At 46.7% G+C, this 235,860-nt stretch overlaps 9 protein-coding genes across 14 annotated transcripts in view; 5 read left to right on the plus strand and 4 right to left on the minus strand.

Moving 5' to 3' along the window:
• The window catches only part of Kcnj10 (potassium inwardly rectifying channel subfamily J member 10), a 1,140-nt gene extending 579 nt beyond the window's left edge, over positions 1-561 (minus strand). Inside the window, exon 1 of the mRNA XM_035444862.1 lies at positions 1-561. This exon is cut by the window's left edge and continues 579 nt beyond it. Coding sequence (XP_035300753.1) covers positions 1-561 — 561 coding nt within the window.
• A 42,799-nt stretch (positions 562-43,360) lies between these two features.
• On the plus strand, positions 43,361-47,160 carry Kcnj9 (potassium inwardly rectifying channel subfamily J member 9). Its single transcript, XM_035445620.1, has 2 exons — positions 43,361-44,210; positions 46,750-47,160. The coding sequence occupies exons 1-2, from the start codon at positions 43,361-43,363 to the stop codon at positions 47,079-47,081; spliced, it is 1,182 nt and encodes a 393-aa protein (XP_035301511.1). The 3' UTR covers positions 47,082-47,160.
• Positions 47,161-50,101: 2,941 nt separating this feature from the next.
• Igsf8 (immunoglobulin superfamily member 8) lies at positions 50,102-57,429 on the minus strand. 2 transcript variants are annotated; one of them, XM_027418949.2, is made up of 7 exons: positions 57,209-57,429; positions 53,405-53,782; positions 52,141-52,602; positions 51,430-51,837; positions 50,919-51,332; positions 50,531-50,661; positions 50,102-50,373 (listed from the first exon to the last, which is right to left on the minus strand). In XM_027418949.2, exons 1-6 carry the CDS (start codon positions 57,270-57,272, stop codon positions 50,546-50,548), a joined length of 1,842 nt encoding a protein of 613 aa, XP_027274750.1. In that variant the 5' UTR covers positions 57,273-57,429; the 3' UTR covers positions 50,102-50,373; positions 50,531-50,545. The 2 variants fall into 2 exon arrangements, with proteins under 2 accessions (XP_027274750.1, XP_027274749.1); XM_027418948.2 differs by having other exon boundaries at positions 50,102-50,661.
• A 15,407-nt stretch (positions 57,430-72,836) lies between these two features.
• Atp1a2 (ATPase Na+/K+ transporting subunit alpha 2) lies at positions 72,837-97,883 on the plus strand. The gene is made up of 23 exons (XM_027418951.2): positions 72,837-72,848; positions 78,338-78,442; positions 78,663-78,722; positions 80,620-80,823; positions 81,301-81,414; positions 81,659-81,793; positions 82,631-82,748; positions 84,937-85,205; positions 86,042-86,240; positions 86,367-86,476; positions 86,673-86,807; positions 87,740-87,929; positions 88,065-88,240; positions 92,206-92,342; positions 92,817-92,967; positions 93,063-93,231; positions 93,436-93,590; positions 93,950-94,073; positions 94,265-94,410; positions 94,586-94,716; positions 96,229-96,330; positions 96,483-96,574; positions 97,624-97,883. Exons 1-23 carry the CDS (start codon positions 72,837-72,839, stop codon positions 97,650-97,652), a joined length of 3,063 nt encoding a protein of 1,020 aa, XP_027274752.1. The 3' UTR covers positions 97,653-97,883.
• A 13,826-nt stretch (positions 97,884-111,709) lies between these two features.
• On the plus strand, positions 111,710-146,714 carry Atp1a4 (ATPase Na+/K+ transporting subunit alpha 4). Its single transcript, XM_027418952.2, has 22 exons — positions 111,710-111,859; positions 112,032-112,091; positions 114,771-114,974; positions 115,520-115,633; positions 118,056-118,190; positions 118,443-118,560; positions 123,762-124,030; positions 125,222-125,423; positions 125,705-125,814; positions 126,002-126,136; positions 129,319-129,508; positions 129,632-129,804; positions 133,282-133,418; positions 133,822-133,972; positions 134,530-134,698; positions 136,788-136,942; positions 137,068-137,191; positions 138,576-138,721; positions 142,406-142,536; positions 142,819-142,920; positions 146,339-146,430; positions 146,686-146,714. The coding sequence occupies exons 1-22, from the start codon at positions 111,710-111,712 to the stop codon at positions 146,712-146,714; spliced, it is 3,096 nt and encodes a 1,031-aa protein (XP_027274753.1).
• Positions 146,715-150,658: 3,944 nt separating this feature from the next.
• On the plus strand, positions 150,659-160,615 carry Casq1 (calsequestrin 1). The gene is made up of 11 exons (XM_027418953.2): positions 150,659-150,937; positions 152,677-152,761; positions 153,772-153,872; positions 154,521-154,632; positions 154,946-155,019; positions 155,367-155,497; positions 156,661-156,706; positions 157,086-157,140; positions 157,351-157,451; positions 158,409-158,483; positions 159,991-160,615. The coding sequence occupies exons 1-11, from the start codon at positions 150,659-150,661 to the stop codon at positions 160,144-160,146; spliced, it is 1,215 nt and encodes a 404-aa protein (XP_027274754.1). The 3' UTR covers positions 160,147-160,615.
• A 2,250-nt stretch (positions 160,616-162,865) lies between these two features.
• On the plus strand, positions 162,866-172,016 carry Pea15 (proliferation and apoptosis adaptor protein 15). Its single transcript, NM_001244851.1, is given in 4 exon segments — positions 162,866-162,969; positions 169,057-169,230; positions 170,490-170,645; positions 170,808-172,016. Coding segments are annotated over 3 exon segments (393 nt in total). The 5' UTR covers positions 162,866-162,969; positions 169,057-169,058; the 3' UTR covers positions 170,873-172,016.
• A 1,017-nt stretch (positions 172,017-173,033) lies between these two features.
• Positions 173,034-214,054, minus strand: Dcaf8 (DDB1 and CUL4 associated factor 8). 5 transcript variants are annotated; one of them, XM_027418956.1, is made up of 15 exons: positions 213,841-214,004; positions 212,855-212,927; positions 200,684-200,745; positions 198,293-198,369; positions 193,720-194,372; positions 192,834-192,974; positions 191,511-191,605; positions 187,472-187,582; positions 182,209-182,281; positions 181,688-181,745; positions 181,076-181,183; positions 179,727-179,857; positions 176,194-176,313; positions 175,563-175,679; positions 173,034-174,913 (listed from the first exon to the last, which is right to left on the minus strand). In XM_027418956.1, exons 4-15 carry the CDS (start codon positions 198,339-198,341, stop codon positions 174,797-174,799), a joined length of 1,773 nt encoding a protein of 590 aa, XP_027274757.1. In that variant the 5' UTR covers positions 198,342-198,369; positions 200,684-200,745; positions 212,855-212,927; positions 213,841-214,004; the 3' UTR covers positions 173,034-174,796. The 5 variants fall into 5 exon arrangements, with proteins under 5 accessions (XP_027274757.1, XP_027274756.1, XP_027274755.1 ...); XM_027418955.2 differs by lacking the exons at positions 200,684-200,745; positions 213,841-214,004 and adding an exon at positions 214,011-214,054; XM_027418954.1 differs by lacking the exon at positions 200,684-200,745.
• Positions 214,055-225,357: 11,303 nt separating this feature from the next.
• Pex19 (peroxisomal biogenesis factor 19) lies at positions 225,358-231,844 on the minus strand. Its single transcript, NM_001246736.1, is given in 8 exon segments — positions 225,358-226,453; positions 226,616-226,660; positions 226,887-227,063; positions 228,339-228,500; positions 228,701-228,786; positions 229,557-229,722; positions 230,146-230,255; positions 231,770-231,844. Coding segments are annotated over 8 exon segments (900 nt in total). The 5' UTR covers positions 231,840-231,844; the 3' UTR covers positions 225,358-226,369.
• Positions 231,845-235,860: the final 4,016 nt, after the last annotated feature.

The raw sequence follows: 235,860 nt of genomic DNA on the forward strand, positions 1-235,860 counted from the left end.
TACAACAGCATGCTGGCTGAAACGGATAGTCTCAGCCCTCTTCTTGGGCCGGGCAATCTTTGCCAGGAAGGTACCTGTAATGAAGATCTCGAGGATGGTGGTGAGCACCAGCTGCGCAATAAGGAGCACGATGGCCAGGGGGCACTCCTCACTGATGTAACGGAAGCCATAGCCAATGGTGGTCTGGGATTCCAGGGAGAAGAGGAAGGCTCCAGTGAGTGTGTGCACCTGCACGACACAAGGGGTGTGGTTGGCAGGGGGCCCCAGCTCCAGCAGGTCCCCATGGGCCACAGCTACCAGGTACCACACCACACCAAAGAGGAACCAGGTGCCTGCAAAGGTTGCCGAAAAGAGCAGAAGCTTGTAGCGCCATTGCATGTCAATGAAGGTCGTCCATAGGTCCTTGAGGTAGAGGAAACGCTTGTCAGCAATGTGCTCCATTCGCACGTTGCTGCGACCATCTTTCGTGAGGACCCTCCTCCGGCGGATTCCTGGGGCCACCAGGGGCCGGCTTTCTGTCTGAGTCGTCTGACTGTAGTAGACCTTAGCAACTGAAGTCATCTACAGGGAGCAAAACAGCATAAAGGAGGTTACTGTCCAAATCCAGCCAACTCCTAGCACCACCCAATGGGAAGACACACTAAGATTTCCTTTTAAAATCTCTTATATTTATTTATGGCATGTGTATGTGTGTGTATGGGGGGGTGCTTAAGTGTCACTGCCCAAGGACAATTTTCAGGATTTTGTTTTCTCTCACCATGTGGGCCCTGGTCAAGCTTGGTGGCAAATGCCTTTACCTGCTGAGTCAGAGTCATCTTGTCAGCCCCTAACCTTCATTTTGATGCCATTTATCCTAGCAAATATTTGTAGAGCCCTTGTTAAATGTTAGCCACAGCCTGAGGTGCTGGTAGGTCAAAGATGAAAGTGGCATCATTCTTGCTAAGAAGTCACAGTTTAGTGAGGACATGAACTAAATGCATAATTGCAATACAGTGTAATAATGTTTTGATTTGGGGAAGAGGTGAGACACAGAAGGATGAGTAGGACTTGCACAGGTCCCTGAAAGTAGGAATGAGAGCTCTCCTGATCTCCATTGAACACACATACATGCGTGCACACACACACACACACACACACACACACACACACACACACACGTGCTTGACAGAGCCACTCCTGTGGAGTTACCTAGTTTAAAGTAAAACCCCTCCTCTCTGATGAATATCAAGGCAAAAAAACTATTCCACTGAAGTCCTTTTAGGACAGTCCTGCTTAAGATGTATCTATACCTTTAATTTCTCTATTCTCTCCCTTAGCCCCGAGTTAAAGCCCACTGGTGAGAAAATAGCAGAAGGTGCCCATCCTTCTACCAGTCAAGCATCCAGTCTCCTTCATTGGCCGCCATTTTCATCATCATTTGTTTGCACTACCTGGGAGAAGTTAAGTCTGGGTCAGGGTCTAGACTGGCGTGAGGAAGAGCAGAGACAAGATCTGAGCAAGAGCAAGAGCAATAAGCAGCAAGGAAGCAACAGGCTGACGCTTCCTGCCAGCACGGAGCCATCTCCCCACGGGTTGGCAGCGATGCCAGGTTGTAGGCAGCAAAACTGTCTTGACTGAGTGAAGTGAGGGTGGACGCCACGTCTGCACGAGCTCAAACTCAAGGTTGCTATTCGTCCTGACAGTAGAAACTGGGACAAGGCATTGAAATAGGAGACAATTCACCTAATACAAGGCGCCTGGCATCTCCTCCCAAAAAGTAACTTGGTACTTTTCCAGTAGAGAAGATTTGAATCACTGAGACTCTGAGTCTGATGCCTGAACTCCTGAGAAGGATGAAGATGATTTCTGGGATTTGGGGCTCTTTGGAGATCAGAGCCACCATTGCGTTCCCTACCCCGTATGTCTGAGTCATTGCATTTCATCATTGTTATTTATCAAGCTCCCTCATTTTCCCCATTGCTTTGCCTCTGGAAGAGTCGAAGTTATACGATCCTGTCCATGTACTCCCATCCACTGATCCTGGAGATCACCAATGGATGAGGGTCCTGAGAACATTCAGAAGCAGCAGCCTGCCCATTTTACCAGCCTGGAGACCGTTTGAAACTCTCATCCACAGGAGACTGCTACTCAGCCAGACCCAGTACTCTTCACCGCCCTATGGCCTTGATTCCCTTGAAGCTAAAAGGAAGCACTATAGCTCTGAATAATTCCTATTTAGAACTTAAATAAAGCCCTGCTCAATACTCAGAAATGCTAATAACAATAACCACCTACCACAATCCATATATATACATATACAACCCATATATACACATATATATATATACATATATATATATATATACATATATATATATATATATATCACACCAGCACTGTAGAGACTACACATAAAAATGAATGCTCAAACCCTCTTTTTTTTTTCTTGGTTTTTTGAGACAGGGATTCTCTGTGTAACGGTCCTGGCTGTCCTGCCTGGCTGTCCTGGAACTCACTCTATAGACCAGGCTGGCCTTGAACTCTCAGAGATCCACCTGCCTCTACCTCCCAAGTACTGGGATTAAAGATGTGCACCACCACTGCCTGGATGTGAAGCCTATACTGAGATTTTGAGGACTGTTGGAGGAACAAAGGGATTGCACAGTTAGGTATGAGAGAAAATAACTTTAATTTTCAAAAAGAAAAATGAAATCTATTTCATAAGCTATAGACAAATGGGTGATACTGATCCTAGGAAAGATTCTTCAATAAAATACAAGGATTGTAAATAGACAGAACAAGAGAGCAGGAAGTTGTCAGCAAGACTCACTGTGCATTTACTGAGAACAAGTCACATCAAAATAACTTAATTTCCTTCTACGATGAGGCTACTAAATTGTCAAGTCAACAAAATACAGATAATGTATAACTAAAGCTTCAGGGAGTTTTTTGACAAAATCTATCATATCTTTGGGAATAAGATAGACAAAAATGACTAGAAGAGCCATGTAATTAGGTGGCTTTAAAAATTCAGTAGTATGCATGATTAGAGCCCAGTAGCCTAGAATTCATTTCCAATTGATGTAGCGGAGAGATTTATCCTTGATCTTGCCCTAGTCAGTGCTCTTAACACTAATTTCATTCAAAACTAGAGAACATTGTGGCCATCAGTTGTGTGGTTGACACAAACCTGCAATGCTTTACAAGGACTGGGCAGAAATGGGATCTAAAAAGAACCAGATGAGTGAGCCAAATCTAACAAAAAGGATAAACATTATACACTGGGGCCTAAAAATTATCTGGGAAAATTAAAGATTATGAGGATGTAATTTAGTCGCATTACCTTGGGGGGGGAGAGATTTAAACATTTTAGCAAAAAAAAAAAATCCAGCATGAGTTGTTCATGCCAAAAAGTAATACAATCTTAAGCTAGTTTGGTTGAATGGAGTCTCTAGAACAAGGAGGTAATTGATTCCACTCTGCTTGGTTCATTCCACATCTTCAGTATTCCATCTCAAGCAGCAATCAAGAGATGAAAAAATTCGGGGCCAGATCACATGAGAAGCGATTAGAGGAAACAGACTAATTTGTCAAGAGAAGAGATGGTCTGAAAGAAAGAACAGATATGTATGAGATGCTTGGCTTGAGGGACTATCACATGAACCAAGGTTCAGATTAGTTTTTCAAGCTCCAAGAACAAAAAAGATCGGTGAGTTCAAACTATAGAGAGGAAGACTCCAGCTTTATTGACATAACAAAACACTATAAACAGGATTGTCCAGATGTGAAGAGTCCCTAGGAAGGTACAGAACATGCTGTCCCTGGATGTCCAAGGATGAGTTATACAGAGTTTTCAGAGACCCTACAGAGGAGATGAAAGCTCTGGCGAGATGTCTATTTGAGCTTCCGGCCACACCTATGGGAGCATCAAGAATGCCCCCTCCATCGCCTCACCACTCTTTTCCTGAACTTTCTGTGGTGCCAATCAGGGATCATTCATCTTAGCCTTCCCTTTGTGTTACAAGGAGGTGCCATGTATCCGGAAGGATAGAGACTCTCAAAAACATGACTTATCATTCTCCAAACAATAACCTATGTTACTTGTTATTTTATAAAATACATAATTTGATCCCCACACTATGAGGTAGGTAGGAAAGACATCATTAGAAACTAAGGATCAGAGAAAACCACTTCGAACAAATTAGTGGTAAAATGGGAAGCCAAACCCTGGTCCCTGGTTCCTGGTCCAAAACACCTGGTACCCTCTACTGAGGAGTTTTGCGAACACAGAGAAGACAGAGCCTGGAGCTTTGAAATCCGGGTTTTAAGGCTGTAGATTCATGAGTCCTAGAGATTTTAGCTACCCACTAGCTTTTTTTGTTGCCTCTGGCTGTTGTGTTTGCCGCCTCCAACTGTTGTGTCTGTGGTCCCAGCCTTTGTAACTGCCACCTCCAGCTTCTATCTGAAGTTCCCAGCTGTTATGCCACCTCCTACAGCCAAGCCACTTTGTTCTCAGGGGTGGCCAGACAGATAAACAATCAGCACACTCCACCCCCAAGCTGGCCAGGCCTCTGGGGGAAGAAAGCCAGCCAAGGTTCTGGAAGTGGTTTGTTGCTTGCTATCTTACCAAAAAACGTACACCCTGTTTCCTCTAGAGGGTGCAGTTTCTCCAAAACAGTCCCAACCACGCCCTGGGATTGGCATTCTAAAGAGCAGCCTGAATCGAGAGACAGAACCTGGCTATCTACCACCTTTCTTCTCTGAGAAGTGAGCTGATTCTTTCCCTAAAGCAAAGGTCAGCCCTAAGGACGGTGATGCTCATTCCTCCAGCAAATACCATGCCTATCTTTGGTTTCACGCTCTCAGCTCCCCTAGAGCTAGATTTCCTAACCTACAAGCACTTTTATTTTATGCCAGCCACTCATGCTTCAGAATGAATGGATTTATCAACACCTTTCTCAGGTACTTGATTGCTCACAAGACAAGACATAGCTCTTGTGGCTAAAACTGGCAAAGGTCCCCCATTGTTTTTAGGATAAACTGCAAGCCTCTGGTATGGCATTCAAGGTCCTCCACGAATTAGCTTCTGCTTACTTCTTTCTCTTTTTTCTTTTTTCTTTTTTGTTGTTTGTTTGTTTGTTTCAAGACATGGGTTCTCTGGAACTCTCTCTGTAGCCCAGGCTGGCCTTGAAGAGATCTGCCTGCCTCTGCCTCCCCGGTGCTGGGACTAAAGACCTGGCTTCTGCTTACTTCTTGGCCTTACCCTGACAGTCTTCCCACATCCTTAGACTTCAGCTGTGCAGGAAGCCCCACTGTCTGATTGATTCTTTCTACCTTTGGATCTGCCTTTGTACTGCTCAACTTCCTGGCTGTCGGATGACTTCCTGCCTACCTCCAAAGCTTGGACCAAGTGTTAATGATGCCTTTGGAAGCCTTCCTCAACCTCAGAGGAATAGATTTTTTTTTTTTAATCCCTACCCCATCTCACTCTGACATGAGTTTTCTAAGCACACTCTTGCCTGAATCCGGCTTCATAACACCAGAGTGCTTTGAAATGTTTATTTGCCTTTGTTTGCCATCTGTGAACTCTTAATTGAAGGCCATGGACTATGCCGGCATCTGTTCCACCAGAAACAGGGCGTTTTTAAGCCTGAGGAAGAGACTACTGAAGGCACTGTGTGGAGAGGTCTGAGTGAGGCTGCCGCCTTGATGCACCTCACAGGGGATGACCTCCTGAAGACCTTCAGGAGGAGATGTGGCAGGGAAGAGGAGATCCAAGTTCATTCAGGCATGACTAATGCTACAGATCTTTGTTTGCAGATCTTTCCAGAAGGGGACGGAAAGACTGCTCAGAGACTTCAATGCCAACCCTTCTGTGGGTCAGCTGATTTTTTTTAAAGTATGAGCTTGGTAAAAGAGTGGGCTTTAAAAATTGCTGGAGGTGGAGTATGGGAAGGAAGTTAAGTTAGTCGAGGGCTTGCATAGCATGCCCTGGGTTTGATCCCCAATAGCGCATAAAGCAGTAATGATGGCACAGCTGTAATGCAATGCTCAGGAGGTCAAGAGGTTCAAGGTTATCCTTGGCTGTATAGCAAGTCTAAGGCCAGTCTGGGCTACATAAAACTCTATCTCAAAAATTAATTAAGTTGATTGTCACTGAAGTTTATTATGCTATATTGGGTGGTGAGAAAGGGTGCTTCAACTCCACACCAGGGACAGCAGGTGGAAGAGCAGAGGGTAAACTGTACCATTTCCTGAGACCTATCATGTGGGGTGGGGGGAGCAGTCCTTTCAACCCCAAAGAAAGAGCTTCTCTGTAGTGAAAGCTACTCAGCTGGAAGGGGCTTTGGGATGTGAATACTGAACTCATTCATTTCCAAATGTAGACAATTTCTCATTTTTCTCCAACCTGTCCCTCTCTTCCGGTCCCTAAATCACTAAAGGTGCCATCATTCTCCAGCTACTCACATTCAAAATCCTGGAACCACTTTCAACTTCCCTTCCCCCTCATTCACCCCGCAATGCTCCATGTTGTGGGTATATCCCTTTCCTCGTGCTGCTTCCCTCGTTTCACTATCAGCCTTCAGGGACTCAGCGAGTCACTGCGCCATCTACTCTTCATCTCATGCCTCCGTTTTTCTGTAACCAAACTCATCCAACACTGCTGCCGGGTTACTCTTAGTTACATGAGTCAATGAACACTGATCTGGTATTTTCCAAAGCGCACGCAGATTTCAGGTAAAGAACGTGGCATTCCTGGTAAAGACCAGAGTCCTGCGGGTGAGGATACATACATACATACATACATACATACATACATACATACATACATACCATAGCTAAGAGATAAAGTGCTTGTCTGGCATACCCAAAGCTCTGGATTTGACTCCCAAAACTGACAAAAAAAATCCTAGTCCTTATTTTGTAGCAATTAAGGCTCAGCAAGATGGTGTGACTCCCTAAATCATAGAACTGGACTCATGATCAAGTCCTCTGGCTCCAAACCCACCCGCTTTTCATCACACTGTATCTGCCCAGCTCCTTCCCCAGCTCAAAGGAGACCAGAGAGAGACCAGATTGAGTCCAGCACCCGAAGAATTTTGTGACCTGTGTCTAGCCCACCTTCCCTGCCTTATTTCCTACTGCTCCTCTCCTGTGGCACATTCAAACGAACACATGCCTTGCTGTTGAAGCCTGTTGTGCTCATACAGACTTTCTTACCTTTGCCTATTCTTCTGTTTTCCAGACTACAGAGCCTGGTTCAGATGGTCCCTGTTCCATAAAGCCTTCCCTGAAAACCACAGCCTATTCCTGAGTTTCCATGTATATGTATCTATTGAGTTAAAAACGAGCTTATTGAAGGGAAACACCTAGCTCTACTATTTCTTGATGAATTGAGTCTTATGGTTTAGTTACCAAATATTCTCCCAGGAAAACTCATGTACTGAAGGCCTTGGTCCCCACTACGCAGCAGTGTTCAGAGGTAGAGACCTGAAATATGAGTGATCAGTCATGAGCGTTCTAACTCATCATGGATTAACTGGAAGTTAGGAGGAGGGACCTAGTTAGAAATAGCTCACTGGGCATGACCTGAAGGGATATATCTTACCCCCTCCCTAACCTTCCTCTGTACGTCCTTGTTTTCCTGAAGTGAGTTTTCCTCTTCCATACCCTGCTACCATGATGTTTCTGTTATGCCTCTGGCCTAAGAGCAATAGAGGTTACCACACAGACCAAAATATCTCAAAGTACAACTCAAATTTTCCTCCTTTAAATCTTGGGTATCTTGTCACAGCAACACAAAGCTGACTGGCATATCTAACAGTTATGTGATGCATAGTGAGTGCTCAGGAAGTATTTTGTGAGTAAATTAATGAATAGAAGATAGTGGTTGAATCCTTTCTGGCTATCGAGGGCAATCTAAGACAGTGGTTCTCAACCTGTGGGTGGCATATCAGATATCCTGAATATCAGGTATTTACACTACGATTCTTATCAGTAGCAAAATCACAGTTATGAAGTAGCAACAAAATAATTTTATGGTTGGAGATCAGTACAACATAAAGAACTGTGTTAAAGGGTCTCCGCATTAGGAAGGTTGAGAACCACTGCTCTAAGGGTAAGAGAAGATGCTGCCATCACTGTAGGGCTGAGGAGATTCGGAACCTCTTGTTCTATGACGAACAAGTGGAACTCTACTCTGCCCTAGGGCTTTGGGACGTTTTCCTCTTCCTGTCTTGTTTGTATGGTCTCTTGATTTTTCTTATGATTCCCCCACCCTTATACACATGGAAACCCCAGATAACTAATTAGTATCGCTAACAAATAAAAGAAAAAAACCAAAGTGTTTCCATCTGCAGTGCGTTGCTCACCACACGCAGTGTGACTTTTGTTTTCATGCACTTGCATAATAAATTTCTTTTTAGTATCTCCTGGGTACCAGATTCTAAACAAGACCCTGGAATTAAAGAGATGCAGCAGGTATAAATTAATTTCCTTGACAACCTTAGAGCCTAATAAGGGAATCAACCATAAAAGAGGCAGGGACCAGTGATGCAGGGATCAGTTTGCATGAAGGGAAAGGTGACATCTAGCTCAGTGGATGAGGGGTGGGAGGTAACTAATACTGACCATCTATCGTGTGGTAGGTATGGGACTGAGCAGCCTATTTTTAATCGCTGGTTAATATGATTTCCAAGTCACCATAGAAAACTGTCATTATTGCTATTTGGGCCAGGAAATGTAGACAGTAACCAGGAGTTGAACTTTTCCTGCTGTACCCAAGTGTCTCTTTTTTGGAGAGGATCCAAAGAGAAAGGTGACTGGGTTTAAACAGTGGGCAAAATGGGATTGGGGTTCTGTAGGAAGAACCCAAAGAAGTGCATGCAGTCAGAGGAGCACACAGTCAGGGGCAGGTGTATAACAGCACTGGGGTCATCAGAGATGGAATAGCAACCACTGCTTTTTTAAGCTTTGGGAGCACAGGAAAGAGAGAGGTGAATAGGGCTACTCCGCTGGCTTTCCGTTTCCTAACTGTGAATGCAGTGTGGCCTCATGCTCTGGGCACCATGCCTTCCTCCGGTGACGGGCTGAATTCCCTCTTAAACAAGAGCCACAACAAACCTCTCTCCCCCTAAGTTGTCCCTTGTCAGCTATTCAGTCACAGCAACAAGGTACGAAACTAATACAAGCCGGCCGACAGAATCTGTGGGCAGGTCGCCTTCAGATAAGATGCCCCTTCAATACATGACCTAGACATGTGTTCGTACATCACATGCTGGAGATAGAGTGACACGGTTGGACACAAGGATGAGGAAGGTCCAGCCTGGGAACAGAGTACAGTTCTGCCTACTGGGAAGTGCACTGGACTGGGAAGCAGGCAACTGTCACTCTCAACTCTGCCATAGACTCTCTGTTACCCTGAATAAGCTCTTAACCCTCTAGGCCTCCAGATCTTCCATTGTGGAAGAAGAAGGCTGTGTCAACGCCTTGCTGCCCCAACTCTAGCACACACCTGGCTGCACCCAGAGACACCGACAGCCACGGGATTCACCTCAGCATATGCTCTGTGGATATTGATTATAAAGGTTTTAGGAAAATAATATTTTAATGTTATATAAGCAAAGTACGGTGGAATAAAAATGAAACATTTACATTACTTAAAACCAAAACAGCTTTCTAAGATGCCCAGTGCATGGGAGCTGCAGCTCATCTGTGGACACGTTCCTGTCCTCTGTCGTTCAGAACACACTGCTAGGTCAGTTTGGAGGTTCGGTGCTAGAAGGGAGAGGCCCCTTTCTGCTTTAAAACTCCCCGTCTGGTGGGATGGTGGCACATGTCTATAATCCTAGCATTCCAGAGACGGGGGCAGGAGGAGGATGAATTTGAGGTCAGCCTGGGCCATACAGAAGGAACCTATCTCGAAAACAAGTAAAACCATCTAACCTGGTCCGGTGCCATTCCTCCCATTGGAGAAAGGGAACAGCTCCTCGGCCGCCTCTCACAGCCATATCATCTCCCTTTTGAATGCCAAATCCCACTTAAATAATGGTCTTGGAGGCCTCCTGGAGGAGAGTGGCTGGGCCTGAAAAGAAGCATTTCTGGGCTTCCGAGTGTTCTTCGTGAAAGAGAGGAAGAGAAGAGAAAAGAGAGGGGAAGAAGAGGAAGGGCAATGACAAAAAGCTCTGAGGGTTATGTAAGGCCTGGAGGTTAGAAGAATGGACTTGGATGGGAGTCTTTTTAAAGCTAATGTCATTATTCATCAATCTCTCTCCTGTTCTTTCCCCCAGTGAAAACAAACAAATGGAAATGGAGCCAGACGCACACAAATCTCGAGGTGAGGAAAGGGGGCCGTGTGTGTCCAGGAGCCTCCCGTCCCAGCTGAGCTGCTTCCCCCGGGCCCTCCCATCCTCTAGCCCCAGCCTGACACCAAGGCCCTGGGCCAGGGAAGAATAGGCTTTTCTTCCCTGTGTCAACGTTTGGAAAGTTCTCAGAGTTTGATCAGAAGGAAGGATAAAAGCCTTCAAAGCATTTCCTGGGAGTCCGTGACCTCCCCCTGGCCCTTCTGACCCCCCTCTGTGTTTTCCAGTCAAGAGTGGGAGGGACAAAGAGATGGGACCATGTCAGACGTTCTCCTGTGTTTAGACACCACCACTGCCTGTCAGTGTGGGCTGAGCAGGACCGCTGGCCCTTCCTTCCTCCAGCTTGTTCCCCAGACATGCCTTCTGACCCCCTTCAGGAAGGGGACAGCATTCCTGCAGAGAGCTCCAGAGGGTGGCATCTCAGGGAACCCATCGTCCCTGGCTGGAGTGGGAAGATGACTCCAGGGCACATTGCTTCCTCGTGTACCTGCCTTCCCAGACTCCCACACCACCTCCAGCACACTTCCTCCCTGAGCTGTGGTCCAGCCACAGTATCTGCTCTTAGCTGTTGTCTGGAACTACAGAACTGCACATCCTGAGCTCTTCGGTCAACTGGTCCTTTGTGAGGACTTGGCACTATGTAGAGTTCAATTGAGGACAGAGCTGTACCACTGTCTCCTCATGAGCTTCGGTGCCAATGGTCCGGAGAGCCTCCAAACCTGGCCGCATGTGAGCCTTCACCTCAGAACATTTGCTTAGAGATGTTAACTCATCCTCTTTCACTTTGACGGAAGAACCAGAAAATTCAAGTAATAGTATGATTTAACAGAAAACAATGAGTAGGAAAAACCCCATTCCCGCCACCATACCCCTGCAGAGACAGGAACTTATATAGTCCAAGCTATCCTTGAACTCATAATGCAGGGAAAGATGACTCTTGCCTCTATCTCCCAAATGCCAGGGTTACAGTTGTGCAGCATCACACAGTCCATGCAGTGTTTGGGGGCTGAAGCCAGGCTTCATGCATGGTAGGCAAGCACTATGCCAACTAAACTACTGCCCCAGCCTGCATTTTCTTCCAGTAAGACAGGAGACGCTGAAACAGTTCCCAAGGACACGGGGCGGGGCGGGGGGGGGGGACCTGAAAGCTAGGTTGAGTTGGGAAGAAACTGGATAATAAACAACATATCTGTTTGGGATCTCTCCTTTGCAGGCCACCTCTGCCCTAGATCTCAAATCAGTCACAGCCTAATCTTAGACACTGTAAAGGGATTCTAATCCAACTTCTGCCTAATGCTATTGATTGAAATAATCAAACTCGTTTAGATAGCAGGCAAACCCCATTTCAGGAAAATCACCTCCACCCATCTTTGCTGAGCGGGGCCGTCTGGCATGCCTACAGAGAGTACAGAGTACAGAGAAAGAGAGAACTACAAAACCACAAACTTCAAGCTTCGAGGTGACCTGCTGTTCTCCTGTGCTGCAGATTTAAGTCCTAGCCACCAGGGGGCAGGGCCCTCTAGTCTGGCAGGCTGCCCGCATAGACTCTCCCAACCTCTACCAATGCACCAATCCCACTCCTTTTACTATTAGTCTGGACTACTTGTAATCACAAATTAAAAATAAACAGATAACACATCGCCAATACCAAGTGGTTCAATAATACTAGCAATTCAAGTAGCAATAGCAACCATCTCTAGAGAGCAGAAGTTGGCCTTCGAGGAAGCACCTATACGAATTTAGAACCATCCGGTTTGATGCCCCATTGGGCAGCGGCTGAGGCAACTGGGAATTCTCTCCAAGGTCAGAACTGACATTCCACTTGTTAAATCCGAGGGTGTTTTCTCAGTTCTTGACCCCAGCAGACTCTCATTTACACTAACATTGGTCCATTCCTGGCATGCTCTTTGTGTTTTGTTTGTGTGATGAAGACTCGTGATTTTGTAGAGCTTCTTCTAGGCTTTAGGATTCTGGGCAACTCACTTGAGGTTCTGGGCTTCGATGTCTTTTATCTGTAAAGAGGGCCTAATGACATGGAGGTGATGGGAGAGTGATATAAGATCATGTGTGTACGAACTCTTCACGTGGAGTGCTAAGGATGCAGTGGTTTCTCTCTGACATCACATTCCTAGGCTCTCTCGACCTCTGTTTCTAAAGGCTTGTTACATTTATGTATATGGGTGCTATAGCACACATGTAAGGATCAGAGGGCAACTTGTAAGCATCAGTTCTCTCTTTCCACCGTGTAGGTTCCCAGGTATCAAACTCAGGTCACCAGGCTTGGCAACACGCCCCTACACCCACTGAGCCAGCTCACCTGTCCTCTGTTTACTTTTGATCCGTCTCTTCAGTGAGGTCAGCATTTCCCATGCACACACACACACTCAGTGAGGTCAGTATTTCCCATGCACACACACACACTCAGTGAGGTCGGCATTTCCCATGCACACACACACACACTCAGTGAGGTCAGTATTTCCCATGCACACACACACACTCAGTGAGGTCAGCATTTCCCATGCACACACACACACTCAGTGAGGTCAGTATTTCCCATGCACACACACACACTCAGTGAGGTCAGCATTTCCCATGCACACACACACACTCAGTGAGGTCAGCATTTCCCATGCACACACACACACTCAGTGAGGTCAGTATTTCCCATGCACACACACACACTCAGTGAGGTCGGCATTTCCCATGCACACACACACACACTCAGTGAGGTCAGTATTTCCCATGCACACACACACACTCAGTGAGGTCAGCATTTCCCATGCACACACACACACTCAGTGAGGTCAGTATTTCCCATGCACACACACACACTCAGTGAGGTCGGCATTTCCCATGCACGCACGCACACACACACACACACACACACACACACACACACTCAGTGAGGTCAGTATTTCCCATGCACACACTCCCATGCACACACACACACACACACACACACACACACACACACACACTCAGTGAGGTCGGTATTTCCCATGCACACACACACACACACACTCAGTGAGGTCGGTATTTCCCATGCACACACACACACTCAGTGAGGTTGGCATTTCCCATGCACACACACACACTCAGTGAGGTCAGTATTTCCCATGCACACACACACACTCAGTGAGGTCAGTATTTCCCATGCACACACACACACTCAGTGAGGTCAGTATTTCCCATGCACTCACACACACACACACACACACACACACACACACTCAGTGAGGTCGGCATTTCCCATGCACACACACACACACACACACACACACAGTGAGGTCGGCATTTCCCATGCACACACACACACTCAGTGAGGTCAGTATTTCCCATGCACACACACACACACACACACACACACACACACACACTCAGTGAGGTCAGTATTTCCCATGCACACACACACACACACACACACACACACACACACACGCACACACACTCAGTGAGGTCAGTATTTCCCATGCACACACACACACTCAGTGAGGTCAGTATTTCCCATGCACACACACACACACACACACACACACACACACACACTCAGTGAGGTAGGCATTTCCCATGCACACACACACACACACACACACACAGTGAGGTCGGCATTTCCCATGCACACACACACACACACACACACACACACACACACTCAGTGAGGTCGGCATTTCCCATGCACACACACACACACAGTGAGGTCGGCATTTCCATGCACACACACACACACACACACACACTCAGTGAGGTCGGCATTTTCCATGCACACACACACACTCAGTGAGGCCGGCATTTCCCATGCACACACACACACTCAGTGAGGTCAGCATTTCCCATGCACACACACACACACACACACACACACACACACACACACACCCCTGACTATCATTCCTAACAACTCGACCCTCCCTGTCTCCACTGTTTCAGCCCTTGCTATGCATCCCACCTGGCCTCTGCTTTGTACGCCCAAGAACTTACAGGTTCACTCTCCTCTGGAATTTCAAATGTACAGACCCGTGTCCTCGCCTCGAGAATCTCTTGTGTGGTTTCTCTTGTTCAGAGAGAATTATCATCCATTCAGTACCCAAACTGGATATCTGGCCTCTCTCTTGCCCCTCAGCCCATTGGTCACCGGGTCTTATCCATCCTGCCTTTTCCCGAGTCTGCCCACATTCTCTGAGGCTTCCATCATGCAGTCTCTTTCACCTGAAAGGATGCAATGACTTCCGGGTCCCTCTACCCCCGCTTCACATCCTCACTCCCATCCTTCAGCTGCCACAGAGCCCTGCAGCCCAGTCAGACCCATCGCTCAGCTCAGGCTTGAGCTTTCATGGCAAAACCACTTGACATGGCACTAAGAATCCTTCACCACCATCACTCTGGAAGCTGCTTCTTGGCCTCCTCCCCACCCTGCACACCGCCCCCACCTTTGCTTCTGCAGCTCTCTCCATGGAGTGTCTCCTCTACTCCCAACTCCTTCCACACCCCTCTTCCCTCTAAAATCTTTTCATCCCTTGAGACCCCCTCCAATCCCAGTGTTCTCTCTGCCATCGAGGCTGCTCCAGGCTCCCAGGTAGGAATATGTAGACTCCCTCTGTGCTCCTGGGACATTTTGCCATAGCTTTTTGAGATCAGAGACTTTTATCTCAAGCATATTTTTAAACTAGTATTGTCAAAATTCACCTAATTGCTCAGCGTATAAGGACTTAAATTTGCCATCTCAGGATGGATTCTGGGCTACAGATGTCAACTATACGGCCTGTATGAGCCATCTTCACACACACACACACACACACACACACACACACACACACACACACCTGATATCACTGGTTCATAAAAGTTCATTTTCTGTTTTCTGACTGAGCCTCAGAATCTTCTTACCATAGTCTACAGAGAACCATTTGAAGTGGCACTAGCCTAACAAACGAAACCTAATTTTTTATCTCAGTGCCTCCATGTTACAGTTCACTTCTCTTTCTGTTCTCATTGCTACTGTTTGCCATTCTGGTCTTTGACAGTTACTGGTTATGGGAACCTCAGTCAATCTTTTAATCCCTGTGGGCTCAGTTTCCTCATCTAAGGAGGCAATAAACTTTGATTATGTGCTCAGGATTATAAGAGACAAAGAAAGTTCGTGAGATCTTCAAGGCCCTTATGCAAATAAAGATATCATTATTATTGCACTTTGCAGATGAAGGAAAAATTCCCCTGAATTAAAGAAACTAAGACTTGCAAAGGTGAGGTGACTGTTGACATTTACTTAATAGCAAGCCAGAAGTCTCTCCAAGTCTCACAGGATTTTTATTCATATTGCTTCTCTGTACCCCAGAGGGCTTGATGCTGCTCAAGCTGAGCCAAGCTTATTACTGCTTTCCCTAGGGCAACTGCGATTGGTGCGGTAGGATTTACTATAGCCTCAGAATTTGAGGGGCTTCCAATTCACTGCCCTATCCCAACCTCCCTTATTCCTGTTGAAGCTTCCTGCAAACAATGCTGAACAGAGCTGAGTCCTCCATGGCTGCTCTCTGACCCCTCCTCTACATGCAACCTCAGGGGCTCCAGGAAGCTAGCAGGCCTAGACATCCGGCCCTCAGAAGACTATATTCTGGCCCCTGATCTGTCACCAGCATCTAGAACAGTAGAGAGGCTCTGAGTTGACAGGACTTCTCCTTGGGAGTTCTGGGATCCCACTCACACAGGATCCCCGCTTTAGAAAAGAGAAAGAGCCACGCCTTCAATCCTAGCACTCCAGAGGCAGAGGCAGATGGATCTCTGTGGGTTTGAGGCCAGCTTGGTCTACACAGTGAGTACCAGGACAGCCAGAGGTACATAGCAAGACCCTGCCTCAAAAAGAGAGCAGTAAGAAAGAGAACAAGACCCCTGTTGAAGGTGCCTTCTCTGCATTTGCTAATCTGTCATCTTGAAGTTATATTGTCTGGTGATTGGTGAGGGCTTGACCTGGTTGATGGAGGGCCCAAGAAGCAAAAGGAGAGACAGAAGAGCCACTCTCTGGTGTGGAGGCACCTAGGACAGCTCCCCAAGGGATTGTTTTATTGTGCCCCCTCCTTGCACTAAGAGACACCCCCATCTTCCCCAAAACCAGAAGCTCTTCTGAACTGATTTTTAAATGTAATGTTTAGTTTTAGTATATATATTTTTGCCTGCACATACCTGTGTACATCGGAGACCCTGGAACTGGAATTAGAGACAATTGTGATTTGCCATGTAGAGATGCTGGAAATTGAACCCTGGTCCTCGGGAAGAACAGACAGTGTTCTTAACTGCTGAGTCATTTCTCCGGCCCCGAATTGACTCTTAATCTATATTTTTGGTTCATTTTTGCTTCTTCCTCGGTGCCTGGTATTTATACTTAAAGGAGTCCATAAGGGGGCAATGAGATGGCTCAGTAGGTGGAGGTGCTATGCCTTTGGCCTCTGGGACCTGCGTGATGGAAGGAGAGAGCCAACTCCCACGGGTCATCATCTGTCCTCCATGTATGTATGTCCACACATCCATGCACACGTGGTTAGTATCCCAAATATTACTATTCCCTCCCTTGCAGTGTGTATCATGCTCTATCCCAGCACGCCCTCCCCCTTAGATTCCTATAGAATCTCTGGGTGCTTGGGGGACACGGACTCAGTCCCCCTCTCCTCCCCCCAGCCTTTACTCTGGACTGAAAAGCTGGCCTCTATCTAGTGTCCTGGCCCTGGCTGCAGGTCCTCCTTAGCCTCACCTCCCCAGAATTACCCCTGCCCTCAGCCTGAGAGTGGGCATATGGAGAAGTCGCGCCTGCATGCAGTCACTACTCTGCTCATCAGGGATGCCTTAATGCCAGTTTTCCAGAGGAAGTAGATCATTCTTTCCTGGTTAGGAGACAATGGCAAGCCCTGACCTAAAACTGCTGATGCTTCATCCGAGATCCACCAAGGGGTCCTCCAGGCAGGACAGTGCCCCCAGGACAGTGTGACCAAGGCAAGAAGACAGTGTCTTGAGAGAAAGGGAGCGAGGCAAGGAAGGAAAGGGCTGAGGAGAAGCTGAGGGACTTGTCTCTAAAGCTCCCAGAAGGTCATCCCCTACAGTCTGACCTTTGCTAACCCCATATCTCCATCCATTAGCCATACCAAACATCTTTTCCTTCTGGAACCTTTCTTTGCAAAAGAGGGCCACTTCCAATCCCACTTTGCTGTCTCATTTCTTCTCTCCCATCAGGATTCAGCTTGGATGTATGTCACTTTCTCTAGAAAACCTTTCAGAAGGCCTCCAGACCCTGTGTGGGTTGCACCCTCATCTGTGTTCCTGCAGCATTACCAACGGGCCCGTCCCAACCCTTCCCACATGCTAGTATTTTGCAGATTGCTCCATGTGCTGTGATGTGTGGACCGATTCTCCCCAGGAGGCTGGTGATAGCACTGCCTTCGTGTTAATGGCATGGAAACAGAGTTAGCTGGTTGGCTCATGCTCAAGGAAGCTGCTAAGAGGGCTGGCACTGCAAGCAAAACCCAGCCTGTGCTTGTCATCTTGTCCTGGGTCACAGGATGTTGGTGCTGGGAGGTCTCCACACATATCCCGCTCAGTCCCCTCAATGTATTGAAAAAAGAAGACACCGCTTAGAAAAGATGAACAACGTCCCCAAGATCACACAGCATCAGAGAGTAGCCCTGGCCTTCATCCCACCTCCTTTCTTCCTGTAAGATCTGACCCTGAGGTCCTGAAGTCACAGTTGGTTTACACTTGAAATAGTATCCATGGAGCTTGTTCCCTGTGCTCACCCAGCCTGGGATGTGTTTTGTTTGACTCTGTCCATCAGGGCTTAGGGCCCTCACCTCCTGCAGCAGCCAACCCTGCTGTAAGAAGTGAAACAGAAATTAGTGCCATCCCTAAAGAGAATAGGGGACACATTTGATGATGCTTTCTCTGCAGACTGTAAAAATGGAAAGAGAGTTCTCCTGAGACATTTAGAAATCCCACTACCCACAGGGGTTCTGAAAGTCATTTGAACTATTGCTTAAGCCATCCAGCCTTTGTTTTGTAGGTGACTACATGGACATCTTCTTACCAGAGACAAAGACTTTCTCCCTTTTCTTCCTCCTTCTGTTCCTAGTAACACCTAACACCCAGGAAATTCTTTGTTTAAGACAAATGTTACCTGCTGTTCTTAAATGATTTTTATTTATTTATCGATTTTTATTTATTTGTTGTTTGTTTATTGAGACGTGGTTTCTCTGCATAGTCCTGGCTGTCCTAGAACTTGTTCTAGACCAGGGTGGCCTCAAACTCACAGAAATTCACCTGCCTCCACCCCCTGAGTGCGGGGACTAAAACGCCTCCTTCACCACTACCTGGCAAGCAATTTATCCTTATTCACATCCTTGATGGCATTGGAGGCCCCTAGGACTCTACCTATGACTCATACTCGGGGAATTGAGCCACCTCCTGGACAGGTCCTCCCAGCACCATCAGCTTCTCAAGGCTACCATTCTGTTTCCTGTAGCCCCTGACTCTCAGAGAAGTCCCAGGAGGTCAACCTTCACCGTGGAGGCAGTCTCTCTACTTCTTCCTAACTCTCCCCCAATTTCTTTAATCTTCATTCCACTTGAGAAGGAGGGGGTTGGGGTGAGGGTGGCATGCAGACTCCAAATAGATACAGAGCTGAATTTGGAGGACGGGGTCTCATTGTGTCACAACCCCCACCCCAAATGCTCCAGTACATCAGGAGGGCTTGTGGGCAGGTTTCTTTTACCAAAAAGAGACATTTAGAGACAGAAGAACACAACTAGAAGGGATGGATGAGGTATAGAGACCGGTGAGTAAGGTGGTTTAGGCTGAATCCAGTGGCCAGGGAGAAGCATCTAGATAAGGAATAGAAGGAGGGGAGGGATAGAAGGATCCTGCAGTTCCTTTGGGCAGATCTTACGTAAGGGAGGCATCGTGGGGATCAGTGTTCAGTAACCACTTGCAGCTTGCTCTCTGCTAGAGCTACTGCAGCTGGGACCTCCTCCACCCTCCCAGGACCCAGAGCACCTCTGAAGTCAGCTCAACCCTGAAGTCCCTGGAGTGGCAGAGGGCCTTTTTTTCTTCCCCCTTTACAGCATCTACTCCAAGCTACTGGAGAGACGCCCAAGATCAGAATGCTAGCTGAGGCACAGCCAGTCAGCACAGTTAAAGATAGAGACATATGAGTGGGGAAAGACAGGGCTGGGTACCCACAAAGACTTGTAGCCAACAGCGGTCTGCAGTGCTAAACACAGCTGTGAAGCGGGGGTGGGGGAGTGGGGGGTGGGGGGAGGCTTACTCTCTCCAGCTCTCCAGAGGCAGTAGCCGGAGTAGGGCTGGTGGGGGAAGTGAAACGGTAGGTTTCACCCTGCAGAGTGACCTTCTGAAACCCTTTCTATACTCAGAAGCCCAGTGAAGGTCCCTCCACCTGCTGTTTCTCTGTTCCCAACTGTTACCATGCCCACAGCTTCTTTCTGAGAAAGGTGAGTAAAGACAACTATGGTAAAATTCCATAGGAGCAGGGGACCATCTGAGTAGAGCCAGAAGTAGCCAGTACCAAAACTAAACACAACAAACAAACAAACAAACAAACAAAAAACTAGAAGCAAGGGGCCACCTCCACCCCACCCCCACCCTGCCCTTCAACCCAGTCTTGTCGTCAGCTACCTGGGCACCTCATCTCGCCATCTCAGTCTTACTGGGAAAAGGATAATTGTCCTGTCTACCTCTCAGGGCCTCGAGGGCTTGGGATGTGGGGAGAATTATGGGTAAATGCAAAGGAGAGTCCACCAGGGCCTGCAGCAGGTCAGGATATGTTAACCATCCACATGCATACATATAGACTGAATGCTTGACTCAGGGCCAGGGTGGGGGTCCTGGTCCACCGACCTCACTCCACGGCTGGAGTAGAGGTAAGAAAGTTGTACTCAAAGTCTGGCAGAGGCTGTGTCCATGGTTAACGTATAAGCAGGTAAAGTCTGGGGCAGCAGGACGTTCCCCGCCCCAGGGCCACATTCTTGAGGTCACAACAAGTGCAAACTTGTTAAAACTTGTGTCAGAGCAGCAGAGGGCAGCGAGGGGCGGGGAGGGGGTGGTACTGAGGTGCCAGTAGCTGCTGGAGGAGGGAGGGTGGGAGGGGAAGGAGTGGAACGAGGAGGTGTGCACGTGCCTATGCTGACCGAAGGTGGTGTGGGCATGTGGTCTGTGAGCACAGCTCTGCATGTTGTATCGGGCACATCTGCTTGGGTGTGGGGTGGGAGCGGGTGTGGGGCCGCATAGATGAGCGTGTGCCTGTGTGTCTCCGCATATATGAGCCGTGTGTCCATGCGCTGGGAGAAGGAAGGGCTGGGCAGTCACTCGTCCAGGCTGGGCACATAGGAGGCATGAACAAGCTGTGTGTGCCCCTGTCCTGTCCTGGGCCTCACAGACCCGCATTCCAACTCCCTCCACAGACCACCCCCACCCCTGCGGTCCAGGCTTTGCCCTCCACAGTCAGTCCTGTCAAATGTCCATCTCCCCAGACTACCCAAAGGGGGGATGTCATACTGCCCACATACTTTCCCTCCTCACCCTGGGTCCACTCCCCCATGCTCTCTGGACACTGGGGCGGGTGAGGGGTGGTGGGGGAGGCTCTGAAAGCAGGTGACTGTTTGGGGGAACTTGGGGACAGAGCCCCCATTGTGCCCGCCCTAGAGCCGCCTCAATGGAGCTCTCTGACACAAAGGGGCTTTGACAATGGGACGGACATTAGTATGCAGAGCCAGCCCCCTGGCCCTCTCACTGTCCCACAGCCCAGGGGCGGGAGCTGGGGAGCTGCTGGCAGTGGGAGACAGGGTGGGGCACGGCTAAGACTGAGGAGATTTTAGCCCTAGCAGCTCCCCTGAGGTCACTGACCAAGAGCCGGGGCAAGGAGATTCAACTAGGGCCTCCAAACCTGCCACTGACCAAAGAGGACAGTCTAAACAGGGAAGGCCTTGGGGACAGGAGCTAGGAGAGGGGCTGTGGGTGGTCAGTCTGAGTCCTCCCACCTCTTACCTCCATTTTGCTGGGGAGGTAAGGGAATTTGCTGTGTAGTCAAGAGAATTTTGTGGGTAGGACTCTGTGAACACCATCGTGAGAGAGTAAGGTCCCAAGCCGAAGCTCAGAGCCACAGCTGGTGGTGGCCCTGTGCCAGAATGGCAGGCTTCAGGAACAGAGGGGCCTGGACCTCTGAAATTCAGGATGCTCAGATTTGGGGGGGGGGTCTCTGGTCTTCTTCTTCCTTAACTGTTGCCCTCTTATTCTGTGTGGATGGGTAGGTGGCTGGGTGTTGGAGGCCAGAGGTTGATGTCATATGTCTTCTGCTATAGCTTTAGTTTTTGAGACAAGGTCTCTCACTGAACCTGGAGCTTGCTATCTCAAATAGGCTGGCTGTCCAGCAAATGTCAGGGAGCTACTGTCTCCACCAATGCACGCAACACCCAGATTTTACCTGGGTGATGGAGATCTCCCCAGTCCAGTGCTGCCCTCTCATAAGACCTCTGTTGGGGCGGCTGTGATGACAGAGAAGGTGACCAAGAACAAGGGTCACTGCCCTTTGGGCTCTTCCAGGGAGGTTGGTTTGAACCCACAAAGTAATATCAACTGCCAGCTAAAGGGAATTATCCACATGACCAGAAAGCCAGGTGACTCTTCCCAAGGCTGTGTACCTGTTCCCAATTCAAGCCCACCCCCAACACACATCAGCAGTTTCCCAAAGTGACAGTTCTCAAGGGCTATCTTAGGGGCCCACAGGGGTTCCTGAGGCGCTTTTAGAAGCTTACTGAGGTCAAAATCTATCCTTGTCATAGTGCTAATATTGCATTATTTATTCTTCCACTTTCATTATTTCAAGGGTGATCAGTGGAGTTTCCCAAGGGTACATGGTGTGTGATATTGCAACATATTAAATGCAGAAGCAAATAGAAGGAACCAACTAATTTTTCCTGAGCTAGACATTAAAAAGATTTGTGTTAATAAAAGGCAGTGTCACTCATACTAAACCTTTGTTTTATAAACACAGCTATTTTCATTTATAACCTCACATCAACAGGCAATAGGGTTATCATAATTTTTAAATTAATTATGGATAGTCTTACATCTCCTCAGCATTCATTTATAACACGCTGCATATCAAGAACTATAACCCATGAAAATAATGCTCTTTGGAGCCCTCAGAAAAATGTAAATGTAAAGGGATGCTGAGATTTAAAACCAAATTCCCTAAACAGCCTCAGACACTCACCTTCGCCTTGTATAAGCTTCCCATGTTTCTTTTTAAATAAAGGATCAGCCAGGGTTTAGGCATGGGGTGAGGTGTGCCCGTGGGTCTCGGGGTTAGGACTGGGAAGAGGAGAGAGCTCAGGGGTTTCCTCTAGGGAGAATGTGACACACACCCCCTTGAGTGGCATCCCCACATTTCTCGAATTGCACACCCCTGCTCAGAAAGGACTCAAGACCACAAGACTGTCCCAGACTGGACCCTGACGTCTAGCTCTGTTTCTATCCCAGACACTAGCTGATGAGCCCAGCTTGAGGCTGGAGTCAGACTTCCCTCCAAGGGTCCGTCAGTGTTTAGGGAACAGGAAACTGGAGTCCAAGAACTTTCCCCACCAGATGAAATGGCTGGTTGAGCTTGAAGCTCCCTAGACAGTTGGGTAATGGGGTCTCATACACATGGTGCTGGAGAATACCCACTTAGGTCTCTAAAATCGGGGTACTCCTCCCAAATGAGCAAACAGAGTCCTGCCTAAATTCAAGGTAGGCAGAGCCTTTTTGCATCCTTGGGACCAAAGGAGGGAAGTCTTTGCGTTAGGAGGCCCTTAATATGACAGGGACATATGATAGGGACTTGTCCTAGAGAAATTCATTAGCAAGTAAGACAAATATCCCCTCTAACATTTGCCATGTATGAGGCATCCAGGGAAAAGTCAGATGAAAAGATAAAATGAGATGGATGAACAGAAAGAGAAAAAAAAAAGAGTATGGTAATTTTCAGGCAAGGTGGACCTTGGAATGACTTGTGATGTCCAAGAGTAGGTGGAAGAGTGTACTCGGGACTAAATGTCCTTGCATGTGTCCCTCGGGATCAGACCCTGGAAAACACAGTCTCAAAGAGATGGGGTTCATGGGGGAGGTGACTGAAAATGTCCACCTAGTGCTAACAGGAATGCCTGGGCATGGAAGAGGCAAAACCACTGCTCAGTAATGATAATGGCAAACTTGGAGCAGCAAAGGAAGGGATGGAGGCGTGGGGCCAGAGTCAGGAAAGTCGTGATGGAGGCTGTCTTTAGTAACTAAGCTGACGTGAATACAGGCTGATCAGGGGACAGATATAGACAAGGACACCTGAACCAGCTGAGAAGGAAGAGACGCCAGATGAAGAGACTAAGAGACAGGCAGGCAGGCTAGGGAATGCAGCTCAGTTGGTAGATTGCTCACCTAGCGTGTACAAAGCACAGGGTTCCACCCTCAGCACTACATTAAACCAGGCCTGGGGGGAGGTGTGATGACACAGACTATACTCTCAGCACTGGAGAGATAGAGATGGGAGGTTCACAAGTTCAAGGTCGTCCCTTGAATACCCAGCAAGCTTCATAAGACACCCTCCCCTCAACACACAGGCACAAAGTTCTGAGGAAATGGTTCGTTAAATAAAGGGCTTGCTACACAAGCGTTAATGCCTGAGTTCGGATACCCAGCACTCACAAAAAGGCAGGCACAGGGAGCCTACCATCCTAGGACTAGGGAGAAGAGAAAGACCCTTGGGGCTTGCTGGCCAGACAGTCTGGCCAACTGGTGAACTCCAGCTTCCATGAGAGATCCTGTCTTAAAATACAAGATAGACAAAGATTAAGGAAGATCCTCAACAGCAACCTCCGCCCTCTACACTAATGCAAATAAATATACATGCATCCACACCCACACATGAACACACATATGTACCATACAGAAGAGAGGGACACAGAGCCATGCCGTGGCGGGAGGGGGGATACATGAAGATAGATAGAGATACCCCAGATGTAGGGGTACAAACTTGTATCTTTTGTTAAAAAGCAGAGGTTACTAGGGATGAGAGATTATCTGGGGAAGGCAGCGGCACTTGACAGATTGCAGTTGTTGAGTCTGAATTGAAGACAGGACATCTGTTTGGCACAGATTCCATGGGAAGCACGGGCTGCGGTATGAAGGCCCCGCTTCTGGTAACAGCCAGTCTGTTGGTATGAAACAGGAACCCCATGTTTAACTTCTCAATAATTCTTCTACCTTCCCAGATCTAGGATGGGGGCTAAGAAAACCACTATGGAGGGATGAGACCAGTCCCAGGAGCCAGTAAAGACAGCAGAGTAGAAAGAGTTAGTGAGCCCAGAGAAAGCTAATAGCCACCACACCTTTTACAGGCTGCCCACCTTCTAAATCCTTTACAAATATTGACTCTTATAATTCTCACAACTATTATTAGCCCCAGTGGAAGCACGAGGAAAGCTGTGTGGTTACTAACTGGTAAAACCAGGACTTAAACCAAGAAAGGAGGACTCCAAGGCTATGCTCCAAACCACCGTGTATGTAGTCTCTCAGTGAAGAGGTGGCGAGTTAGGGTCATGCCACCACTATGAGAAGTCTCTTGACGGTTATTATATCACCACTATATCTCAGAACTTCACAGCTCTTTCAGAACTCTGAATGATGGGCTTTTTTGTTTGGGCTGCATTGGTAACTCGATGTCATGTGTACACCTGAGTGCATGCAACCCATGTGTACGGGTGGCCAGAAGAGGGTGTCAGATCCCCTGGAATTGAAGCTACAGATGTCTTTGAGCTGCCATGTGGGTGCTGGGACTGAACCCAGGTCCTCTGCAAGAGCAGCAAGTGCTCTTAACCACTGAGCCATCTCTCCAGCCTCTCCAACAATGTGTCTCCTTTTTCTTCCTAGCCATCATTTCAAATGTCTTCGGTTTTACAGGCCATCTTTTCTACTGGCGCCTAATCTCTCCCCGGGTTTTCTGCCACTGGAAGAACAGCAGAAGTGCCATGTATTAACCCACTTGTCTGGAGCCCCCACTTCTTCAAGCTTCTGCAGACCACACAACTTAGCTCTGACTTCTCTCCCACATTCCAAAGACAGCCCCTCCCTTCCCCACCACCTCAAATCCAGGCTCCAGACTGGCAGACACCCACAGGAGGGTTGCACCCACAATCCTTTTCTCTTTGCCCTTTCAAGGTTCTGATGGGGGGAAGGGTGGAGAGGGGCCACCCAGGACGTACTCTCTCTATGAAGAATGGTGACAACATGGACACTAGTCTCTGATGAGGGTTAAATAAAAGCCCTTGGCCTCAGACCGAGGTGATGAGGTGAATGCAAAATTTCCCCATTCTCAGGAGTGGCCTGAGACAACTGCCCTTCATTCTGTGCTAAGCCATTTGGAGTCCAAAACTCCTCTTTCTGGCCAGTCTTCTTGCAGTTTAATCTCAACAGGGTGCCTCATGTTATCCCTTCTCTCTGCCCTTTCCAGGGCCTCACTACTGTCCTGGACAACTTGGCCTCAGTGTGGGCAGTAGCACTGACCAGCCAGGCAAGAGAAGAATCTAGGCCGGAGAAGGGAGGGAGAGTGGAGCTGCTTTTTTCTTCTTCTTTCATCCTAAATAACTTTTTGCAGGAAAATTTAAGGGACTCGAGCATCTTTCCCTCATCACCTCGAGTCTCTTTCCCTCCTCACCAGTGCTTCGTGCCTCAACCACCTGTCTTTGCATCTCATGTTCAGAAACCCAGCCTAGGAGACCCAGAAATCTCCTTTATGGAAATGGGCCTTGCTACACAACTCACCCACCAGTCGCAGCACAAAGGTAAAGAGCTGCATATGAGCCCACCCAGACCTGAACATCCCAGCCTCCCTGGTCCCTAGGGGAAAGACAGAGAGGAAGGTCCCTGGGTCTTCTGCCAGCCACTTCTTTTCTAGACCAAGCCAACAAAGCTGAGTGTAAATGAGCCCATGCAGAGTGCAGGTGGGAGCCATAGAGAGAACTTGGGAAATTCCAGTTTATCCCCCACATAAACAGTGACCCCCAAAGATGTACGGGTACGCGTTGGAGAGATGTTATCCTCCCCACCCCAGGGTAAGGGAAAGCAGTAGGATTCTGTATTCAAGCTACACAAGAAATGGGACCATACCCCCCATTACCCCCCAGCTGGTGGAATCATTGCCATTTGATATCCACTGAGACAACTTGGCTGCTCTGGGCTCTGGATGGGGGGGTGGGGGATGGCTCGGAAAACAGCAGTTCCTTTCAGGACCCAGGTTGGCAAGGGCTTTGGGAGGCTGGACTGGCCCAGATCACCCCCTAACTCCCCCTCCTTCCCTCCCTCCCTCCCTTGCCACCACCACCAAAGGCTGGGCGGGTAGGTGGAGAGATTGGCACTGCCTGGGTCAAGCCTACCACCTCTTCGGTCTAACCCTGGACCCTCCCCCTGGCATGAAGCCATCTCTCTCCCTCTTCCCCGTTTCCTCTTCCTGAAGAACCAGCCAGGACACCTGGTTCCTTCTAGACTTGGTCCCCATACCCAGTCGGCACCCTGGGGAACTGACAAGTCCTACCCTTTGGCAGAGGACGGAATTGCCATCATTCCAGGAACATATTCAAAACTCCTTGGAGATGAGGGAAAAGTGGCCACGATGAAACTCAGTTGAGGTCATGGTAACTGCGGGCTCATGGCGCTAGTCTCGCAATGCCTTCCCACCTAATCCCAAACAGGAGGCTCTCAAATCTTCCTTCACCATCTCCTGCCCTCTCAGACTACATAAAGCAGTCTGTCCCATAGGGAGAAAAAAAAATGTAAACACCACAGCAAGGGCAGTCTGAATTTGTATTGATAAGCAACCTAGTCGGGTTTTAGGCGTGCCTTCCCTTTGGATCCAACTCTGTCGTTGCTTTCTTTATACCCTCACTTCTTGGGCATCATCAGCCTCCCCAGGGCACTTCAGTTACTGGAATGAAATCCCAAGATACCAGAAGTCCTACCCCCACTACTTTTTTTTTTCTTCTATTTTGACCTTCTAACCATCCTGGGCCTCAGCTCTCCCTAAAATCAGTTCTTTCCTGTTAGTCCCTGTTGGAGGAGGAGACAGAATAGGAGAGGGAAATCTCTGGAGGGCGAATTCATAGGCCCTAATCTACCCTCTGACTCCAGAAGAAACAGCCTGCCCCTTCTGAACTTCCCCTTGTGAAGCAATTGGAGGGTTGTCGGTAGGGAGGGGTGTCTTGATGTGGGATCCAGGTTGGGATGGAAGGGAGAGAAAAGGGAAGGAGAAGAGAGGAGGGTCCCCAAAGCACCAGGCTGAGTGTGTCTTCTAATGTAATGCTTGTTTTTCTCCCCATGTGTAAACGGGTGATCAGATCCTCGTCAATGAGTGTCACTGCGTGGGTGTCACTGGAAGGGGGAGGGCTGGGAGCAGGAGTAACCTGTCGCTACTGGAAGCAGGAGCAATGTCTGTATGCCTGTATGGTGGGTGCAGGCTTACGTGTGTAGCAGTCGTTGTAGTAACTGGACGAGCCTCATGCCACTGCAGGTATGCCAAGTGAGGCGGGGACATCACGGAAACCCCTTTCTTAGATGGAAGGCCTGAGGTGACTAGCCTACGTAAGGTACCCTTGATGAGGAGCCCTTCCCAGGAAAGTCCACTTGGGACTGAAGGAGGGAGACCCGGATTGTACTGCTGAGGCCAACCAACCTTAGTGTGTCTAAGGGAACCAAAGGGTTGGGGGGCCCTATGTCTCTAAGTGGACAGGACCCCGGCCAGGGCGGCAGCACTCCTTCCTGGGGCTAGAGTCTTACCTTGGCTCGCAGGTGCAGTGGTTGCACCGATGGACCGCCCGGCAGCGGGACAGATGAACAGACGGGGCGGGCAGGAGTGACGAGCGGAGCTGTGCGACGGGCAGGGCCAAGACTCTTAAACCCCGAGCTGGGATCAGATAAGAGCTTGTCCGGGGGCCGGGGCCGGGGTCGGGCCGGCCGGGGGCAGAGTTGGGCCGGGCCGGGCCGCCCCCTCCCTCCGCAGCGCTGGAGCCAAACTTTGAGTGAATGGAGGGGCCCGGAGGGGGCCGGGACGACGGGGGCGGGGGAGCTCGGGGCCGGCCAATGGCAGAGCGGAGCGCCAGGACCGAGCCTGACGATTGGACATACTTGGGCAAGGGGCGGGGCTTAGAGGGCTAGGAAGCGCAAACCCAAGCTGACTGGGGCGCAGAAACACCCAAAGACAGAGACCCAGACAGAGTCCCGGAGAAAGAGAGATGAAGAGACGATACGAGGAGCGATAGAAGCCGAGCTGGCAAGATGACAGGGGGAGAGAGAAAGAAGAAAAGCCAGGCGGCCGTGTCAGAATGGAGGAACCAGGGCGAGGGCCGCGGGGGCGGGACTGGGTCCCAGTTAATGAGGTGGAAATGAATTCAGGACGGGCTGCGACTGGGACGAGACTGGCAGACTTGGCCTGGGCTCCTGGGGCTACGGGGCTCTGGCATCCCCAACAGTTTCCAGGTTATTCGCTGTTCCCTGTTTAGAGAGTGCGGTGCTGGGTGCAAAGGGCCACCTAAAACCATCGCCACCTGCAACAACTTCATCTGGGAGCAAAAATAAGCTGCCCTCTGGTGCAAAGTGTGGGAGACGCCCAAAGCTGCGGAAGAAGAGCGAAAGGTCACTCTATTTAGGGGTTCCCCACAAATGTTTGAGGAAAGAGATGACATTTACTTAAGTCCTGGGAGACCCAGGGAGCCATGTCCTAGGAGATGGCAGGAAGGACACTTTCGGCAGAGGAACGGCCTAAGTGAAGCCCTGAGGGGACACAGATGTACATAAGGGCTAAGAAAATAGCATCAAACTATTCCTACACACTAGAGTACTCTCAGCAAGGACTGCTCTTTTACCTGCACCCGTTTTGAGTGGTTTGTATCCACTGTCTACCGTATAGCATGTATTAAAGAAGGAAATAATGACTTCCCATTTTTATTCATAGTAGACACTGAACTACTTACTGATCAATAGCCATTATTACTTACTTACCATGTTAATATAAATTCGGGGTTAAAAGCAGAATATTTTAGTTTAGCTTGAATCTCTGAAATTCCTAAGATGAATAAATGTGCCTTTTGAAAAGCCCTCTTTGAGGCTGAGGGTGTGGCTGAGTGGTAGAGTGATTACACAGCCCTGGGTTCCATCCATTACCAACACAGAAAGAAAGATGGGAGGGAGGGAGGGAAGGAGGGAGGGAGGGAGGGAGGGAGGGATTGCTGAGAAGCAGGCGAGGAAGCCTTCCTTAGCCGAGGACAGGGTTAGCTAAAGTTTAGTTCTTAGAAGTGGAACTTGTTCTAGAAGTATGGGAAGACCCAGGGTAAATATATGGTTGTTATACAATCGGCCCAGAGTTTCTACAGACAAGGGAAAGCAACTGAGAGTTCTCAAGCAAAGTAGATAAGCACATGCAGAAGCTGGGAAGAGTAATCTTGAAGTACACAAGCTGGTTTGAATCTGAGGAGAAACAGAAAGCAATTGGATTAGACAGGGAGTAATCACAATTGTGTGGGCACAAAGAAAGCCTGGCTCTGTATGGTTTCAGCAGAAAGTGAAATAGAAAATAGAATGGGTTAACAATAAAAAAAAAAAACTCCAAAGGACAAATTTGGCATGTGAGCAAAGAGAAAGGCTTCAGGGATCACACTGGTTCTGAACTCTACAAACCAGGAGAAGTATGAGATCATTGAATTCCAGGGAGCAGCCAACCTGCTGAAGAAACAGGTAACTGAGGCAGAGACGGTAAGTTAGGAGCTGGGAGGGGTGGGTGGAGGTCAGAGGAAAGAAGAAACAGTTGACAGTTGCTGCCAAAGCAACACAGAAGCCATGACAGCAAGACTGGTCTCAACTAGGACTGTGCTTGGTGGAAAGATAGACCGATGAAAAGGGAGGAATACTTACACTTGAAGGATCAGAAGGAGAAGACCTCCAAAAAGTCACAGTTGACTGGCAAAGAATGGATTAAGAGAGCTGGGTGTCAAACAGCCAAGGAAGGAAGGACAAAGAGAGGAACTTAGGACAGTGTCTGTCAATGCAGAAAGAGAAGTGTTGGGTGTGACAATGAGAAGTCATTAGTGACATATGAGAGCAGTTTTTTTTTCTTTTCCTTTTCTTTTTCTTTTTTTTCATCTTTCTTTTTTGGTTTGGTTTTGATTTTTCAAGACAGGGTTTCTCTGTGCAGCCCTGGCTGTCCCTGAGCTCACTCTGTAGACCAGGCTGTCCTCAAACTCAGAGATCCAACTGCTTCTGCCTCCCGAGTGCTGGGACTAAAGGTGTGCACTGCCACGGCCCAGTCAGAGCAATTTCAGAAGAGTGATCCAAAGGGGAACCAGATTACAAGGTGCTACACTAGAAAGTGAGACAATGTTAACATTTACCCTTGTAAGGATTTTGCTTAAAGAGGGGAAAAATACAATCAGAGCCAAAGCAATGAACCAGGAACTATCCTCCTGCTTGATTTTTGTTTTTTGTTTTTCAAATTTCTGATACCTTCTGCTCCTACGCAAATAGAGATGAGTGGCTAAAGTAAGATGATCTGAAAGCCTGGTGGGTAGGCCTGCAATCCCAGCAGCTTGGGAAGCTAAAGCAGAAGGGTTGCAAGCTCAAATCCATCCTGAGCTACAGAGTGAGCTCAATGCCAGCTTGAAACAACTGAGCAGGGCCCGCAGTCTTGACATTCAGAGAAGGGAGGATTTGGAGGCTGAGCTCAGACTACAATATAAAATGGAGAACAAATGCAGAGAAGAGAAGCCAAAGAACTGTCATGGTTTATGAAATCATTCCGAGACATTTATCATGAATTTATTATTTTTTCAAAAAAAAATGTTACCCAAGCATTTGGCATCAATTGCCACCATGTGTGCATGACTCTAACCCACCTGGGTATATATTTCAAATATATACCCAGTACTTAGTACAACATAGACAGAATCATCTTGCTCGCAGGCGTGCTCCCCTTTATTCCGAGCCACAGTGAATATGTCACCACCATCCAGCTGGGAACACAGCAGCCATCCCAGACTCTAATCCTCCTTATGCCACTCCATTGTCTAACCAAGGCATCTTCACTCTAAGGCCCTGAATACCGCCCCCAAGCCTTGGCCATTGCTGTAGTCCAGAGCAGATGCACCTCTCAGCAGGGCTACTGCAGCAGCCATCTAACTGGTTCATTCCCTCCAGCCCTTCTACATTCTAACAACAATCCTTCAGCTCATGAGTCCCTTTATGTAAAAGCAATTAAGGCCAGCAAGATGGCTCAGAGGGTAAAGGTTCTTGATGCCAAACCTGATGACCTGAGCAATCTCCAGTACTCACATGGTAGGTGAGAAGCAACTACCAAAAGTTGTCCTCTGACCTCCAGGTGTGTGTTGTGGAACAGCCATAAACACACACACACACACACACACACACACACACACACACACACACACACATACACACGCACACACACACACACACACACACACACACACACACACGGGGTGGGGGGAGAAATGTAACTTTTAAAAAAGAATGAAACATCAATAATGCATTTCTCTCCAAAACTCAAATCTGACTCGACACTTTCCACTTCAAAAACCTTCAATAACTGCAATTGTACATAAATAAAAGCCACATTCTTTAGCATAGACAGAAGGTTCATTATAACCTGGCCTGACACTATTCTACTCTTGTCTTCCTCTGACACTTCACATCCAAATCTACAGCCAGGTCCTCCTTTAATACCCATGGTTGGGTCTTGTGTTCTTTCTGTATCTTGTTCCTTGCCCCTTGGTCACACATCCTGACTATGTACAAATCTCGAGTTTCCCCGGTATTCTTACTGGAGCTCTACTTCCATTCCAGTACCTACAAGGGATTTCCACCCTCACTTGACAAGCCCAACTGAACCCATACTTTTCCCCTCAACCCTCCCCACCACCGATGTTGGGAATACTCAGTTTCCTTATTTTTGTGTAACTCCTGTCAAGCAGACTGAAAAACTGACAATAAGTAGGGTCTCCATGTTTGCCCTACTATGTCCTATTCTGTGGCATGCCAATTCAGCCACCAAGTTTTGTTAAGTCTCCCTTAGTTATCTCTCTCTAGGATGCAAATTGTCATTTCCACCACCAGAATTAGCCCAGGATCTGACCCATCCTTCACCCTTTTCTCCAGTCTCAAAGGGAAACATACAGTTTCCATTAAAGAAGTCATATATAAAACCTAGAACCTTGAACAAAGTGGGATGTGGTGGTATACACCTCTAATCTCAGCACTCAGGAGACTCTCTGGGAGCTCAAGCCTGGTTTACATAACTGGTTTCAAGCCTGCCATAGCCAAGGCTACATACCAAGACCCTGTCTCTCTCTCTCTCTCTCTCTCTCTCTCTCTCTCTCTCTCTCTCTCTCTCTCTCTCTCTCTCTCACACACACACACACACACCAGTAAAAGATCCCCTCTTACTAGTCCAGTCTCCTTTGCTAACCCTTTGAAGCTATGGTGGAAACAGGACAGAAAATCAACACCCTAAAGAAGAAAAACTGGCTGGATAAGATCCTTCCAAATAGAGAAAGAAGAGCAGCTATTTGCCAAAGCTCAGAGAGAGGGTGAGGTGGTGTGGGATGGAATTGGCCAGTTGGAAAGAGTTAGATATTCTAGAACCACGGGGCTTCAGGGCTGTGAGAAAAGCAGTTTCAGTGGCACTGTCATGTCTCATTTTAAGAGTGACTTAAATCAGGTTTCCATTCTTAAGTAATCATGCTTTATTACCAACTATATTCTCTGTATAGATCAGATCAGTTTTTAAAATTTAACCTTCTGCCAAAGAGAAGTCCTGGAACACACCACAACCACAATAGCACCATTGGTGATGGGTGCTTAGCAAATTAATGTTTCTGAGTGTTTACTTACTATGTGTGATAAATTTGATTTTGCTCTTTTTGTTTCCATTTGTTCTGTTTGAAAAAGGGTCTTACTATATAGCCCAGGCTGACCTGGAACTTGACATTCTCCCGACTCAGCTTCCTAAATGTTGGGATTACAGCTTTGTACCACCACTCCTAACTGTGTATGATAGACCATGAGATGGAGAAAGCCCAGAGTCAAAAGACATTAGGTAGCTGGCCTATATACAGTAATATGCCCAGCAAGTGTTAAATCTGGTATTTAAACCCAAAGTTTGTCAGTGGGTAACAGTAGAGAGCCCTTTAGTGATTTAAACATAATCTCATTTTCCCAAGCAGAGGTTATGGCTCTTGGCAAAATGTCAGTATAAAAAAAAATCTTCTCAGCATTGGCCATGCAAGAGGACAGAGGAACCCTTTTCCTGAGGACCTCCTTTTCTCTCGTGTAGTAACTGTGTCTTCCTTGTTTTGAATCATTGCAACATTCAGAGTTAATCCTCTCACCACTGGTCTCTGTTCTTCTATTGCCTCATTCAAAATTAGGCCAATTCCCCTCAGCACAAAAGAGGAACATGGCATGAAGACCCTTTGCAGAAGGAGAATCCATGAGTGGGCATGGGACAAGGGACTTTTTGCTGGGAAGAGCAAGTGAGGATGCAGGGAAGCAAGGAAGTTTGCACGGAGAGGCGAGGCCGATCCTCAGAACAAGCAGCACTTGACTCATCATCAGAGCTGGCTAGACTCAACAAGACGTGAACTCGAGTCCTGGGGACTCCCAGGAACGTGTTTGTGCGTAGGTCCCACAGTATTAACAAGTTCCACTAAAAGTAGGGCAACTCATGGCAGGATGACAGGCCACAGAGGAGAGCATGTTTAGGTAAGTTGCTACCTTTAAGTACATATAATATATACAAGCCCATGTTTATAAGACTTAAGAGGTGTTGGTGGCGCATGCCTTTAGTCCCAGCACTTGGGAGGTAGAGGCAGGTAGATCTCTGTGAGTTCGAGGCCAGCCTGGTGTCCAAAGCTACACAGAGAAACCCTGTCTCTAAAAACCAAAAAAAAAAAAAAAAAAAAAAAAAAAAAAAAAAACCTTTAGTTATGAATGACTAATTACTTTACAGAAGGACTATGGAAGGCAGAGAGGGAGGGAGGGAGAAAGGGGGGAGTAGGGAGGGAGGGGAGGAGGGAAGAATACGTTCTTTATAAGGCTTATCTAGTACCTCTGTAACTGGGTCCATTGATGGAAATTCTGTTAACATCCAAATACACTGTGGAGAGGTAAGGAACGGGAAATCGGGAACCCTGGAAGTGGGAAAGCTGGGTCTTAGCCCCGCTTCTTCTCTTGAGACCCTCTTTTCATCTGCACAGTGAGAGCTGCTCCTGGACCACCTCTAAATGCTGGTGTGTAAGTTTTACTCTAGCTCTAGCCAGCCCAGTAGACTGGCAGACAAAATAGACTGATTCTTCTAGGGCCAAATCCACCTTTACTTATTTATGTAGAGATGTGGCCTCACAATGTCCCTCTGGCTGAACTAGAACTCACTGTACAGACCAGGGTGGCCTCAGACTCACAGGAATCCACCTGCCAATGTTTCTTACATGCTGGGGTTAAAAGCGTGCACCACACACACACACACACACACACACACACACACAGAGAGAGAGAGAGAGAGAGAGAGAGAGAGAGAGAGAGAGAGAGAGAGAGACCCCTTGAATTTATAGCAATTGCTATTTGGACTGACTTGACCTTCCTGTTCCACTAAACTCACATCCTCAACCATCTCCTGCCTTCCCTCTCACACTCCCTCCCCCATCTCCACGCTTTTTCCCAAGAAGTCTCATGATCTTGTTCAAGGAAGCCTTCCCAGGCTGGCTGACCCCACAGCTGGCGATGAAGGCAACTACAGCTGGGTGTGCGTGAGGGGAAGGCTGCCCTGCACTCGTCTTGCACACAAACTCAGAGCTGTTGGGGAAAGGAAGGGAATGTCCCTACCCTCACTTCAAAGCAGCAGCAGCGAAACCCAAACCCTACCTCTTCTTTAAGCTCCCCGCAAAACTGAGATATCTGGAGAGAGCTGTTGTTCTATTTTACGCATATTGTGTGCGTGCGTGCTTGCAAGTGTGCATGTGTGTGTATATGTGTTAGCCCTCACCATACAGACATACATAGAGATTAGAGGCTGATACCTGGCTTATACATATACACTGTCATGCCCAGCTTCTCTGTGGGTGCTGTGGATCCAAACCCAGGTCCTCACGCTTGCTCTGAAAATACTTTGTCCGCTAAGCTATCTCCCCAGCTCTACACCACGGTTCTTTGTAGACCATCAGTGTGGCTCCAGAGTTGGCCTTCCTGTCCCCAGTGTCTTCAATCTTCCAATCTACATTTATTACAATTTCACTGACATATCGGGATTGATCACTTGCAGAACTGCTTTTGTTCTCTTGGTACAGAAAAATCTAGGATCTTACCTATTTTTCTGTACACTGGTGGCTTGTGTAATTTTCTTTTCTCATGCCTCAGTTCAAGCTAGATAAACAAGGAATTAAAGTTAAATTTAACAAGTTAAGCCCAGACCTGGAGGATCTGGCCACCATGTGAAAGAGTGTTGTTGCCTGTCAGCTAGGTTAAGCTCAGGGCAGCTAGGATGGAGTCAGAGGGCTGGTTGACAACACCTGGAGGGCACTGTCACCTCTGTGACTGTCCCTGCAGAAAAAGGGGCCAGCTCTTCGCAAACATGTTCTTGCCCGGGAGTTTGGTTTCTTCTCTCTGAGTGCCTGGCACAGTGAAACCAACGTGAGCAGCCACTTGGCAGGGTAGAGAAGAGCAAGCTAGCAGTCCCCAGGCTCAGGTGACAGAGCCAGGCCCAGGAGACAGGGATATTGACTGGGACTTTAACAGCACTGTTGATGCCAATCTCGGGCAAAAACCTGATATTTCCACTTGGAACAATAAGAAACAGCCAACAGGATGAGAGACAGGTCAGTGAACAGGGAGAGCCCCCTGCAGGTCTCACTGGGTGATGCCAGAACAGAAGCCGGCAGGCCCTGCTGGACAGGGATCTCAGGAGTCCCCGGAGATGATGAGAATGAGGGTGATGAGGGCAATGATGATGATGACGGTGACAGCGGTTGCAAGGAAAAGCAAGAGGAAGAAAGAGGAAAACATAAGATGTTGGATTTTATGTAAGCAATCCTCAAGAAGTAGATACTATTTATTGTGGTTTCCATATGAAATGCCCCTCCCTAAAGCCCCAGGTATTGGAGGCTGAGAGCCCCAGCTTGTGGTGCTATTGAGAGGATATTAGGTTGTAAATAAGGAGCTGACTTCATTGATGAATTAATCCATTGATTGAATAACCCTGAATGAACTATAAGTAGACTACATGGAGGAAGAAGGCCACCCGTGGCGTGCTCTAGAACAGTCGTTCTCAACCTTTCTAATCCTTCAACCCAGTTCCTCATGTTGTGGTGACCCCCAACCATAACATTACATCATTGTTAATTCATAACCCTAATTTGTCTACTTTCGTGAATTGTAATGTAAATATCTGATATGTGACCAGCAAGGGGTCACGAACCACAGGTTGAGACCCTCTGCTCTAAAAGAGCAGTTCTTCCTCTCCCCCCTTCTCTCCTCATCTTTTCCTTTGCCTTTGCTCTCCCCTTCTTCTCTTCTCTCTCCCCACCCCCACCTCTCCAGTCTCCATGAGTTCTGTTTTTCCCTGCTGCCGACCACAACGCTCTGTCTCATATGACCCAAGAAAAATGGAGCCAAACAACCCTGGACTGATACTTCTGAAACTGGAAACCAATATTAACTTTTCATCTTTCAAATTGATTCAGTTATTCTGTCATAGCAACAAAAGGTGACTAATACAACATGGCTGTTCTCATTTCTTAGACTTAAAAAACTAACATTTGGGCTGGAGAGATGGCTCAGAGGTTAAGAGCACTGCCTGCTCTTCCAGAGGTCCTGAGTTCAATTCCCAGCAATCACATAGTGACTCACAACCATCCGTTATGAGATCTGGTGCCCTCTTCTAGTGTGCAGATATACATGGAAGCAGAATACTGTATGCATAATAAATAAATAAATAAATAAATAAAATCTTTAAAAAAAACTAACATTTTTCAAACACAGTGGCTCATGTCTGTACTTCCAGAACTAAAGAGACAGAAGCAGGAGGAGCTACACGTTCAAGTCTGGCCTGGACTATATATATAATGAGTTCCAGACCAATCAGGGATTCATAATGAGACTTTGTCAAAAGAAAGAAGAGTGCAAAAGGAAGGAGGGAGGAGGAGGAGGAGGAGAAAACAAAAAACAAAGAGAAAAGGAATGGAGTGGGATTTGAACTCAAATCATTGCCTCTGAAATTTATATTGCTCCATACACCAATCATATTCTTAAGTGAATTCCAGAAACTTTGCCTTCTAATGTGCAGTCCTATTCCTATTCTTCTAGTTATGTGTCCTTGCCACATTAAGGCTCAGGAGAGCACATAGAAAAAGCATCTTGCACATAACAATATTGGTGAGAGTAATAGTAACAGCTTGAATTTATACACCACTCTTTGCTTTTACTCATTTCCCTGGGGCTGGTGACTGATGGATGGGGATGTACTTCTCTGGCACATTCCTTGCCTACCGTGCACAAGGCCCTGGGTTCTACCCACAGCAGTGCAAATAAATAAGTAAAATGAATAAATAAATCCTCGGGTGAAATTAACATTGAAATATTTTTATTTCTCCAAAACATTTCCTAATTTTTAATCAGTCATTTTGCAGTTGTTTTCATATAACCATAATCAGCTTGTATGGATATTTTATGTCTTGGTTTCCTTTTCTTTCCCCTTCTTTCTTTCTTTCCTTCCTTTTTTTTCTTTCTTTTTTTTTCTTTTTCTTTTTTTTTTTTTTTTTTTTGGTTTTTTGGGACAGGGTTTCTCTGTGACTTTGGAGGCTGTCCTGGAACTAGCTCTTGTAGACCAGGCTGGTCTCGAGCTCACAGAGATCCACCTGCCTCTGCTTCCGAGTGCTGGGATTAAAAGGGTGTGCCACCACCGCCCGGCCCCTTCCTTTCCTTTTTAAAGACAAGTTTTTATGTAACTGAGGCTGGCTTTGAACACGACGTGTAGCCCAGGTTGGTCTTGAACTCTTCACCTTGAACTCCAGCCTATGCTCTACTTTTTTTACGTAGCAGCCCTATCTGCATGCACATTCGCATACATAAACATATCAACTACCATGACTTTCTGCAGTAACCTATTATACTGAACGCTACAGTTATCACATTCCTGTGGTGATGTCAGCTCATGGAGCTGACAGTACCAAATGCTGGCAAGGACATAGAGCAACAGGAACAGGAAAGTGCTGCTAGTGAGACTGTCAAATGGTACCGTCACTTTGGAAGACGATTTGGCAGTCACCTGCAAAACTAAACATATTCTTCCCATATGATATGGCAACTGCACTCCTTGGTATTTACCTCCCCAAAAGCTGAAAACTTCTCCAAATAAAAATCCTGCACACAGATGTTTATAGCAACTTTATTTGTAATTGACAAAAACTGAAAGCAAAACGTCTTTCAGTGGGTGAATGGGCAAATGAACCGTGGCACACCCTGGCAATGGACTGTTACTCAGTATCAAAAAAGAAATGAGTTATGGAGCTATAAAAAGACATGCAACAACCTTAAATGTAAAAAGGAGCTAATCTGAGGGGCTACATATTGTATCATTCCAACTCCATGACATTCTGGAAAAGGCAGAACTATGGAAACGGTTAAAAAAGAGAGAGAGAGATTGCCGAAGGCTAATGGGAGAATGGGATGACTAAGCAAAGAGCAGAGAAAAGCACTCCACACTGTAATAGTGGATACATGCCATGATACACTGTTCTGGACTTACGGCAAGAGAAAGCACACCAAAAGAAAGCTCTAATGAGAGCTAGAGACTGGCGATCATGCTGTGCCAACTAAGGTTTGTTGATTGTAACCAAGCTGCTATTCTCATTGGGGATGTTGATGGGGTGGGAAGGGGCTGTGTATATGCCAGGCAGAAGACAAAAGGGAACTCTTTGTGCCTTTCTCTCAATTTATGTGTATGCCTATACATCTGTATGTGTGCACGTACTCGTGTGTGCACGCAGGGGCCAGAAATCGATGTCTTCCTACGTCACTCTCCATCATTAAACCTGGAACTCACCAGTTCAGCGATGCTAACTGGTCAGTGGGCACCCTCCTGTCTCTACCTTCCCAGTGCTAGGATTACAGGTGCTTGCCGCCAGGTCCTGCTTTTTACATAGGTGCTGAGGACCCAAACTCGGGTCCTCATATGCAGGGCAAGCACTTTACTGACTGAGCTATCTCCCCCAGATTCCTCTCTTGATCTTTTTTTTTTTTTTTTGCTGTAAAATTAAAACTACCCTTTGAAAGAAGTCTTTGTATGCATGTCTATAATCCCAATACGGAGGAAGCCAACCTGGGCTAGACAGTAAGACCTGGGGAGGGGGGCGTTGCCTACCAAACAAAAATATCACAAGTCTTTTTTTATGATAAGCTTGAGGGCAGTGACAAGATGTGCGGCTCTTATCTCTCTCCAACTCCGGAATTTAATAAGCTACTTTTTCTTCATCCATAAGTAGAAAAAATAAGTGTCTCATAGACATCAAATGAGCTGATGCTTGGTGGAATAGCAACAGTAGCGTGCAGCAGTAGTCCTACTCTGCGTCTTTCCTTCCCATGGCACCATAATCTGCTTCTGGGTAGAGACCTCTTCAAAGTTTCATGAACACCTACCTCTACCTGGCACCGTGTGTAGCATTTGGGCCCCTTAAGTCTGTTGATGGTGAGCACTAGCCTAAACTTTTCTCTCCATTGGACATTTGAGGGTTTTCTCGACTTTTTGCTATTAGAAAAATACATCTCAAAACGCTTCTACTTACATTGCCTAATTTGGCCTGCATCCCGTGTGAACCAGGCGGAAGAGGGCTGTTTGCCCATGCCCACACTCTGAGATAGAACAGCTATGGCTCAGCGAAGTGAAGGGACTTCTGTCGCATCATGTATCGGTGACGACAGAATGGCTGGCCCTGCCTCTAGCTCCTACCTCCACAGACCTCTTTTCCTTCTAGCTGTTGCTCGCTTCATCCGAGGTCTTTTCAAAACTGGAGCCTGCCGTGGTGAGCCTGGTCTGAGAGCAGCACCTTTACCCAGTGGTCCCTGCGGGGGATCATGAGCTGTGAGCTCCCAGATGACCCCCTGAAATCAGACATTTTATTCCCAAAACATCCAGGCCTCTATTTTCCCAGAATGAGGAGCTAGAAAAGGGCCAGCATGCCAAGCCCCCAGCCCACCATCCTCCTCACGTATGCTCCCCCCCAACCCTCATAAAGGGGTGAGGAGACGGCTGTCAGTGTCCAGGAGGAGGGACTTGGGCTAAAAATAGCTATGGCGTGTGGATCAACCAGAGTGGTACCCAGGACTGGGAAAGGGAGGGCGACGCTGTGGAGCTGTAGCCAGACTGGTTGCCATGGAAACGAAAGAGGAGCAGGGGAACCTGGGAAGTGGGGATGACACAGATACCAAGTCCTAGTCTGAGCTGCCGCTACATTTAGGAGAAACAGCAGTGTCTGCGGCTCCCACTCTCAAAGGGGACCCATGGTAGGGGGGAGATGGTGTCAGGGACCTGGGCACCAACCCCCCAGGGTTTCTGCAGCCGGCTCCTCTCCTCTCCAGGCTCTGTGAGTTGAGTTGTGGGACTTGGGGTTTGGGCCCCAATTTCTAAGGCAAGTGGGGTTTGGGTGGAGCTGGTTCCTGAGGGAGTTTCCACCAGATAGACCTCCTATAAAAGATACCCCCCCCGTACTAGCCAGCACTCTCTTGGGGGAGGAAAAGAGTACCAAGAAAATGTGGTGCTGGGATCTCACTGAAAGCGTCCCAGCATGCCCAAGAACTGTGGTGGGAAGAGCTGGAGTTATTTGGAGGGAAGAGGCAGAAATAAAGACCTTGCTCTTTAGTTAGTGGACAGTGCACACCTTTCCTGTCCTGTGAAGAAGAGGACCCTTCCTCGGGATGACAACAGCTAGGATGCAGTCAAAAGGCTCCCTGGGCAATCAGCCTTTTGGGGTTGATCAGACATTAGGGTCCCTTCCCCATTCCTGGCCATAGATGGAGGTCAGATTACCTAAGACCCTAAGGAGAATGTCTGGAACCCACCTGACGCTACTGCTAGGAAGAAAGAGACCTAGGGTCTTGGGGCACTGAGTACTTACAGATCACTTCCAGAGGACACCCTGAGCTGCAGAGAGGGAAGAGCAAGCCTGCTGTTGGGGGAGGGGAAGATCTAATCTGCCATTGCCAAGGTGTTCGCATCTCCTGACCCCCATGGAAAATAAGGGTGGGGGTCCTTAGGATACAAACCATCTCTTTGTGGTTTCTCCTTCTGCCTTTTATCTAACATACACACACCCTCCAAAGGTCTGGCTGCAGAACACTTCGCTCCAAAATTTTAAAACTGGAATGCCGGGCTTGTAGTTACATATCCATGCAGTTTCTCCCTAGGACCTGGTCATCGAAGCCATCTGTGAGCCTTATGTCACATTCTTGTGTTCCCTTGCCCTCCCAACCCTCTTGCCTCTCCTCCCCCTCCCACCCCAGGTTTCCTTGGAATGGGAAATCACAAATCCCAAAAAAGAGACAGGAAGGTTGCTGAATCCTAAATCCTTGGTTCATATGGTCCATATCTCTTAGGGGACCCTAAGCGCCTAGGGAAGGACTCTGGACATCTATCTCTCAGGGAAGACTGCAACTCAGAGTGCATCTCAGGGGCAAGAATTTGAAACAAAACCAGGTGGGTTTTGCTTGGAATCTGGGCTTTGCTTGGAATGTGGGCTTTGGGACATATGGCTGGTGTGGGTGGGCTTGCTGCTAGGGTAGTAAATGCAAAGCAGAAAACTGGGAGGGGGATTGATGTGGGCGCTTGGTGTTTCACTTGGTCTGATTTCTTATCTCTTAGAAAGAATCGAGTTGGAAGATACTAGACTAGAGTAACCCTGGATGGCCTGGAGCTTCCTTTATTCTTGCTGTGGGCAGTTGATCTCACATGGCCTCCAGCCTCCTATTGCTAAGCCTGTTCAGCATGTCTGCTCTGGGAAAGAGCCCAGGAGATGGGCTGATATCAAAGCATCAGTGACCATGATTAAGCAATCAGAATTGCCAGTGGGAATTTCCTAACGTTGGGAACATTGAACCTTTGCATATTGGACAGGTTCTTTTGTGCACAGCTTACTTTTTTTTTCTCTCTCTCTCCTTGGTAAGTCTGGGGTGGAGAAACAATGTAGGAAGAGGTGGAAAGAGTGAGATTCAGGAACAGAAGAGAAGGAATAGCCTTGGCATGAACTTCAAAACAGCCTTTAGGTGGGTCTTCCTATAGGATGATGAAGAGTCCTTGGGGAGAGGATAATAGCTGGGGAACGAGCGTTGGAAGTCCTCATCCCTGCCAAGGAACCCACGTCTTAGGGTTTTAGAATCCCAGGTGTCTGGTAGGGCTTGCCTGTGAGGTGCTACACACTCCGGCTTGAGGTAGTGACACCGAGATCTGTGTCACGGAGATCTCTAACACTTCCTTCCCATGGAACGTACACTGTGCTGCCCGGTCCATGTTCATTACCCTGTGTGATCCCTACTTTTTCTTAACCTTCATTTTTATTTTATGCGTGTGGGTGTTTTGCCTTCATGTATGCTGCGCATCACCCTCGGAGGCCAGAAGAGGGCAAGAGACTGGAGTGGCCACCGGCTGTGAGCCCACATACTTGTGGGTGCTGGCAGTCAAACGTTTCCAGATCCCCTGGAAGAGCAAGCAACCAGTGAGCCATTTGAGCCAGCCCTCCAGCCCTCCCGACCCCCCAACTTTCTGAGTCCGTGGGCGGTTAGGGTTGTAGTTCCCATTCCAGCAAGTGGGGGAAATCGAGGCTAAGAGACCCCGAGTTCGGGGTGGATCCATCAACTCCGGCACGCCTCTATTAAGTCCCCGCAGGGGTCCGGCTGCGGCCGCCATGGCGCAGGACAATGCCGCTTTCTCCCCGGTGTCGGAGGAGCCGCCCCGGCGCCGCGGCCGCCAGCGCTACGTGGAGAAGGACGGGCGCTGCAACGTGCAGCAGGGCAACGTGCGCGAGACCTACCGCTACCTGACCGACCTGTTCACCACGCTGGTGGACCTGCAGTGGCGCCTCAGCCTGCTCTTCTTCGTGCTCGCCTACGCGCTCACTTGGCTCTTCTTCGGCGCCATCTGGTGGCTCATCGCCTACGGCCGCGGCGACCTGGAGCACCTGGAGGACACGGCGTGGACCCCGTGCGTCAACAACCTCAACGGCTTCGTGGCCGCCTTCCTCTTCTCCATCGAGACCGAGACCACCATCGGCTACGGGCACCGCGTCATTACTGACCAGTGCCCCGAGGGCATCGTGCTGCTGCTGCTGCAGGCCATCCTGGGCTCCATGGTGAACGCCTTCATGGTGGGTTGCATGTTCGTCAAGATCTCGCAGCCCAACAAGCGGGCCGCCACGCTGGTCTTCTCGTCGCACGCCGTGGTGTCGCTGCGCGACGGGCGCCTCTGCCTCATGTTCCGCGTGGGCGACCTGCGGTCCTCGCACATCGTCGAGGCCTCCATCCGCGCCAAGCTCATCCGCTCGCGCCAGACGCTCGAGGGCGAGTTCATCCCCTTGCACCAGACTGACCTCAGCGTGGGCTTCGACACGGGGGACGACCGCCTCTTCCTCGTCTCGCCTCTTGTCATCAGCCACGAGATCGATGCCGCCAGCCCCTTCTGGGAGGCGTCTCGCCGCGCCCTCGAGAGGGACGACTTCGAGATCGTAGTCATTCTAGAGGGCATGGTGGAGGCCACGGGTGCGGGCAGGCTGGAGGATGGGAGCGGTGATGCAGGGCTATAGCGAGAATAGCATGGGGCGCGCGGGGGGGGGTGCAGAAAGATGGACAGGGAGTGGAGTCCAGGGTGACAGGTGGAGGAGGAGGGTGTGCTGGGCCAGGGCTGAAAATGAAAGGGATGGACAGGAGGGTGACTTTGCAGAGTCGAGAAAAAAGCTTGGAGGAGTTCTATGAAATGACGCTAGTTTGAGGCCCTGACCTGACATGTATGTCACTTTGAATAGCGCTTTACATCTCTGAATTCATTTAATCCTAGCAAGGTTCCCCTGGAGGTTACATATTATTACTGTGGCCACTTTTCAGAGAATAAGTAGCCCCAAAGAAAGGTCCCATAAATAGCCCGCTGTCACAAGCAGATAAATAGCGTAGCCTGGATTGAACACAGGAAGTCTATCTTCAGTGTTTCCCAGTGCGGTGTTGGGATGAAGGTTAAGTGCAGAGTTCTTGATGCCCAGAAGTCCAGAGCCCTGGAATTAGACTGTTTTGAGCTATTTCCCAAGGAGGCAAACATAGGCGTGGGGAGGTGAGAACTGGTCTCACTTCTGCCTCAGTTACCCCATCTGTTACTCTTAATATTCCCTGATGTTGCAATTTCTAGCACCTTTCCAGAAGGAAGTGTGACATCAATGCCTTCACTCAGGCCTACACTGTCAAGAGCTTGGGACCAGCATAGGAGCAAAAGCAGGTCCCTTAAGAGGCCCTAGCCACCAAAGACGATAGGGAAAACGCAGGTAGAGAACCAAAGGACCACCAGGGGGAGCAACAGCGCTGCTACTGACAGTCTTGCTCCCTGCTGCTAGTCTTCTGCTCCTGGTCCTAGGCAGACGCATCCTCTGCTTCCTCACCATCTCAGTTCTATCCACCCCCCATTCCTCCTCCACTCCAACTAGGCTGGTCCTAACCCTCCCCCTCCCCCTCCCTTACAACCCCCCCTCCCGTCTCTCCAGCTATCCCTCCTTGTTGACACTATCTTGGGCAGTTTTGCTACAAGAACTTTTTTTAATTGTCTTCTTTTCCCTTTTTCTTCCACCTCCCACCCACCCTTACACCCCACAGCCCCATCTCTGCTTCTCAGGTCTTCTCTCTGAAGAAGCCCTGGGGACCTCTCCCTCCCCACCTTCACTGGATACATCTGATTCCAGCTTTGCCATAGGATACCAATGTCCCCAAGATGTCACAGGGCCAGACTTTCAATGTCAGCCGGTCTCTGGCTGGTGAATGTTTACACCTCTATTTCTGAGATGGTATTAGTTTGGGGGAGACTCTGAAGTAGGACCAAAAAGATCTGCCCTGAGGGGAGGGTGCAAAATCCCAGCAGGGAAGGCAGGACACAGCCCCAGGGCAAGGACTGGGAAGGGCAGGGTAAAAGGACATGGGGGTGGGAGCATGTTTGATTTTTCTAGAGATAAAGCTGGGAAGGATGGTAGTATTTTGGGATCCAAAGTGCTTTTGAAAAGCAAGAATAATGAGCCAAAAAACCCAACTCGATGACATTTAAAGGGAATAAATATAAAATTCTACATTTAGGCTTAAAAAAATCACTTATGTAAGCACAGCATGGAGAGGCTCTGGTGGAGAAAGACTGGGGGTTTTAGTTGGCCACAGGCTTTGCTGTAGCAACGTGATGCAGCTTCCAAAGACATTTATGTAATGTAATCACAGGCCACTTCGCTACAGCATCCTGGCCAGAAGCAAGAGGTGGTGGAGAGCCTTCTTTTATGCATAGAAGAGGCCACAATTGGAAAAGCCATCACACTTCATGCGGACTCCTACCTGGTGGTCCTCGGTGACCATTCTCATTTGCAGTGAAGATAGTAAACTTTTCCAAAGCCAGATCAAGTGAGAAATGCTCCTGAGTGTCCAATCTGAGGAAGAGATCTAAGGGAACCTGGCTCTATATTTACAGCCGCTAAAGGAGCGTCAGGTGGGAAGGGAATGAGCTTCTAGGGGACAGATTCCAGTTTGCATAAGAGACAACACAGAGCCAGATGGCTCAGCAAGCTTAGGTGCTTGCCACCAGGCCCGAGGACCTGAGTTAGATCCCCAGCTCTCATACTGTGGAGAGAACAGACTCCCACAAGTTGTCCTCTGACTGCCACATACATCCTGTGGTATATATGCTAGGGCGCACGCACACACACACACACACACACACACACATCAATGCAATACACAAAGGACTGGCCTTCTAACGAGGTGGTGAGCTTTCAACCCTGGGAGGTAATCAATTCAGCTAGCTGCCCATTACTTGGGAATGCTTAGGAGTTGGACAAGGAGACGATGAGAAGTGGGCAGCTGGACCAGATGATCCCTAGGATTGGTTTTAAGGTTAAGATTCTCAAAGGAGAGCAAGGGAAATAGAGGCTGGCAAACGGAGACGAGAGCTGACCAGAGAGAGGGGGACTCTTGGGGGAAAGAAGAGGGCTGTGGGGTAAGAGGCAGGAGAGGGAAGCTCGAGCTGCAGTCTCTTTGACTGACGATGCCTCTCCCCTCCCCACAGGAATGACATGCCAAGCTCGCAGCTCCTACCTGGTAGATGAAGTGCTGTGGGGCCACCGGTTCACATCTGTGCTCACCCTGGAGGACGGCTTCTATGAGGTGGACTATGCCAGCTTCCACGAGACCTTTGAGGTGCCCACACCCTCGTGCAGTGCCCGGGAGTTGGCGGAAGCTGCCGCCCGCCTCGATGCCCATCTCTACTGGTCCATCCCTAGCAGGCTGGATGAGAAGGTGGAGGAAGAGGGGGCTGGGGAGGGAGCAGGTGGGGGAGATGGAGCTGACAAGGAGCAGAATGGCTGCCTGCCACCCCCAGAGAGTGAGTCCAAGGTGTGACTGGTTTTCTCCAAACCCCTGTGGCAGACCAGGGGGCTAGACGCAGGTACGAGGAAGCTGCAGGATGGGGATGGAAGAAGAGGAGGCAGGCAATGTCCCAAGGCATGGCTAAAGTTGGGAGAGGCCCACTGAGTCCAGGATCCAGTAGGGAAGGAAGAAGTCCTGGTTTGAAGAGAAGAGAGGATGGGAATGAAAGAACCCATCAGTCTGTCTGTGTTTTGACCTTCACATCTGTTTGTGGGTGGATGGATGGACAGAAGGATGGGTTTACAGGGTTGAATGGGAAGGTGGAGCAGACAGAGACAGCCAAAGGACAGCTTGGGTGGCAAATGGATCAAGAGCTGGTGAAGCCAGTACTGCCTTAACCCCCCAGCACACCTTTGTGCGAAACCTACCAGTACCCTGTTCTTCCAGACAGAGGCGGCCTCAAACCAGGGGACACGGCTAAACCAGAGGGCCTGTCAGATGGACTGCTGCCCCTGCTCGTCTCCTCAGCTGGTCTCCCTATGTGTGACACACCTGTCTAGACAAAGTGGCCACTGTTGAGTCAGAGAAGAGAAAACTGGGTAGATGAGGGTATAGATAAGACCCTATCCAGCTTCACTACCCCACTATGACAGGGTCGGAAAAGTGTCCACAGCCTTAGCCCTCGGGGTATAGGGAAACAAGCCAAGGGGGTAGATGCTGAGCAGGAGCCCTGGAGCAGGACCAGGAGAGACCCAAGGACAACTATTTTTGTGGCAGTGGAGTGAAACCTTAAAGCAGAAGAAAGGTCATGGGAGGCTTAATAAGAGGTTTTATGAGGGAAGCCTGATCCTGGGGAAAGTAGCTTATCCTTGGGGCACAATGACAAGGGCCCATTCAAAATAGTGATTGGATATCCATCAGGTGTGGTATTCAAAGACCTGGTCATAACACCGGGGCACAGCACAGGTGGAGGTCAGAAACACCCACAGCAACTGAAGGAAGTGTGGCTCACACTAGGAGCCCACAGGAAGCTCTTAGGACAAGAAGAGGGTGTTAGCAACCAGGAAGCTAAGGCTTGAGTGAGGCAGGGGAAATGAGCTTTGTGTCACTCACCTGGAGGGCTTGTTAAAACAGATTGCTGGGTCCCACTCCCAACATTCTGACTCAGTAGGTCCGGGATGGAAACCAAAAATCTGCATGTCTAACTAGTTCCCGGATCTAACAGGTTCCCAGATCGAGCTGACACTGCTAGTCTGGGGACTACACTGGGCTGAGGCGTCTAAGCGGAGGAGAAGCTGCAGGCGCTAAAAAGAAGCCAGGGACCATTAAGAACAGAGAAATGAGAAGGGAAATGTCAGGGAAAGGGAGCCAGGTCCAGGCTGAAGAGCTTAACTTTGGGTCCCAGAACTGAAACGTCAGTGGTAATTGGCCAGTGACAGCGAGGTGGCATCTGGGAAGATGAGAGGACAACAGAAGCAGGTGGAAACAGTAAGAAGGCCTTTGGGGAACTCCTGAGGAGGCAGTGGGCAGCTGAGCTTCAATGGGCTTCAACATAAAAGACGATTAGCTAGCAGGACTGACAAGGCAAAACTGACTAGGGGAGAAAATGGAGCTTATACTTCCGGCTATCTGCTGCCTGCCCTCTTCCTGTCAGGACAGGGGACCCTGGAGATACATACTCCCATCCCATCCCCACTGCATCCTGGACTTGTCCCCAGTCGTCTCGGGATGGTGAGGGGAGAGCAATGGTGAGTTGAGGAGCAGAAGATCGGTCAAGGGACTTGAAGCTGGCCCCCTGGAGCTGAGTGTAGCCAGGGTGAACAGATCCTCTGACGGGGTTAGTTCAAACCTTGGCCCTGGCTATGCCCGCTCCTGTCCTTGAATAAAGGTCTGCTGCTCTACTCCAGGCTAAGAAGCCAGCATCCCATGGGGCACTATGACTCTCTCCCCAGTGCCCAGCTCAGCTTGGGTTCACTCAGGGGACGCAAGCTGTCACCTCTCCCCTTCAGTCTAACACTGGACTCAGGTTTCAGGACCACCTGGGTCACCCTCAAAAATGAGGTCCGTGGACATGTACGGGCTAGAGTCCCACATACACGTATTGACCTAGAACACAGGGAGCGTCCGGGGTTTGAATTCTGGGGAAAAGGTGGAGTCCGAGTAAGAGGGGGTGGGGTGCTTGGCATCCGCATACAGGGCATTAGACTGGAGACACTGAAGCTGCTCCTGGAAGTCACTGAGACGCCACCATTCAGGCACCACTGTCCAGGGCAGTCAGGAGACCTGTGTTCTACTGCCAGTGCTGACTGTCCCTAGTTACCCCTATGGCTCTCAGCAAGACACATTACTTCTCTGGGCCTCAGTTTCCTTATCTGTACAAAAAGAAAATGATACTTGGCAAACTCATAGTGCTCAATAAATGTTAAATTACTAAATGAAAAGGGAAGACTGGATGCCGCCTGAAGCACAGAACAGCCGAGACTCTCCGGACCCGAGAACCCTCAGGCAGGGAGATGCAGCGGCTCTGTGTACACAGAGGACACAGGACCTCCCGACTGCTGTTGTCCCTAAGTAGGCAGCTGTGTTCCGAGGCTCCCATTCTGCTGTAGTCAGAGAATAATTAAGGTCAGGATGACAAAGACTGAGGCCCCAGGGCCTGGTGGGAGGAGTCTGGCCCGAGACTAGCCCAACCAGGAGAATGAGACTGAGGAGGGTGTGCCCCAGTCTGGGGAGCCTAGAAAGACTCTCTGGATGCTGTGAAAAGGGCCAAGCTCAGCTGGAACTCACCCTCTCTTCCTATGTGGAAGCCCCATTAGGAGTTGGCTCCTCACTGACATTTTAGGCAACAGATGGGACCCAGGCATCCCCTCCTGCAGTGGGTGGGTAGCAAGGCCCACCAAGGACAGATGGTGTTTATGGTGGGAAAAGAGGCCTGGGTTGTCCAGAATAGGTTGTCAAGCCCCAACAATCTCCCTACTAACAACCACCCCCTCCCCACGCACCCCCGCTGCTGCCTTTTATAGCTTCGTGGCAAGGGAAAACACAACCAGGCCTGGATTTTATAAAACCAGTTTATTCACATTTTAAAAAAACAAAACAAAACAAAAACTAGTTTGAGGACAGGAACTGGCCTTCCTACAGCATGAGTGTGAGACCAAGGACAGAGAACCCGAGGAAAGGTGTGAGGAACTGGGGAGCCGCAGCTTCCACTCTAGGCAGGGACAGGACAAATAAATTAAAGGAGGGCTGGGCGGAGGAGGGGAGGGTATCTAGGCAACCGGAGGAGGAGCGGCGCTGGCTGGAAGACAGTTGACACCTGCAGAAACTAGAGAGAGTATGTGGAGAAGGCTGAGGACCAGGCTCCCTTTGGCCCTCACCCTGCTACATGACCCTGCAGGACTGACTGAGCTGGCAGCTTCTTGTCCAGATGGAGCACACAGGAAGCCCGAGGAAGATGGGACTTGGGGTACCCTTTCCCTCACCTGGGGTGCTACAGATCACCGCTTCCGCAGCCTCTTCATAAAGCAGCAGGTGATCGTAGCAAGGACGCTGGCGCCAGTGACTAGAGCAACTCCTGTACCCACCAACAGGGGCACGAATAGGGTATCCAGGGCTGGAAGAAAGATGGCTCTGCTCAGAGAGTGCCATGGTCCTCCACCGGCTGTCGTACAGTTCTCTGGCACTCTCCCCAGCAGGTTTTCCTGACTCAGTGGGCCATCCTTGCCCACCTACAACCGCACCAATCAGCACGGAGGTCAGTTTGGGGCTCTTCATGCAAAGGGATACAGGAAAAGGATAGCAGGGAAGACAGGAAAGCAGAAGGGGGCAAACACGGTTGGAGCAGATGAGTGGAGGGTAGTTTCCACTCACCATGTGTGTAAGGGTAGACTGTGACAGGTCCGGAGCGCGCACTGCCCGCCTGGTACCAGCTATAGTCCGCATGCTGCACCCAGGCGCTTGGGGCGCAGTGGTATATGCCTTCATCCTCAGGCCCCAAACTGTGTAGTCTTAGACGATGGCTCTTGGGTCCCACCAGCTCCACACTGACAGGACCCCCTCCAGGCCGGACTCCCAGCTCTGCCACACCATCCTGACCCACTCCACCCACAAGCTGAGCAGGGCCAGAACTTAACTCGCCCTCCTCTGGTCTCTCCACCCACCAGCTGGCGGCTAGTCGAAGCCCCGGGGGACCACCACGCACAGAGATGTTGCATAGCAGGGAGGCAGTCTCTCCCCGGTACACAGTACCCCCTGCGAGCCATGCCACGGCCTCCAGCACCACACCTGCAGAGCAAGGGACATGGGGGTTACAGGGTGAAGGCTCAGGGGCTAGGAAATAAATTCTGTAACCTCTGAACCCTGCCAAGGGTTCAGCTCTCACCTTCTTCCCTCACATGCACAGGGAGGGGCCGGGAACGAGCGCTGGCAGCTTCACGAAGCCGGGTCCCAGACCCTCGAACATAGGCTTTGGCGAGGCAGCGATAGGTGCCTGCATCACCAGGCCTGGCAGCCTCCAATCGTAGCCGGTAGGTTCTGGATGCCACTTTCTCCATGGCAATGTGGCGGCCCTCGTAGCCAGGGCCCAGGCTGCCTACACCTTCTGTGTCCAGCTGGGCCACCAGGCGGCCAGGCCCAGGAGCCCCTGCAGGAGCCATCTCCCAGCCCACCGAGTACGCAGCATGCCGGCCTGCTGGGGGCAGTGCCCCTGACACATTGCATAGCAGTTCCAAGGGTTCCCCTGGGCCAATCCGATGCTCACCAGGTCCCACTGTCACTGCTAGCTGGCTGGCTGAAACACAGCAGGGGAAGGAAGGAGTCACAGAGATGCCTGGGGCCCGTCCTCAATACCTCTTTGCAAAAAAACGTAGAGGCCTGTTATCTGTCCCTCACCCCAGGACCTGAATTTCACCCTTCCACCATAGCCCTTGTATCTCCACATTCAATATCTGAGCAGAGAAACCATGGATAGAGAGTGAGTAATGCCTGGACGGCTGGCTCACTCCAGGGAAGATGATGTAGCAGGATGATGGTCATGTAGCACCACCCCTGATGCCCACTGAGATACCCCCTCAGGGGGACATGTGACACTCACACAATGTCTGCACATCCACATGGGCCAGGACTGCCCTCTTCTCTGCGATCTGGACCCAGGAACCGTCAGGATCCTGAATCCATTCAGCAGCAGTGCAGTGGTAGGTGCCCGAGTCTGCAGCCTGGGCACCCCCAACCACCATGCGGTACCGGTCAGTCCCTTCCTTGCTCAGCCGCAGCTCCCCCGCGGCCAGCCTCTCAGCGTAGGGAGCTCCAGCCTCCACGGCCATGTCTGAGCGCAGTCCCACGACTTCCTGTAGAGTGGCCCGCCCCACTGGCGCCTCAGGAATGGCTCTCCCAAAGGATACGGACAGGTGTGTGTGTTTCTGTGTTTTGGTCTGAGCCAGGCAGCCCAGCGCCAGCTCCTGGCCCTCGTGCACTGTCAGGCGTGAGGGGGAGGTTGCAGCCTGACGGCCTCGGGGCCCTGGAGGGGCAGCAGATACCTGCAGCTCATCTGGAAGAACTGGAGAGAAAGGCGTCAGTGAGAAAGGGTTGGGAGCTGGCAGCCCGCATGTACCTTACTTCACTACCTACTCTGTGGGCTCCTGGATGGCAAGGACTCCTAAAACTCAGTGGTGCCAAGCCCAGTCTGGGCATACCAAGGTGCTCAATAAATACTTGCTGAATTTCACAGAACAAGCCTGTTGACACCCACTCTGGTGTCTGAGATTGACTTGTTTTAAATACACAAAAAAGTAATTCTGTCTTCCTTCTCTAAAGAAGCTACACCTCATGGTGCAGGCCTATAATCGCAGCTCCCCAGGAGGCTAAGGCACAAGAACCAAGTTCAAGGCCCACTGGGGCTACAGAACAAATTCAGATGCCAGTCCGGGCAACTTGGAAAGTCTCTGCATCTGGTCCCCAGGAAAGAAACGAACGTGCTAGAAAGGCAGGCTTGATGGCAGTGGCGCCTGACACCGGAAGACGGCTGAGAGTTTTTTAAAGTAACCTGGGGCTACACAGCAAATTATGGAAGAATTGCCATTAATTTCAGGCCAGCCTAGGCTAGTGAGCTGTAGGCCAGCCTGGGCTACAGGATGAGACCCAGTCTCAAGAAGCAACACAGGGGAATATAGCTTAGGAGGTTCCTTCCTTGGTGTGCTCAACACTGTAGATTCAATCTCCAGGGCCGTGAAGGGTGTGGGGGGTGAGGGGGGTGGAGTGGAAAGAGGAAGAAGAGGAGAAGGAAGAGGAAGTGAGAGGAGGAGGAGGAAGAAAAACTAAATCTGGAAGGCTCTCTCACCACCCAGCTCAGAGCCCAGTACCTCTCAGCTCCACTTTGGCACTGTAGTTGCCCAGATACTGAGTATCTGTGGAGGGGGTGTAGCATTCATAAAAGCCAGAGTCCTGGGCTTGAAGGCGAGCAATCTTGAGCAACACGGAGTCTCCCCTCAGGCGCTGCACCTGCAGGTCACCAGAAGCCACACGAGGCCCAAACACAGCATAGGTGAACTGGCTATCCTTGGTGCTGATGATGCCCAGTGAAGTAGCTGGGGCCTCTGGTCTGTACATGAACCACTCAAAGTCTTGCTGGGAAGGGCCCTCATAGGCACTCACGTTGCAAGAGATAGAGACAGCAGTGCCGGCCACACGGTAAAGAGGCCCCTTGGGGACATGCACCTGCCGGGCATAGCACCTGATGCCTGTGGGGAAAGGCAGAAAGAATTGGAATTTTTTTTTTTTTAGAAAGATTGGGTCTTTATTTGATGCCCAGTACCATCAGCACCATTCTTGAAAGCTGCCTGGGAGCAAAGGGAAACCTAGGGAAGGTTAGAACACAGCTGGGCCATAAAACACAGATGAGACCAGGGAAGAGATGCTGGGCCATTAGACAACAGCCTCTCATCACATCAACATGAGCCAGATCCACCTCAGAACAGAGGAAGTCTCCATTTCTAGCTAACCAGAGGTAGAGCACCTACGTGAACAAAAGAGTGCATCTGGAGGCCAGGGAGGCATCCCAATAAGGAAAATGATTTCTGAGTTCAAGTCCCTGCAACCACACAAAAAGCCTGGCATGGTGGCCAGTGAGGTGGTTCAGTGGGTAAAAGCAGTTGTCACAGAGGCCTGACAACCTGAGTTTGATCCCCAGAATATACTGCGGGAAGAAAGAACCAAGTCCTGAAAGTTGTCCTCTGACCTAAACACACACACACACATACAACTCTCTCTCTCTCTAATAATAATAATAATAATAATAATAATAATAATAATAAAACAGAAGGTTTTATAGCACCTGAGGTTGATCTAGGGCCTTTACACAGACTCTCACACAGGTGCACTTGCACGCATGCACACACGTGCACCCCCATAGACCACAAATACACACAATTTAAAATGAGAAATAAATAAAGACAACGTCTGGCTCCTGACTCCCCCGTTCTTGGCTGGGTCTTTTTCTCTAACCCCCCATTCATGTGTGGGGGTGTGCTCAGGTGGAGCCTCTAGCTAAGAGATTTTGAGACCTTTGCTGGAAGGGACCTGACAAAATCTTACAGAAAGGCTGCTTGGCTTAGCTCTGTCACCTGGGCTAGACAATGGAGCCAGTGGCCCAGGCTGGATGGGGTACTGTCCTGGACGGGGCACCATGCTGAACAGGGCACGGGCCTAGTCAGTTCTCACCACACAATACCCTCTCCACTACAGCTGTGCCATGAGCTCACTGCTTCTCCCAGCCCACAAGGCTACACAGGCAGCTGTGGCTTCTGGGGCAAGAATCAGGCTCTGCCCTGGCCTGGGGCAGAAGATCCCTTCCCCCCAGAGTCTGCCAACCTTCTGGCTAGCCCAGATGATGTACCATGCACACACACACACCCGCACCCGCCCCATCAAAAGTGGTCATTTGCATATGATTTGCATGTGTTGTGCATCATTTACATAGCCCCCTTTCTATAAGGAGACCCTAAGCTCCTGCTGTCTCTTTCTTTCTCTCCCTGTTCTCTCTCTCCATCTATTTTACCCCCACCCCTGTATCGACAGACAAACCTTGGAGTGTTCAGTTGCTTTCTTCTCTCACCATTCCATAGCTACTTCTAGAAAAGACCACAGAATCCCAGAACGCAAGGAGGGTGGGCAATCATTTCACAGGTGAGGGAAATTACGGAACTCCCAGAAAGAGCACATCTAGGGAATGCTGGAGCGAGGATCTGAACCCAGATCTGAGTCCAAAGCTTTGTAATTACAGAAGAGAAGGCCTGGCTGGGAAGAGAACCACCTCTCTTCTAGATAGAAAAGTAAGACAGTGTGTGATGTGGTCTAGATCCTGCCATTTCTGGAGGGTCTCTACACACTCCGAAGAGGGACAAAACCAAGAAGATGAGACACTTCCTTCCAAGGGGAGGCCTGATGTACCAAACTGTGTAATTTCTAGGATTCCCAGGGGGAAGTCCACAGCTTTGCTGCTGGCACTGGAGGAAAACACCCAGAAGCCTGAGAGCCAGCCCTCCCGTTCCTAGCGTTCTTCTTCTGGCTACGTCACTCAACACATGATCATCACTTGAAGCTGAGGCTAGAGTCAGGAGGCCAACACAGGACCAATTCTCTCCTCTCCCGGGTCTCAGTCCCTATCTTTAAGAACTCAGAGCTTCTAGTTCTGACGCTGAACCAGTGAAATGAGTGACTCAGGCACACACTGCTCCAGGCATATTTCATAATCAGGGTGATGTTAAAGACAGCCAGGCTGACACCTTCCCAGCTGCCCATGGGCAGGCTGCTCAGAAGGCCCCCTCCCACCTTCCTGGCTCCACAAGTGCTGATGCTTGGAGATCCCCATGGGAAAGTTGTCCCCACAACCTCAGGAAATAGGCTGCTACAAGGTTCTCTCTCGCCAGGCCACCTCCTCTCTAACAGCCAAAGGCCTGATTTGGGAGTCAGATCGAGTTCAAATCCCAGCCCCAACCCTCATTGGATATGCTCTCTGGAACAAGATATTCCATTTTCCTTGTCTGGGAAGTGAACCTCAGTGCTGAATGGGGTGGGCTCAGATGCCAGAAGGCTCTTCTCTCTCTCTGCAACATTCACTCCTCCCGACCTCCCCTGGGCTCATCCCTGCCCCATAAAGCCCACTAGGGAAAAGAGGCAATCACTAGGCAACCAAGCCCCACAGCTCCTTCGTTTCCCTCATTCTGCCTCCTGCTTTGTTCCCCAAGGAGAGTTTTCATCCTGGCCCCAGAAGCCCAAGACCTGCAGCAGGTAACAGCTCCGGCACCATGCAGTTCTGGTCTAAGCCAGAGAAGACAGTTGGGGTGCCATAGACTTCTGACTTGACTACAACACCCCAGAATCCTCTACACACCTTCCCTATATCCCCAACACACACACACACACACACACACACACACACACACACACACACACACCAGCCATACAAGGTTGACCCAGAACACACCATCATAAACACCCACCAGACACTGGGCACTTGGAGATCCCAGGTTCAGTTTCCATGGAGCCTGGTTTCTCCTGAGACAATGATGTTGGGACCAAATGATTGTGACAAATGTCTCAGGGAGTGGAAGAAGGGCAAAGAGGAACTGGCCCAGGGTGGCGACAGAGGTGAGGGAGGGATGGTAAAATGTGTGTGTTGGGGGGGGGGGACTAGGGGAGACTTTCTTTAAAGACTGTGGGCAGAATCAGCCCCTGGGCCTCCAGCCAACTCTGGGGCAATTATGAAGACCGCCAGGCACTGCCCACGCAAAGCACGCACCCAAGGCTAGGCCTGGAGCCTAGAGTGGGGCAGAAGATTGTCACAGTATTTGGGCACAACCACCCCAGGGCCTGGGTGTAAAAGCTGAGAAGTGGCGCCTCCCTCCGGGGGTCCACTGGTGTCTCAGGAGATGGCCAATATGCCCAGCTCGGGGCCTAAAGCTAGGGCGCCACCACCCTCCCCATAACTGACTAGGCAGGCGGCCGCAAAACGAAGCCAGGCGCCGAGCCCAGAGAGACTGGAGACTCGCCTGATGAAGAAGCCGGGATGCAAACAACTCGGAAATGCTAGGAAGGTGAGCTGACTCGGATGTGCAGTGTCAGCACCTACCCGGCCGGGACAGGGACGCGGCGACCACCAGGCTTACCAAGCATTAGCAGCAGCGGCAGCAGCAGCAGTGAACTCAACGGCGTGGGGCTGGGGGCGCCCATTCTGCGTAGGCGGCTCTGGGGAGGCTCCGGGGGTCGGAGTGGGCTCTGGAGGGCCAGAGCCGCGGGGGGCACATGCCCGGGTGGGGGGGCAGAAAGCGGAGCAGTGAAGCGTGGGTGCGCAGAGCCCAGCTAAGCGGGAGCCGCCAACTCCCCGCCCTCCTCTCCTCTTCCCCTCCTCCCGTCGCTCTTCCCGCCCTCCGCAGCTCCGAGACCATTCCCGCCGCGCCCTGCTGCCAGGCCCCGCCCCCACTCCCGCCCCGCCCCCGCCTCGCCCCGCCCCGCCCGCCGCCCCTGGCCGACGCCTCGGCCAGACTTCGACCCTAACCGTAGCTCCGCCTTTGGCCTCCGGCTGGGCCAACTGGCGGCACCTGGACTCTTGTACCCCCACCCACCCTGGCTCAGAGCGCACCCCGCCCTGCACCTGCCAGCCTTTCCGGGAGAATGGGTGCTTGCAGAGCCTCTGGGGATAATGGGGTGACTGTGGTTACGCACTCAGAATCCAGTTGGGTGATACGGGCTGCTGAATCCTGGCAGCAAACCCTGCTGACTTACGTGGGCACGGCGTGACCCAGGACTTTCTGGACGTGAAACGGTTGGACTCAAGGGGCTTTAGAACCCTAGAAGATCACTGAAATCTGTTCTAATACCGGGTCAGAAAGCAAAGCGAAGAGAAAGTGGGTTAGCCGTCCAGACTTCCTAGCTGGTGATCATTGTTCAGCCCAATCCCTTCAACCTGAGTTTTCCCCTCCACATACAGAAGAGAGATTGTAAACACTCAGTTATGCTGATAATTAACTGAGATCACGCACAAACGTTTGTTGCACACGGTAACTATGGGGGAGGGGAGTTTTGTTTTTGCCTTAAACTGCTTTCTACCAATTGGAGCCTCCAATGAGAAGATATGGACACACCTCTCTGCTGGGAAGGGTGGAGCTAGCCTGGAGGTAGGAGAAAGGAAGGAGTCTCTTCCACCGTCTCCACTGAGAAAAACGACGGAGAGTAGGAAGGGTGGAGCCAGAATAAGGAGAAGGTACAGGCCAACCGCAAAGCCAAGGCTGTGGAAGCAGCCATTAGTGGAAACCGGCCTAGAACACATCTAGGTCCTGCCCCTCCACACTCTACTTGCTCCCTTTATCCCTGCTTCCTCTGTTTACTGCACCCTATTAAGGAAAGTGAGGCACACAGAGCAAAAGTGGTCCAGCCCAGAGCTGACTTCCTACTCTCAGGCAAAGTATTCATGGCATTAACTCATGCCAGTTAAAGAAAGCCATATTCAACAACCACAGAGAAACACAGACAGGGTTTGGGAACCCATGGAGAAGCCAGAAGTCCAACCCTGGTCTCTCAAGACTGCCCAGCAACAGCATAAGAGACTGTGGCTTTCCACCTGGACATATCCCGGCCTGGTTTCCTCACACTACTTCTCTAGAAGCCATGTTGAGCTGTGTGAAAACCGCAGGTTATGAGGAGACTTTGGGAGAAAAAGGACTCTCCCTTTAGTTGGAGTTGATTGGATCGAAAGCCTTCCTGGTACTTAAGGTTTAGAAGAATCAACATCATAATGGCAGCCATTTATGGGATCATCACACCTTAACACCACTTGTGGATGTCCTTTCCAGACTTGACAGTTTATTTTACAAGACAATGTCATTAACACAAGGGAATTCTGAACTTCAAAACAGTTAAGTATCTTGCCCAAGGCCACACATTTTAAGTTAACTGTGACTTTAAAGCTCAGGCCTGGTGTGCACACCTTTAACCCTAATGCTCAGGAGGCAGAGGCAGGCAGATCTTGAGTTCCAGGCCTGCCAATGCGACACAGTGAGACCCAGTCTCAAAGCAAACAAACAAAAACAAAACATAAAAGATCCACAAAATCTCAGCCCTGGCTGTCTCCAAATCCTCTTGTACTCCACTGTTCACTCCATTTAAGGTGAAAAATCATTCATGGAGCAGATAACTGATTTGATTAGGCCAGGCCTTGTGCTGAATTTTGGTAATGCTAGTAAGTAATGCTATCATGGTCTTCTACACTCAAGGATGCCATTCTTTTTCGGGGGAGGAGGTAGGGACAGGGCTTCTCTGTAGCTTTGGAGCTTGTCCTGGCCTTTAACTCACAGAGATAGCTTGCCTCTGCCTCCTGAGTGCTGGGAATAACACTGTCTGGCAGGTATGCCATTCTTGTTAGTGCAATATCAGGTAAAGAGGTAGCTGTCATTATGGGATGGATGGGGGAAGAGCACTCACTGTTCAAGGATCTTACTCTTGGCTTGGGACAAAGGGACTCCCATACCGGTAAGTAGGGCTTAGGGGCTGGGCTAGTATCTCCAGAGGAGTTGGGACCTAAGGAGACCCGATACACCCCTCCGAAAACTGTGAGGTCCATCAGTGGCCAGCAGAGGGAGCCCAAAGTCCAGGACCGACTCACTCGTAAGATGCTTATGTAACTGGGAAAAGTTGGGGGAGGAGAGCAAATGCCAGGCACGAGGCACATCACACACAGGCACATGTCCCCACTGAAATCAAGGGGCTTCATGCAGAAAGGCGTTGCACACACACCCAGCAGGGCGATGCTCAAACACACGCGCATGCTGCAAAGGAGAGCCAGATCAATGCCAAAGACTGGAGGGCACCCGTGCTCTCATGCATCACTCCCGCAAGAAAACAGGCTTATGCGGTATCTTGACTGGTGTCCTGGGGTGGTATGAGCAGAGAAGGAAGGGACTGTAGAGACAAGGACACTGTAGTGACCCCTAGGACTCCAGCACCATAGTGTGTAGCTGAGTTGTATTGTCACCATCGTCCCCAGCTTCCCACCTACATTTCCATGTACTACCGCGTGTGGGCAGACTCCAGTCACTAGTCTTGCTTCATATGCTTATTTAACTCATTTTGCCTCCAGATGGCATATGCATGAGACATCTAGGTGACAGTTGGTATCATTAAAAGTCATTAAGACCCAAGGTCTGCCCTAAAAGGGTTATAATCTGGTTGAATTGTCATATGCTATAGTCACAGCCAAGGGGACCATGCCCCTCATATTCAAAGACAAGACTGTTGAGGTGAAGTGTTCTGTCCTGGACTGTCTATGTAACCCAATCTTATTCAGTCCTCAGCCCTTATCTCCATAGAAAACTGAGCCATGGACAGACTAGGTAGGATTAGACTTGTCCAGTGTTTGATTCCTTGTAGTCCAAATTCATATTTGAATCTAGGATCCTCTAGCCTGCTACACTGTAAAAGTAAATGTCACATTAAAAAAAAAAGAAAGGAAGAAACATAGCCCAAGCACAGATATACATATATAGAGCTATAGACACAGGTATTGCTGAGACAAACTGACAAGCACACCAGCCACTACACTAATACAAAAATGACACAAACACACAACATGCCATTCTCTCTCTCTCTCTCTCTCTCTCTCTCTCTCTCTCTCTCTCTCTCTCATATATGTACAAACTCCAGCTTGCAGCAGAACTAAGGATCACATACAAGTACCTCCTGTGTTTATGTTTACAAAGCCTTGACCCGGACTACACTAATGAACTATAGTTTCCCACCCTCCCCAGAGGGAAAGTTCTCCCTGCTGAGAGGTTACAGAAGGGGTCAGAGTCAAAGGAAGAGCAAAACCCTACCCCTCACCTGGACAATAAATTCATTCAGAGAGTGAAACATGTGCATAAGCAAATAAAAGCATGCAATCATCATACACACCCAAACACATCCCCAGACCCACAAACATGTCTCCCTGGCACATTCTACTCCTCCTTCCCCCTCTGAGCCAGGCATATGCACCCTTTTGGTGTGTTCTGTCTCTGTCTCTGTCTCCGTCTCCATCTCCGTCTCTGTCTCTGTCTCTCTCTCTCTCTCTCTCTCTCTCTCTCTCTCTCTCTCTCTCTCTCTGTGTGTGTGTGTGTGTGTGTGTGTGTGTGTGTGTGTGTGTTCTGGTCCCTCCTCTTGCCCTGACTGAGTTCACACTCCTAGTTCTCAAGCCCCGTGCCAAAGTGGGCAGCACCATTGGTTCAAGAATAGAGGAGCTACTATGCTACTTGGGCCTTGCCATGATCTGATCCTGACCCACTGAGTGGGCCCAGCCATTTCTGCACCCAGGATGAGTGCCAGCTCCTTCCCACTTTGGAATGCCAACATGGATCCCTCTGAGCTGCAATCCCCTCAGCCTTCTCCCCTGCCAAGTCCTGTGTTCCCTACTCCTGTAGTATAGGTGTCTGGGCTCCACCCCCAAGGTTCCCCATTCTTCTACTCTGTTCCCAGTCAGCCGAGTAGGAACAGCTGGTCCAGACTTCCATCTGGAGGGATCAAAGAGCTGAGACCACCCTCACTCTCGATATATGAGATCCCTAGTGGCGTGGATGGATATAGCTGTGAAGGCTGGAGATAGCTGCAGTTTCAGTAGACAGATGTCTGTAGACTGAGTGCAGATGAGCCTAGGGGGCCAGAGGTGGTTAGCACCAGGTGACTGCCTCTGAGTCACCGGGTTGAGCAAGAGGCAAATTTGAAGAACAGGTCATTTATGGGTTTGACTCCCTCCAGCTGAGTGAGGTGAGGAGAAACAATGGCTAATGCTTACTGAAAGGCTGCTTTGTGCTGGGCACTGTGTACACACTACACACTCTGCTCATTCAGTCCTCACCACAGCCCTGGAAGCAAAGAACTGTGCATACCTCTGTGTTAAGACCAGGAAATAGGCATTGAGACCTTGTGTAATTTACCCAAGTTTAAATAGCAAGCAAACTAGTACTCACAGGCAAATCAAACTAACTTCTGAGCTTACATCTTCGGAACATATTTCTCCCTCCTATATTGTAACCTGGACACATTGTGTGTGTGTGTGTGTGTGTGTGTGTGTGTGTGTGTGTGTGTGTGTGTGTAGCACAGAGTGGATGCTCTGTAAATATTTATTGAGTGAATGAATGCAGTGGGGAAGAGGAAGCAATGAGAGTTGTGTGCTGTGACTTTGAGGGAAAGAACAAGAGTGAATTCCATGCACACATACCGAAGACTGGCTTCTGACTCTGGGGTCTCAGCCCCTCACAATCTCCTAGGTGAGGGAAGAGCTCTAAAGAAGAACAAGAGTGAATTCCGTGCACATATACCGAAGACTGGCTTCTGACTCTGGGGTCTCAGCCCCTCACAATCTCCTAGGTGAGGGATGAGCTCTAAAGCACTCTGGGGTGGAAAGGCTTCTCTCTCTTTTCCCCTCCAACCAGAACAGAAGGCAGGGAGGTGTGAGGGGAGGTGTGAGAGGGGGTGCATAGCCAACCCATCCAGCTTAACCAGGCTGGGATCCTCCTGCGCTCTCACCACCCTCTGCCTCAGTCCAGGGTCTTCCTCAGCCTCTTTCCTGCCAGGCCCTGCCTGTTCTACTTGTCCACCTGGACTCCATAGGAGGCCGGTACCCCTTGGCTATTCTGGCTAAAGAGTGGACAATTCCCTTTTTGCTTGATCCAACTGAAACAAGGGTGGAATTTTTCCAAAGGCTCTCTATTAGGAAAGTAAAGGAAAAACAAAGCCAGAAATAAAAACTGCAAAAACAAAGAAACAGATGGAACAGTGGGGGTGAATGAGCTGGCCATGGGAGTGAGTGTGAGTTGGGCCCCAATGCTTAGACAACCCCCCAGTATGTGTGTGCGTGCTCTCTCTGTCTCTGTCTCTCTCTCTGTCTCTCTCTCTGTCTCTCTGTCTCTCTCTCTGTCTCTCTCTCTCTCTCTCTCTCTCTCTCTCTCTCTCTCTCTCACACACACACACACACACACACACACACACACACACACACAGCACCTGTCCTTTGCCCTTGGATGGCATTTTCCACATGGAACTGTATATACAGAGCTTGTTTCAATCTGTCTCCCTGTCCTGAATGAGCTGCTCAGGGTCACTGTCAATTCTTGCTCTGCCTGGCAAGGCCTAGAAGTTCAGCAGACATTTACAGAGTGACTGAGCTAGTGAGTGAGCAGTGAGGGGTGACCGTAAGAAGTCGGTCTTTTCTCTCTGGTTAACCCATGGCCTCCACAGTGGACGCTTCTGTTTTCCCCGATTCTATCTCACCCTGACCACTTCCACCCACAAATGAAAGTTTCTCCTTCTATTTCAGAACTCAAACTTCTGTCTTTCAGAAATCAAGTCACGCAGCTCCCTGGACAACCTACTTAGGGCAAGCTCTGTGCTCCAAAGAGGGAACGGGCTAGACTCACGTCCAGCTGAAAAAGAAATAGCAGTCTAAAAGTCAGCACCTTGGAAATCAAGGCTAGAAAATAATAGCTATGTTCATTGTCTTCCATGCTGAGTTAGTGACTGTGTAACAGGTTCAGAAAACATTGTCCAAATTGTGGTCAGTCTAAGATTTATTTTCTGAGCATTTTGACTCCATTTGTGGACAAGAAGCTGGTGTCTGGCATGATGTGGGTATGGAGGTCTGACTAGCTGCCAGCCATGGTGACAGGGAGTCCCAGTAAGCAGGCACTGAGCATCAGCACAGCGGATCCCATCGCTTGATGTTCTTGGGGAAAAGAGAGCAGACAAAACAAACCTAAAATGTAAGGTCTGATAGGTGGGGCAAGGATGTCAGGGCTAGCTAGTAATGCTTTGGGCTGATGTGGCTCTCAGCCAGTGGCCTTCATCCTGTCACTGACTGTCCCTAACTTCAGTTTCGTTATCTTGAAAGTGGGAATCACTACAGCATACAGTATTGACCTCATTGTTTCCTAGCGATTGTCAGGAAGAGAAATTATGATAAGCGCTGGGGCACATTAGCAGAAGGGTGGGCCCAGCAGATAGGAGAAGAGAGCCCTCTATGTGACGGTCCTAGTCCCCTAACACCCACGCTATCTCCTCCCTCAGTTACCCACTGTCTTCTTTCTTTGTCTTCCTGGAACAGTCATCTTGGAAGAGGGTGGCCTGCTTTGTCCCCAACTTCCTCACTGCATAAGCCTCCTCAGTGTGGGATGAGGGGTGCTGTTCCCAGGCTTGACCTGCTATTAGGATGATAAAGGTCACACCAGTTACCTCTGAGGTGAAAAAAAAATTTAACCAGACTTCATTTCCTTTGGCCATTTGAAACTTAGGTTTTAGAGTCCTTTGTTTTATTTCTGGCAAGGGTTTTGTTTTCAGCTATAGGTCCTTCGGCTTGGTCTGGCTCTCTCTCCAGTCTTTGTGGCTTCTCTCCTCCAGCATCTTCTAGACCAATGGTTCTCAACCTTCCTAATGCTGCAGCCCTTTTATACAGTTCCTCATGTTGTGACAACCCCCAATCGTAAAATCATTTCATTGCTACTTTGTAAATGTAATTTTGTTACCATTAGGAATTGTAATGTAAATATCTGCTATGCAGGATCTCTGTCTGATATGGGACCTTTCTGAAAGGGTCACTGACACCCCCCCCACCTTCCCCACCCCCCACCTCCCCCCATCCCTCACCTCCCTCCACCCCCGCAAAGGGGTCTCAACCCAGAGATTGAGAACCACCGTTCTAGACCCTTCTTTGACCTAGCTATTGAACAAAGCTCTGCCTAAGACTCTTGGCCAATTGTCTTCCAGACACCCCACCTTGGTGGTCTCTGCCTCAGCAGTCATCTCCATGCAAACGATTTCCGTAGCCCATGCTCAGTGCCATTCTCCAGTCCTGTCTCAATCACTCAAGGGGCTCCTCCTGCAGCCCTGTCACCTTACCACCTCAACCTTACCACCCACACAGTGAAGTTATGTTTCCTTTCCCAAACAATTTTCTTCCTTCCCTGGCTTATTTTAATAATGTGCCCCAACCCTCAAGTCCTTCCTCCCTTGCCCTGGCAAACAAGCAGCTACCAAATCCTAAATGTTCCTCCTCATCCATCCCTACCTCCTCACCCATCGCCCGGTCACCCACAGAGCTGCTACCTATCTTTTCCTTCCAGCCATACACCTCACACCCATGCGCGCACACACACACACACACACACACACACACACACACACACACACACCTTTCAATCAAATGAGTCTACCCAGGGCACACTTTGAATGAGAGTATTTCTCTCCTCAAAAACTTTAAATGTCTCCATATTGTTTATAGCAATATTTTTCAAACTTTCTTGGTGGTAAAAATACAGACTCCCACTTCCCGCCCCCGCCCTCATGAATCAGAGTCTCTAAGAGCTGTGCCCGCTGTTCTGTGGTTTTAACAAGCATCCAGGTGACTCTTATCATCACAGGTTTTTATTTTTCATTTTTTTAATGGAACACTGGCATTTAGGATAACACTTAATCTGGCACTCAAGGCTGTCTGTACCCGCTTCCAGGATCGGCTTCACAGTCTCCTCTGTGTTCTGGATGCTGCTGCAGCCCCTGTGCCTGAGCTCACAGGGGTTCCTCTGTCTGGACTCTCCTATCTATCAAGACCTAGCTAGAATGCCACCTCCTCCATGAAGATCTCCCTGATTCTTCCAACTGAGGATCATCTCCCTCTCCTTGGAGCTAACCTCACCCTCTGGCCTGAGTGCAACTGTGTGCCCTCAGCAGCCATGGCAGCCCGGCTCACAGAAGCATGCTATTGGCACTTCCCTCCCCTTTATACTCTGTGCTTTCTTGTCGCCAGGAACCTTGGACCCAGGGATGACCCTTTTCCATAGCAAGGATGTTAAATGCTTAGCTACTAGAACCAAAGAGACTAGGTCTGAACCCCAGGTCCCCTACTTGACTTAGCTATTTAGGAGCTGTGTGCCTCAGTTTCCCTATCTGTAAAACAGAGTTGGTATGCGGACTAAATAACATGCATTGTCTTTGGTTTTGGAGCCTGGGAAATCCAATTTCAAGGCACTGACAGTTGCCACATCTAGTGAGAACCTATTCCTGATTTTCGCATAGCTATGGGGATACTGTACCTCTCCACATGGCAACAAGCGAAGGGAGAGGACACAGGTTATACATATCTGTCCTCATAAGAGCACTAACCTGCATCTGGATGACACATGCTTATAATCCTAGTACTCTGGCAGTCAAGGCAATATAGCACTGCAAGCTGAAACCTACATAGGGAGACGCATCAAGGAGCACCCCCGTTGTGTAAGAGCCTCCCAGAGGCCCTGTCTCCTAATACTCTCACTCTGGATGATGGCATTTTAGCCTGTGACATAGTGGGGCTCAGTGTATTGATTGCTTTTCCTGTTGCTGTGGCAGAATGCCTGGTAGAAGCAACTTAAAGAAGAAAGAGTTTATTTTGGCTCATTGTTTGGAGGTGCAGTCTGTCAAGCTGGGGAAAGTACAGCAGGTGTGAGAGACAGCTATGTCACACTGTGTGCACAGTCAGGGAGCAGAGAGGGGTGGACGCCAGTGCTCAGCTCCCTTTCTTCTTTCCATTCAGTCCTAGAGCTCCCCCCACCACACTCATGCAGTTGTACCACCCACTTTTGCTGTGGATCTTCCTGCCTCAATCAACCTAACCTAGAAACTCTCAGAGACATGCCCAGAATCACCAAGTCTCCTGGGTGACTCTAGAGCCTGCCAAACTGACATTCAAGGTTAGTCATCACACCCAGCATACAGGGAATGCTAGAGCTCACTCACCATCAGCTTTGACACACAAAACATCTCGGGGACAGTCTGACTCGGTAACTCTCAACTCTGCCTACCCACTGGGGAGCTTTGGGGACTCTAGAGGCCTGGGCCTGACCTCAAACCAATGATCCTTGAGGTCAGGACCAGGTCTGGGATATGAACACAAAGCTACGGTGAGAGTTCTTCATTTTACCCATAGGTGGTGGAAGACTTATTCAAGTGTTCTTGGTTCAGTACAGTGAATTCTGGATTGAAACCCTTCCTTCCCTCATAGCCAGTCCAGCACAACTTTTAACACAAAGGCCCAGTCTTTGCTCCTGTACTGGTGGGATGGGAGCATCTCCCAAGAGGACCCCTGTGGAGGGCAGTAGGATTGGAGAAGTCGGAAGAAGATTAAAGAAACGGAGAGGAGAGATCTCAAAGGCTCAGCACCCACTCTGGGACCATAGAGTCAAAGGCTGGGATGGGGCTGGGGTGGAGACTAAATGGCCTGGGATTCGAAGCAAAAGGGCTCCAAGAGTGGGAAACTTGACTCTCTGGGTTGTGATGGTCTTTCCAGTGCTGGCCCAGAATGGGGCATGCAGAAAGAGTTCAACAAGTGCTAACTGAATGCCTCGATGACTCAGTAGCATCAGAGGCATGCACACTGTTGCTCATGCCACATTTCTATAGGGAAAAGACCCTGGGAAGAGAAATTGAGACACAGAGGAGGCCAAGCTCCCTGGAAGTCTGCAAGTCCATCATAGGAGAGAGGCCATGGCTCTGGGTGCCAGACATTTAGGGGCATCCTGTCCTAGTTTGGCATACAGAATGCCAAAGAAGACAAGCAGACAAATGGAACTGTATGCTGGGTGAAGAGGAGGGGGCATGGGAAGGAAAGAAGGCGGCAGGCAGGAAGGAGGAGGCCAGGGGCCAGGCCAGGCTGCCTCTTGATAGGGACAGCAGGGAGGTGGAGAGCTCTGGGCCAGTGGCTGGGTCAGATCCTCAGCCAAAACAAACCTACCTCAGGGGGCTGGGGGGCCATTCCTTCCCCACACAGATGGAATCAAAGGCAAACAGGAACCCTGCAGGGCCCAGCTGTGACCCCTGCCCCCAAACTCAGCAAGACCCATTAACCCCTCCTCCCATCTCTCCCGATGTACTCTCATCGCCCAAAGAATCCCCCAAACAGCTTCACCTGGTATTTGCTGCCTGAATCCCAGCCAGGAGACGCCAGATTCCCCAGCCAAAAGGATACCCAGGCCCTGCCCACCTCCACAGTGGCTCTGCATAAAATATCAAGGTCATTTTCCCTTAAAAAACAAAAACAAAACAAAAAACAACAACAAAATATAGGAGGCTTTTCTTCATTTCTATGCCCAGAGTTAAAGGGTCCAGACTCATTTCCTAGAATCACAGTAATCAAAGTAGACATAGCTGTTCCCTACTAACAGACCAGGCAGAAGCAATTGCTCCCTCATCTCCTCCCAGGCCAGAGTAACTGCAGGCTCCTTCTACTGCTCCCCTGAGGAGGAAGTAGCCCAGAATTCAGGGAGCATTAGAAGTGAAAGGGACCTCCAAGGCTTTCTGGTACGCCTCAGGTGGAAACGTCAAGGCTAGCACAGAGCCTGTCCAAGATCATACAAGTGGCTGGTGAAGCCAGTGGGGCCTGGCTTTCAGGCAAGTTCTCACTGCACCAGACCATGACCCAGACCCCAGACAGGGCAGATGAGAAACAGGCCCAGAATACTGTGGACCGCCGTGCCCGAGAGAACCAACATACAAATGTTTTCTTTAATCTCTTCAACACCCCTACCTGTGTGTCCCAACAGGACCCCAATGTGGACCTTTCTGGAGTCAGAGAAGCAAAGAAAGCATGGGTCAGAGGCAGAGGGACCAATGGGGACTGCTTTCCAGAGTCTTTCCCTCATCTTTCCTTAATTCTATACAGCATGATTTGAGTCATCTGAACAGGACAATAAAAACCATCTGGGGGAAAGATTAAAGATGGCAGGCGCAGGAAATTCCGAGGAAGAGAAGTACTGAGTACACAGAAAAGAGAGACCGGGAAGAAAACAGAGGAATCGATATCAAGGAAGAGATGAGAAGAAAAGCCACACAGTCCCTGTGGTCCAGTGGGGGAAACTCAGGTAGCAGCGGGCCTAGGGCAGCTATATTCCCACTGGCAAGGCCACTGCAATCTGAGGGAATGGGAGCAGAGGACTCAGGAGAATGGGGGAATGAGAGAATGACTTTTGGGGCACTAATTAAGGCCACCCCAGGCCTTCTAGACCCCCAAATAATTTTTCACCCCAAGATGGTCTTTCTTTGAAAGCAGAACAGTTCTCACTTGCACCCTCAGAAGGCTCCAGAAACCTGGCAGCAGGGACAACCAGTTAAAAGGGAAGAAGAAAGATGCAGGGAATAGGAGAGACAAGGACAGTCCAGGGGGCTGGCAGCAGGAGAGGCAGGCAAGAGGGACTGGGGCAGAGGAGTGGGGTGAGGGGGCGGGAGAAGGGACGTGGGCGGGAATGATGGAGCCTCTCCCAGCTCTTCCTTCCCTGCCTCTGTCCCTCCCACTCCCTCTTTCACGATCTTGAAACAACCTTCAAGTCTGGGCTGGAGGCCCCAGGAGGCCAGTCACTTAGGAAACAAAACTGTTTCCTTTACAAGTCCATCTGCAGCTGAGCGCCCACCCTCCCCCTTGCGCACTCTCCCAGGGACTCTCACGTACACCCACAGAACTGCACAACCTTCACTGTAGCACACGTTCACGCCTGCACACAGACATGTGCCCGTCACACACTGCTGTGCAGATGACTAATTTGTAATAGGTGGACCACGCATCCAAGCGAGCACTGCCCTTTCACCATCAACTCCTTAAAAAAAAAAAAAAAAGAATAGTCTCTCTCATATAATCTGAGTTGGCTTCTCAACCTTGCTTTGTAGTTTAGGATGACCTTGAACTTCTGACCCTCCTGCCTCTACCTCCCAAGTATTGTGATTGGAGGCATGTTCTACAAGCCTTGGTTTAGGGGAATATTAGGGCTAGATTCCAGGGTTCCATGCCTGCTAGGAAAGCACTCTACCAACTGAGCCACATGCCCAGAGTGAAACTCCTTTGGAATTAGCACTTGGTACATTCGAACCTACATAATCCCACACACGAATGTCCCCTTTGGTGGTAAGTAGCACCCCACCTCTAAGCTAGTACTTGTTCCTGTTTCTTTCTGTTCCCTACCCCTGCATACACACACTTACTTTCCCAGATCTCTGCCAACCAAACATGGTTCAGACCATCTCCATCTTACCCCCGGGACCTTTCTATTCTGTGTTTTCTCTCAAGACCATGCCTGCCTTCCTACCTCCTGCTTTCCCGTCTTTCTGTCTTCCTCCTTTGTTCCCTTCTTGACTCAAATGAGTCCCCATGTCTGGGTCCACCGATAGCCAACCCAGGCACAACAGATCAAAGGACCAGGTGTCTATTCCCACTGTGTTCCGGAGTCTGAGACTCCCAATTCCTCCACAGAGGGAGTGGCCATGGAGGTATGGGTGAACAGCAGGCAGTGGGTGCCCTGCCTACCTTCACTTGCTGCAGTCCAAGTATGGGAGCAGCAGTGTCCTTGGGACTGTAGTCACCCCAATGCAGGGCATGGCAGGGAGCCCTAAGAGTCTGTGTGAGCAGAGGAAGGGTACAGCCCTTTCCGTTATTGAGCCTGACTGGAGACAGCAGAGCCAGGGCGTGGGAAGGACTGGGCAACACTGGAAAGTGCCAGCAGGGGTGGGAGGAGGGGGAATGAACGCAGGGGCTCAGAGCCTTGTGCTTCTCTTCTGTCTCACCTTGTATCTTGAAGAAGCTAGGGAGATTACGCAGGAACTCTAGTCCAGGAGTATAGATGCCCCTTGACCCCAAGGGATCATCTATTCACCCCTAAATGCCACCAGCCTCTGGATAAATTTTCTACGCTTTACGTCTTCAGCTGCTCTCTATGTCCTTGACATGCAGGGACTGTGTCCACTTCCTGTCACAGTTTCCCAGTCTCATCTATTCCAGAACTAAGCCCAAGGCCTGGAAGGGACCACAGACCATGAGAAAATCCATGCGTGCTTATCCTGCCCCATCCTTCCTGCCTAGGCCCAGGAGGAAGCAGTAGGGGCAGGTAGGATCTGCCCTCGGATGACTGTAATGGAAAAATCTCAGCTGCAGACCCGGAGGGGGCCAGTTATTTAGGGAATTCAGATGTGAGCCCTGTGCCCTGAGAGTAGATTTCCTGGACAAGAGGTCTATAATCCCTCTACAGGGAGCTCCCTCCAGGCCTGGAGGGGATGCAACCCAGTCAGCCAAGCCAGCGGGTGCCTTAGGCCTCCCGCCAAAGCCCCATCCCCTCTCTCCTTCTTTCCCAGTCAGGGTTCTCAGACATGCCCCTGCTCAGCAGGGGTGCACTCACTCCATCTCTGGGCCTAGAGAAATGGGGACACTGCCGGGGAATCCTGTCCTCTGACTGCTCCCGGTAGGTGGGGGCAGGAATTTTACTTCTCTGTCCCCCACCCTTTTCTTTGGCTCTTCATCAAATGAACTACCTCATCACCCCCAGAGCAGCCGCCCCTGTTTCTATTGAGTATAATGCTGAAGACACCTGCCCTGCTGGAGGTGATGCCCCGCCCACTTCTCCCCAGGCCCAACTTCCGGGATCCCCCATGCCTCCTTATACAAGTCACTCTCAGTGGAGATGCCTAGGTCTTCCTCCCAGAAGGAGCTCAAGGAAGTCATTGTTCTTCCTAGTGCCTGGACTTGGTATTTGAGGTGATAATGACTTCCATGCTCTCCTCAGAAATGCCACACCTTCCGGATTTGACTTCCTCCCATGCCATTCACCAACCTCAGACTCAGCAAAGGAGGAGAGGCTCTTCCACTCCACACACAGAATGGCAGAGATGCTACCAAAGGCCTGCTGAGCCTGGCTTAGGGCTGCCTTCTAGTCTTCTGTCCTTCACCTTCCCACCAGCCTCTAGGTGCCGAGAGTCTTGATTGTCCTGAATGCTGGATGCCGGTCTGGCCAACTTTTAAATGTTGTGACACAAAGTTGTCATCTACAACATTCACATCATCTAGGAGAACTATGCAATGATGTTATCAAAAACAAATGACCACTATAAAGTACCTCATAATGTCTGAAGTGAACTCAGGATGTTGTGTTGGGCCAAATCCATAGCTATCTTGGGGTGTATTCAGACCAAGGACAGCAAGTCAGACATGTCTGGCTCAGAGGCTACATTTGGGAGGCCTTAGGAGGACCCTCTCTCCATCTCCAGACGTCGGGCCCTGGTAAGGGCTCCTGGTAAGGAGCACAAGTCATCTTGTGCTCTGCTTCCAACTCTCTTTGTCACAGTGTCCCTGCAGCTTCCACAGCAGGGGGACCAGGCTGTTGCTTTTTCTGGGAAATTGGATGTGGACTCGGGAGATTGTTTCTGCCTTATCTACTCAGATTGCCAAATTCTTATCGCCTCAGCTTCCTCACCTGGAAATATAGGCCGTTAGTCCGTAAGACCTCGGGCATCCTATCACCTGAGCTGATGCCTCCCTAGGGGCCACATCTCTGCATCTCTTCCTCCTGCAACCCCCTCCTCTTTCCCTCTCTCCTCCCTCGCTCTCTCTCTCTCTCTCTCTCTCTCTCTCTCTCTCTCTCTCTCTCTCTCTCCTCTCTCTCTCTGTTGTAGCTGCCACTATGGGATAGGGAAGTGCTGAGGGGAGCTGAGGGGGGGACACAGGACAAAACAGGACCATCAGCCAGGGCCAGTAGCTAAAGGGGGCGGGAGGGGAGGAGTCCTCAGGGATCCAGTTTCAACAAACGTTTCTTTCCCCGAGAAGGGGAAGGCGGGGGTGAGGGGGAGAGGGACCTATTTAAAGCTACCCTGTTGCTCAGGCTGTCTCTGTCTGTCTGCCAGGGTCTCCAGCTGCCCCAGACAGGCGGTGTGGTCTTGGGATCCTCCTGGTGACCTTTTCAGCCTAGGTCCCCTCAGCCACTCTACCCCAAGATGGGTCGTGGGGTGAGTATCCCCAAAGATCTGGGGCCGCTCTCTGGAGGGTGAGGAAGACAATGGAGAAAGGGTTGGGGTGGGAATGGGATGTGGAGGGAGAGTGAGAGACGCTGACTGAGTGGGATGGTTTGAACTTGGAACTAGTCTCCCAACTGCACGAGCGTGTGGATTCCAAAGTGCTAGCCCAAGTACTGTCCTCTCCTGCAGCCACCCTGGCCTCCTCCTCTCCCACAACTAGCCCAGAATCCACCCAAGTGCCCTTCTAGATCTCCCTGCACTCGGTCTCCTCATCTCTTCTCCCCAAATCCCTCCTCTCTCACCACAGTTCTTGGCTTCTCAGCTGAAGGGACGTTTGGCATGGTCAGTTCTCTCCCGCCCTCATTACCCACTGAAAGTATCTACTCCTCTGAGGTCCTAGCCAGAGAGGACAGGGGCCAGCCTAGGATTGCAAAGCAGCTGTGGAACACCCCACTCCCAGAGCCACCAAGCAGTTTGCTACACTAACTCCAAGAGCCCTCCCTACATGCCAGTGTCAACTGAGAGGGAGAGCAGGCATCTATCCCCAACCCTCACCCCAGCAACCCTCCGGATGTCCCCAGAAACACTGTCCTCGGCTCCTGGCCATAGGCTTTGGGGTCCTTTCCAAAAGCTGGTGAAAACTGCCCGTGCCCATGGCATCCTGAAGCAATGGATTTGCCAACAAAAAGATTAATATCCATGTCTGTGCGAGCAAGGACAAAGTTTCCAATTCTTGGAAATGAAATTCCTATATGAAGAAAAGTGACCCAATCCCTTTACATACCATGCTCGGCCGCTTTCCTTTTGTGGAATGCTGGCAAAAGAGGGCACGGAGGGAAAAGGTTTGACAAGGCATTGCAAAATGTGAGGGAGACAGTGCCACGGGGTGCTGTGAGCCAATTTCTGGGCCCAAGGAGAAGTCAGGCAAGGACATGTTATTGCTCTCCGCTCAACAGCTGGAAAAGCTCTGAGCCTGGCCACCAGGTTTCCAGAGTTAGGGTGGGAACTGGAAATAAAAGAGCTGTGCTTGCATACATGCATGTGTGTGTGTGTGTGTGTGTGTGAGAGAGAGAGAGAGATAGATAGAGAGAGAGAGAGAGAGAGAGAGAGAGAGAGAGAGAGCATGTGTATATGTGTCCACAATCTCGAACCCCTGTGCTCCCAGAAAGCTGGGAGTACTGCAGGCATTCATGAGTGAATTCACACTATGTTTCAGCAGGTGAATTTTCAAATGAACAGCCTTTGGGCATTCAGAGGTATAGATGGAGTAGGGGTGAGGACTGTGAGCCCACCCTTAGGAGCTGTCTATGGAAGGAAGTGGTCATAGTCACAGGAAGGCATAATATCCTGGGACCTTCAGCAATATCTCCTTTGGTATCTCCTGCTCCCCATAGAAAGGGAAAGAAGGTCCAGCTAAGGTGCAGAACCTCTGAGATGTCAGGGCCAAGCAGGTCAGGCAAGCCCCACCTCCATCTGAGAGAAAAGAGAGAGAGGATACACCCACCCCCCACTCTACCTTACAGCAAGGTGGACCTAGCTCACAGTGTTCTTTCTACTTGAAAAGCAATTTGAGTGGGGCAGTGGTGGCCCATGTCTTTAATCTCAGCACTCAGGAGGCAGATATAGGTGGATCTCTGCTAGTTCGATGCCAGCTTGGTCTACAGAGCGAGTTTCAGGACAGACTCCAAAACTACAGAGAAACCCTGTCTCAAAAAAAAAAAGAAAGAAAGAAAGAAAGAAAAAAGAAAAGAAAAGCACTTGGACCTTGAATTCCCCATTCTCAACTTCCCCCCAGCACCCTTGCTGGGTCGATAACATGTGGCTGTGAGCAATGCTGCTGCTAATCTGGTCTCTTTGGTTTAGAAAGCCAGGTTAAGTTTGGGATCTTAGGTTGGGAGCTCAGAGTCCTGCCTACCAGGGAAGCCAGCCCTGCGGAACACAAGCTCCCATTCTCCACACTCCACTCTGGGGTCTGCTTCACCTCCACCCCAGCCCATCACTGTGTGGCTGTGAAAGGCAGCGTGGGAGTTGAGGGAAGAAATCACACTGGTGGGAGGGAGCCAGAGGCTGAGGTGGGGGGGTGGGGGGAGCGTTGGCTGATTTCCAGCTACCCCCACTCTGTCCCAGACTCTGGCTTTCTCAAAAAGAACTCTCTGTTCTCCTTTAGCATTCAAGACCCAAAGAGAGAGACTTGTGCTAATGGAGGGAGAGAAGAGAAGGGGAGAGGGGGGTCCCCGCTTCCTCTTTCTTTCTTCCCTGGACAGCCACTGGCCCCAAATCTCGGCAGGCTCCTGGCTGTGGAGCCTGAGATCCTTGCCAGGGCAGGAGGAGGGGGAAGGGCAGAGTGCCCCAAGCTTTGCACTTAAGGGACAACAGGGCTGGGGGTGGGGGCAGGGGCACCACATGGAGCTGTTTAGCTCAGCCACAATTCAACATGCCAACATGCAAGAGCCAGTGCACTTTTCCCCAGAGACATGCATTTGTTTATTTGTTTGAGATGGGAATCTCACTATGTAGCCCAGGCTGGATTTCCAGTCCTCCTGCCCTCCACCTCCTGAATCCACTCCCAGCTCCAGAAGAGGGCATTTGATCCTCATTTTCACGTATTTGATTTTACACCAAATGTGCAGAGATTTCTCTGGGCTCTGCTCGTTGGCCCCCAGCACATGCCTTTCCTGGAGGAAGGCTCCCATCCCTGAAGCCCCCAAAGATCACACTGCTTGTCCAGATTGCTTTCTTGCATTTTCGGTCCTTTTGTGGTTTCCCATCCTTTTACTCAGCCCTGCCTCACCAAAGAGACCAAAGCCTTTCAATCCACCCAATAAATGAAGCCTCTTACAGCCCCTGGGAAAGGGAGGGGTAGAATACGTCTGAGTACTTCTCTACCCTGCCAATGGCCACTTCAGTCTCCCCAGGATCAAGACAGGACTGGATTCACAGGTGTTTGAGATAGAGGAGAGAGCATGATATATTGGTCACCTTTTCTAAAGAGAGCATGTCTGAGCAACACAGCCACCAAGGGCACACCTCCTTCCATCTAGGTCCTTGAATCCTGGATCAAGTGCCCATCATCTTGTGTTGTATCTTCCATCCCCTTCCTTGCTCTTGATTTCACTGGGCAGAATTCTGTAATTCATGGTACCAAGTTTATGGTTTCTTATGATCACGACAGCTGTCATGTTCCCCAGGATGGCTCTAACTCTGATAGGTGAAAATACATTATCCCAGAGCCCTTAGGACTTGGAGTAGCACAGTCACATGAAAAGGGAGGTCCACAGTGATAAACACCTGCCTAAATCCGCAGAAGGAACACTGACAGCTTGTCAGCCATGGCCAGTGAGGAAACAATGTAACACTCCAACAATGCAGAGACGGAGACTGTCGGTGCCTAGGCGTCGGGAGCACATCCTCTACTTGCCACTACCTTCTCAGTCAGCTAAAAAGCTGCTTTTAAAAAGAACTACTAAATGGGTTTCAGTGAGGAAACCTCGGAAATCTACAGGACCTCCTGTAGTTCAGTACTTATCCCTAGCATAGGTGTGGACTTTGGGAGCCCATTCCACATAGAGGAATACTCCCTGAGCCAAGACACACAGGGGTGGGCCTAGGCTCTATCCCAAAAGATATGATAGACTCTGATGATACCCTATGGAAGGCCTCACCATCCAGGGGGAGCAGAAAGAATATATAATAGATAGGGTTTTAGTTGGGGGGGGTGGTAGGGGAGGACGGGAGGGACAAGGGAACTAGGATTGTCATGTAAAACAATCTTGTTTCTAATTCAAATAAAAAATGTTATAAAAAACAAAACAAAAGATAAATAAATAAATAAAAAGAACTCCTAAAAATGAACCCCACCCCCCAATGCATAATCTTGAAAAACAAAACAAACAAAAAGCACACAGGCTAATATTTCTACCAGATACCTATTCTTTATGGAAAGCACCAGTCATAACCATGGCATAGAAAAACCCCCTTCTTAAAGCTCAGGGTAGCCTTCAGGGTCCATAGAAAAGCCAGAAACTTAGCAGGAGCTGCAGAGCCATGGAGGGAGATGACAGAATTTTTCACACTATCCATACATAACCCCCTGGCCTTTCCTAGCCCTCCATTCCTCCAAGACTGCCTCCATCTAAATGAAGACTCCACACCATCTCCTTCAAGAAGCTCCTATGAGACCCCCAAAGCCTGCAGTAGCCCTGAAGAGAAGGGCAAATGGGACCTCAAAGATCACTATTAAAAACACCCAGCTAGGCCGGGCGTTGGTGGCACATGCCTTTAATTCCAGCACTTGGGAGGCAGAGGCAGGCGGATCTCTGTGAGTTCAAGACCAGCCTGGTCTACAAAGAGAGTTTCAGGACAGCCAGGGCTGTTACAAGGAGAAACCTGTCTTGAAATAAATAAATAAATAGAACAAAACACAAACCTGGACAGAAGCCCAAGACTGGCCCGGACTTTGACATGACTTCAGTTCTCTGTCTCCTCTCATATACCATCTCTTTTTCTTTCTCTTGTTTTTGTATCGTTTCAAGGGTTTCTCTGTGTAGCTTTGGAGCCTGTCCTAGAACTCACTCTGTAGACCAGGCTGGCCTCAAACTCACAGAGATCTGCCTGCCTCTGCCTCCCGAGTGCTGGGATTAAAGGCATATGCCACCACCACCCTGCTACATTTATTTTTTAATGATTTATTTCTTTTTATTTTGTATGCATTGTTTTGTCTGCATGTATGTCTGTGTGAGGGGGGCATGCCTTGGAACTGGGGTTACAGACAATTGTAAGCTGTTATGTGGATGCTGGGAATTGAACCCAGGTCTTCTACCCTTCTAGAAGAGTAGCCAGTGCTCTTAACTGCTAAGGCATCTCTCCAGCCTCCCCCTACACACACACACACACACACACACACACACACACACACACACACACACATTTCTTGACAAAGAGAACTCAGCTATGCTTTGGGGTTTCAAGTTCTGTGAGTTGCCTTTGTCCAGTCCCGGGTAAGCCTGCCCAGCAGGCTGGTGAGGGCTCCCAGAATACCCTGAGCTCCCATTTTATAGACATACTTGAACCTTGTCACCATTAGCTTCTCCCAGTCCATCATCCCTACCCATTCCATTGCCACCACCAAGCCAGCTTCTCTTAGCTTCCCGGGACTCCTCTCTAAAGTAGGCAAAGACATTCCTACAGGATACCCTACCCATCAACACAATCCCTGGCCAATCCCAGGATTCTCTCAAATAACATAGGATTGTGATTTTCAAAATGTGTGTTTTCTTTATTGTCTGGCAGAATCCTATATCACATAGTAAACAGATAATAAGTTCAAATGTGGGGGTCCTCACGGCTCTGCCTGGGCTCTTTCACTTCCTGCTCCCATTCTCCCCCACCACCCTGCTTCCCATGCTGGGACATCCTCAATGGCTGTGGGAACAGGCTCCAGCTAGTCCCCCGATCATCTGTGCCCTCCCTTCCTGTTGCAGGCAGGGCGTGAGTACTCGCCTGCTGCCACCACTTCGGAGAATGGGGGTGGCAAGAAGAAACAGAAAGAGAAGGAGCTCGATGAGCTGAAGAAGGAAGTTGCCATGGTAAGGACCACAGTGCTTTCAGCAGGGCCATGGAAGAACAGCTCTGCTTTGACAGTCACACACCAGCAGCCATGGGCATGTAAAGAAGCTTTGTACACAGGCCTATGCTCCTCACTTCCCCAGTGTGTGCCCAGCCCCCCCCCCTTCCCAAAAGTGTCTCCATCCAGTGTGTGTGTGCTCAGCCTTCTTTGCCAAAGGGACTCCTTTTCCCCTTCCCCAGGATGACCACAAGCTGTCCTTGGATGAGCTGGGCCGAAAATACCAAGTGGACCTGTCCAAGGTGAGTGGAGCCACGAGGTGAGAGAAGCAGACAGATTTAGGTGGGAGAGCCTCAACACTAGACCACAATGCTCTTTGCAGGTGAGGGAAGCAGCCCAGAGATGAGAGACTTACCCAAGGTCATGGGATTAGTTGGTGGCACCGTCAGAAATAGATTTTGGACCCCCTGCTTTCTCCTCTTTCCCTGTGTATCGGGAAGCTAGGATTCCTTCGAACCCAGGGCTCAGATCCCGGCAAGGATCTGTGCCCTGCCTGGAGCCATTGCTCGAGATGACTCACCCCTGTTACCATAGTGCTTGCCTACTCTCCCGCTGCACCATGGCTCTGTAATCAGATGCAGTGTGGCCATTTCTTTAATCCTCACCCTAGCTCTGTCAGGCATGGTCAGCCTGTTTATTAAAGCAAGGAGAGTCAGCAAGGGAAATTTACTTGCTGAATTTGTAACCAGGCTGACACTCCTCACTTAATCCTGTGCCCCAAAGTGTGCTCAGCCTCCTTCCTTTCCCTCTTCTCCAGGATGAACGCCTCCTGTCCTTGGATGAGCTAGGTTATATAAATAAACACAGGCCATAGTCAGATTGCCAAATGCATCATTTAAAAATATTTTAAATTGTTCCTCAAAGCTAGGTGCACTGGCACATACCTGTAACCCCAGCTACTCAGGAAGCTGAGGCGGGAAAATTACAAGTTCAAGGCAAGAGTGGACAACTTAGAGTCCCTGTCACAAAATTAAATCAAAGAGGTCTTCTGCACGTAGTTCAATGACAGAGTGCCATGTGGCTTGTGTAATGCCCTATCAATCCTTAGTTTAAAAAAAAAATCTTCCAAGTGCTATGGTGGTCAACTGTAGCCCTAGGTACTTAGCAGAAAGAACACTTGGGCCCAACAATTAAGGACAAAACATTGAAATCCTGGCTCCAACAAAGGAAAACACTGTAAAGCCAGCCACAATTTCAAGTTCAAGGCTAGCTTGGGCTATAAAGTCACTTCCAAGGTAGAACAGTACCTTGTCTTAAAAAACAAACAAACAACCAAAACAAAAAAACTACCGTGCTACACTCCTTTCTGTCTCTCTTCCTAAACTGTTACGCTGCTGGGATTAGAGGCATATGTCATCACCACCCGGCTATGCTCTCAATCTTTAACGCTACTTTATTTTCTATGCAGGTTTCCTCTTTAGATTGTGGGTAAGGCTTTGTTGATCGTGCCTGTCTCTAAATCCTTCCCAGTGCAGGGCATGTAGTCGGAGCTCAATGTTCATGTATTAAGTAGGTCAGAATGACACGGAGGTCATTTGAGGAGTGGATCCTCCTCAAAGTCAGTAACAAAAAAGTTTTTAAAAAAACCACACAAACAGAATTCCAGTGCTATCTAGTAAGTACCACTCTAGAATCAAACAAACATGGGGCCACCTGGATCCTGAAAGAGGCCTTTGGTCTGGCCTGGCGCATAAAGAACAGTGAGCTTGGCTAGGCTTTCTTTGGAAAGTGATAGGTGGTTGCCAAAGTCAAATGACACTAAGGGTCAAGGGGGGGGGGAGGTGATGGACGACCTTCCCTAGAGCCCTGGTGAAGGGAAGGATGTGCAGGAAGAGACGAGGGTGGTCTGACAAGGAATGTTTCTTTCCGGTGTGTTTATGCTTGCTGTCCCAACAAAAACATGTTTCAACCCAAGAATAACCGAAGGTGGAGCCACAGCGAGAGTCCTTTCTAGCCTCAAGGCCCAAGTCCCATTTCTAGACACCAGCTCCTCTGTGTGGTCCCTACAGATGTTCCCACCCCTTCCGACCACAGATAATTCCCCCGCCAGCTGGATGTTACTCTCCAAGATGCTGAGAGATGCGGTGAGGTTCAGGTTTGTTCCGTGTACCCACTCCTACGCCTTCTCTCACTCCATAGGGCCTCACTAACCAGCGAGCTCAGGACATTCTGGCTCGGGATGGACCCAATGCCCTCACGCCACCCCCCACAACTCCTGAGTGGGTCAAGTTCTGTCGTCAACTTTTTGGGGGTTTCTCTATTCTTCTGTGGATCGGGGCCCTCCTCTGCTTCCTAGCCTATGGCATCCTGGCCGCCATGGAGGACGAACCATCCAATGATAATGTGAGCCACGCACGCAACCCCTGGACCAGTCAGCCCATGGCTCTGCCCTCCAATTCTCAACCCCAAATAAGGTGAAGGGGGGGTGCTCAGGGGACAAGATCACAGTCCCAGTGTCTCAGGATGAAGAGAGCTGAGGCTTCTGTACGTACCTGTGGAGCACCCTCCAACACATGCAGTCAGTGATGCAGATAGTTCATCCATACTTATTCCACTAAAAGGGGCTGGTCTGTATGCCTGGACCTTCACTCCTAGAAAAGCCTCAGGCATGGGAACTCGCTTCTTTGCTTCTTCCATGCTAGGAGAGTGAGTTAGAAGACTGGGGGTGCTGGAGAGAAAGATGCACTGTCATTCTCATGCCTGGGCTCAGATGAAGGCTGGGGAATCCCACATAGGATGACTCTTGAGTGCTCATCTCAAGTGACAGCCACCCCTTGAGGTGAGAAATGGCAGGTCCTTCAAACTCTTTCTCCTTACCAGTTATACCTAGGTATCGTGCTAGCAGCTGTAGTCATCGTCACTGGCTGCTTCTCCTACTACCAGGAAGCCAAGAGCTCCAAGATCATGGACTCCTTCAAGAACATGGTGCCTCAGGTAGACGCCAGGGACTGGCTCCATCCAGCTTGGGGCGTAAGGGTTCTAGGATGGCTCACCTCTTACTGTCTTGAGGTAGAAGAGAGATGGGCAGACAACAGCCTTTTCAGCTCTCCACACCAGAACCAAGCTTTATTGCTGAAGCTATGGGGGTTTCACTTCTCCCCCTTTTGAGGGGGAGCAACAGAGTGGAGAGCAAAGGTGGAAACAAACATTTCCTGAGGTGCTCCTGGCCTCTCCACAGCAAGCTCTGGTCATCCGAGAGGGAGAGAAGATGCAGATCAATGCGGAGGAGGTGGTGGTAGGAGACCTGGTAGAAGTGAAGGGCGGAGACCGTGTGCCTGCTGACCTCCGGATCATCTCTTCCCACGGCTGCAAGGTGAGGAGGTTGCCAAGAGCAACTGGTTGCATCTGTACAGAGTCAAGAGAGGCCTCTTGAAAGCTTAAAAGAAGCCCAATTGCAAACATCAGGGTCTCCCCAACTCAACCTCCTTCCAGGATACACGTTACCTCTGTGTATCTGTGTTAGGGATGCTCTATACCCTGGGATTTCTTTCATATAGCCACTTCATAGCCATTGTATATGGAATAACATTTGTGTAACAGAAGCCTTGCATATTCCATCCAATTTCACTCTGAAAGATTCCAGACCAGCCTGGGCTACAGAGAGCCCCAGATATCACATAAATAAAATTTTAAGGAAATAAAGATGAAGGATCTGGGTCTTCACACCTGTTATCTTAGCACTTTGCACGTAGAGCGTGGAGACAGGAGAATGGAAAGTTCAAAGTCAGCCCAGCCTGGCTACACAGAGAGGTGTCTGGAAAACGATGATGTAATTATGAAAGCTGCGGTATGTTGCAGCCTGATCAACCCCAGGAGGCAGCATTTTCATAGACTGCCTTGTTGGTGGTGCTTCTGGAGTTGTGCAATGCAATGATCTTGTTTACATTCCCCACTTTACAGGTGAACAAGTGAAGGCCTTGTGGGTTAAGTAAATAACCCAAAGACACATTAAAGTCAGGAACAGTCAGTCATCCACACCAAAGAAGGAGCAATAGCTGAGTAATGCCATAAATATGTGATGAGGGCAAATGTAATTTTGTCCCTCTTTGTCATGAAGATTGAGGGTGGCTGGATCTGGCTCAGGAGACAGCTGTGTGCTCACAGTGCTGCTGCTGCTGCCAGTCTGATGACTACACCCCTTCCTCCTCAGGTGGATAACTCATCCCTAACAGGGGAGTCAGAGCCCCAGACCCGTTCCCCTGAGTTCACCCATGAGAACCCACTGGAGACCCGAAATATCTGTTTCTTCTCTACCAACTGCGTGGAAGGTGAGAAGCTAACCTCCCAAGAACGCCCCTCATCCCAGCACAGTGCGGGGAAAGGTCTGACTCCCGAAGCTGTACTTATTTGGCAAAATAAGCTCTGTATATAAAGGACATTGAGGGAACAGGACGCTGAGCATGGCAGAAATAGTCTGGAGAGCAGGGCATTGGCCAAGGGCAGACAGACTCTATTAGAAGTCACCTCTCCCCAAGAAGCTCTCTGTTCTGTCCATCCCCAGACTGAAAGCCTTCCACAAAACTTTCAGATGGTGGGTCAAGATGTGTCCCCCACACAGCCTTGACTCCTTGAATGTGGGGAGTCACATAATGCCTTCTAGGTCTGTGGTTCTAGACCAGCTTCTTCCTTCCTCAGCTGGTGATCAGAAACCTGAGGCTTAATCTGGGTCAGGAAAACTTTGTGGTGAAAATCAGGTCCTCCTTCAGGCTGCATCATCCACCTAGGCCATGATGAGAAGAAAATTCTCATAATGTGCTGTCTGCCCTGGCTGTTCCATCTCAGTTCTGGGTTCTAGTGATGAGCACTGGTGGCGAATGAGAGCTCTGGGATCTGTTATCACACAAGAATAGGAGCCTAAGCACAACTACAGCCCATACTCCATGGTCCAGCCAGGGAGCTCAGGCAGGGCTGGCTCTGGGAAAGAGTCTGTGGAAGGAGATGGTAGGAGAGAGGTTTCCTAGACCACGGCCCTCTCACACAGTGACAAAGAATGGCTTCTTGCATCCCAACTCCATACTTTCCTTTCCCTGAGACTTTCTCTCCTCCATATATTGGTTCTCTGGGCTTGGTTTGCTCGTTCAGAGAATTGGAATTACAATAAAAAATCACTACACATTAAATTTCCTAAATTTTTAATGTACTGAGATTCTGATTTATCATACATTTCCCATAACTGAATGTATTTGAAAGGTCAGATAAGGTGTTCATATTGCTTATTCAGCAGCTAGCTCCAAAGAGAGGAGAGGAATGAACGGAAGTCACATTTGTTGCCTGCCTGCTATGAGACAGACACTGGTCAAAGTGCTTCCACAGTTATCCTATTTGACTACTGACTCCTAGGTAGGAGTTCAAACAGGCATCAAACCCAGATTTGGCTGACTTAAACATGCGTGCTGTTCCCACGGCACCACACTTCCTTTCCTTAAGACCCCTGTAATGTCACACATGGCGAATGATTGATTACCTTACTTCCTTAATAGAGTTTCATACCTAACATTGGGATTTTTTAAACAATTTACTTTATTTTATGTACATTGGTATGATGGTGTCAGATCCCCTGGAACTAGAGTTACAGGCAGTTACAAGCTGCCATGAGGGTGCTGGGAATTGAACTCAGGACCTCTGGAAGAGCAGCTAGTGCTCTTAACTGCTGAGTCATCTCTCCAGCCCCCACATTGGGATTTTTTTAATTAAAAACTTTCATAATTATTAGTGTGTGTGTGTGTGTGTGAGTGTGTGTGTGTGAGAGAGAGAGTGTGAGTGTGTGTGTGAGTGTGTGTGTGTGAGAGAGAGTCTGTGTGTGTGTGTGTGAGAGAGTGTCTGTGTGTGTGAGTGTGTGTGTTGTGTGTGTGTGTGTGTATGTGTGTGTATGAGAGTGACTGTGTGTGTGTGAGAGAGAGAGTCTGTGTGAGTGTGTGTTTGTGTGTGTGTGAGCACACTCATGCCACAGTGCACATGTGAAAGACTTGCAGGACCTGGTTCTTTTCTTCTACCATGTGAGTTCCAGAGACTGAACTCGGGTCGTTGGGAATAGCAGGTGGTGCCCTTACACACTGAACTGTCTTGCTGGCCCAAGAAAAGCTCCCCCCAAAATCAATAAGTACTTTCCTTCTGTTTATAACATGCTCTTGAAAAATGTCTAGTGTAAGATTGATTGCTGAAATATTGCAGGCAATTTTTATTTCATTTATTGAATCTCTTCAATTGAAGCTTTAGTATTACTTGCAAGATGTCTTCTCAGGCTCAAATAGAAAAGAGAATAATTTGCGACTGTATTTAATCTGAGATTGGTGATCTATGAAGGGAGGACAAGCCTGGTTTCCTAAAAGTAGCCTTCAGGGATAGAGTCTTTGGCTTATTTACTCTGTGATGGTTTTATTTCCTTAGCAAATATGATGAGATTTCAGTCATCGGCAAGCCCAGGGCACTTATTCTCTGTCCTTTCCTCTATTTCAGGCACTGCCAGGGGCATTGTGATTGCCACAGGTGACCGGACGGTGATGGGCCGCATAGCCACCCTCGCCTCTGGCCTCGAGGTGGGGCAGACACCCATAGCCATGGAAATCGAGCACTTCATCCAGCTGATCACAGGAGTGGCAGTGTTCCTGGGGGTTTCTTTCTTCGTGCTGTCCCTCATCCTGGGCTACAGCTGGCTGGAGGCCGTCATCTTCCTCATCGGCATCATCGTAGCCAACGTGCCTGAAGGGCTTTTGGCCACTGTGACTGTGAGTGGATCAGGCTGAAGTGCCACCGGCGCCACTGTCCTTGTCCTTCTCCCCATTTGACACGAACGAAGTCACTCATTGCTTTTCAGCAATGTTCTTGCCTTCAAGTCCCTGCAGTCATACAGCAGACGCTGTACACAGAAATGGTTTAATGCGTGCCTTGGAGTTCTAAGTTGAAAAGTTGGGGGTTGAGCTGTATCTGAGCATTGTTTCCCTTTGGAGGCTTGTTATGGTCATGGTTCTCACCATCTGTGTGCTTGTCTCCTGATGCAGTCTGGGGTTCATCCTGTCTCACTGGCTATAAAGATGCTTTCAAAGGTCACCAGTGACTAACTAGCAAAAAAAAAAAAAAAGAGTGACATTTCTCAGCTCCCATCCTTAACCCTGCTGCTGAAATGGATACGTCTGTCCACCCCCTTGCACTCTGTCCTTCACCAGCTACTGTGATGTGTCACCATCCTGGTTCTCCTGTCCTGTGTCCTCACAGAAACTCAATGGCTGTCAAGCCCCAGACCCTCGCTCTTTTCCTCTTTGTTGCCCACAAAGGAATCCATTTTTCTCCACAGCTTCTGTTGTCCCTTCTGTGTAGGTGACTCTCACGTCTTTGTGTCTGATATGGACTCATGTGTTCAACTCTCTGCTGGGCATTTACTACAAATGCACCTGGGAGCCAGTTCAACATGCCCAGTGTTGAACTGGCACTATTTACTGCTAGGTCCCACCCAATCTTATTTGTAGGATAAAGGAAAAAGGAATTAGGGCTTCAGGAAAGGAAATGGCCGTGGACACCCGTCACTCTAGACTTGGACCTTTTTGTTCTCCTCTCTGTGCACCAGGTGTGCCTGACGCTGACAGCCAAGCGCATGGCTCGGAAGAACTGCCTGGTGAAGAACCTGGAGGCGGTGGAGACACTGGGCTCCACATCCACCATCTGCTCGGACAAGACGGGCACCCTCACCCAGAACCGCATGACGGTGGCCCACATGTGGTTCGACAACCAGATCCACGAGGCCGACACCACCGAGGATCAGTCCGGTGATTGGGTGCTCTAGAAAGGGTGTAGGGAAGTGGCTAGTGCTGAGCTTCCTGGCAGAAGAGAGAGAGACTAGGGTGTGAAAACACTCGAACAGGGAGCCAAGCCTCTCCCTTGTTTCTTCCCAGGGGCCACTTTTGACAAGCGGTCCCCGACGTGGACAGCCCTGTCTCGGATTGCTGGTCTCTGCAATCGTGCTGTCTTCAAGGCTGGGCAGGAGAACATCTCTGTGTCTAAGGTAAGGGGTCAATCAGTGAGTGCAGACACATATGTGTTGGGGGGGGGGTGTCTCCAAAGTCCCCTTGCTGACGCCCAGCTTTCCCTCTCACACCCTGTAGCTGCCTTTGGTGACCTCAACTGATGCCCTGTCTCTCCCATCCTGCACTCCCTCCCCTCCAGCCACTGTGACATTGAATTCTATTTTCTTCTGGCAGCGGGACACAGCTGGTGATGCCTCTGAGTCAGCGCTACTCAAATGCATTGAGTTGTCCTGTGGCTCAGTGCGGAAGATGAGGGACAGGAACCCGAAGGTGGCAGAAATTCCCTTCAACTCTACTAACAAATATCAGGTCTGGCTGAGCTGCTGGGACACAGAAAGAAAGAGGGGCAAAAATGGGTAGAGAGAGAGAACGGAGACTCAATAAGAGAAAGTGAGCCAACAGAGACTCAACAGGAAGAAGGGATGAGAATATCTGAGGACTGTGTGCTCTCGCTCCTGCCTCACTCCCAGGACAAATGGCCTGGCTGCAGGTGTGCTTGCCATCATCCTCTGACTGGCAAACCTTACCACCTGTGGCCTGTCACCATCTCGCTCCTCTTCTGGTAGCCCTCATCTCCATTCACTGGCGATGACGCTACAATACTGCCATCCATATAACTAAAGCACACGTCCATAATTCTCTTACTGCGTCCCTCAGTATTTAGGTGCCTGTTAGTACCAATAGTCTCAGCTCTCCTCTGCTTGCACTGTGGAGGTAAAGTCCCTGGGTCACTGGGGAATAGGGGGTGCTAATAAGAGCCATCCAACCAACCCCTAGCACAATGCCTGTCCTCAGTGATCCTAATAATTATTTGTCAAATGAATCACTGTTCTATGGAAGTGACTCTCAGATTTTAAGGCTTGGGACTATAAGCAAACACCTTCCACACATAGTTTCTCCTTTGTTGACACTCTTTGATGGGTTAGAGTTATGTTTTTTTTGTTTAGATTTTATTTATTATGTATACAACATTCCATGTATATCTGCACACCAGAAGAGGGCACCAGATCTCATAATGGATGGTTGTGAGCCACCATGTGGTTGCTGGGAATTGAACTCAGGACCTCTGGAAGAACAGCTGGTGTTCTTAACCTCCGAGCCATCTCTCCAGCCCCCTAGAGTTATGTTATTAAGGAACATAAGAGTTATGTTACTCCTTCTCAGAAGCTGCTTCTTATCAGACCCTATGCTAAGCCACCAGGATAGTATGTCTCTCCTGTGACTGCCTTTCTCCTCTCCAGCTGTCCATCCATGAGAGAGAAGACAGCCCCCAGAGCCATGTGCTGGTGATGAAAGGAGCCCCAGAGCGTATCCTGGACCGATGCTCTACCATCCTGGTACAGGGCAAGGAGATCCCTCTGGACAAGGAGATGCAAGATGCCTTTCAAAACGCCTACATGGAGCTGGGAGGACTCGGGGAGCGTGTGCTAGGTGAGCGGGCAGAAGCCAGAGCAGGGCTGAGAAGGGTGGGTCCTGAGTCTTGGTAGTGTCTCTAGCATAAGGGCCCCTGGAGGTGACCAGGAAGCCACTCTGCTGCTCTCATTCCTCCTTCCTGCTCCTCCTCAGGCTTCTGTCAGCTGAACCTGCCTTCTGGAAAGTTTCCTCGGGGCTTCAAATTTGACACAGATGAGCTGAACTTTCCCACAGAGAAGCTCTGTTTTGTGGGGCTCATGTCTATGATTGACCCACCCAGGGCAGCTGTGCCAGATGCTGTGGGCAAGTGCCGAAGTGCGGGCATCAAGGTACCGGCCTCCTTCCCATCCTCCTCCTCTGTCCTTGTATGCCTGACCACCTGCCAGAGGTCAAGGGACCGCAACAGCTGTGTCCTGAGGAGACCTGGGCTCCTGGTGGCCTCCTTCCCAGTGACACAGAGAAACTGTCCTGCAGGGAAAGGTCCTAGTGAGAGCTCTTGCTTCTTCCTTTTGCCTGCTGCGCCTGTCACCTACCCCAGCTCACCACCCCGCCTGCATGTGCACCCTTCCTTTCTCACTCTAAGCATCAGCTGGCACTCCCATTATGGCTACTTGGTTGTCTGACTGCCCAGCTGCTCAGTCTACCCATTGGCATAGGGACTAGTAAACTCCTGTCTGTCCCAACAAGCTTTCCTTGTCACTCCTTACTCTCCCCACTCACCCACGACTTCCCACTGAGTTCCTGTCCAACCACAACCACTTCTCACTGAATACTCTATCTTATTTGTTTGGCTTGTTCTTCATCCAGCAAATATTTAATTGCTTACCAACTGTGCATCGGGCACCATGCAAAGTGCCAAGTTTATTAAATAACAAACCAACCATCCAGGAACTCAGTTCCCTATTTCCAAGACGGGTCCCTGACATCCTCTTGTTCTGCTCACCAATTCTGGTGCCATGTGTTGCTCTTCCTTTTTTTGAACAATGAAACTCAACCTGCTCCCTGAGAGTTGAGTCTTTGTAGCCCTCTGTGCCTGGCCAGTTGAGTCTTTGTAGCCCTCTGTGCCTGGCCAGTTAAGTCTTTGTAGCCCTCTGTGCCTGGCCAGTTAAGTCTTTGTAGCCCTCTGTGCCTGGCCTCCACATCTCAAGATCTCTCGTGGGGGTAGATGCTTCTAAACACATCAAAAACAGTCTTAAGAGTTGAGGTCGATGGGCAGTGGTGGTGCACACTTTTAATCCCAGCACTCGGGAGGCAGAGGCAGGCAGATCTCTGTGAGTTCCAGGCCAGCCTGGTCTGCAAAGCTACCTAGAGAGACCCTGTCTCAAAAAAACAAAACAAAAGAGTTGAGGTCATTGAGTATCTATTGCCCCAATGATACATTATTTTAATTTTTTGTATGCATCAGACACTGCTCTAAACGCTAAGCATGGCAGCCTTCTGGGTAAGCCCAAGTATCTTCCCTGCTACAGAGAGAGAAATTGAGGCACAAAACAGCAAGCCGAAGACCACATAGACAGTAAGTTGTAAAGTCAGAATTTGAAACAAGGCAGTCTGTCTCTTAACCACCACACCAGAAGACTTGATGCCATGTACGTGTGTCAGTTTTGACTATAATAACCACTCAGAATGGAAAACAGGCATTATTACCTCCCACTGCAATACACAAACACAAAGAAACTCAGAGTAGGTAAATAGTTTCCCCAAAATAGAACTGTTGGTAAGAGGTGAACTGGGAATACGAGGCACAGTTGGCTTGTCTGGAAGCCACACTCCTTCTTTCTGCCCAGTCAGGTGCCTCTCAGCATGACGAGAAATAGCAGAGGCTGGGCAAGGACTCTATGGAAAACTCACCCGAGAGCTGTTAATTCTGCCTCTGAGAACTAGACAGGGTTTAATAGAAGAGATGATATTTGACCTGGGCCCTGAAGGCTGAAGAGGATTCAGCAGGCTATAAAGGAAGGGGAGGCATGGCAAGATCAGGGAACAGCTAGTACCCGGACATGCCCACACTATCAGGAGGTGGGGGTGTACAGGTCAATGGGGAGAGATGACGACAGAACACTGGGAATTGGGACTCAAACATTGGGTCAAGGCCAGTTGGAAGGATTTTCTTTAAGTGCCAGACTCGAGCCTTATCCTGTGTGCCACAGATGGCCACAACTGTCACAGATATAGCTGTAAGGCTACCTAGTGGAGGAGGGACTAGATTTGAGGAAAAGCTGAGGTCTGGAACAGGGAGACAGATTAGAAGGTACACAATCGTCCAAGCAAGGGATGAGGATCTGAACACAGAGACAAAGGCAGCAAAGACACATAGTTACATTCGAGGGTGGGAAGATAGAGGAGAGAACAGGACGGAGTGAATAGAGCAGATGGTATCTAAGATGAGAGGAGCTGGAGGGGGGTGCAGGGAGAACAGACAGGAGTGCAGCATGGACCTTAAGTTTAAAGCATCTGCAAGAAACACACACACACACACACACACAGAGAGAGAGAGAGAGAGAGAGAGAGAGAGGCTATTGAGGGACAGTAGTAATGTAGAAAGCGGGTCAGGACTGGAGATTTAAATCTCATTAGCACATGAGTACAAACTGAAGGCTTATCAGGATAGTTTATTATATTGTTCAGGAAGCAAACAAGAGTCAAGGAAAGGGTGAAGAATGAAACCCTGGATTCACCGACATTTCTGGGGACAGGGAGAAAGAGGAGCCAGTGGGGGTGGGTAGGACACAGCCACCATTTATTGAGTGTCTACAGAATGCCAGCCTGGGATGGTGTGGATCATTCCCTCCATTGTGCTGAAATAGAAAATTTGTCTTGTCTAAGGTCCAACAGTTGGTGAAGGTCAGTGTTCACACTTAGGTTCCTGTCCAAAGCCAGCAATTACTCCACTCTGTGAGGCTCCATTCTGCCACCCCGAGGAGGCTTGAAAGAATGTGCAGCAGGGTAGGGGTACAACTGGAGCAGAAATAAAGGAGGTGCAGAAACCAAGGGAGTGAAGGGCTTCAATGCCTGAGAGAGTCGAGGCCGGCGAGGTGTGCCGAGACACTTGTTTTTCAATGGAAGGCACTTTGAGGGTGGTTTCAGGTTATAATGAGGGTGGGAGAGAAGGCAGCCAGTGGGCCTGAAGAGGTGTCTGGTCTCAGATCTGTAGGACTTCTTCCACAAGCCCACATATGGAAATCTGTCCTCAACCAGCTTTGATCACTTTCTGCTGATAACAGCCTCTTTCCAGGCCTACTCGCTTCCCATGACACTCCATCTATGCTGCAATAGTAATGAACATTAATTATCACGGCTTAGGCAAGAAGTGCCTTCTCCCCGTACCAGGCAGGGCTGTTGGAAGCTGATGAGCATGGCAGCAGCTGGACACTGTCTTCATCTTAGCACCACTCTATCCAACCAAAATGCTACATTGATCACATGAGACACTGGGAAAATCAAACCTTTGTTTAGGGTCCCTGTGACCTTGAAGAAATCACGAGTGCTCACAAAATTGATCTCCTTTACTATATTCAGAGGGGGCAGTTAAAGGTTGGAGAGTTAGTCCAGCAGTTAAGAGCACTCTCGGGCTGCTCTTTCAGAAGACTCACTCGGCAACTCACACCGTTCACGGTATTAAATGCCCTCTTCTGGTCTCCAAGGGTGCCAGGCACATATGTGGTACACAGACACACAGACAGACAAAACACCCATACACATAAAGTAATAAAAGGAGGAGGGGGGAGGAGCTGTAAGGGATAATCCATCCAGCTTTGACTGCCTCATTTCCCACATAGCCAAACTCCTCAAGAAATTTCCCAGACAACCCGGGCATAGTAACATATGCTTATAATCCCAGCACTTGACAGGCACGGACAAGAGGATCCTGCAAGTTTGAGGCCAGCTTGGGCTACATGCCTCAAGATCTTGTCCCAGAGAGAGTAGAGGAGACAGACAGAGAGAGAGACACACACAGAGAGAGACAGAGAGACAGAGAAAAAAGGACAAAGAGAGACAAGGAGACAGGGTTAGGGAGAACACACAGACTCTCCTCTGCCAAGGGACCCTCACTAACCCATCAATCTGCTGTGGATGTTTCTGGCCCTTTAAATAGGCTCTCTCATCCTCTGAACTCTGAAACAAACACAGTTTGTCAATGTCTCTTGTCCTTACCACCAAACCTTCACACACACACACACACACACACACACACACACACACACACACACACACACACACCTACCTCCATTTGGGAAAAGGAATGAGAGGGGGAACTCAACGCTGCTTTCTTTTTGTGTCTTCTTCCTATCAGGTGATCATGGTGACTGGGGACCACCCTATCACAGCCAAGGCCATTGCCAAAGGTGTGGGCATTATATCAGAGGGTAACGAGACTGTGGAGGACATTGCAGCCCGGCTCAACATTCCTGTGAGTCAAGTCAATCCCAGGTAAGGCCTTTACAAAGACCCTCACAGAGGCCCTCAGGGTCCCTTGGGGATATCTGGACAGCATCTCTGGAACCCTCAGACTAAAATCTTTCCTTTGCCAGCCCAATGGCCATTTCCCCAGACAAGTTTGTGTCCAGCCTGTACCACTGACGAGCTGTGTAACCTTGGAAACGTCTTTGCAGTCCTGAACTTCCATTTTCTCAGTTATGAAATTAAGATGCTGTCCACATGGCAGGGTTGCTATAGGGATGAGCTATGCCTAGCAAGCAGCACTTAGACTTGTGTGGTATTGCGTGGGGAGGATGTAGTATTGCCTTCTCTCAGAGAAGTAGTGGAACTCAGTGTCACAGAAGAGGGCACAAAAGCAATGGCAGAGTCCCACCTCACAGAGGAACTAAGGCACACGGGTGTGGGGGGGAGCAGCAGGATTGGCATGAGCATGGATGGTCAGCTGTCTCTGCCTCTACCCTCCAGAGAAGCCAAAGCATGTGTAGTGCATGGGTCGGACCTGAAGGACATGACGTCAGAGCAGCTGGATGAGATCCTCAGGGACCACACGGAGATTGTGTTTGCCCGGACATCCCCTCAGCAGAAGCTCATTATTGTGGAGGGGTGTCAGAGGCAGGTGAGCAAGACGGCGAGGCGAGCAGCGAGCGACAAAGTCAGGGGCCACACAGGCAAGCACTTTGTCCTCAAGCACCTTTGGCGTCTTCCCCTCAGGGAGCCATTGTAGCAGTGACTGGGGACGGGGTGAACGACTCCCCCGCGCTGAAGAAGGCTGACATCGGCATTGCCATGGGCATCTCTGGCTCCGATGTCTCTAAGCAGGCCGCTGACATGATCCTTCTCGACGACAACTTCGCCTCCATCGTGACAGGCGTCGAGGAGGGTGAGGAAGCTGTGTGGGCTGTGTGACATCCAGGATGTCTGAAGCCAGACCTTTGGCTTCCTCTGATCCTCACACTAAGATTCCATGCTGCTGCTTCAGCTTTAAACCTTCCTCTTTGAAAAATGAGCAGCCACACACATCTCAGGGCCTGGGGCGGGGGAGAGTTCCTCTAACCTCTCTGATGCCCTCAGAACCTCTCCACAGGTCGTCTGATCTTTGACAACTTGAAGAAGTCCATCGCGTACACCCTGACCAGCAACATCCCTGAGATCACCCCCTTTCTGCTGTTCATCATTGCCAACATCCCGCTGCCCCTGGGCACTGTGACCATCCTCTGCATTGACCTGGGCACAGATATGGTGAGGCCAGAGGGTAGAGTACAGTCAGACCAGGCACTCACTCAGAACAGGGGTAGGGTGAGCAGCAGACAAAGGATCTGCGCCCGGGGCATCTGACCAGACCCCAACCAATAGACAGCAGATAAGCCCAGGCCTGGAGGAAAACAGGAAGTTTCTCCTTACCACCCTGTAGTATCGGGGATCGAACCCAGGATGCACTCATGCTAAGCAAGTGCTCCACCCCTAAGCTATACCCCTAGTGATAATAGGATCTTAAATACCGGTGTATTGCATTCTGTTGACTCTTCACTGAGCAGCTGTTGCTCTTGTTTCCCAGATCTCTTCAGTCACCTTCTCCTCCCCATGTCCTCTGTACACAGGTTCCCGCGATCTCATTAGCATACGAGGCGGCTGAGAGCGACATCATGAAGCGGCAGCCTAGAAACTCCCAGACAGACAAGCTGGTGAACGAGAGGCTTATCAGCATGGCTTATGGACAGATTGGTGCGCCCAGCCAGGGGCTCGGGAGGGTGCCCCCAAAAGCTTCTTCTAATGCCTGAGAGAGATGAGAGAAATTTCGGGAAAGGGTCCAGCTCCCTGAGAGCCAGCGACTTCCATCTCTGTTCCCGAGAGGTGGCCCCTTTCCTGCCTCTTTCCCTACTCAGGTCCCTCCTTCTGTTTACAACCATCTCCAGGCATGATCCAGGCTCTGGGCGGCTTCTTCACCTACTTTGTGATACTGGCAGAGAACGGGTTTCTGCCATCACGGCTGCTGGGAATCCGTCTTGACTGGGATGATCGGACGACCAATGACCTGGAGGACAGCTATGGGCAAGAGTGGGTGAGTGCCGCTGTGTAAACGTGATGCAGGCTGAGGGCAGGAATTGGCCAGGATCGAGCTAGGGGCAGAAGGTGGATTAAGTGCCAAGTTTAACGACTGCCTAAAGTGTGCTGTCTGCTGGTACTGCCTATCCCTTCCCTCACTCTTTCCCTCTCTCGGCGTGCCTCCTGCCCAGACCTACGAGCAGCGGAAGGTGGTAGAGTTCACATGCCACACGGCCTTCTTTGCCAGCATCGTGGTTGTGCAGTGGGCTGACCTCATCATCTGCAAGACTCGTCGCAACTCAGTCTTCCAGCAGGGCATGAAGTGAGTGCCTACCGCTACCACTACCGCTACCACTACCACTACCGCTACCGCTACCACTACCACTACCAGTATCTGGTTGTAATAACCTAGCGACTTATCCACAGCCAGGTTTGAAACACACACACACAGAGAGAGAATGGCAAGAGCCTTTCTACTGAATTCTAACATTGCTTCTAAAGTAACCTGCCATGGCTCCCTACCTGCATATTCACCCCCTTATTTTCTCTCACCCTCTTCCTCTTCCGTTCCCTATCTGAGCGGCACCTAGGATTATCCTTTGCCCAGTTCTAAACCCAGGGCCAGGTCTCCTGTACTCCACACAAACACTTGGCACTTGACCTACCGTTCTTCATCTGCCCAGGGGGCATATTCAGGCCTTCCTATGGTGTGGTACCATGTGCCAGGCAGTGAATTAAGTGCCTCCCTCTAATCCCACAACAGCTCTTCCAAGGTGGGTTTGACTGTACCCTGCGTGGGCAAGAAACCCCCAAGGTTAGCTGATAAGGGCCTTCAGCTGCCCAGGGCCTTCCAGGTCCATCTCCACCCCACACCGTAGTAGCTCATTTGTTATACATCTGGAATCTCATTCACTGGTGATTTTAACACAGATGGAGACTGCATACTGAAGGGGCCAGGCTGGTTTCTTGTTTGTATTTATTTTTCTCACCAGAAACAAAGGCCACTGTTCCCCAAATGAAATTTGTCCCAGAGCATCTAAGAAATTAGGCACAGTCCTGTGCCAGATACTTACAGGGCAGCATATGGGTGACACGAGAAAGTGGAGATGAAACCAAACTGATTAACTCAGCCCACCCAAGAGGCAAATAAAGAATCAACGTGACTGTGGCTAAGTACAGGGAAGAAGTATTGATACCCACAAGCCACCTGGCCAGAGGCAGCCTTAGTGTGCCTGGGTCTCACCTTCTGTCCTTGGGCAGTTGAAAGCCCTCAGAGATACCTCTCAGCAGTATTTCAAAAAGCCACATGAACAAAGCACTTACTCATAAGAAACTGCCAGGTTTTCTAGTAGGTCATCCTTGGGCAAACCCCAAAAAGACAGCGATGGCATGTTAACCCAGTTCCGCTGGGACTCCATGAATATTCATAATAAACTTTAATGTATTCATCACTTACTACCAAGTGTAACCCGAGAGACAAAAATCATTTAAAATGTGGGCTGTGTGGTAGAAAAGCAATGAGATATCCCTACGTCCTCTTCAGACATGGTCCGATGCTTTATGTGACCAAAGAGAGCTTGTCTTTTTATGTTTATTGTATGGCGAGAAGAAGCATGAGGCTCGAAGAAATTAAGCACGCTTTAAACCCCCTCCCAAAGTCAGGAAGTGGCTAAGCTAGCCATAGACTTGACAGGTCTGATTCCAGAAACCCATCCCCCACCTTTCACTCCTCTCCTTCCCTTCTGCTCCAGGAGCGCCCCTGGAGCTCTCTCTCTAGACGCCCCCCCGGCCCCGCCCCCACATACTAACTGCCTTCTTTGCTTTGCTTTTCTAGGAACAAGATCCTGATTTTTGGGCTCCTAGAAGAGACAGCCTTGGCTGCCTTTCTGTCTTACTGTCCGGGCATGGGGGTGGCCCTCCGAATGTACCCACTCAAGTGAGTGTCTCTTCAGGTGGCTAAGGGAGTGGTAGGAACAGAGAAATCTCCGGCCCTTTTTAGGATCAAGGCTGTCTAATTCACTTTGATTCTACTTTTGTGACATGGTGCCAGCCTCTGAGGCCCCTGATGTTTCCCTCCATTGTTTTCAGGGTCACTTGGTGGTTCTGTGCCTTTCCCTACAGTCTCCTCATCTTCATCTATGATGAAGTCCGAAAGCTCATCCTAAGGCGGTACCCTGGGGGTAAGCACTTCCTCTTTGCAGACAGTTCTGACCCTAAGGTCCCAAAAGCCCTGAGCAGGCCCAACCCTCCCTTCCTGTCAGATCCTAAATCCCACCTAGATTAACGTGGTTCTTCAGGGCCTCCACCTTCCTCCAGAACAGTGGTTCTCAACTTTCCTAATGCTGGACCCTTCAATATAGTTCCTCCTGGTGTAGGGACCCCCTCAACCATAAAATTTTTTTCATTACTACTTCACAACTGTAACTTTGTTACTGTTATGAATCACAATGTAAATTTGTGACATGCAAGATACCTGATATGTGACCCCTGAAAAAATGTTTGTTCAACCCGCCAAAGGGGTCCTGACCCATAGGCTGAGAACCACTGCTCTGAGATCACAGACCATAAAATTAGAAGGGCCTTTCCAGGTCATCTAATCACCTACACATTTTGCTGATAAGAAGATGCTCGGAGGTGATTTATTCGTTTAGGATCGTAAGGCAAGGAATAGCAACTGGCACCAGGGCACAGGGCTCCTGATTCTCAGGCATCAACCAAGGGTTTGTTTATTTTCCCTGGAAACATTTTTGATCAATTGCTGGTTTGAAATGGATGACCTACAGGCCACACATGGTCCATGAACAGTGTTTGGGTTGAGTGGCCCAATATTTTAGATGTGTGGTTTTCTAATGGACCCAGCATCTAAAACTTCGGTGCTTTCACATAAACTCTGAAATCTGGTTCCTAAAACAAATGTAAAGAGCTGTCAGTCCTCAACTGCACTTCTTCCTAGCGCCAGTGGGACAGCTGTTTCCTTAGACACTTGCTACCTGGGGAGCCCAGGAGACATTTTCAGCATCTAATGAATGAAACACAAGTCTCCCCTGTAGACAGGCTTGTCCCCTCCCTCCCTCCCCTTTAAAACCCACAAGGTGAGGGCTTGTCCCTTCTCTCTGCCCTCTTCCCTAGGCGTCTCCTTCCCTCTGACCTCAGCTATTGAAGCCCTTGGGGTTGGTCTTTTGCTTCCTTTTATGCTCCTGCTGCAACCTTTATCCTGTCTCTCTAACAGGCTGGGTGGAGAAGGAGACATACTACTGAGCTCACCAGAAAAAGGAAGAATGGGAGAAATTGGGGTGCTCTGAGGTGTTGCTGGGGTGGTGGAGAGAAGGGCTGGAGAAAAACTGGGGTGGTACTTCGGGGGAAGATTTGAGGGAGACAGAATGAGGCAACCGAGTGAACTAAGTTGGCAGGCTTGAGTAAATAAACTTGAGGTGACTGTTCCATAGGTCCAACTGTGAACCCTCAGTCTATGTCACAGTCCCCTCCTCAGATCCCTCTCATCCCACTCTACCATGTTCTCCCGAAGAGCTGAGGGTTACCCCAGCCCACCCTATACCCCAGCCCACCCTATACCCAGTCCTTTACTCTCACCTGCATTCTTCAAACAGATAATGCCCAAAGGTTAATTCTGTCTAATCCAGAAGGAAATTCTCCCAAACGGCCAGCCAGGTGCTCACATCTCTGGCTTCATTCCTCTTCCCATTCTTGCCTTCTTTAGCTTCCTACCTGAGTCTTCCCCTTTTCCTCCCCCTCAGACCTTGAAAACACAAAATTCTCCTTTTGTGAGTCCAAGAGCCTGGGGCCAGAAAGGGAAGCTGGTTGGGGAGGTTAGGAGTGTCTCCCAGCCAAGGCCAGTCAGGAACCTAGAGAGGAGAGCTGGGCTACCAAGGAGAGATTGGGACTTGCTGGCTGAAGAACACAAACAAAGAAAAGGAAGGCAAGTTTGTCCCCTTGAGTCTCCAGGTAGGTGGGATGGGCTCTGGCTCTGTGTCCTGCCTTTATAGGCTAACACTTGAGCAGATCAAATTCCCATCTTGTCAGACTAGCAGCAGGGGCAAGACCAGGAGGCAGTGTGCCACCAGGTGCCTGACTGACCCTTGGGTGGTGGTCCTCTTTGTCCACAAGGCTCAGGTGTCATGGAAGGTCCAGCTATCTCAACCACATGCTCTTGGAAACACCCCTCTCTTTAGAACAATTTCTTAAGCTCATCATGCTGTTCTGATTCCCTAATTAGCTCTCCCCCTCAATCCCCTTCATGCCTGTCCTGCTGAACCCATGTCATTTCCAGTATGGCTTAGCTGATCCTGGAAAAGGATGTCAGAAACTTTAGACACAGAGAAAATCTGAAGAGAATCTGCCTTTGACCTCTCAGATGCCAGGGCCACCACTCCCAGGCAAGTGCCCACTTTCCTTGAGACAGGAAGCTGGCTTCAGGTTCCTATGGAATAGAGCTTGTCTTATGTTTTCCCTTCTCACCTAACATTTTTGCTCTGTGGACAGCTGCCCGTTCTCTCAACCTGCCCTAAAAAGCATTGGATAGCTGGACCTAGATGAGTGAACCAAGCAAGTGATAGAGACAGCAAGAAAACTGGAAGGCCTAGGGTGGAACCATGAAGGACAAGACAAGAATTAGGCCAGACCCAAAGTGCCCCCCCCCCCTGCAAGGGCTTACTGTCTCATTGCAGTGAACTTTTGCTTTATCATAAGTCATGGCCTTGGCCTGGAAGTCTAAATAGGACACCATATTTATTTGGGCCTGATTAATTTGAGATCATTGACTTTGAACAAAAGTTTACCTTTGCACAATCAATAAAGAAGTCATTTGGTCAGTAAATTAAGAGCATAAACAGTATTGCTGGGAGTGGCATATTTAGTCTGTCTCCAAGTTTGCTTTTCAGGCACTTTAGAAGTCTCCCTTTAGAATCAGCAAGTGCATAGGCTAATTATCATCAGTCCTCATATATTTGATAAAGGAACATCTACAAGATCCTTACTGGTGACCCTCTGTAAGACTTTAGCTTGAAGTACTACATATGTACTTGAAAATAATAAAGTTGCATTTCTTTATGAAACAAAAGAGAAATGACTCCATGGTTGATTTCTTCATACTTGCCTCCCTCTCAATAGCGGTATTAGATGTGTGCTGTGTAAGGACTTGGCTTGCAAAGTGAACCCGAAGAAAGGGCAAATGTCTGGAATAGTAGGGAAATAATCTGGCCACAGACATGGGTGGGGGCGGGGGGAGCTGTGAGGAAAGCTGAAAGGGAAGAAGTTAGGTGCAAAATAATCTAGAAGAAAATGTAGCTGGGTGTTGGTGGCACACGCCTTTAACCCCAGCACTCGGGAGGCAGAGGCAGGCGGATCTCTGTGAGTTCGAGGCCAGCCTGGTCTCCAGAGCGAGTGCCAGGATAGGCTCCAAAGCTACACAGAGAAACCCTGTCTCGAAAAACCAAAAAAAAAAAAAAGAAAAAAAAAAAAAGAAAATGTAGTCAGAGCCCTCTTCCTCATGGGCAGTCCCACCAGGAAGCCACCAGAGTTTATCCAGGAGAGGACACAAAGCCTGTGGGTCTCTGACGGTCTATGAGATGCACAGCCATTTCTGTTTCAGACCAAAATCAGCCCACCCCCAATCTTAGAGGCATGGAGTGGAGGTGTTCAGTCCACCCCCAATCTTAGAGGCATGGAGTGGAGGTGTTACTCGGGGCCTCTGCGGCCAAGTCTGCACTGATTAGCAGTCTATATTGTACTCAAAGCCATCTTTAGGGGATGAAGCAAAGCACATACAGCCTGGAAATCTACCTGAGTAGATTTTGGCATCTTCTTGCACAGCATGTGTGTGATGGGCAGTACGGAGGGGCCCTCTGCACCGAAATGGGAAACACCTGTATGATGCACATTCCTGTAGGAATCAATGGGGATGGGAGATGGGGAGACACTGGCTCTTACAACCTACACCAGAATATCAAAATAACCATGAGAAGTCAGCTGCAGCCCAAGCTATGTACTGCCCCCTTTGTTACAACCCCTCGCTGTGGTGGTGATGGTAGGTACTTGTCATCCTAGCAGCTGTCGAAGTGACTGCAGCTCATTCTGTGCCTTTAAAGTACCAGTTTTCACCAGGCAGTGGTGGCACACGCCTTTAATCCTAGCACTCAGGAGGCAGAGGCAGGTGGATCTCTGTGAGTTTGAGGCCAGCCTGGTCTACAGAGTAAGTTTCAGGACAGCCAAGCTACACAGAGAAATCCAGTCTCAAAATAAATAAATAAATAAAATAACAGTTTTTGCTTTAAAAGTTAAGAATAAAACCAGATTAAAGCTTACTTTGATCTCCCCTTGATGGACCCTCTCCCAAGAACACTTTTCTTTCTCGTGCCTAGCTTTCCAGCCTTCATTCAGACATTAACTTAGATACCACCTCTCCTGGGAAGCGCCTTCATACCTGCCTCGGGCAGCTAGCATTCCTGGCATTTCTTTTCTATTGTTTGTTTTTACTCATAAATGCTAACTCAAATTTAAGTATGAAATGGATGCTAGATGGCTAGATAAATATATATTATAGTATATGCACATAACAGAGGCTAGAGAGAGGACTCACTGGTTAAGAGCGCTGAACACTCTTTCAGAGGGGACCAGGGTTCAATTCCTGGCACCTACATGGTGGCTCACAGCTTTCTGTTACTGTAACTCCAGTCCCAGATGGCTCAACAACACCCCCCTTTTCGGCCTCTATGGGTGCTGCATTCATGTGGTGCACAGACACCACATGAATGGGTGCTTGCAGGCAAAGCACCCATTGTCTTAGTCACTGTTCTATGGCTGTGAAGAGACACCACGCCCAAGGCAACTCTTACAAAAAGAAGCATTTAACTGGGAGATGACTTACAGTTTCAAAAGGGCAGTCCATTTTCATCACGGCAGGGGCATGGCAGCTTGTAACAGGCATGGAGAAGTAGCTGAGAGCTGCATCAGGCCTACCCCCACCCACTCCCCACCCACCCATCCCCATCCCCCTCACCCCCCACACCCCACCCTGTGATACACCTACTTCAACAAGGTCGCACCTCTTAATCCTTCACAATAGTCCACCAGCTGAGAACCAAGCATGCAAATATGCCAACCTGTGGGGACTAATCTCATGGAAATTACCACACCATACACACAGAATGCATAAATAAATAAATAAATAAATTAATTAATTAATTAAATAAATAAAATAAATAGAGACCCAACTACCTTCTAGAGGATCTAGAAGTCCAGAAAACTAATGACAGCAGCTATACCTTTGAAACCCTGAGAAAGAAATTAGCGCTTAAAAAATGCAAGCAGGTCTTTCACTTTTTGGTTATCGTTAGCCCAAGGTATTTTATGTTGTTTGTGACAATTGTAAAGGGTGATGTTTCTCTGATTTCTTTCTCCACCAATGTGTCATCGGAATATAGCAGGGCTACTGATTTTTTTGAGTTAATCTTGTATCCTGCCACTTTGCTGAAGGTGTTTATCAGTTGTAGGCGTTCCCTGGTAGAATTTTTTGGGTCACTTATGTAAACTATCATATCATCTGCAAATATTGAAAGTTTGTCTTCTTCCTTTCTAATTTGTATCCCCTTGATCTCTTTTTGCTGTCTTATTACTCTAGCCAGAACTTCAAGCACATTGTTGAAGAAATATGGAGAGAGTGGACAGCCTTGTCTTGTTCCTGATTTTAGAGGAATTGTGTTGAGTTTCTCTCCATTTGGTATATATTACTTTTATTATGTTTAGGTATGTTCCTGTCATCCCTGATCTCTCCAAGACCTTTATCATGAAGGGATGTTGGATTTGTCAAAGAACTCAAGAAGCTAGTCACCAAAACACCAAATAATCCAATTAAAAAGTAGAGTATAGAACTAAATAGAGAATTCTCAATAGAGGAATCTAAAATGGCTGAAAGACACTTAAGAAAGTGCTTAACATCCTTAGTCATCAGGGAAATGCAAATCAAAACAACTCTGAGATACCATCTCACTCCTGTCAGAATGGCTAAAACCAAAAACACCAATGACAGTTTATGCTGGAGAGGATGTGGAGAAAGAAGAATACCCCTCCACTCCTGGTGGGAGTGCAAACTCATACTGCCACTTTGGAAATCAGTATGGTGGTTCCTCAGGAAAATGGGAATCAGTCTACCACAAGATCCAGCAATTGCACTCTTAGGCATATACTCAAAAGAAATACATTCATGCAACAAGGGCATCTGTTCAACGATGTTCATAGCAGCATTATTTGTAATAGCCAGAACTTGGAAGCAACCTAGATGCCCCTCAACTGTAGAATGGATAAAGAAAATGTGGTACATTTACACAATGGAGTACTACTCAGTGGGAAAAAAACAGTGGAATCTTGAAATTCACAGGCAAATGGATGGAACTAGAAGAAACTATCCTGAGTGAGGTAACCCAGTCACAAAAAGACAAACATGGTATGTACTCGATCATATATGGATATAAGATATAAAGCAAAGGATTACCAGCCTACAATCCACACAGCAAGAGAAACTAGGAAACAAGGAGGACCCTAAGAGAGACATCCATGGTCCCCCCAGAGAAGGGGAAAGGAACAAGATCTCCTGAGCTAATTAGGAGCATGGGGGGAGGGGGAGTTAGAAAGAGAAGGGGAGAAGAGGAGGGGAGAGGAGGACATGAGGGAGCAGAAAGATTGAGTCAGGGGAAGAATAGAGGAGAGCAAAAAAAAAAAGAGATAACATAATAGAGGGAGCCATTATAGGTTTAAAGAGAATTCTGACACTAGGGAAATGTCCAGAGATCTACAAGGTTGACCCCAACTAACAATCTAAACAATAGTTGGGGGGCTACCTTAAATGACCTTCTCTGATAATGAGATTGATGACTACCTTATATGCCATCCTAGAGCCTTCATCCAGTAGCTGATGGAAGCAGACACAGACACCCACAGCTAAACACTGAGCGGAACTCCTAGAATCCAGTTGCAGAGAGGGAGGAATGATGAGCAAAGGGGTCAAGACCAGGCTGGAGAAACCCACAAAAACAGCTGACCTGAACAAGGGGGATCTCATGGACCCCAGACTGATAGCTGGGAAACCAGCATAGGACTGATCCAGACCCCCTGAAAGTGGGTGTCAGTTAGGAGGCCTGGGCAATCTATGGGGTCTCTGGATCAGTATTTGTTCCTAGTATACGAAAGGACTTTGGGATCCCATTCCACATAGAGGGATACTCTCTCAGCCTAGACACACGGGGAAGGGTCTAGGCCCTGCTCCAAATGATATGACAGACTTTTAGGATCCCCCATGGACTGCCTCACTCTCCCTAGGGAGCAGAAAGGGCATGGGGATAGGGTTTGTGGAGGACAGGGGAGGGAGGGGGAACTGGGATTGACATGTAAAACAAGCTTGTTTTTAATTTAAATTTAAAAAATGAACTGAAAAAATGCAAACAGGAGCTGGGGAGGTAGCTATCAATTGGCAAAGTGCTCCACACATAAGCATAAAGATCCTGAGTTCAGATCCCCCACTAAGCACACATATAAAAAGCCAGGTATGATTGCATGTGGCTGTGATCCTAATGCCAGGAGGTGCAGACAGGAAGATCCTGTTGCTTACTGGCCAGCTAGTCTGGCTGAATCAGGAAATTGTATGTTCAGTGAGAGGTTTTTCCCCAAAAAGTCAGGTGAGGAGTGACCGAGAGGACAAGCACATCCAGCATGCACATGCACCCTTGAATCTACACATTCATGAGCATTTACACACACACACACACACACACACACACAAAATCTACACACTCGTGAGCATTTACACACACACACACACAAAATCTACACACTCATGAACATTTACACACACACACAAAATCTACACACTCATGAGCATTTATACACACACACAAAATCTACACACTCATGAGCATTTACACACACACACAAAATCTACACACTCATGAACATTTACATACACAAACAAAATCAACACACTCGTGAACATTTACACACACACAAACAAAAAAATCTACACACGTGAACATGTACGCACACACAAACAAAAAAATCTACACACTCATGAACATTTACAAACACAGAAACAAAAAGCTTTATTAGCTAGGAGTAGTAGCTCACATCTGTAAATCCCAGCATTTGGGACATTGAAGCAGAAGAGCCACACATGTGAGGCCTGCCTAGGCTACATAGTGAAACTGTCTAAAAAACAACAACAAAAAAGAGCCAAACTATAACAAGGGAAAAAAAAAAACATTGTTTTTTGAAAGAGCACAAGGTGTATAACACCAACAAAGACTGTGGTGATTTGGATGAGACTAGTCCCCATAGACTCACATTTTTGCATGCTTGATCCCTAGTTGGTAGAACTGTTTGGGAAGGATTAGATGGTGCGGTCTTGTTGGCAGAGGTGTGTCACTGAGAGCCTTGAGGTTTCAAAAGTCCATGCCAGTTCCAGTTAGCTCTCCCTCTTTCTCTGCCTTGTGGTTGTTGCTTCAACAGGTGGGCTCTCGCTACTGTTCCAGGGTCAGACCCGCCTGCTGCCATTGCCCCCCCCCCCCGTGATGATCGTGGACTCTAACCCTCTGACTGTGAGCCCCAACAAACCTTTGCTTTATAAGTTGACATGGTCATGGTGTCTCTTCACAGCATCGTGAAAGTAACTGAGACACACAAAGGAACAGCAGCAACAACAAAAAAGCCATGGAAGCTGGAAGCGCAAAGTTACAGGATACAAAACTCAGTCAAATGCACCTTGAAATACTAGAAATGGAAAACAGAAAACAAAGGACTTGTTTTCACAACAGAATCAAAACAAATCGTGCTCGAGTCTTAATGTGTACAGCCTATTGTGTTAAAGAAAATTTAAAATCAGGATGACAAAAATAAAAATGTGAATACATGGGGGACTAATCCTGGCAGCTATTCAGGAAGACTGAAGGTGTAAAAGATAAGTTACTCTAGAAGAGTCAACCCAATATCAGCCCAAGGCTTCACTGTATTTTCATAAAACGTAACTCTCTGTTTGTGAAATTCAGCCGTAATGGTAACCAGGCAAGATTCTGAGTTCTTAAAGGGTAAATTAACAGGTAAGTCTGCTTAGCCTATTTAACCAAACAGGTTTTAAACACTTCAGGCCTCAGTTGACTTCATTATCAAAATCTTATAAAGATGGAATCTGAAACTCAGCCTTCATTTGATTTCGTTTCGGGAACCATTTGTGGACTGGCTACTCTGTGCCAGGCACTGCTCCAGAGACTGGATGTCCAGCCAGCGAAGGTTGTGGGGAATGGGCAATTAGCAAGTCAAGAGATAATGGGCAGGACAATCTCTGAGGGTCAAAGTGCTGTGAAGTGATGGATAGGGCTGGCCAGAGGCACTACTTTGTACTGAGCCATCAGAGGTTTCTCTGGAAAGGTAAGCTTTGGGGCCTAAGATCTGTGGATCATGATGAGCTTTCCAAAAACAACTGAATGAATTATGTCCCCTCAGCCTGCCTCTGGGAATCTCCCAAGGTTCACATCTAAGTGCTTCACAGGGATGCTGCATAAAAAGAAACTTTGTGATTTCAACTTCAGTTCCAACCTTGTACTTATTTGTTTATGTTTAAATATGTGTATAAGTGTTTGCCTGCGGTGTGAATGTGCACTACTTGCATACCTGGTGCCAATGGAGGCCAGAAGAGAGCACTGGATCTCCTGGAGCCGCAATTAGAGATGGCTCTGAGCTGTCACACGGGTGAGCGCTGGGAACTGGCTGGGTCCTCTGGAAGATCAGCCAGCGCTATTACCTGCTGAGAAGTCTCCCACCACCTCTAACCTTAAGACTTTTATGATTGGCATTAAAGACAAGATCTCATTAGGAAAGGAAATAGAATAGACATTTGTGGATGGATGGAAGGCGGCTGGAATGGGAGAATCAAGTGATGGGGGAGAGAGAGAGAGAGTTGTGGGAGGCAATATGGGAAGAGACAGCTAAAATTGAGGGGCATTTGAGAGGTAGTATGGAAACCTAATACAGAAGAAACTTTCTAAAATGCATGCATACATCAAGGTGATATAAATGAAATTGCCAAATTACGGAAGAGACAGAGTCCCAAGTGACCATCTCTTGTCATCAAATGAAGCTTTCAGTACCAGGAGTGGGTTACATCTAATTGAGTTTTTGGCCAAAGTGGACCCATGGGAACCCCCAGAAGCCCAGGCTGTTACCAAGACTATAGGTTGTTCCCCATAAACTGACAGCAAAGCCCTATTGCTGAAGATAACCTGTATAACTCATAGAACGTGAAGAAGTCTAGCTGATGCCTACACAGAGCCTTCACCTCTATGTTCCAGGGTCTTTGGTTCAGGAAGGTACTCCGCAGGTTATCAAAAGAGAAATGTAAACACCAAGCCAGCCTCAAACCCTTTGTCTACAGTGTACTCGCTGCACCATACATTAGGGCAATGGTGGCACAAAGCTTGTAGGAGTAACCAACCAATAACTGATCTGATTTAAGACCTAGTCCACAAGATAGAACCCAGAGCCAACACTACTTGGTAACCAAAAACCTGAGACAGCCCAGGGACCTAGGGTAAAACCAAATAAGACTGGTCTAAAAAAAGAAAAATAAATATGATGATAAAATCATTCCTAATGCCGTTCTGTTACACTCATAGTTAAGTACTTTGTTCAGACATCATCAGAGAAGCTTCCTCCTGCAGCAGATGGGAACAGATATACAAACCCACAGTCAGATGTTACGTAGAGAAGCGGAGACCCTGGAATACTCAGTCCTAAATGAGATGTCTCCATCAGGTTCTTCCCCTCAGAGCTCAGGAAACCTCGTGGAAGAGGAGGCAGTTAGAGGCAGAGAGCATGCGGGACACCAAAAATACAAATCCCTCTGAGTCAACATGAGCAAAGCTCATATGAACTCAGACTGAAGCAGCATGCACGGGGCCTGCACGGGTCTGCACCAGGTCCTCTATGCTCATATTATGGCCTTCGGCTTAGTGTTTTCACTCCTGAGTGTGTGAATGAGTGGGTCTCTGATTCTTCTGCCTTCTCTTGGGCTCCTTTCCCTTTGTTGGTTTTGTTATGGTGGAGGTTCCACCCAAGGCCCCTCCCTCCCCCATCTCCCTCCAAACCCTGCTGCATCTCAGAAAGCCTGCCAAATGATGGCCCCTCCCCCAGAGATGCTCAAGACCATTCCCACAGGGTATTTAAACTCCCCCCACCCCCACCCCCAGAGAATAGACAAGTGGCTTTTCCGGTCTCCCTTTCCCATCTCCTCTCTAGAGGGTTGGAAAGCCATCCGGGAGTGCTGTATCCATTAAACGTGGGCTTTTCTAATTTGGTTTGACTTGGTCTGATTTGGAGTGCTGCATCTGCAGAGAGACTTACAGGGGTATAGAGACTTTTCAGGTTTGTCTTGTCCAACTTTCATCTGATAGTTTTTATTTTATCATTTATATTTTATTTTGTTATTTTTTTAAATAAATGAATAAATGAGTGAAAACCTAGCCACTAGGGTAAAGGTTAACAACTAAACTGCCATTTACACCTGCTGGGAGAGGAAAAATTAGTTATTTTCCAGGGACTGACACTGAATCTATCAACCACTCCAGGGGCAGGCTCATGTTCAGGAGCAACTGACCAACAAATAATGGACTCCACTGTATTCTTGTGTGCTTTTATCTGGTTATGGTTTGGTTTTTGTTTCTTGTTTGTTTGCTTTTTCTTTTTGAATATTGATGTATTTTGTGTTCTAGGTTTTGAGGGTTTTATTTTTATAATTTTTTTCCCCTGAGAAAAAACTTAAAGTTGGGTAGGAAGGGAGGCCAGAAGGATCTGGAAGGCATTCGGGGAGGGGAAGAATATGATCAAAATGTACTTAAATTTCAAAATTGTTTATATAATAAAAATGTAAAAAAAAAGGCTGAGAAAACATTTGCGGTGTTAATGGCAAGAGAGTCCAACAGCTCAATTAAAAAAAAAAGAAAACAATGTAAAATTGAACAAATGATAGTATAATTCACAAAAAGGAAAATGCAATCCAGAAAACCCACCAACATATTGGAAAATACTTACACAGACAATCATTTTAAAAAAATGAAAACTCTGAGACATCAAGGTCACCCTGTGTGGAGGGTGGACTTTGTTCCCTCTTACTGCTAAGCTCCAGAGCAGTGCCCTTTTAATAGCAGTTGGCAAAATATTTTAAGATTTTAAATGAGCTTACCATATGATTCAGCAATGGAAATCGATTCTACAGAAATAGAGGCTAAAGCTACCTCTAACCAGTTTGCCACCGTGGCAATGTTTTCCATGGTTAAGAAAACAAACGGAAAATAGCCTATCAACATCTCAGCCGGGGGAGTTACTGGGCAAGCCATGGCCAATACAGACTATGGAAAGCCTGCAGGAGCTGAAAGACAAGCTTCATGCACCTGACAAGCTGATAAATGGAAGGATAATTGAATGGTGGTGTAGAGGATAAAAATGCATCTCCTCTTGGGTCTCTATTGGAATAAACATAAGAAAAACTGGAAAGACGGGCAACGTGTTACTACTGTCAGTTGTTCCCACCTTGGAACATTTGTGGGAAAGGAACAGGGGATTTCTGGGTTTTATTTTATACTCTGTTTTGTCTTGGTTTTTGTTTTTTGTTTGTTTGTTTTTTTTGTTTTTGTTTTTGTTTTTTTTTTTGAGACAGGGTTTCTCTGTGTAGTCGTGGCTGTCCTGGAACTCACTCTGGTAGACCAGGCTAGCCTTGAACTCAGAGATGCACCTGCCCCTGCCTCCTAGGATTAAAGGTATTTGTTGCCACCACCCAGCCTATACCTTTTTTAAATACAAGATCTCACTATGCAGCCCAAGCTGGTCTCAAACTCAAGGCTCTCTTGGTTCATGAGTGTTGAGATTATTTTATTTCATATATAGCAGAGGAGATGTGTGTGTGTTAGTGTGTGCATGCGTGTGTGGAGGTCAGAGGCTGATACAGGGAGTCTCCTATTGCCCTCTACCTCAACCCTTGAGACAAGGTCTCAGTGACCCAGGAGCTCACTGATTTAGCAACAGTAGCAGGCCAGCCATCCCCAGGGATCCTCTTGTCTCCATCTCCCTAGCTCCTGTGAACACAGACATATATCTATCACCACACCTGGCTTTTCATGTGGGTGCTAAGAATTGAGATCCCTGGGCCTGCATGGCAAGCTCTTCACAGACTGAGCTATGTCCATAACCCCATTTGTTTTCTTCTTTTTACTAAGAAGGAAGACAATCTCTGAAGGAAAGAGACTCATCTCTGTTCTGGCCGGGAAGGCGAACAAGTGTGAAGGACCCCATTGGTATGATAGATGCTTTTGGTTCCATCATAGCCAAAACCACAAGCAACCAAAACACAGTTAAAGAAATATCTAATGCTAGGCATTGGTGGCGCACGTGTTTAATCTCAGCACTCGGGAGGCAGAGGCAAGTGGATCTCAGTGAGTTCTGAGGCCAGCCTGGTCTACAAAGTGAGTTCTAGGACAGCCAGGGTTACACAGAGAAACCCTGTCTCAAAAAACAAACAAGAAACAAACAAAAAAGAAATATCAAATAACAGAAATGTATGTGATCTCATAACTAAAAAAAATAATAAAAATGAGCTGCTTCAGATCTTTTTGAATAAGATGTTAAAAATAATTAGCACAATGCACTAACAATAAAAAAAGGTCATGAAGAAGAGTGAGAGGGGCATATGCGATGGTTTGAAGGGAGGAAAGGAAAGAGAGAAATGTTGTAATTATATTATCATCTAAAACATTAAAAAAAGATTAAGGCATAATTAGTACATAAATGTCAAGGCGCTTAGTGAGATATTAGAGAAGGTAAACAGAAGAGATAAACACATAATTTAATTTTATACATTTATTTTGTGTGTGTAGGTGCATGACATAAATGTGTAGGTCAGAAGACGACTTGTGGAAGTTGGTTCTCTCCTTCTACCATGTGGGTCCATGGGGATCCAACTTGGGTCATCAAGTTTGACAAATGCCTTTACCTACTGAGTCATCTTGCTAGCCAACACATTTTAAAGTAAGGGAATACTGCATATCATGTGGGACAGTTGGTTTTCACTGGGAAGAGCTGCACATTTAGCTGTGTGTAAAACCATTAATAGTGAATCCAAAATATCCACTGACCATACACCACAAACTGACAGGTTATTCTCTGTGTGGAGTAAAGGAGGCTTCTTCAAATGTTCCACTTGCGACCCTTCTTTTCCTGAAAACTCGTTACACAAATTGCATACTAATGACATGGATGTGCTTCTTTATCTTTACATAAAGAATTAAATATTGGCTGAATATTTGTTATTGCCCAACCTTACTTTTCAGAGTTGATCAATATTTTCATTTTATAATCAATCGCCAGTGCTGAGAACACTACTTCTCATAAATACATAGAACAAAACACGAGGGAAGTATATCTCAGAAATTGTTTTCTGTCGTGTTTCTGTAAGAACAGAAAAAAATTGTATGTACAGGAAAAACATTGAGGGTGGAAGTGATGGCTCAGTGGTAAAGAAACTTGCTACCCACATCTGAGGGCTTGAGCTCCAGCCCTAGGACCCAAGTTGTCTTCTGATCTCCACACATGCACTATTATATGCATGCATGCAACACACACACTCTCTCTTCTCTCTCTCTCTCTCTCTCTCTCTCTCTCTCTCTCTCTCTCTCTCTCTCATCTCTCTCTCTCTCCTGTCTTTAGTTTTTGAGCCACCTAACTGGAGTATCCCTAGCTTCAGAAGTCACAAGACCAGACAAAGGCTTTGTTTTAGTTTTTCTGTCTGATCTAAATTCTTTCTGTGGCAGAATCTGCTCCAGTCATCCTCACCCAAAGACAGAGGTTTGTGTGTTCTTGATTAGATCTTTCCTGAGCCCATTATGATGTCAGGCCTAGGCTGTTGTCATGGCACCCACAGGACCTAGGGCTGGGGGCACCTGGCCTGCCCAGAAGCTCACTCTCACCTGGGCTCCCACCGCACTTGCCACCTGCTGGGCCCCCTTGTCTTCATCATTTAGGTACCCAGGTACCCTCCATGCCATCTCCCTCTTTGCCTCCACCCTCTCTTTCAGAGTCAGCCTGGCGATTCCTTCTCTACCCTTGCCACTCATGCCTGCCCCCTCACTGACCTTCCCTTTCCCACGCTGCTCAGGGACCCCTCACCTCCAACTCCTTAACCCTTCCTTCCACTTGCTCCCACACCCTTGTGCTCTTGGCTTTCCTCCCACTAGATGAGCCGGGCCAGCTATACCTAGGTCAGTCACATCATGGAGCCTGAAAGGGAACAAAGTATAGCGATCCCTCAGAGGAATGAGAGTCCAAGACCTAGCTTGAAGCCTGTAACACTGAATAAAAATCTGCATAAAAGGAGAAAAAAGAAGAAAGATTTAGAAGAGCTGAAGGAAGAAGTGGCTATGGTGAGGAAACCCAAAGCAAATTGCCTTTGGAACACCCCAGCCTTCTTTCTGCCTGATTGCCTTCACTTCCCACCTACAGGACAAAGCACGCTCTCCCTTCCCACTTCCTGCTTCCTCCCTGCACCTGATCTGAGATCACCATCTCACCTTGATGACTCTTCTGTCCCCTCAGGATGATCACAAGCTAACCTTGGATGAGTTGAGTGCCAAGTACTCAGTGGACTTGACCATGGTGAGTAAGAACTGTCTGAAGGAGGCAGAGGTCCTCACTGACTTGAGGCCACAAACCCAAATTTGTACCTCTTTTACCCTCAGCCCTGCGAAGTTCCGCAAAACTCTTCTTGGAAAAGATGACCACAATAACTACCCCAGAGAGAAGCTACGGGTAGATAGGATGGTTAGGGTATGCTTTTGTTTATCCTCTGGGCCTGTTTATATCCTTAGGATTTATCAAGGTCTCCAAAGAGCTTTGCTCAGGTAGAAATAACATCAGTATTTGCCATGGTAAAATTAAAACAGGCAAATTTTAGAAGTATTTCCCAGTTCATTTACAAGTAGGATAGTTGCTGGGAATGTAGCTCAGTGGGAGAGCCCTGAGTGGGACGCGGGGTTCAACCTCTAGAATTTCAAAAGAAAGAGAAGGAAAAATAAGGGTTTATTATAGGCTGGTAGCAATAATATTTTTGACCAATAACTTTGTTTTTCAAAAAATTAGTCATCTTATATTTTATAAACATCTTTAATATCTAGCTTTCTAATAGAAAAATCTGAATTCTCCTATCTTTTGGTATGAAATCTATTGGGATATATCATGAAGTCTCTGGAAAACTTGAAATGTCAGCATTCTGTCAGGGTGACAGAATACCTCAATCTGTGGTGATTTGAATGAGAAGGGCCCCAAGGCTCATATGTTTGAATGCTTTGTCCCCAGTTGGTAGAACACTTGGGAAAGACTAGAATATGTGGCCTTATTGGAGGAAATGTGTCAGAGGCTTTGAGGTCTCAAAAGTCCAGCCACTCCCAGTTAGCGATCTCTCTCTCTCTCTCTCTCTCTCTCTCTCTCTCTCTCTCTCTCTGTCTCTCTCTCTCTCTGTCTCTCTCTCTCTCCCTCTCTCCTCTTCTCTCTCTCTTTTCTTCTCTTCTTTCTCTCCTCTCTCTCTCTCCTCTGCCTTATGCCTGTGAATCAGGACACAAGCTCTCGGCTACTGCCTGCCAGCTGCCATGTTCCCCATTGTGATAGCAATGGACTCTAACCCTCTGGAACTGAGAGCCCCAATAAACTCTTTCTTGTATAACTTGAATTGGTAACGGTGTCTCTTAACAGATGTAGAACAATAACTTAAGACAAACAATGTAAAGAAGGAGAGATTCATTCTGACTCATAGCTCTGAGGGTTCAGATCATGGTCTCTTGGTGCCACTTTCTTTACCTTTTGGGGAGGGAGGTGAGCCCTAACTGTGTAGCCCTAACTGTCCTGGAACTTGTTTTATAGACGAGGCTGGCCTCAAGCTTACAGAGATCCACCTGCCTCTGCCTCCTGAGTGCTGGGATTAAAGGTGTGTGCCACCACCGCCCAGCAGCACCACTATTTCTGAGGTGTGGGGAGGAAGGAAGCTTGTGATGGAACAAAGCTGCTTACCTCAGGGCAGATAGAAAGGTGAAGGAAGAATCCCAACACACCTTTCAAGGGTACCTTTCCATGGCCTCCTTCCTCCACCTAAATTGTCTCCTAATATTCCTGCCATCACTTGGGAACCAGGTCATTTGAAGAACATTTTAAGAGTCAAACCCTAACATCTATCATACAAAATTTTTTTTTTTTTTGGAGACAGGGAATCACTGTGTAGATGAGGCTGTCCTGGAACTTGCTGATCAACCATCCATTCTCAAGAACAAGTCAAGAAGACAATAATTTAGTATTGCTATTAAAAGCTTTGGGCCAGCCAGGCGGTAGTGGCACATGCCTTTAGTCCCAGCACTCAGGAGGCAGAGGCAGGTAGATCTCTGAGTTTGAGGCCAGCCTGGTCTACAAGAGCTAGTTCCACAACAGCCTCTAAAGCCACAGAGAAACCCTGTCAAAAAAAAAAAAAGTTTTGGGCCTTGAGAGAGTATTGGTGGCCCCTTGTGTCTTTTTGAGGAGAGGCTAAGGGAATGGCTAGTAAGTTTCAGTAGATTCTATTGTCTCATAATATAAAGGAGAAAGCACGGAAGTATGTGCATAAGACTAGGATGAAAATTATGTGTTTATGTCTTTAGTTTGATTTTCCCTTGTTTCCACATTGGACAGCCAAAGTGTAAATGCCAGTATGTCACCAGCATCATGGATCATAGCCCCAGTTAGGCTGGTCCACCATAATCATTTCTGTATGTTTGTTTTCTGACTGGAGCTCCCCAAGAGTATTCTTTAATTTCATTTATTAATCGATTGATTGTACCTATGTTTGTGTGGGGGTGTAAATATGCCACAGCATGCACACAGAGGTCAGAGGACAACTTGTGGGAATCAGTTCTCTGCACCCTATGAGTCCAAGAGTTGGACTTAGGTTGTCAGGCCTTGCTGCATCCACCCTTACCTACCCATTAAGCCATCTCACCAGATGGAGCATTCATGATGGTATTCTCCGTGCTTATCAACCTACCAAGCCCCAAGATAAAGAACTCAAGTTCAAATGTTTGTAAACCAATTCATAAACAAATGAACAAACCAAAAAATCTCTCTATAGGAATGCTAAATGATACCCCTTTTATACAATACAAATTCTAAAATTCTACCTTCTGGAGGAAGAAGCCTTGGAAGCACATTCAGAGGCCTGCCTTGGGGGAGGGGCAGGCTTATACTGAGACTCTAACCAGTATATCCTCCTTTATTGTAACTTTGCTTACTTTCCATCCCTATTTATTCTCCACACAGGGTCATAGCCTCAAAGACGCCCAGAAAATTCTGGTTTTAACTGGACCAAATTCACTAACCCCTATCCCTACTATTCCAAATTGGATCAAATTCTGTAAACAGCTATTTGGTGGCTTCTCCCTTCTGCTATGGACTGGTTCCTTTCTCTGCTTCCTGGCCTACGGCATAAATCTACACTACAACGAAAAAAACGAAAAAGATAATGTGAGTTTGCTCATCTTGTTCTATCCAGTGTAGTCTGCGCTAAGCCCCAGAAACTCTTGTGTTCAGCAGCCTGGAATTCCCGAAGTCTTTTGGTCCAAATCCCCAATAGTTCAGAACTTTCTAGGGAGGTTCCTGATCCATTTTGACCCCCTACAACCTCTCATCTAGAAAGCTTCTTCTGGTCCTTGGCTCCCTAAGAGGCATTATTCCATCCGTTTTCCCACCCAGCCATCACCTCAGCACTTTGCAGCCCTTTTTTCTTACTCAGACCATCAACTTCATCTCTCACTTTCCCTGGTTCATTATCTACCTCCCACTAACACACTGTCTGGCTGGGATTTTTCTGACCACTCATCACAATAGCTCAAGTTTCCATTACTAGGAAGCTGTGTGTGCCAGCACTGTCCCTGATTCTTCCCAGCCCCTCTGTCCTGCAACTCAGTCCTATGATTTCCTCCATCCAGAGGAACTTGTTGCCTTAGCAATCCCTGAGGATGAAGAGAGAGAAAAGGATGTGTTAATGACACTTTCTTCCCTGTCTCCAGCTGTACGTGGGTGTTGTACTAGCTGTTGTGGTCCTCGTTACTGGCTGCTTCTCATATTACCAGGAGTCCAAGAGCTCCAAGATCATGGAATCTTTTAAGAACATGGTGCCTCAGGTAGGTAGGACTTGTGAGGGAGGATCTACTGAGAGGAAATGCAGATTGTGACCAATTATATAATCACTCAGTCCTCTGGAGACCGTAACCCACTGTGGGTGCCCTGAGTGAGGCTGGTGATGAGGGAGCCTGGAAATTACCAGGAGAAAATGTAAAACTCAGGTGATATCACCAAAGAATTGTCTAGTCTGAAAGTGATAAATGAAGAAAGGCCCTCCCCAACTCAAATAACATTCTACTAAAAACAAAAGGGAGACGCTGGTGGGTAGGTGACATTAAAATCAGTGAACTTAGCCGGGCGTTGGTAGCACACGCCTTTAATCCCAGCACTCGGGAGGCAGAAGCAGGTAGATCTCTGTGAGTTCGAGACCAGCCTGGTCTACAAGAGCTAGTTCCAGGACAGCCTCCAAAGCCATAGAGAAACCCTGTCTCGAAAAACAAAAACAAACAAACAAACAAACAAAAAATCAGTGAACTTGCAAAATGTTCTAGCTTAATAGAAGCTAAAAAAGACATGGGGGTATGAATATCCTGGTAAAGATACACGTCCTAGGCCTGATGTTGTGCTGTCAGACAATGCCTCAAAAGACATTTTGGGTCAGGTGAAGATAGCTGGAATGTAGAGAATAGATCTGAGTATTGAATCAGTGTGAAACCTGCTGAAACTAAGCACTGTATTGTATAAGAGAATAGTATAGGGGCCAAGACGCAGCTCAGCAGTTAACAGCACTTGTTGCTTGCATTGGCTCATTTTATGTAAACCTGACACACAAGCTAGAGTCTTTTGGAAAGAGGGAACTCAGTTGAGAAAATGTCCCCACCAGATTGGCCTGTGAGCAAGCCTGTGGTACATTTCCTTGACTGTTTGAGGTGGGAGGACCCAGCTCACTGTGGATAGTGCCATCCCTGGGCTGGCGGTCCTGGGTTCTATAAGAAAGCAGGCTAAGCAAGTCATGGGAAGCAAGCCAGTAAACAGCACCCCTCTATGGGCTGTGCATCAGTTCCTGCCTCTGGAATCTTGCCTTGAGTTCCTGAGTTCCTTGGATAAATGAACTGTGATGTGGGAAGTGTAAGTGACATAAATCCTTTCCTCCCAACATTGCTTTTGATAGTGGTGTTTATCACAACAATAGAAACCTAAGACTTTGCTCTTGAAGAGGACCTGGGTTCAGGTCCCATACCCTAATGGTGGCTTACATTTGAACTCCGGTTTCAAAGGATTTTCACCTTCCTCTTCTTCTGGCCTCACAGGCACCAGGCATGAACACAGTGCATATACATATATGCACATAAAATAAAATAAATCTTTTTAAGAGAGAGAAGATAACATAATTCTTAGAAAATAAACACGAAGTGTTTAGAATAAATTGTCAAGATGCATGTAACTTAGAGATAGAAAAGGACAAAACAAATGAGATTAAAAGCTAGTAGATGGAGATAGGTAAAAGTTTTATAGGTGTGCTTGTCATTATTTTCTTTACTAAAACTTTTCAGGAATTTAAAAATTATTTTCAAGTTAAATTTTTGTAAAGGTTTCTGGAAATAGTTCTACAGCAGATTGGAGTCTCCAAATGCTTAGAGGTTTAGATGCTTAGAAAATCTCCAAAATCATGCAACAGTATTACCATGTTCTAGCCTTGGAGCCTAAGGTTTTCTTCTCCCTTTAATGTCAACATAATTTAAACTTTTCCTCCAATAAGAGTTTTGACTGGGAACTTGGAGATTATCAGGTAGCACTGGTTGCCTAATTTGCCACGCCAAACATGGCTTTTGTCTCAGTTCTCTGTTTGGGCTACTGCTCTGGACTGAGCTGACTTTAGCTTGTGCTAGGTAGAAATATAAGGATAACCTTATTCACTTCTCGGGAACCTCAGTTGAAATGATTAGGTTGTTTGGGGCTCTGGCTTGTTCATGGGAGCAGAGGTGTGCCCAGGAACAGCAGGGCAAACCTTAACATGAAAGCTTTGTTTGTTTGTTTGCTTATTTTTGGTTTTTCGGGACAGGGTTTCTCTGTAGCTTGGAACCAGTAAACCAAGGCTGGTTTCAAACTCACAGAGATCCACCTGCCTCAGCCTCCTGAGTGCTGGGATTAAAGGTGTGTGCCACCAACACCCTGCTCATGAAAGAATTTTTTTAAGCCTTTCTTTGTACCACATTTGCTAATATATTATGTCGGGGGCAGGAGATTTACATGACCAAGTCTACATTTAGGAACAAAGAGGTAGATCCCACCTCTTAATGGAAAGGCCACCAAAGTCACATTGCAAAGGTTCTACAGACAGCAATGGTAGCAATATGCAATCTGCCAAGCTCCTTTCAAATACGGTGGATTAGAAAGGAGACAGAAATGGAAACTTTTAGGTTTGGAGCAGGATAAGCAAGGCAGGAAGCTCCATAAAAATCCTACATTATCTTCCTACAGCAAGCTCTAGTAATTCGAGACGGAGAAAGGATGCAAATCAATGTAAAAGATGTGGTTTTGGGAGACCTAGTAGAAGTGAAGGGTGGAGACCAAATCCCCGCTGATGTCAGGCTTATCTCTGCACAAGGATGTAAGGTGAGGAGATACAGAGAGCTGTAGGAGGTAGCCTAAGGCAATGTGTGGTTCTAAGGTATGAAAGTATGATCTTGTTATTCAGAACCTTGAGATGGTGATGAGAATGGTTTAGAAGTGAGACAATAAGGTATGGGGGGGCATTTGCATTTCTCTGTATGTTAATGATATGACTGTTGTAATAGGTGAGGTGGTGTCCTCAGAAATGAATCTCTCCTCTGCTTGCCTTTTAACCTATCCTCCTTCCCACCCCAGGTGGATAATTCCTGCTTGACTGGGGAGTCAGAACCCCAGGCTCGCTGCCCTGATTGCACCCATGAGAACCCTTTGGAGACCAAGAACATCATCTTCTTCTCCACCAACTGTGTAGAAGGTGAATAGTGTACCATACACAGCACAGACCCAAAAGCAGAGGTAGAAACAAATGGCGTTTTAAAACCTTCTGTTTCTAAAGATTTTGTAGTAGGAAGACAGTTACCAAGTTGGCTTCTCCTTCACTCTGGAGCTTGATGGCCTTTGGCCAAAAGTCAACACCACCATTTCCAAATTTGCCTACTGATATTACTAAAAATTGTTACCCAGGGATTGCTTATGGACTACATGACATAAAATACAAAATACTTAGTATAAGGTCTAATACACTGTCCGTGCTCTATAGCTGTTGACAATTGTTTTAGCTGATGGAGAGATGGATTTATGTGTTGAAAATTGCACAATATGGAGGAAAGTTATCCATCCTGCTAGATCATTCTCCTAACTTCTTTTTACCTTCCAGAAGTTTGAGTTACTAGAGGTGTCCCTCCAGCTTTACCATTCAAACATGGGCTTTGTCCCTAGAATGACAGTAAGGCATCCCCAAACCAGAAGTTGATTCTGACCAAAATAATAACAAAGGACTTGACATCATTATGTCACTTTCTCCATCACCCTTTTCCCTTAAAGAAACCTAAATATACCCTGGAATCCACTTGCAAACCATTATTAATGCGTAAGAATAAATGTTTTGTTGTCTAGAAACAGCTGCTTTTGGCTGAATGCATAAATGCATATAGCTACAGTGTCAACTATTATAAACATCTTTTCCGATTCTCACAATATCACACACAAAAGTCTAAAGTTCAAAGAAATTACATGCTCACCATATTTGAGAGCATGGCTCAACAGAAAAGAGGAAGATTAGTGATTCTAATGCAAGTCTGTCTCCAAAAGGCCATGTTCTCTCTCCCACTTGTCCACTCTGCTCAGCACTGAGGTTGCTAATAACCTCTCCTCATCAATTCATTTAACTTGAAAATACCGTAGTAATAACCATGACATTCGTGGACATTAACGAAGAATCCAACCAGAAAAAATTGTATTTCATGGTTTGTACACAATATATAAAATATATAATTAGTTGAATGGACAGAAAATGTAAACTAACAAGATTTCTCTAAAAATACTGAATTTCTGCTGTTACAGAAATTTTTGTATTTTTTGCTGAGATTTATCTTTCTGCAGTGGGTATTTTTCATCAGCTACGTACATGCTGTAGACAAGAGGGCCAGGGAAGAGTGGGTGACAACACTGTTTCAGTTGAGAAACAGGGGTCTATCTGAGCGAAAGCAGATTTAATAGGCAAACAGTACCCAAATGGAGCTAGGGTAGAAATAGCTACATTAAGCTAAATAATTTTGCTTTTTGAAACATGTCAAGCCTCACTATGTAGCTCTGCCTGTCCTAGAACTCGCTCAGTACTCCAGGCTGGCCTCGAACTCACAGAGATCCTCATGCCTCAGCCTCCTGAGTGCCAACGTTAAAGAAGTGTGCTCCCATGTCTGCCTCTTTTTTTTTTTGCAACTTTTTTATGCATTTTTATGCAACTTGCTCAGTCATTTTCTTTCCTTAGACCAGTTTCCACTTTAACCTTTGCCCTAGACCAATTTAAAAATTAGTTACATAAATACAACTTTAGCCTTGTCTCCCAGCTGTCATTGCTGTAGACCTTGATGGGCAATGGCACAAATGCATCTCTGTGTTCCCATGCTTCTGGGGAGCCTGAGCTCTTTCTCTGATGATGCATGGAAGGTATATGAGGGAACAGTCTAGCCTAGGATGCGGTATACCTGCACTTACCAGTCTTCTAGTTTGATGCTAACCTACCCCACCTCTAGACATATATGGACCATTTACTGTCTTTCATCTTTTCAAGCTAAAGCATCCCATAAAATAGATTTAGATGACATTATAGCCACCCACATGCACACTATCAACAATATGAAATTTGTTCAGTGTCTTTTAGGTCATTTTAGTATTTTCATGAGGGTTCGAGGTACTCTGTCAACCAGTTCAAATCTTATCTTTAGGGTGCTTTAGAGTGTGACCTTTTCCAGGGTCTCCTTCCCCACAATACTAGCCTGATCCAGCTGAGAACTCTACTCCTAGACTCCTTTTTAACATATTTTTAAAATTTTTATGTATGAATTGTGTGCCTGAGTGTGTACGAGTCCCAGTGTATTCAGGAGTCCAAGGAGGTCAGAGAAAGTGATCCCCTCGAACTGCAGTTATAGATGGTTGTGAGCCATCGTGTAGGTCTGGGTACCAAGTCTAAGTTGTCTGCAAGAGCAGTAAATCCTCTTAACTGGTGAGTCATGTCTCCAGCCCCATGATCCTGGACTGTTGCTGAAGGTGATTCTAGAACTGGAGGCCCCCAACTACTCCCTGCCCCCGTGTGGGGGAGCTGCTCCTCCTGGACCACACTTACAATTTTATACTAGATTCAGGAAATCTTTTAGTCACCTGAATGTAAGAATAAAGTTGAGTGCCTAGCCTACCACATACCCAACTTTGTTCTAGGCTCTTTTGAACATATTTAATTTCATAGCTTTGTAGGTAAATTATTTCTTCTTCTTCTTCTTCTTCTTCTTCTTCTTCTTCTTCTTCTTCTTCTTCTTCTTCCTCCTCCTCCTCCTCCTCCTCCTCCTCCTCTTCCTCCTCCTCCTCTTGCTTCTTTAGACAAAGTCTGACACCATGCCCACACTGTCCTTGAAATCAAGGCAATCCTCTAGCCTCAGCCTTTCAAATGCTGGATTTCTAGTGTAACCCACAACATCTGGGATGTGCTTCATCCCAATTTAAGTATGAGGAAACTCGAGTTTCTCAGGGAACAGAGCTAGTTATTTAGAATGTTGGCCTTTCTGCTTTTTCTATGGGTTTCTTTCCTTGGTAATTCTGATTTGAATGGTGGGAGTGGCAGGCACAAATGTAAAGCAAGAAGTATGGTTTTCGACAATCTTGTCTCAAGATTGTCAGTGAATGTCCTGTACCACTTGTGGGTAAAGTCAACCTTCTAGGTAGAGAGCAGAGCTGGAAAAGCCCAGGGCACGGCTGTTATGGCCTGAGCTACCCAGCAGAGGTCAGACTAGCTCTAGCCAGAAAAGCAGGGAGGGGGCCCCTCAGGCAGAATTTCTCAACTTCTAACCCTGAGGACTGGAGGGAGAGCTCTTAGTTGTGAGCAGAGAAGGGCTGAACCATGCACTGTAGGATGTTTAGCAGGCTTTGGCTTCCACCCTATCTTTTTCTGTCTGCACAGAATTCGGTGTCCTACTGTAGGGATTCCCTATCAGCTCTCCAAAACTCGGTCCAATTTTGACACTATCTGCCTCAAAATAGCATCAGATGAGGGCCTAATCCCATGGGACTCTTTCTACTTTAGATTCTAATCCAAGTAATAGGTTGTCATCCATACTTGTGACAGATTGACTGTCAACTTGGATTCCTGTGACTTCTTCCTTGAGGCTCTCAGAACTCAGGGATGCACTTGGCCTACATTTCCCATCTATTACAGTTGATAGGCTACAAGTGAACACCCAGATGGGAGACATGCATAGGGAATGGTATGTGGGCTCTGTCTCTTCTCTGGATGGAGCTTTTGCATCCTCTCTGGGGGTGCTATCCTCCAGACAACTCCATGTGTTTCCAGTCTGGAAGCTCTCCAAATCTAGGTGTCCTGGCTCCCCCCCACCCCCCGCCCACCCCAAAGCAGGGTTTTCTTTCTCTGTAGCTTTAGAGCATGTCCTGGAACTCGCTCTGTAGATTAGGCTTGTTACGAAAAATCTTTCCGCCAAAAGCCTCTGAGCCCCACTGCCACATGTGCGCTTTATGCCAGCTGCCTGCCCGAGTTAGGCCCAAATGAATACACAGAAACTTGTATTAGGTACAAAGCTAATTGGCCAATGACTAGGACTTCTCATCTGTTAGCTCAATCTTAATTATCATACATCTATATATTTTATAAGACTTATCTTATCGGACGCCTTATTGGCGTCCCTCCTTGCTGGTGGATCACATCGTGCCGCTGGAGCAGGAGCGGAGGGGAAAAGAGGGAACTTCCCGTTTCTCCTTACTCAAATATGAGTCTCCTTGCTATGTCACTTCCTGCCTGGACCACCACTTCTCTACTACTTCTCCCAGAATCCTCTTTGACTCCTAGTCCTGTCTAACTTCCTGTCTCATTGGCCAAACAGTATTTTATTTAACAATCAATAAGATAAACATACACAGTACATTCCCCATCATCTCCTCTTTTCTGTCTAAATAAAAAGAAAGATAACTTATCTAATAACTGAAGAAAACTATAATCAACTCTATCTTCAACTCTATCAAAGACCACAGAAGGATAATATATAAACTCTAGAACTGACAGAGACATCTGGCTACCTGGGCAGTCACCCAAATTTCCTCTGTAACGTTGGGCATCCATCTTTAGCCCATAGGCCACAGTGTCCCACTTCTGACACCATTCTGTTACGATAAATCTTTCTGCCAAATGCCGCCGGAGCCCCACCACCACCACGTGTGAGCTTTACGCCAGCCGCCTGCCCGAGTTAGACCCAAATGAATACACAGAAACTTGTATTAGGTTTAAAGCTGCTTGGCCAATGACTAGGACTTCTCATCTGCTAACTCAGTCTTAACTAGCATAAAATATATTTAGAAGACTTATCTTATTGGACACCTTATTGGCGTCCCTCCTTGTTGGGATCACATCTTGCCGCTGGAGCATAGGCTGGCCTCAAACTCACAGAAATTCACTTGTCTCTGCCTCCTGAGTTCTGGGGTTAAATGTGTGCACCGCCATTGCCTGGCCTTGTCTTGACTTTTTGATGGATGCTTTAATACACAGACATGACTGATTATATCATTTGCCATTGGTAATCAACTCAGCCTTCAGCCTCACTCGTCTCAGAAGTTGAGCTGAAGTTGTGAAAGTCCACCATGTAACCACTTAGTTGGTTCCCCTGGCAACTCCCTCTTCTTGTGGCTAGCCAAGAACCCACCAAGAGTGGCCCCATTAAAACAAAAGGTTCTCTTATCACCTAGGGAATTCCATGGCATTTAGACACTCTGTGCCATCTATTCCTGTCACCCCAGAAATTATGAAGTGTTGGGAACCAACTATGACAACAAGAGATTCTCCTAGCAACCCAGTCTAAGGATTTTATTTCTATGTTAATGGCTGGAGGGAAGTTATGGAGACAGGCATTTCTTACTTTACCATGGGTATGGTATCACAGCTTTTTCCTTTATTCACAGGCACAGCCCGGGGTGTTGTGATTGCTACAGGAGACAACACAGTAATGGGCCGAATTGCTTCACTGACATCTGGCTTGACAATGGGCCAGACCCCCATTGCTGTTGAGATTGAACACTTCATTCATCTGATCACAGCTGTCGCTGTCTTCCTTGGTGTCAGTTTTTTTTCACTCTCACTTATCTTGGGCTATGGCTGGCTGGATGCTGTCATTTTCCTTATTGGCATCATTGTGGCCAATGTGCCTGAAGGGCTGCTGGCCACTGTCACTGTGAGTAAACAAGGTGGGGGGTAGCCTCTGGGCAGACAAATAACCCCAGGAGAATCAAATCATGAGTATGGATTTTGTTGTTGTTAAACATCTTAAGTGTAAGCCATTACATTCCCATACCTCCTCCTCTTCAGTGAAAGGGGAAGCAAGATGCAACAGAGAAAAAGTGCACTCTGTCTCAGGTGAATTGGCTGTTAAACTTGGTCTCAAGTATTCATTAGTTTTTAGAGAGAGACTAATTTGCAATTACAGAATCCTACTGGAAAGGACTTCAAGGCCATTTAAAGTCAACCTTTGAGCGAACACTGAATGTTCTCTATAAAAATCCATGAAAGATAATTGTGGTTTTTGTTTTTGTTTTTTTTTCTTCTGAGAATGGAGAACATAGCTCCTCTCTTTATCAGTCTATTTTGCTGTTTGACCACTTGGTTATATTTCACTGTATTGAGCAGAAATATTCCCTATTTCATCCTACTTTCCCCAACTGAAATAAGTTGATTCTCTGTCTCCTACGTTCTAGTCCCCCCCCCATCTCCCTTTTGATGTAGTCACCATGTCCCCTCAGATTCTCCAGGTAATCTTTTCCTTAACCATTCTTCCTACGACAAGGTCTTAGTTCTTTGTCTTACAGTTGTTTGGGGTATTCTCTAGTTTTTTTTCAATATTCTTCTTAAAATAGAAATAAGAATAATGTTTAGGGTATGTTTGGACTAGTTTTTAAAACACTGGGACTAGTGACTGCAATTCCACAGTTGGAATTCTATGCTTACAGATTTTTCAAGGGCTTTTCAGTATTGTGACATTTCATTCCCTCCTGCCCAAACTTTTCTGAAACTACTGGAAAAATGCTGGCTCTATACACAGCGCTGTATACCATAATAGAACATTACCTCTCTATACGGTCCTTGGAGAGACTGGATCTGAGAGAGAGGAAGTGGCCCAGGATGGAAAAGAGGCTCCTGACTAGAAAATCTAACCACCTTCTGGGGAAGGGGCTTTTGCTCTATGACAGTCACTCAGGTGAAGGAAGACACCGAAACTCTTGCCATAAAGCACATATCTAAATCATTTCCTCAGTATTCTTTTTGATGGTCACAGGTGGGATGTCTAAAGACTGGGCTAGGATAAAAAGGAAATAAAAACAACAGGATTTCCAAAGCAACCCATTCTTTCCCCTTTTGGTGGCTTTAGGTGTGCCTGACGCTGACAGCCAAGCGCATGGCTCGGAAGAACTGCCTGGTGAAGAACCTGGAGGCGGTGGAGACACTGGGCTCCACATCCACCATCTGCTCGGACAAGACAGGCACCCTCACCCAGAACCGCATGACGGTGGCCCACTTGTGGTTTGACAAGACTGTGTATGAGGCTGACACCAGTGAGGATCATACAACCGGTGACTAGTGGCATTAGAAGCCAAGAGTAGGAGGATTTGGGGTGGGACTGTTAGGAAAATGACAACTCCAGACAAACAGGAGAGAGTTGGAGAGTGGAAGGAGAGGAGGAGGAGGCAGTATTTGAATATGAATAACCTCCTGCCTTGATATTTGTTTAGCCTTCGACTCAGTAAGTAGCTGGAGATGACCTTGAGCCTTCTAATCCCTGACCTCTCTCTCCTAGTGTAATCCTTTGTATTAAATTCTGTTTGTTTACAGTTCTCCCCTTCTTCTTCCCCAGGGAAAACATTTCCCAAGTCCTCCGACACCTGGTTTTACCTGGCTCGAATTGCTGGCCTCTGTAACCGGGCTGACTTTAAGCCCCATCAGGAATCCGTTCCCATAGCTAAGGTACCAAGCGGAAAGAGGATACCTTGATGACTAGTGTATCACTGCTTCCAAAAGTTTCTGCCTCTCCACCCTCAGTGATTTTGTACACACACCCTTCCCTCCCCATTCTGCCTCTCTCCTTGAGACCACAGGTAAACCCTATGCCCAGATGGTTTCCCCTGGGACTTATACAAATCCTTCCGTGCAGCGGGGAACAACAGGAGACGCTTCTGAGTCAGCCCTCCTCAAATTCATTGAACAATCTTACAACTCTGTGAATGAAATGAGACAGAAAAACCCCAAGGTGGCAGAGATTCCCTTTAATTCTACCAACAAGTACCAGGTACAGAACTGACAAAGGTAGGAGAACGGAGGGGGGCCTGGGCTCGTCACCACAGATGGGGAAGCTTTTGCCTTTGCCTCCAGTTGTGCTTCTGAGCATGCTCAGGAAAGCCAGCATGCCAACTAGGAGGAAAGTGCATCTCAAGGATAATGACGGTGAAGAGAGGAGGAATAGTTCCTAGCAGAATTCTCACCCATGCCACCTGCAATGAAAGCTTATCTTAAAATATTCTCTGAGGCAGAGGTAGTCAAGGCTGGCTTGTAGGAGTCACATCAGAGTCATGTACAACTATTAGTCTATACCAGTGTCTGCTATGCCATTTGCCACTGTAGGCAAAAGACTGTGTCTGCAAGGTGCTCTGTCTCCTTAGCCATCAAATACCCCTTTTCCCTCCATAAAGTTGTAGTGCAGCCATCAGTGAGGCAGTCGGGGGTACCAGCTTGTGGGTCATAGTTTTCATTTTCTAAAAGTGTTGATTTATGACCCAGGGAGGAAGCAGGTGGGCAAGGGAGAATTTAAGGAATGGTCAGTGGCACAAACAATGAAATCAGAGTAGCTATGCATGGTGCTTCATGCCTATAATTTCTGCATTGAGTTGGGGGCTGAGGCAGAAGGATTACCCTGAGTTCCAGGTAAGCTTGACTTACAGTTTGAGACCCTGTCTAAGAAAAGAAGAAGAGGAAAAGTCAAAGTAACCCATAGGGGCAGCAAGACTCCAAGCCTCATTTGAAGAGAGGTGAGCACAGAGACTCTGAGTGGCCTGTCCATGGCCAGAGGCCAACCAGGCCTGTTTGCTCGGGCAAAGACCAGACATTTGAATGTGTGGGCAGGGCTACGATATAAGACTTCTAAGTCAGTTTTGCCTTCTGTCGTCAGATATAACAAAATAACACAGTCTATATGTTTAAAAGAAACCTCGATTACTTGTAATTTGTGTTGGAACACTAAGAGATAAGTGGATCCACACTTCCTGTCTAAACTTGTCTTAGTCACTTTCATAAAATAGATCTCTCAGATCTGCAAATAAGCTGCAAACTTTATTCCCATTTCTTTTTTCTGACACTTGGTGGCCTCACCAACCAGACAGGAATTTTGTGGCTTGGCAGAATGTGAGTAAAGCCTTTGGATGAATTAGGTACCTCTCCCTCCATGCGGTTAAAAATAAAAGTCAGACATATTCATGTCATTGTTGGAATGTCCAACAAGTAACCGTGTTCCCCCAAATTACCTTTTAAAAGAGTGCTTCTGAGCTCCTGAGTATCATCCACGTGGCAGAAGTGGTCTCTGTTACACGGTCTGGGGCAGAGCGGCCGCTGCACTCAGCTCCAGCAGGCCTAGCTCTGGCAGACTTTGAGTGAACTACTGTAATTAGCTTGCTCAAAGGGCAGAGACTCCAGTCTTTGAAAGGAATGTGTCTTACTTAGCCTGTCAGTCATTTGCAAAGTTTGGTCTCTTACCATCTCTGAAACGGAAAAAAAATTTTTTTTGGCTAAGTGTGTCACCACACACCTTTAATGCCAGCACTCAGGAGGCAGAAGCAGGTGGATCTCTGTGAATTCGAGGCCAGCTGGTATACATAGTGAGACCCTGCCAAACAACACTTTTTTGCTTTGTTTTTTGAGACAGAGTTTCTCCATGTAACTTTGGAGGCTGTCCTGGAACTTGCTCTTGTAGACCACACTGGTCTCAAACTCACAGAGATCTGCCTGCCTCTGCCTCCCAAGTGCTGGGATTAAAAGAACGTGCCACCACACCCAGCCAAAACACCTATTTCTCTTTGGGGGAAGGGGTGTGTGCATGTGCCTGTGCTGTGTGTGTGTGTGTGTGTGTGTGTGTGTGTGTGTGTGTGTGTGTAAAATGGATTCCGTGTGGCCAGAAGACAATATTTGGGAACTGGTCCACATCTTCCACTGTCAGTCCAGGGATCAAGTTTAGGTCTTCAGGGTTTGGCCTCAAGCATCTTTATTTGTTGAGCCATCTTATAAGCCCCTATTTGTAATCTTCAATCAAGGCTTTTATTCCCTATGACCAAGTTAGTAGGTAAGAAGCTTGGGTTCACCTGAGCCTTTTATTCAGTCAACCAAGATTCATTGAGCTTTGTTAATCTTACAGCTTCTGCCTTTAAATGATGTTTTCCCTTTTAACCACTTAAGCATGTCTTGAACACAGCTGATCATTCTTTAACAAATCAGTTGTAGCCACATTTTATGCACCAGTGCTCACCCCACTCAACATCCAGGAAGTGCCGGCTGGCCTCCTTGGTGTTCCCACAGTTCCTTTCAATTTGCTGATTTTGTCTCCAACGGGGGGCCTTTGCAGGCAGTTCCTGTAAGTCAAAAGAGGAACTCTATGGGTGCCTTCTCACAGATCAGAGATCCAAGTGAAAGGCTAAACCCAAGCCACCAGGCTGCTCCCTCTGGTTGTGTGGTCTCTGCAGATCCGTGTCATGAACCTTACCCTTCATCATCAGGCATCCAACCAGTACACAGTACATAGTCTTCCTTGATGGCATCTCCTGCCTGTAGAAGAATGGCTACAGGGCTAAATTATTTAGTTTGTGTTTCAGTTTCAAAGTTGGGGGGTTTTTGTTGTTTGTTTGCTTGCATTTGTTGTACAACTAGCTCTCCTTAAAAACAAACAATAAAGGGGACTGGAGAGATGGCTCAGTGGTTAAGAGCACTGGCTGCTCTTCCAGAGGACCGGGGTTCATCCCAGCACCCACATGACAGCTCACAACTGTCTGTAATCCAGCTCCAAGTGATTTGACACCCTCACACACAGACACACATGGAGGTAATACCCCAATGCACATAAAATGAAAATAAATCATTTAAGAAAAAACAACTCTCAGGGAGGAACTAAGGTTTTGCAGGCTTGACTGAATTTAGCTTAGTTCACAAAGTAGATAAGAGACAATTCTGACTCTATAGCACACTGGTCTTCGAGCTCACTTGAACCATCTAATCAGCAAGGAATCAGGGAGAAAGGAGAGTACCCGCTATGCCCTCGGAGAACTTCTCAGAAGATACTAGATTCTGCTGCAGATGATTGGGCTGGGTTCTGCTTGAGTCTGATTTGGCCTGGCTGAGGATGGGAGGTGGGCGTGAAGCAGTTTTCCTACAGATTTTTGCCCCGTGTCTCCCCTCCCCCTCTGGCTCTTTCACTGCGTCCCCTCTCCCCAGATGTCAATCCATCTTCTGGAAGATAACCCCCACGCCCATATGCTGATGATGAAGGGTGCTCCGGAAAGGATCTTGGATTTTTGCTCCAGTTTCCTGCTGAATGGGCAGGAGTACCCCATGGACGAGGAAATGAAGACAGACTTCCAAAATGCCTACTTAGAACTGGGAGGCATGGGAGAGCGAGTGCTGGGTGAGGAGCTGGGGAAGGGGGGTGGCTTTGAAAGAATGCCATCAAAGTGATCGTTTTGTGGGGTGTGTGGCAGGCAGGAGACATAGCATGGGGATGACTTCTGGGCCCTTCTTCTCTCCCCAGGTTTCTGCTTCTTGAACTTGCCTAGCAACTTCTCTAAGGGATTCCAGTTTGATACAGATGAGATAAATTTCCCCATGGAGAATCTGTGCTTCACTGGCCTCATATCGATGATAGACCCTCCTCGGACTGCTGTGCCCGATGCTGTGAGCAAGTGTCGAAGTGCAGGCATTAAGGTGAATTCCCACCCTCCCCAAAAGCCCTGCATCTCCCACAAGCCAGCAGAAAGCTTGGCTCAGAGTAGGTGCCCAATCTTGGCTGAATTGATTTCTGCCTCCACGAGCTTACTCTTTGGAGATGTCTAATAGGAAGTTTCTTCCAGAAGCCTGCCTCCCCCTGATTGTGAGAATCACCAAGTGTGAAAACTCTAAGCTAAACCCCAAACCCCAGGCTGGCTCTCAGGCATCAATCAGTACTTCAAAAGTTTCTGGAAATTCTAATGGGTGCACAAGTTTGAAACCACTGTCAAGCAGTGCTTCTTAGACCAGTGTGTGAATATTCTCTCTCTCCCTCTCTCTCTCTGTCTGTCTGTTTCTCTCTCCCTCCCTCTCCCTCCCTCTCTCTGTCTCTCTGTCTGTCTCTCTGTCTCTCTCTCCCTCTCTCTCTCTCCCTTCCTCCCTCCCTCTCCCTCCCTCTCTCTGTCTCTCTGTCTCTCTGTCTCTCTCTCCCTCTCTCTCTCTCCCTTCCTCCCTCCCTCTCCCTCTCTCTCTCTCTCTCTCTCTCTCTCTCTCTCTCTCTCTCTCCTTTTCCTCTTCCTTCCCCTCTTCTCCCCACATCGTGATTCAGCAGCTCTAGGGCCCCTGGAGGTTGCACATTTGAGCATGCTCCTATACCATGCTACTGCTGCGCTGTGGCTATAAGAGGAGCTGATGTTGGGATGGGAGGTTAACACTGTGAGGCTAGGGTGCCTGGTGGCTGGAGCAGGCAATGAACTATAGAACTGGAGAGCTTTCTGTGGGTCTGACCTTCAGTGATCAGCTGCAATGACAGGTATAAACCTCTGCTCCTCAAAGAAAAACTAGAAACTAAGAGTGAAACTCCACTACAGAGCAAACCCAAAGTCTTTGATGAGGTGGATCTTGATTTCACAGGAAGGCAGCAGCAATGGAATTTTTCCAATTCTGAGACTCTGTGTATTCATGCTTCTAGTCAAAGGCTCCTCCTATCTTTTTTAATGTTGATTGAATGAGTGATTGTGTGTACATCTGTACATATGTGAGTATGGGAACACACATGCCACAATGCGCATGGGTAGTTCAGAGAAAATCCTTTGGAAGTCACTTTCTTTCCACCTTGGGGGCTTCGGGATTTGAACCCAGGTTGTTAGGCTTGTACATCAAGTGCTTGTACCCACTAAGCTATCTCACTGGCCCAAAACTCATACCTTATAGATTAGATATGGCACTTGGTGCTCATACTTTATATTCTGGATCACCTGCATCCTCTAGACTTAGGAAGAGCTGGCTAGAGCAGAGGAGTTGGAGGCACTTTGGGGGAGTAGGTGCTTCCCGCTGGAGTTGCTCTTATATTAGACCTGTGACTGCCAGTAATTTGTCTAAGAGTCATCCTGAACAATGCTTAGCTAAACAATGGTTCACTGGAGTGGAAACTAAAGAAATGACGTGGGAAATTATGATGCATCAATTTTTTAATCACACCTTATAAAACCTCCGAGGCAGTAAGTTCTTTGTGGAGATGACATTATTACAGAACATCTTCATAGAATAACTCATGTTGATGCTTCCCCAAAGTGCTGTAAGCTACCGTCCCGTATTGTGGAAGAAGGCATTCATCTGGGTTTTCTGAGCTTTGAGGTAGACTATTAGAATGAGGAATAGCGTTATGAATGTAGTCGGCAATTTGTCTCACCTGGGAATTCACGAATCTCCTTGGCAAGAAGAGAACCACAAGTGTGCCAACAGGTGGGGAGGCCCAAATAGGGACCAAAGAAGCAGTATGGGTCAGGATGCCCAACAGATCAGGATGTCACCACAGCCGGAGGCACAGCATTATAGTTTGTGAGGACTCATAGGGCTGGCCATGAGTTAGGACGCCTCAATGCTGTCTGAACAGCCCTTGTTTGGTGCCTGTTTACAAGTCTTGCTACAGTTGTGTGGAGTCCTTCTAGACTCCAACCTAATGGGAAGTTGGCAGACTCTGAGGAATTGTGAATCATTCCCTCTCTGGGCATGGAAGAATAAGACAGAAGGATGGCATCATCTTTCAAAATGTACAAAATGTAACAGACACGTAGGAGCATGTTCTGAATCGAAGCCTTCCAGAGCCACCATCCCCCTCAAAGTGGTGGTGACGCAGAGTAGATGACTGTCACAGACTACTGAATAAGAGAAGTCATATAATTGTTGCATGGCCCCCAGAGTCTTTTGCAGGGAAATGATTGGAGGACTAAGCAGGCAGCCCATGACTTTGAAGCAAATGTGATTTAAAAAAAAATTAAAAAAATACTTCCACTATATTAACCACTAAGACTTCAGTAGAATGAGGGTACTTAGCACATTATAACGCTGGTTCCCTCTACAAAGAAGTCGGGCTTTGGAAGCTGTCCCAGGTACATAGTTTCCTTACCAGAATTTGCAAGTTTCTTTCAGATTGTCTGGTGTGGGGGAAGACGGTAGAGGGGAGCATAGAGTAACTGGAACGTTGATGTGGGAACATCCCAGGGAGGTTGGAAATTCAATGCTTCCAGAACTTGAATCCCAAAGGCAGCTGGATACTCTTTACTTCAAAGGGAGCTGTTCTTTGTAGAGCGGCACTTCTATTATATGAGTGTATCTCATACACGAGTGTAAGGGTGTTTAGTAAAATTGTGTCCAAGCAACTCACTCTTGAAATAGCATCGTATTTTCATCTCTCTGGCTTGACACGGGGGGTAGTATGGCTGAAGCCACTAGACAGCAGTCCATAAGATGATCAAACATGGTGAGACACTAGGAATGTATGAGGCCGATAGCACGTCTAGAGCACAGCCAGGAACCTTGAGAAGGAGCTCCCAGGTAGTCACCTTCCCTTCAGTCCTCATTCTGTAAATACGTGTTGATGGCTTATTAAGTGCAGGCCATTGTAGCGGGCCAAGGGCATGTCATCCTCACGAAGCTCTCAGGCCAGTGGGGAAGAGATCACCACAGAGAGAAGTGCTAAGTGGTGACACATGGGAAGAGCAGAATGCTATGAAAGCAGAACACCAGAACCCCACCTTTGGGTAGGAATGGGGTACAATGAGCCTCCAAGTAGAAAGTGTAGGACAAGGCAAGGCAAGGGGTAGAGTAAGGCTCTATAAGGCCTGGGTCTTGGTGAAGTTTCGCTAGGCAACAGATTCTTCCAGACATTTCATTTTTGTGTTGTTAAAAGTTTCAAACAGCTTCTGGAACAAGTGAGTGGAGTTCTGAATTTTGCAGTATTTCCAAATCACCAACTTCTTCCTGGGCAACATAGAACTTGAAGGATCTGGGCCACATCAGCTGACATCCCTGTCTCCCTCCAAGGATTGACGGACGCCACAGTAGCACAGCTCTTGACCTGTATGGGTTGGAATTGTGCTTAGAATTGAGCTACTAAATGGGCTTTTACTTAGGGGGTAATGGATCCAGATCTTATCTAAAACTTTCTCCTTTTCCTTCCCCCTCCCAACCCAGGTAATCATGGTAACAGGGGATCATCCCATCACCGCCAAAGCTATTGCTAAAAGTGTGGGCATCATTTCAGAAGGTAACGAGACAGCAGAGGACATGGCTGCTCGGCTTAATATCCCTGTCAGTGAAGTCAATTCCAGGTGAGACCCCTAAAGAACTCAGATCTGACATTTGCCCCTTCAGCCCCAGCCCGTCCCATCAAAAACCATTTCCCAAAGTTCTGGAGTCTCCTTCAGCAAGTAGGATTGTAGGATATACACTCGACCAAATAAAATATGACAGAGCAGTAACTTAAGTGATTAGGCCACTGAGTGTTAAGAGGAGACAGGAAAAAAAATAGAACCTGAGGGACCAAAAAAAAAAAGGAAGGAGTGGTTGGCAAGGGGAGATGAGGATGGTATGAGTCAATTTAAGGGCAGTAGACACTGAGGGCAAGGAGACTGGGTGGGAAGGACACCAGAACTTGGGGGTTTAGTAGAGAACACTGGAACATGACGTGAGTCCTCAACACTCTGACTAGCCTTTGGAAACTCCTTCCCTTAGGTCTCTTAAAGCCATCGTCGTGCACGGCTCAGAGCTAAAGGACATGGTCTCAGAAGAGCTGGACGATATCCTCAAGTCCTACAGGGAGATAGTGTTTGCTCGAACGTCTCCTCAGCAGAAGCTCATCATTGTGGAGGGGTGTCAGAGGCTGGTAAGGGAGACAAGGTGCCCTGGGGAACCTGGGAGAGTCCAGCTGCAAACCCAGCGGGGGACCAAATGGGCTGGGTGGAGAGAATCCCATCCTGCCTCAGCCATGGCCTTTAGTTTGGCAGTTCCCTGAAAGCTTAAATAGCTCAGGGGAACAGAAAACAGGGCTAAGCATAGGCAAATAAAACATGACTGCATTAAAAAATGAGATGCAACCAGGTGGCGGTGGTGAACGCCTTTAATCCCAGTACTCGGAAGTAGAAGCAAATGGATCTCTGTGAGTTCGAGGCCAGCCTGATCTACAGAGTGAGTTACAGTACAGCCAGAGATACATAGAGAAACATTGTCTTGAAAAAAGAAAGGAAGGAAGGAAGGAAGGAAGGAAGGAAGGAAGGAAGGAAGGAAAAGAAAAAAGGAAGAAAGAAAGAAAGAAAGAAAGAAAGAAAGATAGATAGATAGATAGATAGATAGATAGATAGATAGATAGATAGATAGATGCTGGAATCAAATTGACATTTGGAACTGATTCTGAATCTAACACTTTTGTCTGGATTTCACCAGGGATCCATTGTGGCAGTGACTGGTGATGGAGTGAATGACTCCCCCGCACTGAAGAAGGCCGATATTGGCATTGCCATGGGTATCACTGGCTCTGATGTCTCTAAGCAGGCAGCTGACATGATCCTTCTTGATGACAACTTTGCCTCCATTGTGACAGGTGTAGAGGAGGGTGAGGAGACAGGGTACCTAATGGTGGGACTTGATCCTTGGAATGGGGATTAATGTAGATTACTTTCATTGCCTTTGGTCACCATCCAACCTCCTAATCCTATATGGACTGGAAAAAAATCACAAATCTTGAAAATTCCATTTAGCTTGGGGCTGGGGGAATGTGGCTATCTTGCTAGATTCCTTACCTAGTGTGCATAAAGCCCTGGGTTGAAGTCCCAGCACTGTGTAAAACACCTATTATTTCATCACTCTGAAGATGGAGGCAAGATGCCTGGTGGTGCACACCTTTAATCCCAGCACTTGGGAGGCAGAGGCAGATGTATCTCTGTGAGTTCGAGGCCAGCCTGGTCTACAAAGCAAGTTCCCGGACAGCCAGGACAGGACTGTTACACAGAGAAACACTGTCTTGAAAAAAAAAAAAAGAAAGAAAAAAGAAAAAGATGGAGGCAGGAGGATCATGAGTTGAAGGTCATCCTTGGCTACAGAGCAATTGTGAGGCCTGCTTGTGTGACATGAAAGAACCTATCTTTTAAAAAAAAAAGATTCAGCTAATAGTTGAGGGTATTCTTTTTTTAAGGTTTATTTATTTTACTTTGTGTGTTTAAGTGGTTTTTTTAAAGATTTCATCTATTTATTATGTATACAACATTCTGCTTCCATGTATATCTGCACACCAGAAGAGGGCACCAGATCTCATACCAGATGGTTGTGAGCAACTATGTGGTTGCTGGGAATTGAACTCAGGACCTCTGGAAGAGCAGTCAGTGCTCTTAACCTCTGAGCCATCTCTCCAGCCCCGAGGGTATTCTTTTTAAAGATGAATTTGAAGGTTTTCCAGATTGACCACAGAGACCTAGCTAGATTCTGGCATAGCACAATTCCTTCTTTACGGTCTCACTGCGATTCAAAGTGTATCTACCGCAAGTTTTCAGAGGTAGCCATACCCCGGGAAACTCAGTGCTTCAGTCTTCAGCAGAGACCCCTAGGAACTTGTTGCCTGAATTATGGGGACAATTGGAGATTATCTGCAAATTAACAGCATGAACTCAATTACCCTCTTTCCAGAGAATTCTAAAGAGAATGCCCATTGAAACAGAAGAACCCCATAGGGCCACCTGCCAGACTTCCCTCACTGCTGTCTGAAGTGATCTTACTAAAACACACCAATCCATTTTTTTAAAAACAAGTATGAATCTGACAGTTTGCTCCCTATTTTAAATCTATTTAATTCAATACATTTTTCTGAGCACCATTTGCAATATACCATCCCAACACAGGAGACAAAAGACAGAAATGCCTGCCCACATACAACTAACTTGGTAGTAGGGAGGGACAGACAACGAACAAGGCAAATTGCATAGTATGGGAAAGAAAAAAAGCAGGGAGCTCAGGGAAGGATGACAGCGTTTGGAAGGGTAGCCAAGGCCGCACTCAGCAGTCTTGCAAAGCAGAAGTGGCACTGGGAGATGTAAGGTGAGAGCAAGGTCACAAGTTAAATAAAGTGGACAATGAGATTGAAACCCAGGCCTATACCACGCTCAGGTTCTTTCCACTCATTCGTAATCTTTTTTTGTTTTGTTTTCGTTTGGTTTGGTTTTGGTTTTTCGAGACAGGGTTTCTCTTTGTAGTTTTGGAGCCTATCCTGGCACTCACTCTGGAGACCAGGCTGGCCTCGAACTCACAGAGATCCGCCTGCCTCTGGATCCTGAGTGCTGGGATTAAAGGCATGCACCACCAACACCGGGCCTCATTCATAATCTTACAAAGACTTTAATACTGGCATTCTCAGACTCCTCTGGGATTAACTCTACCCAACTCTGCCTGATTTTCAGAGATTGGGTAACACTAGCCATGGTGACTCCAAGAACAAAGAGTACAAAACCAGGCCGTGGCTAATAAATCATGGCTTTATGTAATAGTCACACAATTTACAGACAAAACATGGACCCCCACCACCACCACCAAGGTCTAGAACTCCCAACATTTTCGTGGACCACTCCTTTCTAGAGTTCTTTCTGACCAGGAGCTGGTTTATTGGAGGTGTGTCTTCTGGTTGCTTCTCATAGAAGTTTGGCCATCTTCTCCAGGTCGCCTCATCTTTGATAACCTGAAGAAGTCCATCGCATATACCCTGACCAGCAACATCCCTGAGATCACCCCCTTCCTGCTGTTCATTATCCTAAGTATACCCTTGCCTCTGGGTACCATTACCATTCTCTGCATTGACCTGGGCACTGACATGGTAAGCACCAGCTCTCACTCTGGGAATTCCTAAGATAGGCTAAGTGTAGGGAAAAAATCTGTCACATGAAGGGACAGAGCTAGAATGTCTCTGTGTACCTATCATTCCCACCCTACATCCTCCAGGTCCCTGCGATTTCCTTGGCTTATGAGACACCTGAAAGTGACATCATGAAGAGGCTTCCACGGAATCCAAAAACTGACAATCTCGTGAACCACCGTCTCATTGGCATGGCCTATGGGCAGATTGGTGAGCCCAGAGAAGGGAGAGGTGAAGGGAGGGAAAGGGTTGCCTTGACTGGCCATTTAGAGACCTCTGTTTAGCAGTCAGGGAGATAGTTTCTCAACAACAAATAGTGCTTAGCCCTGGGACCACAAAGAACTGTTGATCTCTGATCTGCCCTTAAAGAGCTGTGATAAAGGGAAAACCTACATAAAATGGCAGCAGCGTTGTGCTTACCACATGCTGAGCAAGAAGTAAAGACAATGCTATGAGAGCACAAGGCCTCTGGCTCGCCATCTTTGAAGACAGAGCTTCTAGAGAGGGAACAACTTAAGACTGAAGATAAGGTTCGACTAGTGAGCAGGTAGGCAAGGATGCTGAACCAGCAGAGAAAGGAAATTCACAGAGCATAGTTGGTGACTAGATGGCGTTTAGTCTTGATAAGGAAGTAGTGGAAAATAAGACTATAGACATTAGTATTAACACTGGGACCAACCTTGAAAAACATGTAAGAACCATGTAAGGTCTCTGTCCTTAACCAGCTCAGTATGATGGAGTGTTTCAGAGAGTAATGTAGGGATGGACAGGGAAGAGATTTGAGACAGAAGAAAGCATTCAGGGGCGGAAATATATCTAGACAGCAGTGACTGAGGAGTCAGACCCATTGGAAACCTGATTCACTGCACACTGCCTCGATGGCCCAGAAGTTAACTGAGTCATGTGTTTTGATTTTCCCACTTAAGGTGACAGTTCAGAACTGGAAGGAGCTATGTCCACAAGATGCACAGTGCAAAGCTCTGTAACTAGTAGGCAAATGCTACTGTTACAGCTATTGCTATTGCTCAGCTGCCACTCTATAGAAAGGATGAATTGATACCAAAGTCCTTTTTAGTTTTAAAATTATTTGATTCAAGGGCTTGAGAGATGGCTCAGTGGTCAAGAGCACTTCCTGTCTTGCAGTAGACCCAAGTTCAATTCTCAGCTTCTATTACCTATATCTCCAGTTCTAGGGGATCTGAAGCTCCTCTTCTGGCCTCTGTAAGCACCATGAAAATCCTTGCCCCTGACAGGGATATTAAAACTATATGTGATTCAAGTATGATCCTAGCTGGGCCAAAACAAGACTGAAACTCAGCAGGGAAAACGCCAAATCCTGCAGCTCTGTGTTTGGTGTCAGAGGGGGATTAAGGTGGCTCTGCTCTTCTGGCTTAGAGTTTAGGAACAAATGTCAGGGTTTGAAACCAAGTCTCTTAGAGATGGCACGATCAGATAGATCAGTGATGACAAGAATCTTCATCACTGTGCAGATATACACTAACCTGGTAGTAGCAAGGACCATCCCACCGCTTCTATGATGTCTTTGGGGACGTCCTCTGAACAGACTCTCCTCCCCTATGGCTGTCACTCACAGGGATGGTACAGGCTCTGGCTGGATTTTTCAGCTATTTTGTGATCCTGGCAGAGAATGGTTTTAAGCCTTTGGATCTGCTGGGTATCCGTCTATACTGGGATGATCAAAGCCTAAATGACCTAGAAGACAGCTACGGACAGCAATGGGTAAGTAGAAAGGACAGAGTCTGAATAGTAACTAATTAGGAAGTCACTCAAGTGTGGTAGTGTAATCCCAGAACTTGGGAAGCAGAGGTAGGAGGATTACCACAAATTGAAGGCCATTTAGGAACATAGTAAGTTCAAGGTTAGCCTAGGCTATGTGCTGTTAATTCTTTGTCTCAAAAAAATGTGTGTTCAAATCTTAGTTGTTGAAAAGATGCCTCTTACACACTGTGGCTTCTGCCATTTGAACCCCCATGGGGCCATCAGAAGTTCATGTTCCGATGATCCAGTGGCCAGTGATACCCAAAGTTCTTACTGTTCAGCATATCAACATCTCCCTAACCCTCAAACTCAAGCTATTGTTTTATATGACAAGAATTTCTCTTACACACTGAAGACCTGTGAAGGAAGCAAGTGTCAGGCAGCCAAAACAACAGCAGAGCGCTCACATCTCAAAGCAGGAGGCAAAGAGTGCACGGGGGTGGCGGTGGTAGGAAGTTTTTGAAACTTCAAAGCCCACCCCCAGTAACAAGGCCACACCTTCTAATCCTTCCCAAAGAGTTCCATCAACTGAAGACCAAGTATTCAAACATATGAGCATACATTATCATTTAAACCATCACATTCCACTTCCTGGGCACCATAGGTTCCTGGCCATATAATAATTCAAAATGCTTTTAGTCCTCAATAGTCTTTCACAGTCTCAACACTGTTTTGAGTCCAAAATTTCTTCTGAGACTCAAGCACTCTAACTGTAAACCCCAGTAAAATAAAAAAAAATGCAAATTACATACTTCCAACATACAATGACACAGAATATTCATTACTGTTCCAAAGGGGAGGAATCAGTACACAGTGAGGAAATACTGACTCAAAGTATGACTGAAACCCAACAGGGAAAACGCCAGATCCTAGAGCCATCCCACTTATCAGCATTGCTGCCTGCAACTTACTTCTCATTCTTGGACTGGTTCTACTCTCTGTCTGCAGCTCTGCTTGGCAGGCATCTTATTGCTCTGGAATCTCCAGCATCTTGGGGTCTAGTGCAATCCAGGCTTCACTTTCATAGCTTTATACCATGGCCTCTTGGGGCTTCATGGAATACTTTGTCACATGTCTGGCCTCAGTCTCAAAGTCACAGAAAAATATTCTGTAACCCCTTTTGTATCCTTCATGACTTTAAAGCCAGCATCATGTGGATGGCAACTTGGAGTCAACTCTGTCCCCCTTGGATCTTGTTTGCAGCAGCTTTGGTTTATTACTGCTTTTTAGGAGCAGAGAATTCCTTAGGCTGTCTCTTTTTATAAGTTGGGTGCTTACCTGATGCTAACTTTACACATGGGCACCCTCACTTTGTCCCAACGCAGATCAGGTCTCTCCTTATTGCTTTCAGCACCCTGGGGAAAACATTATACTTCCTTATATGCTTTTCTTCCTCAAGCCGTACACTTTGTGTTTCTTTTTGCCACACTTTTTTTTTATTGTTGACTTACATAATAGTGATTATTAATAACCATGTGATAGAGTCAATGTTAGGCTGTCTTGAACTCTCCTCTGCCAAAGAAATTAGTCTGTTACTTTCAAATTTAGCCATAGGTAAGTTTTTAGGATGAGGGTAGAAAACAGCCACATTCTTTGCCAAAATATCACAAGAACCATCTCTAGTCCAGTGGCTAATTTTTCCCCTCTCAAACCTCTTGAGCTAGGCCTCCACAGTCCGCATAGATCTTGACTTACTGCTGTCTTCCAAACTCCTACTAGACTGGACCATTAATCTCTGCTTACAGCATTCAACCACTTTTCCAGACCAAAGTACCAAAGTCTTCCATATTCCTCCAAGAAAACCACATGGACAGGTCTGCCACAGCAATACCCTACTCCTGGTGCCAATTTATGTTTTAGCTACATTTCTTTTTCTTTTTTACATTTATTTATTTTATTAAGTGTGGTTGTGAACCATATGGGTGCTGGGAACCAAACCTGGCTCCTCTGCAAGAGCAACAACTGCTCTTAACTACTGAGCATCTCTTTAGCCCCTTAGTTACTTTTCTGTTGCTATGTTAAAGCACCATGACCAAGGAAAGTTATAGAAGAAAAAGTTTATTCTAGCCTTATAGTTCCAGAAGGTTAGAGTTTGTGATGGCAAAGCTGAAAGCTCTCCACCCAGAAAGCACACTACTGACAGCTGAAGGAATAGTTCCTTATCTTTTAAAAAGAACTTTCATTAATCCCAATTATCACAGCCTATACCAGAAACTGACCTAGTTCCTGGGTATATATGTAGACTTTCCTCTTTCTATGTAGACTAAGACGGCCTCTAACACATCTACCTGTCTCTTGCTTCTGCCTCCCATGTGCAAGGATTAAAGGTATGCACTACACCCAGCCTACACTAAAGTAAGATGGAAGGATAAACATGGAAGATAAAGATACTTGAAATTTAAATTGCAGAAAAACTGTAGATATTGGAAAGGATTGAGGATACTATCTAAAGCTTAACTCTAAGAGCAAGCTGCCCAGTTAGAGTGTGAAAGACAACAGAATTAAAGAGGATAAAAAATTGAAAAGCCATGGTAATGGAAGATTATTCATAAATATGAATATTTAAATCTCAAAAAATGAGGACAAGAACAGAAGCAGAATAACAGTGACTCAGATGCTAAACCCTCTAAGCAATGGTAGGGATTGTCACAGACAGTGGTGAAGAGCTCACTGGCACACAAATATGCTGCCTGGTCTTGGTCTATGTTCCATTTTTGGCTCACCAATTTTTTGTTTGTTTGAATTTTTTGTTTGTTTGAGATAATGTTTCATTATGTAGACCAGGCTGGCTTTGAATATAGAGGTCAGCCTGCCTCTACCTCCCAAATGCTGTTATGTTTAATGTTTAAGTTACTCACCACCATACACAGACAATTTTTTACCTTTATTTTCCAACCATCTAAGCCTTTTTATTTCTATCCAAGTATAACTTTAGGTACATTGCAAGTGGTTTTATAGTTGGTATCTTAATATTGTGCAAACCCACCTATTAATTCCTTATCTATATTTAGAAACATGTTGGGTTTTTAAACATACACTCTTCTCCAGTTCCCCACCCCTGACACACACACACACACTAATTTAGGTGTACCTACAGTGCCCTTGGCTTCTCTGTTAAAACTTAACTATTGTATTGGCATTGTTAGTTTTTTTACGCCTCCTACTAGATTCTAAGCCCCTCATGTACAAAATACAAATGAAAAAACCATGGAATGAATGAGAGAGTGCCTCCTGTATACCATCCTATGGGGGCTTGAGCATGCTATGCAAGCGCTCTACAATTGAGCTACAGCCCTAGCCTTCTGTCTGTCACTCTTTTGGGACATTCCTCCCTGCTCTGTATTCATATTGTCCTCTGGATCTCCTTTGTCTTCTGACCTATGACCTCTGGATTCTGCTGGCCTAAGCCCGCCTTCTTTTAATCATATTCCTAATCTAGTAAATTTGGTACTTAGTGAGGCTTGCTACACAACATTCAATAGGTAAAGTATGATGAAGGGACACAAAGAACTTTCAGTCATGTAGGGAAAATACACAAATATTAAATAAGAAAGTTATGTGTGCAGTGACAACACAAGGAACTCTTGGGTATACATAAACTCCTTTCTGACCCTGATGTCACCTTTTTGCTCATCCTACCCCCAGACCTATGAGCAGCGGAAGGTGGTGGAGTACACCTGCCACACGTCCTTCTTCATCAGCATTGTGATTGTGCAATGGGCTGACCTCATCATCTGCAAGACACGCCGAAACTCACTCTTCAAACAGGGCATGAAGTGAGTGTCCACTAATAGCTACCAACTCTCCGCACACTCAAACACGCCATTTCCTTGCCTTTTCTTCCCACATCTCTCTTTTTGTTTGTTTTGTTTTGTTTTCGAAACAGGGTCTCTCTGTGGCTTTGGAGCCTATCCTGGAACTCGCTCTTGTAGACCAGGCTGGTCTCAAACTCACAGAGATCCGCCTGCCTCTGCCTCCCGAGTGCTGGGATTAAAGACGTGAGCCACCACCGCCTGGTTCTTCCGACATCTCTTACACCAATCAATCTTCCTTCCCAGAAACAAAATCCTATTATTTGGACTCTTTGAGGAGACAATATTGGCAGCTATCCTGTCCTACACTCCAGGCATGGACGTGGCCCTGCGAATGTACCCACTCAAGTGAGTAAAGGAGAATGTTTGGGAGGAAGTAGAAGGAAATGTGCGTTTGACTGGGACTGCCCAGACCACTGGCGCTACACTCAGTGACTCAGAGATTCTCTCACACTCCAATCTGTGGCCTTTATTTAGAGTAGTATTAGAAACTATGTCAAGTGATCACAAGTCATTGGACTTGCAAATTCGGCAGATTTAGCAGTGTTTAATTGGGTGGGTTTATATGACTGTATCTGATGGAGCTGAATGAAGATGCACATTTCTTGGTCCAATACTCAAGGCAATAGTCTAATTTACCAGGGGGAGTGGTGCATGCCTGTAATCCTAGGAAGCAGAATCAGGAACATCATAAATTCAAGGATATCCTTGGTTACATAGTAAGTTTGAGGCCAACCTAGAATAGAAACCCTGTCTCAAAACAAAGATCCAAATTTATGGTTGGCTTAACTAATTCTTTTGTTTTTATACAAGTCTGTTTTAATGTGAGAATGTTTTAATATATGAGATTATTGATATTAATAACATTAATTTGTTTTAATATATGAGAATAATCATCCTGAAATTCTTACTGTCCAGATCCTTGTCTTATTCAATTCTCAGCTTCTTATTATGTTTTGCTTTAACATTAATGCATACTTAGGAATTTTCAAGACAGGGTCTCGCCCTCATGTACCCAGGCTGGCTTTGTGCTTGCTGTGTAGCAGAGAAATGACCTTGAACTCCTGATCATCCTTGCCTCAGTCTCCCAGTGTTGGGATTATAGGAGTGCACCACCATGCTTGGTTTTAGTTGGTAATCTTAGATTTACAGAGAACCTGGGGATGTAGCTCAGTGAAGGTGTGCTTGCCTAGCATGGACAAGGCCCTGGATTCTGTCCCCAGTACTAAAATAAATAAATAAATAAATAAATAAATAAATAAATAAATAAATAAATCTAAAATTTACCAGGAAAAAAGCAGAAGTGCCATTGCTACCATGTCACATGCACAGGCAGCCTAGTGGATAATTTAGTGGGTATTCTTCCAATTCATTTCTCGTGTTTTCACATGCTTTGCTCATCTATCCATTCCTTGCAGTGTTATACACATTGCTTCCTACAATGTAGGTGCTGAATTAGCATTTAATAGTGGGACTAGCCTTAGACATCGACAATCCTAAGTTTGAAACTCAGCTCTGCATATTTTGTGACTTGGAAGAAATATGCAGCAATTCTGAGCCTCAGCCATCAGTACACATACGGAAGGGCTCAGTATGTAGTTTTAACAGCAGAGCCCAGGTATAACATACGTGAGACCCTAGAATTGTGCTCCAGCACTGGGAAAAACAATAGAATCCAGCAGAGTGTTGAGAATGGCATGTAAAACTTGGCTCTAAGCACTGAGCCTATCTGGCTCATGGAGGGTGTTTTAATAGTAGCTTTGCTTTTGTTGCTGTTGATGCCAATAACAAATGGAAGTGAGCCCTATTGTACTCTGTGTACACCTTGGCCACAGTGCTTAGCACCTAAAATTATTTATCCATTCCATCCATCTCTTTCCTCATATCTCTCTGAACTCCTTGAGATAAAAAGCCATCCTGAAATCATGATACCTTACACAGATTCAGGGTCTACATGCAAATGTTGTTCAATGAATGGAAAGGTGTTTGTATATCAGCTGTTTGTATTTATGGCATGTGTAGCAGATGAACCCCAACCTCAGTCTGCACCGTCCAATACGGTAGCCACTGTCCATATGTGACTACTGAGTACTTGAATATGACTAATGAGCATGAAAATATGTATTTGTAATTTTAGCTTGCTTAAAGTTCAAAACTAAAGCAACATTAAATATGTCTCTCTAAGTACAATATGAGTGGCGCTATAATCTACAGTCCTAACAATGTAGGAGACTGAGGCTGGAAAATCAGCAATTTGAGGTCACCCTGGCAACACAAGGTTGCTATTTCAAAACAAACAAACAAACAAACAAACAAACAAATGGAAGGAAATGAAAAGATAATTTTATTCTTTTGGGTTATATTTCCTTTTAGTCACTGAAATGTCATATTCCAAACCCAGACATGGTGTATGACTGTGATCCTAGCACTTGAGAGATGGAGCCAGAAGGATCAGGAATTCAGGGTCATACTTGGCTACACAGCAAGTTCAAGGCCAGTCTAGGTAATGAGACCCTGCGAGAGGGGTGGAAGAGAATATCTAGTAGCTAAGTTGAGATAGGTGAGCAGTACATGATAACCACCAGATTTCCAAGACTTATTATTCAAAGAAGAATGTAAACTCTCATTAGTAATGTTTATATTGATTGGCATGGGGGTATATGCCTTGCTTGAGATAGGAGGATCTCAAGTTTGAAGGCAGCTTGAGTCACAAAGGAAGACAGTGTCTTAGAACAAAACAGAGCAAAAAGATGTTTGTATTGATCACACACACATGGAAATGGTATTTTGAGTTAACTAAAATTATTAAAATTCCTTGTGTTTCACTTACCTTAACATGGGCATTAGAAAACTTTGTTTCACACACGTGGTTTGCATTCTCTTTTTCTTTTTCTCTCTGTGTGTGCATATGATGTGTGTTCCTATATGAGACCAGGTGCACATACACCACAGTACACATGAGGAGGTCCGAGGACAACTTCTGGGGTCAGTCTTCACCTTCCACCTTGTTAGAGACAAGAGGCTCTCTCTTGTTCTTGGCTGCATGCACTAGGCTAGCTGGTCTACCCTGACTCTGCAGACTGGACTGCCTCTACCTCTCATCTCCCATTAGGGGACTGCCTCTAGAGGCTTGTGCTACTGCAGCTGGGTTTTGCGTGGGTTCTAGAGATCCAAACACAGGTAACCAGGCTTGTACAGCAAGCACTTCATCCACTGAGCCACTATCTCCATCCATCTCCTCACCCTTGCATTATATTTCTGTTGAACAGTGTGGCTGATTTATGTACGGTTCCCTGTCACTCAAGGGTATAAAACTCCTTGAGTCCATCTTCTTGGGCCCTAATGATAGAAGAAGTTCAAAGAGGGAAGAAGTGTCTATTCGGCAATGTGGGAGTACATATAAACAAGCATAAATAAGTGTATATATTGCCTTCCATAGTTGCAAGGCTTAGAGTATGCAGAAAAACAGCAGGGAGCCTTTGGAGGGACTCTCAGGAGCTCATTAAAGTCAGCTGACAATCTATAAATGCTGCACTTAACTCTGGACATGGCATCTGTCATATTGCCACTGGCATTTTAGATTTGTGTCTTTCCTCTCCACCCCCAATCCCTTAGCACTCAGGCTCTGGCCTCCTCATAGGGGACATCTACACTTGCCCATCTCCAGCACCCAGCTCAGACTCCACAGTTCCCATGAGCCATTGCTGCTTACCCTTCTCCGGCCCCTGTATCTTCAGCCACACTGACCAACTCTTGTTCTCTCCAGGATAAACTGGTGGTTCTGTGCCATTCCCTACAGTGTTCTCATCTTCATCTATGACGAAAGCAGAAAACTCATCATCCGTAGACGACCTGGTGGTAAGGCTGCCCTGGACCTTGCTCTTGAGTGGTCACCACCCCATCTGGCTCCTCCAGACCCACTGGCTGTCTATCTCACCGTCTGTCCTTTGCTCTTCCTGGACCCCTGTCCTCTACTCCTGATTCCACGTGTTCCTCCCAGTGCTTGGGGGCCCTGTTCCATGTGGCAGGTGGAAAACCTACCCCTTTTCTGCTGAGCTCCCCTGCACGCCACTCCTGATGACCCCCGTGGTTCATGTCCTCTCTTCTCCACAGGATGGCTGGAGAAGGAAACATACTACTAAATGCAACAGAGAAAAATCTTCACATGACACTGGTCTCACAAAAGCTGAGGCTGAGTGTGACACAGCAACTGAGATAAAGCCGAGCAGGGGGGGGGGGGGCAGAGACCCTGGATTGAATCTACTCTGGATGAGGGAGAAGTATTCCTGGGGCTGGACCAAGAAGAGCATGTAGTAGGAGGTGGGGTGGGTTAGGCAAAGCCCAGCCTGCTCTGCCTGGAGCCCGGTGAGGAGGTGCAGAATCTTGTTACATCCAGTAGCCAGTCTAGAGAGTAAACATTTGGAACAGCCCTCACCTAACTGGTGTGTAGAGGTCTGATTTTGGGGGGAATGGAGGGTGCTGTAAAGCTCCCTCCCAACACCTACATTGTACCTGGCCAAGGGAGGCCTCCGGGGATCTGAGAGGATGCTGGGAAGGTACTAGAATCAAGCATCTGTGGCTGGGTGTGTTGGCACAGACCCTTAATTACCATCATTTGGAAGGTAGAGGCAGGTGGGTCTCTGTGAATTTGAGGCCAACCTGTCGATGTGGTGAGTTCCAGGCCAGACAGGGCTACACAGTGAGATCCTGCCTTTAAGCAAGGAAGATTAAGCATACTTGTTGCTGAAAGGTATTTCGCATTTTAAGATCAGTCTCTGATGTCCTGTCAGTGTAAGGGACAAGCAAATGCCCCCAAAGTCTAGCTAGAACCAGCTAGGGAAAGGGAGACAAGAGAAGACCAGCTGAGCTGCATCTTGTAGAGGTACAACAGCACCCATATCTGTTCCCATATTTGGGACTTGTGGAGCCAAATAATCTAGACTCTGACTTGGATTTCCTCAGGCCAGACTACAGGCCACAGCATTGTTGCTCTAAAAGAGACCTATTGATATCAGGTCCAAGGTTCAATGACTTGGGAATGGTCACCTGGAGTCGGGGACGGGGTCCTCTCCTCTAGGGCAGACTGGTGGTCCCTGTCTGTTAGCCCTGTCATCAGGACAGTCCCACCCTACGTCATCCTTTAGCCTTTTATCTCCAGTATAACCTTGAAACAGGCTGTAAGTATGCTAGGCAAGTATTGTACTGCTGAGCTACACCAGAACCCTGAACCCAGGCTTTTCTGGTCTGGTCTTAGTAAAAAGGTGCAAAGAGCCTCTCTCCTACCCTCCCTCCTCCCTAGGTTCCTCCCCACTTTGTCTCCCCCTCATGAACTCGTTTCCGCTCAGCGAGCACCTCTGCTTGGCTCTGTGGCTCTCAGTTCATTCTCAGGTACCACTTAGAGGTATCTGCCCCACATGACACAGAGAGATGCTGAGGAAAACCTTGAGGGAACAAGCCAGCACTGTTACCAAAGTGCAGCTTAGGATCAACTTCATGCCTCCTGGCATCGTAACAAGGAACTGTACCCACCATAGCTCTCAGAATTATATTCCCACCACTCCACTCTGTTTCAAAGGAGGAGAAACTGGAGCCTCATTCCAGAACATGTACCATTAGACACTTTTCAAACTGGAACCAAGCATGGTTACAAGCAAGTGGGATAATGGCAGAGGAGTGTGGATCTGGAGAATGGGATCTTTTGCAGGCTGGCAGTAAACAAAACAAAAACAACAAACAAAAACCCCTCCAGTTGGAAGGTGCTGCCAGCACCTCTTTCTCTGTATCAGGCTTCTTTCTCAGAGGGTTCCTTCCACTCCTTTTCTCTTCCAACACAAGGTCTCCTGGGGACAGAGCTCTATCAGTCTGGGGTCCACCCTGGCTGCTGACAGGGCTGAAACAGACCCTGGAAGATGGAAGCAGGGGTGGGGAGGGATGTGAGTGAGATGGGGAGGGGGAGCGAGGGACCAGCTCCTCAAGTTTCAGTAGTGAGGAACTTTGAGTGTCTGGTGGGTTAAAAATACTGACGTCCCAACTCAGGGTCATTTGATACGGGTGGCTGGGACATGTTAAATCCAAAGGCTTGCACGCAGCATAGAGTAAAGCACCAGAGAGAGGAGGCCTAGAGTGGTCATGTGGGGCCTGGAGAGGGAAATGGAGCCAGAAAGGGCCACCGGTGAGCAGTGGTGGCTGCACAGGAGGAGCTGAAGGGGCCGGGGTCACCGTACAGTCCTGTCTCATTCCAAAAGTCCAGTTCATGATGGAAGAAGTCTAATGCTCCATTGTTTGTTCAGACATTTACCTCTTCCCAGACCCCTGCAGAAATGAGACACCAAGGCTGCACCTACTCAGGGGCAGGCCTGCCCATCACTCCTGGGTGGCCTTTGCAGCCAGGGTCGTAAGCTCTGCCTGGCACATCAGGCACTCCCCTGGGAGATCGAGACGGGATTCTGAGATCTCCCCAGCTCCAGTGCCATGCTCTGGCCTCTCCTGCTACAGTGACAGCTGTCCCTCTTGTATCCACTCCTGCCAGTTCTTAAAGATAAGTTAGCTGCATAAGGTCTGCCCCATGGCCATGAAAGAAGTTCTTCGGCTAATATAACTTCGTGTTTCTACCTAGATGCAAAATAAACACTACCCTTTGAGAATGAGAAGCAGACGGGGACAAGGAAGGCTGACTTTATGTGATCTCTTCATTGATTCCCTCTCGCCTCAGTTTACCTATATAGTACAAGCCCTAGAAGCCCATAAAAGGGGTCTTGATAGATACTTCCAGCTAAATTCAACTCTTCGCCTCCAAGCGAGGAGCCTGAAACTACAGCTCTCACACCTCCAGTTCTGCTTTGGGCCTCAGACACACAGCCTTGGGTAAGGCCACAGGGCCCAGCTCTTCCTGTTTACCTCATGCTAATTTCCCATATTTATACTGATTATCTGTGCCTTATCAAAGACATAGGAATAAACAGTAGCTAATAGCCCTCTGTAGAATCCTACAGCATGGGGAATCCTCTGAGCCCACTGTGTCCTGGAAACAGAGTCCCACAGGAGCAAACAGAGAGCACCCAGAGGAAGTGCCCCCTCCCTCACAGTGGTCCTTCCAGGCAGAAAGCCCCAGTCCACATCCCTACAGGATGGACTATGGGCCAACCCTGTCCTTCCCCCTACATTCCTGACTTGGGACTGTTGAGTGAAGCAAAGGAAACTGGCTGGAGTCAAGCCAGGTTTCTGGTCTTGGACTCCACTCCATCTTTTATTCAGAGAATGATCTCATCCTTGGTCCACATTCTCTAAAGGGAACTGCAGGGGGTTTCTTTTCTGGAGCCTGGAATGCACTTTTATTGCCTCCCCTCTCCACTGTAAGATCAAAGAAATAGACATCACCTACAGATGACTGCCAGATTTTAGGTGTCAGAAGAAATACCATATTTCCACTCCCCTTCTTCATCCTGCATTTTCAGTTTAGCCTCTGACCTATCCTGTGTCGTCCTCTTCACCTACATTTCTTTCTGATTAGCCTTGTCCTACCCTGGGATCCCCGGTTACCCCTCCAGCTCCCCTCCTCCAGCCCGGCTTCACTTACCCCTAACTCATCTGGTCTTATTTTTAGAACCGGCATCTCTCCCTTTCCCTTTCTTAATATGGCGATGAGCTCTTAGGCCTGCATGGGGCCAGGGGCTGAGGAGCCCTAGACACTGGGGGAGGGGGAAGGAAGGAGCTGCTGGGAGCCCAGGGAAGAGGGAGGATTCGGGCTCTCATGGAGCTGTCCTGGCCTCAGAAGGTTATCCATCTCCCCTGCCAACCACAGAGACATATTTAGACAGGGCCAGGTGGGGACAGAGGGGTGCCAATTTCAAGGGGGCAGCTCCGGTTCCCTCCCCGCCCCTGCTCCTGTTCCTCGTCCTGACCCTTTTTCACTTGGCTCTGTGGGCAGTTTCTCCAGGACCCAGCAGCGTTCTCTGTCCACTGCTCTAGCCCACTCCCTACCCCACCCCCACCTGGAGCCCCTAACTCAGGATTCGGTATCCAGGGCCACCTCCCTATCTCAGCTAACCTCTGGACCAGGAGAGCAGACCCAGATCCCGCTACCTCCATGAGAGCTGCTGACAGAATGGGGGCCAGGGCAGTGTCCAAGCTGCAGCTAGCACTGCTGTTTGTATTGGTGCTGGGGACACCGAAGTCAGGGGTCCAGGGGGAGGAAGGGCTGGACTTCCCTGAGTACGATGGTGTGGACCGTGTGATCAATGTGAATGCAAAGAACTACAAGAATGTGTTCAAGAAGTATGAGGTACTGGCCCTCCTCTACCATGAGCCCCCTGAGGATGACAAGGCCTCACAAAGACAATTTGAGATGGAGGAGCTAACCCTGGAGGTGAGTAGAAGATAGCAGGCCTCAAGAGCATGCCCAGCCCCCTCTGTGAGCCCCATGTGTGAGGGTGGTGGCTGGGGTAAGAGCATCACAGGGCCTTTGTCTTCACAGCGAGCATGACTGGAATGCGGCCCTAGCCAGAAGATCAAAGACTCGGGGACCAAGGTCCTACCCTTCCTTTGGTAACTTTAGGGTCAGTGCTGTAAGGGTCTGCACCCTCTGTGCTGTAGGAGGCAGGGGTACTAGGTTTGGCTGGGATGGTGGGGAGCTGCTTGCTGTACTATGCATTGTGCTCCATACCACCAATGTACTCTCCTAGCCAAAAGATGCCCCTCTCACACTCTTGGGGCTGTACGCCAATATCCCAATAGCAGGAATGTAAACATGATATTTTATTTATCTATAACTGATTTAATGACTACATGGTTAAATAGCTTCTCAAGCCCCCGGGCCCCCAGCCCAGTCCCTCTCATTCCTCCAATTCCTCCTTTGTCCCTACTGGATCAAACAACTGTCCTCAGTAGAAAATTCTTGTGGTTGAAGGAGACTTCAGCATGCCTTCCCCTTCTTTTCTTTCAGAGAAGAGATTTCTTTTCCTTTCAGGCTGACTTTACCCACAGCAGAGACGGTTAATACACAAAATAATAACAATAATGCAGGGTGTGTTGTGGGGGGGTCTTTATAATTGGAATACATGGCCATGCACATCCTTAAGGGAACTAAGATATGTTTGTCTCCTTGTCTGAACTTCCCTGGCCCCTTCTCTGGCTTGTTGGTACTCAGAGGCCCCACTTTGTACAGAGCTTGGAACATTTCAGTGTAAGACACCAGGTCGCAAGCTTGCATTTCTGTGTGCCCTGTTGGGCTCTGGAAACCGCTGTCTGATTAATGAGCCAAGTATTTTTATCCTGAGTGCTCAGTGGCCTCTGCCATCCACCTGCCACCCTCCCTCCAGTTCCCCCAAGGATCACTGTGCTGCAGTGCTGGGTGGGGTACAGCTGCAAAGTATGCCCATGGCAGGAAGAATCAGGGTGGATTGCAGGGTGGGAGCTTGTGGGGTAGTGGCCAGTCTGAGTGACCGAAGACTGGCTAGAAGTGCTACGGGTAAGGAGGTGGTGGACCTGGAGGAAGAGCACTGCTTAGTTTCTGCCAGTGGCTCTCCCTCCACTGGGAGATGAATGGTATCCTCTTGACTTTGTGGCCTTTCCCACCCTGTCAACAATATGACCACTCCCCCACCCCATCCTCCACAGTTCTCACTTTGGGGATCCCAAAGGTCCCGAATTCCCTTATGCTGAGTTTGGTCTTTGATCAGGATGGAAGGCAGGGCCCAGCCTTTCACGGAAGGTGAAACTCCTCAGCTTCCCTCAGGAACATCACAATGAACAGTAAACACTCATGATCTTTGAAAAAGTTGAGCCAAGCCGGGCGTTGGTGGTGCACGCCTTTAATCCCAGCACTCAGGAGGCAGAGGCAGGCGGATCTCTGTGAGTTCGAGGCCAGCCTGGTCTCCAGAGCGAGTGCCAGGATAGGCTCCAAAGCTACACAGATTAACCCTAGGCAGGCCAGGATTGTGGGGTGTCCGGGAGATAGTCTGGGCCTTAACAAGTGGTCAAAGGTCAATGCTTGAGCTTCTTGTTCCTCGGTTGACCTGATAATGGGGAAGCATTAAATGGGGAAGGGGTTTACAAGAATTTACAAGAATTCTAGGGGCTAATTTCAATCCTGACTCTTTCTTCCAGTTAGCAGCCCAAGTCCTAGAAGACAAGGGTGTTGGCTTTGGCCTGGTGGACTCTGAGAAGGATGCAGCTGTGGCCAAGAAACTAGGTAAGGAAGGGGAGAGGGGCACGAAGCAGAAGGGGATGGAAGACCAGAGAGGCCTACATGGAGGACTTGGGGGAAATCTGAGGGGCTCAGGAGCTCCTCAACTGCATCTATTCTGAAGTCGGGAAGGGGGTCAAGGTTGGAGACTAGTCTGTATGGAGACCCATGTGTGCTCCAATCCCAGCACGAGATGGGGTGGGGTGGGGTGGTGGCCTTCTTTATGCTTATCTAGAAAATGGCTAAGGCTGGGCATGAGCATGGGCATGGTGGCTCATTCTTGTCAGTAAAATTGTGGGCTCAAAGCCTCCTGGGTTACATAGTAAAGCAACAACAACAAAAAAATGCATGTAGATACTTTGCTTTGTATACTAACCTAAACAATTTAGTTTAAAAAAAAAACAGGAAAGAAAAAGAAACACAGCTAGGTGTTGGAAGGAAGGGGAAATCAAGGAATATAGGCATAGCCAGAGAGACCTTCTGCAAAGTCCTTTTTCAACTCTCCTCTTTCCCTCCCCATTTCCCCCCCTCCCCCCTCTTAGCAGAGCCCAGATGTTACATCACCCGGCCACCAGGCGGCAGCACAGGCTGGACACCGGATGTGGATGGGGGAAGGGTAGTTAGCAACAAGTCATCTGGCCGGCAATAGCAGAGAAGCAGCTCCTAGAGTCTGCAGAGATGCTGACAGGAATAGCCATCCCTGTCTATGTAGGCAGAGCAAGGGAGCTGTGTTGCTAGAATCTGCATCCTTCCGGTTTCCTCCCCCTCAGACCCTACCTGCTCCTCCCATCCTACCCCTTGCCCCAGCTTCTTAGCCTGCCTGGCTGTGAGGCTAGCTCCTGAACTAAATCCAGAGACATGGACATAGGAATGCAGGCTTTAAGGGCTTGTTGAAGGTAGGTGGGGGAGAGAAATGGAGAGGTAGATGATAAGTTTACTGGGATTATCAAGCGGACTCTAAACAGAAGTTAGACGCAGAAGGCTGGGCCATAGCTCACCTCCCATGTGCTCCTTAGGACTAACTGAAGAGGACAGCGTTTACGTGTTTAAAGGCGATGAAGTCATTGAGTACGATGGCGAATTTTCTGCGGACACTCTGGTGGAGTTTCTTCTTGATGTGAGGATTCCCCTGAACCTGACATCCTTGGAGTTTCCAATGCCCCTTAGTCTCTAATTTACCCTACACCCCTACACACACCACAGACACCACAAACCAGACACACACACATACTACATATGCTGCACATATACCACATGCAACATACAATAGATATCACATACATATATGACATAGGTCAGACACAATGCACACAAAACATCCATGGACCACACATACATGCTCACACATGTAACACACATCACATTTATGTACCACATATACCAGACCCACAACATACATACATACAATGCACGCTCCTATGCAGCACACATGACAGACAACATACACACACATCACACATAACATGCAACATACACAATTTATATCAGACATCTACTTTGCGCATCAGACCCATAAATAAACCCCACATACAGCATCACAAACATAAACCCCATGCCAAACAGAAGCTACAGAACACATACATCACACGTTGCACAACACTGAGACTACACACATACAGCATTAACAGTGTACAGCACACGGGCCACACGCCCACCCTCTACCAACATCTAACTCCTCTTCTAGTCCCCGCCTTTTCCCTGGATCCCTCTCTGGGTCCTGTCAGTGAGGACAGAATTGATCTGCTCAATGTGCTTGTTCCTGCAGGTCCTAGAAGACCCTGTGGAATTGATTGAAGGTGAACGTGAGCTGCAGGCATTTGAAAATATTGAGGATGAGATCAAACTCATTGGCTACTTCAAGAGCAAAGACTCAGAGCGTGGGTAACAGCTCCACTGCTCCCCTCTCTGGCCCTGCATGTCACCTGTCCTCCTGCCTGCTCGTGCCGGTGGCTCAGCATCTCTGGCTCTGAACTCCCATCCGTCTCCTTCCTTCTGCTCATCTGTCCTGTACTCTGGGGCGTTCCCAACCCCACTCCCACCACAATTCTATTTATTTTATTCTCGGAGAACTAGAGGTTAGAGGGGATGGGTCTCCTTGTGGGACCCACATGTCAAGGAGGATCTGCAGAGAAGCCAGGGGGGATGATTCTCTGGCAGACCCTGAGAATGACGATCCCTTCTTCCCCTCAGATTACAAAGCCTTCGAGGATGCAGCTGAGGAGTTTCATCCCTACATCCCTTTCTTCGCTACTTTCGACAGCAAGGTTCTCTTCTCCATAACCACACCGAGTCTCCCTACACTCTTATGTTGCCCCAGCCTTCTCTCCCCAAATTGATAGGGTCTTGGTCTCATTCTACATGCTGGCACTCCCCACCCCAAACTCATCCCTTCCTTCTCCTATAGAATTGAAGAGGAGGGGGCCATTAGATTGTCTAACTCACCTTTGTCATGTTTAATTAACCCAGAGAGGTTAAGACACTCCCCCAGTGTCACTGTGGTAGTGACAGAGACCCACATTTTCTGTCTCCTTTTCTGCAACCTGTTTCCCTTTATACTAGTTCTTACTCCGACCCTTCATCTACTCCACGACTCTTGTCTGTTTCCTCAAAGGTGGCAAAGAAGCTGACTCTGAAGTTGAATGAGATAGATTTCTATGAGGCCTTCATGGACGAGCCTGTGACCATCCCAGACAAGCCCAACAGTGAAGAGGAGATTGTCAGCTTCGTGGAGGAACACAGGAGGTGGGGAGGGAGTAACCCTCTTCCTGGGGCAGCTTCCTCCTGGGGCTAGAACACCAGTCTATGAGGCGGGCTGGGAAACGCAAGCCAACCTGAAAGCCAGTTTCCGCTGGAGATGAATACACTTCCGGGAATTGGTGCTCACTGATAGATACACTAGTAGTTCTGCACTATATTCTGTAGCCTAGAACTTAGCCCTGAGCCCTACATGGAGAAAGTCCTCTGTAAATGTGTATGGACTGTGGGGCTTATTATGATTTAAGTAATTTGTCAACAAATGAGTAGTGAGTATCTGTGTTCTGACCAGGGACTTACAAGGCACCTTCTCTCTACTGTTAATTTCATTCTTTTATCGGCCTTGAGTGAAGGCTCAAGGGGAGGAAGAGTAGGAAATGGGATTTAAGCCTTAGCTCAGCTCCACACCTCTTCTCATTCTCCACACTAGCAGTTGTCAACAGAGATAGAGGGACAAGGATTTTGCTTTCCAGTGGCTGTTAGGCAATGTTTCCAAGACATTTTTGTCTGTGAGGACTGTTGCTGGTATTCAGTAATTAGAGGCCAGAGATCCTATTAAGCATCCTACTGTGCACAGGGCACCCCCTCCCCTCTGTGTCAGCGGTGCTGATGCTAGGAAACCCTGCAATACTCACACACAATTCTCTTTCTTCATGTGACTCCACAACTAGAAATACCCACTCATCAGTCTAAATACCACTTACTCTCTCCCACTAGATTCTGGCCTGTTTCATTAGGGCACCACGTGTTTGCATAGTTTAACTCTACCCCACTCAGTCCTTATAATGTATCTCAGCCCCCTCTCTCTCCTGGCACATATTAGGTGTGTAATTCTATTGAGCCCAGGCGGTCAATTTTATTGAATGAGCAAATGAAAAAAAAAAAGACGACTACCCTGGTATCCAGTTCTTACCTCCCCTGCCCCAAAGTCTCTCTTCCAGCCCTCCCCTTCCCACTAACCATTGTTTTGCAGCCATGCAATGATCCGATCCGGGCCTGATGCCCAGAGCTTAGATTTGCTAGTTGGCTTTGTTAAGGGATACAAGCTGTCTATGCCCTAGGCCTGACCCAGTGATGGCTTCAGCTGTGGGGACCTTCTGGAGGGAGATGTTCTTCTCATGAACTGAGTAGGGACCCTGTCTCTCTCCTAGATCAACCCTGAGGAAACTGAAGCCTGAGAGTATGTATGAGACTTGGGTGAGTACCTCTCCCAGGACCCGGTGCTTGGGGAGCAGGGGTGGGTACAAGTCTTAGAAATGGCCCTTCCTGTTCTTCCTTGTGCCTTCTGCAAGAAAAAAGAGAGAGAGAGAGAGAGAGCAGTACCTCAGTCAAGGGACAAGGATTTTTGTACTGAAGAACGCATCTCGGGTGACATGCATAAGTGAATGAATATGACAAGGTAGATTCAAACTCTGAGGGTTACCAGAGCTGAAAAAGTGTCACTCATAAGAGTCACCACCATGAAAATACAAGCTGGCATTCTATGATGCAGACTCAGGCAACTCCAAGAGGCTGACAGGAGTAGAGTAAGGTCTCCCTCAGCTCTAACCCTGCCCCTGTCCTCATCCTCCAACAGGAGGATGACCTGGATGGAATCCACATTGTGGCCTTTGCAGAGGAAGCTGATCCTGGTGAGGAAGGAACCCTGGAGTGGCCTGGGGGAAGCCAGGAGTGGGTGGTGTGTTTGTTGGATCATAGGCCTCACACGGAAGGCATTCCTGGGAGTTTGAAAGCAGCCTGGGGCCTGAAATGTGTTGGTGTAAGAGGCAAGAGAACAGGATTGGATTCCTGTCCTCTCCTTTCTGCTCTAAATCACTTTCCTCCCTTTTGCCCTCCCCAAGACGGTTATGAGTTCTTAGAGACTCTCAAGGCTGTGGCCCAAGACAACACTGAAAACCCTGACCTTAGTATCATCTGGATTGACCCTGATGACTTCCCACTGGTAAGAGGCCCTGCTCAAGCACTGGGATCCTAATGTGGGGACTTGGCCTGGGGTGCCTTTTCTTTTGTGGTTGTTTCAGAATGCCTATCCCCAGTTCCTAGTTGGAGACCCAGAAAGTTATGCCTGCTGCATGCTCATGAGCATTAGAGGGGATCCTGAGCTAGGGGAACAGGAATGAGAAGTGAATTGCATGGGGTGTAATATGTGATTCCCAGATCAGAGGCGGACAGGTAATTAGTGTGCCAGAGCTGAAAAGCAGTTCTCTGGTGAGCAGCTGGATTCAACTCTGCCCATGAATGTATATTCAGAGAATCAGCAGATTCCATGATCCAGGAGACAGCACTGTCCTCAGCTGAACCCCCAGCATCTAACATATATTTGTTTGGATGAGCAAACAAAGATGTGACAGAATACAGATGATTGTCAGGTATAAGTACTTAAGTTAAGACACGTAGGACCCGGGCTGTCGAGATGGCTCAGAGGTTAGGACCTGAGTTCAGTTCTTAGCACAAATGTCTGGTGGCTGTTCAGCAGGGGAACTGGTGAACACATACTCTTCTGAAGTTATGCACACTTGTGGTAATCACTCATACAAACACACATAAGTAAAAATAATACAAATAAATCTTAATAAAAGAGAGCTATAAGAACAGAGGGCTCTGCAGAGAGAAGTGAGGTGCCCAAAGGTACACAGGCAATCATAAGCAAACCCAAGAACAAAGCAGGTTTTCCATTCTTCTTTGAAGGGAGAATCTGCCTTCCTCATCTTTTTCCTTAGAGGGTTCTACTCTTTCACTGATTAGCTTTACCTACAAGCTTGTGGTCTACGGCTGGGCTGTCCTTCCATCCATCGCCAATTCATCCTGCCTCCTTTTGTACCTGGCCTGACTCTCATCCTCTGATGGACTCGTGTACTCCTAACCTCTATTAAGTTGACATATTTGGTTCTCTCCACAGTTGGTCCCGTACTGGGAGAAGACGTTTGACATCGACTTGTCAGCTCCACAGATAGGAGTTGTCAATGTTACAGACGTGAGTGTCCGTTCCTGGCTATGCACCACATCATTTCCCTCCCACCCAGCTACTAACCAGGCTCAACAGTGCTTCGCCTCCAAGATCAGATGAGACTGGGTGCGGTTACGGTGGTATGGCCTTAGACAGAGCACCAACTCATCTCGGTATAGCTAGTTCTCTTCCACACTGTTGCTAAGTAGGAAGCAAGCGCTGCCCGGGAACAAGGAATATCCCAGTCTAATGGCTGGACCTGTGGGGTTGGAACGCATGACCTGAGCGTTTGAATCATCCACTCACTGGAACCACCTGGTCTTTCTTCAAAGTCCAGTTCAACTTCTTATCCTCCATTAAGTTGTCCTTTGGAATTATTCCCTCTATGGCACCTCACCCTTGGAGCTCACTGGCATTGAGAACCTTGCCTTTTAGCATCCTATCTCTTCTAGCAGATTCTTAATATTTGGAAGGCAGAGATCTTCTGGTGACCACATAGTTGACATTTATTTGTTGAGCAGAATTGAACAGCACAGCTTTTGCTTTCATAGTATTCTCAGTCTAATGGAATAGGCAAGCATTCTATCCATTGTAAGGCTGGCTCTGATAAATTTTAAGATAAGTAAAATGCTAACAAGGCTGCAATTTCTGCTCGAGAGACTCAGGGTAGTTTAAGAGAAAGTAGTACTACCGTGGAGATCATGTTGTGTACAAGATTTCAATAAGGGTCAAATAAGAGTCTCCAAACTGAGAGTAAAGGGTGGTCAAAGGACAAAAGCAAAGCCAGGCGTGGTGGCACATGCCTGAAATCTAAGCACTGGAGAGGCAGAGACTGGAGCACTGCAGTGAGTTCAAGGCCAGCCTGGGATACACAGCAGAGTATGAGGCCAGCCAGCCAACTCTATAAAGCAAGTGCGCATTATTGTTGTTGTTTGTTTGTTTTTTGAGATGGGGTTTTTCCATACAGCCCTGGCTGTCCTGGGGCACACTTTACAGACCAGGCTGGCCTTGAACTCATGGATCTATCTGCCTCTGCCTCCCAAGTGCTGGGATTAAAGGTGAGAGCCATCAAAAGCATATCTTAAAAAAATAAGTTAAAAAACAAACAAAACACTAACAACAAAAAGTCAGCAAAAAAGTGAATATCAGGTTTGAGAATAGGCAAGTCTTTTTAAACAGAGTTTTAGAGTTTAAGATTGCTGAAGCTAATTGCTAGAAAATCATTCTGTGACAATCCTTGAATGTTAGCCATGAGTAGCCACCAATGCTTTTACACCGCAGACATGACAGAAATGTTTGCTTTCAGCAGCACAGGATGGCAACAGTAAAGGGAGAGACTGAAGTGAGGTCTTTAGCCAGTTCACCTTTTCTTTCTGCTCATATCCATCGCTATTCCAACTCTGATCTTCATTAGGATAGTTCCTCTGGCCACTGAAGGATACAAGGAAGGGATGAAGGATGTAGAGTGAGTGGGAGGACAGGTCCAGATCTGTATTAAACTTAGCTTCCGCCTCCTATCTGTGTCATCACCTAGGCGGACAGCATATGGATGGAGATGGACAATGAGGAGGACCTGCCGTCTGCTGAGGAACTGGAGGACTGGCTGGAGGATGTGCTGGAGGGTGAAATCAACACGGAGGATGATGATGACGAAGACGACGATGATGATGACGACGACGATGATGACTAGTTGCTATGGCAACCACCTACCAGCCCCACTTGCTCTTTACACGTGCCTTCCTACCCTCCACGCACTTCCCTGAGCTCCTCGGGACACTAGGTCATTCTTTACTATAGGGCCGACTGTGGTCTGTATACAGGGTGCTTGAGGTCCTGGTCTCCTTCACTGGTGAGAAAAGGAGCTGCTTTTCCTGAGATACCAGCCCAGTTCTTTCATCTCTCCTGCTTCTTATCCTATACCTTATCCGTATCTACTGTTTCCTCTCCTGTCACTCCCCATATTTGTGATTCTACTGCCATTTCTTCTCTGTCCCTTCCATCAACACAGTCTCCACTTTTCAAATCTTAAACCTTTCTGACTGTCCTGACCTGGCCGGGAGAAGGGGAGGTACTGTGTTAAGGGATGTATCTCACCCATCTCGTGTTAATGTATTTGGGTCAAATGCAAGGCCTTAATAAAGAGATCTGGGGCAGAATGAGCAAGTGTCTGCTGTTGATGAAGTCTCACCCTTATGGCAGGAGGGAGGCACCCAAAGGCTGGGAGATTTAACTGAGTGCCTTGTTAGGAACAAGCTAGGGGGCTCATCAGCAGGGGTAGGGGCAGGGGCTCACTCCAGGCAGCTATCCCAGGGAAGGCTGGATATTTATCTGCCTCCAGTTAACAAGCTTTTTCTGAACACATGGTGTTTGTCCAGTGCTGTTGTTGGGCTCTGGAGGAACACACAGTGCCAGGCCTGTCCCTTCTCTCAAGCTGATTACCCTTGCTGAGAAGTCAAGACAAACACCCTAGATGACTGAAGACTAACAGAGCAATATGCAATTGACTATGTTGCTGCTTGTGCCCTCCCTGAAGCATTTTATTTGAACGTCAAAATTTGAGTCCACCGTTCTTCCTTAGTGAGGGTCCTTCCAGACCTTGGCGGTCCTGCCATCCTTTCTGTGTATACCTCCATTCTTGTACTTAATACGCCCTGTTCAGTTACACAGCCACTGAATGGAGTCCTGAGGGCAGGCACCCAGGCTGTCTTTTTATTTCCATAGGGTCTTGTACATAAAGACTTCTAAGTCTGGAAAAAGGAGCCCTGAGATTAAAGTTTTCACTCTCCCCAGACAAATCCTGTGCTCTTAATGAAAACGGCAGAAGCATACAGAACACAAATCAAATATTCAATCGACTGTTCACACACAATGGATAACTAATAAGTAATTGGGTATTAGGTTACATCATAAAAAATATGGGGTTTGTTTAGTATAGGTCAGTGACAGCTACCAGACTAAACAACTTCCTGTTTTTTAAGCACTCATCTGGTACCAGTCCCCAAAGACTTACTATTTCTGATTCCCAGTGGCACTAGCATGCTTGTCTGGCTGAAGAGGACACTGAACTTTATGGACTTAATGTCTGAGGACACAGTAAGCGTGAAGTCCATATTCTCTGGGTCCCTCTGCCTGGTTGTTTCATTTAAATAACTACATGTTGTGCAGTTCCTCTGAGTCTCAAAGATGGGTCAACAAGATAGACGTTGGTCCTGCAAAATTAGAAACAAAAGCAAATTCCAAGGATATGCTATCTTCAAAGGGGCCACGGCCAGCCACGCTGAAGGAGAAGAACAAAGAGAAGCACTGTGAAAATTAAGGTGACAGCAACGTGAGCTGCTTTTCCCAGAAGTGTGGCCCCGAGTAGGGAAGGACTCATCTGAGGCTTCTGGCAGGGCCTTTGCCAAGCTGGGACTCAGGCAAGCTAGGGTGTTCTAGTGGCATGCAAACACTGAAGATGTTCACTTTTCGGGACCAGGCACTTTGAGAGTTGAGCTGAGATTCCTTCTGCTGGAGATGGGGTGAAAATCGGATGCTTCTCCAATTCTCCCTTCCCTCTTTCAGTCTGGCTGAGAATCTGGGGGAGGAAAGTCCCTGAGGTGGAGGGGAAGTGAGAATTATCACACTGGGCCTAAGCAGAGGGACAGAGTTAGGAGACAGCTAAGTGTGGCTTTGTTAGTTGTCTATATTTGCATGCTGAGCTCATGGCTTTTTTTCCCCAGAAAATAAAATTACATCATGTGTGTGTGTGTGTGTGTGTGTGTGTGTGTGTGTGTGTGTGTGTGTGTGTGTAGGGGTGAGTGTGTAGGGGTATATTTGGGAAAGGCAGGAGGAGCTCAGGGATCCAGCTGCTATTATCCAGAAGAGATCATGGCTCCAGGCCAAGTAAAAGAGATTACCCTGTTGCTGCCTGTCCCCATCCCCTTTTCTATTCCTAGCGTGAATAAACTTGGTCATTTTCTACTGATCCTCTCTGACCTATAAGGCTGGGAAGCAGGTTTTTTCAAAGTAGCAAGAGAACCCAGGGACCACAGGCTTTCCAAATCCCCTAATCCAAATTGCTTCCGCCTTCCAGGGGTCCTGACCACCGTGACCATCCAAAGGGCAGAGGGCAGAGGGCAGAGGGCAGAGGGCAGAAAGGCGACCCACTGGGGAAAAAGTAATGTGAGTATTGTTCCACAGTTTAAGTGGAAGAGGCAGAGTCCATACTCGAGCCTAGTCCGGTCCGAATCCTAGGAGTCTTCCAGAACCCCAGCCCACAGTCTCTCTCCCCTCCTGCCTCCCCTCCCCCTTCTCTCGCCGCTCCCCGCCCCCCGCCCCTCCCCGGCTCTGACATCACCGGCCAGTCGGGTGGGGTGAGGCGGTGCTGGGCTCAGGCTCTGCTCCACGGGCGGAAGAGGCGGCGGCGGCAGGAGCGGCGGCAGCGGCGGCAGGAGCCAAGAAGCAGGCTCCGGACGCTGCTTAGGAACCGGGGACCCAGGAGTGCCCGCACCCTGAGCTCTCAGCTCCGGAGGCGGTGAGAGGGGCAAAGGGGAGATGTTTGGCGGGAAGGAGGTAGATTGGGGGGTCTGGTTTTGGAGAGGTCACGATCCTGAACCCGGGGGACAAATAGGGGAGCCTGAGGATCTAGACAGGTCCACCGTGTCAGGCCCCATGGGGTTTATGTCGGTGCATCCAGAGTCTGGACTGCGCTGCAGACGGAGTGGCTTCGTCCGCCCATTCCGCGCTGAACAGCAGTTTGGGAGTCCGATGGGGCCTGGGGATTAGGATGTAGCCTGCTTCCCGCCCAGCCGGCCGGGCCAGGCCAGCTCCTGCCCCTCCCTCCCTTGCTCTAGCTTCGGACTCGCCTCTGCAGGCGGTCTCCGGGCTCGCCTCAGCCCTGCCTCAGTTGCTCAGGCAGCGGGCAGCTGGTTACGTGTGCTCTCACACCCAGCCTACTGCGTCTGGGGAGAGTGGGATTGGTGGAAGCTTGCCCGGAGGAAAGGAGGAAGGAGCTGGGGGTGCAGAGGAATGATGTAGCCTACGTAAAGACCCCAATTAATTAAAAAAAAAAAAAATCCGTGTCAAACCCGACAGGGACACAAACACACCTTTAAGAAAAAAAGCCAACCACACAGTGACACACACCCATGTGACTTACACACATCCTCCCATACAAACCAAATCACAGCAAACCTGCACTACGCATCCACCCACCCACCACAACCCATTGCCTCCCGTGTGGAGTCTCCTTGACATCTAACAGGAATGTTGAGTAGTGGATGAAGGGGCCACTGTCCACAAATGCACCCAGATTTTATGGGCAGCTTTAGTAGACAATACCTCAAGGACTGGTGAGCCTGCGCTCTTACCTGGGTGAGGGGCTTCTTATGACCTTCCTTGCTGACTGCACATTTAGAGCATGGGGTACCTGGGAGTGGCTCGATTCTGGGCATCAGTGTGGCCAAAGGATGGAGGAGGGAGTGGAAGCAAGGGAGAGAGTGAAAGGAATGAGTCAGCCAAGGATGGAACCCAAGTTGGAGGGAGGGAGGGAGGGAGAGAGAGACACACACAGAGAGAGAAGAGAGACAGAGAGAGAAGAGAGACAGAGAGAGAGAGAGAGAGAGAGAGAGAGAGAGAGAGAGAGAGAGTCAGAGACAGAGGAGAAAGGGACAGGGATCCATCCAGGTAACCAGAGAGAGGAGAGAGAGACGGGTGACCAGAGGAACCAGAAGGAAGGATGCTGGAGAGTAGGCTAAAGAGGACAGAAGTTAGGGAGGGTGAAGGAAGCAAGGAGGTAGAAGGAGCATGTGAACATTTGTGCCTTGTTTCTCTAGGTTATATGTCTGGCCCCCAGGCTGTATGAGTGATTAGTGTTAATTGCTCTTCCCTTTGCGGTTAAACACTCCAGTGGGGAAAGTGCCAGCATGCCCTCGGCTGCCAGCTTCTCTGGTTGCCTACTTCTTACATGCCACCTGTGCTCAGCAGGTGCCATCTACTTCATACATAAGGTCACAGACTGACACTACACCTCACACACAGCTTCACGTACAACGTCAGGTTAGCCATCTTCACCAGCTAGTCAGTAGCCAACCGTGTGTGTGTGTGTGTGTGTGTGCGTGTGCGTGTGCGTGTGCGTGTGCGTGTGTGTGTGTTTCCTTCCTGTCAAACTTTTTCAGTCGGGAAGCTCATCCCTTCCTTGTGGTGGCTCTGGGTATTTCGGTGGGGACACTGAGTCTCATGAAGGTCAGTGTATCCATGGCTACCAGCAAACGGGATGAGTGGATAGGAAGAGTGGAAGGTAAGAATGCCCATGAAAGAGTAAAGGAGGCTGAGGATTAGCTCAGTAGTTGAGTACTTGCCTAGCAAGCCCAAGGCCCTGGGCTTGGTCCTCCAAAGTGGGGTTAAGAAAGGTAGCTGAAAGAGGTAGAAAAAGAAACTAAAAAATGACTGAGGAGGAAGGTAAGGATGTGGACGTGACAAAGCTGAGAATAACAAACAGAGCCAGTCTAGGGAGAGTCACGGCGCCCAGTACCTGCTCACAGTCGTGAAACCCTCTTCTGCCCTGCCTAATCCAATGCCAGCTAGCTATCTTTGGCTGTCTCCATCTTGGGCTTGGTCCTTTCCAGTCCCAGGGGCAACCTGTTTTTCTTCGTAGATGCAGATTTTGGAGCCCTCCTGCCAGGCTGACCTTGGAACTGTAAAGCCCTCTTCTTTGTTACAGGAAGAGAGGCATGTGCGGTGAGATACCCAAAGCTGGTTAGGGGAAGAAGTCAGTTAAGATACTGGGAGGAATAAACTGCTCTTCAGCTTGCATTTGGGACCCAGACATCACTTACATTACAATAGCAACAGCCCTACTAGCTCCCCACCCCCCACCTGTTTCCCGTCGATTGCTTCCTCCAGCTCCCAACTTCAGACTGACTGACTTAAATGAATGCCAAGGAATCCCCTCCTGCCCATTAAAGGGACCTCAGGTCCCTGCATCTGTTACCGGGTGGCCCCTCCCCTCAGCCAGATAACAAATGTGGAGGAAGGGGTAAAATCTAATCCTCAGGCTTCCTTTTTAAGTTTCCTCTGTGGAACCCAATGTTGGGGAAAGGGGACAATCGACCACAGATTAGTGTCAATGCTCAGAAATTATTTTGGTACCGCCACCTCCAACCACAGGTGCCTATCCATTTGCTCGGCTTCTCTGAGCAACCAGCAGCTAGCTTGCTTACTTGTCTAAAGGCCCCTTTCCCCCCAGTGTCCTTAGTGGTCAAGGCTATGCCTAGAGCCAGCTGAGGTGGGGAGGAAGGAAGGAAGGAAGGAAGGAAGGTGTGAGGAAGCAGCGAGCAGAGCACAGATTGAGATGGGAGGGAAGGGAGCTGACTTCCTGGCAGCCTGGGATCCAGTTCCTGCCCTGGTATCCTGTCCTGAGAATGTGCCACCCCCAACCCCACCACTGCCCCCCTGGTGTTCCTGGGGCAGCCCTATGTGCTGCTCCACAGATGAGAATTTTTCAGAGCCAGGAAGGCAGGCTTCTGATAGGCCCTTACAGGTTGAAGGAGGCAAGCTCCGCCAAGCCCCACCGTAACCAGACTGACCAGCCAGGGATAATAGCTGATTAGTGAAACCTGAAAGTCATGTAGGGCAGATTCTGCCTATCTGTACCCTAAAAAAATGTCCCCTAACTACTCTACTCTGCCCTTGCCTCTGCCACACCTGGCTGTGGGCAAATCGTGACTTTAGATTCTCCTTCATTGCTCCCCCAAGAGCCCCTATTCTTTTTTTTTTTCTCCTGTCCCTTAGCCTTCTCCACACTCTTCCCATCGGTGGTGTCATTGTCCTGGTGACTGGCAGGGTGTGTGTGGGGTGCCCTGAACTAAGGTTGCTATGGTAACAGCTAAGTGGAGGCTGCAGCCTTGTGGACTCTGTGCTTAACTGCCCCCCCCCACTACCACCACACACACCAGCCACACACACTGAATTCCTCATGCGCAGTCTTTCCCAGGGCCAGCTCTCTTCTGTCACATTGTGGGTCCCCGTCACCCCTCTGAGTGCAAGACTGTTCTTAACATTTTCTTGCATACTCTCAACTGGCTCAAACACAAACATACGTCGCACATAAACTCATGGCTAGCGCTGCACATGCCTCCATTACCAGAGCATCTTCCACATACCTGTTCTCACCCAGGAAAACTCAGGTGCATGCATTGCGTACACTCGTGTACACACGTTTCCACTGGCCACTTTATATATTCCTACCCACATTCCTCTTTAGGGCCTCCTTGTATGTTTTACTCTTGGCAAGCTCCTACCCACTGCCCCCAACCTTTGTGGGTGTGTGTGTTACACACACTAATCCCTTCCCGCCTACCTCCCCGGTAGATCTGTGTTTTAGAACCAGAGCCCTAAATCTTAACTCCTCCCAGGATTCACACACAGTGCTACACACTCTCCTCCCACAGCAGCTCGTGTATTTACAAACTCTTCCTCCCTGTGAAATCAAGGCAGGGTGACCCCTTTTCCAATGAGGCCTTGGTCCCAGAGCCTCATTTGGGGCAGGGTCTTGTCTCCATCCTGGGCTACTCTTCCAGCCCCCTCCGCCCCCCCCCCCCACATCCCCTTTTCTGCACTAGGATTATCAGTGGAGGCGGGGCTGGGCTCCCGCTTGCTGCTGTGTGACCTAGATTTCAAGGCAGAGATGGTTCCTGGTGCTGACAGTCAGAGAGCATTGTCCCTGGCCCTGACTGGTAGGACCACCGCTGGGCCCTTCTGTCTGGTGGCACCTGGGTGTGCAAGTAAAAAATGTTTCTGACCAATTCTTCTGGAGGTCATGCTAGTCCTGCAGTCTGGCTTATTGTTTGTGTCACGGCGCCTACCATTGAAGAAGGTTTGTTTATTCTGGTCAAAGTTGGGGGCTGAGAACAGGGACTCATGGGTTCGGATGGATGCAGTGCCCATGGCTCTGCCTCAGTTCCCCTACAAGAGAGACTAGAAACAAGGAAAACAGGTTTTTCAACCTGCCCCCTTTGATCTGCCAGTTTCAGCTCAGTATTGGGTGATGCATGGGTAGCTTTGGTCAGGTTCAAGGCCATTCCATTTCCTGCCCACCTTTGGGTCTAGCCACAGACTGTTTATGATGTAGTTACTTTTTAATGCTTTAATTTTCCGAATACAAAAATATATACTTATTGCAGAAAAGAGTTCTTTATTTGAAACAAGGTTTTGCTATGTAGTCCAGGCTGACCTTAAACTTGCCAACAGTTCTCCTCCTTTAGACTCCTGTATGTTGGAACTACAGGTGTAAGTCACTGTGCTCAGTTAGGTCACTGATTTCAGCTTACCACTGGAGTTTCACATTTTATCAAATCATGAAGTTCATTCTAAGGTCTAACCTCTGTTTTTTCCTTAATGTACATTGGTGTTTTGCTTGCTTATATGTCTATGTGAGGGTGTTGGAGTCCTTGGAACAGGAGTTAGTTTGTGAGCTGCCACGTGGGTGCTAGAAATTGAGCCTAGGTCCTCTAGAAGAGCAGCCCGGGCCCATAAGCACCGGGCCATCTCCCAGCCCCAGGTCTGACCTTTCTATTTTAGCTATAGTTTCTACTTCAGTGAAGGGTGTCCTTGGACAAATGCTGTCCTCCCCGCCCAAGGATTAAGAGAGGCATTAAGTTAGACCTCTGTCAGGTCTAGCCTTGCCTGTGGGAGGCCAGGTTAAAGGTAGTATCAGAGGATGCTGATAAAAGGTTAGCATCTCCCTTCCTGCCAGACTCTGAAAGCTACATCTAAACTCCCCTCCCCCCATCACCCAGCCTGCCTGGGAACTGGGCAGGGGGCCAGAGCCAGCCGCTGCTTGGTATTCTTGGGCGCGGGGGCTGCAGGCACAGCACAAAGGCCTAGGAAAGAGGGCTGAGTTGGGGCCTAGTAAACTATCAAGGGAGAAAATGGGCTCCACAAAGGTGGGGGTGGCCCACTGCTCCCTGCTACCCTAAGACCTAATAATCTAATGCAGGGGGTAAGCATGGGAGGGACAGGGATCCATCAGACCACGTAACTAGGCATCCATCCAAAATGAGTCATTAATGGGGTGGTGGGAAGATGAAATGAGGGACCCCTTTGCTTCTGGTGAAGAATGGAAGAGAGAATACAGGGGCTTCAACCAAACCTTTTTAGCTTCTCACTGCTAAGCCAAGCCTGTGACAGGGGGAGGAGTTGTAGGTGGGTGGGGCAATTGGGGAGGGGGACTTGGAGACTGTAAGAAAGTCTGAAGAATGTTGCCATGGTAACCGCCTCCTCAGTCAGGGGAGCTGTTGCCAGGGTTACTGTTAAGGGAGGGAAAAAGAAAGATTGTGTGTATGGGGTGGGGGGGGGGGTAATGACTTGTCATTCCATGGTGGCTCCTAGCTTTCCTGAGTTTCTTCTTGTGTGTCAGGGTTTTCCTTGGCTCCCTCCAGACCTGCCCTCTCTCCTAAACCTCCACATTTTAGGTACACACCACCCTAGCAGGACAAAGTGTGCGCTCCTGTGTGTGTTGTTGAGCATGGGGGTAAGGCGCAGATAAGTCTGGGCAGTAAGTGAACCAGACCCACACACTAAGCTCAGCTTACTACTCTCCCTTTATTACTCTCCCCTCCAGTCATGGCCGAGTACGGGACTCTCCTTCAGGACCTGACCAACAACATTACCCTTGAAGATCTGGAGCAGCTCAAGTCAGCCTGCAAGGAGGACATCCCCAGCGAGAAGAGTGAGGAGATCACTACAGGCAGTGCCTGGTTTAGCTTCCTGGAGAGCCACAACAAGCTGGACAAAGGTTGTGGAGGGGGCTCTGTTCATTCAGCAAACAGAAATGTACACAACCCTCTTACACAAAGTGACACCTGATGACAGGGCAGGGTAAATGATAAACTCTGAGAGACTACGGGGTTTCCAAGACAGTAGTCATTAGACATGCTTCATGTATGGCTTTTATTAGTATAAAAGGGTTTTCAATACCCTTGTGCTACCACTGTATATAACAGGACATGAAAACAATTTAAAGTGGTAAAACTTAAAACCATGATTCTAATGTTTTCTTACCTACTTTCAGAGGGAGGGAGACACTGGATTAGAACAGTAACTCGCAGCTGGGGCTTGCAGGGTGAAATGGTGTGTAAGACAGTCCCAACTGCTGGCAGAGTAGCAGGTTAAAGTACTTGCCATGCATACCTAATGAGGGCCCAGGGCTCAAAGTGAAAGAGGCAAACCAACTCCTCAAAGTTGTCCTCGAACCTTCATGCTCATACCCACACTCACACACCATGATGATGTTAGACTCCAAAGGCAAGTGGGATTCCTAAGGTAGAATCCAGAGGACCTGTTTAAGCAAAGGAATGCAGTGTAGCTTAGCAGGACTAAAAGGACTGGGTCTAATTACAGGTAGCTGAGAATGTCAATCTTGAGTTACATGTGTGTGAAAAGTAAAGTAACCTCAGAGTTACTTTGTATGAACTCTTCTAGCTATAGTGCAGCAGACAGTATGAGGAGAACTGAAGGAGGATCTACCACAACTCAGACTATTGCCACCACTGGGGCAGGGGGCTTATGGTCTGATGGCACATATAATCTTCTCAAACCACCCTGATTGTGTCAGAGCTTTCGCTCCCTTAGTACGTCACTTTTCTTACTGGGCTCAGAACCTCTTTGATTTGGCTATAATCTCGTCCTGTTGCACGTGTGGTGTCTGGGAATTCTTCCTCATACTCATGTGGAAGGAAAGTAGAAAAAGGACAGGGTCAATGTGGGGTAATTTTGAAGGCAGCTTTTCTATTGTCCCTTCTTCGGAGGATGGACTTGATATCCAGCCCAAAGTCTTTATTTTCCATTTATGCCCCAGAAAATTTCATCGCCTCCTGTCCTTCCTAGGATCAGTCCTTGAAACTGTTTGGCTGCCGCAAACTTTAGCCCCTTCTTTCACTGTTGTCCCCTTGGATAACCAACATAAACAACTCAGGGTTGGTTCAGGAATACCAGTTTGGCAGGGTAAAAGTTGCCCTCTCTAGCCTAGCTCTGACTCAAGCTGCCTTCCTCCAGACAACCTCTCCTACATTGAGCACATCTTTGAGATATCCCGCCGTCCTGACCTACTCACTATGGTGGTTGACTACAGAACCCGTGTGCTGAAGATCTCAGAGGAGGATGAGCTGGACACCAAGCTAACCCGTATCCCCAGTGCCAAGAAGTACAAAGGTAACTGTAACTGGCCATGCCTTGGGCATAGCTACATTTCTGCTTTTCCCCTCTGACTATATTCTTAAGAGTGGAGAATCGTCCTGAATTTGGGGAGTAGAGACTGATGCTCAGTGGGCCTGCCTAGCAGCCCTGGACACACCCCATCTTTGCTTTTTTCAGACATTATCCGGCAGCCCTCTGAGGAAGAAATCATCAAATTGGCTCCCCCACCAAAGAAGGCTTGAGCAAAGGGGAGGAAGAGGAGGAAGGTTGGATCTTCATCAGACCACTCCCTTCCCCATCCTCAATGGGAGGGGCTAGGGCAACCCCCTGCCCCGTACCCACTTACTAACTTGGTCCTAACCCCCTTACTATGCGCGTGTGTGTGCGTGTTCACACGCTCTGGCTGTCTGTCTGTCTAGCTCATCTAGTTCCTCCTCCTCGTGAGGGGACTGGAGTCGGGAGGGGGGGGCTTAATTTCCCCACTATAGGGGGAAGTGGAAGCTATTTCTATGTAAATAGAAATGGGCACATTCCTCCTTCTCCCCTCCCCTCCACTCTTCCCGCATTTTCCTACACTGAGGAGCTAAGGTTAAGATGAGGTATGGGAGAGATGGTGAGAGTTAAAACCAATGGGGAAGGAAGGTAAGAGGCTACTCAGCCTCTACCTGGAAGGGGAAAGAAAACCCAGAATTCAGGGTTTGTAGATCTATGCTGGACTGGCTAGAATCCAGTTTCTTGTTATTCCTTAGGCTGAAGTCCTAAGAGCCAATAGGCCCTCTTTTATGCCCTTGTCATGGGCCTGGGATGGGTATGAGCCAGAAATCTTAATGAGAAGACCACTAGAGCCTTTCCTGGCCCCCAAAATCAAACCCCATGGAGAAGCCAGCATTTGATGTCCCCAACTTCTGCTCTGGAGAGACTATGCTGGGACCATGTACTACTGAGCCTGAGATAGGGATGCAGGTGGAGACAGGCCCAACTTCTACTCCTTTATTCCTAAATACAGACTGTTGAATATACTGACCCTGAGCCTAAGGAGGTTTGGGGGAATGAGATCTATAGGTTTTAACCTCAACCTGCCCATACCTACAGGGTCCCAATATGGATATTGTAGGTAACCTTCACACCAGTCTCCAGTTTAGAATACCCCAAGCAAGAAAGAAGTTAATCATAGTGGTTTCCTTTGCACCTATTACCACCCCAGTTCAATCCAGGAAGGGACTTGGTTAACCTTTCTCATTTGGGTTTGTGGATGCCTCCAAGCCAAGTCACTAGAGTACAGTGAGTGAACCCAGCCTCCTACCTGTCCCAAGATGCCCTTCCCCATCTTGACCGTGCTAACTGTGTGTACATATATATTCTACATATATGTATATTAAACCCGCACTGCCATGTCTGCCCTTTTTTTGTGGTTTTTAGCATTAACTTATTGTCTAGGCCAGAGCAGGAGTGGGAAGGGAATGCCACAGTGAAGGGAGTGGCAGAGCAAAATTGTTACATAGTCCAAACAGCATTGAAATCAACCACAGCAAACATTAAATTTACATGCAAGCTCAGAGACTTTTTAGAGGAAGCTTGAAGGTAGGAGCTTCTAGGGTGTGGGAGCAAAGCTCCACGGGGGGTGGGGAGTGGGGGGGCAGGCTGTCAGAAGAGGGAAGAAGCCAGACTGGCTAGCGTACCCCCAACTCCTAGCCCAGCCCAGTCTGCCCATCCCCCTGGCCACTGCTGCAGACACCTGCCTTAACACACACACCTCCAAGACTCCAGTTTTGCCTTAAAGGTCCTTCCTGAGACTCCCTAATTCTGTCTGGCTTTTCCTTTAAGAAAGGGGATACTTGTACGACTGGGAGAAAGGAAATCAGTATAAAACATCCTTCCATCTGGGATGGTGCATGAGAACAAGAGTGAGATGGAGCTTTCCTTATGGAGGAAACACGAGAGGAGAGAGGGTGCTTTTCAGCAATTTCTCTGTAAGGAAACAAACAAACAAACAAACAAACACTTTTAAAAAGACTAACCTGCCCTAATAGACTGACCTACCCTGCTACCTTTGTGCTGCTATGAGGTTGCCCCTAGTCCATGCTCCTCTGTCTGCAGCATGCATAGCCTTGTTCTAACCCTGGAATAAAGGTGACTGACTGTGCTGTACCTGACTGATTCTAGAATTCTGTGAGTCATTAAGAGTTGGGGAACCTCTGAATGACTGGGAGGGGATGTGTAGCCATGCCTTCCCTATTATAATTCACTTCTGTATAAAACATGGGCCTGGAAAACACCCCCAAATAACATGCCCCGCCACCTCTAAGTATCCCAGACCAGACTTTAGCAGAATCAAGTATTTATACTGGAAGGAACAAAAGTACTCTGTCACAAATAAATGGACCACATACCACACAAGCAGCAGTCGGGGGGGAAAAGCTTTACTGAGAAAAAATACAACAAATTCCAGAGTGCATGGTTTTAAGCCCACCTCATAATCCCCCTAGCAGTGCGACTACTCGCTTACTTCACTCCCTGCCTCAAGAAGGAAGGAAGTACACAACTGGCATCTGGTCTGAGCTGCTAGGAAGGGGTCAGGAGGAAGAAGTGTGTAGGAATACCACCCTCTGCTCTTTCCCCCTTCTTCTTGGCCCAGAGTGGTCAAATCAAAACGTCCCAGGATGCAGGATTCCTGATTGAATCTTGTGAAAACCAGGGGGAGAGAAATAGCAGCAAAAGCATTTAGGGCAAGAATTCAACAGGGACTTTCATACTTGGGTGTCTAAGCCCCAGTCACCAGAATAAATCTTCCAATTACTGGCTTGTCCCTCAATTCCCAGGAAGTTTTCCCTTCATCCTTCCAGTAGGAAAGGAGCTGGTATGGAGTTGAATGGCTTAAAGAATCAAGCAGCTAAAGGCCAGGGGTTGAGTGTGCTTTCTGTCATAGCAGAACCAGGGTAAGGTCTGCAGCGATGGTGCCCTTCCTGAAGTCACAGGCCAGTCATGTTTTAAAGACAGGCCAGCCTCCAATAAGAGGAGCAATCTTGGGATCCTCCATAAGACTTAAGGGAATTAGAAGACCTGAGGCAAAGTTGAAAGGAATTTTCTGTTTTTCCAAACCTCTGCACCAAGGCAGAGAAAGAAGGGCACAGCCAAATATCCTTCCGTTTTTGACCTTATAAAACCTAAAGGTAGGCCCCAGGCTCTGACAGCCATATATAAATGGCAAGCTGACCCCACATGTCACCTCTGCATCATCAGTCTCGCTCATTCTTCCTTTAAGTCCCTTTATTGCATTGTATTCATAGAGAATATATAGGTATTTAAACTTTCGACAATAATTTTAACTTGATACATCCAAGTTTAACTTGCTTTTTTAATATATTTATAGATATAAAATTAGGCCTCTAACAGTGATAGGGACAGGGAAATTGTTGCCACCAAACAATTAAAAACAAAAACACAGAGGTAACTTCTTCCTGTTCTTCCACCTCTTGCCCCCTCCCCACTTCTCCACAGCCTCCGTCACAGCCCCCCACTTAGAGAGTGACGGGGTGGAGAGAGATATGGAGGGTATGTAATCAAGTGTAAACCCTGTGAGAAGTACAGAGAATAGTGCAGTGACGGAAGAGAAAAGTACTGGGATGGTCAGGGACTCTTAAGGATTTCCCAGAAAAACAAGGTCCTGGGATGTGGTTGCTCAGGGGCAAAAAAACAATGGAACTGTCAGATTTCTTAAAAAAGGGGAGAAAAAAAAAAAAAAAAAAGAAAAAAAAAAAAGGGGGAAAAAAAGGTGAAAACCCTAAACCAAAGAGAGTGGCATTCCTACCCTCTTCTCTGGCCCCTTGGTACTGAACAGCCAGTCCTTCCCCCACCCCCCACAAAAGAAACAAGGGAGGTTAAAGAAAAATAAGCCCCATTTCCTATCCGAGCCTGTTAACCAAAGGCTTCAGGGAGAGGCCCACTTCTGCTGCATCCTTTGCGCCTTTCCATGGAAGCTCATGCCGTCTCTCACCCCTGGGGCTCTGCTGGCTCAATCCCCTGTGGTCTGTCCTTCTCAGACGTGTCTCTTTTATTCAAACAAAGTCCAAAGTGCATCTCTGATGAATGTAAGGGCCTGGGGCCAAAAAAGAGCTGCCCAGGCAGCACTGGGTTGGCAGCCCCAGCCCATCCCTAAGTTTGGGGCCTCAGGACGGCATGCACTGCACCCGGTCAGGGCCCTCCTCCTCGTCGGAAGTATCTGAGGAACTGGGAGACTCATCAGAGTCCGCATCTGTGGCCCCAACCCCAGGTTCTCGCCAGCGCTGTAGGATGGGAAATCCTTGTTAGTAATGTCCCTGGATCAAGGACAAGACATTTGATCTAGAATGGATCCATGATCAGCAGAATTTTTTTTTTTTTTTTTTTAAATGAAGTAACCTAAGGTGACCTGTTACTTACTCCCAATCAGCCTACCTTGGCCTCCGCTGTAGCTAGAATTACAGGTGCTTGCTACTGTACCTGGCTCAGACTGTGAATTTCTGTGGGCATAAGGTCTCTGTTAGAACTGTTCAGCTCTGTTTCTGTACCTTGAAAGCAGCCACAGATAATACAGAGAATAAGTGTGGCTCCATTTTCAATAAAATTTGTTTGCTGACCCCTGCTCTCAACCTCTTTTAGCATGAAAGTTAATACAGGTCAGCCAGAGCAATTATTTCTTCTCTACTCCCCCCCACTCCCTCCTGCTACTGCAACTGTAAAGATAACCCACCCTTTGGAGGGATATATGGTGACAGAGAGAACACAACCACACACGACCTCCTTTCTACCGGTTGCTCTACTAGGGATAAAGGCCAGTGGATGAGATACCCAACCAACGCCACTCCATTCCTCTTTAAGTAGTAAGGAAGTGGTGTGAAACCACTTCTTTAAAGGCATGTGGTCCTTGGGAACTCACTTCCAACTGAAACTTACCCGATGATGGCGTCTCTGTCTCAGGTGATGCATAAGGAACCAAAGCATGTGGCTATCAAACAGGTCCGTGTGATGCAAGCTGTCTTCATCCCGTTCTCGCTTGTTCTTCTTAATCACCTGGAACCCAGTTACAAGAAGGGATACTAATGAATAGAAACCCTGGGCTTGACCAACAAGACTGGTGTTTGCATAGGACTATAACCCAGCACTGGAAGATACGGATAGGAGGATCACAATTTCAAGGCCAGCCTGAGCTACATATTAGAAGCTTGTCTCTGAAAACCAAGGGCTAGCTAGATTGTAGTTCATGGTAGGGCATGTGCAAGGCCCTGGCTACAATCCCCGACTCTGTGGGAAAAAGCAGACTTCGTCTTTCATCCCAATAAAACATTCCTTCAGATACCATTCAGCTTATGTAGAGCTAGTTAGATGTCCCTTGTTGGTCACTGAGAAAGGTAGACACTTTTAACATGCTGCTCTCTGGCTCAGGACTGTCCCCATAAAGGGAAAGTAGAGGAGGTGTTAGAGCAGTGCTTTTCATGAACTGTGCTAGTCCTTCTTATGGCAGTGAAGAATGGCACCCTCACACCCATTTGCTTCTATAAGGGAATGCCGTCAGCCAGTCACTTACATCCTTTAACCCTGTCAGCTCAGTGGAAGCTTCAGCTGTGGGTGCCCAGATCTTCACATCATGGTCCAGCCCACTGGTTGCCAAAACAGGTAGGTGAGGATGGGGTTCAAGACAGTTCACCTGGTTTAGGAGGAAAGAAAGCAGAGGCTTAGGAGTACTTGGGAATAGAGTTTACTCTGGTGGCCTTGAGCCAAAAACTTGCCCTTGACCTGGGCTGAATGAAGCAGGACCACCAAGCCTAGACCAAATAGCTCTGGCAGTAGAGGAGATACAAACTGGATACAAAAGTCAGCCTTTCTATCATTTCCAATATGTAGATAAGGAGAGGCTGCATCCCTAGACATAGCCCCAGGAGCGGGTGAATGATAGATAGGCCATGCATATTGCAGCTTCACAAGACAATGAGGCACAGAATCTAAAGCTCCAACTTGCCCAAGACTGGAAAAAACATCTCTCAGTGATTTTCATCAATTGACAACAATTAAAAAAAATTTGAAAAGCAGCAGCTGCCCCTGCACTTCAGAGAAAATGGAGAACAATTATATCCACTTGGTGCTGTTTACTAACTGGAGGATGTGTTCGAGGCTGAGAAGGTAACAGAGGTTTGTGTGTATTTAAGAGCACCCTGTCACAGAGGGCAACATCCTGCTATCTGCCCTAAGGGCATAGTAAACTTGGCTGCAGGGAAGCCCGATATAGCCATGCAGTTTCTCCACCGAATCAGTTTCCCTCATTCACCCAACAGGAGAAAATCCAGTGGAGCGACAGCAGACATTTGGTCTCAGAGAGTTTCCTTTTGTCTAAAAGCACCCATGCCCTCTGCTGTCTGACTAGAAAACAAGGAGCTCCCTTAACGGGGCAAGGCAAGGCAGGGCAGGGCAGGGCAGGGCAGTTCCCATCCCCCCACCGGAAGAGCCAGTCTCAGATCTAGCTGCTAAAGCATTTTTAGACTTTTAGTCAGATGAGGAACAGATAGGAAAACCACCCCGCCTTGCTTCTGCTCTATAGTCCAAGAAAATAAACCCTGGCCTGGCAAAAGCCTCTCCTAGTTCTCCCTCTGGACCAACCTTGGCTGCTGTGCCTGCACACTCAGACCACAGCTGAGGGAAAGGAAAGGCAGGCACAGAGAATAAAGATGAATTCATTTTCTTTAACTTTGAGTTTACAAATAAAATAGGCTCAGAAGGCCAAATCTAAATCTGAGCCTAAGAATAACACAGAAAGCCCAATTCTCTTCTGCTTTGATTTCACACATCAGCTCACTGCAGTTTCTTTTAGGCTGTGTACTGTGGAGTCTGAGGAAGCACTAGAGAACAAACTGGAATACAAAAATGTTATCAACAGCAGCTGATGACTTACAGTGCAAACCTGACCTCACTTATCTTTCTCCTCATGAAATCTTGCTAAAGTGTACTCTTGAGCTTACAACAAGTGAACAAAAAAAAAAAAAAAAAACTTAAAGGGACAATTCCTTGGGACTTAGGCCTAAGGACAGAGCCAACGACAAAAGGACAACAGAATAAATTATATACAATACCAGAGTTGGAGCTAACAGAGAGCTTCTGGGCCAGGGGACCTCACCAGACCTGTCTGAATGCCAGGACCTACCTGTCAATAATGCTGGAGCAGAGAAAAGAACTCTGGCCTTAGAAGACTGTGTGTACATGCTTGTGCTTGTACGCATGGCGGGCCTAAAGTGCTCTTGGGAGACTAAGGACTTGTTCCTTGACATCATCTCCCACTCTTGGTCCTGGGAAGTTGAATGGGAACAAAGAAAGGATCCCAAAACAAAAACTAGGAGACCTGGGCCTGGGCCAGGTGGGCAATTACGTCTAAGATCCTTCTGATGCTAACATTCTACTTTATAACACAGAATGCTTCATCGTCTATACTGAGGCTGGAACCTGGTGACCTCTATTGCTGAAAGGTTGTAACAAAAACCAAAACTATCACAGAGGGAACCAGGTAAGAACAACATGGATCATTTGACTCACGTAAAGGTAAGAAGAAGTAAAGAAACTGTTGGGGGTGTGTGGGGGAGAGACAGCCACTACATCTCTTAGAATCACAACAACTCTGGCTGGGGCCCACCCATCCTAAGAAGATACTCTTCCTCTTGAGCACTGGATTAATCAAAAATCCTGGTACTGGCTGAGCTGAAAGCAAATTGGCCAGCAGAATGCTTCTGGAGAACCAACAAGGGCTGGGAGAGGACATTCATGCCTACATCTTTCTGGGACAGAGTGCAAGACAATAGTTTATGATCAAGAAAGGACTCACTGGCCCTTTTTGACTCACTGTGTGCCTACTGTATACTTGTCTATAAGATTCCAATGTTTGTACTTGTAAACTACAGGTGACAAAGGAAAGGAAATAGTAGAGAAGAGGAAGACACATCTTGAACTTATAGACTCCTCTCCTCTTACATTCAGGGTACAGAAGCTTTATGTGCCCTACGTCCAAGTTTTAGAGGAAACCAGAATAAGATTCAAAATACCCTGATAAGCAGACCAGAAAACGGCAAGAAGCCCCTCTCTAGTGAGCATTATTAAGTCACAGCTGGCCTCTGAGTTCCCCGCAGCTCGGGAAAATGAAAAGGATGAGAGCCAGAGCAGTTCTAATCATGCCTTACAAGATGTAGGTAGCCAAAGCATTTTGGGTAATCTTTCAAACTGTCTCTTTCCTTTCTTCAGTGGCTCAAAAACCTTGTTATAAAAAACTATTTAACTCTTTCCTAATGCTGGATCTTAAAAAAGGAAAAAAAAATATGGTAAGCTAAATAAATACATCATGAGCACTGACCATTCTTCACTAACTTGATTTTCATGATTCTTTCTTGAGCCATTAGCACAGAGGATGCTTGCAAAACTCTAAGGACAGGCACACAATGATATGAGCATATTATCTAAACAAGCTGTTCACCTGTTCTTTTCAAGAAAAATATGTATTTTATTACATTTGCTTTCCTTTCTACATATATATACAGGTACATTATGTGTATCTGTATCCATTTGACATTAGACATGGCACTTTATCCCTAAATACGGCACCTAAATAGTACATCAAACAAATTCAATATTGAATGCCATGTTACATAACTTACAAACCATACTTATTTCCCCTAATATTCAAAAAATGTTTCTTCTAAAGTAAATAAAAAAATAAATGTGCGTCTAACTTTTCTCTGCTGATCCAGGAATCAGCCAAGGTCCTGCTTGGCTTACTTAGAGCCAAGGCAGGAGGTATCTTGTTTTGATGCTGTACAGGAAGGTTTGTCCTGAAACAGTGTTTTCTTTTCTTTTTTTTTTTGAAAAAGCCCATGCCTAAGAAGTTTCTTCTTTTCAATAAACTATACCTTGAAAGGGCAGAAGAAAGGAATATTAGGAAGTATTCCATCAAAACCTCAGCACTCCTTAAGGCATAACACCTTCAATTTAGCTGTATGGAACACATTTTAAATCAGTGGCCCATGTAAGACCCACCTTACTGACTTAAGAAACTAGGGGTCAGCCAGTCCAGCACCCCATACTCACCACACCTCCTTTGTCCCCCTCCATGAACTGAATGATTTGGCAAGATGACTTCTCCCAGAGGAAGATGTGCCCACAGTCACTACCGCTCACCACAAACTCACTCTTGGGGCCATAGAAATTGACGCCTTTTACTGAAATGATGAGAGAAGAAACCACATAAGTGTTGGCACCTGGCCTATATTTATTTACCTCACAAACTGAGTCAGCTGAATGCCAAATAGTTCTTTTCATTTCTACAAGAGATTGTGTATATGATAGATAATTATAAGAGCCACCCCAGTCCCTGAGACTACATTCTCCCGAAGAGCTTTATCAGGAGTCTACTTTTCCTGGGCTACCGTCTGCTTCAGTTATACTTTATAATGATCTGTTCCAACATGATTCATTTCAACTCTGCCCATTCCTGGGCCCTAGGATTATTCTTGGTATATATCTTATTGGTACCTAGTTGGTCTGAGACTGACAAAGGTAGATGGCACAGTCACCTGTAAGAAGCATCACTGCCAGAATTCAGGAAAAGGGCTCAAATCTTGAGAATTTGTGAAAGACAGGAGTCCAACTATTAGAACCAGTTCCACATACCAGCCACAATACTGACAATACTTTTCCTTTTGCTTGCCCATATAATGAAATCCAAACACAGAACTCTGCCCCTCTTTCCTTCTTACCAGTCAAGAGGAAAAGTAAAAGTTACTACTGCCTCCAAATCAAATGACGACACACGGCTGAGAGGAATGGCACCAACCAAGTGCAGTTAATTCTCTACATTCTCTAGATTAGACCTGTCAGGACACTTAAAAGCCCAATGCTCCAAGACATCGAATGTGTGTGGGGAGAAAGGCATCAGCAAATGCTCTCTTATTAAAAGACTGAGGTGAGCCCAGTGAGCTCCAATGTTTGGGAACCACTGACATAGAACTAAAAAGCCAAACTTCACTGGAAACTTGGGCTAGATACCACCATTATTCCCCCTACTACGCTTTATTCAAAGGAATCATTCCCTTCTCTCCCTCTTACACACATTATATGTGATTACGCACTACGGTTTTACCTAATTTTCTAAAAGGAAATCTGTGCCTACTCTACAGTATCTGAAATCACAGAAAGTCAAGTCTATCTTCATGCTTAACCCAACTGGAGGCAACATCACTGCAGTGAAGACGCTAATGAGCCCTCCCTGTATCATATTGGAGAAAAGAAAATCTCAGCCTGACTAGTAATAATCTCATAATGCTCAAGTTGACACAGGCAGCCTGCTTCTTAGGTAGTTCCCACCTACAAAATGGGAATAAGATAATGTAGGTTTTCAACGTGACTTGAGTCACAGAAACAGAGACAAGCAGACTCACCTGTAGCATTATTTCTATGACCTTTGTATCTCTTAATATACTGGGCCCCATCACTGTGAGAAGAGTTGAAAAGGTAAATGTCTTCATCATTGTAACTGGCCAGGAGCTCTGCCAAGAACAAGAACACAACAGTGAAGGCAAAGGCTGAAAAATGCAGAGACCAGGAGATTTGGGGGTATGGGGGTTGTCTAGGATGGGGCTTCTTGCTGGTAGTGAATCCTCTTAGCACCCACATAAAGCACCCATCTTACTTGTTTGGAACAGCAGGCAAATAAGATTACATAGGATCTACAATGAACACATTACCAGCCCAGGGGTAGTAGAACACTCAGGAGATCACACCCTCTAACTTACTAAGTAATCAAAGGCGGTAGAACTTGCTTAGGCTAGTGGTTTAGTTTCAAGACAAGCCTGTGAAATGTCATCTGAAGCCTGTCCACAGGTCATCTGCTACATCCTCCCACTGCATGCTTACCGTCAGTAACTATTCCCAGCTGTTGCACTTGGAGCTACAGAACAGTGTTGAACACTGGAGGGCACATGCCTCACTGGCTCAGCAGCTCCCTAGACAGAGGAGGCATGCCAGCCTAGGAGCTGGCCCTGCTCACGTACCTGTGCCGTCGTGGCTGTACACAAGACAGGTGATGTTTGCTTTGGACTCACTGTTCACCTGCAATAAGGAGCAGATACTGACTGATGCCCCCACCCCCACCCCATTTGTTATATCAACTTCAGGAACAGGTTTTTCTAGAAACTTTTCTCTATCTTTTCCCAGAGACAAAAAGACAAGAGATAAATAGAAAGAGGTAGAAGGAGGGGTGAGAGTGAGTTATATAACTGAGGAAACATGTCCACCTCAAGAAGCAGAGTCTTAGTGAGGCCCTCTCCTGGCTCTCTTCTGTGTGCTAGCCATTTCAGATGCATTATCTCATTAGGCCTCCACTTTGTTGTTGAGAGCACCAGGGCTAGAATAGGTCAACGGGCTGCCCGAGATCACGAAACTTGTGAGAAAATCAGGGTTAAAATCTGTCTGACTTCAAACTCCAAACTCTTCACATTATGCCAAAAAGTTTGGAGGCAGCATAGGATGAAGTCATGGAAGCCAGGAGCCCCTGGTCCTTCATGAATCTTACCAAGTGATGAGGACAGAATTTCTTCAGCACTCCATTGTTCTCATTCTCATCAATTTTCCTCTGGTCATAAATCCTTTAATGAAAGATGCAAAATTTACAAAGTGATCCCTTGCAGAGTTGTAAGACACAGGCTCTTTCCTAATGAAGCTTTTGCTTTGTTCTCTTCAGGAAAGCTGTTCCCCTCTCTAATCCATCTCCAAACTTTGCCTTATCCAGGTATTTCTCATAAAGCAGTAATACTCCGTTATATCCATTGGAGTGGCTAAACTCAAGTTTTATGTCACTTACTGTTTATTTTAGTGGTGGTAAGTTTCATGTATGTGAAAGCCAAAGGACAACCTTGAGTGTCCAAATCCTTTACAACCCCTCCTATCTCTGCCTCTCCAGTACTGGGACTGCAAGTAAGGACCATCCCATCTCACATTTTATGAACTGAACTACCCATCTCTCAAGCCCCACTTATGGCTTATTTTCACTGAAGCAGTTAATACCATACTTTTTCTATCTATGTGGCTTATCCCAAAGCATTTATTACTCTATGGGCTGAGGAGGTCTTAAGTCCTTTGAAGTTTCTTTAAAAAAAAAAAAATATATATTTATTTATCATGTATACAGTGCGTGCCAGAAGAGGGCACCAGATCACATCACAGATGGTTGTGAGCCACCATGTAGTTGCTGGGAATTGAACTCAGAAACTCTGGAAGAACAGTCAGTGCTCTTAACCCCTGAGCCATCTCTCCAGCCCCCCTCTGAAGTTTTTTTTAAGATCTATTTTTATTTATGTGTATGAGGGTTTTGACTGTGTGTATGTATATACATCCCATGTATGAGTGCAGTGCTGCAAGGAATAGAACAGTTGCCAGACCCCAGAGAACTGGAGTTACCGATGGTTGTGAGCTGCCATGTGGGTGCAGATCCTCTGAAAGAACAGCAAGTGTTCACACTTGCGGAACCATTTCTTTATCCCTCCTTCCTTGAACTTCTATTTAGCTAGTTCTCCTTCTCATGGGCCACAAAAACTATCCCCAAACCACCATCTTTAAGTCACCTGTAGTCAACTACTCAAAATGTTGAATGAAAAAGTCCAGAAGAAAACCAATTCACTAGTTTTAATAACAAAACAAAACTCAGCACCTTTAGGGTTTCTTACTATTGACAAGTTCAAAGCTAACACCAGAGAATACATCCCTTATAGATTAGGGGAAATGACTGCATTTTCTTTTGATGAGGAAATTCTATTGCCACACTTTGACTACCACTAGCTCCCTATATCTGGAAATATGTTTTAAACCTGTGTCTCTTACTCTGAGTTCCAGACGTAACATCTACCAACATCTACTTAACAGCAGATGTTATAATAGGTGGTCAAAAGGAAACTCATTTTCCTTCCAAAACTTTCTAAACCTATCACTCCCCCTCAATCTGTTAATGACACTGTCCTTAACACAAATGACCAAGTCTCTTACTTGGTTGTGCTCTCTCTGGAGCTCATTCTTCCCCCCCTCCCCATTTAAAACTTATTTTTATTAAATCTTTCTTAATTTCATAAATGAATTTGATGTGTTTTTTTAAAATCATATTCTTCTCCCACTCCTCCCCAGGTCTTTTCTCTTGTACAAATGATTTACTTCTTGTCAGTTCTTCTCCTGGGTAGACTGTTTTGGTTATATCTGCTTTTCCCACTTACCTCCATCATATTTTGCTTACATTACTGTTGATATTCCTTCTGATTTTTCTGCTCATGTTGCCGTTAGAATTTTATTCAGAATGCCAAACTTTATGTAAGTTCTCTATTTAAATTTCCTCAGTAATTTCTGAACACTTTTCTGGAAAACTCAAACTTCTTAGAATAAATAGCTACCTACAGCCTCCTCAAGACCCTAAACATTATACCCAAACCTAACTATGACTTTCTCAAGATCCTGTACATTACTCCCAAACAAACCAAAGACCACAAGAACCACCTGTGGTCACGCTAGATACAGTAGCAGCCCACACTCGCTATCCTAGCAGGAGTTAAGAGTTTAAGGCCAGCCACAGCTACACAGAATACAAGGCTAGCCTGAGCTATGTAAGACACTGTCTCCAAAAAAAAAAAAAAAAAAAAAAAAAAAAAAAAAAAAAAAAAAAAAAAAAAGAGGAAAGCCTTTTCCATGTATCCTGCAACATACACTGTCACAACTTAGTATTACCATATCTCTACCTATATTGTTCTTTTTACCTAAATTTGCCCAAATGTCTTTCATTCTTTCTGTATGCAAATAAAAACCACAACAAAGTGAGTTAGTTTCCAGTATATTTTAGTTATTACCTACTTACTCAAATAATACTGGATATAAGCTCCACGTACCTTACATATTTTCTTACACAGTAGATGCTAATAAATGAATCCATGTATCCTTGGTAATATATCTAAACATTTGGTATAAAGCAAATACCCCAGAAATGTTTACTAAATGAAGCCACAAGCACCAATACAGCAAAATGGCTATATTACTCCTAAGTAAATTTATCAACTATCATTTTTTTCCTCTCTTAACTAAGTTTAAATCAACAACTCTTAAAAAAAAAAAAAAAGGTAAGTTAACAGAGCTCAAATGTCCCTAACCCATTAAAAAATTCAGTAAATAGTCAGGCATGATTACACATATCTTTAATCCCAATACTCAGGAGGCAAAGGCAGGTAGATCACTCCAGCCAGAGCTACAGTGAAACTCTGTCTCAAACAAACACACACACCAAAATTAGTAAAAAGTGCTAAATATTCAAGGTCTGTGGGATGCTCTGTGGCAAATTCATCAGCACCCAATATTCTAGTTGTCTTTTTTTTCTTTTTTTTTTGGGGGGGGGCGGTTTCTCTATGTAGCAATCCTGGCTGTCCTGGAACTCACAGAGATCCACCTGCCTCTGCCTCCCAAGTGCTGGTATTAAAGACGTGCACCACCACTCCATTGTTTTTGTTTGTTTTGGCTTTAGGTCAAAAAGTATGTTTCTTTAAACCTTCCTTTAAATGCTTTTTCACAACCCTAAACTAAAATTCAGCAACAATTATGTGAAGTCTTGAGGTTGACTAGGCCATCTTTCTGTACTCCTTGTTTCTTTCTTGAAAGAAAATTGCAGTTGTAAAAAGCTATGGTGTCATTATACACAGTATGTTACAAATGTTTTCAAATTTGTACCAGAAAATATCAGAGCAGACCAGGGTGCTGAAAGGATTCTCTACTCATGTAGAATCAGTGTGGCTCAAAACCTGTATGTACTACTGACAAGTAAACAACCTACTGTGTAGAAACCGGTGCACAAAGGTACTGAAAACACTGACGCCAATAAAAGATGAGTATTTTATTCCTCTCTTTGCTGAAATGCTAAAACAATCCTCAGCCCCATTTTAGTCCTGGGAAATTATAAGCTGTGGAATAGGGTACTGAAACTCTATTAAGATTTTTGGAGTAAGTCAATACTGCCAACTCATCCTTTCCTCTTTAAAACACTTTGGTCCTAGTGTTTAAATTTTCCATAACTTTTAAAGCAATCTAATTCTCCAAGAGAAAAAAAAATTTCAACTAGAAGTTCAGTGATGTTTCAGTTCAACCCATGACAACATACCTTCTTGATCAACAGCATCTTATATTAAAAATAGGGGGCTGGAGATATGGGCCAGCAGCTAAGAGCACCTCTTGCAGAGGACACAGGTTCAATTCCCAGAACCCCATTGTGGCTCACAACCACCCATAACTTACTTCTAGGGAATCCAAAGCCCTCTTCTAACCTCTGTGGGCACCAGGCACACCATGATGTACACACAAAATAAATACATAAAATAATGCTATACATTTAACTGACTATACATTTAAGAGACAAATTTTAAAGAGAGTACCAAATTATCCAGAACTCTTGAACAAAGTAAATCTCTATTTTCTGAAAGCTTACCTCATAATTCTAATACAAGTAATTTCAAAATAATTTTTAAAATGTGTTTTCATTTGAAAAGATGTCCCCTTTCAACTACCAGCAGAACAGAAAAACAAAACACCATTTTTCTAATTATGCTGTCCCTCCCTTTTCAAACTGACAATCCCAAAGAAATGTAGTTAAAATACAGCAGCTGGCTAGCTAGGGAATAAGGGTCGGAAGGAAAACAACTGGTACAATGGGGATTGAAAGAATGATGTCTGTTTTCCCTTAGGATGTGACTGAATAGCCAGTGTTAAAAACAGATGTTCACAGTAACAAAGATATTACTACAGATAAAGAAAAGTAGTCCAGGACAACAGAAACAAAAATCCTCAGTTACAGAGTGTTCTCAAGCCAAATTTTTCTAAATCTAACCAGTGCTCAACACTGGTAGTGTAGAGTTGTCCAGATGATTAACTGGCTAGACACACTTGCTGCTCCATGATGCAAGCCTCACAACCTGAGCTTGATTGTTTGATTTGTGTAAAGGACACAACACAATGAATCCACAAAGTTGTCTTACGACTTCCACACGCATGTTAAACATGCCCTATGGCAAACACACCTCATATATACATCATACTTACACAGATAATACTAAAATTAAATATAAAAATTATTTGAAAAGATTGCTAGTACAATGTTCACTTATAGAAAAATAGTGGAAAACACATACGGATTTATGTCTTAAAACCACTATGTGGGACAAATTTATCATTTTTTTTAAAGATTTTATTTACTTATGTATACACCATTCTGCTTCCATGTATATCTGTACACCAGAAGAGGGCACCAGATCTCATTACAGATGGTTGTGAGCCACCATGTGGTTGCTGGGAATTGAACTCAGGACCTCTGGAAGAGCAGTCAGTGCTCTTAACCTCTGAGCCATCTCTCCAGCCCCCAAATTTATCATTCTTTAAAATGTGATAATCCCAGGACTGAAAATATGGCATAGAGGTTAAGAGGATCAGGATCAATTCTCAGTACCAATATGGTGCCAGCAACCACCTCTAACTCCAGAAGATTTAACATTCTCCTCTGAATTCCAGTTATACAAGCAAGCAAACAACCATACAAATAAAATATATTCAGTTTAAAAAGTAATAATCCCTGTAACATGAAGTTCCTCAGATTGTTGTGATAGGGAACAAAATGTCTCAGAAGGGGCTTAAGCATTTCTAAAAGGTTCAACATGGTAGTTAATGAATTCCTACAATTTGCTAACTTAGCACTGGGGAGTATATAGCAATATACAATATACCCTAAGTCTCAAACCCTCAAAGATACAAAGGACTGACAAACTCACCTTACAAACTGGTCTCGCCCACCTACTGCAAACTGGTGGGTATTGGCAGGATTCACATAGATTGTATACAGCCCCACTTTCTTCTCCTTCTCTTTTGTCACCACCAGTTTCCTTCAAAGAGGAGAAAAAGTATACAGTTATACTGTCCAAAAGACTAGATGGAGCTCAGCATGATAGGTAGCTCAGATCTGTAATCCCAGCACTTAAGAAAGAAAAGGACTGCCACCATGGCACTCAGAAGGCAGAGGCAGAAAACTCGTGATTTCTCAGCCAGGGCACAGCCATGACTTCCACCCTCAGCACCACATGCCTGGAAACCCCAGCCCTCAACAGACAGAGGCAAGATCAGGACTGAAGTCATCCTGAAGTCATCTAGAGGTAACTCTGATCAAACCATATTATATGTACTTGAACACGTGAAAATGAAGCCATCATTTTGTATAATATATGAGATAATAAAAAATATAAGCTGGAAAAAAATACAAGCTGGGACTAAAGAGATGGTTCAGTGGTTAAGAGCACTGTCTGCTCTTCCAGAGGACCTGAGTTTGATTATCCACATGGTGGCCTACCACTGTCTGTAATCCCAGTTCTAGGGGAGCAATGTCCTTTCTGACCTCTCCAGGCACTGCACTTACATGGTGAACAGACAGACATGCAGGCAAAAATACCCATACCCATAAATAATCAATTTAGAAAAATGAAGGTAAGGCAAGAGCATGTGACTGAGTGTATTGTACCTTGGTTAATGTGATAACAAACACCTGGAGATTCAGTGTGTGCTGCAAGAATCATAGCAACAGGGAGCTAAAAAGTTCTAGAGAATAAAGTCTATCTCCCAAGTTTTATGGGGAAAAAGTGACTGAAAACCTAGCTTTGGGATTAGAGAGAAGGACCAGCCAGTGAAGTGTTTGCTGTACTGAGTTAGAGCTAGAGCTCCCACACACAGAAAAGGCTGGACGTGAAGATGTGAGCCTCTAATGTCAGTGCTGGGGAGGCAGACAAAGAGTGGTCCCAAAGCTTGCCGGCCAGTGAGTCTTGCCAGACTGGTGAGCTCCAAGCTCATTGAGAGCACCTGACAAGATGGGAAGCTGGCAAGTGGCTGGATAGGGAGTTCCAGACTCAGGTCCCACAAGAGGACATGCCCTCTGACTGTCCTCTGATTTTCACATGCACAGCTTGACACAAATGTGTGTATACATAAATAAATAAACAAAGATAATTAAAAACTGGGTCCCAGCAAGATGGCTCAGTGGGTAAGGGCACTTGCGCCAAGCCTGACAACCTGAGTTCGATCCTCAGGACCCACATGGTGGAAGGAGAGAACCACCTCCCTCAAACTGATGTCTGAGCTGTGCATGAGTACTATGCATGTGCACACACATAAATGCAATTGTAAATTAAACAACAAACTAGGAGAGACTGGATTTGTGAAAATAGCTATGTATAAAACTGAAAATGCACTTCAAAGTTACTCTGGTTATAAACACAGAAGTATGATATTTCAGATGATGGTAATGTCGTGGGACCCTAAGAGAACCCCTTATTTACAAGAATTTAGCTAACCAGCCATAATTCACCCCACATTAAGAATAGTTCTACAGAACTTTTCCCAGATCTATTGTCAATTTATTAAACATGGTATCATGCAGATTACTAAACTTATAGTTAAGACATCAAGAAACTACTACTAAGAGGAACCTGCGCTGGAGAGACTGCCCAAATGGCAAAGAGAACTGGCTGCTCTTCTAGGGAACCTGAGTTCAATTCCCAGCAACCACCTGGCAGCTCACAAATGTCTCTAACTCCAGTTTCAGGGGATCTGACACTGTCACACAAACATGCAGGCAAAACACCAATGTGCATAAAATAAAATAAATGTATCATTTAAAAAAAAAGAGAGAAACTGCCAGGTGTTGGTGGCACACACCTTTAATCCCAGCACTCAGGAGGCAGAGGCAGGCCGGTTCCAGGACAGCCTCCAAAGCCACAGAGAAACCCTGTCTCAAAAAACCTAACTTAGAGAAACCTAACTTAGATTTTGTTTTTTATTTTAAGCTTTTATTCATTTTAGAATAATGGAAATGGAAACAAGAAAAAGACAGCCACCACAACAAATTTTTTTCGTAAAGAAATATTTAGCATTCTCTCTGCATGGTCAAAGTCGCTCTAGCCTAGAACTGTTCTGGACAGTGAGATTTTGATTCTAAAATCTATACAGCTTTCTATTAAAAGAATACAGATGCCAGGCCTGATGGAGTGCAAAGGTAGGATCATCAGGAATTCAAAGTCATCCTTGACTAAACTATGAGTCCTAGGCCAGCCTGGGCTATATGAGACATTATCTTTAAAAAGTATAGAGATCACTGAAAAGCAGTCACTATGAGGAAAAAGTCACATATACATGCACACACATACATGTAACCATATTCAAAAATACTAACAATGATTATCAATAGCTAGAAAAATGGGAAAAGATACATAAGAAGCATCTCTATTTTGTCTATGTGTTTTGATTATTTGAGTTTAAAAAAATTATTGTAAAACCAACAAAAATGCAGACAATGTATGTATATATGTATTTATGTACTATAGGACTTCTAGAAAAAAGAGATACAACCAAGGATCCTGAAGCTATGAACTAGTAATAACTGGATTGAGATTTGACTTGATCTGCCTGGATTTACAAAAGACATCTGTTTCTCCACCAGTGATGGCTCAGTGAGTAAAGGCACTTGATGTACAAGCCTGGTGACCTGAGGACAAGCCCTGGAATCCACATAAGGGTAGGAGGAGAGAGGGAAAGGGGACTTCCATGTACAGATTATGTATAATATAACAAAACTCTATTGTAGCATTGTAGGGAGACACCGTAACCATGCTTCCTAAGAGCTGGCTATAGGTGTGCTTAACCACGCCTGTCGGGGCGTGGTCAGGGGAGGCTCAGGATGACTTGTGGGGAGTTCTTTTTTATTTATTATGTATACAACATTCTGCTTCCATGTATATCTGCACACCAGAAGAGAGCACCAGATCTCATTACAGATGGTTGTGAGCCACCATGTGGTTGCTGGGAATTGAACTCAGGACCTCTGGAAGAGCAGTTGGTGCTCTTAACCTCTGAGCCATCCCTCCAGCCCAAGTGGAGAGTTCTTAAGGTGCGGCAGAGACATGGGAGCTCACTCTCAGGCCTCCCTAGCCTGCTGCCTCTGGGCACGCTCTGCCTTGTGCTGGGCTGGTATTATTAAGATATCTTAACCTACAACCTCTCAGTACATAGCATAAATCTTATTTTCAAGACTTACCCTTTATTTTCCTTATGTAATTTAACTGGACATTTACAAGACAATCTCTTAAGCTAGAGTGTAGAGTAATGTGCCTCTTCTGGTAAACTGAATGTGGATACTTAGGCGAATGGAGAACAGAAGATCACCAAATCACTAAAGCCTACCTGTAAAGAGCGAGCTTTCTCTGCAAGAGAGAGTTAGGCATTTCATTCACACGGGAAGTAAGGACCTCTGCAAAACCTAAAGCTATCTCTTATCATACACACGCTCAAGGCTACCATATTTTAGGGAACCTGAGAGTTTACCATGACATGTAGAGCATTTTCAAGGCCAAGGAATAGAGTTCAGCAAAGAAAACATGACTATGGGCTAAGAGATGGCTCAGAGGTTAAGAGTACATACTGCTTTGGCAGAGGACCAGAGTTTGGCTCCCAGCATCCTCATTGGGTGGCCCATAACCACCTGCAACGCTAGCTTCCGGGGATCTTTCTACAGGCCTCTGAACATCTATACTCATGTGTTCATACCCCCACACAGATACACACATACATAAAATTAAAACTAGATCATCACTTCAAGGCCTTTTGGCTAAGATCAAATATAAAAATAGAAAGCATCTGTGTGCCCTGACTCTCCTCCAACTCAGAGATCCACCTGCCTCTGCCTCCTGGGATTAAAGGCATGCCCCACCACCACCTGGTTAAAACTAAAACAAATCTTAAAAAAAAAAAAAAAAAAAAGGTTAAACTTACGAAGCTGGCCGGTCTTGTCTCAGGTCAATGGTGAAGACAACAGCATCTTCACCAGCTGACAGGAACGTACAAGGGGAGTCTGGTTCTAGGGCCAACTGTAGGAAAGAAAGGGAAAGGATGTAGTTTCTAAATATTAGAGGGAATATCTAGTTCACTCACTTACCTTTAAGAAGGGAAGTAATTAAAATGTCTTAGCAGGCCAGGCATGATAGGTATACACCTTTAATCCCAACTTGGGAGGCTGAGGCAGGAAGATATTTGTGAGTTCAAGGACAACCTGGTCTACATAGTGAAACTATGTCCAAAAAAAAAAAATCTTAGCAAATGAAATGTGCACCTTTTTTTGTTTGTTTGTTATAAAATCCTAAGAAGGGAAGAAGGGGCCTAGAGAAATGACTCAGATGTTAAGAGCACCGGCTGCTTTTACGAGGTCCTGAGTTCAATTCCCAGCAACCACATGGTGGTTCACAACCATATGTAATGAGATTTGGTGCCCTCTTCTGGCATGCAGGCATACATGCTGGCAGAACACTGAATACACAGTAAATCACACACACACAAAAAAAGTTCATTCTAAGCCAGGTATGGTGGCATGAACCTTTAGTCCCAGCATTACCTAGGGAGACAGGCAGGTTTGAGTTGGAGGCCAGCCTGGTTGACACAATGAGTTCCAGAACAGCCTCTCTACAGAGAAACCCTGTCTCAAAAAACAAAAAAGACTTCCTTCAGGCTGGAGGGATGGCTCTGTGGTTAAGAGCACTGGCTACTCTTCCAGAGGACCAAGGTTCAATTCCCAGCACCCACATGGCAGCTCACAACTGTCTGTAACTCCAGTTCCAGTGGATCTGATACCTTTACACCAATGCAAATAAAATAAAGTTAAATAAATTATTAAAAAAAAAAGACTCCATTCTAAAATAAAGTCCATTACATTTAGGCGTGCAGACAAATAGTATAGAAACTTCTTTCTTTTTCTATCTCTGTATCTTAACTCTAAAAATTAGTTACCTAGTAGGTGGGAACTAGACTTAAAAATCAAAGTGAGGGGGGAAAAAAAATCAAAGAAGTGGGTATTTTTCATATTCTTGAGCCTTCTGGTCTCCTAATTTCCTTAGGTTTTTGTAAGAGTATCATCCTTTTTTTGGCATGGAAAAAACGGTATCCACCAGAAACACTGTTTTTTAGGAACTTTTGGACAGCTGTTAACAAATTTGGCAGCCGAATGAAGTACGGCAGGTGAAGACAAAGAGAACACAAGGGAAAACGCTGGCTGAGAGCCACAGAGGATATGGAGTCAAAATCTTGGAACAAAGGGTCACTTACCTTGTGGGATGCTCCCTTGTGCTGGGCCACACGCTTTGTGTTCTTGCAGCACTGTGTAGCAGACAGTTCTGCTACACGGACCTGCCCGTCCCGGGCACACATAGCCAAGGTGGAATCACCACTGTTAGGAAGGAACTTGGCCTGGAGTAGCAAAAATGAAAAAGGGACACACAAAAGAATTAAAGAGGTAAATTTAAGAGAAAAAAATGTGTTGATGACCCCTTGTCAGCCTTTCCTTGTGCAGCTGGATGTAACTTTCCTATTCTTTGTACAGATAGCTTATCCCAAATCCTTTCAGAGGTAAAAGGAAGAGAAAGGAAGTCACTTCTGACATAAAAGTACATTCTGGATGGCTCTGGAAGGATGAACACTACATTACTAAGCACTGGTAAACTGCAATTGTGCCTTACAGAGGAAAAAAGCAAGTAATAAGCAAGAACAAATCTTCATTTACCAAACAAACATAAATTTGCCACGCTCGAAAGAAGGAAAAAGAACATGCTTATGGACGGAGTGGCTAGTACCAGTATGGACAATGGGACAATACAGAAAGGTCTAGTATCTCCATAGAATAATCATTATTAGCCAAATGTTATCAAATGTGATTAAATATCAGCCATGAATCTAAGTGCTCAGCTCCCCTTCTTTTCTTTTTCTTGAGGATGGAAAAAAGAACTCAGAGTCTTAGCAAGTGCCCTACTACTGAGTTACGCTCCAAGTCCATGCACTGTTACTTAGTGCTGATAAAATGAGTTACAAGTCCTATTTCAAAGACACATAAACTCCAATCACAGCTCACTACTAGCTTCTGTTCTTGACAGCAACTCAATATGGTCTACCCTCACACTTCATTTTCTCAAGTTGCTGTGGTGTCTCTCTGCCTTACCTGGAAGACATTACTTTTGTGGCCACTCTCAAAGTCCAGTACTGGTTGCCGCCTCACCCAATCCCACACCACCACCTTCAGGTCATCACTGCCACTGGCCAGCCAGGTGCCACGCTGGTTAAAGTGCAAGGTATTGACACAACCGGTATGGCCCTCAAGCCCATGTTGCAGGCGGAAACGCTGTACAAAGACTCTTGCCCCACAAGCCTCATACACAAAACGGGCACTTGAACCCAGCTCCCGCTCCCGAAGAGCAGGAAGGGCTTTCCAGCGAGGTCGGGGCAAAGCTGTTGTCTCTGAGGATACCCAGTCTTCCAGGGCTCGCTCATCATCTGAGGAGTCCTGATCACGGCTGGCCCGTTTGCGCTGTACTCGGTGCAGAGGCTGCTCCTCTTCCTCTTCCTCTGAGTGGTCATGGACTCGGTTGTCATCATTGATGGAATAATGACCAGTGTCCTCCATGCTATCAGAGTCCTTTTCTTCACCTGAGCTCTCTGTGTCTGTGCCTCGACTTTCTGTGCTGGTGCGGTTGGGGCCACCATCATCCCCAGTCAAGCTCAAACTCAGGTCTGAGGCCTCTACTTCAATCCCTGAGGATGTTTCCCTCCCCTCTTCAGCTCCAGACATCTCTTCTGGACTGCTAGACAGGCTTCCTAGACATTAATGGAGAGATACAAAGGAAAAATAATCAGGACAGGGATCAGAAAGACTTTGAGGCACTGTATGTACTTCAGACACCACAGGCACATGGTGTAATGACAGCAGGCAAAACATCCATACACATAAAAGACAATAACCACCCTCCCTCCTTTAAAAAATATACCAACAGCCAGGCATGGTAGCATATATCTTTAATTCCAGCACTTGGGATGCACAGGCAGATGGATCTCTTATGAGTTTGAGGCCAGCCTGATCTACATAGTGAGCTCCAGGTCAGGCAAGAGTACATAGTGAGACCCTGACTCAGAACAACAACAAAACAAAATGCAAATAAACCACTAATACTTTGTAACCTGTCTACTAACTACAACAGTGCTCAGGGGTGAATGGTGGCATGACTGTCCAGGGAAAACCAACTGCTTTCTGAGATTGCTTAGAAGGGCATTCTCCATAGGAGAGAATTCATAACTAGGAAGCTTAGTCAAAAGCTCATGGCTAGACAAGTTCATTGGCGGTAGGAGGAAACTTATTGTTGTCTTGCTGAAAAGTGGACATGTCAAACTGCCTTCTAAATATCATAGATATGTGCTCCTTTTTTTCAGCGAACAGTCATTAATACAGAGACTTGTTGCTGGCCAAAGTGCTAAGAATAAATGGCTATTTAGTGCTCAATCATAAATAAGACATTTATAGCAACTACCAAGGCTCAGGAATATCACAAAAGAAGGGGCAGGAAGAATGCAAGAACTGGAGAATGGGGAAGAGTGTTGAAAATGGTTGTCTTTTGCACATGACATAACACTGCACTCATGAACTCACAGCAGCTGTGGTTCCCTGCGCATGCCCTGTCAAACAAGTCAGTCAGCACTCCAGCATAGACAGGGGGGACTCATGAAGCCCTACCCCTGGCTAAGGAGCTATTGGCAACTGATGGTTGCTAGGTTCTTCATGGGTATGGCAACTGGTAGATTCCCCATGCTCCTGTGGATGGTCTCACAACCATGTGACTGCTGGAAGCAAAGTAAATTTAATGGGTTATTAAAAAAAAAAAAAAAAAAAAAGACAATGACAGCATGAAGGTTCGAGGAGAACATAGGAGAGAAAGTGTTGAGAGGAAATGGGGAAAATGGGGTGGATATGATCATGTTAAAGAGTAAAATTTCTGGCCAGGTGGTGACGATGGTGATGCACACCTTTAATCCCAGCACTTGGGAGGCAGAGGTCAGCCTGGTCTACAGAGTTCCAGGATAGTAGAGCTACACAGAGAAACCCTGTCTCAAAACAAAATGTGTACACACACACACACAGAATAAATCTTAAAAACAGTGGGCCAGGTGGTGGCCATACACATCTTTAATCATAGCACTTAGGAGGCACAGACATTCGTGCCTGTAATGCTAACACTTGAGAAGCTGAGACAGAATCTTCATGAGTTTGAGGCCAGTGTGGGCTATGTAATGAGACCATATCTAAAACCAAGGTAACTAACTGAAGTTAAAATACATTTGCTAGAAAGGGGCAAGTGAAAACCTGTGGTAAGTAATCATAATGACCAACTTTAAATCCTTCTACTTTAAGATTGGCTAGCACTATAGCTCAGTGGATAAAGTTGTTTGCTACCTGATTGATGACTGAGTTTGATCCAGGAACCCACATGATGGAAGGAGGAAACTCATTCCTCCAAGTTGTCTTTTCATGGCCACATGTTCATTGTGGCACCCCCCCACCCCATAAATTAATGTCATAGTAATAAAAAGTCCTTATGGGAGAAAGTTAGCACTTATGCAGCAGGAGGTAGGTGCTTCTGTGATTTGGGAAATGACATAAGCCAGTGTGCATTTTTTCAGTTACCATTTTCCCATAAGATGGCTGTCAGTCTACAAGAGCTAGTTCCAGGACAGCCTCAAAAGCCACAGGGAAACCTTGCCTCGAAAACCCAAAAGAGAGAAAGAAAAAGTTTTGTTTGAAGTAATAAGAGAAGTTGAACAACACAGAAGCATCTCGCCAAACTTCCTAATAGTAGGAAAACTGGGCTAGGAGGTGGGGGGGGGGGGGACCCACAGAAATCTGAACTTAGGAAGCAGATCTGCTGAGAATTACATATGCTGATTAAGTATGTGTTTAAATGCAGTTGGGCTTAAGTTTAGGATTGGCAAGAATGGATAAAAGCACACCTAGAGCTGAGGTACAGCTCAATGGTAGAGTACCTATTTGGTGTAGACAAGGTTCTGGGTTAGATGCCTGGTACTATATCCCTGCACACAACACCAAACAGAGCCCTAGATGCAAGGAAAAATAAGACCCCCCTCCCAAAAAAAAAAAAAAAAAAAAAAAAAACAAAACAAAAAAAACTCTTGGAATTTACTGTTAAAACTATGATTAACAAGGGCTAGCAAAATGGTCGAGCAGGTAAAAGTACTTGTCACTAAGACCTCCAGAACCCACAGGGCAGGAGGAAACCTCAAAACCTGATTCTACCAAAGTATCATGGCACACGAACACTAAATAAATGGATTATAAGATTTAAAAAGTTGTGAATATCAAATTCAGACTGTGAAAGTGGGAGCACACTAATATAAGAGAGAGAGTATACCATGTGCTTGAAGAAGGGGCTTAGTAGTCATTGACCAAGATCTACCTTAGAATCTGGAATTTTTTCCTGTACAGACCCAGATGGTCTAAGTTACAGAAGATCTTTTATCATTTCCTTAATTACTGAATCTCACTTGCACAAAAGCAACTCATAAAGGGGCACAAGTGTGTTTGGTGAACTCTTTTTTCTGTGTGTGGTGTGTGCATGTTCGTGAGGGGAGGGGCACACAGCAGAGGTCTAAGGTTGACATGAGGAGCCTTGCTCAATAACTTTCTACCTTACTGCAACAGTCTTGTCAACTGAACCCAGAGTTAATCTAGCTGGGTAGCTTGTTTCGGGACCTCTCCTGTCTCTACTTTGTAAGCATTGGAATTACACACACACACACACACACACACACACACACACACACACACAGAGAGAGAGAGAGAGAGAGAGAGAGAGAGAGAGAGACAGAGAGACAGAGAGAGACAGAGACAGAGACAGACAGACAGACAGACAGACAGACAGACAGAGACAGAGAGAGAAACATTAATACCTAAAATTTCTCTAGAATCCTGTCCCTTTTAACTAATCCCAATGTAAAGGGAGAGAAGGAAGACCTGATTCTGGATAGCTTTGGTTTTAACTTCTCTCTCTGCCTCTCTCCCTCCTTTTGGCACTGGGGACCAAACAAAGGGTCTCATGCATTCTATCACTGAGGCACACTCCCATACCAGTAACTTGATTTCTTATCACTTTGAAACTATTATTTACCACAGAAAGAGACCTCTCAATGAAAAGTCTCCCCCAACTCCCTCCACCTTACTTTTCCTCTTAAGTAGTATTTATAAGTATACTTTGGAATTTACTGTTAAAACTATGATTATGGTATAATCAGGCTTTCAAAAGGTCAATGTATCTCTGGGGCTAGAGAGATGGCTGCTCTTTCAGAGGACCCTGATTCAATGCCAGCATCCACATAGTGGCTCACAACTGTCTGTAACTCCAGTTCCAAAGGATCTAACACCCTCTTCTGGCCTGGGCAGGCACCAGACACAAAAGTAGTGCACAGACATACATGCAGGCAAAATAACCATACACAACACAAAAAATTAAAAAAGAAAGAAGCATCTCTGTATTGATCTTCTGAAAACAACAGATAAAATCTGAAAGACCTAAAGTAACAGGCAATCCAAGATGACTGCTGTGTGCTTTCCCATACTCAACACACAAAGGGCTCCTTTGTCCCACTAAATCCAGGTCTCCTCTCTCCCTTAGCAAAGAAGGGGAGAGAGACCTCAACTGACGGTAAAGAGAGTTTCACCTTTGGTCCCTTACCATTAGCTAAATCTGTTCTGCCATCTGTGCTGCTCCCTTTGCTGGACATCTTGAAAATGGTATTTGCTGTATCCAGCCTAGATTTGGGAAGAAATAAAATAATTAGAAAAGCCCCGGGAAAGACAATAAAACAGACAAGGACATTTAATGATTCATTAGGTTTTACCATAAGCACTAATCTTTTATGTGGGTACACTTAATATTACTATTCAGTTGCTAAACTCCCCTCCCCGCTTCCCTGGATGTAATTCCATAAAGACACATACTTGGGGGTGGGGGTGTTAACTGCCAACTCTTTACCTTCTTTCTTGAGTAGCTGATAGTGTTTTTTATTTTTCCACATGGGAAAGAAGGAACTGAGATAAAACTTGAAACAGCAGGCACAAATCTAGTAACAAGTTGCTGGTTAAGAACCTCAACTCAACACAAGAAGACTACCTTCAGCACTGCCCTCTGAGCAAGTGCTACTGTTAAGTAGCACTCATTTCCACAAACTCTGTGAAGCATTTGTTTCTGCAAAATCAAGATTCTGAATCTCAGAAATCAAGCTCAGAAAGGAACCTAACCTTTGGTCATTCAAAGACAAATAAGATTATAAGCAGGCAGGCTGGCACACCCCTTTGATCCCAGCTATTGGGAGGCAGAGGCAAGCGGATCTCTGTGAGTGCCAGATTGGCCATACAAAGGTATGTAAAAGAGAATTTCTACTAAACCATCTTAGCTCATTTTACATAATGGCAAACATTACTTCAAGGGCTGGAGAAATGACTCAGAGGTTAAGAGCACTGACTGATCTTCCAGAAGTCCTGAGTTCAATTCCCAGCAACCACATGGTGGCTCACAACCATCCGTTATGAGATCAGGTGCACTCTTCTGGTGTGCAGATATACATGGAAGCAGAATGTTGTATGCATAATAAATAAATAAAATCTTTAAAAAAAAAAAAAACCCTAACTAGAACTAGGGAATGTATCTTTTTGTTTTGTTTTTTGTTTTTGTTTTTGGTTTTGGTTTTGGTTTTGGAGACAGGGTTTCTCTGTGGCTTTGGAGGCTGTGCTGGAACTAGCTCTTGTAGACCAGGCTGGTCTCAAACTCACAGAGATCCACCTGCCTCTACATCCCGAGTGCTGGAATTAAAGGCATGCGCCACCAACACCCGGAATCTTTAATGCTTCTATAACACTCCTACCCATCTCCAGGGCCTTACTGCCACCTCCTACAAATTCCAAATAGCAAAGAATAATATTGTTCAGGCCAGAGTTTTGTTTAGCCCTTTCAGTGTCTTGAACAAAAGGCAGTGGTAAAAGACAAAGTATGATTATGACCTAAGACTGAGTACCCAGGCACCGTCCTCCAATCTTTCAAGAGCCCTTTCATTCCCCTAACAATTATCCTAGAAGCCCATCCTTATCCTCACTCTCTACTTCTCTCCTTTTCAGAAACCTATGCTGTTTCATAAAAACTGTCCTCTGCAGAGGCAGCTGCCCAAAGAATGCTTGCTGCAGGCCACAGTAGAAAAGTAGAAATACTGCAAACAAACAAAAACAAAACAAGCAAAACACCAGGACTGAATCTGAGAAAACATCTATAAGATCAGCGATAAAAGACAGTGCCAACAAGATGTGAACAGCCATATACAAGCTATTTCCAGAGCAGATTACTTCTCACTTTTGTTTCATTTTGAGACAGGATCTCACTCTGTACCTCAGGCTGGAGACCTTTCTGTCTCAGATTCCCCAGAGCTAGGATCACAACTGTGAGCCACCACAGCTGGCTTCTTTCCCCCCTTTGATGTGTACATAATTTTAAACAAAGGTTTGCGAATGAGCTTTCTGTATGTATGTGGTGCACTAGTGTCTGAGAAGATCAGAAGATGGTGTTGGATCCCCTGAAACTGGAGCTATGGATAGTTTGTGAGCCACCAGGCAGGAGCTGAGAAATGAGTCCAGGTCTTCTCCAAGTCAAGTAAGTGTTCTTAACCTCTCCCATCCCATTTGGATGTATTCTGGTAAATACAGCACTTGGTTCTGTCTCCATTAGTTACTATTTATATCCTTTAACATCTCAGTAATCTCCCCAACCCCGAATCAACAGGTTTAAAATTAATTACATTATTGTAAAAGTCTTGTGAAATAAGTGAAGTTTTTTTATTACTGATAAGGCCTGCCACATATCATGGTAAATTAGAAGTAGCTGATATATTCTTCCATTTCTGGAATTAAACTATCTACCACATCACAGCCTCACCCCGCCATTATTCACTTCCAGAGGATAAAGCAGCAGCTCCCTAAAACCTTTCTCATAACTAAAGAGCATCTTCTCCGGGAGGCTGGGAATGTATGAACTTGTCATATTGCTTTAGAAAAGACTTGGCCAGCCTCTATGACCTACCCTGAGAAGTGGAGAAAAGGAAGACACGATGTTCATCTCATATCCAGAGTTCATAGGATAGTCTTTTGGGAGAGAAAATGGTTTAAGGTTCTTTCAAAATGGTTTCTTCTTTGAGTTGAAGTTGACAGATTAGTAAATCAGAAACATAAAACCCTGTGAACGCTTATACAAACCACAGCAAACAGTTGGTTTCTAAAGATAAAAGTTTAGCAAAATCAGTCCCAGACTAAAAAGTAGCAGTTCCAGATTCCAGCGAATGAGAAAAGCTGTTCATAAACTGTACCGTGATGAGTCCATAAGCTTCACTAGACTTTCTTTCATCTATAAATAACAGACAGAAAGCTGGACATGGCCTATAGTCCCAGTGCTTAAGAAGTGAAGGCAGGCCTGTGAGTTCAAGGTTATCCTCAGACACATAGCAAGTTCAAAGTTGGTGTGGGCTATATGGGAGCCTGGCCTCAAAAACAACAAAACAAAACAAAAAAGACTGCATGCCCCTAGTCTCCTAGTCTAAGTATCCAAATGCCCCCAAATTGTGAAACTTTCTGAGAATTAACATGATCCTCAATTAGTTTAAATTTTTAAAGCATTTCAGATGTTCATATTATTTGTATGCAAACATTCCCAAATCTGGGCTTAAAGTATGGTTTAATAGTGCTTGGCCAGCACACATGAGGCCCTGGGTGGGCTCAATGCCCAACACTGCAACAACAACAAATGCTAATCTGAAAAGCTGAAATGTAAAATAATTCTGATCCTCCACACTTTATGGAAGGAAGGAATATTCAACCTGAAACTATTCCAGATGTTATACACTAATAAAATTTTATGTTAAAACCTATGCAGAAAGGAACAGTGATCAAAATTTTATTAACTTTGGATATCTACCAATATATATGTATACATATACAATCAGACTGCATTAAATATTAAGGTTTATTAATATTATTATAATATTATTATTAATATTATCATTAATTATTATTAATATTATTATTTATTAATATTATTGAATATTAAACATGGAAGCACACCTTGGTAATCCCAGCACTTGAGAGGCTGAGGCAAGAGAATTGCCAAGAGTTAGAGGTCAACCTGGACTACATACAGATTAACAGCCCGCCAAAGCTACATAATATGACCAACCCTATCTTACAAAATGGGGGGCTGGAAAGATGGCTCAGAGCTCAAGAGCACTTGCTGTTCTTTCAGAGGACTCAGGTTCAGTTCCCACAGGGCAGGTCACAATCATCTGTAACTCTAGTTCTAAGGAACAGGGTGCCCTCTTCTGGCCTCCACAGGCATCAAGTATGCATTTGGTGCAAAGGGCAGGAAAAACACCCATTCACACAATAATAAAATAAAAATAATCTTTAAAAATTGTAAAATAGGGCTAGCAAGATAGCTCAGTAGTAATGTACCTGACCTGGCACCAAGCCTGCAAATCTGAATTTGATTCCCGGGATTAACATGGAAGGAAAAAGGACTCCAACAAATTGTCCTCAGACTTCCATACATGCACCATGGCACATACACAAAATAAAAAAAAAAAAATGTAATAATTTTTAAAAGGCACGTAATTTTTTCTAGACTATATGCCAAATAAATACTCAACATTCTTTTTCTATACACCACTGGATCATCTTACATATCCTTTAACGATATTATAAATTCCCATTTGGGGAACCATTTCTCTAAAAAAAAAAAAAAAAGAAGTTATGGAGTCGTGGGTAAAAAAAAAGTGCTTGCCACATAAGTGTTTTAAGGATGATTTCAAATCCTCAGGCGCCACAGAAAAATCAAGATATGGTAAGCTCACATCTGTCACAACAGTGTTCCTATGAAAGATGGGAGCTAGAATTCCCAGAAACTTGCAGTGTAGTTAGCGTAGTATACACAGGTGCAAACAACCCTACCACAAACAAGGTGAAAAGTGAGGAAAGAAAGCCACATGAGGTTGTCTCTGCCCCTGACAGGCATGCTATGGCATACTTGTATACACACACACACACACACACACACACACACACACACAATGACAATAACAACTACACTTGAGAGAAGCTATAATTCTAAGTTTCGTTCAAAATTAAATACAACCAATTCAATTCTAGTGCAGAAACTATAGTAACCACTGGCTATAACCTGCAATGTGATAGCATTTAAAGATGGAGTCTTTCAGATACAATCAGGGTTAGCTGAGGTCATAAAAACGGATAGCCCCATGACAGGATTAACAAACTTTGTGAGAGACAGTTATTTCTCCCTTTCTCTCTAGCATGGGAAGGCACAGTGAGGAGGCAGATAGATTTCTATAAGCTGAAAGACATCCATGATCTCTTAGATTTTACCCTCTAGAATGATAAGAAAATTAAGTTCTGCTGTCTAAGCCACCAGTCATTGGCATTTTGTTCTAGCAGCCTTAGTCCAAACTAAGGCAAGCCAAGACACTCTAACTGTGCCCTACAACTTTAATACCATAGCCACTGCAGAATCTCTTCCACTGATCAACAAGATAAATACATTTTGATTCAGGCACTAAGCATCTTTTCCATTTTCAATGCATTATGTACCCCAAAACTCCATTGTTTCCACTCTGGCCAATCAATATGTAAAATATGGTCGAACGAACCATGCTGAGTTGGAAGAGCTGAGGTCACTGTCTCAGGTAGCTGGAGTTTAGATTAGCTCTACTGCCTATACTCTAAAAATAACCAGACTCCTGCCAAACTGAAGGTTAAAGAGTAAACTATTCGAGGATGGGGGGGGGGAATCCAGGTGTTATTTCAAGTTCAGAAGTAAATCCCAGTGATCTAGTTTGTTTTTTCTGTTTTAGTAATAAATTTTTAGCTAACTATGAGACAAACTATTAACTGAAAGTCGAGCAGAAAAATAACCAAGAATCTCTTATTTAAAAATTGTCGGGTGGCCAGGTTTGGTGGCACACTTGCCTTTAATCCTCAACTGTTAAGCACATTAAATTTGAGGCTGGTAAGGTATCTCAGTGGTTAAAAGAACATGCTGTTCATACAGGGATCAGAGTTTGGTTCCCAGAACCCACACCACCTGTGGGATCCAATGACCCTGGCCTCTGTGGACATACCCATTCGCCACAGACACATACATGCCATTTTAAAAATAAAAATAGTGGTTTTTTGCTTTGGTTTGTGTTTCTCTGTATAGCCTTGGCTGTCCTGAAATGGCCCTGTACACCAGGCTGGCCTCCAACTCAGAGAATCACCTGCTGGGATTAAAAGTATACGCCACTGCTGCTCAGCTATAAATTGTTTTTAAGCCACTAAATTCTCAAGGTTACACTATTATCCCTATTATTACTCTGGTGGTTTGTTTGTAGGAGGGAGTTATTTGTTTTGTTTTTGAGCAGTTATTACCACATAGCCCAGGGCAACCTAGAACTCACTATGTTACTCAAGTTGGTCTCAGACTTGCATTGAACCTTCTATGAGAACATTACTGGGTTACACACACGAGATGTCACGGCTGGATAAAACTATCATTATTAATATGAATAATATTAATTATATTAATTATACTACCACTGAACTAAACCTCCATCACCCCTATGGAGACAGTATATTTTTTAACTTTCCTTCAATTCAGACTAAATCTAGAGCCTATAAAAACTGGTCTGATGACTCACTCCATTTTACTTTGGGCCTGACAGAAACATCTACTAAGTAACATTACTCGATCCTTTTACTAAGAACTGTTTTTTGTTGTTGTTGTTGTTGTTGTTGTTTTTTAAGGTGGAAGGCAAGGATCAAGGTTGGAAATTATCCTCTGACCGCCATTCTTTTTTTTTTAAGATTTTATTTATTTATTATGTATACAACATTCTGCTTCTGTGTGCTTCTGCACACCAGAAGACAGCACCAGAACTCATAACTGATGGTTGTGAGACACCATGTGGTTGCTGGGAATTGAACTCAGGACCTCTGGAAGAACAGCCAGTGCTCTTAACCTCTGAGCCATCTCTCCAGCCCTACTAAGAACTGTTTTAGTCAGTTCTTTTGACTTATATTTTCCCAGCATTCTCAGATCAGTCCATGTCTCATTCTGCTATGCAGCTAACAAATCTCCTACATAAAATAAACACCTACATTTAAATGAAGTAGGTTTTAGAATTTTTTCTGAAACTGAAAGGTGATGCTCCAAAAGTTCAATTATTAGTAAGACAGGTATTTGTAAGCCACATGGTTCTCAGTTCCCATTGAGAAGACAGATGCCCTATATTGCTTATAATTCAACAGCTGCTCAAGGATAATTTCCACCCAAAGTATGAATTTGCTTTTCAAGATTCCATCATCATCATCTAGAATTAGTCTTCCTCTCCTTTTCATCATTTTTTTGTTTTGTTTTTAGCGACAGGGTTTCTCTGTGGCTTTGGAAGGCTTGTCCTGGAACTAGCTCTTGTAGACCGGGCTTGTCTTGAACTCACAGAGATCTGCCTGCCTCTGCCTCCCCAGTGTTGGGATTAAAGGTGGACGCCACCAATGCCCGGCTTCTTATCAATTCTCTTCTCGTTTTGATTTTCCTTGCCGGACGTTGGTGGCGCACGCCTTTAATCCCAGCACTCAGGAGGCAGAGGCAAGCGGATCTCTGAGTTCGAGGCCAGCCTGGTCTCCAGAGTGAGTGCCAGGATAGGCTCCAAAGCTACACAGAGAAACCCTGTCTCGAGAAACCTAAATAAATAAATAGATAAATAAATAAATAAATTTCATTTTCCTCTAGCTCTTAGAGTCTGGCCCCTTACCCCCGATGACATCCCTAAGCCTTAAGTGCAGGAATGGTATTGCAGATATTTCAGCTAGAATTAGGCACCACATGACCACCTGTTCTCTACTGAGATTATGTCTAGAAACTTCAGAAGCTACACCCATTAAGTCCCATCAGTGTGGCTGCCTAAACAAGACCTGGAAAAACATGACACCAATAGACATGCTAACAGAGAATGGGAAACCTTACCAGGCCCCAGCACGTGACAAAGATCAGGACACAAAGGAACACTGACAGGAGAGAAAAGGACAGCAGGAGAAATAGTCTTCCCCAGAGAAAAGCCCCTCATTCATTATCCAATACCAAGTGATCAGACCTGAAATCATATACATACAAGTGATATTAAATAGACTGAACAGGTTATATTTATGCATTTTGAAGTGTGTGTGTGTGTGTGTGTGTAAAACTATAAAGAAAAAGAGGCCATGAATTTGGAGGGAGGAGTACAGTGAGGGGTTGGAAAGAGAAAAAAATGGAAAATATTATGTAATTATATTTTAATTTCAAAAAATAAAGATACTGGCTAGGTATTGGTGCCCACACTTCTAATTCCAGCACTTGGGAGGCAAACAGATGGATCTCTGTGAGTTTGAGACAAGCTTGGTCTACAGAGAGTGTTCCAAGACGGCCAGGGTTACTCAAAGAAATCCTATTCTGAAAATAGGTTAAAATTAAATTATTTACAAGGGGAAATGCGCATTTTCTCACTTCAATAACAAATAATCCTCCAAGCCAATTTTCTAATAATACTGCCAGTTACATTCTCATAATATATACTATTTACTATCCTAATAGCATTGAAATTCAAAGCAAGGGATTCACACTACATAAATTATGTTTATGGGGTCAGGTATGGTGGTCCACACCTTTGATCTCAGCACTCAGGAGGCAGAGGCAGGTGGATCTCTGTGAGCTCCAGGACAATCTGTCTACAGACTAAGTTATAGGAGTCAGGCCTGGGTTATATCGTGAGGCCCTACCTCAATAAGTAAATAAAATAATTGAAAAATAAAATGTTTATGGGATCAGGGCTTTGGCCTTTCTTTTTGGTCTGTGGTAGGCTCCTTATCTGGGGTGAGGAGACCTATGTTTTTCTCCCCAGGAAAACTTTTGTCACACCACACATAAATATAAAAACAAATAAATAGGGCAGTGGTGGCTCACGCCTTTAATCCCAGCACTCTGGAGGCAGAGGCAGGCAGATCTCTGTGAGTTGGAGACCAGCCCGGTCTACAAGAGCTACTTCCAGGACAGCCTCCAAAGCCACAAAGAAACCCTGTCTCGAAAAACCAAAACCAAACAAACAAAAAGCAAACAAGTAAATCTTTTTAAAAAGATACCAATATAAACCCGGTGTGGGGCTGGAGAGATGGCCCAGGTTAAGAGCACTGACTGCTCTTCCAGAGGTCCTGAGTTCAATTCCCAGCAACCACATGGTGGCTCACAACTATCTATGAGATCTGGTGCCCTCTTCTGGTGTGCAGATATACATGGAAGCAGAATGCTGTATACATAATAAGTAAATAAAATTAAATAAATAAATAAATAAATAAACGTGGTGTGGTGTCTCTCTGATGACATTTTATTGCATATCTTAGAAATCACAGCATAAGATTCTTGCTCTATGCTTTGGGGATAAGGGGACTCAGGAGCACTCAGGGTGCCTACATTGGTCTTGAAGTCAAGATTCTCCTGCCTCAGCCTTCAGAATATCTGGTATTACAGGCATGTACCTACCTTTACCTTACTGGAATGCTTCCTCTTCACTTAAAGGAAGCCAGTACAACTGCTCTCTGTAATTTGCATTCTTACATTTGGGGGCCATTTACCTGAACAGAGACTATTACAGCATGAGTGGTCTGATAATAGATAATAAGCAACTAAGAAATGACTAGTGACACACACTACAGTCTGGTGGTGCACGCCTTTAATCCCAGCACTCAGGAGGCAGAGGCAAGCGGATCTCTGAGTTCGAGGCCAGCCTGGTCTCCAGAGCTAGTGCCAGGATAGGCTCCAAAGCTACACAGAGAAACCCTGTCTCAAAAAACCAAAAAAAAAAAAAAAAAAAAAAAAAGAAAGAAAGAAAGAAAAGACTAGTGAATACAACTTAGATACAGGACCTGAAATGATTCAGGTCCCAGGAAAGCTGGGGTAGATTCCATCTTGCTACTCAGAAAAGCACACAATCTGAAACTCATGAATTGTTTAATTCTGTACTTTGCCAATTAGTATCTTTATCCCAAGGTTGAAAGAAAAAAAAAAAATCCAAACTACAAATAATGGGGAGTACTGTACTCTCGGTTCTAAGAGTCCCATGCTTGCTACTCATTCATTCATTCGGGTTCTTGAGTTCTAAATAAGGGAGGTGAGTAACAGATTATCTCGGTTTACTGGTGATCTAGTTAAGAAAAGAAAAAGGCGCCGGGCGTTGGTGGTGCACGCCTTTAATCCCAGCACTCAGGAGGCAGAGGCAGGCGATCTCTGAGTTTAAGACTAGCCTGGTCTCCAGAGCGAGTGCCAGGACAGCCTCCGAAGCTACAGAGAAACCCTGTCTTGAAAACAAACAAACAAAAAAGAAAAAAGAAAAGAAAAGAAAAAGGCAAGTTCAATCCCAAAGACTTAAAGCTAACTCCATAAATCAGCTCTTTGAGAGAGGACCCAGGGTTCAATTCCTAGCACCCACATGGTAGCTCTCAACAGTCTAACTCGAGGATCCAACATCCTCACACAGGCATACATTCAGGCAAAACACCAATGTATACAAAATTAAAAATAAAAAATAAAAAACAAAACAAAAACCCAACTCTAGCACCAATGCTATATAGTAAAATCTTCAGACTGGATGTTCTCTTGTTTTTTTTCTTTTCTAGGCAGGGTCTCTCTACATAGTTCTGGAACTTGCTGCATATACCAGGCTAGCTTCCAAATTCAGAGATGCTGAGACTGGTTCCTTGTTGCTTGTTTATAATCTAGGTATTTCCTAAACATGTTTAAAGTAATTTTTATACAGCAAAAGCAATACAGTAGCAAATCTACTGACAACACAGCTTAGTCATTTGATGTTAAAAGCCTCTAGTGCCAGGTGTGGTCACCTACACATATAAATCCTAGGACTCAGAAAATTGAGACCGGAAGAGGAGTGGTGTGAGTTCAAGGCCAGTCTGGGCTACACAATGAGCTCAAGATAAGACGTGGCAAGAGACTAGACCTGGTCTCAAATGAACAAACCCAGGATGGTGGTACATGTTTGTGTTGGCATTAACAAGGCAGAGGCTACCTAAGACTGAAAGTTCAAGGTCATTCTCAGTTACCTACTGAGTTTGAGACCAGACTGCAGTTACACAAGAGTCCATCTTTAGAAGAGAAAGAAATAACAAAAAAATCCTTGTTCCTTGGTAATACTTAGAACCCTGAAATGGTCTTAGAAAGACAAGAATTTTACAGCTGTGATATACAGACTAAAAATATGATTGACACATACAAAGATGTTACTTAAAGTCTTTCCTGCAGTTTTGGGGAGTGGGTGGTGGACGAGTGTCCTTTTCCAATAAAACAAGCAGTAAGAGATAGTAGTCAAGCTATTCTTTCAACATATTTCATTTTCTCCTCCACTCTCTTCATGCAACAAAACCTCCAGATCTCATAAAATACATATGTCTAACTCATGACCACTGCCAAGAATCTTGGCATTACAATAGGAAATCCAGCCCTTGGGTGGTGGTGATAAAAGTTAATCAGCCCTAAAACAAAACAAAACACACAATAGTCTAAATGAAGCTGCCTTCACACTGTACTGTGATCAAACTTCAACTTTTGTGAACCCTTGACTCTTCCAAAACAGATGTGGAAGAAAAACAAACCAAAAAGGTTTAAAATTCTTTATCTGCACTGGTGTAGATTTGAGATGAAAAGATCCCTGATTCACTTTAGAAAAAGAAAGTATTTCCAACACAAATCTTCTTTGTTTGAGACAGGGCATCTATGAGTTAACTGTGGAGCCTCTCTTGGAACTCATTCTGTAGAACAGGCTGGCCTCAAATTCACAGAGATCTCCTTGCCTCTTCCTCTCGAGTGCTGGGATTAAAGGCTGCGCCACCACCGCCCCGCAGAAAAAAGAGAAGCATTTCCTTGTCACATTCTTAATAATCTGTTGGTAAGGCTCACCACCACATCTTGGAGAAAATGTATCCCTTTCATAGCAAAAGTGAATCACACAGGGGATAGTTACAGCACCAGTGGACATTATAGCAGAAGGGGAAGGAATCAGAATGTACTCTGATAAGGTATGCTAACAGACCAAGAGGACAAAATCAATGAAAAAAAAAATATTGTTGGCTTCGAGGTGGTGGTGCACCCCTCTAATCCCAGCACTTGGGAGGCAGAGGCAGACGAATATCTCAGAGTTGAAGGTCAGCCTGGTCTACAAAGAGAGTTCCAGGACAGCCAGGACACCAGGACTGTTATTCAGTGAAACCCTGCCTCAAAAAAAAATTAAAAACAAACAAGCAAACAAATAAATATTGATGCTTAGTTTAAGAATGCATTTAGAGCCAGCCTGGTCTACAGAGCAAGACCCAGGACAACCAGGGCTACACAGAGAAACCTTGCTCGGGGTAGAAATGCATTTAGAAATACACATATACAAACGTTTCCTATTCCTATGTTCAGAAATCAGGTTTGAGAGGCATCCTACATGAACAATTACAAAGCAAACCTCTGATATGAACAATTAAAACTGAAATTGAGAGGACTGGAGATGGCTCCGTAATTAAAGTGCTTACTGCTTTTGCAGAGTACATGAGTTCAGTTCCTGGAAACCACATAATGTAGCACAAAAAATAAAAAAAAAAAAAAAAAACAGAAACAGATATTGGGGTTCAAGCTTCAAACTGAAGACAAGAGAAGCAAAGCAGCCAAACCCGTAGATCTTACCTCTGGCCAGCTGAAATAGCAATGGTGTCTCCAAGAATCCTCAGAGGCAAAAGCTCTCAGTTCCTGTCTCCTCCTGCCTTTTATTCTTTCTCAACCCACCCATTATCACTCCTGTCTCCACCTCTCTAGTGATGGGATTATAGTCATGTGATTCCAGGTGCTGAGATCATCTTTGTGTGAGCTGTTTCTTTTAGAACTGGATCAATTTCCTGTAGTCGGTGTGGCCTTGAACTAACAGAACCATCCACCTCTTTACTCAGGAGTGCTGGGATTAAAGGTGTGTGCAACTACTGCCCGGCTAGCTCGTATGGCTTTGTGACTGGCTTTGCTTTCTGAATCCTCAGACAAGCTTTAATAAATCATAATATATCACCACACATGACAGTTTACAACAGGCTATAACTCCAGCTCCAAGGAATCTGGTGCCTTCTATTCTAGCCTCCACAGGCACTGCCCTCACAAGCATAAATTCCCACATAGACACAAATACATAATCTTAGAAATAAATCTGAGGGACTGAGGCTGTGGCTCAGTAACAGAGGTTTAGTATACCTGAGACCTAGACCCAGACCTAGACCCAGCGTTTGTTCATTTTTTCTGAGACAGAATCTCACTATGTAGCTCTGGCTGTCCTGGAACTCACTCTGTAGACTAGGCTGGCCTCAAACTCAGAGATCCTCCTGCCTCTGCTTCCAAGTGCTGGGATTAAAGGTGTTTGGTACCACCACCAGCCTAGGTCCCCAGTTCTTTAAAAAACAGCAAAAGACAAACAAACAAACAAAAAGCAAGACCAAACAAAACAAAACAACTGGGTCAGGCGTTGGTGGCACACGCCTTTAATCCCAGCACTCGGGAGGCAGAGGCAAGTAGATCTCTGTGAGTTTGAGACCAGCCTGGTCTACAAGAGCTACTTCCAGGACAGCCTCCAAAGCCAGAGAAACCCGGAGGGGGGGGGGCACGACTGACCACAACTGGAAAAAACTAGAACGATGAGTGCTAAAACAAAACAAATACATGAAAATATTACCTCGGTGCTGTGCCTCATATCTGTACACCAAGCACTTGGGAAGCTAGAGAAGGCTTAGTTTGCAAGATGAGCCTTATCTACATAACAAATTTCAGGCCAGCCCAGGATAAGGTGAATTCCTGTCTCAAAAACCAAATAAATGGGCTAGAGAATGGTTCAGTGAATAAGAGTGAGCACTGGCTGTTCTTTGCAGAGGATCCAGGTTTCATTCACAACACCCACATGGCAGCTCACAACCATCATCTATACCTCCAGTTCTGGGGTATCTGACACCCTCTTCTCATCTCCTTCATTTTAAAAGCTGTACTTTGTTCTTAGATCATATATATATATATATATATATATATATATATATATATATATACACACACACACACACACACACACACACATCAGCATTAACTTTTTCCCCCTTTGGGTTCTCTGTGTAACAGCCCTAGCTGTCCTGGAACTCGGAGATCCGCCTGCCTCTGCATTAACATTTTCTTTTAATTCATAATGAACATTTTCTAGTTTGGGCACTGCGAATAAAACTTAACACAGTCACACTAACGTTTCTTCCTGAACGAACTGATCAGACCAACCTTACAGAGCCACTTAGCTTTTCTATTAAGTCTTATGAGTCTCAAGCACAGTTCTGCTCTCTGCGACCAGAAGCCTATAGGCCTTACAGAGTCACACTTAACTATGTTCTGACTCTTTGGCTTGGCCCATGTTGATGATAGCACATGATGCTGCTTCTACTAATGAAAAATCCTGCGAGCTAGATACAAAAGGAGACACTTTTAACCAAAAACTTCCCACTGTGTTTTGAAAAGTTGGACCTCTGAGACTAACTGGACTTAGACACCAACTAAATGGAGGCTCATGCATCACTCCTATCGCATGTATGATAACTTTTGGGTCTGAGAGAAGAGACTGATTTGACAAAAGCCTAACTGCCTTTAATCCTTAGCACTCAAGCACTCAGAAGGCAGAGGCAGTTGGATCTCTGAGTTCAAGGCCAGCCTGACCTACAAAGCAAGTTGCAGGATAGGCTCCAAAGCTACAGAAAACCCTGTCTCAAAAAACCAAAAATGTAAAAAAAAAAAAAAAAAAAAAAAGGCTAAACGATTCAGGCAAACCAATTCTCACTTTTTAACAATATAAGACATGATCTGCACAAAGACAAAACACAACGTAAATGAATAAACAACAGAGACAGCGTGTTCACTCTAGGCCTAATGCAAATCATTTGAAGACACACGGCAATAGTTCAGGGCAGCTGGTCAGAACAGAGTAGATTAAGTAATCGAACCAAAGCTGGAACAAAGTTATAAACAACATCCAAACTTTTGGAACGGTAGTCTGCACTTGAGCATCGGGACAGAGTCTGTTCTGAATTGAGGAATTAAAAGCCTTCGACTCCCACTCACCTTTCCTCCTTTTATCAATGATGTAAGGCCAGGCTGGCTCCTGAGAAAACTGATCTGGAGGTTCACTGAAGAACTGAGAGAAGTTAAAGTTTACATGGCAAAGCTGTCTCCCCGTGTGTGAACGCAGTCAAAACATTTATGACCACACGTTACTTATTTTTCTGGCCCTCCTCCTAACTATTTAAAACCGAAAGGGCTTAATTCAATTCTGGCTACTGAACAAAACCCACACACGGAACGTAGATACAAAGAATTAACACGAGATCTAAACGCCGGGCGAGTTATCTCCCAGCTCCACCAACACTAGGAAGTCATTTATGAGGAAAACCTGCATCTTCCCAACCGTGAACCAAACCACCTCTCTCTCGTCCCGGAGCTACAGAGGAAGCGGGGAGGGCTGGGGGGGGGAGGACTCGGGGGGGGGGGAGAACGTGATAGCGCTAGTGCCGGTTTGTTTACAGGCTCCACCAACAATCCTGGGAGTCGGAAATTCAAGCCACCAGATGCTCTCCAGCTAATAAGGACCGAGTGGGGCCGTTCTGAGGCTTCCTAAAAAGATGTCGGGACAGGGGGAGAGGCGCACACACTCCGAGAGAACTCTACCCCAGACCGCCAGTTTCTGGGACCTCGGCCTTGCGTACTAGGTGCCGGGCCTGAGGACTCGGGAGGGGGAGGGGACACACTGCGCGGCGGCCCCCAAGTGACAGGGGGACGCACACAGAGCCGGGTCCTAGGGCAGAAACGAGGGCGTACGAGCGGGTCGCCGGGCGGGCGACAAGTCCCTGTCAACTCCGGGGGTAGCTCTAGGGGGGCAGCCCCGGCCGGGCTGACCTGGGCGAAGGGCGAGCGGTCCTCCCGGCGCTGGCTCGGGATGAGGGGGGCGGGAGACCTACACCCCGGGGGCCTGGGGAAGGGGATCGAGCCCATCCTGCGGGGGAGCCGTCAGGGAGGAGGGGGAACAGGCCGAGCCGGAACGAGACACGGACCGGGTAGGTCAAGGGGAGGGCGTCCGGCTGGGACAGTTACAAGCACGGGAGCCGGCGAGGCTCGGCGGCCCGCTTCCCGTCTCGGGTCATCCTTCTGCCAGCGGACGCTCCGACTGTTCCAGGCCCAGCCGCCCCGTCCACTGCCGCCACCAACGCCGCCGCCATCTTACACTGGCCAGCGGCAGCCACCACCACCACCGCCGCCGCCGCCGCCGCCGCCGCCCTCGGGTCTCTGCGCCTGCGCCTGCGCCGCCGCGCTTTCCGGCCGCGTTTGCGACGCTGCGCTGGAGGAGACTGAGCGAGAACGGTCGCGCGAGCGCTCGGCTCCCAACCCTCCCCGGCGGCCGCGCAGGGGGCGGGGCTTAAGGCCAACCGAAGCGGCGAGGGGCGCGTGCGCGTTGCGGAGCCGTCCCGTTGTTTTCCTGGTTTCTGAGTGGTGGCTTGTCTCCTGGCATTCAAAACACGTGTGATTTAGGGGCTCCTCGGCCCTGTGACGGAAACCGAGCCCGACTTCCGAGACACTGGCAGGCAAACCGCTAGGCGCCCTCCAGTCCTGAGGTCCCAACTCTTGCCATATTTCTTTTCTTTCTTTTTCTTTTCTTTTTTCTTCAGTTTTTCGGGACAAGGTTTCTTTGTGTGGCCCTGGCTGCCCTGGAACTCGCTCTGTAGACCAGGCTGGTCTCGAATTCAGAGAGACCCGCCCGCCTCCGCCTCTGCCTCCGCCTCCCAAAAGCTGGGGTGAAAGGCGTGCGCCACCACCGCCCGGCTCACATTTATTGTTTAGAAGGAAAACAAAACGAAGCCTCCTTTGAGGATCGAGACTGCGTTTTCTTCAGTGGCTTGAGAGGCCTTCTGTGGATGGATGTTCCTGACAGCACCCACTTGTTTAAAGAGCCAGCAAGGACTGATTGGGCATGTGGTTCAGTGTTGGAATGCTTTCTCGGGGTCTGAAAGTTTGACCCTAGCAGAGGGGGCGGGGTGAGAAGGCTCAGAGACAGGATTCCTTTGTTGGGTTTTTGTTTGTTTTGTTTTGAGACAGGGTCTATCTACATAGCCATAACTGTCCTAGGTAGATCTCATAGAGATCATCTGCCTGCCTCCCAAGTGCTGGCACTAAAGGTGTGCGACGCCTGGCAGAATTTCTTTTTAAGATTTATTATGTATACAGTGTTCTGTCTGCATGTGTCCCTGCAGGCCAGAAGAGGGCACCAGATCTCATTACACAGAGGGCTGTGAGCCATCATGTGGTTGATGGGAATTGAACTCAAGACCTCTGAAGTGTTCTTAACCGCTGAGCCATCTCTCCAGCCCCCAGAATTTAATTTTTTTTTAAAGTTAGCATACAAACTAACGGGTTTCAAGCGGTGCATGCCTAGCACTTCGGAGACAGGATATACACAAGTTGGAAGCCTACCTAAAATAATCAGTGGTAGGTTCTGGCCTTAAATGAGTTCTGAGTTGCCCCCCCCCCCAACGAACACACAACATACACACAAAAGCAAAATAGATTTCCTTGTGGTATTGTCATACACATGTTTCATACTTGGTTCTTATTGGTCCCCTTCCCCAATAACCTTCTTTTTCCTTGTTGGATACCTTCATTTAGTTACCATTAGTTTTCATGACAAATGTATATTCCATTCCTTTTTGTTTGTTTCTCAAGACAGGGTTTCTCTTTGTAATAACCCTGGCTGTTCTGGAACTGGCTGTGTAGACCAGGCTGGCCTCGAACTCACAAAGAGATATGCTTGTCTCAATCTCAAGGCATTTGCCACCACCATACAGCTCTGTTCCCTTTTTTTTTTTTTTTTTTTTTTTCTTTTTGGTTTTTCGAGTCAGGGTTTCTCTGTGTAGCTTTGGAGCCTATCCTGGCACTCTCTCTGGAGACCAGGCTCCCCTCGAACTCACAGAGATCCGCCAGCCTCTGCCTCCACCAGCCTCTGCCTCTGCCTCTGGGATTAAAGGCGTGGGCCACCAACGCCCAGCTGTTCCCCTTTCTTATCTCCTCTTCCATTCCCTCTTCCTTGCCTTCAGGCTCCTTTCTCCTTCCCTGTTAAAATAAGTATGTGATTGATATATATCCAGAGCTGGGCGGTGGTTTGCGAGCCTTTAATCCCACCACTTGGGAGGCAGAGACAGGTGATCTATCTGAGTTCGAGACCAACCTGGTATACAGATCAAGTTACAAGACAGGCTCCAAAGCTAGACAGAGGAACCCTGTCTCAGAAAAAAAAAAATTAAATTCAAATGCTGCATATGAGAACATGTCATATTTGTCTTTCTGAGTCTGGTTTATTCTGCAAATATTTCATTCTTCACAGCTGAAAGGTTCCACTGTGTATACCATATCTTCTTTATCCATTCATCTGTTTATGAACATCTAGGTTTATTCCACAATTTAGCTGTTGTGAAAATGCAGCTAAATGGCTGTAACTAGGCAGGTTGATGGCTTCAGGTGACTTTTGTATATTGCTTTCTGCTGACCTAAAGAAAACCTACACAGGATTCTAGATTACTCCCAGCTAGCAGGCTTGGGCACCCTTATTTGTTGTTGAAGATGTAGTTTTAGATCTGGTCTCTTGCATCACAGGCTGCCTTCCAACTCACGGAATAGCTGAGGATGACCTTACACTACAGATCCTCCTGTCTCTACCTCCAGTGCTGGCATTTCAGGTGTGCATCACCACTCCCACTTTATGGAGTGCTGGAGGTTGGGCTGCAGGCCTTTGGACTTGTTGAGAAAGTACCCTACCAATTAAACTACATCTTTGGCCTCTTTTTCTTTTAACCAGAAGCTCAGGGTGCTAGGTTCAGACTCCTCAACACTGACCAATACTGGATACCATTCCCTCGCCCCCTTCTCTACTTCAGTTCTTTGTTTTTGAGAAAGGTACTTAAGTAGCCTAGAAGAGCTTTAAATTCACTTCTAGAACCATCTCCCGAGGGCTGGGCATGCACCACCGTTGTCTTATTTTATTCGTCTTTGGGAATCAAACTGAGGGCTTCGTGCATACCAGGCTAGCACTCTACCATCTGAGCTGTGCTCCCAGCCACATTCTATTCCAAGCTGTATCCTGCCTAACTGCTTGCTGCAGCAGACATGTGATTAATACTGTTAACTTGACAGGCTCGGTAATTAGCTAGGAGACAAGCCTCTGGGCACGCCTGTGAGGGATTACCTAGATTAGGTTAATTGAGGTGGGAAGACCCACCTTAATTGTGGGTGGCACCATTCCATGGGCCGGGGGTTTGACTGAAGTCAAAGAACATGAGTTGAGCACCAGTATTCATCACTCTCTCTTGACTGTGAACACGTGACTAGCAGCCTCATACTGCAGCTCCCGTGCCTTCCCTATCATGATGAACTTCCCTTCCAACTAAAAGCTGAAACAAACCCTTGCCTAAGTTTCCATGGTCATACAATTTGTCCAGCAATTAGGAAAGCAACTAAAACAGCTTGTCTATTTCCATTAGTGCCCTGATGCAATCAAACTGAAGACAGCCAGACTCTCTTTTAAAATCTAAGTCAGGTCACAGTCCCCTACAAAACATTCAATACTTTCCCATCCCATACTAAAAATCAAAATTATCAGAACTGGATAGATGGCTCAGCAGTTAGGAGCACTAACTGCTCTTCCAGAGGATTCAGGTTCAAATCCCAACACTCAACATGGTGGCTAACAAAATCCAGTTCCAGGAGATGATGCCCTCTTCTGGCTCTTTTGGCTTTGCACAAAAGTGGTACACTAAGTGCAGGGGTGGGTGCACACCTTTAGTTCCTGCACTGGAGAGGCAGAGGCAGGTGAATCTCTGTGAGTTTGAGGCCAGTCTGCTCTATAGATCGAGTTCCAGGCCAGCCAGGGTTACCCAGAGAAACTGATGGGGGACATCCTCCTGTATATATGTTTCTCTTACTGGTTGATGAGTAAAACTAAACTGATTGGTCAGTAGCTAAGCTGGCTTTGAGTGCCTGAGTGCCTCTGCCTCCTGAGTGCCGAGATTAAAGGCGCTACCACACCTGGCTCTGCTTTTATTTTTAAAAGAAGATGCCTCACAGGTTGAGTGTGGTGGCCCATACATGTAATCCCAGCACTTGAGACACGGAGGCAGGAGGATCAGTAGGAGGACCCTGTGTGAAAAACAAGGAGAAAGAAGGCAGGGAGGGGCTTAAGTGATCTTCCAGTGTCAGCCTCCAAAGCCTGAGTACCGATGCACACTCCTGCATCCAGTCTGCATTACTCTTTCATAACATGTCTTACTTTGACACTCAACCTATAATTATGTATTTGGTTTAATTTAATGTGTGTGGGTTTTGCCTGTATCTCTGTTCATCCCGTGTAAGTGCAGTGCCTGTGGAAGCCAGAAGAGGGCATCGGGTCGCCAGGAACTAGAGTTACAGCTGATGGTGAACTGCCATGTGGCTGCTCAAACTCAAACCTGGGTCCTCTGGAAGAGCAGACAATTTAATCACTAGGCCATCTCTCTACGCTCCAATTATATATTTAAGTCTATATTATTAGAATATAAGTTACTGAGGACATGAACTATCCCCTTTTCATCTTTGTAACTTTGTAACTGTAGCACCTAGAAGACAGCTAGTGAGCAAAGCAGTTAAAGTCCTGCCATCCTGCTTTGTTCTTTCATCAGTTACTGTATCCCTATTACACAAGAGGTCTTGATCTTGGCGCTACAGCAGTGAATAAAACAAACCAAGATTCTTCTGTTTACAGAACTTTTTAATTCGTGGTTGGAAGTACAGGGAGAAGACAGATACACAGAAAATAATAAGTTATGCAGATTGTTGTGAAGTTAAACCAGGTAAAAGCAGGTTACCAGGGTGATGTGCTCTTTTATCCTGGGAGTTTGGAGAAGTCCCCTTTGCTGAGATGTGCTCTGAATAAGGACCTGAAATGAGAAACTGAGTCATACACACCTGGGGAAGAGTGTTCCAGGCCAAAGGAACAGCAAAGACCCTGAAGGTCGAATGTGCTTATGTAGGAAGCCAGGTGGCACAAGAGAAGGATATAAATAAATAAATAAATAAATAAATAAATAAATAACATAGATGTGGCATGATTTGCTTTATAACTGAAGTTCACCTTAGTTGATTTCTTTAACTGCCTTAAGGGAGGCAAAACAGAAGCTGACAGATTCGCTAGGAAGGTATTGCAAAAGACCTGTAGCACTAGCATTGCAGTACAAGTGGTGAGAAGTGGCTGTGCTGAGGAGGCGCTTTTGAAGTGGCAAAGAGGTGAACCTGCTAATAGATTGAACACAGATGTGAGATCAGAGGGAAAAAGCAAGGATATGTTGGGTTAACTAAATAGCAATGCCTTTTACTGAGGTACATGTGGGGGGAACAGGAGCAGGTTTGGTGAGAGGAAACATTCAACTCTGTCAAATCAGAAAGCATGGAGTTTTATGCTACAGAAATAAACAATCTTACGTCTTATTGGCAAAGACTGTTTGCTGATTGTAGTGGTTCCTATTTTGGTTAATGTGTCTTGTGCCTAGTTATAATGACTTAAAATTCACAGTCCAAAAACACAATTCCTTTTGCATCAACCCAAAAAGATGGGCCACACTTGTATCTACCCAGCCTTATGACTTTGTTGGTGTAACAATAACCAGCTGATTAAATGGATCTGTTGCAGTTAGTCACCTTTCTTTTTGTGGAAGGGAAGATTTATTTTAGCTTATGATTTCAGAGGATTCAGCCCATGGTTGCCTGGCTCCATGTGCTTGGGCAGAACATTAAAGCAGGAGGCAGGGTAGAGGTTGTTCTTGGCAGACAGGAAGCAGTGAAATGGGCTAATGTAGGAAGATGCCAAGCAGATATATAGCCTCAAGGGCAGGTAGTGACCTACTTCCTCCAACTAGGCCCCACCCCCTCATCCCTTTTCCCACCCCCGAATAATGCCATCATATTATGAATACAGTATATGAAAATTCCATTGATTACATCAGAATCCTCAGGACCTAACTGTTTCTGGAAAACCAGGGTATTCACTAGCCCCTAAGGTATTTTTTTATTAACATTTTAAAAATGTATTTGACCATGTTTTCCCTTCCCCCCAGCTCTTCCTAGATCCTCCCCACCTGCCTACCCAATTTTATAACCCTCTCTCCACTAAAAAAAGAAGAAAAAACACAAGAAAGAAATAAAAAAGCAAGAAACAAAAAAACCCCACAAAAAAGAAAATCTAAATAGTCTAAAGACCAATAAAACAAACAAAAAAGCCAAAACAAAGTCTACAAAAAACACCACTGAGTTCATTTTGTGTTTGGCCAACTGCTGCTAGGCACGGGTCTGTCCTGAAGTGTGGCTGATAAGCACAGAGTCATCTAGTATTTTACAATTAGATACTGAATTTCTACTAAGGCTCAACAGGATATCAAGAGATGCTACTCAAATGGTAGATTTCTTTGCTGAAGACACAGCCTCATCCCCAAATCATGGATGTTTAGATTCTGTATAGACGCCTCCAGTACCGTATTTGTCAGGTCGCATGTCCCACCCCCACGACAGGGAACCTAATACAAAACTTTGAATCCCTAAGTACAGATGTGCTCTCTCCAAAACTGGGAAGGAAGGCTTACCATAACTGGCCTTTCTCTTTAGAGGAAAGAGGCGTGTTCCAACAGGCTTCAAATCACTATCTTCTAAAAGCTTCATCAATGTGGCAGGTCCTGAAACTTTTTCTGGATGTATATCCCATCCTGTCTCACCAAAGAATGTAAAAATAGCTGCACTGCTAGGCCATCATTTGACTAACATATCCTTAAGACCTAATTAGCATATTCTTACTGAAATAAATATGATTGATGGGGGATGTCCTTCTGTATATATGTTTCTCTTATTGGTGGTGAATAAAACACTGTTTGGTCAATGGAGGCAGGAAAATAGGCAGGGCTAGGAGATGAGGAGAATTCTGGGAAAGGTAGACAGAGAGGCATGGAAAGAAGATGCCATATAGACCACAAAGGAATAACAGGTCTGGGCATTCTCTAGGTAAGCCAAGACCACGTGGAAATACATAGATTAATAGAAACGGGTTAATAATTAAAACACAGCTAGCCAATAAGAAGCCCTAGCTATCAGCCAACAGTTTATAAATAAATATAAACCTTTATGTGTTTATTTGGGGCTGAAACGTCGGGATCTGGTGTTTCACATGATAATTCTGCAGAATACCCTAAGTCCCTTTGGATAGACTAGAGTGAGAATAGACATGTTGAAGGTTAAGACTGTGAACAGCCTGTCACCTAACCCTTAGGAATACAAACTACTTCAGATACTTTCCGATGGGTACCGAGAGAGCATACATTCACTAAACTGGGGTTTGTGAACTTTAGTTACTAAATATTTTAGGCTTTGCAAGCCATACTGTCTGTCACTACTCTACATGGCCAAAGTAGCACAAAAGCATTAAAAGACAGTATATAAATGACTAAGAATGTCAATAAACCTTTATAAAACCCAGACAATGAGCAGGGCGTTGGTGGCACACGCCTTTAATCCCAGCACTTGGGAGGCAGAGGTAGGCGGATCTCTGTGAGTTCCACACCAGCCTGGTCTACAAGAGCTAGTTCCAGCATCCACAGAGAAACCCTGTCTTGAAAAAACCAAAAAATCCAGGCAATGTGATGGCTCACTATCAGTGGATAGACATTGGCTAATAAAGGTGGAAGGAGAAAACTGACTCCACAAAGTTGTCCTCTGACCTCCACATGTTCATGGCTTCACCCCATCAAACCCCATCAAACACACACACGCACACACACACACACACACACACACACACACACACACACACACACACTCTCTCTCTCTCTCTCTCTCTCTCTCTCTTGACTGTAATCTGCTGTGTAATGGTCACATAACAGATGTTGTGCTAGACTTTTCAATAAAGAAAACATCTGACATAGCAGTGCTTTGGGGACTACTACTTGCTTTAGTTTGCAAATAGTCCACTGTAATCCACCAGCCAGTTTTTGCAAAAGCCAGAAATACTGAGAATCTGATGTACCCTTTAAGGGTGAACTAATCTTTGACATTTCCCTCACAATATAGTACTGTTTTTATCCTGACAGAGGTGTAGTTCTAGGAATTTCTACTTGGTCTTTCTGCCAAGTGCTGGGCGTCTTCATTGGCAGGTCAGACAGTGAGACACACATTTGGATATTGAGGAAATGGTCAGAAGATGGATCCACTGTAAGGCAGATTTGGTCTAGCATTCCACTTGTTACACATCCCATATTTCCCTAAATGGGGAATGTTTGAATAAGAGACACTGCTTCGGTGTTTTCAATCTATGGACATCAATGTCAACATAGACCTGTAATCGGAATGTGTGTTATACCTGTGTGTAAGTGGACCACATACATGCAATGCCCGCAGAAGCCAGAAAAGGCATCAGATGCCCTGGAATCGGCGTTACATACAGTTGTGAGCCACCATGTGGTTTGCTAGGACCCAATTCAGTTCTGCAAGAGCAGCAAGTACTCTTAACCACTGAGCTACTTCTCCATCAGAGTGATGGTTTATATTGATGTTAATTTATTGTATCTGGAATGGGCCAGGAGACACACTATGGGCAGGTCTGTGAGGGCATTTCTGTGAAGGACGAATTGAGAGGGGAAGGCCATCCCTGAAGTGGGAAGCACCTTCCAGCTGAAAGTATTGCTCACCTGCCTGACTGCCTTGATGTTTTTTGGTTTTTTTGAGACAGGGTTTCTTTGTGTAGCCCCTGCTGTCCTAGAATTAGCTCTGTGGATCAGGCTGGGGAACTCAGAGTTCTGCCTGGCCCTGTCTCTTGAGTGATGGGATTAAAGGCATGAGCCACCACCACCTGACTCCGCCTTTATGCTTTTTTGTTGTTTTTCGAGACAGGGTTTCTCTGTGTAGCTGTGGAGCCTGTCTTGGAACTCACTCTGTAGATCAGGCAAGCTCCTAGTTCTTAGCCTATCAGGTTACCAGCCAATGCTGTACTATTTATTCCATGTCATGTAAAACCATCTACTAAACTCCCTTCGTAATTTTTAATATATTCATTCTGTGGGTTCTGTTCCTCTAAAAAACCCCAATTAATATTGTATTCCAACTTCTTTGGATGTACTTCCCTGAGTGTGTGGTCATTAAATGGATCTTTCAGTTGATGTTTGTAACTCACATGCTGAGCTAAATTTACAACTCTTCTTTGACCTCTATTTTGAAGGTCTTATTTATATTTCTTAGCTGCCTGTCTGTCCTCCTCCTAAGACCACCCGTGTTTTATTAGCAATCTCCACCCAAGCTGATTCCCTTGTAGAAAAGCTGCTACTCTGCTTCTGTCAAGTGCTGCTTGGCTTTCCAGAGGTCAATGAGTTTTTAAGTTCTACAGCAAACACTGCATGTCCACTTCCTGAATCTTTTTTTTTTTTTTTTTTTTTTTGCACATTTTTGTATTATCTGCCATGTCTGCTTAATGTGGTCTGGAGGCAGGCTCAGTGGTTAAGAGCTATCTGCTCTTTCAAAGAACTAGGGTTCAACTCCAGCATCTACATCTGGTGGTTCACAACTACTCTGGTCCAGGGGATCAGACGCACAGCACACACATACACAGATTCATAATAAACCTTAAACTTTTTTCATGTCAGATGGCTACTTTTTTTTTTTCTTTTTAATGTGGGCCATTTTCTCCAAGCTCCCTAGTTCTAGCCTGTGGGGCCTTGACAGCATATTCTAGGGCCACAGGAAAAGGACATTATCATACATCTTGTATGAATTTGAAATTCATGTTTCATGAAGCCATCTATCCAGTCACAAATTTGTTACCCAAACACACAGAATTTTGGAAGGGCAGCTCTTATAAATTTTGAGAACAGCTTAAATACTTCACTAAACTTAAGCTATGCAATGGTTATTTTTGTTATCAAGAAAGAAGCTAGAAAAAGTGCTAGATATCCATATAGTGTTTTTTGGTTTTGTTTTGTTTTCCTGAAAACCAAGTCTCCACAGGTGACACATGGGAAAAGACTTCAAGAATGTAAGTATACATTTGCCTAGGACCTAAGGAGAGACTAAGGAAAGTCCAGAACACTGTTATTCCCATAAAGCTGTTGTTTTAATCACTGTATCAACTTGTGACATTAGGTACCAGAAATAGTGTCTAAAAACTTTGGTATTTAATATTACTGTGAAATACAATTACATGACCAGTGGGCTTAACCTGTTAGTGGAGTCTAGATAGTTCAGGTATTTTCAAATTTGCATGGCAAGTTGTCTACAGTCTCACCTCAATATCTGTTATGGGTAACAGATCCAAATATTGATGCAAGAGGGACTAGATGTTTAAAGCCAAAATCTCTGGTCCTTTACCACACATAATTTGAGGAGGACTGCCCTATGCACCAAGTTTTATTCTGTCACAGAATAATTCAAGTGGCATTTCATGTTCAAACAAGATAAAAATGAAATAAGTATCTTGGAAATAGTCATGGTGGTCCATGCCAGCACCACCAGAAGTGAGAATAAAGGACAGCATGGTATTGAGCACAATTAAAAGAGCAGGTCATTCTTGTTCCTATCTCCTCACCTAGCCTTGTCAAGCTTTTGTAGGAATGTCAATAAATTATTGGCAGTTCAGGCCCCAGTCATCATCACAAATCAGCTTGTACTTTTTTCCTTTCTCAGAGCATGGAGGAGTCTCAAATTCAGACCCCGAGTCTGAGTCTTCTGTTTGATGAGCTGTGGTAGCAGGACAGTCCCCACAGCCTGAGCTCAAGTACATTTCCTTCCATAGGATGTGATAGAATGTGTGGGACCTTTAAGAGTGATTTTAACAGTGTGTGTGTGTGTGTGTGTGTGTGTGTGTGTGTGTGTGTGTGTGTGTGTACGCATTCGTGCATGCATATGTGCTCAAAGTGACTCAAATGATAAATGTGGCTGGCGGTGGTAGTGTGCACCTTTAATACTGGCTGGCACTGGGGAGGCACAGGCAGGCAGATCTCTGTGAGTTCGAGGCCAGCCTGGTCTATAGAGCAGTTCCAAGACAGCCAATGCTGTTATACAGAGAAACCCTGTCTCAAAAAAACAAAACAAACAAACAAACAAACAAACAAAAAAGATAAATGTGAATTTGTTCTTGCAAACGTTATTTTCCAGGGGGTGATTATGATCAAAATACATTGTATACATGTATAAAATTCCCAAAGAATAAATTAATGTTATATATTTTAAGTTATTTTTCCAAGTGAACTAGACAGCTAGGTGGACTAAAATGAATATCCATAAAATATATGGCAATCATGGTCCTTAGACCTACTGAGAAGGTCAATTTAAACCTAGGTAATTTAGAAAACATGTTAACAAAATATCATTAACATCAATTATAATGTCAAGCTAAGCTGGAGGGCAGGGTCATGGTAGAAACTAGCATAACATTACACAGAACTATCTCCTAACACTTCCTACTCTGCAGCTTATAGAAGCTCAGGAAGATCAGAAACAGACCTGGATGAAAAATAACCCACACATGCGCTCAGAGTATTTATTAGATACTGTCCCCTGGGGCTTGCAGGAAAAAAGACTCAGGCTGCACCCCATTCCCAAGCATCTTCCTGAACCAAGGATTCTAGGGAATCTGATGTCTCAAGTAAGCCAGAATGTATCTGGGTAGCATGGCCACTCATTTACCAGCTCTGACACTACAATTACGTGTTGGCCAGGGAAGGGAAGGGTCTAGGGAAGGGAAGGGAAGAGAATGACACAGGAGTAGATGAAAGGGAACAAGATTGGCCTTCATCAGTCACAGTGGTTCAGAGGGGCTGGAGTAAAATAAGAATCTAAAACGAGAGGAGGTAAGAGGACAGTCAAGGGGCCAAGGAAGGTCAAGAGCTGGGTTCACCCAAACCAGAGCTGTTGAAAGAACCAAGGTAGGTAGCAACTTGAGTTCTCAGGAAGAAAGGGGAATTAAGTGGGCAGCACCTAGGGACAGGAAAAGCCCAGGGCTTCTCTTCCAACCTGACCACAGGTTAAGTGCAAAATTCCTTTCCCTTCAGAGAGCTCGAAATGAAGGCAAGGAGATGTGGTGACAAACCTACAGCCCCAGGGTAAGCTACATTTTCTCCTCATTCCCAGAAGCCCTGCCTAATAGAAACAAACACAAAGTCTTAGGACTCAGCTCCTGCTCCCCAGATCCAAGAGAGGGAGTAGAAACAAGGCACGAAGTCCCTGGGAATAAAGGGGAACATGAGTACAGCCATATAGACCATTATTTTTGGGAGTGGGAAGAAGTGATGTCTTCCTTTACGGGGCAATGAGCTGGCCTGTTTCTAACAGCAGAACACATGATGGAGTAAGGCTCACAGAAATGGCCTACAGAGCAGATTCAGCAGATCCGCAGCTGGCAGGGCACAGTCTTGAATGGGATGGAGAGTGTGGGGCAGCCAGCTCCCAGAGACGACATTCCTGCCTCAGTTCCCAATAGTTCTGCTGACTCCAGATGTTCCCCAGGTCTGGGACTCAGGGAGGAAAACGTGTTGTGTTTCACATGATCAGACACTGCTCGCCATTGGCACCTGGTGGGCCCGATAGATTGAGGGTATCCAGGTCAAAGTTGAGGCCAGGAGGCTGGAGAAGAGATAAAGGGACGGAGAAACCCACTCATATTTCAGGTCAGAGCTTCTGAAGGTCCATGCCTAGCAGCTACAATGGTCACCTTATATGGATTAACTACGGATTACTGGAGTCTGCAAACTGGGAACTGGGTTAAAATATAGAAAGCATGCTCACCATCTCCCCGGCCAGCTCTTTTGGAGGATGCCCCAAGTCCTGTAACTAGAAAATAAAAAGAACATGCAATCAAAAAAGAATAAAAATCACAGAAAACAACACAAAAAGCAACAAAAGGAATCTGATTAGTGATCTGGTTTCTCCTGACCATGGTATGTAGCCTTTCTGTGTTCCCTCCACCTAGGCTGTGTAGCACCCTTTCCAGACGTCTCCTCCAGTCAACACCCAAGTGGACAGGACCAGTAGGAAAGCACCGTAAGGAGGTCTTTACCTGCTGCATGAGATCTAGCACCGCCTCAAAACGAGCCCTGTGAGTAGCCTCGCTGTCTGTGGGCGTCTCTGCCTCAAACTGCTCACATATTTTGCCCATGACGCTGTGCTGCTCCTGGTACTTCTCAAACTGTTCTGGAGGGATAGACTCCTGGTGACTCTGCAGCCACTCTGGATACTAAGGGAAGAGAGGGAACGGGTGGGAAAGAATTCAGTGAACAAGGAGAGAAGGGGACTTAAAAAGTAAAGAGAAGAGAACAAAGAGGAAAGAAAGGCTAAACAGGCGAGTTCATCGTGAAAAGGACTAAGTACTGTTGACACCAACAAATCCTCTGGGCACACTGGTATTTACTGCAGATTAGTAAACTATGTCTGCGAAAAGCAAGAAAATAATCATTTTAGACTCTGATGATTGTACTAGTTTTATTCCTGTTGCTGCAACAAAACATCAAAAACAACTTAGGGAGGAACAGATTTATTTCATCTGATACTTCCAGGTAACAGTCCATCACAGAGGGCAGGAACTCAAGCAGAGACCACGGAGGAATACTGCCTACTCGCTGACTGTTTTGCTTGTTTTTTTTTTTTTTTTAGCTTTCTTGCTATAGCCTAAGCCCACCTGCCTAGAGATGGTACCACCCACAGTGGGCTATGCCCTTCCACATACACACAAACACACACACACTCCCCTAATTAAAAAATAGAAATAAAAATAAATCTTTTTAAAACAATATAAAAACTGCTCTTAGCTTGAGAGTTGGACTTAGGCTATACAAACACTGGTCTGCAGACTCCTGGTATTGCTACTCATTTCCTACTCAGTCACATGTTGCCCTGTGATGCTGAAGGGCTTCTATTTCTCTAGTGAAACTATAAGCTTTTTCAAGCAGGGACCATCATTTAAACTATTCTCAAATTGTTCATAACAACACCACAAAATCCTGTGAATCCTTACTGGAGAAATTAACAAAGTTAAGAAATACAAGAAGGGTCCAGGCCTTTAATTCCCAGCACTTTGGAGGCAGAGGCAGGTGGATCTCACTGAGTTTGAGCCCAGCCTGGTGTACATACAAGACAGCCAGGACAGAGAAACCCTGTCTTGAGGAGAAAAAAAGGAAGGAAGGAAAGAAAGAAAGAAAGAAAGAAAGAAAGAAAGAAAGAAAGACAAGAAGAAGGAATGGATCAGTCAAACTCAGAGTCTTGAACTAATTTAGAGAAAACTAAAGTGAAGAAATTACCCCTTCTAGCTCAGACACTCCCAGTGGGGAAAAATGATCAGATCACCTATGTACCTTTATTCCCTCAATAACTTCTTCTACTTCCGACAAAGAGGAGTTTAAAAGAATGCACTTGTACACTCAAATTGCCCTTTTACTATGCATTGTCTGAGCAGAGTGGCCCACGGTTGACATAATGAAGTGAGGAGAAAAGGCAGAAGTGGAAACTCACACACCTTTTCCGTGATCTCCTTCAGGGACGGGTACAGTACATCCTTAGACAGGAGGTTCTGCATGATGCTCTGCATGATGGGGAGGATGTTCCCATCCCCGTCCCCGTCATCCATGCCCAGCCCTTCCATGGCTTTGGTCAGTTCCTCTTCAGACATGCCTGAGTTCTAGACAAGACAAAAGAGAGGCCAACAGGTTACACTGCCTTCCTGGAATGCTTACCACTCTTTTAGGTTCAAAGAACTATCTAGATGTGCCTGTAACAAAAATCAAGGCAGGGTCAGATTTGAGGAGATACCCTAGAGCATCTACTTTGTGAGACTGCTCAGGAAGCATCTGGGAGTGGACCCCTATTCCTTCCCTTTACCTGAAGGTCAGTGGCATTTTTGGCTAGCCCACTTAATGTCTCCTTTAGGCAAGAAGTAAATTCTTGTTGAGAGTTTGCATCACTGCCTAGGAGAAATGAAAAGAACCAGGATTACCTAGGAGTTTAATTGTCAGCTTGTCTAGACTGACCTACTTACCAGCTTGGATATAAAGCATTTACTAGCAAACTACTAATACATCAAAATCTTACCTATTCTTTTTGGTCACCTTCATGGTCATGCCATAAATCTATATAGATTATGTGCTAATTGTTCTGCACAGTAACACTCACAACACTGTCTTTTCAAAGGGCTAGTTTGGGATAATCTTATTTATTTATTTATTTACTTTGGGGGGGGGAGGGGGGTTGAGACAGGGTTTCTCTGTGTAGCTTTGGTGCCTGACCTGGAACTAGCTCTTGTAGACCAGGCTGATCTCAAACTCAGAGATCCACCTGCCTCTGTCTCCTGAGTACTGGGATTAAAGGTGTGTGCCACCAATGCCCCGCTATTTACTTTTAAGACAAGGTCTTACTATGTAGGTCTAGCTGTCCTGGAACTCAATATGTAGATCATAGTGAGTTCCTCAAACTCACAGAGATCCATTTGCCTCTGCCTCCCATAGATTAAAGGAACATGCTACTACACCTGGTTGAAATAATCTTTTTTTTTTAATTATTTTCCAAAATATCTTAACCTTTTCTTACAGTAAGCAAGATCTGATTCCCACACTTGTTTTTCTTGCCTTGCTCCACTCCATGGCTGTAACATTATAATCAATGTTATCAATGTTACAATCCTGGTATTCTAGAGCAATAAAGAGGTCTGTCCAGTATATTTTGTTTGGGGTTTCCTCACCCACTCTCCCAGCTGCCTCTGAGAGCTTCTGGAACTGTTCCACCAGGTGGGGCTCTTCTTCAGCCAGCTCCTTCATTGCCTTCTCAAACTCTGCAGTGGCTTGGGAAGCCAACTCACTATCGAACAGTTCCTGGAAAAACTTCTCTTGGGAGGCGAAGAGGGCATCCTGCAGTGGAGAGGTGGACAAAATTCATCTCTTACAGCACCACCCTGAGTCTAGCCCTCTATGGGAGCTCAGGTAGTGGGCTTGGAAAATGAAACATCAGCCCCACAGACACCTCCACTGAACATTCTATCTGCCTCTTCTTCTCGGGAGGGCAGCAAGCAAAGAATCTGGACACTGAAGGAATAGTGTGAGGTAGCATACAAATCCAATCACTAAAAACTGCTCTTTTCTCAAAGTGCTTCTTTGCTACCCCTCAGTACAACCCCAGGTCCTTGTTTCACAGGAGCTGAGGCCTGGAAGAACACCCAGCAGTTCCAGGCAAAGGCATCCTCCCACCCACCCTTCTGGCCCATAGGGGCCTGCCCCACCCCTGCTCTGATTTGCATGCCCATCCCCCCTCCCTTAAGGGGGTGGGATTTATACTTTGGCAGTGTCTCCTGGCGATTTCTTCTGGGGTCCTGAAGCATCGGGGGCCGAGGTGGTAGGAGGGGGTGCTGGGGAGGGTTTGGCTTTATCGAAATCATCAAGAGCACCTTTGGAAACAAGAGACATGGTGGGTATGTTGGGGATAGATAAGGCTAGCAAGCTGCAATTCTGAGCAAACTGTCAGGAACATAATCATATAGAGTGCCAGCTTCCTTGAACTCCCCTCTTTTCCTGGTGTCTCCCCTGCCTGGTCCACTGACCAACAAACAGGTTTCCCACATTCCTTGGGAATCATCTAACTTATTATGAATAGCTGGCAAGAAAGAAAACCCTTTACATAAAGCCAGTGTTCATCTTAGAACTAGGGAGAAAGGATGAAATAAGCTGCGCAGAGAGAAATCTCTATATGCATGCTATAAAATTCCCTAAAACCACACACAGTTATCTAACATGAAGAGAGGGAGAGATACTTATTTCTTTGAACCCACTCTGAGGCATTAACGGCAATATCCTCTTGTAAGAAAGCACAGGGTATCCCACCCAACTCTCCATGGGCCCTACTACTCGTACAAACTCCACCCGTCCTACAGGAGGGTAGTAAGCTCTGAAGTTATGTTCAATTCAGCAGGCACCTACAGCTACTCCCCTTGGCCTTATAAGCAGTAACCCTGGGCCAATGGAGTCACTTGCCACGCCTCATTAAATCTGTTCATTCTCTCCCTGCCTAGGTCGTTGTGACTGAGCAACAGATAAAAGGTTCACCTCTGCCCTGAAAAGCCTGTGTTGTCACCACCACTCTGCTTGCCAGGACTAGTGAAAGGGCACCGGCCTCACTCTGGGCAGGAAACCAGGGTGGAGGGCAAGAGTAACAAACATCCACCATCACTTCAGGAAGATGAAATGTTTCCCCCTGGGATTGGCTCACTGTCAGTTTCTCCAAAAGGATGAAAAAGGATGTCAGGCATGCTGGCATGGAGAGGCAGGGGCCGGGAAAATCACAAGTTCAAGGCCATCTCTGAGTCTGAGGCCAGCCTAGACGACACGAGACAGTCTCTCAAACCAACAATAATTTTCGAAGTAGTCTCCTTGAACTACTTACACAAAAGAACCAAGGGCCTGGTAAAGAATGAGGAAAGACTGTGAGGTAAAAGGAGTTAGGAAAGACACTTTTGGGTTAAGAAAGAGACTACGACGGACATAAGGACCCTTGGAGTTACTCTGTTCTGTGAAGGTTGCTACTGACAGGGGAGGAGATTTCAATAATTCACTAAAGCCGGTCCTGGCGGTTGCAGCCTGTAATCTCAGCACTCCCATAGGCTGAGGCACGAAGACGGTCGCGAGTTCAAAGCCAGCCTCAAAAACAATCCGACACTCTAAAGCAAGACCAGTTTTGGCGGGGGTGGGGGTGTCCGCAGAGAGATTTGAGGTCTGGACTGATCAGTGACCAAGGCGAACACACAGCTCCCGCTGAGGCGGAGGGCCGGCCGGGGTCGAAGTCAGACCACCTCCCCCGCCAACCACTGGAGAGATTCCCCCGCTCCGCCCCAAATCTCAAGTTCCCTTAACCCCGCAGAGGGTCCTCGCCCCCGACCCCTCTGGCCTTCCCGCCACGGGCTCTTACTTTCCAGAAGCTCCTCCAGTTCCCGGTCCGCTTCGACCCCAGCATCGCAACCTTCCTCAGCGGCCGCCATCTTGCTGCCTCCGACTTGCCGTAGGAGGTGGAACCACTGGCGCCACCACACGTCCCGCCCCTAACCCCGCCCCTGTGACTTTGTGCAGCCAATGATATCGCTCTACTGTGCAGGACCGCCATTTTTAAAGGGACAGGAAACCGTGGCTTTCGTTGGTTGTTGTTGTTTTTATTTTTCTTCTGAGAAGCAACCTCGGTCCTCGCACGAACTAAGCCAGCACTCCACCCCCGGAGCTACAGCCACGGCGGTTGGACTTGAACTAGATCTGTTGCGCAGGCTGGTCTAGAAATCGGGCGCCTCCCGCCTCCATTTCCCAAATGCCCGACCCACCAGGCCCAGCTTGAGGTGGGGGCCGGGCTGAGGGGCTGAAGAGGCGAGAGGATCTGTTTGTTAACTTTCCCTTTCGTCCGGAGAGGTTTTGTTTTCAGGCAGGTTCTTCTTGTCCTACTGCCTCCTCCTCCAGAAGGAAGAGATTACACCACAAGATTTAGCTAAACCCGGAGCTAAAAAACTCCCGGTAACGTGCATTTTTTTTTTTAAGGCTAAAAACAGAATTGTCAAATTGAGGCAATTTCAAAGCCTGCATGGTAGGGGAGATTTTTTGTTTGTTTGTTTTCAAGACAGGGTTTCTCTGTGTAGCCCTGGCTGTCCTGGGACTCGCTCTGTAGACCAGGCTGGCCTCGAACTCACAGAGATTCACCTGCCTCTGCTGTGCTGGGATTAAAGGTGTGTGCCACCCCCCCACCCTTAGGAGAGACTTCTACCCATGCCCTGGACTCTGACCTCCACATGTGCTCCTTGACACAAAACAGATAGATAAACAAAATAATGATTGCCAAATCTATTTTTAGCACGTAGTGAGCATCTACAGTTGTATACAATCTTATGCTAGGCACAATGAAATATACAAATAAATCCGAGTTGGTCCTGCCTGTAAGGGCTGACTGGAGGTAGAATTGGAAACACAGTTAATAGAATTCAGACAGACTCAAACACAAACATAATTCTTTCTCTGCATTATTTCCTTCTCTGTTGTGTGTGCATTTGTTTTGTTTTACCGAGACAGGGTTTCTCCGTGTAGCCCTAGCTGTCCTGGAACTCACTCTGTAGAACCAGGCTGTCTTCAAACTCAGAAATCACCCTGCATGTGCCTTCAGAGTGCTGGAACTAAAGACGTGTGCTACCACGCCCGCTCTGCTTTCTATTCCTCCTTCTGATAGTCCTAACATCCTACCGCAATGTAACTCACCCCTCACTGCTCTTTCTGACTTCCTAATACATAGTGAATACTGACAAAACCGTATTTCATAGTACCCCCTCTCCTTTCTTGCTTGAAGAGGCTCATTTAGCTCAGGCTGACCTAGATCCTCATCCTGTTGCCTACACACCCCAAGTACCAGTATTACAGATACTCACTGCCATGCCCTATTCTGCTCATATATTTTTTTTAAGATTTTATTTATTATGTATACAACATTCTGCTTCTATGTACATCTGCACACCAGGAGAGGGCACCAGATCTCATAACGGATGGTTGTGAGCCACCATGTGGTTGCTGGGAATTGAACTCAGGACCTCTGGAAGAGCAGTCAGTGCTCTTAACCTCTGAGGCATCTCTCCAGCCCCTCTGCTCATATTTTTTTCATACTGTTTAAGGACTTAATGGCTCTCCACTGCTTATGATTAACTTCAGACTTTTGACTGATAGAATTATTTCATATATATCCATTCTTCTTTCCCAAGTTAGGTAAGTGACAAGAAGCAGAGATTATCAACTGGGTTCACAATACTTACTTTAGAATGTTTGTGTACAGTTTTGTGATTTAATTTGTAAACTTACAAAAAAAAAGACCCTTATTTTTAGACAGGGTCTCACTATGTAGCACTGGCTGGCCTAGAACTTAAAAGATCATCCTGCCAAGACTTAAAAAATATTTTTAATTATTTAAAATTGTGTGTGCGCACATACGCATTTGGGTGTGTGTTTGTGAGTGCACTTCCTGTTAGGAGCAAGAGGTGACAAATCCCTCTGGAGCTAAGAGTTATAGGTGGTTATGAGCCACCAGGTGTGGATGATGGGAACTGAACTCTAGTCCTCTGCTAAGCCATTTCTGTAACCCCCAAGATGTCGTTCTTGAGACGGTCTCACTCTTTAGCCAAGGCTAGCCTTGAATGTGAGACAATTGTTCCGCCTCAGCCTTCCAAGAATTTTAATTATAGGTGTAAGCCACCATGCCTGATTCTTGCCTGTACTTGCAGGAAGGATGTTTAAAACTTGAGAAAATATTTTTATAGTATACAGGTTTTTGAGAAAGCAGCCTTAGTTTGAGGATTATATTTAAGACAGCAACTCTTAGATCTGACAACATAAAAGTCCTGTGATCTTTGAAGCAGGTATTCCTTTTGTAGTTCAGCCTCAGGGATACTTTCCCCACCCATACAATGTGTGTTCAAGTTTATTTATTGCAACAACGCTGATAATTGCAAAAGACTGCATAACCCAGATACTATAGACACTTTCATAACTTAAAATATGCAGTGAAAAAACTAGTATGTATACTAGTTTTAAAGCAAAATGTTCAAGACCTGTCTCAGAAATAACACAAAGAACCTGGTACACACTTTGCACATCTTTTCCCCAGTGGATATAGATAGCTCAGTAGTAGAATGCTTGCCTGTCATGTGCAAAACCCTGGGTTCAATTCCAGTCACTAAACAAAATTTCTGCATCTATCTAGTTTTTGAGAACGGTGTGTGCTACCCTATGTAGTGCTAGGAACTAAGTCCAGGACCCTGTACATACTAAGCCAGCACTCTACAATGGAGCTACATCTCCAGCTGTGTGCTTGTGTGGATCTACACGTGGGGTTGTGCATGGGAGCGCAGGTGCCTGTGAAGGCTCAAAACCCTGGCTCTCCTGGAGCTGGAGTTACTGGTGATAGAAACTGAACCTGGGCCCCCTGGAAGAACTATGCTTGCTCTTAACTGCCGAGCCACATGTTAGCCTATTTTGTTGTTTTTGAGATAGGGTAGTCCAGGCAGGCCCTGAAATACCCGGAGTTATCCTGAACTTAAAAAAAAAAAAAATGATTATTTTGTGGTTGAACGTTTTGATGGGTGTATAGATTTGTGCACCATGTGCTGTGCCTGTGGTTACCAGAAGGGTGAGTTAGAACACCTGGAACTGAAGTTATAGATGGTTGGAATTGAACCTGTGTACTCTGAAGAGCAGCCAATGCTCTTAACTGCTGAGCCATCTCTCCAGTCTCTGGTCTTCAACTATTTTTTTTTTTTTTTTTTTTTTTTTTTTTTTTTTTTTTGAGACAGGATTTCACTGTGTAGACCTTGGCTGATCTGGAACTCACTATGTAGACTGAGCCAAGTTGGTATTGAATTCACAGATTTGCCTCTGCCTCTGAACTGTTGGGATTAAAGACCTGAGCTGGTCTTAAACTTTTGATCCTGTTTTAACCTTCTAAGTGCTATAGAACAGATGGAGCCACCAGACTGGGTCTGAATGCTTATATTTTAAATCAAAGGAGTAATATATCATCTATCCATTACTCAGTATAGAAGCAAAATGCCCTTCTGACAATTGTGATAGTTCTATGAATATGACATAATTTAGAATCACCTGGTAGAAGGACCTCAGAGAATGTCTGTTTAGAATTATGTGCCCACCGTGGGCAGCAGCATTTGCTGGGCCTGAGGTCCTGAATTTAAAGGAGAAAGCTGCCTGCCTCTGCCTTCAGAGTGCTGGTACTGAAAAGAGGTAGACTTCTTGCCAGGCAGTGGTGGTGCACTCCTTTGGTCCCAGTACTGGGGAGGCAGAAGCAGGCAGATCTCTGTGAGTTCCAGTACAGGCAAGGCTGCCACACAAAGAAACACTGTCTGGAAAAAACAAACAACAATAACAACAACAAAACCCTCCTTTTTCTTCCCAGTCCTGTCAGTTCAGGGCCAGCCAGACCAGCCAAATAAGATCCTGTCTCAAAACAACAACAAAAACAAAAAACAAAAA

Source organism: Cricetulus griseus, chromosome 5 (assembly GCF_003668045.3).
Source record: "Cricetulus griseus strain 17A/GY chromosome 5, alternate assembly CriGri-PICRH-1.0, whole genome shotgun sequence".
In the NCBI taxonomy this organism is placed as follows: Eukaryota; Metazoa; Chordata; class Mammalia; order Rodentia; family Cricetidae; genus Cricetulus; species Cricetulus griseus.

Excerpts from the sequence above, each read along its gene's own strand:
- Kcnj9 (XM_035445620.1), top strand. The coding sequence starts at position 43,361 with ATGGCGCAGGACAATGCCGCTTTCTCCCCGGTGTCGGAGGAGCCGCCC. Across the intron at positions 44,211-46,749 it reads GGGCATGGTGGAGGCCACGG|GAATGACATGCCAAGCTCGC; the intron begins GTGCGGGCAGGC and ends CCCTCCCCACAG.
- Igsf8 (XM_027418949.2), bottom strand. The coding sequence starts at position 57,272 with ATGGGCGCCCCCAGCCCCACGCCGTTGAGTTCACTGCTGCTGCTGCCG. Across the intron at positions 53,783-57,208 it reads GCCGCTGCTGCTAATGCTTG|GCATCAGGTGCTATGCCCGG; the intron begins GTAAGCCTGGTG and ends CTTTCCCCACAG. Across the intron at positions 52,603-53,404 it reads TGCCAAAGTGGAGCTGAGAG|TTCTTCCAGATGAGCTGCAG; the intron begins GTACTGGGCTCT and ends CTTTCTCTCCAG.
- Atp1a2 (XM_027418951.2), top strand. Across the intron at positions 93,232-93,435 it reads CGTGACAGGCGTCGAGGAGG|GTCGTCTGATCTTTGACAAC; the intron begins GTGAGGAAGCTG and ends ACCTCTCCACAG. Across the intron at positions 94,717-96,228 it reads GTCTTCCAGCAGGGCATGAA|GAACAAGATCCTGATTTTTG; the intron begins GTGAGTGCCTAC and ends TTGCTTTTCTAG.
- Atp1a4 (XM_027418952.2), top strand. The coding sequence starts at position 111,710 with ATGGAGCCTGAAAGGGAACAAAGTATAGCGATCCCTCAGAGGAATGAG. Across the intron at positions 124,031-125,221 it reads GGCTGCTGGCCACTGTCACT|GTGTGCCTGACGCTGACAGC; the intron begins GTGAGTAAACAA and ends TGGTGGCTTTAG. Across the intron at positions 136,943-137,067 it reads TTGACCTGGGCACTGACATG|GTCCCTGCGATTTCCTTGGC; the intron begins GTAAGCACCAGC and ends TACATCCTCCAG.
- Casq1 (XM_027418953.2), top strand. The coding sequence starts at position 150,659 with ATGAGAGCTGCTGACAGAATGGGGGCCAGGGCAGTGTCCAAGCTGCAG. Across the intron at positions 155,498-156,660 it reads TTCGTGGAGGAACACAGGAG|ATCAACCCTGAGGAAACTGA; the intron begins GTGGGGAGGGAG and ends TCTCTCTCCTAG. Across the intron at positions 157,452-158,408 it reads ACCCTGATGACTTCCCACTG|TTGGTCCCGTACTGGGAGAA; the intron begins GTAAGAGGCCCT and ends TTCTCTCCACAG.
- Dcaf8 (XM_027418955.2), bottom strand. The coding sequence starts at position 198,341 with ATGTCCAGCAAAGGGAGCAGCACAGATGGCAGAACAGATTTAGCTAAT. Across the intron at positions 181,746-182,208 it reads AATTCTGTCCTCATCACTTG|GTGAACAGTGAGTCCAAAGC; the intron begins GTAAGATTCATG and ends TCCTTATTGCAG. Across the intron at positions 175,680-176,193 it reads AGCTGACAGGGTTAAAGGAT|GTGATTAAGAAGAACAAGCG; the intron begins GTAAGTGACTGG and ends ACTGGGTTCCAG.